Here is a 264,152-nt window from a genome sequence, read left to right as displayed (position 1 = left end):
GGACGCTTCCCTATTCGCCACAAAGGCTAGCCAGCGGCAGCAAGCTAAGGGCAGGAAGGACACAAGCGGGTTGGAAGAACACATGCACCTTCCCTCCAACTACACACTGCTGCACTAGACGCATCACAACACCCTGTGTGTATGTACACACACACACACCACACACACACTTCATTTTATCTGTTCTATTTTTGTATGGTATGTTCTTGTTCTTGGTTCTGATTTAAATGGATTATTTCAATAAAAGTTATTCTACCTACACCTTAGATCTTTATGTTTGTAATTTAGTTAAGCTTTATTGGGTTGCTCACATCCTGACTGTTTGGTGCGGCCTACAGCACCCGGCCTTTCCCTCTCCAAATATGGGCATTTTGTAATCATCTAATTTGTTTGGTTCCAGAGAAGTAGTAGGTCTTAATTCACCTTGTTTGCAATAAAAAACAAAATATAAACCCACACAACCATTTGGTTTTAGTTCAATAGCACCCGAGGCCAACCAGTACCAGTATATCCCATGGGAATCTATGTTTTCCCAGTGAATAAGAGGAAGGTTAAGGAGTGCTCTTGTCCTATCCACAAACATGCAATTTCCGCCTAAGTTAAAGCTATGTTTATATGAGCTTATATCAGTATTTATTTATGTATAAATAAAAAAATTACTCTCTGGTTATGTTGGGCAGATACCTACTTCATACCACAGCAAATCTGAGGAAATTCTGAGTGAGCATTATGACATTATGGGCTTTTTTGTCACCTCGCCCCTTATCCGGACTGCCCTAATTTGGCTCTTTTTCAGATATTAGGGTAGGTCTAAAGCAGTGGTTCTCAACCTTTTTGGGGTCCTGGACCCCCTGCGTATTTTTGATCTACCCTGAGGTCCCCTCCACCTGATCTTGGGGGAGGGGGGTTGTAATTTGATAGAAACAGTAAAAACTGCATTTTAAATTGCATTATAGCATTTATTCACTCTTTGGGGCAAAAATAAGAGCTTTCAGTTGTAACTTAGATATAGTTAACAAAACAGAATTCTTATGCAGTAACTTTCAGATATATGTAACACAACAGAATATGTATTCACTAACTTTCAGATATATGTAACAACAGAATTTTTATGCAGTAACTTTTAACAATGCAAACGGGAGCGAGATCTCTTATTAAAATACAATAAATTACACTTGTGAAACAGATGCAATTAGAGAAAAAAGTCCTGTTACCCTTTATAGTAGTATAGGTAGATAAAGGTCTCAGTCACATTTGAGTAAAATAATCCTATTTCTATAAATGTCATAGGATCTTTTTTTAAAGATATTTTATTTTCACGGACCCCTTGCAATTACACCACGGACCACTAGGGGTCCGCGGACCCCCGGTTGAGAAACACTGGTCTAAAGAATAGCCCAAAAAACTTGTTTCCCACAAACATAAAGTTCCACAACCATCCATTTCATTCATGGGACACATATGGGATATGAAAAAACATGGTTGTGTTTTGTTCTAACTCGGGTAGGGGTATCTCCAAAACTAAAGACCTTTTGGAGGACTTGCTGCTAGTCTATCAATAGTTGCTTATTTGTACAGCCAAGACAAGCCCGTGGTGTAAATTCATTTTCACCCCCCGGCACTAGATGGCGATAATGACCCATAAATGGCAGAGTGACCCTCTAACGGCAGAATGCGAGCGAGTTTTCCTCGGGTGCGAACAACTTCCTGGTCTCGTCGTCCGCCATTATTCCGATACGACTCCCATGGCGTCTAAATTAGTGGTGTAGTCGGGGCCATACGCACGTATACTCCGTATATTGACTTCTAAGGATCAATATTTGCGTATACCCTTGGTATACCCTCTTTCTAAGTGCTTAACAAGCCCGTAACCTACTGTCTTTTTTAGCTCTCCATGCCGCTCCCGGGTCACAAGGGGTTAAACTGAGTAGCGCGTGGAACAGATGTGACTATGAGCCAATCGCAGCCTTTGAGTAGTCTGGTTTCCGCCAAATGAGCCAATCAGTTGGTTGGACCCGCCTCTGACGTTGAGATCTGTCCCCGCCATGGAAGCATTCACACGTCACAGACGGATGATAACGGTAAGGATATCACCCAAGTGAACCTAAATAATCGATATATTTGCTATAGCATGATAAAATTACTTAATCACTGCCATACTGGTAGAACTAAGAGGCTCCATCCGCGCTGTTCGTCGCTGAAGATACGAAAGCTCGGGTTGCCGTTTGCCATTTTTCTAACCTTAAGTTAATATTAGCTAGCTAGCTGCCGTGTTAAATGATGGTGAGCAGGGCTAACTAACATTGCTAGCCAACTCTAAAGTGGACTGTCTGCTTAATTCCCTTGGTTTATGCAGTTTTTTGCCCGGTAATTTTTTTCAGATTACCCGCCATCGGCAGGTGAGCCAAAATGTCTTCATATTTTAGCTGTTTGACTGAGCTGATATAGCATAAATGACTGTGGAAATGTAAACAAAAAATTTAGGTAACACTTTAGTATGGGGAACGTAGTCACCATTAATTATGTGCTTATTAGCATGCAAATTAGCAACATATTGGCTCTTAATTGGTCATTATTACGTACTCATTAATGCCTTATTCTGCATGGCCTTATTATACAACCAGTAAGCCATTAACTATGAGTTTTCCCTCTATAAACTCAGAAGTATTGCTTATTAGTAGTACCATCTCAATATGCTTTGCTTATATGGACTTTATAAGGTGGTAGTACCACAAGAAGAGTTATTCTCCCTTACTAACACTTAATGAATATGGTCTGTTCTTCCATAACAAAACACAAAACTACAAGTGTTCATAGTGTTAAATTACTGTAAATTAAGTTTTTGTTACTTAGAATATGTTCCCCATACTAAAGTGGCATCTTGATCATTACTAATTCACTAGTAATTAAGTTTTTTTATGTTCCCCATGGTAAAGTGTTACCAAAATTTACTGAGCTCATTTAGCATGTGACTGTATAAATTACTTAATTGTATTGTTATTTGTTTGTTTTTTGGAGAAAATAATACACTCAATGTTACTAATAAACAAAACAATTAACAATGAGCTGATGTAGTAAAGTGACTATGTATAAATGTATTATTTAATTGTATTATGTTTTTTAGAGAAAATTCTACACTGTCATGTAATGATTCTCATAACATTACTAGTAAAGAAAACAAAATAAAAATTGACTCGTCTTGTGTCCATTTTTGGGCTACCAAAAATTGTCCTCGGCTACCAAGTTTGACCTGTTTATAAGTGTGATGTATTGTTGTTATAAGTGATTATTGTTGATCTCAAAATATGTTAGATTTATACTATAGTCTTCAAAAATTTCTCGGGGGGGGGGCATGCCCCCGAACCCCCCCCCCCCACTTCTTTTTTTAGGATTACACCACTGGTCTAAATGTGTTTCTTGTGTTGGTTAGCGGTAAGCCGGCATGGTGGATGAAGCATGATAATATGTTATTGTGGTCAGCTTAGTAAACAGTGTTCCAATGCGTGTGTTCCTATGTTAATACAGGTAGTCAGGACGGACACGCTGCTAGGCCTCTTTGACCCCCTCGCCCCTGATGGCAGCACACACGCCAGCATCACAGCTGGGAATCGCAGCTTCATCTGTTCGCCAGGCTGGTATGTGAACTGTTGAAGGCCTTTCTGCTTCTTTTCCTTATTCACTGCTAGAAGACAGTTTGGGTTTATTGTTCTGTTTGAGTTGTGAGCAACTTCCTGTTTGTATCTGCTGCCATTATCCCGATACCAATCACGCCACGTCTAAATGTTTTGTGTTATTTACAGTTACACACTGGAACGTTTAGAAATTAAAATATGTGGCATCAGATGACCTCTTCGGTCATTAATCTGCACCCGTTACATATGCTTTTCGAAGTTCCCCGGAGTAATCATAATGTAACTAAAACGCTTCTGTATTATTAAATGCTCCAGCTGGAGCGCGGGTCTGGATGGGTTGGTGCTGGTTGAAGCAACAGGCAACCAAGAAAACACAAATAAGATTCTGTATTTGCTCTTACACACGCCAAAGTGACCTTAAACAAAAGGTCTGCAGCGTTTTGAAATTAGAGTTAACAACTGGATATTAACTAGTCACAACAAATAAAACAAAGATGCTACACCAATTGTTTCTCTTTTACTTTAAGTTAAGCTTGATATGAGAAATGAAAACGTTGCATACAGTACAGCATGTACAGTATGCAGTACAGGCAGGTTACATGCATATTGTGTTGCACTTTGTTGCATGTTGCTTTCTTGCACTGTTCTGTACTCTTTATTATCAATAGTCTTCCAGGGGAGGCCTTATCATATGGCCATGAAACACATTTTTCTTTGCTGAAAACTGTTGTAAAATGGCAGTTTAAAATTTGAGCATGCCCCCGAGCCCCCCTAAAGGGTTTGTCCCCCCAATATAAAACTCTGCCCTACGCCCTTGAGTCCACCACTGTGATTTTCACACTGTAGAATAGATTCACATTTAGAAATTGTTTGGATTTCCATGCACGATTTGATCCATAAGAATATTCTGATTTCAAAAGTAAACACAATTGTCTCATACAAATAATTTCATTTTAAAACCATTTTATAGCACAAAAGTAGAGAATATCAAGGGATGTACAAATGTATTCACAGCAATTTATATCCTAAAACAAAAAATGACAGTTACTGGCTTACTGAATGATCATCACATTTTTTAGTGATACTTTTTTGTTTTGTTTTGTTTTTTAATTTCCCCCTTTTTCTCCTCAATTGTACCCGGCCAATTACCCCACTCTTCCAAGCCGTCCCGGTCGCTGCTCCACCCCCTCTGCCGATCCAGGGAGGTCTGCAGACTACCACATGCCTCCTCCAATACACGATACATCTCCTGCAGTTTGCCTTTGGCATTCTGGAAAACTGTGGGGCGCGAGGAGGTAAAGGATCAGTGCGGAGATCCTGTTAATGTGGCACGATGTCTTTGCAGTTTTTGCCATTTGCTTGGTTGCGTAGCCCTCAGAGTCTGTCGGAGTTATCGAAATGTTCCTCCGTCCACTGCCAGCTTAAGACAACAAACTCATGAGTAATGCTCAGCACTTCATAATGGTAGAAACACTTTACACACCGATAAGGCAACTTCTTATTCAAAGTCACTTAAGCTAAATAGATTACTAAAATCACAAAAATCACAATAACAAAGGGTCTATTAGCAGTATGGATGTTGACGTGGACTTGTCACAATAACAACAGGACTAAGTCGACATGCAATATTTATCACATTACAACAAAGGCACAATTTAGTTCCAAAACTGTGTGGCTGTTAGAGCAATAGTACTGGAAACACCCTGCTGTTGTACTGTATTAGTCAAAACCATATGTAGGGTATATGGTAAAAATAAGATGCCTGGTTCACTGAGCCAGTCTGCAGATGTTTTATTCAACTTTATTTTTATTCAACATGTCTTGTGCATGATTTTATACACACTTCCCTGTAATTGAACAGGACACATTTGGGATCCTTGAAACTTAAGGATCTCCACGTTAATTTGAAATACACTTCTGTGAGTTTGAATAAAGCTGCAAAAAGACATGCATGTTAGGGTTAATACTGGTGTTTGTGCCCCTGAGCAAGGCAATGCAAAGAAGAAGTGGGAGTTGGTTCCCGGGTGCTGCACGGCAGCTGCTCACTGGTCCTAGCTACATGGCTAGGATGGGTTAAATGCAGAGGATGAATTTCCCCACGGAGATTAGTAAAGTATGTATCTATTATCTTAATTTGTCTTGTTTTCCACAAAAAGTTCAATTACTTTAGAATAACACACGACTCCTTCTCACCAACTGAAAAATCCATGTATGCCATTAGATGTTCAATGGTATAGAACTAATGGTATAATACCATTAGATGTTCATGGGAACATTATCGAGTGTGCGGACTCTATTTTTCCATCCACTTCAAAAGTTTAACTGCTGAACACAAGGTGTCCCCTACTTTACGGTAAAGTCTACGTGACCAAGGCTGGATTATGGACCAGGCATGCTGGGCAAGTGCCCCAGGGCCCTGGACCACGAAGGGCCCCAAAAGGTCAGGGGTATTGTGCTCACATATAGTAGGGATCCCCAATCATACTCTAAAAGGGAAGTTTGTTCCAACCCTGTGTTGTGATGCAGGGCCCAAGCTACCAAGTCTCTATTGATGCGGGAGCCCCAAGCTACAAAGTCTCTATTGATGCTGTGAGCTGCTATTCTCATCTCTGTTTGTTTTGATTCAAAATTGTGTTGTACTTTGTAATCGCCATCCGAATCCCATGCAGACTGACATAGCGTCGACTACCATGTTGGGTATTTGCATTAGTTTTACATTTAACAATGTTTAGTATTGTTTGCGTAGCCTATCTGACGGGGCGGGGGGCCCAATGGACGTGCGTGCCCCGGGGCCCCCTCGTGGGTTAATCCGGCCATGTACATGGCGATTATTTTAATCATCATCTATTCTGTCAATTATTTTCTCGATTAATCGATTAGAAAACTTGGAGGCAGTGCTGAGTTGCTTGGAGAAATTCACCTTCAGGTGCAGCGTGAAAAATTTGTTTTTCAAAAGCTCACTGGAATACCTGGGACATATCCTCGATGCCACAGGCCTCCACAAATCCCCAGAAAAACTCAGGGCTATTGCAGAGGGCACTGGCCCAGTGAATGTGAGCCAGCCCTGCTCTTTTCTGGGATTAATAAACTATTATGGCAGATTTATCCTGAACATGGCAGCACGGTGGCACAGTGGTTAGTGCGGTCGCCTCACAGCACGGATGTCCTGGGTTTGAGCCCCGGGGTAGTCCAACCTTGGGGGTCGTCCTGGGTCATCCTCTGTGTGGCGTTTGCATGTTCTCTCCGTGTCTGCGTGGGTTTCCTCTGGTGCTCTGGTTTCCTCCCACAGTCCAAAGACATGTAGTTCAGGTGAATCGGCTGTATTAAATGTTCCCTAGGTGTGAATTTGTGTGTCGGCCCTGTGATGGCCTGGCGGCCTGTCCAGGGTGTCTCCCTGCCTGCCACCCAATGACTGCTGGGATAGGCTCCATTATCCCCGCGACCCTGAGTATGGATAAGCGGGTTGGATAATGAACGAACGAATGAATGAAATAACCGATTGTTTGGTCTAGAAAACGGTGAAAAATGTTGATCCGTGTTTCTGAAAGCCCAAGATAACATCCTGAAAGGTCTTCTTTGGTCCCAAGCAACAGTCCTCAGCAACCAGAAAATATTCACATTTAAGAAGCTGGTACCAGAGAATTTGGATTCTCTATTTCTTAAAGCATGACTCCAAATGATTAATCAGTTAAAACAGTTGGTGAGTTGCTAAATACAGTACTTCTACAGCAGCATACTGCTAAATCACAGTAATCTGTAGCATAACTACTGTGAGGACACAGTATACAGCTATAATGGATGGATGGATGGATGGATATGTGTCCACTAAACAACATTTACCTCAACGTTGTCCTCTTCAACCTCGTCAATCACAACTTTCCTGCTGGGCGACAGTTTGGCAGAGGTGGTTTTTGACACCCTGAAGAGAGGCTCAAGGGTTCCCTGAAGGAGATGGGATGCTTCCTCTGTCCAGTAGTCAAGTCTGTGTCCATGCCTTTGAATAACACCATTGTATCACTTGGACAATGGCGACAATACAGCCAAGATACTGACACTTTATCTGTCATATCAGTCACACCCTTCTATGCAACACCTCTCCATCAGCTGAATGCACCACCACCGGCAAATTAATGGCATTTGCCACTATAACACACACACACACACACACACACACACACACACACACACATACACATGCAAAATAAAAACTGGCACATGTTCCAGCAGTGTGATGGTGTAGTTACAGAACAGAACAGCTCCCCTCTCTGAATGTTAATGGGGATGTGGTGCAGATGCAGGGGGCATACTGTGAAATACTAGGAAAACTGTAACACACGGTGACATTTGCATACAACAGCTTTGAGGACTCAAACATGCATACCATCAGCATGAAGCCGCCGCAGCAGTTTCCTGTAGTTGAGGAAAATACTGGGAAAGGAAACGTGCATCCTCCATTAAATGAGTTTGAAATACACCTGCTAGCTTGTTTAAACATGTACACATATTTACTTGTATAGGTTTACACAGTTCCATCAGTTAAGTCGTACTTGAAGGTCTCTTCCTGTTTTCTCAGTCCAGGGTCCCGGGTCAATGAAGGCTGCAATGTGTCTGGTGTCAAGACAAAACACAACGTACACAATTATAATGTAATTGAATAATCAGTTGTGTAGCATGAGAACAAAGCTCCCTGTTGAACCTGTAGCCAGAGAACAGGCTTGGCCATAGAACAAGGCTAGTAAATTAATGATCTCCAGTCTGAACCTACATATGGTTCTGTAGGCCTCATCCTTAATCCGAGGATACTCCACCTGGTGATGATGATGATGATGATGATGAGGCCTCATCTCCAAAACCATCAGGGCAAAGAGTTCGCGGAACTGGCCATTTCTCGACCGCCTCCACCATAGTAGGATCAGGGGCCACGCCCTCTGCCCCCACCACATGGCCCAAAAACGTGGTCTCACGTCGAAGGAGGTTGCATTTCTTGGAGTGCAGGTGCAGGCCCGCCCCCCAAATGGCTTGGAAGACCTGACGGAGGTTCTCTAAGGCCAGCTCGAAGTCAGCGGCATGAACCAGAAGGTCATCAAGGTAAACCACGCACCGGTTGCGGGGAATGTTAGCCAACACTCTCTCCATTAGTCTCTTGAAAGTGGCGGGGGCATTGCAGAGACCAAAGGGCATCATACGAAACTGCCAGAGTCCCTGGCTAATGGTGAAGGCCGTCTTAGGTCTGGCTTCTGGTGCCAGCTCCACCTGCCAATATCCGCTCCATAGGTCAAGTGAGCTGAACCACTGTGACCCTGAGATGTGGTCCAGAGCATCGTCAATGCGGGGCAAGGGGTAGGAGTCCTTACGAGTTGCATTGTTCAGCTGACGAAAGTCCACACAGAACCTCCAGGTGTCATCCTTCTTTTTGACCAGGGTGGCAGGGGCTGCCCAAGGGCTGTTGGATGGCTCTATCACCCCGGCTGCAGCCATCTCTAGAATCATCCGCTCTGCAGCTTCACGCTTGGCAAGCGCTAACCGGTAGGGTCGCAGTCTAATAGGTGGGGTTGTGCCAGTGTCGATTGTCTGCTGCACCAGGTTGGTCTGGGTGCACTCCTCCTCACGGGCAGTGAAAATCTCAGTAAACTGTTGGGGCAGGTCTTTCAGCTGTTGGCTCTGCTGAGGGTCATGCCCTTCACTGCTCCGCTGATACAGACCCTGGATGGCGGCAACAGTGTCCGGTGAGGGTGTCTGAGGAATGGTAGCCTCAATGAGGGTCGTCGTCATTTTTGGTGGGCCAGGCAGTGTCACCATCACCTCGGGTGGCATGGTGGTGACAGTGGGGGTGGGGGGCGGCGGCGTGGTGACAGGTGGAGTTGGCTGGATGTGGATACGTCCCACCTTGCTCTCCGGACAGCGCCGGAGGGCCAGGGTCTCTGTGCCGAGGTGAATGGCATTACTGGACACATCGACCAGAGCCCCCCAGCGAGTCAGCAAATCCAGCCCGATGATGCAAGGGTCTTGTATTTCAGCCAACCAAAACTCGTGGGTGGCTGCGGCTTTCCCTGCCAGCACCTGCAGTGCTCTCTTCCCCAGCATGCCGGTTAGTTCCCCGGTCACAGTTCTGATTTTACAGGTGGTGGGCCTCCACTCTGTCTCTGGCAGCACCCCTGGACGCACAATGGAGATGGTGGACCCTGTGTCCACAAGGGCACAGCAGCGGTGTCCACCAATGGAGCAACAAAGATAGAGACCATGTGCGTGGCCCACTCTGCCGATCTGGGAAGAGTTCTCAATGGGGGATATGGTCGGTTGGCTGGGTGACAGTCTCCCCGCGGTGCCACCCCACTCTAGTTTCCCGACTGGGAAGCACTATGGTGTCGTGGTGCAGGGGCAGGGCAGTCACGGGCCCTGTGCCCCGCTTCTCCACAGCAGTAGCATAGATCATGAGGCGTTCAAGGTCTGAAGGGTGGTTGGCATCAGCCTGGTTGCTTTCGGCATGGTGACGGGCGAGCCTGGCAGACGACCCCTCTTTCGACGTCTCCCTCATCTGTGGGACCTGCAGCGCATTCCCTTCGAGCGCCAGGGCAACATTAGCAGCAGTGTCTTGGGTGCTCCACTGGTTGTGCCTTGCTGCCAGTTTTACTTGAGCTAGGTATGGCTCGAGGGTCGTGATGCCAGCATACCGTGGGAGCTTGAAGATCACTGGTGGTGGCAGCATCGCATTAGCAGGGGGTGCTGGGGTTGTCGTGACGTTGGTCAGTGAAGTGGTGACGGTAACCGGTGACGTAATGGCGGCTGTTGGCAGTGGATGGGCGGTGGTCGCCGCCTCCGAGCCGCCCGGCCGTTGCAGGATGGGGAGCGCTGGCTCCGTCGGCCCTCTCTCGGCGGGACATCCTCCTCCGAACGTCGATGCTCTTCCCCCAGGAAAGCTCTGTTTCAAGACGTTCAATGAACTCCTCAATCTCGCGGAGCATCACGTCAAATGTACTTCTTGAAGTTGCCATCTTCGAGTTGTGAGTATTATCTGCGATCCCACTTCTGACACCAGTGTGGCGAACGTAGAAGTAATGACAAAGGTAACTTTTCAGTCTACTATATTGAACTCACAGCGAGACGAGAATTGAAAGAAATACGAAACAATACATGGGGGTCATCTACCTGAACAATAATGTTGATTGTGGTTTCAATACCAAAGTTACACAACAGAACGACAATTACACCACACCAAATAGTAATCACATAAACACATAAAACCACATAGAACACTTGCAACATTTAATAACATCACTAACAATCTGAACGCAGTGCCTGATAGGTAAAACAGGAGGGCACAATTCTAACAGGGTAGCCTCTTCGCTACATTACAGACTACTGTGGGCAAGAAGAAACAATAGAGCATGTTAAGATATATTGTCAGAAACATGAGGCAGAAAGAAAGCGTCTGACTCAAAATCTCATAAAAATGAAAATGCAATTTGATTTAGTAGGTATTTCACAGAAGAATTCAACTGAGAGATATAAAATCTTGATTCAGTTTCTTAGAGTAACTAATTTGATTAAGAAGATTTGAGGGTTTTTTTGTTTGTTTTGGTTTTTGTTTTTTGAGGAGGAATAGCGTAAATAATAAACGGTCTGAGCCACACTCCATACCAGCAGGTGGCGGTAATGCACCAATTCGTTGTTTGCCAACCGCCAATAAACACCAAGCAGAAGCCACGTGCTACTTCCTGCCTTGGGATAGTTTCGCGTCAACGTTGCGATGTCCAAAATAAATGTTTTTAGATCCTTTGTCGTCGAGCGACTAACTACTGCACCCCAAGAGATAGCAGACGCTTTCGAGAGGACGATAATGGCGCAAGAGGAGGAGCTCGCTCGGCAGAGGAGACTTTTGGACTTAGCCTTGAAGCACAGTATCACCTTGCACAGAATAGGTTGGTAAAAATCCAGTTTTCGTGTCTGCCATCTGTTGCGCAATGCTTTAGGTTCGGGAGGAGCTAAGGGCAGAGTGTAATAACCACACGCACACACAAATTAATCTGAACTGCACCTTTAGTTTGCTGGAAAATACAAATACAATTCACAACTACAATGAAAATAATAAACTGGGCCCTTAAAATAAAGAAATAGTCCTGAAGTGTGATTTTCTACACTTCAATGAGTCAATGACTAGTCAGAGTTGTCTGTGAATGTTCTCCTTCATCCAGGTCAGGGTTATCCAAAGTAGTTGAATCAAGTGCAACTGGACTTGGTATATATCCGTGAAGACGTTTCGCCTCTCATCCAAGAGGCTTCCTCCGTTCGTACCTTTCTGACTAGACCAAGCTAGTCTGACTGGCTGGTGACGAGACTCAGATATATATTCTCTTTGGAGTCGTTGTCAGAGCTATTGACGTCCATGGCTCTTTGTGTTCCGATGTTTAGCAACGCCCGTCGTTATCAGAGCTATTGATGTGCATGGCTCTTTGTTATCCGATGTTAAGCAGCGACGGTCGTTGGGGGTGTTAGTTTCGACTTCGTTAGTGCTCCATTCAGTGGACATGAGAGTCGTTGGAGCCGTTAGTGAGCGACTGTTGTTCTAGGAGGCTAGGCTTCTTGAGTCTCCTGGGTAGAGATGAAAGGACGGCATTGTAAGTGGGAGATAGGTGGTGTCGCAGACCTCCTCCTCTGTTGAGGGATGGTTTTCCAGTTTCGCATAGATGGCTTCCTTCACCCCTCTTTAAAACCATCTATCTTCCCTGTCCAAAATGTGTACGTTGCTGTCCTCGAAGGAGTGTGTCTGCTCCTTTAGGTGTAGATAGACTGCTGAGTCTTGTCCTGAGGAGTTTGGCCTTCTGTGTTGGGCCATCCGCTTGTGTAGTGGTTGTTTGGTTTCTCCTATGTATAGGTCAGTGCAATCCTCATTGCATTGTACAGCATACACCAGATTGCTTTTCCGGGTGTGTGGTACACGGTCTTTGGGATGAACCAGTCTTTGCCGGAGTGTGTTGCTGGGTTTGAAGTATACCGGGATGCGGTGTTTGTTAAAAATTCTCCTGAGTTCCTTTTCTCCTCGTCGCTCACCTAGTTGGTCTTTTTGGAACGTGTTGCAGTTTTCACAAAGGTCCAACTGGGGTAGCCGCAAGTTCCCCTTATAGCTCCCCTCAGGTGTTTGTGTTCTTCCCGTTGGGCCTGAGTGCTGCTGGGCACATTGTCAGCTCTGTGTTGCAGAGTTCTGATGACACTCAGTTTGTGTTCCAGAGGGTGGTGTGTGTCGAAAAGTAGATATTGGTCTGTGTGTGTAGGTTTCCTGTAAACCCCAATGTGGAGGCTCCTGTCTTCCCCAATGTGGACGTCACAGCCCAAGAAGGGCAAACTGTTGTTCTTTACGTTTTCAGCCAGTCAGGCTAGCTTGGTCTAGTCAGAAAGGTACGAACTGATGAAGCCTCTTGGATGAGAGGCGAAACGTCTTCACGGATATATACCAAGTCCAGTTGCACTTGATTCGATTCCTTTGGACTAGTCAGAGTTAATTGTCAGAGTGCACTCTGGGGTTTTGTTCAAAGGACACCAGTCTGGGTGACTGGCACAACTTGCCACACTGGATGGTAAGTAGAGTTGTCCTGCAGAGGTTCAGATCCGCTTCTTACTGCTACTCTGGTGGCTCGCCATCTGTCAGCTCTCAAATGACTTCTCAGGATTCCGATCATAACAAAAAAGCTGACCTGTACATATAACACAGGTTCAGTTTCTTAAATTTATCTTATCTATGCTGTACAACATTCAACAATCGACATTCAAATAATACTGAGTGTATTACATTGGTGAAATAATAGAGTCTAAAAACGTTCTAAATTAATCCCAAATACTGGAATTATTTAGTTCTACAGCATGTATTTAATATACATGAACAATTTACAAACATTTCACATCAGGATGTATAACATTCACATGCTAACAACACAATGCTACATTAACAGCCTTATTGCTAGTGTACGGCGATTAGCCGAATAGCCCAATTGCTAGGCTAGCTTAAAAAAGACATGTGGGATGCGACCTGTCCAGGTCCAGGGCAAGAGTCTGATCCCAGACAGAGCCCTGGTTACTCTTTTATCAGTGGTGCACCCCTCACTTGGGTAAAGGAATGTTTGTTAATTTCTTATGGAACAGCTGTGAACCTTCTTTTGTGCGCCCTTTATCTTAGAGACAGGACTCAGAGCGCCGTACCTGACTCCCACTGAAACACAGTATCAAGGCTGCATGCTAATCCTGCAAAAGCTACTTAAACATTCTTTACTTCGTGCTTCTAGAAAGGAAACCAAAAGATGGGTTATACATACAGAAAGGCACTGATTTACATAGGACATGAGATACATTAAGAAGAGTAACTACCAAGAAATGGTTACAACAATGTGGTGTCCCTGGATAGGACATCAGAGCTCTCCTTTCCATTTACTCCATGTACAAGTTGGCCACTACAGGTGAGACTGAGGAACCCATAGCACACCCATGCCTCTGCCTATACTACTGCCCCCTGTATGTGAAGTACGGGGACTGAAGACACAGCTTCAGGAGCAGACACACTCGGTCAGTGTTAAGGGTGGTCCTGGTGGGGTCGTTTTGTAATTTCATGTGGACTGCCTCCACTGTATAATCAACAGGAACGCACATGAAGAGAGACTTAACATCATAAGAGACCATTACTTCATCCTCCTCCATAATGATGTTCTTCACCTTATCCGCAAAATCCATAGTGTTGTGGATGTGATGTTCATTACTGCCTACCAACGGGTTAAGAACAGATGGCAGAAACTTTGAGATGTTATAGGTCACTGAGTTAATCATACTAACAATAGGCCGCAATGGTACATCCTGTTTATGTATCTTAGGTAAACCACACAGACTAGGTGTAGCTTCCCCTGGGTATAATCTGTGGTAAAAATTCTGTCCATAGGAAGAAGCCACACCTAGTCCAGGTTTACTTAAGGTATGTAAACAGGATGTGCCACTATGGCCAAACTTATATAGGTATCCTGAATCAAATTTAACCTACCTCTGTAGATGCAAATGAAAGCATTGATTTTGTTTTTCACTAGATCCAGACTTTGTACAGTTCTCTGATCTGCAGCATCGTGAGCAGGAGAGGAGCCCCAGTCTGGTCAAGGAGGAACAACAGGAATTCTGGATCAGTCCACAGAAAGACCAACTTCCATTGCAGGAGGTAGCTGATACCTCTGAGTCCATATTTACCCCTCTTTGTGATGGAAATGATGACGGTAAAGATCAGCCTCTACCCTCGCAACTCTACCAAGCCCAGACGGAGGGAGACACAGCTGTCACCTCAGTTGAACTGATACAACTGAATGCCAAAGAAGACAACTTTTTAATATCAGAACCAACAAGTGACCACCATACCCTCTCTAAGTGCTGTCATGTAACTAAGAGTGAAGCTGACCGTACTTACAGTCGGCAAAACTGTGAGGAAGCAGGTTCAACTCAGAAAGCAAGGCTGATACTTCACAAAAAGCCCCACAACAAGTGCAAGATGTGTGGTAAAGTGTTTTATAATTTGGAAATTTTCAAAATTCACATGAAGTTTCACACGGGGGAAAAGCCTTCCAAATGCACCACTTCTGGGAGAGATTTTACCAGGAGGTATAACATGGAGAAGCATACAAGGACTCATACAGGGAAGAAGCCATTCAGATGCACCACATGTGGGAAAATGTTTACCAAAAAGTCAAATTTACAAAGTCACGTAAGGACTCATACAGGGGAGAAGCCATTCAGATGCACCACTTGTGGGAAAATGTTTACCCACAAGTCAAATTTACAAAGGCACGTAAGGACTCATACAGGGGAGAAGCCGTTCAGATGCACCACATGTGGGAAAATGTTTACCCAGAAAACACATTTACTAAGGCACGTAAGGACTCATACAGGGGAGAAGCCGTTCAGATGCACCACATGTGGGAAAATGTTTACCCAGAAGTCACATTTACTAAGGCACATAAGGACTCATACAGGGGAGAAGCCGTTCAGATGCAGCACGTGTGGGAAAGTTTTTAACGACCAGTCATATTTAGTAAGGCATGTAAGGACTCATAAAGGGGAGAGCCATTCAGGAGCTGCGATTGTGGAAATGGTTTCTGCTCAAAATGACATCTCAACATGTCATGATCCACACAGTATTAAGGAGGTGGAACCATGGTGAGTAAGCAGAAAGCACAATCACGTTATTCGATCATTTACTTATGTATAGTCTGACATGCCATGTTCTGTTAATCTGAGCTTTTAAATATAGCTTTTCCACATTCTGAAATACGTTCCATACTGGACAGTCAAACTGGACAGTCAGCCTATTTCATTTTTTCGTTTGACCGAAGATGTTTACTGTATTCCTTATAGAATAGTCTTCAGAAAAGTGACCACACAGAGTTCCCTATAGGCCACATGACATAATCCAGTAAGTCAAGGAAATTCTTTATGAGTCAGTACAAGCCTGTTTCATGCCATAAGCAATCATCAGCTGTCAATAAAGCTGCTGTGAAAGAACATACCATTTACTGCCTCGTCATGCACATCACATGCACAACGTCCAATGCGGAAGGGAGAGGTGCGACAGTCAGAATGTCGCACCTCTCCCTTCCTAGGAAGAGGTATCCTAGTCACCATGACTACCGCCCATGTGTTGCAGTATTTACAGGCGTTGGACAGCGGCCATTTTAAATTGTTTGAAAAATAATATTTAAGTTGTTTAAGTGTTAATTGTGGTGTCAGTAGTTTCTCAACAGACACACTAACATATGCAGTGCATTGATATCTCAACTGGGTGTTTATCTTGACAGAATCTCATCATCAGCTTCTTCCCCGGGATCGGCTCGCTAAGTAGGGCACTCCAGATGCCCCTCTCCCCAGCAATGCCCTCCAGCTCCTCCTTGGGGATCCCAAGACGTTCCCAGGCCAGATTGCACATGTAGCCCCTCCAGCAAGTTGTCACCACAACGATCCGGTACAGCGTCCGCAGTGCTGCTGATGCTGCACCAATCCACCAGTCTGCACCAATGTTCTGGACAGTTTAAAAACCCCGTTGTTCTAGTAGTTTGTAAGTTCCAGTCGTTGTTTGGGACGGTTTCAATATTTCTTTTCAGGTTTTTTGCATGTCTCGTTTTATAGGCCTTGTTACCTTTGTTAGATTAGCAATATGTGTTTTCTGTTTTTGTTTTTCAGGTTTGCCTTTTTTCATTGTTTTATTGCCAGTTTTTCATTGTAAATATTCAGGGTCAATTTTGTGGTTTAAATTGTTTGAAAGATAGTATTAAAAGTTGTTCAAATGTTAATTTTTGTGTGGGTGGTTTCTTAGCAGACATACTAACATATGCAGTGCATGATATCTCAAGTGGGTATTTATCTTGACACAATACAGAGTTTAAAACCGGCAGTCATTGTGACCAGCCGTGGTGGTTTTAAGTAGGAGTGAAGGACCGGCCGTTATAGTGTTAAACCACTTCTCTGGTGTCTGTGGTTTGGATCAAACACTTGAGTGACACGTCTGTGGGTCCTGCTACACAGTGATTCCACACTACACACAAGACACCTGGATTTACACACCTTTCAACAGATTCCAAGAAAGTAAGTCTTTATACAGATTTAGCTAGGACACATTCGGCAGTTTCAGTTGGTTCTTCTAGCTGATTCTACACACACACACACACACACACACACACACACACACACACACACACACACACACACACAAACATTCAAACACAAACAAACAAACACACACACACAAACATTCAAACTCTGTATTTGTGTCTGTTAGTGTGTTTGTGTGTGTGTGTCGGGGTATGGGCTGTGTTAATGTTGTGCTTGGTGTGTAACATGAGTGTGATTGTGTAGCAGCTTGTATGATTAAATAGTTTCAGCTCACACAGTCATTCAGTACTGACACAGCTTATAAAGTGAGTCGTCAGTGATACACAACCACGAAGCCCAGAGCAGCTCAGCATGTAGTGGATGTCAGTGTGTTACAATACTCTCGGAGGCGTTTAGTAGTCAACACAACAGCTGAGTAGCACCACAACACAACATCCAAGCTACACTCCTGAACATACTCACACCCACTGCAGTTGTTTTGTGAGTATTTCCATCGGTAACATTGTAAATGTGTACTACATATTTAAACGAAGTATATAGGAAGGTACACAGACTACATACAAGCTACACACAAGTACACAGACACACTTGATATGTTCATCTCCCTGTAATGTCAATGTATCCTCAGTTGGAAGGATCATAAATGACTGGTAACGACAACACAACCAACACGTGACAGAGACAGATACTTTTATTTTGTTAAGTCGTTGTTGGCCATTGGTTAGCGGGTGTGAAGAGACAAGGACTCTTTCAACAAAGGTGTCTGTCAAAGGGGGACCAGCAGCATCAAACCCTCCTCCTCAGCCTCCCAGAGAAGCACCGGACACGGCCCTCCCTGGACTTGACCTGATGTTCTCTCTTGGCCTCCGTCTCCTCTTCCTCAGGAGAGGATGTTTCCCCCTTCAGGTATGCGTCTCTCTGCAGGACAGCATATCTCTGCAGGTCCTCCACCTCCTGCAGGAGCTTGTCTTTGTCTGGAAGGATTGACTCCTTTTCTCGCTCCATGGCCTCCTAGGCAGAATGAGGAGGCTGTGCCTCTTCGGATTTGAGAAGACACTTGGTCTGGAGGGTCTCAGTCTTGACAGAGGGTTTCCTTTTGATGAATAGATCTGTCCTGGAGAGATCTCTGGAGGTGTACAGTCCTGTTCAGGATGCCTCACAATGACAGGTACTTTTATTTTGTTAAGCCGTTCTTGGCCATTGGTTAGCGGGTGTGAAGAGACAAGGACTCTTTCAACAAAGGTGTCTGTCAAAAGGGGAACAGCAGCATCAAAACCTGCTCCTCAGCCTCCCAAAGAGGCGCCGGACATGGCCCTTCTTGGACTTGACCTTATGTTTTTCTTTGGCCTCCGTCTCCTCTTCCACAGGGGCGGAGGTCTCCCCCTTCAGGGCGGCGTCTCTCTGCAAGGCGGCATCTCTCTGCAGGGCCTCCACCTGCAGCAGGAGCATGTCTTTGTCCAGGAGGATCAACTCCTTTTCTCGCTCCATGGCCTCCTTGGCAGAGCAAGCATCTTGTGCCTCTTTGGATTTGAGGAGACATTTGTTCTGGAGGATCTCTTTCTGACAGAGGAGTTTCTTTTGATAAATAAGGAGATGCTCCTCCTCCTCCTGCCACTGCTGGAGTTGTCTATTGAACTCCTCCTCTGCCTGGAGGAGGACAGAAGCCATCTTTTTTTTTGCCCTGCCCCCAAAGCTCAGCATCGTCAGCAGGGCGTTCCACCCGCTCCACCAGAGCCTTTGTTTTCTCCACAGCAGCAGTTTTGAACTTCTCTGCCTTCAGGGCGGCGTCTCTCTGCAGTGTGGCATCTCTCTGCAGGGCCTCCACCTCCTGCAGGAACTTGTATTTGTCCAGGAGGATCGACTCCTTTTCTCGCTCCATGGCCTCCTTGGCAGAACGAGCAGCCTGTGCCTCTTTGGATTTTAGAAGACACTCGGTCTGGAGGGTCTCTGTCTGACAGAGGAGTTCCTTTTGATAAATAAGGAGACGCACCTTCTCCTCCTGCCACTGATGGAGGTGTCTATTTAACTCCTCTTCTGCCTGGAGGACGCCAGAAGCCATATTTTTTTTTACTCTGCTCCCAAAGCTCATCATCGTCAGCGAATCGTTCCACCTGCTCAACCAGAGCCTTTGTTTTCTCCATGGCAGCAGTTTTTAACTTATTTGCCTTCAGGGTGGCATATCTCTGCTGGACAGCATCTCTCTGCAGTGCCTCCACCTCCTGCAGGAGCTTGTCTTTGTCCAGGAGGATCAACTCCTTTTCTCACTCCATGGCCTCCTTGGCAGTATGAGCAGCCTGTGCCTCTTTGGATTTTAGAAGACACTCGGTTTGGAGGGTCTCATTCTGACAGAGCAGTTCCTTTTGATCAATAAGGAGCTGCTCCTTCTCCTGCTGCCACTGCTGGAGGTGTCTATTTAACCTTTCATCTGCCTGGAGGAGGGCAAAAGCCATCCTTTTTTTGCTCTGCTCCCAAAGCTTGGCATCATCAGTTAGGTGTTCCACCTGCTCCACCAGAGCCTTTGTTTCCTCCATGGCAGCAGTTTTTAAATTATCTGCCTTCAAGGCGGCAGCTCTCTTTAGGACAGCATTTCTCTTTAGGGCCTCCACCTTCTGCAGGAGCTTGTCTTTGTTCAGGAGGACCGATTCATTTTCTCGTTCCATGGCCTCCTTGGCAGAATGAGCAGCCTATGCCTCTTTGGATTGCAGAAGACACTTTGTCTGGAGGGTCTCATTCTGACATTTGATTTCTTCTTCAGAAATAGATCTCTCCCGGAGAAATCTCTGGAGGTGTGCAGTCTTGTCCAGGTATGTTCGCAAGAACTCTTCCACCTCCCTCACCCTATTCCTGTCCGCTTGCAATGTAGTGGGGGGGGGGGGGTATCTCCTCACTCTGAGGTCCCTGTGCTCTCCATCTCCGTGATTCCTGTGTTACAGTCGGGGGTCTCTCTATCCTGTTGTTCTCCTCTTCAGTCATCTCACACTGTAATACAGAACAAGATCAGTTAAATTACAGCTTTTGTCAAAACTGATATAGGATATAACATACACATAAACCATTGCCAATCATCTGAAGTGATCAACAAATCCACACATCAAACTCAGTGAACAAATCTCTGTATGCGTCAGATTATTCGTTGCATGTTGGAAAAGGAGTAGGAGGAAGTACACACTTATATTTTCATGAAAAAAATAGCTTAACCCAACAGTTGACTGGCACTTACAAATAAGAAAGGCCACATCTTTCTAAAATACTGTAGCGAATTCAGGGGGGCAGTCCGGGAACCGCCACATGCAGAACGCGAACCCGTATCTCCCGCACCGATGGCGACAACGTTAACCAGTCGACTAAAGGGTCCGACTCCTTAACCAAGGGCTAACGTGTCTACTTATTCGTGCACGCTACACTACCTCCCTCCTTTGGCGAGCGCTTCCGATGGAGCGCTTCCCGAAGGCTGCCCCCTGAATTCGCGACATTGGTGTCAGAAGTGGGATGGTGAGATCGTGAAGGACCGTGAGGCCATCGGAAGCGGTTACCGAAGGGGGGAGGGGGGCAACTCGGGACGCCGCATCCGGGACGCGAACCCGTGGCTCCCACACCGCAAGCGACTACGTTAACCAGTCAACTAAAGGGTCCGATCTGTTAGCCCAGAGCTAACGTGTCTACTCATTCGTGTACGTTACAATACGATTCATGGAACCTCATTCGACCGTGTGCCTTTGACTCAAAACGACAATCAAATTTCTCATTAGGCCTATATACGTTAATTAATAGGGGATAATACCATCCCCTAGCATGTCAATAGCGCTGCCTATGATTACATGTGTTTCGATCATTTCAACACATCAGTGGCAAACGCCAAGCCTGTCAGTATCACGACAAGAACTATCTCACATTGTCGCTCACCTGTCTGGCTGGGCCTGTTTCTACCTGCCGGCTGGCTTCCTGCTGACGGGAGTCTCGCTTCAAACCAACTCTTGTGTTGTAATGTCCCTGGTAGTGAACATCATCCTGCTCCATTTTTCCTTTCTCACTTCTCTGCGATTCTGAGTCTGACCTCTTCTCTCCATAGTCAGCGATCAGATGACTGTCCGCTGCCGCTGCACGCTCTTATATACACCGTAGGTTGCATGACGTCACCATTGTTCCAGAACACAATCGTTCCGTCTTCATATTGTAACCAGGGAAACGGACTGCGGCATGAATTAAAAGTATTTCAATAGAATTAAAGAAATAGAAATATCGAATGTGTTCACTATACAAACCTTAGAATTTACTTCATATTTCAGAACCTGCGGAAACATTCTGGATCGGGCCTGCTGGACACAGTAAGAAGAAGAAGAATAAACGTTCTGCAGTTGAGCCGTCACTTTGTTTTACTTTCAAACTCCACAACCACACACAAAAGCCGACTGCAATCCGGCATCAGCATGTGTCCCTATATTCACACCGGGGATGTGTTAAACTGGGTCAGCATGGAGATCGGCGGCCCGTTCATTTCAATGAGAGCTGCTCATGTGGGCTCTGCTGACCGCGAATCACTTGACGCCGTGGGCCTCGTTGAAAAGAGAGGCTTGTAAAGGACAGCAAAAACACTAAGAACAACTTCTGGGCATCTCAATAGTTGCTTATTTGTACAGCCAAGAAAGACAAGCCCGTGGTGTAAATTCATTTTCACTCCCCGGCACTAGATGGCCACAATGACCCATAAATGGCAGAGTGACCCCCTAACGGCAGAACGCGAGCGAGTTTTCCTCGGGCGTGAACAACTTCCTGTTCTCGTCGGCCGCCATTATTCCGATACGAATCCCATGGCGTCTAAATGTGTTTCTTGTGTTGGTTAGCGGTAAGCCGGCATGGTGGATGAAGCATGATAATATGTTATTGTGGTCAGTTTAATAAACAGTGTTCCAATGTTAGTACAGGTAGTCAGGACGGACACGCTGCTAGGCCTCTTTGACCGCCTCGCCCCTGATGGCAGCACACACGCCAGCATCACAGCTGGGAATCGCTGCTTCATCTGTTCGCCAGGCTGGTATGTGAACTGTTGAAGGCCTTTCTGCTTCTTTTCCTTATTCCCTGCTAGAAGACAGTTTGGGTTTATTGTTCAGTTGGAGTTGTGAGCAACTTCCTGTTTGTGTCTGCTGCCATTATCCCGATACCAATCACGTCACGTCTAAATGTTTTGTGTTATTTGCAGTTACACACTGGAACGTTTAGAAATTAAAATATGTGGCATCAGATGACCTCGTCGGTCATTAATCTGCACCCGTTACATATGCTTTTCAAAGTTCCCCGGAATAATCATAATGTAACTAAAACGCTTCTGTATTATTAAATGCTCCAGCTGGCGCGCGGGTCTGGATGGGTTGGTGCTGGTTGAAGCAGCAGGCAACCAAGAAAACACAAATAAGATTCTGTATTTGCTCTTAAACATGCCAAAGTGACTTTAAACAAAAGGTCTGCAGCGTTTTGAAATAGTTAACAACTGGATATTAACTAGTCACAACAAATAAAACAAAGATGCTACACCAGTTGTTTCTCTTTTACTTTAAGTTAAGCTTGATATGAGAAATGAAAACGTTGCATACAGTACAGCGTGTACAGTACGCTGTACAGGCAGGTTACATGCATATTGTGTTGCACTTTGTTGCATGTTGCTTTCTTGCACTGTTCTGTACTCTTTATTATCAATACAGTCCTCCAGGGGAGGCCTTATCATATGGCCATGAAACACATTTTTCTTATCTGAAAATTGTTGTAAAATGGCAGTTTAAAATTTGAGCATGCCCCCGGACCCCCCTAAAGGTTTGTCCCCCCAATATAGAACTCTGCCCTACGCCCTTGCATCCACCACTGTGATTTCGCACTGTAGAATAGATTCACATTGAGAAATTGTTTGGATTTCCACGCACGATTTGATCCATAAGAATATTCTGATTTAAAAGGGAACTCAATTGTCTCATACAAATAATGTCATTTTAAAACCATTTTATAGCACAAAAGTAGAGAATATCAAGGGATGTACAAATGTATTCACAGCAATTTATATCCTAAAACAAAAAATGACAGTTACTGGCTTACTGTGTGATCATCACATTTTTTAGTGATACTTTTTTGTTTTGTTTTGTTTCTTAATTTCCCCCTTTTTCTCCCCAATTGTACCCGGTCAATTACCCCACTCTTCCAAGCCGCCCCGGTTCGCTACTCCACCCCCTCTGCTGATCCAGGGAGGTCTGCAGACTACCACATGCCTTCTCCGATACATGTGGAGTCACCAGCCGCTTCTTTTCACCTGACAGTGAGGAGTTTCCCCATGGGGACATAGCACGTGGGAGCATCACGCTATTCCCCCCAGTTCCCCCTCACTTTTGAACAGACGCCCCGACCGACCTGAGGAGGTGCTAGTGCAGCGACCAGGACACATACCCACATCCAGCTTCCCGCCCAAAGCCACGGCCAATTGTGTCTGTAGGGACGCCCAACCAAGCCGGAGGTAACACGGGGATTCAAACCACCTTGTCCATGTCGGTAGGCAACGGAATAGACCACTACACCACCCGGACGCCGTTACTGTTTCATTTTTACAGTAAATTATTGTGAAATGTCAGCTGTATACTGTGTCCTCACAGTAGTTATGCTACAGATTACTGTGATTTAGCAGTATGCTGCTGTAGAAGTACTGTATTTAGCAACTCACCAACTGTTTTAACTGATTAATCATTTGGAGTCACGCTTTAAGAAATAGAGAATCCAAATTCTCTGGTACCAGCTTCTTAAATGTGAATATTTTCTGGTTTCTGAGGGCTGTTGCTCGGGACCAAAGAACACCTTTCAGGATGTTATCTTGGGCTTTCAGAAACACGGATCAACATTTTTCACCATTTTCTAGCATTTTATAGACCAAACAAACGGTTATTTCATTCATTCGTTCATTATCCAAACTGCTTATCCTTACTCAGGGTCGCGGGGATAATAGAGCCTATCCCAGCAGTCATTGGGCGGCAGGCGGGGAGACACCCTGGACAGGCCGCCAGACCATCACAGGGCTGACACACACATTCACACCTAGGGACAATGTAATACGGCCAATTCACCTGACCTACATGTCTTTGGACTGTGGGGGGAAACTGGAGCACCCGGAGGAAACCCACGCAGACACAGGCAGAACATGCAAACTCCACACAGAGGACGACCCGGGACGGCGCCCAAGGTTGGACTACCCTGGGGCTCGAACCCAGGACCTTCTTGCTGTGAGGCGACTGCACTAACCAGTGCGCCACCATGCTGCCATGTTTGGGACAAATCTGCCATAATAGTTTATTAATCCCAGAAAAGAGCAGGGCTGGCTCACATTCATTGGGCCAGGGTGCTCTGCAGTAGCCCTGAGTTCTTCTGGGGATTTGTGGAGGCCTGTGGCATCGATGATATGTCCCGGGTATTCCAGTGAGCTTTTGAAAAACACGTTTTTCCCGATGCGCCTGAAGGAAAATTTCTCCAAGCAACTCAGTACTGCCTCCAAGTTTTCTAATCGATTGATTGAGAAAATAATCGACAGACGAAAATGAAAATAATCGTCACGGAGACTTTACAGTAAAGTAGGGGACACATTGTGTTCAGCAGTTAAACTGTTGAAATCAATGGAAAAATAGAGTCCGCGCACTCGATAATGCTCCCATGAACATCTAATGGCATACATGGATTTTTCAGTTGGTGAGAAGGAGTTGTGTGTTGTTCTAAAGTAATTGAACTTTTTGTGGAAAACAAATGAACAAACTAAGATAATAGATATATACTTTATTAATCCCCGTGGGGAAATTCATCCTCTGCGTTTAACCCATCCTAGCCATGTAGCTAGGAGCAGTGAGCAGCCGCCATGCAGCGCCCGGGGACCAACTCCCACTTCTTCTTTGCATTGCCTTGCTCAGGGGCACGGACACCAGTATTAACCCTAACATGCATGTCTTTTTGCAGCTTTATTCAAACTCACAGAAGTGTATTTTAAATTCAAGTGGAGATACTGAGGTTTCAAGGATCCCAAATGTGTCCTGCTGAATTACAGGGAAGTGTGTATAAAATCATGCACAAGACATGTAGATATTTTCTATTTGATGGTGCAGCCATGAAACAATGGTGCACCATCCAAGAGGCGAAACATCTTCACGGATATATACCAAGTCCAGTTGCACTTGATTCAATTCCTTTGGACTAGTCAGAGTTAATTGTCACAGTGCACTCTAGGGTTTTGTTCAAAGGACACCAGTCTGGGTGACTGGCACAACTTGCCACACTTGATGGTAAGTAGAGTTGTCCTGCAGAGGTTCAGATCCGCTTCTTACTGCTACTCTGGTGGCTCGCCATCTATCAGCTCTCAAATGACTTCTCAGGATTCCGATCATAACAAAAAAAGCTGACCTGTACATCTAACACAGGTTCAGTTTCTTAAATTTATCTTATCTATGCTGTACAACATTCAACAATCGACGTTCAAAATAATACTGAGTGTATTACATTGGTGAAATAATAGATTCTAAAAACATTCTAAATTAATCCCAAATACTGGAATTATTTAGTTCTCCAGCATGTATTTAATATACATGAACAATTTACAAACATTTCACATCAGGATGTATAACATTCACATGCTAACAACACAATGCTACATTAACAGCCTTATTGCTAGCGTACGGCGATTAGCCGAATAGCCCGATTGCTAGGCTAGCTTACCAAGACATGTGGGATGCGACCTGTCCAGGTCCAGGGTGTCCCCCCCAGCCCCACCCCCCCTGCCGCCCAATGACTGCTGGGGTAGGCCCCAGCCTCCCGTGACCCGAATTTGGATAAGCGGCTTGGATGATGAATGGAATGGATGGATGTTTATTTGCTACGGGAACTAACACAGGTGTCTTCGACTGTAGTTTATATCTTCAGAAGCCTAACGAGAATAACGCCTCTGAGCTAATGTTTCAGACTGTGCGGAGACTTCGTTCACAAGCTCCATCACATACGCCGTGGTTCGGGATGGTTTCGTGCCGGTTTATTTATTTGAGGTAATATTTATGTTGCACAGTACTGATGTGAAGCTGAAAGCTGCTAATGCCAATAGTGAAGTTCATGTACAGTTAATTTCCTAAATGCTGCATCCTAATATGTTTAGTTTGTTTTATTATTTTATTTATTTGTGACAATATTTATGTTGATTTACATTTAAGTAAGTTTTACTTTTTATTAGTAGGTTGCAGCTGGTTGTAGCAGTATTGACAGACAGAGCCAAACCCTCGTTTGTTCAATAAACCACTGTTTAATTAAAAAAAAGCGAGAGAGAGGCTATTTTATGCCCCCCCACCCCCATCCCACTGTAGCCCTGACAGTATCGGGACTATGTTTGGGCTAACGAACAATAAGAAGAGTGACACTGGAAGGGTTCACTTCAGATCAATACTTTAAAACATTGTAGAACCAGAACAAGTTCCTGCCCTGATAATGTTGGTAGTCGAATGCTCGTCCACTCTGAGGAACAACTAGCCCCTATCAAAGAAGGTTGAATCAGTTCATGTGGACACAATGTTTATTGACAGATACGTTTCACCACTCATCTAAGTGACCTCTTCAGTCTAAACTGACTGCATGTATCTGTTGCAGTAAAAATACTTTAATGAACAGTGAGGACAACAAAAATGGTCCTTTTGTGTTTGATTTATGATATTTTTTTTTTCAGCTAGAAAAGGACAGACCTCATCACTTCCACACACACAGAGTATGCATGAGAGTAGCAAGAGTCTGACCACAGACAGACCCCTGGTTACTCTTTTATCAGTGGTTCACCCCTCCCTTGGGTAAAGGAATGTTTGTTAATTTCTTATGGAACAGCTGTGAACCTTCTTTTGTGCGCCCTTTATCTTAGAGACAGGACTCAGAGCGCCGCACCTGACTCCCACTGAAACACAGTATCAAGGCTGCATGCTAATCCTGCAAAAGCTACTTAAACATTCTTTACCTCGTGCTTCTAGAAAGGAAACCAACAGACGGGTTATACATACAGAAAGGCACTGATTTACATAGGACATGAGATACATTAAGAAGAGTAACTACCAAGAAATGGTTACAACAATGTGGTGTCCCTGGATAGGACATCAGAGCCCTCCTTTCCATTTACTCCATGTACAAGTTGGCCACTACAGGTGAGACTGGGGAACCCATAGCACACCCATGCCTCTGCCTATAGTACTGCCCCCTGTATGTGAAGTACGGGGACTGAAGACACAGCTTCAGGAGCAGACACACTCGGTCAGTGTTAAGGGTGGTCCTGGTGGGGTCGTTTTGTAATTTCATGTGGACTGCCTCCACTGTATAATCAACAGGAACGCACGTGAAGAGAGACTTAACATCATAAGAGACCGTTATTTCATCCTCCTCCATAATGATGTTCTTCACCTTATCCGCAAAATCCATAGTGTTGTGGATGTGATGTTCATTACTGCCTACCAACGGGTTAAGAACAGATGCCAGAAACTTTGAGATGTTATAGGTCACTGAGTTAATCATACTAACAATAGGCCGCAATGGTACATCCTGTTTATGTATCTTAGGTAAACCATACAGACTAGGTGTAGCTTCCCCTGGGTATAATCTGTGGTAAAAATTCTGTCCATAGGAAGAAGCCACACCTAGTCCAGGTTTACTTAAGGTATGTAAACAGGATGTGCCACTATGGCCAAACTTATATAGGTATCCTGAATCAAATTTAACCTACCTCTATAGATGCAAATGACAGCATTGATTTTGTTTTTCACTAGATCCAGACTTTGTACAGTTATCTGATCTGCAGCATCGTGAGCAGGAGAGGAGCCCCAGTCTGGTCAAGGAGGAACAAGAGGAATTCTGGATCAGTCCACAGGAAGACCAACTTCCATCGCAGGAGGTAGCTGATACCTCTGAGTCCATATTTACCCCTCTTTGTGATGGAAATGATGACGGTAAAGATCAGCCTCTGCCCTCGCAACTCTACCAAACCCAGACAGAGGGAGACACAGCTGTCACCTCAGTTGAACTGATACAACTGAATGCCAAAGAAGACAACTTTTTAATATCAGAACCAACAAGTGACCACCATACCCTCTCTAAGTGCTGTCATGTAACTAAGAGTGAAGCTGACCGTACTTACAGTCGGCAAAACTGTGAGGAAGCAGGTTCAACTCAGAAAGCAAGGCTGATACTTCACAAAAAGTCCCACAACAAGTGCAAGATGTGTGGTAAAGTGTTTTATAATTTGGAAATTTTCAAAATTCACATGAAGTTTCACACGGAGGAAAAGCCTTCCAAATGCACCACTTCTGGGAGAGATTTTACCAGGAGGTATAACATGGAGAAGCATACAAGGACTCATACAGGGAAGAAGCCATTCAGATGCACCACATGTGGGAAAATGTTTACCAAAAAGTCAAATTTACAAAGTCACCTAAGGACTCATACAGGGGAGAAGCCATTCAGGTGCACCACATGTGGGAAAATGTTTACCAAAAAGTCAAATTTACAAAGTCACGTAAGGACTCATACACGGGAGAAGCCATTCAGATGCACCACATGTGGGAAAATGTTTACCCAGAAGTCACATTTGCAAAGTCACATAAGGACTCATACAGGGGAGAAGCCATTCAGATGCACCACGTGTGGGAAAATTTTTACCCAGAAGTCACATATACAAAGGCACGTAAGGACTCATACAGGGGAGAAGCCGTTCGGATGCACCACATGTGGGAAGGTTTTTAACGACCAGTCACATTTACTAAGGCACATAAGGACTCATACAGGGGAGAAGCCGTTCAGATGCAGCACGTGTGGGAAAGTTTTTAACGACCAGTCAAATTTAGTAAGGCATGTAAGGACTCATAAAGGGGAGAGCCATTCAGGAGCTGCGATTGTGGAAATGGTTTCTGCTCAAAATGACATCTCAACATGTCATGATCCACACAGTATTAAGGAGGTGGAACCATGGTGAGTAAGTAGAAAGCGCAATCACGTTATTCGATCATTTACTTATGTATAGTCTGACATGCCATGTTCTGTTAATCTGAGCTTTTAAATATAGATTTTCCACATTCTGAAATACGTTCCATACTGGACAGTCAAACTGGACAGTCAGCCTATTTCATTTTTTCGTTTGACCAAAGATGTTTACTGTATTCCTTATAGAATAGTCTTCAGAAAAGTGACTACACAGAGTTCCCTATAGGCCACATGACATAATCCAGTGAGTCAAGGAAATTCTTTATGAGTCAGTATAAGCCTGTTTCATGCCATAAGCAATCATCAGCTGTCAATAAAGCTGCTGTGAAAGAACATACCATTTACTGCCTCGTCATGCACATCACATGCACAATGTCCAATGGGGAAGGGAGCGGTGCGACAGTCAGAATGTCGCACCTCTCCCTTCCTAGGAAGGGGTGTCCTAGTCACCATGACTACCGCCGATGTGTTGCAGTATTTACAGGCGTTGGACAGCGGCCATTTTAAATTGTTTGAAAAATAATATTTAAGTTGTTTAAGTGTTAATTGTGGTGTCAGTAGTTTCTCAACAGACACACTAACATATGCAGTGCATTGATATCTCAACTGGGTGTTTATCTTGACAGAATCTCATCATCAGCTTCTTCCCCGGGATCGGCTCGCTAAGTAGGGCACTCCAGATGCCCCTCTCCCCAGCAATGCCCTCCAGCTCCTCCTCGGGGATCCCAAGACGTTCCCAGGCCAGATTGCACATGTAGCCCCTCCAGCGAGTTGTCACCACGACGATCCGGTACAGCGTCCGCAGTGCTGCTGGTGCTGCACCAATCCACCAGTCTGCAACAATGTTCTGGACAGTTTAAAAACCCCGTTGTTCTAGTAGTTTGTAAGTTCCAGTCGTTGTTTGGGACGGTTTCAATATTTATGTTCAGGTTTTTTGCATGTCTCGTTTTATAGGCCTTGTTACCTTTGTTAGATTAGCAATATGTGTTTTCTGTTTTTGTTTTTCAGGTTTGCCTTTTTTCATTGTTTTGTCAGTTTTTCTTTGTAAATATTCAGGTTCAATTTTGTGGTTTAAATTGTTTGAAAGATAGCGTTAAAAGTTGTTCAAATGTTAATTTTGGTGTGGGTGGTTTCTTAGCAGACATACTAACATATGCAGGGCATGAATATCTCAAGTGGGTATTTATCTTGACACAATACAGAGTTTAAAACCGGCAGTCATTGTGACCAGCCGTGGTGGTGTTAGGTAGGAGTGAAAGACCGGCCGTTCTCGTGTTAAACCACTTCTCTGGTGTCTGTGGTTTGGATCAAACACTTGACTGACACGTCTGTGGGTCCTGCTACACAGTGATTCCACACTACACACAAGACACCTGGATTTACACACATTTCAACAGATTCCAAGAAAGTAAGTCTTTGTACAGATTTAGTCAGGACACAGTCGGCAGTTTCAGTTGGTCCTTCTAGCTGATTCTACACACACACACAAACATACACACAAAAACATTCAAACACAAACATTCAAACTCTGTATTTGTGTCTGTTAGTGTGTTTGTGTGTGTTGGGGTATGAGCTTTGTTAATGTTGGTCTTGGTGTGTAACATGAGTGTGATTGTGTAGCAGCTTGTATGATTAAATAGTTTCAGCTCACACAGTCATTCAGTGCTGACACAGCTTATAAAGTGAGTCATCAGTGATACACAACCAGCAAGCCCAGAGCAGCTCAGCATGTAGTGGATGTCAGTGTGTAACAATACTCTGGGAGGCGTTTAGTAGTCAACACAACAGCTGAGTAGCACCACAACACAACATCCAAGCTACACTCCTGAACATACTCACACCCACTACAGTTGTTTTGTGAGTATTTCAATCGGTAACATTGTAAATGTGTACTACATATTTAATCAAAGTATATATGAAGGTACACAGACTACGTACAAGTTACACACAAGTACACAGACACACTTGATAGTTTCATCTCCCTGTAATGTCAATGTATCCTCAGTTGGAAGGATCATAAATGACTGGTAATGACAACACAACCAACATGTGACAGAGACAGGTATTTTTATTTTGTTAAGTCGTTGTTGGCCATTGGTTAGCGGGTGTGAAGAGACGAGGACTCTTTCAACAAAGGTGTCTGTCAAAGGGGGACCAGCAGCATCAAACCCTCCTCCTCAGCCTCCCAGAGAAGCACCGGACACGGCCCTTCCTGGACTTGACCCGATGTTCTCTCTTGGCCTCCGTCTCCTCTTCCTCAGGAGGGGATGTTTCCCCCTTCAGGTATGCGTCTCTCTGCAGGACAGCATATCTCTGCAGGTCCTCCACCTCCTGCAGGAGCTTGTCTTTGTCTGGAAAGATTGACTCCTTTTCTCGCTCCATGGCCTCCTAGGCAGAATGAGGAGGCTGTGCCTCTTCGGATTTGAGAAGACACTTGGTCTGGAGGGTCTCAGTCTTGACAGAGGGTTTCCTTTTGATGAATAGATCTGTCCTGGAGAGATCTCTGGAGGTGTGCAGTCCTGTTCAGGATGCCTCACAATGACAGAGACAGGTACTTTTATTTTGTTAAGCCGTTCTTGGCCATTGGTTAGCGGGTGTGAAGAGACAAGGACTCTTTCAACAAAGGTGTCTGTCAAAGGGGGAACAGCAGCATCAAAACCTGCTCCTCAGCCTCCCAAAGAGGCGCCGGACATGGCCCTTCTTGGACTTGACCTTATGTTTTTCTTTGGCCTCCGTCTCCTCTTCCACAGGGGCGGAGGTCTCCCCCTTCAGGGCGGCGTCTCTCTGCAAGGCGGCATCTCTCTGCAGGGCCTCCACCTGCAGCAGGAGCATGTCTTTGTCCAGGAGGATCAACTCCTTTTCTCGCTCCATGGCCTCCTTGGCAGAGCAAGCATCTTGTGCCTCTTTGGACTTGAGGAGACATTTGTTCTGGAGGATCTCTTTCTGACAGAGGAGTTTCTTTTGATAAATAAGGAGATGCTCCTTCTCCTCCTGCCACTGCTGGAGTTGTCTATTGAACTCCTCCTCTGCCTGGAGGAGGACAGAAGCCATCTTTTTTTTGCCCTGCCCCCAAAGCTCAGCATCGTCAGTAGGGCGTTCCACCCGCTCCACCAGAGCCTTTGTTTTCTCCACAGCAGCAGTTTTGAACTTCTCTGCCTTCAGGGCGGCGTCTCTCTGCAGTGTGGCATCTCTCTGCAGGGCCTCCACCTCCTGCAGGAGCTTGTATTTGTCCAGGAGGATCGATTCCTTTTCTCGCTCCATGGCCTCCTTGGCAGAACGAGCAGCCTGTGCCTCTTTGGATTTTAGAAGACACTCGGTCTGGAGGGTCTCTGTCTGACAGAGGAGTTCCTTTTGATAAATAAGGAGACGCACCTTCTCCTCCTGCCCCTGATGGAGGTGTCTATTTAACTCCTCTTCTGCCTGGAGGACGCCAGAAGCCATATTTTTTTTTACTCTGCTCCCAAAGCTCATCATCGTCAGCGAATCGTTCCACCTGCTCAACCAGAGCCTTTGTTTTCTCCATGGCAGCAGTTTTTAACTTATTTGCCTTCAGGGTGGCATATCTCTGCTGGACAGCATCTCTCTGCAGTGCCTCCACCTCCTGCAGGAGGTTGTCTTTGTCCAGGAGGATCAACTCCTTTTCTCACTCCATGGCCTCCTTGGCAGTATGAGCAGCCTGTGCCTCTTTGGATTTTAGAAGACACTCGGTTTGGAGGGTCTCATTCTGACAGAGCAGTTCCTTTTGATCAATAAGGAGCTGCTCCTTCTCCTGCTGCCACTGCTGGAGGTGTCTATTTAACCTTTCATCTGCCTGGAGGAGGGCAAAAGCCATCCTTTTTTTGCTCTGCTCCCAAAGCTTGGCATCATCAGTTAGGTGTTCCACCTGCTCCACCAGAGCCTTTGTTTCCTCCATGGCAGCAGTTTTTAAATTATCTGCCTTCAAGGCGGCAGCTCTCTTTAGGACAGCATTTCTCTTTAGGGCCTCCACCTTCTGCAGGAGCTTGTCTTTGTCCAGGAGGACCGATTCATTTTCTCGTTCCATGGCCTCCTTGGCAGAATGAGCAGCCTATGCCTCTTTGGATTGCAGAAGACACTTTGTCTGGAGGGTCTCATTCTGACATTTGATTTCTTCTTCAGAAATAGATCTCTCCCGGAGAAATCTCTGGAGGTGTGCAGTCTTGTCCAGGTATGTTCGCAAGAACTCTTCCACCTCCCTCACCCTATTCCTGTCCGCTTGCAATGTAGTGGGGGGGGGGTATCTCCTCACTCTGAGGTCCCTGTGCTCTCCATCTCCGTGATTCCTGTGTTACAGTCGGGGGTCTCTCTATCCTGTTGTTCTCCTCTTCAGTCATCTCACACTGTAATACAGAACAAGATCAGTTAAATTACAGCTTTTGTCAAAACTGATATAGGATATAACATACACATAAACCATTGCCAATCATCTGAAGTGATCAACAAATCCACACATCAAACTCAGTGAACAAATCTCTGTATGCGTCAGATTATTCGTTGCATGTTGGAAAAGGAGTAGGAGGAAGTACACACTTATATTTTCATGAAAAAATAGCTTAACCCAACAGTTGACTGGCACTTACAAATAAGAAAGGCCACATCTTTCTAAAATACTGTAGCGAATTCAGGGGGGCAGACCGGGAACCGCCACATGCAGAACGCGAACCGGTATCTCCCGCACCGATGGCGACAACGTTAACCAGTCGACTAAAGGGTCCGACTCCTTAACCAAGGGCTAACGTGTCTACTTATTCGTGCACGCTACACTACCTCCCTCCTTTGGCGAGCGCTTCCGATGGAGCGCTTCCCGAAGGCTGCCCCCTGAATTCGCGACATTGGTGTCAGAAGTGGGATGGTGAGATCGTGAAGGACCGTGAGGCCATCGGAAGCGGTTACCGAAGGGGGGAGGGGGGCAACTCGGGACGCCGCATCCGGGACGCGAACCCGTGGCTCCCACACCGCAAGCGACTACGTTAACCAGTCAACTAAAAGGTCCGATCTGTTAGCCCAGAGCTAACGTGTCTACTCATTCGTGTACGTTACAATACGATTCATGGAACCTCATTCGACCGTGAGCCTTTGACTCAAAACGACAATCAAATTTCTCATTAGGCCTATATACGTTAATTAATAGGGGATAATACCATCCCCTAGCATGTCAATAGCGCTGCCTATGATTACATGTGTTTCGATCATTTCAACACATCAGTGGCAAACGCCAAGCCTGTCAGTATCACGACAAGAACTATCTCACATTGTCGCTCACCTGTCTGGCTGGGCCTGTTTCTACCTGCCGGCTGGCTTCCTGCTGACGGGAGTCTCGCTTCAAACCAACTCTTGTGTTGTAATGTCCCTGGTAGTGAACATCATCCTGCTCCATTTTTCCTTTCTCGCTTCTCTGCGATTCTGAGTCTGACCTCTTCTCTCCGTAGTCAGCGATCACATGACTGTCCGCTGCCGCTGCACGCTCTTATATACACCGTAGGTTGCATGACGTCACCATGGTTCCAGAACACAATCGTTCCGTCTTCATATTGTAACCAGGGAAACGGACTGCGGCATGAATTAAAAGTATTTCAATAGAATTAAAGAAATAGAAATATCGAATGTGTTCACAATACAAACCTTAGAATTTACTTCATATTTCAGAACCTGCGGAAACATTCTGGATCGGGCCTGCTGGACACAGTAAGAAGAAGAAGAATAAACGTTCTGCAGTTGAGCCGTCACTTTGTTTTACTTTCAAACTCCACAACCACACACAAAAGCCGACTGCAATCCGGCATCAGCATGTGTCCCTATATTCACACCGGGGATGTGTTAAACTGGGTCAGCATGGAGATCGGCGGCCCGTTCATTTCAATGAGAGCTGCTCATGTGGGCTCTGCTGACCGCGAATCACTTGACGCCGTGGTCCTCGTTGAAAAGAGAGGCTTGTAAAGGACAGCAAAAACACTAAGAACAACTTCTGGGCATCTCAATAGTTGCTTATTTGTACAGCCAAGAAAGACAAGCCCGTGGTGTAAATTCATTTTCACTCCCCGGCACTAGATGGCCACAATGACCCATAAATGGCAGAGTGACCCCCTAACGGCAGAACGCGAGCGAGTTTTCCTCGGGCGTGAACAACTTCCTGTTCTCGTCGGCCGCCATTATTCCGATACGAATCCCATGGCGTCTAAATGTGTTTCTTGTGTTGGTTAGCGGTAAGCCGGCATGGTGGATGAAGCATGATAATATGTTATTGTGGTCAGTTTAATAAACAGTGTTCCAATGTTAGTACAGGTAGTCAGGACGGACACGCTGCTAGGCCTCTTTGACCGCCTCGCCCCTGATGGCAGCACACACGCCAGCATCACAGCTGGGAATCGCTGCTTCATCTGTTCGCCAGGCTGGTATGTGAACTGTTGAAGGCCTTTCTGCTTCTTTTCCTTATTCCCTGCTAGAAGACAGTTTGGGTTTATTGTTCAGTTGGAGTTGTGAGCAACTTCCTGTTTGTGTCTGCTGCCATTATCCCGATACCAATCACGTCACGTCTGAATGTCTTGTGTTATTTACAGTTACACACTGGAACGTTTAGAAATTAAAATATGTGGCATCAGATGACCTCTTCGGTCATTAATCTGCACCCGTTACATATGCTTTTTGAAGTTCCCCGGAGTAATCATAATGTAACTAAAACGCTTCTGTATTATTAAATGCTCCAGCTGGAGCGCGGGTCTGGATGGCTTGGTGCTGGTTGAAGCAGCAGGCAACCAAGAAAACACAAATAAGATTCTGTATTTGCTCTTAAACACGCCAAAGTGACCTTAAACAAAAGGTCTGCAGCGTTCTGAAATTAGAGTTAACAACTGGATATTAACTAGTCACAACAAATAAAACAAAGATGCTACCAGTTGTTTCTCTTTTACTTTAAGTTAAGCTTGATATGAGAAATGAAAACGTTGCATACAGTACAGCATGTACAGTATGCAGTACAGGCAGGTTACATGCATATTGTGTTGCACTTTGTTGCTACACCACACCAGTTGTTTCTCTTTTAATTCAAATTACACATTTCAGATAAAAAACTACATCTGTAGCCTTGGAAAGAATTAAAATCTAAATAGATTAAATGTTGCGTAACTTCACGTACAGCGAGCGAAATATGAAGACCTTACACAGCAGTTGTTTTTCTTCTAAATTATGTTAGTATAATTTGAACATTGAAGAAAATAAAGAAAAGGGCACTATAATGTCTTTCCTTGGCAGTGGTCATTTCTGGCTTCTCTTTCATCGCTGGTGGCAAGTTCTTTACAAAAAGAAGCTTTTCAGCTTTTTCACAGGCTGATCTGTTCTTCTTGTCGTCCATCCAAGGGGCGGAGGGGACAAGGGGAGGCGAAAAAGTCCCCCCAATAAACCAAAACATTCATTACTAGATATATGCATAAATATCTTGTCACCTTCTTAAAATAATGCCCTAAGTCATATTTTCAAGTTTTTAAAAAACAGAATAAACTGAGAAATTTTGTTTCAGTTTATTCTGTTTTTTGGAAAACTTGAAAATATGACTTAGGCCATTATTTTAAGAAGGTGACGATATGTAATATTGGAGATGTACTCCCTGTATGTGTTATGTACATTCATTTCAGAGTACTGTGTTTTATATAGCGTGTACATTCGTTTCAGAGTACTGTGTTGTGGTAGTTAGGTAGCTTCATGATGTGTTACTAAGCTGTTGTGTAACTTTGCTAGCTAGTTAAGCTTGATATGAGAAATGAAAACGTTGCATACAGTACAGCACCCTGACCTGACAAGGCTGTGCAGCATGTACAGTACGCAGTACAGGCAGGTTACATGCATATTGTGTTGCACTTTGTTGCATGTTGCTTTCTTGCACTGTTCTGTACTCTTTATTATCAATACAGTCTTCCAGGGGAGGCCTTATCATATGGCCATGAAACACATTTTTCTTTGCTGAAAACTGTTGTAAAATGGCAGTTTAAAATTCGAGCATGCCCCCGGACCCCCCTAAAGGGTTTGTCCCCCCAGTATAGAACTCTGCCCTACGCCCTTGAGTCCACCACTGTGATTTTCACACTGTAGAATAGATTCACATTCAGAAATTGTTTGGATTTCCACGCACGCTTTGATCCATAAGAATATTCTGATTTCAAAAGTAAACACAATTGTCTCATACAAATAATTTCATTTTAAAACCATTTTATAGCACAAAAGTAGAGAATATCAAGGGATGTACAAAAGTATTCACAGCAATTTATATCCTAAAACAAAAAATGACAGTTACTGGCTTACAGTGTCATCATCACATTTTTTAGTGATACTTTTTTGCTTTGTTTTGTTTTTTAATTTCCCCCTTTTCTCTCCAATTGTACCCGGCCATTTACCCCACTCTTCCAAGCCATCCCGGTTGCTGCTGCAACCCTCTGCCGATCCAGGGAGGGCTGCAGACTACCACATGCCTCCTCCGATACATGTGGCGTCACCAGCCGCTTCTTTTCACCTGACAGTGAGGAGTTTCCCCATGGGGACATAGCACGTGCGAGCGTCATGCTATTCCCCCCAGTTCCCCCTCACTTTTGAACAGGCGCCCCGACCGACCTGAGGAGGTGGTAGTGCAGCGACCAGGACACATACCCACATCCAACTTCCCGCCCAAAGCCACGGCCAATTGTGTCTGTAGGGACGCCCGATCAAGCCGGAGGTAACACGGGGATTCAAACCACCTTCTCCATGTCGGTAGGCAACGGAATAGACCACTACACCACCCGGATGCCGTTACTGTTTCATTTTTACAGTAAATTATTGTGAAATGACAGCTGTATACTGTGTCCTCACAGTAGTTATGCTACAGATTACTGTGATTTAGCAGTATGCTGCTGTAGAAGTACTGTATTTAGCAACTCACCAACTGTTTTAACTGATTAATCATTTGGAGTCATGCTTTAAGAAATAGAGAATCCAAATTCTCTGGTACCAGCTTCTTAAATGTGAATATTTTCTGGTTTCTGAGGGCTGTTGCTCGGGACCAAAGAACACCTTTCAGGATGTTATCTTGGGCTTTCAGAAACATTTTTCACCATTTTCTAGCATTTTATAGACCAAACAAACGGTTATTTCATTCATTCGTTCGTTATCCAAACTGCTTATCCTTACTCAGGGTCGCGGGGATAATGGAGCCTATCCCAGCAGTCATTGGGCGGCAGGCGGGGAGACACCCTGGCCAGGCCGCCAGACCATCACAGGGCTAACACACATTCACACCTAGGGACAATTTAGTATGGCCGAGTCACCTGACCTACATGTCTTTGGACTGTGGGAGGAAACCGGAGCACCCGGAGGAAACCCACACAGACATGGGGAGAACATGCAAACTCCACACAGAGGACGACCCGGGATGGCGCCCAAGGTTGGACTACCCTGGGGCTCGAACCCAGGACCTTCTTGCTGTGAGGCGACCGCACTAACCAGTGTGCCACAATGCTCCCATGTTTGGGAAAAATCTGCCATAATAGTTTATTAATCCCAGAAAAGAGCAGGGCTGGCTCACATTCATTGGGCCAGGGTGCTCTGCAGTAGCCCTGAGTTCTTCTGGGGATATGTGGAGGCCTGTGGCATCGATGATGTGTCCCGGGTATTCGAGTGAGCTTTTGAAAAACAAATTTTTCCCGCTGCGCCTGAAGGAAAATTTCTCCAAGCAACTCAGCACTGCCTCCAAGTTTTGTAATCGATTGATCGAGAAAATAATCGACAGACGATAATGAAAATAATCGTTACGGAGACTTTACAGTAAAGTAGGGGACACATTGTGTTCAGCAGTTAAACTGTTGAAATCAATGGAAAAATAGAGTCTAATGGTATACATGGATTTTTCAGTTGGTGAGAAGGAGTCGTGTGTTGTTCTAAAGTAATTGAACTTTTTGTGGAAAACAAATAAGACAAATTAAGATAAGCGATATATACTTTATTAATCCCCTTGGGGAAATTCATCCTCTGCATTTAACCCATCCTAGCCATGTAGCTAGGAGCAGTGAGCAGCCGCCATGTAGCGCCCAGGGACCAACTCCCATTTCTTCTTTGCATTGCCTTGCTCAGGGGCACAAACACCAGTATTGACCCGAACATGCATGTCTTTTTGCAGCTTTATTCAAACTCACAGAAGTGTATTTTAAATTCAAGTGGAGATCCTGAGGTTTCAAGGATCCCAAATGTGTCCTGCTGAATTACAGGGAAGTGTGTATAAAATCATGCACAAGACATGTAGATGTTTTGTATTTGATGGTGCAGCCATGAAACAATGGTGTCTTGGGTTTGAACAGTTCACTCGACAGAAGTGTGATGTAGCATCAGTGCAGCGCTGCAGCTAGCAGACACACAACATGTACATATGTGGTAGTATTGTGCAATGTGGGAAAAAAAGGGAATTTCAACCTTGAAACTACTTAAATGGAAATGTAAGGGAACATCAGAGTTGAGGGGTTAGTGTGTTTTATAACAGTGTATATTGTTAATGGAAGAGTTTAAGACTGCATTCTGAAAATTCACTGGTTTAGGTTCTTTTGTCTTACTCTTCCCATGATCTGGACTGAACATGGAGACTCACCTGCAAGTTGTTTAAATGTGTTAGCTTCTTTAATAAATGTGTATTGATAGTGGTTTCCCCTCTCCACACCCCATCACATCACTGGCCGATAGACAGTAATTATTAAAATCGTAGCAGTACAATGTATGGTAAGAGCAAGGTGTTCAAAAGATGTGAGTTTCCCGAGGGGGATTTCCTCGCAGCTATAGGAGTCAGAGAAGACAGCAGCTATTTCACCTGCTCTCTTATCAGATCTGGTGGTTTGGATGAATTTGAAGTCAGGAGGTGCAGTCTCAATAAGCGCGACTGCGCCATTTCTATCCAGCCAGGTCTCGGTCAGTAGGGTGAAGTCCAGGTTATAGGTACTTATAAGATCATTAACTAAAAATGACTTATTAGTTAGCGACCTGACGTTTAATAAAGCCATTTGTATTGTCTGAGGTGCCTGGCTTTGTGAGGGACTGATAACTGAAGTCCGAACTGGCAACTCATTGTTGAGCTCCCTGTACATTACAGGGAGATTAAGGGGTCTGTGTCTATGGTTTATTATTACAGGAATTAGTATGGCAGAGTGACAGTCATTGGTATGATGGATTGAACTCACCAAAGGACCTGAATAAGTATGGTTTACAACAGAACCAGAATTGAAACCACTCTGCTCCTGTGGACGTCAGTTAGTGACGGAACTGTCTGCCCCTGTGTGCGGGCGCCAAACGTTATTGTCGACAGCACAAACACGAGAGTTGGAGACAATGGAATAAACCAGGTTTGCAGCAAGCATTCGTGAGCCTGCTGGATTTGGATGGGGTCCATCATGTTTAAAAATAGAAGAGCGCTCCCAGAACAGATTAAAAGTGTTAATAAAACCAAATTGTAAACGAGAGCACTGCGACTGAAGCCAGGTGTGAAGCTGCAGAAGTCTGCTAAAACGACCAGTGCCACGGCCGGAAGTGGGAAGTGGGCCAGAGATAAAAACTTTGTTTTTACTAAGTTTTAGAAGGTTAAAAAGATGCATGAAATCCGATTTTAAAAGCTCTGACTGCTGCCGTGGAATATCATTTGTGTCAACGTGAACGACAACATTCTCAACAGAGGTATATTGGGATAGCAGACTAGGAAGTTCTACCAGAATGTCGTTTACCTTGGCACCTGGAAAGCAGTGTGTTGCAGCCCTGTTCGACCTGACGTCCCTGATGATAGAGTCACCCACAACCACAACAGAAGGTGGCTGTGGAATGGGTGCAGTAGAAGAGCGCACCCGACCATCATACACCGGTGAATGGGGGCTCCCAGCCAGTGTGGGGGAAACAGCACCAGGGGGGATGCCACAGGCGGCCAGTTTAGAGCCGGCAGAATGTTTGGACACTGCCTCCTTCAATAACCTACGTCGAACGGATGAGGTTTCTTTTCGGGATCCGGGGGGGTGAGCAGTAGCCGAGGGTGAGCGTTCCACTCCTGGATGCGGCTCACTGGTCAGCGGAGGGAAATCCTTGTTGTCCAGAATGTCAAATCCATTTGCTGAAAGGTCAGGAGGAGTAGCCAAGGAAGGACAGCCCGCCAGATCAGGATGTACTGGGGGAGAGGGGAGGTCAGATTTTCCAAGACTTGAAATGTATTTCCAGGCTGGAAAGCCTCATTTGAAAGCGGTTGGAGGCGGTATTTAGCCAGGTGGTTATACACTGTTACACGAAGTCGGACTGTTCATTTCCTGGCGGCTTATTGATATATGGTGGGATCCAGCCGGGCAAAGGAAGCAGGTCGGGATTATTTTCAGTCGAGACGTGAATATATTGTCCAGTCGTGTGCCACGTCCATTTAATTGTGTGTGCTTTAATGCAGGTGAATGGGATTGTCCAAAAACAGATGCTCATAGCCAAAACCATAAAAATAGGAATCAATATTTGATATTGGTTCGATATTTGATCTGATAATCGTTCCATCGCGCTGGTACCTGCGGATTCTGAGGGTCCAAAATGAGAGGCTATGTTGGCCAATAATGCAACAAGTGCAGTGATGTTAGCATGTGGATCAGGAGCTAGAACACAGCATGCATCGCTGGTAAGATGTAAAGTAGCACACATGAAGTCCAACACCATTTCATGCTTTATCAAAACTTCTCCGTGGTTTTTCACAGCGTTGTTCAACAGTTGACTGGTTTTGGAGTTGGTCGTCATGTAAGTCTGAAGTTCGGCAGTGATGGTGTCGCTATGAGCAGCAAGAAAGGTCACGCCATACCATGGTAATAATCCCAAGCCACATTTCTCACCTAAGGATATGCAATAGTGGTAATAACCTCTGGATTGGAACTCAGCCATGTCCTTTTTATGTCTGTGATGATCTCCTGGTCATGATTTGGATTCAGTTACGTTCTTAATTGGGATGAGCATGAGAGGTGTAGTCGGTTTGGCCAGATAGCAACATCCTGCAAAGTTTCTAGGTAGAAAAGAATAGTATTGATCTCAACAGACCCAATAATGTCCCTGTATAGTGCCTAGACCTGGTGTGGCTTGCACCACCTTTAGTCTCGTCAATGTGGTTGATGGCATAGTGAGATTTATTGTCATGCACGTAGTCTGACCTTTCTGAACCCCTTTACACGCCTAATTTTTTACACAATCAGAATGTCCTAGAAATTGGCCCTTCACAGTAAAATAGAAATCGGGATTTTTTTTGGTGCCATTAAAACAGGTTTGGTTTATCCCTCTGCATACGCCAAAGGGAGGTTTGGTAGTTACACTTCTGATTGAGCCAGCCTTGCCCTCAACCCTGTATCAGAGGAATTATCTGGGAAATGTAATTCGTGTGAGCACAGAGGTCTACAAACAGAATCATCAAAATAATTCTCATCTGTGTCTTGATGCGCCTCTACTCCTCGGAGACAGGTGGTCATGTTCCATTCCTTATGTGTACCATCACGCACAGCATCAGAGGTTACATACAACACACACCTTAAAGGCAGTTCACATGAGTAGATGTTTGCCTCTCTGTCCTGCACATGACATTACTGAGTGCTGTAGCAGAACCTCAGAACCGCCTGTGAGACATCAACTAAAACCTCATGCCGTCAGCACCGGCACCACTGTCCGCACAAACACATACAGCTTTCAGGGGGGCTCTCCTGCTTGAATTCTTTTAGGGGGGTCTCCTACTTGGATTCTTTCAGGGGGGGTCTCCTGTTTGGATTCTTTTAGGGGGGTCTCCTGCTTGGATTCTTTTGGGGGTCTCCTGCTTGGATTCTTTCGGGGGGGGGACTCCTACTTGGATTCTTTTATGGGGGTCTCCTGCTTGGATTCTTTTGGGGGGGGATCTCCTGCTTGGATTCTTTCAGGGGGGTCTCCTGCTTGGATTCTTTCGGGGGGTCTCCTGCTTGGATTCTTTTAGGGGGGTCTCCTGTTTGGATTCTTTTAGGGGGGGGTCTCCTGCTTGGATTCTTTCGGGGGGTCTCCTGCTTGGATTCTTTCGGGGGGGTCTCCTGCTTGGATTCTTTTAGGGGGGGTCCTCTGGTTGGATTCTTTTAGGGGGGGTCCTCTGGTTGGATTCTTTTAGGGGGGGTCTCCTGGTTGGATTCTTTTAGGGGGGGTCACCTGGTTGGATTCTTTTAGGGGGGTCTCCTGGTTGGATTCTTTTAGGGGGGTCTCCTGGTTGGATTCTTTTGGGGGTCTCCTGCTTGGATTCTTTTAGGGGGGGTCTCCTGCTTGGATTCTTTCAGGGGGGTCTCCTGCTTTTATTCTTTTGGGGGAGTCTCCTGCTTGGATTCTTTTAGGGGGGGTCTCCTGCTTGGATTCCTTCAGGGGGGGGGTCTCCTGTTTGGATTCCTTCAGGGGGCTCTCCTGCTTGGATTCTTTTGGGGGTCTCCTGCTTGGATTCTTTTAGGGGGGGGGTCTCCTGCTTGGATTCTTTCAGGGGGGGGGGTCTCCTGCTTGGATTCTTTCAGGGGGATGTCATGCTTGGATTCTTTCAGGGGTGTCTCCTGCTTGGATTCTTTTAGGGGGAGTCTCCTGCTTGGATTCTTTGAGGGGGGGTCTCCTGCTTGGATTCTTTCAGGGGGTCTCCTGCTTGGATTCTTTCAGGGGGTCTCCTGGTTGTATTCTTTTAGGGGGGGTCTCCTGCTTGGATTCTTTTAGGGCGGTCTCCTGGTTGGATTCTTTTAGGGGGGGCTTTCCTGCTTGGATTCTTTTAGAGGGTCTCCTGTTTGGATTCTTTTAGGGGGGGGTCTCCTGCTTGGATTCTTTTAGGGGGGGTCTCCTGCTTGGATTCTTGATTTACGCCCATCTGGCATTTTATACGCTTTGCCACTGCCACTTTTTTCACGCCATCGGAATAATAGTGTGTGTGTGTGTGTGTGTGTGTGTGTGTGTGTGTGTGTGTGTGTGTGTGTGTGTGTGTGTGTGTGTGTGCACGTGCATAACTGAATACACACTTCCTGTCTGACATGTTGGGCTGAGTGTGTCAAAGCTCTGACAGCAAGTTTTACAACCCAACCCCTGAGCTGGCCTTGTTTTTTGTGAAAGTGACACTGAGAGTGTGTGTGTGTGTGTGTGTGTGTGTGTGTGTGTGCGCGCATGATGTGAGAGTTGAGAAAGATGAGAAGAATGTGTGTTTTTGTTTGTTCTACAGTGTGTGTGTGTTTGTGTGTGTGTGTGTGTGTGGGAGAGAGGAAAGAGGAAGAGAGAGCATGCTTGTGTGAGTATGCCTGTGTGTGTGTGTGTGTGTGTGTGTGTGTGTGTGTGTGTGTGTGTGTGTGTGTGTGTGTGTGTGTGTGTGTGTGTGTGTGTGTGTGTCTGTGTGTGTGTGTCTGTGTGTGTGTCCGTGTGCACCTCTCAGCAAGTGCACATGTTTGCTCAGTAATCTCTGGCTGAACCTGTCTGGTAGGTGTTGGCTGACGTCTAACTCGGTATGTGTGGAGGAGCAGAAGCAGCCTCGAAGCCACACAGCACAGACCTGCCGGAGGAGGACAAGGAGGCGCAGAAGGAAGAGAAGCAGGTGGGGGGGAGAACCCTGGGGCTTCACGACATCGCACTCGCGTACGGAACCCCCCCCCCCGCCCCCCATTAAAGGAGGGAGAAGAAGACAACAGAGAGGAGGACTGGTGGGAGAAAAAGAAAGGTGCCGGTTTGGAGGGAGCGGGGAAGGAGAGAGGAGCCCCTCAGAATGTGGATTAACCCCCTCGGGTGTTCATTTTCATCGATCCGACCGATGGGTGGGGAATCCTAATGTGGAATTTTAGGCTTTTGGATGTACAGGATGCTGCTCTGTTCCTCACCGTCACATTCTATGTTTTCCGCCTAGGTACGTACCCAACACGGCCGTGGAGATCTGCTGTTCCTCTGTGGGGGGGTGTTATATACCTGAATGTTGCGATTGTATGGGCATGTCTGTGTTTACTTTGCAATGAAGCCGCAGGAAGGACGAGTGCCAAGCCCTCTCAGGTGAAACTCAAACAGTGCGGCTGGCAGAAATGCGTACTTTGCAAGGAATGCCGTCCTCAGGTGTCACGGGGCCACCTTGCAGAAGCCACTGAGTGCAGTGTTTCTTTGTGCGTACACCACACCAGCTGTAGGGTTTACCTCGCTGTCGCCCCATAGGGACAGCCACTCTCTCTTTCCCGGCCCTACTTTTTTTCCAGCCATTTTGAACCGAAGTCAAGAGTCTGGGGAAAAAAAGTATGGGCCGAGTGTTCGGCTGTGTACTTCTCTGCCCATGTGGCATTCAGCAAAACGCCAACCAGATCCTGCCATGCCATTGCATGTTAGGTGGCTGGAAGGGGCAGCCCAGGAACATGTCGGGCAGTACCGCGGGCGGTACACCCATGCCAAGACTTCTCAGCTCGCTCTGGTGGCTTCACTCACCGGCAGCTGAGCTCGTAAGGTGACAGACGACTGGGAACCATGAGCGTCTGGATAAACCTGTTCCTCTGTCTGTTTTTAAGGGCATGACATGTGTAAATTAGCCCACATTAGGAGGAAAGTATGATCTGCCTCGACTGTGCCGCCGTCTTGAAACGAGCAAGCTGTGTACATTGACCGGGCGGCTCATAAGGAAACTGCAAAGCCTTCAAGGGAAATCAGAGAAGGTTGAATCAGCTCATCTGATGCTTTCCTGCAAGGGAAGTGTTTTCCTTGTATGCAGCTGCAGCGTTTTGCCGTACGTCGAGTTATTTTACTGCACGTCTTTCACATTTAAGTGTTACGCAATAACCTCTGTAGGCATGGACGTTCTTTACCGTCTATCTATCTATCTATCTATCTATCCATGGTCATTATTGGTGAAAAGTAAGAGGCCAACTCATCATAAGAAGGTGCAGTTCAGGGGTGTCAAACTCCAGGCCTCGAGGGCCACAGTGACTGCAGGTATTTGTTGCAACCGTGCACTACACCACCTGATTTAACTAATTAGCTCACCTCCTGCATCAAGTAGGGAAAGGAACTAGTTTAATCCGGTGGCGTAGTGCACAGTTGCAACAAATACCTGCAGACACTGCGGCCCTCGAGGCCTGGAGTTTGACACCCCTGGTGTAGTTGAAAACCACTCTCCCGCCGCCTTCACCTAAAAGTACTGCTGTTGCCCTGCACCGGCTTGGTGGGCTTGGGTCCACTCGGGCACGTGCACGCCCGCGGAGAGAGACGTATGTGCATGTGCCCAAACACCCCCTGACATCCCTCTAATTGTTTGGTCTTTGTTGCTGTATAGTCGTCTCTTGTTCACCTTTAAAGCACTTGGTCATCTATTCATGTTGTTACATAGCTGGTTGTTTTGACTTAACTTTGTCTTTGTCTTCACTCCTCTTGTCCCACCAACCAACCCCCCTCCCCATCCACCCATCTATTCTTCTGTGGAAGCTGGAGCCATCTCCATTCATTCCCCTCAGAGGAGCCTCACCCGATCCGTACAAGACGATGTGCTTTTCTCTGTGGACGTTACCTGCCGTGGGATCCCCACCATACAATGGACCTTTATGTCCGGGGTGGTGAGCCGGAGCATAGGGACCTGGCAGCCCGGGGTGTATGCCAATATAACAGAGGATTACGTGGACAGGGTGCAGCCCTACACTAATGGATCTATGGGCCTGTCACTTTTGCGACTGCAAGATGCAGGATTTTATGTGGTCACCGTCACAGAGACGACGGGGAACAGCAAAGACGCTGGGTTTGTTCTGAAAGTAAATGGTAAGGTGATTTTTGGGTTCCCCTCTCCTGTTCCTCTGAACTTGTTCTGCCAAAGCATGAGAGACCTGGTCATTTGAGAGCAGTTTTAAATGGTTTTGAAAAAATATTTAAAAAGGGGGGTAAGCGTGAGAAATCAGAAATAACACTAGTGTGCACTTATTGTTGCAGAGGGGGAGTACAACATTTCACACGTTCACATAATCCCCGCCAAGTGCGACAAAACTGTCATGTCCCCCACAGGGATCGCGGGTTTGAATCCCCGTGTTACCTCCGGCTTGGTCAGGCGTCCCTACAGACACAATTGGCTGTGTCTATGGGTGGGAAGCCGGATGTGGGTATGTGTCCTGTTCGCTGCACTAGCGCCTCCTCTGGTCGGTCAGGGTGCCTGTTCGGGGGGGAGGGGGAACTGAAGGGAATAGCGTGATCCTCCCACGTACTACGTCCCCCTGATGAAAGGTTGATGCTAGATCCAACGGGGTGTAGGCACGGAAGTAGCCGTGATTGGCTGTTGCGTCAGCCAATAGACAGCGCGGAACCTCGAAGTGCACTGACTTGAAACAAATGACGCGCACTGAAACATTTAGCTAGCTAGCTTACAACTGACCTTAACATTGCCAGATCGTAGTCTAACCCTACCCCTACCGCTGTTGCTATCGCTAGCTAACTAACGTTAACTTCATTCGCCCCAACTCTTGCTCTGTCTGTCGGTCTGGCAGTCAGTGCGCTTCGAGGTTCCACGCTGTCTATTGGCCGACGCAACAACCAATCACAGCTACTTCCGTGCCTACACCCCGTTGGATCTAGCATCAACCCTGGTGAAACTCCTCACCGTCAGGTGAAAAGAAGCGACTGGTGACTCCACATGTATGGCAGGAGGCATGTGGTAGTCTGCAGCCGTCCCTGGATCGGCGGAGGGGGTGGAGCAGCGACCAGGACGGCTCGGAAGGGTGGGGTAATTGGAAATGGGGAGGGAAAAAATGGGGGGGGGGCAAATAAGTTTTTTAAAAAGTGTCATGTCCCTTTTAAACATCAGTTCACAAATGATGTTTGAAAGATAAAATGTATTTCATATGGCCCTCTAACAACAGCGACACCAATTTTATAGCCCCCGTCTTGTAACCCTCCACCCCCTGAGAGAAGGAAAGAACCCAGCAATGCTTGCGCTTGAACTGAAGACAAAAACAGTTTATTTTATTCTTAATAAAGTAAAAAGAACACGTCTTTATTTGCAATACAACTGCAAGAGTTGCTAATAAATGTTCGTTTTCTCGTGGACCTTCTTCAAACACCTTATGTGTTTGTGACGTCGATCACCAACCACGCTTCTGACCCTTCGCCAGCTGAAAAATCCAAACTGGCAAAACAAATCACACCCCACCGATCCTCCATATCCTCACCCGTCTGACCCGGACTCTTTATCTCCACCCTCACCTTCAGTACACCGTACTCCACCATACCACCATGCATCATATCCAGAAAGGGGTAGCACTCAGAGTCAGTCGGTAGTCCAGCTACAGGAGGCGAGCCCCCCCCCCACATGTGTATTTCTGCAGGGGGGGGTTTACTGTAAACACACGCTCTCTGTTCTCGTTGCGTCTCTCCTCAGTGAGACTGGTAGGCCGGCTCGCATTAAAACACCAGGGATACCCAGAACAACCACGTAGTCCTCCGACAGGTGTTTACAGCGGGGGGTGGTTAGTGGTTCGCTAAAGGGCACTTTGCGAACCACTTTACCCCCCCCCCCCGCCCCTTACTGATTAAAGAGTAGTTGGGTAGTCTTTCTTGCATTTATTTCTTGACGTCTCTAGCTAGCTTACTGTATGTGCATGGATGCTGCAAGACACATGTATGACTAATTAAGGTATACAGAAATGGATTGGGGGGGTAAAGTGGTTCGCTAAAGGGCACTTAAAATCAACACTTCTCCTTTAATCCGAAAGGAGAAGTGTTGATTTTAAGAGGCAAGTCGTCGCCCACGTAGGGGAAGGATTCCGGCATAATCGCAGGAGCTGAGTAAAAACAAGTCATGGACATTTTTATTCAGCTCAATCCCTGATTTCTTTCTTTCACGTGACTGCTGTGGTGCAAAGGTAACACTTTAGTATGGGGAACATAAAACAACTTAATTACTAGTGAATTAGTAATGATCAAGATGTCACTTTATTATGGGGAACATATTCTAAGTAACAAAAACTTAATTTACAGTAAATTAACACTATGAACACTTGTAGTTTTGTGTTTTGTTATGTAAGAACAGACCATATTCATTAAGTGTTAGTAAGGGAGAATAACTCTTCTTGTGGTACTACCACCTTATAAAGTCCATACTAAGTAAAGCATATTGAGATGGAGAATAACTCTTCTTGTGGTACTACCACCTTATAAAGTCCATACTAAGTAAAGCATATTGAGATGGTACTACTAATAAGCAATACTTCTGAGGTTATAGAGGGAAAACTCATAGTCAATGGCTTACTGGTTGTATAATAAGGCCATGCCGAATAAGGCATTAATGAGTACGTAATAATGACCAATTATGAGCCAATATGTTGCTAATTTGCATGCTAATAAGCACCTAATTAATGGTGACTACGTTCCCCATACTAAAGTGTTACCCATATGGGTATAGTTCTTTCTATAGGCCAGTAGAGAATAACTGCAGTCATTTTTAAAGCACTCAAAAATAGTGTACAATAGTGTTGCTGGCAAACCATCAAGAATGATGGAATTTGCCACACTAATCTTATTTTTCTATGAAATGTTCAATTTTTGATTGTTCTTTATAAAGGAACTATTTCATTCTTTATTCCTGGTGTAGAGGTCATGCCTGTAAACAAGTTTTGGTTTCACGCTTACCTGGAATATTGAATAGACCACAGTAATATTGAATATAATGTTATATAATATTGAAAGGAGTGCATGAAATAATACAATAGTAATAATTTGATACTTTATATCCATTATAATAGCTTAGAATCCCCCCCCCCTATATTTTCCCCCAGTTGTATTGTATCCAGCCAATTGCCACACTCTTCTGGGCTGTCCCAGTCGCCGTTGTGTAAATATCCACTATCAAAGTGGATATTTACACAACGGTTCACTTCTAACGCCTGTACACACACGTACACACACCACCATCAGATTTAACCAGGCTGTCTGCAGATTTTAACTGGCAACCTCACGCCAAAAACAACACAAAAAAAAACCCTAGCAGAGGATTTTTATCCTGTTTCACGTCTCAATATGTTTCTGTTCAGAAATACTGCTGGTGAAAACTTCCTTACCTGGCCGGCAGATATTATTGCTGGTTTCAAGGAAGTATACTGGTTTCATGATTATATTGGATAGTTACTGGTGAGTCCGTATCCTGGCAAAAAGTACACCGTGAAGACAAAAGAACATTTGCAGTTAAACCAACTGTTCAGAAGTGGAGAGAACATGGCACAGCCGTAAATCTGCCTAGAGCAAGCCATCCTCAGAAACTGACCGGCCGTGCTAGAAGTGGCCTAGAAAAGGGGGGCCACCGACCCATGACTCTTCACCAGTCACAGCTTTACGGGAGAGGCAAACAGAAAGCCACTGTTGGGGAGGGGGGGGGATCACACGAAATCTCAGAGTTTGCCCAAAGGCATGTGGGAGGCTCTGAAGACAGCTGGAAGGAAGAAGGCTCTATGGTCTGATGAGACCAAAACTGACCTTTTGGCCATCAGATTAGACGCTACGTCTGGTGTAAACCAAACACCACACATCATCACAAACACGCCGTCCCCACTGTGGAGCACGGTGGTGGCAGCATCGTGCTGTTGGGACGCTTGTCTGCAGCGGGCCCTTGGAGGGCTTGTGAAGGTCGAGGGCTAAATGAATGCAGCAGTAAATCCTGGAGGAATACCTGATGCAGTCAGCGAGCGAACTGTAACTTGAGAGAAGACTTGTTTTCCAGCAAGACAATGACCCCAAGCATTGCAGCCAAGGCTGCACATGAGTGGTTTAAAAACAACAATATTCATGTCCTGGATTGGCCGAGTCAGAGTCCACACCTCAATCGACTACTACTTTCAGCTGCTCCACTTAGGGGTCATCACAGCGGACCGTCCGTTTGCATCTCTTCCTGTCCTCTGTATCGTCCTCTCTCACACCGTCCACCTGCATGTCCTCTCATCACAGCATCACAACCCAGCAGTCCACACCTCAGTCTAATTGAGAATTTGTGGCTACACTTGGAAAAGGCTGTTCACTCACGATCGCCATGCAAGCTGACAGAGCTTGAACAGTTTCGCAAAGAAGAATGGGGAGAAAATTGCAGTGTCCAGATGGGCAAAGCTGATAAAGACCCACACAGGCTCTAGGCTGTAAATGCTGCCAAAGATGCATCTACTAACAAGACTAGGTCAAAAAGGGGCGTCCTTTGTGGCGTAGCGGTCTATTCCGTTGCCTACCTACACGGGGATCGCCGGATCGAATCCCCGTGTTACCTCCGGCTTGGTCGGGCGTCCCTACAGATACAATTGGCCGCGTCTGCGGGTGGGAAGGCGGATGTGGGTGTGTGTCCTGGTCGCTGCACTAGCGCCTCCTCTGGTCGGTTGGGGCACCTGTTCGGGGGGGAGGAGGAACTGGTGGGAATAGTGTGGTCCGCCCACGCGCTACGTCCCCCTGGCGAAACTCCTCACTGTCAGGTGAAAAGAAGTAGCTGGTGACTCCACATACATCGGAGGAGGCATGTGGTAGTCTTCAGCCCTCTCGGGATCGGCAGAGGGGGTGGAGCAGAGACCGGGATGGCTCAGAAGAGTGGGGTAATGGCCGAATACAATTGCGGAGAAATCCCCCCCCCCAAAAAAATGTAAATTAAATTAAAAAAGAAGGCTAGATCAAAAGCTAGTATATGGCTGGACCGTGTATGGTCAGTGTTCGAAATTGTCAGTCTATCATGTGAATTCCTGGATATTACATGTTTATCTGCAATTTTCTGTAGTCTTCCCAGTAATGTTTGTTGTTAAAGTGTACTGAAGTAGCATATCACATGACATTTAACCATGTCATGTGATATGCTACTTCAGATATGCTACGTCAAGGTATAGAAAAGGTTATAAATGCAGTTGCTACAACAATACTTTCCGCTCATATCTTGGGATGTTTGATTTGAAAGAGAACTTAATTTAATCGTAACTATACCTATTTTTATTATCGGTTACCTCCCCCTCCTCGTTAATCTCGCTCTATGTGCGGATGTCTCGTTTTTCTAACAGTCACTCTGTATTAACTGGCGAATCCACAAAAAGATTGTGCAGCTTTTGATGCTGCTAAACCTGCACAAATGACTGACATCTCGGAGTGGATGGCGACACACCACCTGAAGCTCAGTCTGGACAAGACAGAGCTGATGTTCCTCCCGGGGAAAGGTTGCCCGCATCGAGACCTGGCCATCACCATTGACAACACCATGGTGACAGCAACTCAGACTGTGAGGAATCTGGGTGTGATCCTGGATGACCAACTGTCGTTTGCTGACAACGTTGCATCGGTTGCTCGCTCCTGCAGATTTCTCCTCTATTACATCAGGAGGATTCGCCCATTCCTCACTGACGAGACGGCACAGGTGCTCATCCAGCCTCTGGTCATCTCCCGGCTGGACTACGGCAACTCCCTCCTTGCTGGCGCCCCGGCGTCGGCCATCAGACCTCTGGAGCTTGTTCAGAAAGCTGCAGCTCGTCTGGTGTTTAGCCGTCCTAAGTTCTCCCACACACCTCCCCTACTCCTGTCCCTACACTGGCTCCCAGTAGCTGCTCGCATCCAGTTTAAGACTCTGGTGCTAGCCTACAGGGCAGTGAAAGGAACAGCTCCTTCCTATCTCCAGGCCATGATCAAGCCCTACACCCCCGCCTGACTACTTGGCTCTGCTGCCTCGGGACGCCTGGTTGCCCCGTCGCTCAGAGGCCCCTGCTGTCGATCGACCCGGTCCCGGCTCTGTTCTCTCCTGGCCACACAGTGGTGGAATGAACTCTCCACTGATGTCAGGACAGCGGAGTCGCTGCCCATCTTTCGGTACAGGATGAAAACTCACCTCTTCAAGAACTGCTATCCTGTTACTTGTTCTTAGCACTTATTTTATTCACTCATTTAAAAAAAATCTCTTTCTTGCGCTTTTACTTTAGCACTGGTTTTGCTCTTAGATGCTTGTTTAGATGCACTTATGACCTCTGATGACTAGTAGTTCTCCTGATCTCCTACGTTAAATGATGCTCTTATTGTAAGTCGCTTTGGATAAAAGCGTCGGCTAAATGACTGTAATGTCATGTAAAACAAACCGTGTAATTCTCCAAAACACCCGCAAAAGGTGAAATGCACCCCTAACTGTGCTGCCAAGCAAATAGCGCCTCAGTGCACCGTAATATGCATGCATTTGGTACAAAATTGGCCCCTTGCTATGCAAATGAGCTTCACTGCAAAAAGAAAAATAAAGTTCAATTCACAAACATAGGCTCCAGCATCCCTGCGCCCCGGGAGCAGGGTACGCGGTTTGGATAATGGATGGATGGCAATTCACAAACACCAGCGTGAACAGCCACACACAGTTAAAGTGAAAATTATTAGCCTCTTCAGAGAGTTGGTGGAAACTGGCGCCAAGACTTCCAGATCATGGCAGCAGTGATTGTAGCCAGGAGACGGCATCATCATGCCAGGCGTGCCCCTGAGCAGACATTTAGCAGGAGAATGTCGCTTTCTGATTTAACTGAGACTGAAATCATTCGCAGATAGGTTTCTTGGCGCAGCCACATTTATACTTTGTCATATGGATAGTTGCACTCCACTGCAAAACCTTATAGGTCTGTTTTGCACAACATCTGTTGTGAATCAGACCTTGAGATGGGGCAGACAGCAGTTACAAATGATGTGCAGTAGGCAGGCTCGATGTCATCCTTGATGTCATCATGTATAGCAAGAACTGTTAGACCTGACAACCTGTATCTGCGAATGATTTCGGTCTCAGTTAAATCAGAAAGTGATATTCTCCTGCAAAACCCAGCCACTGAGGATGCACAAGCCAGTGCATTCTTAGTGCCGGTCCCAAGGCTGGATAAATGTGGAGGGTTGCGTCAGGAAGGGCATCTGGTGTAAAATCTTTGCCAAATCAAATATGCGGATCATAAATAAGATTTCCATACCGGATCGGTCGAGGCCCGGGTTACCAATGACCGCCACTGGTACTGTTAACCAGCAGGGTGCCGGTGGAAACTATGCTACTGTTGGGCGAAGGAGGGGGGTGCATTCCAGAGGCAGCGAGCGAGGAGGAAGAGTAGGAGTGTGGAGGTGAGAGTCAGAACTTTGAATGTTAGCACTATGACTGGTAAAGGGGGAATGCTGGCTGTTATGATGGAGAGAAGAAAGGTAGGTATACTGGGTGTGGAAGAGACCAGGTGGAAGGGGAGTAAGGCCAGGAGTATCGGAGGTGGGTTCAAACTCTTCTACCATGGTCCGAATGGGAGGAGAAATGGGGTAGGGGTAATTCTGAAGAGTGTGCAGGAGGTGAAGAGAGTGTCAGACAGAGTGATGAGTATGAAGCTGGAAATCGAAGGTGTATTGCTGAATGTTATCAGCGCATATGCCCCGCAAGTTGGGTGTGAGATGGAAGAGAAAGAAGAATTCTGGAGTGAGTTGGACGACATGGTGGAGAGGGTACCCAAGGAGGAGAGAGTGGTGATTGGAGCGGACTGCAGTGGGCATGTTGGTGAAGGGAACAGAGGTGATGAGGAGGTGATGGGTCAGTATGGTGTCAAGGAGAGAAATGTGGAAGGACAGATGTTGGTGGATTTTGAGAAAAGGATGGAAATGGCTGTGGTGAATACATATTTCAAGAAGAGGGAGGAACACAGGGTGACGTACAAGAGTGGAGGAAAGTGCACACAGGTGGACTATATCTTATGTAGAAGGCGCCATCTAAAAGGGATTGGAGACTGCAAGGTGGTGACAGGGGAGAACGTAGCTAGGCAGCATCGGATGGTGGTCTGTAGGATGACTTTGGAGACCAAGAAGAGGAAGAGAGTGAAGACACAGCCGAAGATCAAATGGTGGAAGTTGAAGAACGGAGACTGTTGTGTGGAGTTCAGGCAGGAGTTAAGACAGGCACTGGGTGGTAGTGAAGAGTTGCCAGATGGCTGGACAACCACTGCAGAAATAGTGAGGGAGACAGCTAGGAAGGTACTTGGTGTGTCATCAGGACAGAGGAAGGAAGACAAGGAGACTTGGTGGTGGAATGAGGAAGTACAGCAAAGTATACAGAGGAAGAGGTTGGCAAAGAAGAAGTGGGATAGTCAGAGAGATGAAGAAAGTAGACAAGAGTACAAGGAGATGCAGCGTAAAGCAAAGAGAGAGGTGGCAAAGGCAAAGGAAAAGGTGTATGGTGAGTTGTATGATAGGTTAGACACTAAGGAAGGAGAAAAGGACTTGTACTGATTGGCTAGACAGAGGGACTGAGATGGGAAGGATGTGCAGCAGGTTAGGGTGATCAAGGATAGAGATGGAAATGTGCTGACAAGCGAGGAGAGTGTGCTGAGAAGGTGCAAAGAATACTTTGAGGGGCTGATGAATGAAGAACATGAGAGCGAGAGAGAAGGTTGGATGATGTGGGGACAGTGAATCAGGAAGTGTGGTGGATTAACAAGGAGGAAGTGAGGGCAGCTATGAAGAGGATGAAGAGTGGAAAGGCAGTTGGTCCTGATGGCATACCTGTGGAGGCATGGAGGTGTTTAGGAGAGATGGCAGTGGGGTTTTTAACTAGACTGTTTAACACAATCTTGGAAAGTGAGAGGATGCCTGAGGAGTGGAGAAGAAGCATACTGGTACCGATTTTCAAGAACAAGGGTGATGTGCAGAACTGTAGCAACTACAGAGGTATAAAGTTGATGAGCCACAGCATGAAAATTTGGGAGAGAGTAATAGAAGCTAGGTTAAGAGGAGAGGTGACGATCAGCGAGCAGCAGTATGGTTTCATGCCACGAAAGAGCACCACAGATGTGATGTTTGCTTTGAGAATGTTGATGGAGAAGTATAGAGGAGGCCAGAAGGAGTTGCATTGTGTCTTTGTGGATTTAGAGAAAGCATACGGCAGGGTGCCGAGAGAGGAGGTGTGGTATTGTATGAGGAAGTCGGGAGTTGCAGAGAAGTATGTAGGAGTGGTGCAGAATATGTATGAGGGAAGTGTGACAGCGGTGAGGTGTGTGGTTGGAATGACAGATGGGTTCAAGGTGGAGGTGGGATTACATCAAGGATCGGCTCTGAGCCCTTTCTTGTTTGCAGTGGTGATAGACAGGTTGACGGACGAGATCAGGCAGGGGTCTCCATGGACGATGATGTTCGCAGATGACATTGTGATCTGTAGCGAGAGTAGGGTGCAGGTGGAGGAGAGCCTGGAGAGGTGGAGGTATGCACTGGAGAGAAGAGGAATGAAAGTCAGTAGGAGCAAGATGGGATACCTATGCGTGAATGAGAGGGAGGACAGCGGAATGGTGAGGATGCAAGGAGTGGAGGTGACGAAGGCATATGAGTTTAAATACTTGGGGTCAGCTGTCCAAAGTAACAGGGAGTGCAGAAGAGAGGTGAAGAAGAGAGTGCAGGCAGGGTGGAGTGGGTGGAGAAGTGTGTCAGGAGTGATTTGTGACAGAAGGGTACCAGCAAGAGTTAAAGGGAAGGTTTACAAGATGGTAGTGAGACCAGCTATGTTGTATGGTTTGGAGACAGTGGCACTGATGAAAAGACAGGAGGAGGAGCTGGAGGTGGCGGAGTTGAAGATGATAAGATTTTCATTGGGAGTGATGAAGAGGGACAGGATTAGGAACAAGTATATTAGAGGGACAGCTCAGGTTGGACGGTTTGGAGACAAAGCAAGAGAGGCAAGATTGAGATGGTTTGGACATGTGTGGAGGAGAGATGCTGGGTATATTGGGAGAAGGATGCTGAATATGGAGTTGCCAGGGAAGAGGAGAAGAGGAAGGCCAAAGAGGAGGTTTATGGATGTGGTGAGGGAGGACATGCAGGTGGCTGGTGTGACAGAGGAAGATGCAGAGGACCGGAAGAAATGGAAACGGATGATCCACTGGGGCGCCCCCTAACGGGAGCAGCCGAAAGTAGCAGTAGCAGATATTCTCCTGCAAAATATCCTTTCACGAGCACGCCTGGCACGACGATGCCTTCGTCTGACTACAGACACTGCTGCCATGATCACTGGGACGTCTGGGCATCAGGTTCCACCAACTTGCTGAAGACGCTAATAATTTTCACTCTTAACTGCGTGTGGCTATTGTGGCGCTGGTGTTTGTGAGTTGGACTTTTTTTTTTTTTGCAATGAGGTTAATTTGCATAGAAAGGCGCCAATTTTGCATGCAGACTTCAAGCCCGATAATGTAATGATGGTGCGCTATTATAAACAGCCTCTAAAGATCAAGATTATGACTTTGGGCTTGCCTGCCATGTGTCAGAGACAAGGCTGAGCTTCGGATCCTGTGGTAATTATTAGCATGAGGAACTGACGCCGTTTCTGGTTGTATTTGTTATGGCAGATGCAACGTCAACTTTTTTTCTTTTTCTTTTCACAAAGCACCTCTCAAAGCACAACTCAGGCTAACCACAGGCTGGGACAGTGCACTTCCTCATGTTTGGGCTACTGCCCCAAAGGCCCAGTCTTTCTTAAGCCTTAACCATCTGAACAAAACTGGGAGCTAGTGGAAAGCAGTGGGAACAATGGTAATGTGACCCCTCTACCTAGTAAAAGTGACTAATTAAAGTATACAGAAATGGAATGGGGCCAATTTGCGCCAATTGTATGCGTATTACCTCATTTAAATACATGTAAATAGCACCGGAGCGCACAGGCGCTATTTGCTTGGCAACGCACTTAGTGGTGCATTTCACCCTTTGCGGGACTTTGGAGAATTACAAGGTTGGTTTTTGTCTTGTTTGTGCAGGTTTGGGGGCCGCAAAAGCTGCGCAACCCCCCCCCCTCCCCAATTGTACTTGGCCAATTACCCCACTCTTCCGAGCCATCTCGTCGCTGCTCCACCTCCCTCTGTCGATCCGGGGAGGGCTGCAGACTACCACACGCCTCCTCCGAGACGTGGAGTCGCCAGCCGCTTCTTTTCACCTGACAGTGAGGAGTTTCAGTATCAGCTCCTTCACGCCTCAGGGCGCATGCGCTTCCGATGGCTTTACGGTCGCTCCATCCCACTTCTGACACCAATGTAGCGAATTCGGGGGGGACAACGCAACCACAGGAACTGCCGCGGCCGGGACGCGAACCCGTATCGCCTTAATTACTAGTGAATTAGTAATGATCAATATGTAATTTTAGTATGGAGAACATATTCTAAGTAACAAAAACTTAATTTAGAGTAATGTAACACTATGAACACTTGTAGTTTTGTGTGTTGTTATGTAAGAACAGAGCATATTCATTAAGTGTTAGTAAGGGAGAATAACTCTTCTTGTGGTACTACCACCTTATAAAGGCCATACTAAGCAAAGCATATTGAGATGGTACTACTAATAAGCAATAATTCTGAGGTTATAGAGGGAAAACTCATAGTTAATGGCTTACTGGTTGTATAATAAGGCCATGCAGAATAAGGCATTAATGAGTACGTAATAATGACCAATTACGAGCCAATATGTTGCTAATTTGCATGCTAATAAGCACATAATTAATGGTGACTACGTTCCCCATACTAAAGTGTCACCAAACTTTTTACTGGCATAACAATAAAAAAGAAACCAAGTATAGTGAATGTTGTGCAAGCTCCACATGTGTTCACGTAAAGGGGACTGGATTTAGGACGGACAGTGAAATGGTTACAACTTGCAGGGGCGGATCTACAGGGTGGCAACAGGGGTGGCAGCTGCCACCTCTGGGACACAGTCTTGCCACCCCTGTTGCCACCCCATTTATAAATCAGATAATATGTTTTTAAAGTATATTTTATGTACATGCATGGTGAAGGTCAATGAGACCCCGCACCAAACTCATCTCAAACAGAAGTCGCCGATTTAGAATCCCCCTCTCCCTCACAGGCGCGGATCTACAGGGCGGCAAGGGATGGCAGCTGCCACCTCTGGGACACAGTCTTGCCACCCCAGGAAAAGATCTCTAGATCCACTACTGGGTACAACGAGGAAAAGAACGGCTCCCGCCGAGTACGACTCGGTTCCCTTCGTTAGCACCGAAGAGCCGCTCAAAAGAACGGGATCGTTTGCGAACGTCACATCACTGGTGTGGATGATGTTTTCACAACAGTAGCTGCAATAATAGTTTGCCAGTGGCTAAACCATTTTGGTGGGGAATGTGACGATGAAGCAGTGAGCTGTTGTCCTGATTTTGCGTTAAATATGGCTCTGGGATGGCTGTGCGCTGCTGAACACGTGGCAACATTAGCGTTGCTATTGCTTGCTTGCCACTACAGTGTTACTGTATTGCAAACTGGTAGTTCAGGCTAATTGAACAAGAAAAGTTTGTATCTAATCCCACATGCACTAGCTGGCTTATGTTTGAATTATAGCGCTACCCCGTGGGCAGGCAGCAGAAAGAGTGGGGTTTCGAAACTGAATACAATGTATCACTTAAGCGATCAAGCTCCAAACAGAACGCTACATTGAGACTACCTAACGGCAACAAAGTAAAAAGATGGGGCGGACACGTGTCAATAACGTGTTTTATTGTATTCAAACCGCAAATACAGGCATACGGAGCTGCGCTCTTATAGCACTATACAGTACACCCCTGCACACACACATATATCTATATATATCATTGTTGCCTCCCCCCCACTTCTGAAATGATTCCGGTGCACCTGGGGTGAATCCTTATGCAATCAAATATTTTGTGTTTGATCATTGTAATACATTTAGGCTAATTTGCAGTTATCTGTTTTTCACTTTGACACGGAAGAGTCTTTTTCTGCCAGTCGGCAACCAAAAAAAGCCAAATTAAATCCATTGGGATTCAATGTTTAAAACATAAAAACTTATAGGCACTGCAACAAGGCAAAATACTGTGATAAGCGTGCCTTGATTTGTAGTGCTTCTGTAAGACAGTCCGTTTAAGTTTAATTTTGACCTGATTTTCCAGCAAGTAAAATGAAAAATGTTCTCGTCCCAACCGCACGACCTTCTACGGGCTTTGAACATAAATTATGTTTAACCTTATCTATCGATCTATTTATTTATTTATATGTTAAATGTGCTTAGTAGTACACATGGATATCAGCATTACCTATTTTCCATGTAGACCTTGCCATGCTTTAATTATCACTCAGTAAATTAATCCTCCTTGTGTCTTAACATCATTAGTTACACGAACTCTTCTTGCAGGCTGCTAGTGTACCTGGTGCCACCCTTCCTTCCTGATGCACACGCGCATACCTTCTTTGTGATGTGTTTATGTGATGGCCTGCTATCACTTATTAACAGCGTCTTTCCTGACGCTCAATGAAAGAGCTGTTCTGTTTCACTAGTGATTTTGGCCTAACTGGACTCTGTTCTGTGTCTGTCCTCCAGAGGTGATCTATGAGGACCTCCAGTATCTGTCAGTATCCGCCCTGGTGCTGGCCTGCCTGGTCGGCCTCGGCATGCTCGCCATGTGGCTCCTGGACAAAGCCTACAGGAGGATCCTGGCATGGAAACAACAGAGAGCAAACAGATGCAGGACACGGGAGCAAGGTAACGCAGGATGCCTAATGCCCCTTTCCCACTGGACAAAAAAACAATTAACAGTCGTTAACATCTGGTTTTTGTCTTTAGTGGGAATGGTTACAAATTACAATCACTATTTCGGTCCCTGTGTAACCTACTAAATGCTCGCTGGCCGATCGGTCGAGGAGTCGGCCCCTTTAGTCGAGCGGTTAGCGATGTCGCCTCGTGGTGTAGTACAACTCGGATCAAATCTGGCAATGGGCAGAAAATATGCTCGGTTACATCGGTGGCTGCGGTGGGGTCCGGAAGTGTCCGGAAGCGTGCAGATCCTCAGAAGTCTCTTCCGAGCTTGGGAATAATGAAGCGTGAGGGTGCGCCTCCGGGAGAGGGTTGACTACTGTAACCTACAAAAAGACTCACTGGTCGATCGCAACGGGGGCCGGCCCCCCTTGCGATCAGCCAGTGAGTCTTTTTGGAGCCTGACAGTACGCCTTGTCCATAGCAGAGTGGCTGGAGTTGGCCTTCAGCCAGGCTCAACTCGACAGAGGTTTGCGAGAGATAGAAACTGCATCATGACGAGGGTAGTTGCCACCATGCCTACGCAGTGGGTACGTTGGAATGGCTGAATAACCCCACTGAGAGCCATCCAAAGTTGGTGCCACATTGGAGGGGCCCCTATCGGGTCGTTCAGGTGCTGGCTCCTGGTGGCGAAGCCGCCCTGACGTACCACATCGTCAACCCCCTGGACTGATTGGAACGGGCCCAGGTGGTTCATCACGATAGGTTGAAGCCCTACACTCTGCCTTTGCCGGCACAGACTGTTCCTGCCATTCCTACTTCCTTCGCGCCTCCTCCTGGTCTGGAGGCTTCAATGTTCCCTTGGTTTCCTCAGGTTGGGGAGCAGCCTCAGGCTGGAGGACTGGACAATAGACTGGGTGGGGATTCGTTGGGGCTTGAACCCATGCAGCCTCGCAGGGGACAAATGGTGCGCCCCCTCTCGTACCTCCAGGATTCTGTCATGTTTTGAGTTTTCTGTGTAATAACAAACTTTTATGTGCTTTTTTTTATTTTCAAATTTAACAAACACATAAACACCCCCACAAATGGCAACAGAAAGACACACACAAAAAAAAGCTCACCCCAAAAATCAACTACAGACACTGCAATATGTAAAAGTTATATTGAAAGGGGAAAAAAGTTAAATGAAAATAAATAAATAAATAAATAAATAAATAAATAAATAGCCACGATAACAAGTATGTATAAAGCCACAGCATGACGATATGGGAAAGAGTTGTTGTTATTCGTCCGTCGCAGCGACGAGGACCATCTAGTCATCCTGTGATGGATGACTGATGACTTGCGCGGTGATTAAAGTGAGGAAGAGTTGCGCATCATCAACCCCACTCTTTCGTCCGAGACCACCCACTACCGGTGGCAAGACTAGCGAGGCAACTGGCAATGGAGACGGATGCAGATTGTTCCTCAGGGTTTCTTCCCGAAGTCTTTCCCGTAGACGAGTATATCCGCAAGGCAGCGGAGGTTTTAAATCAGAGCTTTCCTTCTCCTAGATGAACTGCCCGACAGGCTAACGAGCTTCATCTACCCGGGTTTGAAATCAGAGCTGTCCTTCTCCTAGACTGACTGCCAATCAAGGCTAACAAGTCCTATCAACCCACCCGGTTATACCGTCGGGGACCCGGTCGCCCCTGCAGCAGACTTGGTGAAAACAGGAGGTACCACGAGAAGGTGCTGCTGCGGACACATTTTGCGTAGGCGCGGCCATATGCTAATGTCCTGATAGACCTGTGCGATCACTACACCAGGAAGCGAGAGGCAACCGCACCGCTCCGCATTCCTTTTGGCAAGTAGGACATCTGGCCCAATACTCACCACCTCCCAAAAAAAGGGAAAGAGTAATAGAAGCTAGGTTAAGAGGAGAGGTGATGATTAGCGAGCAGCAGTATGGTTTCATGCCAGGAAAGAGCACCACAGATGTGGTGTTTGCTTTGAGAGTGTTGATGGAGAAGTATAGAGAAGGCCAGAAGGAGTTACATTGTCTCTTTGTGGATTTAGAGAGAGCATATGGCAGGGTGCCAAGAGAGGAGGTGTGGTATTGTATGAGGAAGTCGGGAGTTGCAGAGAAGTATGTAGGTGTGGTGAAGGAAATATATGAGGGAAGTGTGACAGTGGTGAGGTGTGTGGCTGGAATGACAGATGGGTTCAAGGTGGATGTGGGATTACATCAAGGATCAGCTCTGAGCCCTTTCTTGTTTGCAATGGTGACGGACAGGTTGACGGACAAGATCAGGCAGGAGTCTCCGTGGACTATGATGTTTGCGGCTGACATTGTGATCTGTAGTGAGAGTAGGGTGCAGGTGGGGGAGAGCCTGGAGAGGTGGAGGTATGCACTGGAGAGAAGAGGAATGAAAGTCAGCAGGAGCAAGACGGAATATATATGCATAAATGACAGGGAGGACAGTGGAATGGTGAGGATGCAAGGAGTAAAGGTGACGAAGGTGTTTGAGTTTGAATATTTGGAGTCAACTGTTCAAAATGTGGAATGTGGAAGAGAGGTGAAGAAGAGAGTGCAGGCAGGGTGTAGCGGGTGGAGAAGAGTGTCAGGAGTGATGTGTGACACGAGGGTGCCAGCAAGAGTTAAAGGGAAGGTTTACAAGATGGTAGTGAGACCAGCTATGTTATATGGTTTGGAGACAGTGGCACTGACGAAAAGACAGGAGGTGGAGCTGGAGGTGGCAGAGATGAAGATGATAAGATTTTCATTGGGAGTGATGAAGGACAGGGTTAGGAACGACTATATTAGAGGGACAGCTCAGGTTGGACGGTTTGGAGACAAAGCAAGAGAGGCAAGATTGAGATGGTTTGGACATGTGTGGAGGAGAGATGCTGGGTATATTGGGAGAAGGATGCTGAATATGGAGCTGCCAGGGAAGAGGAGAAGAGGAAGGCCAAAGAGGAGGTTTATGGATGTGGTGAGGGAGGACATGCAGGTGGCTGGTGCGACAGAGGAAGATGCAGAGGACAGCAAGAGATGGAAACGGATGATCCTCTGTGGCGCCCCCCAACGGGAGCAGCCGAAAGTAGTAGTTGAATAAGTATGTATGAATTCACAAGAACACGACAGGAAGCAAGCAAAGATTACAAACAGGTAGAGTAATCAGCCAACGCCCCGCAGGGACAGACAAGTGGGTCAAAGTCCCCGCAGGAATGAGTGCAAAGGCCTCCAGAATGTGTCTGATCCATTTTTTAAATCAGGAGTCAGTTTCTCCAGTTATCTGCTTTTTTGTTTTTATAGTTGTGCAATGTGTTTTCAGTTTGTTTTGTGTGTGTAGCGCAGGTATATTTTTACTATTGTTATATTACTGCGGGTGTTATTTTGTTGTTGCAGACAGTAATAGGTAGGGGTTACCTCCCTGTGTGTGTGTGTGTGTTTATGTTTCTGACCGCTTAGTGGTGATCCCTCTGGGTGCGGTAGCCCAGACAGGAGTTTTTGAGGCAGGCTATGTTTAGGGCACCTTTTCCAGCCCCTTCCCCTACTTGAGTGAGCAGAGTGGATCCATCCGGATACTGAGACTACTGCATGACAATATGTCAGCCACAGCACTCAGTGGCAGTGGAGATGAAACGGAACCCATCAGGGTTCACACTGGAGTCAAGCAGGGCTGTGTCATTGCTCCTACCCTGTTCTCCATTTTCATTTCTGCTATCCTCCATCTTATGGGTAAACACCTGCCACAAGGAGTCAGAATCATGTACAGAACCGACGGACAACTCCTGAACATCAACAGATTCAGGGCTAAAAGCAGAACCACCACCATATCCATCATGGAGTTGCAGTATGCCGATGACAATGCCCTTGTGGCCCATTCAGAAGACGACCTACAGTGCATTCTGGATGCTTTTGCCAAGGCATACAAGCAGCTTGGTCTGGCCCTTAACATAAAAAAGACCCAGATCCTCTACCAGCCACCACCCCTATGTTGACAAAACCAGACTGGCAAATGTGGACCACTTTACATACCTTGGAATCCTCCTATTCTCCAAAGCTAATATTGATGTGGAAATACACCACCGCCTCAGTTGTGCCAGTGGGGTTTTCTCAAGACTGAGGAAAAGGGTCTTTGAAAACCGCGACCTCCAGGCCAGGACGAAAATTCTGGTCTACAGAGCAGTGGTGTTGCCCACCCTATTGTATGGATCAGAGTCCTGGACCATAATCAGCAGGCACCTGAAGGCATTAGAGGCACATCATCAGAGGGGCCTCCGAAAAATCCCACCCGAAGACCCACAAGCACCAAGAAGGAAGACAGTCATACTCAACCCCGAGTGACCGCCGATGATGATGATGATGATGATGATGATGATGATGTGTGTGTTTTGCTGGGTTTTTTTTGTGGGAGCATATTTGTTCAGTTTATGGTAAAATGGGGATGTTTCTACCTCCTCCCTCTTGGAAACATCTTCCGGCAGTATGGAATCCATTTCCACTGCTATGCTGATGATACACAGATTTATGTGTCCACTAAGCCCATTTCCACCCTCCCCTCCAGTACCCTCACTGCTTGTCTCCATGATATACAGATATGGACGACTAACAATTATCTGAAATTCAACAGTAGTAAAACTGAGCTACTCCTCATTGGCACTAAATCCACAATCTCAACAACTAATATTTGCTCACTCCCCATTACTGGAGCCACCATACCCGTCTCCGCTCAGGCTAAGAGCCTTGGTGGAGGCTCTTGGTGTTATCCTAGATAGCACACTTTCCTTTTCCAGTCATATAAACAATGTCTCCTGGATTGCCTTTTCGATCTGTGAAACATCTCCGGACTACGCCCTGCTTTAACACAACACTCCACGGAAGTCTTAGTCAATGCTCTGGTCACATCATGCATTGACTACTGCAGTGTGTCCCTGGCAGGCATCCCCAACAACCTTGTTCACCGACTTCAACCCATCCAGAATTCTGCAGCACAGATTATAACACGTTCAGAGTCCACTGACCAAGTCTCGCCCCTCCTGTTTCAATTACCCTGGCTTCCTGTGTCACAGCGGATTGATGAAAAGTAATTAATCAAATTCATCTTCTTTCTTTTTTTACTCCTGCTGGCGTATGCTCTATTGGTTATTGTGTTGTACTGTTGATTGCACTAAGGTTTTTTTTACAGCTTTGTTTTATTGTATTTGTTATAAGGTGACCTTAAGTGTTACGAAAGGCATCTTTAAATACATTTTTATTAGTATTGTTGTTGTTGTTATTATTATTATTCATTATTATTGTGACTATTCATTATAATTATTATTATCATTATTACTATTCATTATTATTATTATTCATTATTACAGAGATGTAGCCCAGCATAAGGTGACCACATTGTTAGGAGCAAAGCCGATGGTAGCATACTGCCCCCCCCCCCAAAAAAAAAACAACTGGCGACCCTCGACACGTAACTGACATCCATCTTCCGTTACACTCCTCTGCTGTCATCTTCGGCTGCAGCTCGGACGAGGGAATTCTGCCAGCAGTTTGTCATTAAAATGTTTTGTTGTTTTTGATAAAGCCGTCGCTAATTTTAGCTGCAATAATATTATGAGATGAAAAGTTGAGATTTACTTCTAGGGCAGTGTTTCTCAACCCTGCCCTCAAGGACCCCCTATCCTGCATATTTTCTTTGCAACCCTGAATAGGTACCTGTTTGTAGTTATTCAACCAGTCAGCAATGAATTTTGTCAGATGTTGCACACCTTGCACAATTAAGTGCTGCGAGATGATTGGTCGAGTAAGTACAAGCAGGGTTACAATGAAAATCTGCAGGATAGGGGTTCCTTGAGGACTGGGTTGAGAAACACTGTTCTAGTGGCTTTCATGTGATTAAAACCTTCCGAATAAGAACGAAGAGACTGGACCGCTCGTTTCCATTCATAAGTTCCGGTGGACATCTGGTCACCTCAGATGCAGCATATTGGTTTCCTGTGTCTGCTGTGAGTAGTGGTGAGCTGTGGGTTTAAATGGGCTGAACACCCCATACACACACACACACACATGCACGCATGCACACCTGCACGCACACACATGCAAGCAAACACACACACACACGCACACATGCATGCTTTAGTCATGATTGTCAGCTGATAGTTTCTGAGCTTCGAGTGGACAACGTCTTCCTGTCCCACCAAGCTTACAGGATTATTTTTGCATAAATTCTTGCAGATGCTCACCATCCCCTATCGTCGTTGGATTATGAGGGCCGCTTTATAAGATTAGGCTATATCTGTGTGACTACACTTTAAAGCCACCTTAAAATGGGCTGCTGTTATCCATGTCTGATAATGCGTGGCCGTACTTGGGGGAAGTCGAGGTCAAAGTTTAAACGTTTATGAGAGATGGCTGCTGGGATCGGCTCATGTGGGTTTTTCGTTTTTCTAAAGACGCTTTCAAACTCGGAGAAAATAGCATGAGCTGAATACATGAGATGATAAATACAGGAGAGGAGTACAGAGGAGGAATACATGAGATGATAAATACAGGAGAGGAGTACAGGGGAGGAATACATGAGAGGAATGCATGAGATAATAAATACAGGAGAGGAATACAAGAGAGAGTACAGGAGAGAGGAATACAAGGACAGGGAAGAGTACAGGAGATGATAAATACAGGGGAGAGGAGTACAGGGGAGGAATACAGGAGATGATAAATACAGGGGAGAGGAGTACAGGGGATAGTACAGGAGATGATAAATACAGGGGAGAGGAGTACAGGGGAGAGTACAGGAGATGATAAATACAGGGGAGAGGAATACAGGGGAGAGTACAGGAGATGATAAATATAGGGGAGAGGAATACAGGGGAGAGTACAGGAGATGATAAATACAGGGGAGAGGAGTACAGGGGAGAGTACAGGAGATAAGTACAGGAGATGATAAATACAGGGGAGAGGAGTACAGGGGAGAGTACAGGAGATGATAAGTACAGGAGAGAGGAGTACAGGGGAGAGTACAGGAGATGATAAGCTAAATGGAAATCAGGTTTATCTTCCTCTGTATCTGTAGACCTGGTGTAAAGCTATATGGAGGATTGGGGGCCAGATTAAAGTAAAAATCTTGCCTAGTTTTGTGTTGATCCACTGAGGAGTAAGGGAGTCGGTCATAACAGGTCAGTTTATATAAGAATGTCTAAATGAGAATTTACACGGGAGTCACTTATCATCCCCCAAGGAGTTAAATTGCTCAATTTGGTTGCTGTTCTGAATGTTTCTCCCAATAAACTGCTGATAAAGCTTGAGTGATTTTTATTTAAATCAGTTTATTGAGCGTCCGGGTAGCGTAGCGGTCTATTCCGTTGCCTACCGATACATGGATCGCCGGTTCGAATCCCCGTATTACCTTAGGCTTGGTTGGGCGTCCCTGCAGACACAATTGGCTGTGTCTGTGGGTGGGAAGCCTGATGTGGGTAGGTGACCTGGTCGCCGCACAAGCGCCTCCTCTGGTCGGCCGGGGAGGGGGAACTGGGGGGGAATGGCGTGATCCTCCCATGCGCCGCATCCCCCTGGTGAAACTCCTCACTGTCAGGTGAAAAGAAGCGGCTGGCGACTCAAAGGGTATGGGAGGAGGCATGTGATAGTCTGCAGCCCTCCCTGGATGGGCAGAGGGGGTGGAGGAGAAACCAGGACGGCTCGGAAGAGTGGAGTAATTAGCCAAATACAATTGGGGACACAAAAAAAAAATAATCAGTTTAGCAGTCCTCTGTTGTACAGCAGCAGAAACAACACGCAATGGAGGCCATCGTGTACCAAGCCGGGAGGAAAAATAGGAATAGTGATCTTCTTATACAGTGTTGGGAGGGTTACTTTTAAAATGTACTCCACTACAGATTACATGTCATGAAATGTCATTTGTAACGTGTTCCGTTAGATTACTCAGTGTGAGTAACGTATTACAAATACTTGGGATCTACTCATATATTTTCGTAATGTGTGTGTGTGTGGTGTTAGTGTAGATAGCGGGACAGAAAACTAAAGCACTTATGATCCTAATGCTTTTTGGAGGTGGTAGGTATTGTCTCAGAGAGTAAGGGGAAAAATCCCAGAAAATTAAAATTATGCATAATTATGCATAAATATGCAAAATGTGCCTTTTTCTAAAAATGTCTAAAAACCACTTTTCTCGGCATTTCAGGTGATTCTGAGCATCTTTGATTTTTTTCACCTATATATATAAAAAATTTCTGGGACTTAGAAATGTTTTGGCATTATGAAAAATAAATGCATTTTTGCAAAAATGCACTTATGAGCCTCCTTTTTTTTGGAGGTGGTAGGTATTGTTCCAGAGTCAGTGGCAGTGGAGTTTCTAACTAGATTGTTTAACACAATCCTGGAAAGTGAGAGGATGCCTGAGGAGTGGAGAAGAAGCATACTGGTACCGATTTTCAAGAACAAGGGCGATGTGCGGAACTGTAACAACTACAGAGGTATAAAGTTGATCAGCCACAGCATGAAGATTTGGGAAAGAGTAATAGAAGCTAGGTTAAGAGGAGAGGTGACGATCAGCGAGCAGCAGTATGGTTTCATGCCACGAAAGAGCACCACAGATGCGATGTTTGCTTTGAGAATGTTGATTGAGAAGTATAGAGAAGGCCAGAAAGAGTTGCGCTGTGTCTTTGTAGATTTAGAGAAAGCTTATGACAGAGTACCGAGAGAGGAGGTGTGGTATTGTATGAGGAAGTCAGGAGTTGCAGAGAAGTATGTAGGAGTGGTGCAGGATACGTATGAGGGAAGTGTGACAATGGTGAGGTGTGCGGTTGGAATGACGGATGGGTTCAAGGTGGAGGTGGGATTACATCAAGGATCGGCTCTTAGCCCTTTCTTGTTTGCAATGGTGATGGACAGGTTGACGGACAAGATCAGGCAGGAGTCTCCATGGACGATGATGTTCGCGGATGACATTGTGATCTGTAGTGAGAGTAAGGTGCAGGTTGAGGAGAGCCTGGAGAGGTGGAGGTATGCACTGGAGAGAAGAGGAATGAAAGTCAGTAGGAGCAAGACGGAATACCTATGCGTGAATGAGAGAGAGGACAGTGGAATGGTCAGGATGCAAGGAGTGGAGGTGACAAAGACATCTGAGTTTAAATACTTGGGGTCAACTGTCCAAAGTAACGGGGAGTGCAGTAGAGAGGTGAAAAAGAGAGTGCAGGCAGGTTGGAGTGGGTGGAGAAGAGTGTCAGGAGTGATTTGCGACAGAAGGGTACCAGCAAGAGTTAAAGGGAAAGTTTACAAGATGGTTGTGAGACCAGCTATGTTATATGGTTTGGAGACATTGGCACTGACGAAAAGACAGGAGGCGGAGCTGGAGGTGGCAGAGTTGAAGATGCTAAGATTTTCACTGGGAGTAACGAAGAAGGACAGGATTAGGAACGATTATATTAGAGGGACCGCTCAGGTTGGACGGTTTGGAGACAAAGCAAGAGAGGCAAGATTGAGATGGCTTGGACATGTGTGGAGGAGAGATGCTGAGTATATTGGGAGAAGGATGCTGAATATGGAGCTGCCAGGGAAGAGGAGAAGAGGAAGGCCAAAGAGGAGGTTTATGGATGTGGTGAGGGAAGACATGCAGGTGGCTGGTGTGACAGAGGAAGACGCAGAAGACAGGAAGAAATGGAAACGGATGATCCGCTGTGGCGACCCCTAACGGGAGCAGCCGAAAGTAGTAGTAGGTATTGTTCCAGAGAGGACCAGAAAAATAGCAGAAAATTAAAATAATTATGCGTAATTATGCAAAATATGCATTTTCTAAAAATGGCTAAAAACCACTTTTTTCAGCATTTCAGATGATTCTGAGCATTTGGGGGAGGGAGTTGGAGTGGGGGGGGTTTAGGGGATTAGCTGGCAGAATGAAGAGGAGGAAGATTTAGACGGGTGGATAACCAAACCACTACATTGTAGCGGGGTTCTTCTATTACTTTAATATTTCTTACATTTTGTGTAAGAGTATATGTAGCAGTCACACAATACTCCTTACTTGAGTAGAGTATTCTGTTTCTTCTATTGTATCAACTGGCTGGGTGCACTTGAGTCACCTTAGATATTAACAAAGGCTAGAAGAGTATGCAAACGCAAAAGGTATATGATTTGTTTACCTGGTAAAGAAAGAAGAGAACTTTGCCATGTCCTTTTCTTTATTTCCATAGCTGTTAGAATGAAAACCCTTTAGACAAAGGTGAAAATATCGCATACCGTTTACTGAAGTTACTGTTGAACTAACATTTAGGTGTCACTTTCGCTGCTTTTTGTGTCGCAATCCTCTTAAAACGAGAACGGCACCAAAGGGAAAAAAGCTGAAGTAATCCATTACTTTCAAGGATGTAACTGTATTGTGAACACCATACATTTGTATTTGAATAGTTACTCATACTTTGTATTCTAAAGCCGTAACGCCGTTACTTGTATTCCGTTACTCCCCAACACTGCTCTTATATTATTTTGAGACGTCGACCAGTACTCACCACGAAGGGACTCCCAGACCACTGGCAGGTCGTTATGGCAGGTCGAAGGTCAGTCCTTCTGCAGTCTGGACTTCCTGTGTTGGCGTTTGAAAAAGGGACGTTGTGTTTGTGCGAGTGTTTTCTCCCAACTTCTGAGCGTTTTGCTTTGCTGGGCGGTATGAAACGGGCTGGTGCATTGGTAAAAAAGAAATCGAGAAGGTCAACACAGATTACTTGTATCCCTAATAGCCAGTAATTGCTCAGATTACTTGCGACGGTTGGCTCAGTCCCTATCTGCAGCGCTTTGAATTTACCGTCGATGGAGAAGCCAGAGAAAGAGCACATTCACTCGTTTAAGAAACCGCTTGCTAAAATGGTGCACAGACAAACCGCTGAAGGCATGGAAACGCCACAGTGCACGTTTCACTTCAACGTACTCTTTACATTACCGACGAGAAACCACACGTCTTACAGAACGATAGTTAAAAGGTAAGACAGTCGTGAGAGATAAACACAAAAAAAATGATACCGAGTATATTCTGACGACAGCGAATAAATATTCTCCCGTGTTGGGCCAAATGAAATTCACAGAAAAGGCCTCTTATCAACAAAACATTGTTTATTTTTTAACTTTACTCTCCTTTTCAGTTGCCTTGGAATTCAAATTATGCCAACTTTTCATTTCATGGCTGTCACTGCATGAAATGTGCGTGTACAAGTAGTCTAGCGTGGGTGTGTTCGAGTACAAAGGCCTATAAATTCCATAGCTTGATTGCAGTAGCATGTGACTGATGCTCCTTATTGTGACATGCACGACTCGCCAGCCAACGCCTCGTGTAGACTTTTAATCCACGTTGCAGCAGAAAACGTCCTCTGTGGTATTCCTTTCACAGCATTGTGGGACAGGTTAGGACTTCTTTGTGAGCTATGCACCATGACAAAGGCAGATTCTGACTCGTTCTTGTTTTTCTCCCCCCACGCAGAAAATGAGGCAACTGAGCTGCAGCCTCTTTGACGGACATGGGACGTTGCGTGATGGACATGGGACACCTCCACTTGACGTAAACTGCAGTCGACTGCAAGTCAGACCCGTTGAAGCCGCAGCAGACAGACTGTTTCTGTCAGCTCTGCTTGCTGGTTTACATATTTTGTGACTCTAGTAATTGAGAGGTGCCTTCTCGGTGCCTGACCGGGCTGGGCTTAGCCAGAGACACGAAGGACTGTCGATCACAGGCAACTCCAAGTACCAAGACGAAGTTTACATTTTAATTTGATTACACTTTACTTCCAACACCACCACTGTCATTGGATTGAACATGCAAAAAAAACAAAACAAAAGAAAATGGAAAACAATAACCCTGAGGACACTGGGGGAAAAAAAATGACATATTTATTATCAAAGCAAACGAGTTCTGTGTCTTTTCCTGAAACTGTGAAAACAGAAACTTTAAGTCCAAGAGGAAATAAAGTGAGATACTCACAACATAAATGAATGACAACGTTGTCAGACAAGTTTACTACCAAAAGGAAACTAAACACACTCTATATATATATATATATATATGTGATTTCTTTAACAGGTTTGTACTGTCTCAAAGAATTTACTTGACCTCACTGGATTTTATATATATATATATATATATAGTGTTTTTTTCCCCGAAACCGTCAATGGTGTTATAAGTGCTCAACTAATGAGGAGCATAACAACACAGATACAGGAAAAAATGCATTAAAACTGTTTTAATGCATTTTTTAAGGCATTAAAAAAGAGTTCTAACATTCTGCAATGCATTAAAACTTTTTTTCCTGTATCTGTGTTGATATATATATATAAATATATATAAGACAAAAAAATGGTCATGCACAGATGTGATTAGGACTGAGGTATCCAAAGTAGTGGGGCTTTATGGGGCATTGCTGTATCTAGACAGAAGTCTGTGTCTGTAGCATGTGAGAAGCAGAAGGGGTGGTAGGTGAGAGTCAGTGGCAGTGCTCCAGAAGTCCATAAGCTGGATCAATGAAAAGTGTCCCGTAGTAGCATTAAGGACAAACTAAAAGGTAGGCAAGAATGCTGTGGGTGGTTTCTTCAGCAGTTTGTTGGCGTTTCTGCTGAATACCTGTGGAAACTCTGAATAGAGTGGGTTTGAGGTTTTCTATGGTGTGCAGACCTCTTAATGTACAACTGCTGAAATGTGCTTACTTAAAAACATGTTTTTGTTTTGTTTTGTTGGTCTGGTGTCAGAGCCAGTGTTTGTAAAAGTCCTCAGATTCAGTTCAGCGCCTGTAGTACCATTTAAGGGCAGGGCGTGAGGGCTGCCATGAGGAGCTCCATCTTGTAAACAAAGTTCCTGCCCTCCATTTTGCTCCAGTGCACCTCCTTGTAAGGCCCCCTGAGGTGGCTCCACTTGGCATCCTGGATGACATCGCTCTTGGGCAGCTCTTTGCTCTGGCTGTGGGGGAACTGGACCAGAACTTTGCACCCACTTTCCGGGCCATTACGCACTGGAGGGGAAACCAGGCAGGCGTGCAGAGAGACAGACACACACAGACACGTTGTTAGTTAACCATGGCTGTATGGTCATTATGTAAGCAAACAAGAAAGTGTTCTTTTTTTTAGGATACCCCCCCCCCTTCGAAGCTGTCTCGGTTGCTCCACCCCCTCTGCTGATCCGGGGAGGGCTGCACACTACCACATGCCTCCTCCGATACATGTGGAGTCGCCAGCCGCTTCTTTTCACCTGACAGTGAGGAGTTTCACCAGGGGGGACGTAGCGCGTGGGCGGATCACGCTATTCCCCCCAGTTCCCCCTCCCCACGAACAGGCGCCCCAACCGACCAGAGGAGGTGCAAGTTCAGCGACCAGGAAACACACCCACATCTGGCTCCCCACCCTCAGACACGGCCAACTGTGTGTGTAGGGACGCCCGACCAAGCCGGATTCACGGCGACCAACATGGGGGTTCAAACCGAAGATGTCAGTAGGCAACAGAACAGACCGCCACACCACCCGCATGCCCGAAAGTGTCATTATGAAGTAAGGTTAGGGTGCTGAGAGAGTGAGCTAGATGTGTAGAATAAATATCCCATGATGAAATGTGAAGATAAACCCATTCAGTTGGAAGTGAAGGTAATCATGCTCCTGAATGGAAAGGGTCCGGGGGGGCTAACCCCGACTTTTACTAACACTCTGATTCGTGTTGGTCTCTTACCAGCCCTGTACCATTTGAGGTGTGTAATGAACCCAATATAGCTAGGTATGTTTTCTCGTACGTTAAGCGTTAACGTTCTACTTGCACCACCAATGCTAGAGACTAGAGGCCTGATATGGAACTGTAGGTGTACGTTTTTACTTGGCTCACTTTGCACAGGGATAAATCACAGCAATAAATTCGTTACGGAGTGATAAAAAAACAAAACGGCCATGTCTCTGCATTTGTGCCTGTCCTTATATACATGAATTTCAGTTGAAAAACAGACAAAAGAGTAACTCAAAACCAAAAAGGAATGTTTTCTTGTCTTGCTCGTCTTACCTGAAATGGCATACTCCCCGTTGGAGGAGGTGACGGTGATGGCGGAGGCATTTCCGATGCTCTCCACCGCGCCCAGGCCCACATGGTTGCTGAAGCTCAGGACATGCCAGCCCATTACCTTAGCCAGCTGCTGCACAGCGTGCACCTGATGCTGCGACATCTGCATTGACAACAAACAGACAAATGTTGGCGCTGTTGCAGGTAACTGAAGAGCCGTCCATCCATCCATCCATCCATCCATCCATCCATCCATTATCCAAACCACTTATCCTGCTCTCAGGGTCGCAGGGATGCCGCAGCCCATCCCAGCAGTCATTGGGCGGCAGGCGGGGAAACACCCTGGACAGGCCGACAGGCCATCACAGGGCCCACACCCACACACACACACCTAGGGATAATTCAGTACGGCCCATTCACCTGACCTACATGTCTTTGGACTGTGGGAGGAAACTGGAGCCCCCGGAGGAAACCTACATAGACATGGGGAGAACATGCAAACTCCACACAGAGGACGACCTTTAAGGTTGGACTACCCCGGGGCTCCAACCCAGGACCTTTTTGCTGTGAGGCGACCGCGTTAACCACTGTGCCGCCAAAAAAGAATCTGTTCATCTGAGACCAAAACAAAAACAACTATAGATGCAGTACAGAATGTTTTACTTTCCTGAAGCATCTTATGAGGAGTAAGCAGTAAATACCAGCAGCGGGTGCTGGATATTAGTGACTGAAATAAAGTGAATGCTGATATTTCAATAATTTTAGGTACTTGAAAAATCTGTTTTTAATGATGCTGGCTCTTTCGAGTCTGTCCTTCTTTAAAATGTTATGTCTATATCCTTATGCCTTCATACTGAGGACCCCACCAAGTTGCTAACTTGTAAACTTACTTTGGCAACCAATAAAATGGAACCTTTTTTTCCACCATCGTAATGAGGTCACTTCATGCTGCACCATGCAAGCAATGAGTCGTGTGTATGGGTCAGTGTTGTAGTACTCGAGTCCAGGACTTGTACTCGAGTCCTGGTTTTCAGGACTCGTGACTCAAGTTGGACTTGAGCACTGATGACTCAGACTTGGACTTGGGACTCGAGCATTGACTGCATTTGGACCCGGAAGTTGGAGATGAGGACTCAGACTTGTTAATTGATAAAGACAGTTTTTTTTGGTTTTGTTAGTTTTTTGTAATAATTTGGCATAAGATATTGACAGCTATACTAATACCGTGACATTATTCAATTTGGTGCAAGGGCAGACTCGTGTGCTCCACCTACATGCAGATTCACGTGCATATCCTCATCCAAATCCTGTTGGAACTGGACCCTTGACTCAGACTCAGGTAATGGGGACTTGACTTGGACTTGGACACTGGGGAATCGGGATTTAGTGACTCGACTACAACACTGGGTTATCATTTGTGTTTTCATTAGCGCTGGCACTGAAATCAAGTCTAAAAAGGCTCGCAGAAAAGCTACAATGTAGGGCGTCCGGGTAGCGTAGCGTACTGGCCATGTCTGCAGGTGGGAAGCAGGCGGGTATGTGTCCTGGTCGCTGCACTAGCGCCTCCTCTGGTTGGTCGGGTCGCCTATTCGGGGGGGGGGGGGATAGCGTGATCCTCCCACGTGCTACGTCCCCCTGGTGAAACTCCTCACTGTCAGGTGAAAAGAAGTGGCTGGTGACTCCACATGTATGGGAGGAGGCATGTGGTAGTCTGCAGCCCTCCCCAGATCAGCAGAGGGGGTGGAGCAGCGACCGGGATGGCTCGGAAGAGTGGGGTAATTGGCCAAGTACAATTAGGGAGAAAAAAAAGAAAGAAAAAAAGGGGGGGGGCAAAAGAAAAGAAAAGCTACAATGTCTACACATTTGCATAACGTCCTCCAGTGATGGAGGACATGTGATGGAAAAAGAAAAAATGGCCTGCTCGTTGTGATTTCAGTACGTGCTGTAGGGTCAGTGCAGGATGTAGTAACAGTACCGTAGGTCATCAACAGTGTTTTAGATGTGGCGTCAGTGGAGGTGACGTGAATGTACAAACCCCAATTCCAGTGAAGTTGGGACGTTGTGTAAAAGGTAAATAAAAACAGAATACAATGATGTGCAAATCCTTTTCCACCTATATTCGGTTGAATCCACTACAAAGACAAGATATTTAATGTTCAAACTGATAAACTTTATTGTTTTTTTGCAAATATTCACTCATTGTGAATGTGATGCCTGCAACACGTTCCAAAGAAGCTGGGACAGGGGCATGTTCACCACTATGTTACACCACCTTTCCTTTTAACAACACTCAACAAGCGTTTGGGAACTGAGGACACTAATTGTTGAAGCTTTGTAGGTGGAATTCTTCCCCATTCTTGCTGATGTACGACTTCAGTTGTTCAGCAGTCCGGGGTCTCCGTTGTTGTATTGTGCGCTTCATAATGCACCACACGTTCAATGGGGGACAGGTCTGGACTGCAGGCAGGCCAGTCCAGTACCCACACTCTTTTACTACGAAGCCCCGCTGGTGTAACACGTGCAGAATGTGGCTTGGCATTGTCTTGCTGAAATAAGCAGGGACGTCCCTGAAAAAGACGTCGCTTGGATGGCAGCATATGTTGCTCCAAGTACCTTTCAGCATTAATGGTGCCTTCACAGATGTGCAAGCTACCCATGATGCCATGGGCACTAACACACCCCCAAACCATCACAGATGCTGGCTTTTGGACTCTGGGCTGATAACAATCTGGACGGTCCTCTTCCTCTTTAGCCCGGAGGACACGACATCCATGATTTCCAAAAACAATGTGAGATGTGGACTCATCAGACCACAGCACACTTGTCCACTTTGCGTCAGTCCATCTCAGATGAGCTCGGGCCCAGAGAAGCCGGCGGTGTTTCTGGGTGGTGTTGATATCTGGCTTTGGCTTTGCATGGTCGAGTTTTAACTTGCACTTGTAGATGTAGCGACCAACTGTGTTAACTGACAATGGTTTCCAAAGTGTTCCTGAGCCCACGTGGTCATATCCTTTACAGAAGGATGTCGGTTTTTAATGCAGTGCCGCCTGAGGGGTCGAAGGTCATGGGCATTCAGTGTTGGTTTTCAGCCTTGCTGCTTACGTGCAGAGATTTCTCCGGATTCTCTGAATCTTGTGATGATATTATGGACTGGAGATGATGAAATCCCTAAATTCCTTGCAATTGTACGTTGAGAAACGTTGTTCTTAAACTGTTGGACTATTTGCTCACACAGTTGTTCACAAAGTGGTGACCCTCACCCCATCCTTGCTTGTGAACGGCTGAGCCTTTCGGGGATGCTCCTTTTATACCCAGTCATGACACTCACCTGTTTCCAGTTAACCTGTTCACCTGCGGAATGTTCCAAACAGGTGTTTTCTGAGCATTCCTCAACTTTCCCAGTCTTTTGTTGCCCCTGTCCCAGCTTCTTTGGAGCGTGTCGCAGGCATCACATTCAAAATGAGTGAATATTTGCCAAAAACAAAGTTTATCAGTTTGAACATTAAATATCTTGTCTTTGTTGTGTACTCAACTGAATATAGGTTGAAAAGGATTTGCAAATCATTGTCTTCTGTTTTTATTCACATTTTACACATCCCAGCTTAATTGGAATTGGGGTTTGTAAGACCAATCATGTAATACCAACATAATTAAGCCCTCCCACCAGTACGATCTGGCTGCATTGAGCACAGTTCTCAAACGTAGCCAAAAGCGTAACAACGAGAACCATTTGGAACCATTCCACGCCAAACCGTTTCGATCTTTTGATTTTTTATATACTTTATTGATCCCCGTAGGGAAATTATGCTCTGTATTTAACCCATCCTAGGTGTGTAGCTAGGAGCAGTGGGCAGCTGCAGCACCCGGGGACCAACTCCAGTTCGTCTCGCCATGCCTCGGTCAGGGGCACAGACAGGAGTATTAACCCTAATACGCATGTCTCTTTGACGGCGGGGGAAACCGGAGCACCTGGAGAAAACCCACCGCAGAGACGGGGAGAACATGCAAACTCTACACAGAGGACAACGTGGGATGACCCTCAAGGTTGGACAACCCCGGGATTCAAACCCAGGACCTTCTTGCTGTGAGGCGACAGCGCTAACCACTGCGCCACGTGTCACCAACACAGGAATGCCACTGCACCACCGCGCCACCAGACAGGAATGCCACTGATAGGAATGCCACTGGAATGTTTCCTTTCTGTGCTCAGAGCTGTTCAGCCTTGCTGTGGAAAAGCACCATTACATGGGAGTGTTGCAGCACCTGAGAGAGGAGGAAGTCTTGCAGCTCCTGTTCCTGGTGTGACAGGGTGATGACGCGCCCGTCTCTGTGCACAACTCTGATTTGCTCCACACTGATGTTCAGCTGCAGCTGGATGGACCTTAGTGCACAAACAGTTTGAGACAAGTTATGCATTTGCACACATTAACAAAAAGGCACAACAGAAACAAAAGGGGGGGGGGGAATAAAGATTGTTCCCCCCTTCTGTTTTATATCTTTTCAATCATTTTGACTTTTCAAGATGCTCTAGATGTTAGATGTTGCTTCGCTGCACTTTACTCACTTGCAGATCTGCTCATATCCCTGAGAGGTGATCAGGACCTTGACGCTGGATTCATACACATCGTTGATGTTTGACCAGTGGGCTTGAATCTGGGGGTCCTCAATGCGACTGGCCAGGCTGTCAATGGTGCGTGCAGTCCTAGAATTAACCAAACACACACACACACACACACACACACACACACACACACACACACACACACACACACACACACACACACACACACAAGCATTCTCAGTACTTTTAACCTTTGACCCCACAGAATCCAGGGTGAGAATGGGAGGCTCACATCAATGGGTGTACTTAGTGTTAAATTGGCTTTTCTGTAGTGTTCCTTCTCCAGTTCTATTCACTTTAATATGTTTCACTAACTGGCTATATTGTGCTTTACATTCTTTTACTATCCTATTACAGTTTTACTGGTCATCACTGGTATTAATTGGTACCAGTATGATATCCTTGCTGTGAAAGTTGTCAGTCAATCCCTAAAACAAAAACAAAAAAACAACAACAATGAAACCATGCACACAAACAAAAACTAGTTGAACTGAACCTGCTGCGTAGGAAGATGTGTTTGGCCTGTTTGATGATCTTCTCCAGGAGGCCTTCGCTCTGCTGCAGGCTGACGATGTCGGCCTTGTCGTAGGCCATAGGCCCCGCGAGACGAAGACGCTTGTGGCCGAAGGGAGCGGTGGCGGGGTGAGGCATAACCACAGAGCTCAGCTGCTGCTTATGGAACTAATGAAATGAAAGGAAACATTTTTTTAATTTTTTTTTTCAAATTTGGTGACCAAATCTATACTTGCGGCTTCATGGGTAACTGTCCTTCCTTTTTTTCCTCTTTGGGAAGACGGAAACTTCCAAACCAAGACCCCCAGCTCAGAGCGCATAGTTCTAAAAAGTCCTATTTTGTCCCCCTTGCAACTGTACACCATTTGCGGACAGCTACACAATGCCTTGGTGGATTTGAATGATTGCCAGCCTGACTGAGAAGTGAAGAACTGCACCTATGGCTCAGAAGGCAGGAGTTGCCTCAGAGGTGATCTGATGTCATAATTATAAGATGCGCGTATGTCTAGTCAATCAGACCGACCTGCTAAACAGGGCTCACTCTGTGTGTACATACTAAAAAAAAGGTTTGAAATTCAGCCAGCCATCCATTATCCAAACCGCTTATCCTGCTCTCAGGGTTGCGGGGATGCTGGAGCCTATCCCAGCAGTCATTGGGTGGCAGGCAGGGAGACATCCTGGACAGGCTGCCAAGCCATCACAGGACCGACACAGAAACACACCTAGGGACAATTTAGTATGGCCGAGTCACCTGACCTACATGTCTTTGGACTGTGGCAGGAAACCCACACAGACACAGGGAGAACATGCAAACTCCACACAGAGGACGACCCGGGACGACCCCCAAGGTTGGACTACCCCGGGGCTTGAACTCAGGACCTTCTTGCTGTGAGGCGACCGCGCTATCCACTGCGCCACCATGCCGCCCAGGTTTAAAATCAAGTTAAAAAAAAAATGAAAACACCATTGTTGAGTGCAGAATAACTCTTCTGGTGTCTGACCTCTCTCATTAGCTGGTGCAGGTTGTGCTCGAGAACGTAGAGATGGTCGTCTGGTTTGGATTTTTCCGGCGATGCCCTTTGGTTCTTCTTCTCTGCCGTTGAATGGCATAGGGAGATTGATAGCTGCAAGCCTAAAGGAACAGCAGAGGGATCAATTTTGCATCACTGGTTTTGTATTTACATGACTGCTGACAGGTCACAACAGACTCAACTTGCAATGAATGTAGGGACAAACAACTTTGTTTTTTTATGGTTTTACAGAATGCAGATACATAATACAGCTTCATCTAAAGTACGGCATTATCGTAGTCACATTATGTCATATAGCCATGGGGTGTGGTTTGTGTGTCAGCAGAGATGGAGACCCTGGAGTGGTTCTGTCGCATCAGCAACACACCAGCAGGAGGGTTGGGAATAGTCAAGAGCTGGTGGTGGTACATAAGTCATTAACAGGTGTGCATTTTCCCATAAAGTCAGACTGGGATGAGAGAAGCGTGGACGCAGCAGAGATGTGAGCGACGAGAGAGCTGAGGGGAAAGTCAACGGCAAAGACTGTCTGAATTGTAATTATAAAGTGATCAGGAATGAGGACTGTGATCCATGAAGGTGTTCGTCTCTGTGAGCAATAAAACCGGTTTGTTTAACTCATTCCCTAGTTTAATCAATCCAACAGCTGTCTGTTTAAATACCCATCTATTAAAATACCAGCCCGTGACCAGGGGAGGGTCAAACAGGGAAAACATACAAACAGGCTGACGACTAATGCATCACCAGCAGCTGTGACTGACTGCTATCCCGGCCACATGAGCAAAACAAATCAGGACAGCTAACATCTGTAACAAAATCTAGGGTGAGCTTTTTTAGTTGGACAACTAAACAACAAGCTCTGTATGTTAGGTATATAATCATGTGAGACACAACGAGCTACACAGAAAGGTCCAACCCCTAACCCCGATTATGATGCCTATTATAAACTATATCAGGACCACAGGCTAACATGTTCCATCTCTGAGTGCTTTAAGTATGTGCTTGTAGTGTGTCTGGGTATCGTAACGGTCTATTCTGTTGCCTACAAACACGGGATCGCCAGATCGAATCCCTGCGTTACCTCTGGCTTGCTCGGGCGTCCCTACAGACACAATTGGCCGTGTCTGTGGGTGGGAAGTCGGATGTGGGTATTTGTCCTGGTCGCTGCACTAGCGCCTCCTCTGGTCGGTCCAGGTGCCCCCCGGATCGGCAGAGAGGGGGTGGAGCAGTGACTGGGACGGCTCAAAAAGAGCAGGGTAATTGGCCAGATACACATTGGGGAAATCGGGGGGGGGGGGGGGTATGTGCTTGTGACAAATATGGTCTTAGGTCCATGACCACATTCCACAAGACCGATTCCCATGAGGAACATTGTTTTCCCATGCCTATGTGAAACCAGCCCCTCTGACCTGGAAAGGGCTGGGAGATGATCTGGTTCTTGACGACAATGTGAGGGATCTGAGACTTGATCTGGACCGCCTCCCTGGACAGCTGGGCAAAGATCTCCTTACACAGCAGAACGTTCTGGGCTGCCTCCAGTTTCACGTGCCACGGCTGGGTACCTGGGGGGAGATTAGTGACCACACATTTATTGGATATTCTCTACAGCAGCTGTTAAGCCTTACCGCCTCTTTCAGAATCAGAAACAACTTTATTGGCCAAGTGTGCCCACGCATATGAGGAATTTGACTACGGTACACAGCAGCTTCTAGTACTTCAAATACAAAAATATCTGCCTAGTTTACAAGATCATGCATGATTTAGCTCCTCCTCCTCATGGTTTAGTTATTCCTTTAGCTGTCCAGTCCTTAAAACTAGTATCTTGTTTCTTCGGTGTAAAATCTGAGTCATATGCACGCCATTTAAGAATTACAATATCTCCCTCTAGTTTTATATTCTTTTATAATAGTTTTCCATATTTTTAAGAGTCCATTTTACCCACGGGTTATCATAGTATTTATGTAACTTTGCAAATAGTTATCAGCCAAGATTGCCTGTGTGGCAATGGAAGGTATCCTCTCTTCAATGTTTTTCCATTGAGCATCACATGATGGGTTGCACCAGCATATCATAGCGCTCGTCTGTGCTGCAAAACATCTCGGGACGATCATCAAACTTTGTGAGTCCTGAGTTAACAAGCTCATGGCATGGTAAGTACCTAGCAACATCACTTATGTCGGTGTCTTTGTTGAGCAGTGGCTGTGGTATAGTCTTAATATATGAGGTTGTGAATGGTGGTGCTGGAGAGTTGTGATGAATCACTGGCGTTGGCCTCTGAGGCTGCTGTGTTGTATCATCATTATCAAGCGTTTTGCACGGAGCTCTAGTATTTCGAGCTGTAGAGTGATGCTGCCTCAACGGTGTTTCAGGTCTGAATACATGGATGATGGGCTCTAGAGGTGGTTGATATGGTTCAACCCCCTAAAGGAGTTGTTAAACCTAGCTGGGACTGACACAGGATGTAGTCCCGAGTACATTCAAAGACCTCTCTTACGTCTGAGTTCTTTCCTCCATGCTCACCTTCTACTGCTGCCTTCAGCACTTTTGTTTCAGCAATGGTTGCAGCTACCTCACTTTCATGCTTCAGAGCTGCTGGAGTCGATTCCATACAAGCCTCTGTCACTTTTAATTGAGCCTTTTCAATCATAACTTCAGATTCCTTCTAGAGGAATTCAGCCCTGGCTCGAGCGGCCTCCAGCTTGGCATGAGCTTTGGCAGCAGCTATGCTAGCTGATGAGCTTTTTGATCCATTTGTTGCAATGGAGGCGAAGGATCTTGTCTCCAATACTTGGCTTTGCTCCACTGCATCTTTAATCTCGAGTGTTTCCTCTGCCATCACGTAATGCTGAGGCTGTCCAGGTGTATGAAGCGTGATAATGAGTGAGGAATGCTTGAAGTGGAGCTTTCTTTCCTTGAATTGTTGTACCCGCTGTGAGGTTGCTTTTTTACTATTATGTCCCTAATGCGTGTTTCATCTACGCAAAAACTGACATAGCTAACAAACAGGATTCAGAGAAAAGTCGAACACGGGAGTGAAGTTAAGGTGTTTTACTGAGTCTTTGTTTCTCTTCTTTTCCCTTTTCCTTTTTTGTAAACCTGAAATAAATGCAGTGCCGCAGTGGTTAGCACGGTCGCCTCACAACAAGAAGGTCCTGGGTTCAAGCCCCTGGGTAGTCCAACCTTGGTGGGTTGTTCTGGGTCATCCTGTGTGTGGAGTTTGCATGTTCTGACATGTAAGTCAGGTGAATCGGCCATACTAAATTGTCCCTAGGTATGAATGTGTGTGTGTGTGTGTATAGACCCTGTGATGGCCCGGCGGCCTGTCCAGGGTGTCTCCCCACCTGCTGCCCAATGACTGCTGGGACAGGCTCCAGCATCCCCGCGACACAGAGCAGGATAAGCAGTTCGGAAAATGGATGGATAGATGGGCTATAGTTATATGACAGTAATTGGGTTTTATCTATTTTGATCTTGTATCCTGATAATTGACCATATTCTTCTAAAGCAGTTACACATCTGATTCTACAGATCAATCAATAGTCTTGTTCCAACCAAGCAGTTACACACCTGATTCTATTAGTCAACCAATAGTCTTTGCTAAGGACCTTGATTTGTAGACTCAGGTGTGTAACTCCTTGGTTGGAACAAAAACCTGCACCCACACCGGACCTTTCTGGACCATGTTGCCTATCCCTGCCATATACCATACCACAACTCCACAACCCATCATATCCATATACAGCGCTATTGTTGTGGTTCAGCCCCCTGCTCGGCCCTCTGGCACCACCATGAGGTCACGAAGCACATCTCCATTACCTGTCTGAAACGCCAGGCACGTCTGCACACACTCAGAGTGTCACGTAGACACAATCAACAACAACGCACCTGTCTACAACCTACAACCACCACACCTGCGAGTAATCAGCTCATCACCAAGCTACAAGACTCCAGCCAACCCATTGTGTCATGGCCAGAATGTGCCTAAGCGACAGTCGGTAACGTTGTCTAGCCTACCTAGTTCACTCGTGCCTTCTAGTCAAATTGTCAACCCATGTTTTCCTTCGTGTTTCCCTCGTGTCTTCTGGAGCCCTGGCCCTGTTTAATCCTGTTTCCCTGCCTCCTCAAGAACCTCTCGAGCTCTGCCCTCTCCCCCAGACCCCAAGCTCTCACTTGGAACTCCTGGATGTTGGATTTGGACCTCTAAAAGACCCACTCTCTCTCATGGATTATGGACCCAGGAAAACCACACTTGGACTTCTACGGACCCCTCTGCCTGTACGTACATTTTGTACATTGGACACGCCATTTACATACCGCACCACACGTAGAGTAAATACTTACACATAGCCTAGACACATAACCCGCTGGTCATCACACATAGTTTAGACACACATTCCACAAACAAGATGAACAATGCACAATACACTTTATTCTTGTGTTTTTCCTTGTTTAATTTTGTTAGTATAGCCGCCCTCCCGGTGGCTAAAGATTCCGCTGCCTCTGAACTGCTTCTTTTGGTTCTGCTCTGGCCATTGCCATAACAGCTATATACTCCCACTATATTAAACTCTTATGTACCAGAAATATACACTATATATATATATATTCACCTACCATCCACCACACCACTACATACTATATTATATACCTATGTTACAACCACAACAATAACAGCACTATCAGAGTTGCATCCCAATATCACAGTTACAGTCTATAATGTCATGAGCGCCGACACATACCGGCTTTGGTTTTGGGCTGCCTCCTGAAGAGGTTGACTGTTCCGAGGTCACCAATGTCGGGTGCTTGTTTCTGGATGGACACCTGTGTGACACCACATTTGTTAGGAGAATGTAATTACAAGTTCAAATAATAAAAGCTAAATTATACAAGTGTGTTATGTGTAAAGCTGTGTATCACTCTTTAAAAGTGATTTTCAGGGTCCACGGTGGTGTAGCGGTCTAAGCATCGGCTTTGTGTCGATGCAGTTGCCCACTGGGGACCAGGGTTTGCGCCCCGGTCTCGTCAGATCCGACTATGGCCGGACTCGATGAAGCAGCGATAATTGGCAACGCTGTCTTTGGGAGGGGGGCAGAGTTGGCTTGTGTTCATCACATGAATGTGTGTGTGTGTGGGGGAAAAAGCAGTGGTTCGGCCTCGACTCGCCTTGTCACAAAAGTGGGGAGACGTCTCCTTTGAGACTGCTGGCCGGAGAGATGCAGTTGGTGAACGCATGCAGTACGAGGGTGGATGTTTGAACTAAAATAGGGATCGATTGGCCACTAAATTGGGAGAAACTCAGGAAGAAACATTAAATGTAAAGATCGGTCTCAAGACTTTTTACTTTGTGGTGAGTCCAACACTTTACAAGATTAAATGCCCTTCACTTGCTTTCATGTAAAAGCTATTAAAATGTATAAGCTAGTCATTATTTCCTCTTTACATTCCCCACTTCACATTTAATGACAAAGCCTCCAGATATGTGTTAATTTACGGGTTTTACACCCATATAACACACTCTTTTATGTTGTGCCAAGAAACACAGTAAAGGAAGCATTCACACACACTTGTAATTTGTGATATTGGGCTATACAAATAAAATTGACTTAACACAAGGAAGTTTAGCTGGTGATAATCAGGAAGCCAAAACCCCCCACAAATATTAACAAACAGTAAAGAACAACCAAAAATAATATTCTACCATTTTATTTCCTTGACTCGACCATATTTCGTGTGAAATCCATTTCACACATCACGGGGGAAGATATTTATCTGCATGTCTAACGCTCTCTTACCTTAATATAAGCAGACCCCTCCAGATCACTGGGGATCAAGACGTCCAAGGGGCAGTAGTCCTCTGGGATCTTTTTGTCCAGATCGATGTCTGTGTTCTTGATCACCTCAAAGGTGCCTTGGTGAGGAAACAGAGATCCTGCATCGAGAAAGAACCAAATTGTTAACAACGGTGATAGTCATGACTAGGGGTTGACCGATATCGATTATTGGTAAGTTATGGCGGCCGAGAACCGATATTTGGGGCTGATATTCAGTTGCAGTAAATGTAAAATGTTGTGCCAAAATTTACACCAACACAGGGCTGCCTTTAAATGAACATGTGTTTGACTGAATTTTGTGCAAAACAGAAAATATTTGAAAAAAAGTGCATGATGTTCAAGATACTAGATAACAACCTGAGTGGAATTCTTTTTTTAATTAAAAATAAATAACTCCCAAAACATGAAAATGGAATGAATTAAGCAGCGTGGACAGCAGGAAGTAAACTTTGATCAAACTGAATAATTATAATATTAAAATAACTCCACATAGTTGGTTAAGTGCTCCTAGCAGGCTTTGGCTGAACTGAGTGGAAAAATGTACATTAGCGTCATCGTGTCCCCTTTGTCTTGTCTTTAAAGGGATAGTTGGGTTTTTTTTAAGTGGGGTTACATGAGGTACTTATCAATACTCAGTGTATTATCTGCAGTAGACGGGAGTGTGTGCGCTCCCAGTTTGGAGATTCAGCAGGAGTAGCCGGCACAGAAGTAGAGGAATGGGACACAGACAAAACCCTCCCATGTGTTTTTTTGTTTTTTTCATGATTCAGTTATTTACGAAATTGGAGCGCTCAGTGACAGCCCGACCAGTTTACCAAAGAGTTGGCCTTTGCTCTCTCCCTTTAGGAAAGTTTATGACAGTTTTTAAACACAACTGTCAATAATGTATTTTGAAGGAACGATGTTGCCAATGCTGAGAAGGTTTAAAGACTTTTGCAAAATTTAGAAATCCCTTGAAAACTGTTCAGGTGAGTTCCAGGTTTATAAAGGTCGTAGCTTTATTTTGAAGTTTACTTTCATAACCTTGCTCCTGTGCAGTGAAATTTGATTGGAGTGTCTAATACATTTTACTCCTGATAATGCTGTAGTTATGCTTTTGAACACACAACGTGACCATTCTACAAGTTTCTCCTCTTCATGTGATTGTTTCAAAACCTTTTTTCTGTATGTATGGAGATAATAAACATTTTCAATATGTGATTTAAAAAAAAAAATCAGCTTGGCCAATAAAAATATACCAATAATGATAATATGAAAAATGACATCTAAGCCGATAATCGACCAGACCGATAATCGGTCAATCCCGTCATGACTATAATAATTTCGTAACACTGTCTTGTATAAATTCACCATTTTAGTCTATCTGTTTTTGTAAATATGTAATGACCACTTTTAAACATATACTCTATGCTTTGGTTAACGCGTCATAGTAGTTCCTACGTAAATAGGTAAAGAACTTCTGTTGCTTTTTTTTATATATATATATATATATATATATATTTATATATATATATATAAAATCCAGTGAATCAAGTAAATTCTTTGAGACAGTACAAGCCTGTTTCATACCATAAGCAATCATCAGCTGTCAATAAAGCATGAAACAGGTTTGTAGTGTCTCAAAGAATTTACCTGACTCACTGGATTATTTTGCTTATTTGTTGAGCACTTTCCCTACCATTGAGTGTTTCTTTTAACAAAGTTATTTATATATATATATATATACACACACACACACTTTGACATGATCTGATATTTGCAATAATTTCAAACACAGAATTTCTGATTTCAAATACATAGAATTTCCAATTAAAGAACCCTGAAAACAAAACAGGCTGGGTATGACCAAGGCCTTGACCTCTGAACTCTGTACTATTGTCATATTGGCTTGTTATATTTGGCACGCACAAAATTAATCACAGAAAGTTGATTCAGTTTATCTGGATACGTTTACTGAGAGAAACGTTTCGTCATCATCTAAGTGACCTCTTCAGTCTCAGCTGATTGCAGGTGTCCTCCACCCTTATAAACAACACAGTGGCGTAACGACCAAAAATGATCGGTTTCATATGCAAATTGCCGTGACCATTAACTAGAGTTTCAGTGGCCATGTGTACTATTCACAGAGGATTTGGGAATGTTTGCAATCACAGCATTGTAAAATGGTGACACGTACTCTTAGCAAGGATGGTTGTTCCCTCTTCACATAGATGGACTCTTTGACCCCCCCCCCCTTCAAACCAGCGTTCCTCCCTATCAAGGATGTGCGCATCCTCATCCTTGAAAGAGTGGCCACTGGCCTGTAGATGGTGTAGACTGTGGAGTCCTGACCTGACGTGTTAGCTCTCCTGTGTTGTGCCATCCTCTTGGCCAGCATCTGTTTAGTTTCCCCAATGTACAAGTGATGAAACGTTTCTCCCAATAAACGTTGTGTCTAGATGAACTGATTTAATGTTCTGTGATTTTCTTAGCCAGATTATTGAGCATGCATAGAGACATTGCAAAATTAATGTTTCTTTTACCGATTCACTTACTATTAGTCTGTTTCTCCAAATTCTCAAACAGACCCAAATACACATTGAGAGAGACACAGTCATACACACACAGACAAATAGGCACTCATAAAACATAAGACACACAATTGTTTACACATCATCATGTTCATGTCCTATACTATTATATAAAGATCCCTGTGGTGACTTAATGAGGGAAGTTAATTAAAAGCACACACACACTGCACATAAACCCAAAGCTGCTCTCACCTGCACTCCTGTAACTGAGGTCTCCCAGGATCTTGTCCCCGACTTTGCGTAGTTTCCACTGCGAGCGGAGTCTGAGCAGCTCTGAGTTGAAGTCCCTCTGCCGCCGGTTCTCTTGGTTCTCCGCTACCGACTTGCTGAGTTTCTCTGCGCCCTTCAGCAGCAGCTGGGCTGCTGTGGCCAAAGATTTCTTCTTACTGATCAGCTGGAACACCTGGGGGGTCTAGAGAGAGGACACACAAATATGGCTGAACTTTAAGCAACCATGCGTAACTGTGTGTGTTTGTGTACAAAACAATGTTTTGCGATTTTTGTTGGACAAAACAAAAGCCCTTAGTATACCGGAATATAAACTAATATATAAGAAAACTTTTTTGACAACACACTATTTTTTTAGAGGTTGACAACGAACGCATTGAAATACTTTTGGGGGAAAATGTGAAGCAAATTCTTCAAATTAGCTTATTAATTAGCAAAGTAAATATTCATTATGTGCAACGTAATGTTAAGGTTAGCACTCTGCATAGTAGACTGTTATTTGGGAGTTAAAAAAAAGAAAAGAAAATATCCTGTAAGGACATCAGATACACAGGTTTTTGCTATAGCATACACCGATCAGCCAAAACATTAAAACCACCTGCCTAATACTGAGTAGGCCCCCCTCTTGCCACCAAAACAGCTCTGACCCATCAAGGGATGGACTTCACATGACCTCTGAAGGTGTCCTCTGGTATCTGGCACCAAGACGTTGGCAGCAGATCCTGTAAGTCCTGTAAATTCTGAGGTGGGGATGGGATGGAAATGTGTTGCAGAGTGGATCGGACTTGTTTTTCCAGTACATCCCACAGATGCTCCACCAGATTGAGATCTGTAGAATTTGGAGGCCTAGGCAACACCTCAAACTCTTTGTCATGTTCCACAAACCATTCCTGAATAATCTTTGCAGTGTGGCTGGGTGCATTATCCTGCTGAAAGAGGCCACTGCCATCAGGGAATACCATTGGCATGAAGGGGTGTACGTGGTTTGCAACGATGTTTAGGTAGGTGGCACATGTTAAAGTAACATCCACATGAATGCCAGGACCCAAGTTTTTCCAGCACAACACTGCCCAGAGCATCACACTGCCTCCGCCGGCTTGCCTTCCTCCCACGGTGCATCCTGGTGCCCTCTCTTCCTCAGGTAAACGATGCCCACGCACCCAGCTGTCCACATGATGTAAAAGAAAATGTGATTAATAAGGACAGGCCACCTTCTCCTATTGCTCCATGGTCCGGTTCTGACGCTCAGGTGCTCATTGTAGACACTTTCAGCGGTGGACAGGGGTCATCATGGGCACTCTGACCAGTATGCAGCTACACAGCTCCATACGCAGCAAGCTGCGACACACTGTGTTCTGACACCTGTCTATCATAGCCAGCATTAACTTTGTCAGCAATTTGAGCTACAGCAGATCTTCTGTGGGATTGAACAAGACAAGCTAGCCTTCCCTCCCCACACTATAACCCTTGGACGCCCATGACCCTGTTGCCGGTTCACCAGTTGTTCTTCCTTGGATCACTTTCAGTAGGTACTGACTACTGCATACCAGATACCAGGAACACCCCACAAGACTTGCTGTTTTGCAGATGCTCTGACCCAGTTGCCCAATTTGGCCTTAGTCAAAGTCGCCTTCCCATTTTTTCCTGCTTCCAACACAACTTCAAGAATTGACTGTTCTTTTGCTGCCTAATATATCCCACTCCTTGACAAGTGACATTGTAAAGTGATAATCAATGCAATTCACTTACCTGTCAGTGGTTTTAATGCTATGGCTGATCGGTGTATGTCAGCAAATCTTAAAACAGTTTCCACCACTCTCAAGAAATGGCAACTAGAATTTGCGCTCTTGTGATTTAGAAGGTGATACAATTTACTTTTTCCAAGTGCAGCATTTGTGCAGCCCTAGGCCCTTTATACCTTTCCAGCTGTGGGGTCCTGAGACACTGGGTCTAATGCCATGTACTTCTTTTCCTTCACCACACTGAGAACGTCGTAGAGCACACACATCTCTGTCAGGGCACTGCGGAGGTTGTTACGCACTGAGTCCCACGGCCAAAGAGATGGCTGGAACTTCACTGTGCCTATTGACAGGAATAGCTAATTAAATTAATCAACACAGAGAAGCTGATCTTCATCTAATAACCTAGGAGTTATCAAATATCAATCATCTTTTTTTAAGATACGTTTATGGCTTCTTTGCTTTTATTGAACAGGACAGTGAAGAGAGACAGGAAACAGTAACGGAGGACATGCAGCAGGTCCATGGCCAGAATCAATCAGTTCAGACCTCAGCCCACATGGTATGTATGTACTTTAACTTGGCTGAGCCATGAAGACACCCCAAATCCTTATAAATAACCATGCATTCTTGGTCTGGTTCACAGAACCGTTAAAAGGAGGCTGAATTTTGTGTCTACTTCCACCACACTGATTATTGCCATTAGTGTTTGAACAGAATCGATGGCCTTTAGAAGAATAAATCTGCATGGGGGCAAATGATGTTATGCCACGATTATCAACCGTTGTCAAGTTACCTCTCAGTAAGCTAAATTTAATTGGGCAGCCTGTGCTACAAAGAAGTGCAGCAGACGGAGCCATCTTCTGATTCAAAATCAGCAGTACCGGCTGTCGAAATGTTGGCTTTAAACATATATTTCACCCCGGCTAAACATTTTACCCCACCAGCAGGACTTAAGAGACCTGGGGGATCATCATGAGCACACCTTTAAAGATGCATGGTTGATTGAAACCAGGTTTTAAAAAAAAAACAGCCTTATAATTTATTCCTAGTAGCCGCCTGTGGTAAACTTATACGACCGAATCTCGGTAACAGAAGGTCACGCAGAACTGAGGTCACACATATGGTGCCAAGTGTATGGAGAGTTTAATTAGAACATGCAGGTGGATTCAATGATATGTTCACGTAAACCTGGTGATGGGGCTCTACTTATCCCTCTGAATGAATCAATACCAGCTCTACTTCCAGACTATATCCCACCTTCCTCCTCCTCTGGCTCCTGCTTGCCCCACTCGCGGTCCCTGGGCTCGCCTTCGGCCCCATCCTCCTCCGAGTCAGAACCCTGACCGAAGTCGATCCTCTGGGCCAGCTTGGAGAGATTCTGGGACATGGACAGAGGGGGGACATACGTCTCCGTCCCATCCAAGGCGACCTCCTGGACCTGCTTCTCGCAGGACGACTCGATGCTGACCCGCACCGCTGGTCCACCCGACATGATGCTGCTGCTGAAAATAGAAACGCAGGGGCAATCAGAGCCCTTATCTGAACTGCCACATAATCAGCAAACATTCACAGACGCGTTTAGACAAGGTGCCGATGAGCATCCTAGTGTCTGGCATATACTACCAAGCAGGCTTGCTAGCTAACCTGGCATATACTACCAAGCAGGCTTGCTAGCTAACCTGGCATATACTACCAAGCAGGCTTGCTAGCTAACCTTAGCACCTTCTCCAGGTCACAATAAAGCAACACGTTAATTGCACGGTGACAAGTAATTCGTCATCTGCAGGGTTCTTACTTTGCTGTTTGAACGTGTTCACTTGACAAAACTATAACCAGCAAACTTATTGTCAGGACAACCAAATCTGCGGAACGTTTATAGTTTCTCGACGCGGACGGCGTCTTCTTCTTTGTGTATTTCTGTGCGCACGCCAACAAAGTGCGCCATGCTGCGCCTAGTGGACAAGTTTGCCCTTTGCACCGTTTCAGCGGTCGGAGGAAGTCAGAGACTGCTTTTATAGCTACGTTGGGTTAACGCGGCTCTACTTCACTTCTAAAATCAAATAATATAAGATTAATGAAGAACATGATACCGTATTTTCTCCCCCCTGTTCTTTTAATACTGTATATAGTTCAAAGGGAATAACTTTTTTTTTCTTTCAGATCCGGTCAGGCGGGTGGTTTAAACCACCGGATGTGACGTCAAAACAAGACGCCGGGGGGAAAACTCACTCGTTGGTATGGATCTCGGGTGATAAACAAGAACTTATAAGAGATTGTTTTATTTTCATGTGACGCTTTCCAAGGTATTGTATTTTTATCCACTATATAAATTACACGTTGTAATCGTCTGTGTTTTTGAGACAACGAGTACACTCGCATGGCACTTGAAGACTGCTTGACGGCGGTGAAGCTAACAGGCTACTGTTAGCTAGCGCTAGCAGCGGCGGCTGAGTGAGGCGCCGCCAGCTTTTGTTTGCCGAGCCGAAATGTTTCACGTGTTTCTTCAAAATGAAGAGGAAAGTGTCTCGACTGAGACTAAGCCCTAACGAAGAGGCTCAACTCATACGAGAAGAATATGAGAGGAGAAGGAAGCTGCGAATACAACAGGTAGTTTGGCTGTGATTATGAACTGGACTTGTTTCAGTACTGTTTACTGAAGACAAAAAACATTATTATCCCAAACGACTTACAAGAGTCAGCGGTGTGTAGATCAATTCAAATGTTAACTGGCATCACAGAGCGCCAAGAAGTAATCATGTTAGTAACTACTCTTAGTAGTATTTGTCACATAATAGTCACATAGTAGTCGGATTATATCGAGGATCGGCTCTGAGCCCTTTCTTGTTTGCAATGGTGATGGACAGGTTGACGGACGAGATCAGGCAGGAGTCTCCATGGACGATGATGTTCGCGGAGGACATTGTGATCTGTAGCGAGAGTAGGGTGCAGGTGGAGGAGAGCCTGGAGAGGTGGAGGTATGCACTGGAGAGAAGACGAATGAAAGTCAGTAGGAGCAAGACGGAATACCTATGCGTGAATGAGAGGGAGTCGCGGTAACAAAGGCATTTGAGTTTAAATACACTGCTCAAAAAAATAAAGGGAACACAAGCAATGCAATGTAGCTCCAAGCCAATCACACTTTTGAGATATCAACCTGTCCAGTTAGGAAGCAACACTGATTTGTGAATCAGTTTCACCTGTTGGTAAATTGTCTAATTTCCACCAGGTGGAAATTAGACAATTTGCAAGACAACCCCTATAAAAGGAATGGATTTGCAGGTGGTGGCCACAGACCATTTGCCTGTCCTCATCTTTTCTGGCCGATCTTTGGTTAGTTTTTCATTTTGCTAGTGCCCTCACCACTAGAGGTGGCATGAGGCGGTATCTGCAACCTACAGAAGTTGCTCAGGTAGTGCAGCTCATCCAGGATGGCACATCAATGCGTGCTGTGGCAAGAAGATTTGATGTGTCTCCCAGCACAGTGTCCAGAGCATGGAGGAGGTACCAGGGGACAGGCCAGTACACCAGGAGACGTGGAGGGGGCCGCAGGAGGACAACAACCCCGCAGCAGGACCGCTATCTGGTCCTTTGTGCAAGGAGGAACAGGAGGAGCACTGCCGGAGCCCTACAAAACGACCTTCAACAGGCCAATAATGTGCAGGTTTCTGCTCAAACAGTGAGAAACAGAATGCATGAGGATGGTATGAGGGCCCGACGTCCACAATTGGGGCCTGTGCTCACAGCCCAACACCGTGCAGCCCGATTGACCTTTGCCAGAGAACATCTTGGTTGGCAGATTCACCATTGGCGCCCTGTGCTCTTCACAGATGAGAGCAGGTTCACACTGAACACGTGACAGATGTGAGAGAGTCTGGAGACGCTGTGGAGAACGTTCTGCTGCCTGCAACATCCTCCAGCATGACCGGTTTGGCGGTGGGTCAGTGATGGTCTGGGGAGGCATATCCTTGGAGGGCCGCACAGACCTCTACGTGCTAGCCAGAGGTACCATGACTGCCATTAGGTACCGGGATGAGATCCTCAGACCCATTGTCAGACCATATGCTGGTGCAGTGGGCCCTGGGCTCCTGCTCATGCATGACAATGCTCGTCCTCATGTGGCCAGAGTGTGTCAGCAGTTCCTGTATGTCGAGGGCATTGATGCTATGGACTGGCCTGCACGTTCCCCAGACCTGAATCCAATCGAGCACCTCTGGGACATCATGTCTCGTACCATCCGCCAACTCGATGTCGCACCACAGACTGTCCAGGAGTTGACCGATGCCCTGATCCAGGTCTGGGAGGAGATCCGTCAGGAGACCATCCGTCATCTCATCAGGAGCATGCCCAGACGTTGTAGGGAGTGCATACAGGCACGTGGAGGCCACACACACTACTGAGCCTCATTTTGAATCGTCTTGAAGAATTTCCACAGAAGTTGGATCAGCCTATGTTCTCATTTTCCACTTTGATTTTGAGTATGATTCTGAATCCAGACCTTAATGGGCTAATGATTTTGATTTCCATTGATCATTCTTAGGTTATTTTGCTCTAAACACATTCCTCTGTCTAATAAATAAAGATTTTCAGCTGAAATATTTCATTCATCGAGGTCTATATTGTGTTTTTAGGTGTTCCCTTTATTTTTTTGAGCAGTGTACTTGGGGTCAACTGTCCAAAGCAACGGGGAGTGCAGTAGATAGGTTAAGAAGAGAGTGCAGGCAGGGTGGAGTGGGTGGAAAAGAGTGTCAGGAGTGATTTGCGACAGAAGGGTACCAGCAAGAGTTAAAGGGAAAGTTTACAAGATGGTTGTGAGACCAGCTATGTTATATGGTTTGGAGACAGTGGCACTGACGAAAAGACAGGAGGTGGGGTCTGGGGGTGGCAGAGGTGAAGATGATAAGTTTTTCACTGGGAGTAACGAAGAAGGACAGGATTAGGAACGATTATATTAGAGGGACCGCTCAGGTTGACATGGAGACAAAGCAAGAGAGGCAAGCTTGAGATGGCTTGGACATGTGTGGAGGAGAAATGCTGGGTATATTGGGAGAAGGATGCTGAATATGGAGCTGCCAGGGAAGAAGAGAAGAGGAAGGCGAAAGAGGAGGTTTATGGATGTGGTGAGGGAAGACATGCAGGTGGCTGGTGTGACAGAGGAAGACGCAGAAGACAGGAAGAAATGGAAACGGATGATCCGCTGTGGCGACCCCTAACGGGAGCAGCCGGAAGTAGTAGTAGTAGTCACATAGTAGTACTATAGTAGTTGTAGGTACATTTGCTATATAGCATACCCATTTACAGAACTCGTGTCATCAGGTGCATTTAGTGTAAGTGTGCCTTAAGTCAGCAAGAGGCAACGAATTGGAGGACCAAATTACAAAGCAGACTTAAACTGCCAAATACCAGTGTAACAGGCATATCATCATCATCTTCATCATAAAAGCATAAAATGTCAAGTGCAGGTAGAAGGAGAGCGCAATAGAAATAAGAAATAGCTGACACCAATAGTATCATTAGGTGATTCATATTTGCTGCAAAATTACACTAGGTAACCACATTTACAGCTGATGCTATTTTATAATTTTGTGCATTTTATGTGGCTGCTCAGTCAATATTTCCAGTGTCTTTTTTTGTTGTTGCATGCTTTAGTGTACATCTAACATTTGATGTTGTGGCGATTTTCACTGTTGTGCAGGTGCGGGAACAGCAGCGGAACATCGCCCTGCAGATTCGCCATGAGGTACAGCAGAGACGGGAACGCGAGTTGCAGAACCTTGCGGAGGAGCTGAGGCAGGATTGGGAGCGTCAACAGAAAGAGAAGATCGAGACCCTGCAGACTTTATACCAAGATAGTCTCCAACTTCTCGGTCAGGGACACAGAGATGCAAAAGAAAACGTAAGCCTGACCCCCATTAAATTGGCAGCTTGTTCTGATTCAAGATCATTGCCAGGAATTCTGTCCATGGTTGCTTGAGTACCTTTTCTCAAATTATTGGATTTGTGTTATGTAAAGGGGTCTGCCACTGCGATACACTCGTTTGTCCATATGTAGACACTACAGTGTAGGTATTCTCATGTAGTCAGTAGATAAGTAATGCATAATTTGCACTCCAGTGCCAGGAGATGAATGTATTTAGGAATCAGGAACAATTTGTTGTCATTTCAATCATGTACTTGTGTATACAAAGGAAACGAAATTTGATTTCTCCCAGCCCCCACCAGTGCGACACAAAAGATAAAAACACATATCCAAAATTTACCGAAACAACACCACCAACAACATACAAAAACAGAGAGAACAAAGGAAAAAAAAACAACTAACAACAGTCCATTCAGTGCAGCACAGTCCAAAAATTCCACTGTCCAGAGAACGAACACCAGCCAGGATGACTGTCGGAGCTGCCAGTCTGTGTGGACTAGTAGTTAGGTTAGCCTGCCCTGCTTCAGCCCTTGGTGTTTCCTCTTCGGGCTCAGCTCAGGGCAGGGCAAGTCATTCCACAAGTTACCTGTTAACTTGCACAATCAGCACCACTACACAACAGAATATGGACAATGCATTACAAACTGCTCCTCTAGATTTGATGGGAAAGCGATTCTTTTTTTGTGTCCTGTGTACCTGCTGTTCAAGACATGGGTGGACATGTTCAAGATGTGCTATTTACTATCTGTAAGCTAGATGTGTCTGTTGTACCTATTTGATACCATTCCAAAGGAAACAAGTAGTCTTGGACACCATGGGGAGCTATGTGTTTTTATCAATAAGATGGGAGCAAACTAGAAGAAGTTTACAGTCCTATTTGACTGGGAAAGCACTTGTCATATTTTTAGCGACTGTCTTTCACAGATTATACTTGTAAACAGGCATACTGGTTACAGCTGCAGTCATAAAGGGACACATACTTGCCAACAAGCTAAGATTTGTTGAGATTCCAGTCATAAAAATCCAACATGTTTGATGTAATTGTGATGGCTCCAAGTGGCTGAAGGTTTGAGCTATAGGTGAGCAATTTGAATCTTAAATCCCAGCACGCTATAAAAAAATCCCAGAAAGTTGAATCACTTCATCTGGACACAAAGTTTAGTGGGAGAAACATTTCATCACTCATTTAAGTGACTGTCAATCTCAGTTGACTGCAGGTATCCCCCAACCAGCACAGTTGTATAATGTCTGAAACCAACCATCAGTTTCATATGCTAATTCCCATGATCATTAACTAGAGTTACAATGGCCCTGTGTACTATTAACAGAGGATTGGGGAATATTTGCAATCACAGCATTGTAAAATGGCGACATATGTACTCTTAGCCCCCCCCCCCCCCCCCCCGGTTCAGGGATGGTCACTCTCTTTTCACATAAATGGCTTCTTTGACTACGGGTTCAAACTAGCATTCCTCCCTATCAAGGATGATCACATGGTCATCATTGAAAGAGTGGCCACTTGTGTAGACTGTGGAGTCTGGCCCGATGAGGTAGCTCTTCTTTGTTGTGCCATCCTCTTCACCAGCATCTGTTTGGTTTCCCTGCTATACAAGTCACGGCAATTTGGATAAGAAACTGATCATTGGTTTCGGTCATTTTGCAACTGTGCTGTTTATGGGGGAAGGGCCAAGAGTACATCTGTTGCCATTTTACAATGCTGTGATTGCAACTTTTCCCCAATCCTATTTCTTACCTGGATTATTGAGCACGCATCAAGACACTACAAAATAACATGTGCTGACTGTTCGTGGTGACCTGCCCTACTTTGTGCAGACTGGTGCAGACTCTCCACGATCTTGAAAGTCAGTCCTCATGGCCAACTCAATTTTATAACCGGCCTATAAATCATCTAGCATGTTTCTGGCTTTAGTTGTGTTCATCCCAGCACTCTGAAGTTGAGTGTTGACCAGATGAAAGAAATTACTACCGTGTTGCATTGTTTTTGGGACAAAGTAAGCAGGTTTATTCACCACTTGGCCTGAGATGGTAAGGGCTTGTTAGCACACAGGTTAAACTGTTCATTGAGTGACATGGTTGAAGAACAAGATTTTGTACTTTAAACTCTCCCTCAACACAATGCTCTACTACACAAAGTTAATGAATTGACCTTTCCTTTGTACCAGGAGCCTGACTGGGAGGGTATTGCTCAGAGGGAGGAAGAGAATCACGCCAAAGCCAAGGAGCGTTACCGAGAAGCCTTGAGAGAGCTCAAATCCCAAAGACAAAAAGACCATGAAGAGTTAAATCGGTGAGACACACACACACACACATTTTGCAACTAAAATCATATCTTTGATATTTTTTTTTCTCTCTCCTAGTCCCATCAATGCCAGGAAAAGGGCGCTACAGGCAGAGAAGGAAAGATCGGCTAAAGTGGCCAGCCTCCCACCCCCTCCACCAAATCCCATTGAGGTGATTTGCATTGTTAAAAATGAATTTCGATTGACCTGACAGGAGATATGATGTTGTAAGGTAGAAAACTAGCTGGAAGTTTCTGTTGTTTTTCCTGCTAGTTAACCTGACAAGATACCTTGTTTATAAAGATTGCATTTGAAATTCCGATAAGTCACAAAATCATGATCTAGCTCCCCTAGATCATATGTTAGTAATAACAACTTTATTAATGTAGGTTTTTTTTTCACAATCAGGACATACAAAACACAGAAATAAGGTTATATAAGAAAAGGGCTGTGGCAAAAACAGAAAAAGTTGGGAATACAAACCTTGGATAGGACAAGGGACAAACCCTGTTTGATTGTAAAAAATAAATAAATAAGCCATTAGAACCATATTTACAAGAGTAAATACCTACCATTCTCATCCTGGGTCATAATTTTTCCCCCTTTTTTTCTCCTGAGGGTCATAATTTTTTAATGTTGTTTATTTTTTTATTTATTTTTTTATGTTCTCCTAAGATGATAAGACTGACTGGCGCTTGCCCTGCGCTGACTCTGAAATGTAAGATCTTGAATTCACATCACTCATGAGGTCTGAAACTGCTTATTTCCTTTCATTTAGACCCTCGATTCCAAGAGACTGCACATAGTGAGGAAAGCGGATGTGAAGGCGTTTTCCTCAACACACTACCACAGGCCTGAGACCACAGTGGACAGGGAGGTGAATGAGAGCCAGGTTAGCACTCTAGCAATCATTTTCAACTTGAGCTTTATTATCCACTAAGTTAAGTTTGCATGTATACCGAAGTTTACTTTTTTTTATTGCGATTAATTTGAAATACTTGCGCTGCTTGTCAGCACATGGAGAGCTGTCTTTTTCCCTACCCCCCTACTCAGCTCCTCACTGGACACTTAGAGTGCATAAACTTTGTCTCTGCTTTCTCACAGTGGTAGGCTTTATTTGTTCCCAGCCCTCATCCCCATAAGAAATATGTCTTACGCTGACAGTCAGTTGTGACAGCCTTGATGGCTTTATTGGAAAGCTGTAGTTCATGAGAGAATCTGTGTTCAGAGTTAAAAAGATGCTATTAAACAGTAGTATTTGAATTTAAACATACTTTGTTTGTGTCGATTTTACATTAATTCCATGATTTTACATTTAAGTATCAATTATTACAAACTTCAGTGTTACGAAGAAAAAAGCGATTAATCGCAATTAGTCACAGCAAGTTGTGTGACTAATTAATTAATTTTTCTAATCAATCGACAGTCTTAATATCCATGTATCTTAAACCCAAAATTGGGCAATGGAGTGAAGTGATTTGGGAAATGCTAAGCATGTTTCTTACAGGGTATAAATTCCAGAAAGTAACAAGAAAAAATATGTATGATAGTAACTCTTCTCTGCACAATATTCGCTTATTGATTTATTGCATTGTTACTAATTAAATTACACAGGTGAGAGAAGATATTAACATGGTGAATGAGTCTTTAGCAACTTGACTCCCTGTCTAAGTACAATGTCTTCACATGTCTCCAGCCAAGCGCCCACGAGTTGGCGGAGATGGAGACGCAAAGGCTCCAGGAGTTGGGGAAGGAGGCGGAGAGGGAGAGAGGAGAGCGGCTGGAGAAGGCTCGCCTCAGAGGGAAGCATGCCCTGTGGAGAGAACAGCTCATGCAGGTACAGCTCTGGCAGAATGGTGTCAATCACCATGGTAATGTTCCCAGATCAATAGATGAAAACTACTACTACACGCGGCTGCTCCCGTTAGGGGTCGCCACAGCGGATCATGCGTTTCCATTTCTTCCTGTCCTCTGCATCTTCTTCTGTCACACCAGTCACCTGCTGATCTTTTATTTTTATAAAATTACTATTTACTTATTCTTTTTATAAAATTACTTCCCCCGGTATTGAAATGTATTGTGCTGCAGTAGCAGTGTCAGTGAGTATGATACCAGTGTAGCTACACTCGTGATGTTTATTCAAGCAAGTAAATAAGTGAACCACTTCTTATGGTCATAAGGTTCAGAAATAAACACTTATGTGAAAGGTAGCAGTACAGCATTCTTATCAAATCAGAGTCATGTAGTGGTTGAAGATAAGTCTTTGCTGTAACCTATGGATTAAACCATCACACTATGGAAACAGAGATGAAAACATGGCTGCTTTCGAGGCCTGGTGTAGGCTTGGGTTTCTTTCTGCTGTTCAAATGTTTTTGCTAATGTTTTTAAAGCCCTATAACACTTATTTTTTTCAAACAAGATGTAAATTTGTATTGATATTACCATCGTTCCAGTTATTGCTGTCGTCTGCTGCAGGACCGTGAGCGTTTACTCGTCCAGTTGGAGCACATGCAGCAGACAGACCTATTGAGGAGAAGGCAGCAGGCGTGCCAGATACCGGCTCAGATCTTCCGGCCTCTCCCTGGGAGACAGGAGGAGGAGGAGGAGCACCAGAGGGAGATGGAGTTTGCCTTCGAGGACATTTACACCGGAGAAAGAAGTAAGGGTTTTGGCCGTAGCGGAGGGGCAGATTGTACCATGGAGGGCCATATGTGTGCTGGTTCTCACATCAACCAAACAGTATAAACCATCTGATTTTGCCAACTAGTCCTACTCTGTCTGATTGCAGGTGTGCTAATCCTTGAAAACAGCTGGTCTGACTGTGAGATGGTTTGGAATGAAAAGTTGCAAAGTTATCGCTCCATGATGGTGCATTATTTATGATTACTGCAGTAGAACGATGGTTCCTCAGAACTAATTTTGTTCTGGTTAGTTGAGATGGGGGTTATTTATGGGTTTCCCAAGTGTGGAGGGGTAGCATGGTGGCCCAGTGGTTAGCACTGTTGCCTCACTGCAAGAAGGTCCTGGGTTCGAACCCCAGGCTGTCCCAGGTTCTTTCCGTGTGGAGTTTGCATGTTCTCCCCGTGTCTGCGTGGGTTTCCTCCGGGTGCTCCGGTTTCCTCTCACCATCAAAGACATGTCTGTTAGGGTTAATACTCCTGCCTGTGCCCCTGACCAAGGCAATCTTCCCATCCGCTTCCAGTGTGGGAAGATGCCGACGCGAATTCACGTTCGCAGCGGCCTCACCCAGTACCAGTGTGGGAAGATGGCGGCACGAATTCACATTCACAGCGGCCTCACCCAGTACCGGTGTGGGAAGATGGCGGCGCGAATTCACATTCACAGCGGCCTCACCCAGTACCAGTGTGGGAAGATGGCGGCACGAATTCACATTCACAGCGGCCTCACCCAGTACCAGTGTGGGAAGATGGCGGCACGAATTCACATTCACAGCGGCCTCACCCAGTACCGGTGTGGGAAGATGGCAGCGCAAATTCACATTTGCAGTGGCCTCACGCAGTATCGTCAATGTAGTGTCTTTGTCCACGTCTGCGTCTTAAGTTTTTGTCTTCGTTTGTTGGCTGGGAGAGCTGGCGCTGGATCGGCTGCGAGTCTGCTGTGCTGTGAGCCCAGGGACCACGGCCTTGCGCAGAGCTGCACCCGAGGAGGTAACACCAAGGACGGTCTGACAGGACGCAGAAGCGGGGAAGGCTAAGTTAACCGCTAGCCCATGCAGACCGGCAGTTCCGATAACACCAAGGGTGGTCTGGCGGCGGCCTCTCCTGGCGTTGACTGTGGTGTTTTTGGTGTTGTCATGTGGAGTGTGGGGAGGTGTGTCGAGGGTGTGTGGCTGGGAGAGCTGGCACTGGGTCGGCTGGGAGGGCTTGGTCTGCTTCGTTCGGTTGCCACAGGGACCATGGTCCCTGCCTGGAGCTGCACTCGAGGAGGAAGCACGAAGAGCGGTCTGACAGGATGCGTAATTGGGGCAGGTTAAGCTAACTGCTAGCCCATGCAGACTGGCAGTTCTGACAGTCACCCTGGCTGGTGTTTGTTCCCTTGGACAGTTTTTTTTTTTTAGTTTGGATGTATGTGTTAGTTTGGATATGTGTGTTCTTGTAGTTCTTGAATGTGTTGTGTGTGTATGTTGCACTGCTGTGGGCTGGGGGAAACGGCTTTTTGTTTCATTTCATGTACGCAAGCACATGAGGTGAAATGACAAAGTGTTGCTGATTCCAATAGGAAAAAAAAAAATAACTGGAGTTGGTGCCCACTGCTCCTAGCTACACGGCTAGGATGGGTTAAATGCAGAGGATGAATTTCCTCACAGGGATTAATAAAATCTATCTATCTATCTATTGATCCAATCCTCTCCTCTCCCATTGGATGCCAGGCTTGGATCTGAGGGGCTGAGTCTTGGTCTGCTGTTAGACAAATGGTCCCATTGCTTAATATAACATCTGTCCACTATTCAGAACATTGAATTTAATACCATTTGGAAGGTTGTCTATCATTTTCTATTAAAATGTAAAATTTTGTGATGAACTGAGCTTAATGTGTTGACTGTCTCTGAGTATTGCCCACTATAAATTATTTTAGAAGTAGGTGTAAACTTGCAGACCTTCCTCTCTGGCTCATTCAAGGGGTCAAAGGTGATCTGGTGCTCCAGCTGACGCCAGAGCCTCTGCCAGCCCTGTCCACGGACAGCCAGGACCAGGAGTTAGACCTGACCCTGGACAGCGCTGCCACGCCACTGGAGGACACAGCAGGAACAGAGGACTCACACCCTGATGCCAGGCAGCAGAGACAGCAAGCTGAGCTGGAAACAGCTGAACAAGGTGAAGAGATGGCCCTGCAGCTTAACAAATAGAAAACAAAAATTTAACATCTGCAGGGCTGTTGGATGACTATTGTAAGCATGTTGAGTTTTAACCTGGAATTTATAAGTGCGTCTCTGAATTGAGCATGTATCCATGTTCTTTGAGCTGAACACTTTCAGAAGGTCATTTTGCATCAGTGCATTCGTTTCACAAGAAGAAGAAGGATACAGGATATAGATATTTATGCCTTAATTAGATCAGGCATTTCAGTATTGATGGAACTCTGAGGTTATGTAAGTATTTATAATAATATATACATATATATTAATATATGTATAAATATTAATATATACATATATTAATATATATGTAGTTTTTATATTTTGATTTCTATTATTCATATTACTTAAAGAGTTAATAAGCACTGGTTTTTAGCCTGTCTGTGTCACTCACAATTATAAAAAGGATATAAAAGGGGTCATAAAAGTTATAGGGGTTATAAAAGGAGCCCAAAGACTGCTGGGATAGGCTCCGGCATCCCTGCGACCTTGAGCAGGATAAACAGTTTGGATAATGGATAAAAGGGGTGTAGATATGGAGGACAGTGATGGTGGTGTGGGTTAGACTGAAGGTAACGGTGTTGTAGTAGAACATCTCATCCCAGCTTCTAAAGTCTACCAAGAGATTCAAGATTGAATGGTTTATTTGTCACATATTTCATGTACACATACAATAAATAGTGAAAGGATTTTTGGCAAACTGCAATAAAAGAGAAATGGAACAATGACAATAAAAGGAAAATGAAAGCAAATACAAAAAAAAAATGAAATGTAAAAAGGTTAAACAAATATCCAGGGAATATACAGAAGGTATATCCTGATGAATATCTATATTCAGTGTGCAGTTACTACACTTGATCTTAGCCAAGGGGCCAGAAGCGATGCAGTGTGCAGTTACTATACAATCCAAGTACAAGTGTGCAAGTAGACTGAATGTGTAAAGTGTCTGAGAAGCTGTTAATACCAGGCATTAACATGCGTCTTGGGTGATCCGATCACAAATGGAAAGCTCTAAGTACAGGTGTGAATGCACCCAATGCATCTTGAGATCCGATCGCTCGAGCCACATTCGGAGGTGGCCTGGGAGCGCTTCTCAAGAAAGCTGCAAGTAGTGAAGTTTTCAGCAATGTTGGTCATAAAACTTTGAATCACTCACTGCTGGTGGAGTCAATGAGCGGCAACACAAACACCGCCACTTTGCCATTCTAACCCACATTGTGGTTGAGGGGGGGGGGGTTACACTCGTAGTGCTTTGAGTGTCGAGTATGAAGATGTTTGGATGAGCAGTTCTTGAAAAAGCGGTAAACAGCAATACTGGAGGCCAAGCAATCAGCCTGTGGTACTAGTTCAGAATAAATCAGGAAATCAGTATAGGACTGTCCGTTAGCGAGCTCGGCAGCTTCTTCAAGTCACTCGTGTGAGGATATTCATGATTATCCCCATTTACGATGAACCTGATAATGGAAATTCGCCACGATCAACTTTTCACAAGTATTTTTTTATCACGATCCACGATAAAGTCCTATATCATCCCATCGCTAGCGGAGACGCATTCTAATGCCGTGTGTGAACTGATGTACTTTGAGCTGTCTATGTGTGATCAGATCACCCAATGTCCTTATGGCCTGGGGAAGAAACTCCTTCTGAGTCTCTCTCTGTTGGCCTTGTGGCTGCGGAGGCATCTGCCTGACTGCAGCGGCTGAAACAGTCAGTTAGTGGGATGTTTGGGATCCAAACTAGTCCTTCTAGCCCTGGTCCTGCACCGCCTGGTGTATAAGTCCTTTGGGGGGGTGAGTGTGGACCCGTTGGTACGCTCGGCCGACGGTACCACTCTCTGCAGGGCTTTTTGGTCTCGGGAGGTACAGTTCCCATATCAAGCTGTGAGAGTTTAGTTGGCCAAGGCTGCCGTCTTATCTTTCTACTTGCCATGTGTGTCGCCTGCGTCACATGGGTCCCGGTATCTTTGATGCCCCTCCTATGATATAGGCAGTTTTGAGGAAGCTGATCATGAGGTTAGTTTTCCCCCGGATGTAAGAAAGAAAATAAAATTTTGCGTCAAAACTGCAGTGTGATGCAGTGTTTTTTTTGGTGAATTTTATCATGAGGGTAATAGGAACATACCAACATGTTTACAGATCAAAAAATGGAGAGAAGTTTAATACATCTTTGAATTTTCTTGGATGGTTTTAAGTCAAAATGACCAAAGTCAAGTTCTTAGTTGTGTGAACACTTGACAGTAAGAAAATATTCTGATTCGGCTTGATCATTCATGCAGTTGCTGGTACTCAGTTGTTAACACTCTTCTTGTCAACTTCTTAGCTATCTGCACATTTCCTGATCAAAGAATCAACTGGACTCTACTCTTTGAAGTAATTAGTGCAATTATCCGAAAAAGCTCTTTTCTTTGATTTTGTTCACAGCAAAGCCCTCGAGACCTGGTCCGAGACAAGCCTTGAAGAAGCTGCTGAGCCGCATCCGGATCCAGCAGGACCAGTGGAGTAGCCACAGCAGCCAGGGCTACCACCAGGCCCATGTAGATGATCACCTGACCGCCGACACCGATCAGATCCCAGAGCGTGACACAACCATCGACACAGGCTCCCTTACCAGTGAGGAGAGAGGACAAGAGAGAGTGGCCCCTGGAGCTCCGAGGTTCCCCGTGCACTCAGAACTCCCCCAAGGTGAGTTGCTTAACTTTAGGTGCTACAGCGAAACAAAACCACCACTGATCCAACAGAGTTCATGAGAGTAATGGGAGTTTACCTTTTTCTTTTCGCCCCACAGTGCATTCATTTTAGAACGCTTGCATAGCAATGGCACTGAAACCTTTCATTTTGTATAGCGCAAATACTACAGCGGAAAAGTGTCACCACAGAGCAAATACTATAGCGGAAAAGTGTCACCACAGAGCAAATACTGTAGCGGAAAAGTGTCACCACAGAGCAAATACTATAGCGGAAAAGTGTCACCACAGAGCAAATACTGTAGCGGAAAAGTGTCACCACAGAGCAAATACTGTAGCAGAAAAGTGTCACCACAGAGCAAATACTATAGCGGAAAAGTGTCACCATGTGTGAGTAGTCAAAAAGGCAGGAAAATAATTTTGTTCCTCAAACAATCATGACCAATATGTGATGGATGATTGTGATCATAATCTGAGAAATTCTCCGGATTGTCATTTTAAACATATGAAACACTGTTATTACTAGGGGTGGGACGATACTGGGTCAAATTCTGAATCATTCGATACGGTCTTTACGGTTGGAGATGCTCCCCATTTTGCAAGATCGTGTGCCATTCACACTAGAACGACCAGGATTTCACTCCTGCCTGAAACGACCATGGGCGGTCAAAATGACCAGGGGTTTTTAAACTCTATATTCTGTCAAGATAGATACCCAGTTGAGATATTAATGCATTACATATGTTAGTATGTCTGTTAGGAAACAACTGACACCAAAATTAAAATTTTAACAACTTATTACTGTAGCCAATTCAGGGGGCAACCAGCACCACATGCGACTACGTTAACCAGTCGAATAAAGGGTCCGACCCGTCAGCCAATGGGCTAGCAAGTCTACAAATGCGTGATTGTTACAATACTATTTTCAAACAATTTAAAATGGCTGCTGCCCAGCACCTGTAAATACTGCAACGCCTCGGTGGTAGTCATGGTGGTAGTCATGGTGGTCTGAAACGGGGGCTGTACCCAGACATGTTGGAAATAATACCAGAAAAACAAAACGGAAAACACATATTGCTAATCTAACAAGCGTAGCAAGGCCTATAAAATGTGAAATGTAAAAACAGAACTGAACTTCGTGAAGGAAATAACATGAACAACACGTCATAGATAGTGACATGACGCGCACAATGATGTGCAAATTACGCGTGGTCATTTTGACCGCTCATGATCGTTTTAGGAAGATCTTACAATTTTTTTTTTTGTTCAATTGATCTGAAACGCATTTTAATGCAAATACGTATATGCAATTTTAGGAGCATTCAGAGCGGCAGGTCTGTATCCCCCCCCCCCCCACAAAGTTATTAAACTTTGAAAATCCCAAACGGTCAAGTAAAACACTTGTGTTACACAACAAGAAAATATGGCACAAAACCTTGTTGGAACTTTCGCACTTGCAGTACGTTTTGAATACGTGCCTTGATGATGCCAAAGCGTTGGGCCTAATTCTTAAAATAAATGAAATATAGAGAAATGTAGTGATGTTTTGTCTCTCGCTTACCAAGGCATCCACTGTATCGTGTTGAATTGAAATCGTGAGAGGTATCGAACCACGAGATTTGTGAATCATCCCGCCGCTAGCTATTAATCACACGCTAAAGCAATTAACTTTATTTGCTTGGCCATATGCTAAAGTTGAGTTGTAAATGATGTTTAAAAAGTCACATGCTTGATTATTTTTTTTTTCTTCCAGATTCAGGATTTCAAATCCCCCCCCCCCCCAAAAAAAATCTTCAGGCCCCCCCCCCTATAGTATAATTGTGGAGGGTGTAAGAAAGGAGATGAGACCGCTTCTGCTTTTGACCACACAGCCGTGGATGGGGTCATTTATTTCCTCCAACTCGTTTTATGTGAACAGTTTACAATAATAAAACCTCAGCCTTGTGTCTACCCACAATCCCCCTTGCTAACCGTCTTCAAGGGACCGTCTCTGGTCCGCATGGTGAATATGTAACCTGCAAGTAGGTCGCTACATAATAATGATTGCGGTTCTATTCTTCTTTTCATCCCGATCTGCATTGGAAGCCACCGAAGACGAGTCCATCTTGGCGGGGACTTCGCTTCCTGCTGACGAGCAAGCTGACCCGATGCAAGACTCTGAAGAGGAGAGAACGAGGAGGGTATGTGCTGATCAATGAGACACGATCTCGTGGTGACCACTGCATGTGCGGTCAGATGGTGTGCACACAAACGGAAAGTAGAACAGAGACCGTTGTTTGTAGTTCACCTGCTGTATCTTTGTAATGGAGACGAGGACAGAGAGAGGGAGAGGTGTGTGTGCATGCACATCCATTTGATTCTTCAGTTAGTGAATTGATGCAGGTGACATAAGTCCAGCCTCCGTTTAAAGTAGGGACCTTTAACTGAACAAGTAGCTGCAGCTTAGTGAAGGATTCATGACTTTATTTCAGTTTGCTTTGTTCCACATTTAACAGATGAAAACGAATATATGATAACCTATCAAAACAAATGTAGTGCATAAGTTCGGTCTGTTATTGTGACATAAACGGGGCTCCGTTGCCAATTAAAAACTAAATTGTGTCCAGTGGTGAGTCTCAAGAATGTCCTTAAAAAGAGTGAGGTTGGCTTTCATTGCATACAGTTGTGATTATTCTGTCTCCGTCTGAGGTTCACCACGGTGTGGACCAGTGATGAAAACTAGCCAAATCTGAAGGCAGCGATCACTATGTGCTTCACCTGGCCATGATTATGCTTGAGAAGCCTTTTATATACACATACACACACACACACACACACATATGTATATGTATGTATTTGTGTATTTGTCTTGGTGTGTATGGCTGTAGTGTGAGTGTGTGGGTGTGTAGGGGTAGGTTTTTGTGCATTGTGTAGCTAGCTGCTTGTGAGTGAGTGGTTGTGTTTTGTGTCTGTTCACTGAGCGATGATGTAACTAAATCTTTACCGGAAGTGTATCTAAAATACATTTCATGATGGTTTCTACACTTGAACTGAGCTCAGTGTTTGTGTACGTAAATAAACTTCTATGTTTCATATGAACGGGTTCCAGACAGATGAAGTAATTTTTTTAAAAAGTAACGGGGGTCCGGGTAGCGTAGCGGTCTAGTCTGTTCCCTACCAACACGGAGATCGTAGTTTTGAATCCCCGTTGTACGTCCGGCTTGGTCGGGCATCCCTACAGACACAATTTGCCGTGTCTGCGGTTGGGAAGCCGGATGTGGGTATGTGTCCTGATCGCCGCACTAACGCCGCCTCTGGTTGATTGGGGCGCCTGTTTGGGGGAGAGGGGGAACTGGGGGGAATAGCGTGAGCCTCCCACGCGCTACATCCCCCTGGCGAAACTCCTCACTGTCGGGTGAAAAGACACGGCTGGCGACTCCACATGTATCGGAGGAGACATGTGGTAGTCTGCAGCCCTCTCCAGATCCAGAGGGGGTGGAGCAGCGGCCGGGACGGCTCAGAAGAGTGGGGCGATTGGCCAGATACAGCTGGGGGGAAAAGAGAGGGAAACGATCCCAAAAATTTTCTTTGACATGCTCATCCAGCAGTGTTTTCTGTAGATGGTCTGGTTTGTTTTTAGGTAGGAATTTCATTCACGATCAGTCACCTTACAGCTGCAACTTAAGGGTGGATTAGAGCAACAGTTATGTCAAATCTTTCATTGCATCTAGTACATGTTTTATGGCTGTCATTTTTGAGTAGTTAAATGTAAAGGATTACTGAGTCGTGTTGTGCTCCAGGAAGGGGAACTCGAGGGAGAGAAGCAGCAGCAGATAGCTCTACTCCAGGAGCTGGAGGAGCAGAGGGCCGGTCTGGAGCGTATGCTGCAGGAGGCCCAGCAAGAGAGGGAGAACCTTAAGGCTGCTGTGACCCAGGATGCACCCACCCACCAGCAAGAAGTACCGGTCCATGACCAGGAAGTCACCTCTCTTACTCCTGGTCCAGCTGCTGAGGTGTCAAAGCTCTTTATCTCTGTCCTTCTCCAAAATACAGCAGATTAAAAGATGCCTTAATAGAAATGTGTTTTAATCAGCATTGGTTGGTTAAATTTAGAATGAGTGTGGCACATAATAGTAAGATAAGTGAGCCAATAAGTGGAGGTTCAACATTTTGAAGCCCAGGACTAGCTGCAAGGGCCTGGAATGACAACCAGAGGGTTGCTTGTATCAGGATCCCAGATGAGACTAGTGTGCCACTGAGAAAGGCCCTTCACCTCTACTACTCTGTAGTGTACACTGTGCCGCTGCCAGTCTGAGCCATGAAACTGGCTAAATAACAAGCTAACATTGCATCAAACAGATTAATTACTTGGGCCGGATAGATTGAGGGTTTTAGTGGTTCACAGCCAATAGTTGATGTGCTAACTTTTATATATTCTCTAATTCTGTGGTGATTTTATTTATTTATTCAATTTTTTTTTAAGAATATGTGCAGATTGTGTTAGCTGATAATTTTGCTTTGGCTTTTAAGGTATTCCATTTCATGTGATCAGTGTTTTCCAACCACCTGAAACAAATGAAAGGTTCACATCAAACCATTCTCTCCCTCCAGACGGTGTCTACAGCGAGGGAAGGAGGCCACACGAGGAGGATTAGAGAGTACCAGCAGAGGCTCCTGGAACAAAACAGGTTTGCTAGAAGAAAGGAGGGAAACTTGTTTTTTTCAAATCCAGTGGCTAATCAAATTAAATCCAGTGGTTAATCAAATGAATGATTGACTAATTCATTAATTTGGCAGAATAGGAGGCAATCTCTGCCTGATCATCTGTCACAGAAGATGGGGTTATAGATAAAAATGTTGTGCCAAGAATGGCATACTACCTGCACTTGACGTAAATTATTTTTTCTAATGTATAAATCTGGCGAGTTTTTTGATTTCGTCTTTAACAGTGTGGTTTTTTTTATTATATTAAGACTTCACAAAAGGTCTGTGGAAGGGGCCCGCCAGCGCCTGGAGGAATATCAACGAGCTCTCCGGATTCGTCACATGAGCAGCGCATTAGTTCGGCCCCCTGCTGTGCCTGCAGGCCCTATTCGCCCACTTCCGCACTCTGGTGGGAGTTCAATACCCTTAGTGCCCGCTCTACAGCGCCCCACTAGCTCTGCATTACCTGTTCATATCCCCTGCACTGATGATAGGACCCAAGTCCAAGTGGAAACCCCTACCAGAGTGTCGGCCAGTTTTGCTCCATCTGTCACCCTCTCCAGTCTTGTTTTGCATCCAAGAGCAAGTTTGGGTGTCGAACCAGTGTTCCAGCCAGTGCAGCCAGAGCTCTCTGCGGGGATCCTGAGAGACCAGACAGCAGGTATCACTGCTCGGCTGACTGACAGCATTATTGAGAGAGTCACAAAGCACCTTTCCAAGAATCTGAGGCCCTCCTCCATCAGTACAGACTTCCCACTCCACGGGCCGTTTACAGCATCTGATGTCCCACTGCCACCGGTGTCTCACCCCCTCCGGGTCACAAGCCCTAGTCAGGCTGACGTTTCACCTCTGCTATCGGGGCGGGCCCCGGTGAAGCAAGGGACTCTCCAGCTGGGATCTCAGGCCTCTACGCAGGAGGATATAGAGATGCGGAGGCGAGAGCTACTGGAGGCTCAAAGGCAGGTGCTGGCGCAGAGGGAGGCCATGGCACAGCAGCTGAGGGAGCAAGAGGTGCAGAGACATGTGGAAGAAGAGGCGAGGCGGCGGTATGAAGAGGAAAAGAGACAGAGGCATGAAGAAGACAGACGGAGACAGGAAGAAGAGCGGAGACGGAAATGTGAGGAGGAACAGAGATGGAGACATGAGGAAGAGAAAAGATGGAGGTATGAGGAGGAGGAGAGACAAAGGCGTCAGGAAGACAAGTGGAGACAGGAAGAGGAACGGAGATGGGAGGAGGAGAGACGGAGATGTGAGGAGGAAGAGAGACGGAGGCGTGAGGATGAGGAGAGACGGAGACAGGAAGAGGAGAGGCCGAGATGGGAGGAGCAGATGGTACAGATGAGGAGGCAGAAGGAGGTGCTGCAGGCCCTGATCAACATTGATGAACAAGTGGGTGTGGGAACTGTTTTAATTACACAACTGTTTAGTGGTTGGAGTTTGTGGCTTGATAATTTCCATAGCTGTCCCCATCAGAATTAATTTAATTGGCAAGTGGAGTCAGTGTACAGGAATTTGAAGTTGGCTAGATTTAAAGGCATTATATCCCATGTTATAGTGCTGTTAATATTTGAATGATGATAAGGGTAGTTTTTGGCCCTGTGATGGCCTGGCGGCTTGTCCAGGGTGTCTCACTGCCTGCCGCCCAATGACTGCTGGGATAGGCTCCAGCATCCCCGCAACTCTGACAGCAGGATAAGCGGTTTGGATAATGGATGGATGGAAGGGTGTTTATTGATGCTTCCAAAGAAAAATCCAACTCAGTTTTTCAGCAGCTCTGTTTTCTTCCCCACAGCCTGCTCCACAGGCTACCACTGAAGTGCTTGATTCAGAGGACATCGGTGAGAGCCGCCTCAGACTGCTGTCATCCCTGCTCAGAGCCATAGAGGAGGCCAACGGAGGAAGTCTGTCGCACCTGCAGAGCAACTCTGAGAACCAACAGCCTTCAACCAGAGGTACCACACTGCCTTCACAACTTGTGATGTCCCACTGCCACCAGTCTCTCATCCCATCCGGGTCACAAGCCCCAGTGAGGCTAGCGTTTCACCTCCGTTATCAAGGCAGGCCAATACCATGGTAGTCTTTAGGACTGTGATCTATTCAGTGATTTATTTATTTTTTAGAGACACAGCGTCTGCCTAATTCTAAAGTAAATTTGTTTTTCCTTGATTACGTCCATAAGTTTCATTTATTTCCTTAACTGCTCTTGTTTGTGTTATCTTCAGCAGTTACATAGAGTGAACATGACACCAGAGCAATAAAATGCTTATTTACAGTAGCTCTTAATAGCTCCATTTTTTTAAAGGTAAGATGAGCAAAATATAAAGAGTGACAAATATAGAAAGTAACAATCCTTAATGTACATAACGTACATGCACGATATCCATGTAAATGTCTAATTATGGTCTGGTAACGGCATGATAGTTGTGCAATGACAGTACAATAACAATATAGATTGGACCATAATGTCTATTTTAAGTGAGTGTACAAAATCTCAGAGATACTAATTGTTGGCTTTAAAGTCATAGTTGGTGAGATGTAGTGGAGATGAGGATCTCGAGTGTTTTAATAGTTGCCAGTGTGTTATTGATACCTGTATTGGAAATTTACATGAAAAGGAATCAACATTTTTGTATCATAATGAGTGACTGGTGCTCTTGTTCTGAAGATCTCACCGCTCAAAGCCTTGCCCCCCCTGGACCAGCCCTACCACCACACCTCCACCCAGCTGTTCACCTCCCTCCACGGCCACCGAAGCCCCCAGTCACCCGCGTTAGGCTGGGCCCCATGGAGATGATGGCTGAACAGCATGAGCTCAGTGCTATCCAAGAAGTGGAGACGCCAGCCAATGCCAGCCTGGTCACAGGTAAGGCTGTAAACTGTCTTAATGTTCCATTATCCTTAGTTGTCATTATGTTCATGAGTGACAGAACCATCTGAGAAATGGATAAGTTCAGTTTTTTGATCACGTGTATGGTTGTTTAGTTGTAATTCATTTTGACCAGTGAGACCCTTTGCCAAAACAAGTGATTGTATGATATCGATATAGTGGTAAAGTCTTGATGCATGCTCAATAATCCAGGTAAGGAAATCACAGAAAGTTGAATCAGTTCATCTGGACACAAAGTTGTGTCCAGATAAACTGAAATATAGTGGTTATTTTATATACGTCGAGCCCTCAGGCAGAATTGTTTGTATATAGCAGTTGACTTTAAATTTGAGTCCATTTGACAAGCAAAATTGCATTAAATTTGTACATGAATTTTTTTCAAAGCGTACACTGAACACACCATACTTACTTTAGGGCAGTTTTTGATTACAGTAGACATTTTCACTATACAAAGACATGTCTACTGTTGAAAGCGCCATCTTTGTCTCAACTAAATTATATCTGTCTCCAGGCACAGAGGATATCATGAAGGGGCCACTGTATACTCTAGCTGGAATCACACACAGAGATCCAGAGCCCTCTGTGGCCTCCAACAGGCCTCTCCATACCTCTTCCATTTCTAGTGGAAGACAGCATTCTGTTGGTAGAGGAACCAACTTTGGGACCGGGTCAGAAGGGTCCAGCAAGTTCTCTTGGAGAGAGACATCAGTGATGGAGGCAGGGACCTCCCTGCAGCCCTCACAGCCTGGTATGTAGAGTAATGGGTGAGAAGGCGTATAATCAGAAAAACAAAAGCCAGAAAAAGGTGTGTGTGTGTGTGGGGGGGGTGTCAGCAACAATTAGGGCTGAGAGTGTGGCTTGTCTAAACCTCACCATGGCCCCCCTTCCCTGGAAACACATGCACACAGGAAAAACATTCAAGGGTTTTTTGTGTTTCATTCTCATGAGATGCCAATACTCCTGACACCCCTCAAGAAAAAGTAAACTCTTCATTGAGCTAAAGCATGAAATAGACTTTTGCTTAAGCAAAATACGGACTAACTCAGAAACAGCTGGTCCACAACCCACTGCCACAGTAGCTTGTATAGGGATGTTTCAAATCATTCCTACACTGTTGTTTCAGAGCCAGCTGTGCAGTTCCTCTCCCCACCATCCTCTGACTCCGGAGTGGGCGCTGCAGAAAGTGCCAGCCTCGCCGCCGTCAGCTTCAGGTCCCTCACAGAAGTAAGTAGACCAAACGATGACTGAATGGCGCTTAAAAAAACTGAGGCTATTAAAGTATGCAATGAAAGAGTTGTCTCCCAGGTCATTTTGTTATGTTTCCGATGTTCCTCCAGGTGACTTGTGTTGCCTTGTACGGCACGATATAAAAAAAGTTAAATCTGTTATTGTGACATAAATGGGGCTCTGTTGCCAAATTGAAAACTCAATTGCATCCAGTGATGAGTCTCAAGAATGTCTGTAAAAAGAGTGAGGCTGGCTTTCATTGCATACAGCTGTGATTATTCTGTCTCCCTCTGAGGTTCACCACAGTGTGGACCAGTGATGAAAACTAGCCAAATCTGAAGGCGGCGATCACTATGTGCCTCAGCTGCCCATGATTACGCTTGAGAAGCCTTTTTTTTCTTTTCTTTTTTTTTTTCTTTTCTTTTTTAATATATATGTATTTGTCTTGGTGTGTATGGTTGTAGTGTGAATGTGTGGGTGTGTAGGGGTAGGTTGTTGTGCGTTGTGTAGCTAGCTGGTTGTGAGTGAGTGGTTGTGTTCTGTGTCTGTTCACTGAGCGATGATGTAACTAAATCTTTACCTGAAGTGTATCTAAAATACATTTCGTGATGGTTTCTACACTTGAACTGAGCTCAGTGTTTGTGTACGTAAATAAACTTCTGTGTTTCATATGAACGGGTTCGAGACAGATTAAGTAAGTACTTAAAAAAAAAAAAGTAACAGGCGTCCGGGTAGCGTAGCGGTGTAGTCCGTTGCCTACCAACACGGAGATCGTAGGTTCAAATCCCTGTGTTACCTCAGGCTTGGTGGGGCGTCCCTACAGAGACAATTTGCCGTGTCTGTGGGTGGGAAGCCGAATGTGGATATGTGTCCTGGTTGCTGCACTAGCCCCTCCTCTGGTCAGTCGGGGCGCCTGTTCGGGGGGGAGGGGGAGCTGGGGGGAATAGCGTGATCCTCCCATGTGCTACGTCCCCCTGGTGAAACTCCTCACTGTCAGGTGAAAAGAAGCGGCTGGTGACTCCACATGTATCGGAGGAGGCATGTGGTAGTCTGCAGCCCTCCCCGGATCGGCAGAGGGGGTGGAGCAGCGACCGGGATGGGGGGGGGGTAACAAGCCAGTATTTCAAAAGCCACCCCAGATAGAAGTCAAGAATAAAAAGAGGGACTAAGGAAACAAAATGTGTGAGTTTGTAAGGAATATTAAGGGATATTTTAAGGTTTTGTGGAGTGATGGCAAGTCCATACTAACTTTTGGCCTTTTAGCTAATGCAGCAGAGCTAACAGAAGGTCCTTGCCTTCAGGAATCAGATTTACTACAAAAGTTTTAATTTTGAGTTGTACTTTAACTAGAAATGTAAACAGCTGAGCCCCTAAAAAGAATCGATGATCGTAAAATTGTGTGTGTGTGTGTGTGTGTGTGTGTGGTGTCAGTCTGCTCACAGGCCACCTGACCCCGACTGTCTTTCCTCCACCATCTCCACTGGCAGTTACATCACCACCGACCCCGAGCAAAACTCCACCCACTCAGGTGAGCGACGGCAGGAGGGTGTGTTAAATAGATATGTGAACACATATGTCTGTTCGGATCCTTTGGCAATAAGCAACTAGGAACTTTCTTTGAAAGAAACATCGAGGTCCCTGTTCGGGGTTACAGGCCAGGCTTATTTCTCCTCAGCTGACCTAGACATGACTGGTTGGAAGAGTACTTGTTATATCATCACATTTTCACATTCATTCGTGATTTGACATTGACACAGAGCTAAAGGCATTTTATGCGGATTTCCCACTGCCACAGATCTTAGTTGGCTCACAATTTGCAGCACATATAACAGATCATAAATTAGCAATTCTGTTTTTTTCTCTTTTTGTGTCCATCCTTTATTTTGCCTAGCCACAGGTTTAACAGATTAGTCAGTCTCGCAACAACAGTGTTGGCACATGTACAGGATGCTGTGTTGCTGTAAAGCCTGTTGAGGCAAATGTATCATTTGTGATATTGGGCTATAAAAATAAAATTGACTGGACTTGACTACTCGGGACCAAATGTTGTTCATGCTCGTAGCTCCAGCTGTTGGATCTGTTCTTCCTCCATTTTTTTCTCTCTTCTTTCTTGCCGTCCTGCCTCCCTAGCAGACAATGCTGCCCTCCTCCTCCTCCCAAGGCCTGGTTTAGGAAGAGGGAGAGCTGGTCTTCTCGATGTCTCCCCTCCGTCCAGTCATGACTCCTATAAAAAGGACCAGTCAGTCGTGGGCAGTGCTGGTCCTACCGTAGACTTCCTGTTCCACGACAGCAGCATCCAGCGCATCATAGATAAATATACCAGGGAGCTCAACGTTTCCCTCAACACAGCTGGCAGCACGACAGGTACATGTATACTGACAGGGTACACAGACTCTGTGGTAAATAAACACAGATTCCTTCCATAGAGTCTGGCAAAAGAGATCTCGACTGTCAGTTTGACACTTGCGTGAAATAACTGCTATGTCTCGCTATGGGGCGTTCATTATACTTGGATACACTGTTGAGTGGACTATGCACTGGTATAGGGGGCCAAGTGAAAAGAGAATTATCCTTCAGAATACATTGAATGAATGAAATTTGCAGTGTGACATCCTGTTGATCCCCAGAGATGAAATTGCTTCAAATCGTTCGCTGACATAGTAAGTTTATCAAAGGGTCTGTTTGCCAAAAAGCCGATGTACTCGTTTTTAAATCAGCATTACATGATTTCCATAAAAACATCAGTGTTTTGTACCAGGATGCCCATCATGTTTTGACAATCTCAACTTATTTCCTCCATCTTGACTCAGTGTGCTCTGAAGATAGAGGAGACTCACATGTGGAGGAGGCCAGTTCCTCGGAGACCCAGCAATCCTGGGCAGGAGTCCTGGATGAGGCGTGTAGGGAGGAGAGGCCTGCAGACTCCCAGTCTCTCCCCTCGGACACAGAATCTGTGGCACAGAAACAAGGCTTGGTGGGTTCATTTATGCACTGTTCTTTTAAATGTGAATTCCTAGATCTGTTAAGGTGTGAAATTCTTCATGTCCTCGTTGACCCCAGCATGACTGGATGATTTGAAGGGAAAAAAAAGGGGGGGGCTTGAGTAAGCATGTATCCTCCTCCGCCCCCCCGTCATCTATCAGGGCTGCAGAATTGCATTATCGATGCCATTTTTGTCAGACTTTTGATTCATGCCCTGGTTCCCTGCAGAAGAAGAATAAAAAAAGGTTTCTCTATTTTATTTTTCCAGGAGTGGGACAATACTGTCAACCAAATCCTAGAGCGCTTCTCAGGCCAGGTCTCTGTGCTGGCTCAGGAGCAAGACTCATCGTTCCGACCTTTGATTGGTCAACTGGCAGATCAGTCGTCCTATCTGGCTGCAGAACAGAGGGAGTCGGCAATGGAGCGTCTGATTGGTCAACCGTCGGCTCACTCGTCCATGATTGCTCAGCTCCTGGGTCAGTCGGCCTCAGCGGCCACCGATCAAGCTGGATTGGATTCCCCTCCGAGCCGCGTGATTGGCCGACTCTCACATCAGCTGAGCTCTGACTGGCCCAACAGCGGACAGGATTTCTCAGCCAGCCAGTTGATTGGTCAGCAAGGGTTGGAGCAGTCATCTACATGGTTGGATTCTGAAGGACAGGAGCACAGCCGGATGAGACCACTGGTTGGGGAGTTGGATGAGTCTGCTCCCCACAGGAATGGAAGCTCAGGTACAGGAAGTGTTGTGCATGTGCGGCTGTCTCAAGACTTTAGTAAAATCCTGACGATCTTTGTCACTTTTCCTACAATAGGAAATGAATACAAATAGTGTTTTAGTTCTTTTCCATTGTCTGTGGCTAGAGGATTTGCTACCAGCTACTTTGGCAGGTAATCAAATACCATTTGGAGGCCAACTTCATTTCTGATCTCTCACACTTGTAGGTTTTTTTTTTTTTCAGATTTGTCCGGGAAGTAGTTTAATTTGCGGCCCAGGTTTCAAAGGTTGTTTTTTTTTTTGTCTGGTGCTTGATTGGTGTCTGAAACACCCTGTTTGACCTCAGCTGTGTTGTTTACTTTGGGACGTGTACCCAGCCAATTACCCCACTCTTCCGAGCTGTCCTGGTTACTGCTCCACCCCCTCTGCCGAGCCAGGGAGGGCTGCAGACTACCACATGCCTCCTCTGATACATGTGGAGTCGCCAAACTCCATTATTATTATTTACTTTTTGCATTCTAGCATACATTGTCACTGTGACCTGAATATACACTAATTCAGTGTATAACTGGGGTGATTATAGTATTTGACTTGATGTGCATTAATATCAAGTCCATGTAGGCAAGGTTGCACAGATATACTACAATTTTATTATGGAAGCTCAACTGTTCAAAGAGGCTCAATTTCATTGTGTTGTCGTTTACAATAAGGAGAGGATGTTGTGTTGCTGTAAAGCCCCTTGAGACGAATTTGTAATTTGTGATATTGGGCTATACAAATACAACTGACTTGACTTGACTTGTGTTAACAGGCGTAGAATGAACTGTGTCTTCTGGCATTTATGTTCCTTCCAAGCCATCACAAGGTGGATTTGTTCTGCTAGTGACTCATAATGACGATGACATCAGCAGGTTGGGCAGTGGCGCAGTGGTTAGCGTGGTCGACTCACAGCATGAAGGTCCTTGGGTTTAAACCTCGGGGTTGTCCAACCTTGGGGGTCGTCTCGGGGCGTCCTCTGTGTGGGGTTTGCATGTTCTCCTCTTGTCTGTGTGGGTTTCCTCCGGGTGCTCCGGTTTCCTCCCACAGTCCAAAGACATGTAGGTCAGGTGACTCGGCCATACTAAATTGTCCCTAGGTGTGAATGTGTCAGTCCTGTGATGGCCTGGCGGCCTGTCCAGGGTGTCTCCCCGCCTGCCGCCCAATGACTGCTGGGATAGGCTCCAGCATCCCTGCAACCCCGATTGGGATAAGCGGCTTGGCTCAAAAACTCCATGACAGTCACCATGTGGCTTGGTTTATTCAGTATGACACCATCAGTTGTCTGAAGTGCTAAAATGCTCCTGTTATTGTTAAATGCCAAAAGTCCCCTTTGGTGAAATTGTTCTAATAACTTGAGAAAGAAATTGATTGATTTTCTATATCTAACTGTTCTGTGTTGTATATAGGTGAAAGAGCCTCCATAAACCTTGATGGTTCAGCCCAGGTCTGCATGCCGTCAGGCCCAGTTTCATCTCCTGAAGCCCGGCCACACAACTCCTCTGTCCCTGGGCTGAGTCCACTGGAGCAGAGCCAGCAAAGCAGGACCAGTCCACAACAACCGGACCCAGAGATGAGTGAAAGTAAGGTGGTAGGAGTTAAGACTGAACTGAAAACTCAGAAATGATGAAAATAGTTATGAGTGAATGAATAAATAAATGAAAGGCAATCAAGCAGTCAAAGGCATTGTCAATTGTACATTTTATCTCTTCTTTTACAACATTTATTGTTTCAAAGCATCGTGCTAGAATTAATGAAATGCAGGTTTATGGAAGTGCTTATAAAATGAGGGAAGTATTCTCCATTATTTGAGATGGTTTTTTGTTCATTTAAAGTTTAACAAGTTGATTTCCATTGGAAGTATGAGGGTTTTTTTTTTTCATTTGTTTTTACTATTCTTACCTTGTTTGATACTGTTGAGGGAGGTCTATTAATTGTTCCCATCAACGCCTTCCAGTGTTTCTGGCCTGCGACTCCTTCTACCCTCTCCTGGCTGAGGTCACCCAAAATGAGACGGCAGATGCTTCCATGACCTTTCACCTGCCCCAACAGGAAGAACTTAGCTCCCCTGAGGGAGACAGCAGGTCTTCCGGAAAAGAGGGGAGCCTCTCCGCACACTGTGAAGGATCGCCAGAGGAAAAGGTGGAGACGCGTGACAACGTTTCAACCGAGTCTTACCCCTCCCCTGAGCGCTTCAGAGCAGAAGAACCATCCCCCTCACCCACAACCTTACAGGAATCCTTTTGCCAGCTCACCACCTCCCAGTGCCGCCCAAATGACTCTGCCCTTGTAGTGTCACCCGCAGACCAGGATGCAGAGCTTATGACTCTCAGCTTATCAAACTTGATGCTGAATGATGCATCACCTACCTTGGACCCACTGCTGGCAGAGGGAAGGGCTGCAAAGCAAGACGGTGTTCAAGATCATCTTGGGCATTCAGTTCAGACCTGTGACTCAGGCAGTGCAGCGCCAAATGATCAGAAGTGCCCAAATTTGAGCAGCATTGCTCCGGTCTGGGAGGAAATAATGGTACACATTTGTGTTGCTAATTTTTTTTAATCGCTGCATAGCTTCTCATTTTTGTGCTTTGCATTTTTATCAGGGTATATGCTTTTGTTAATTTGCTCATAATTATTACCATTATTCATGGATGGTTTGGCGTAACAGTAATTGGTTTTGATGTTTTGCAACCTGTGATGCCATTAGCTTGGTTGTTTAAGTGGTATCTTTGACAAACAAAAGAGGATATCCATGCATTGAGAAATAAAGCTCTCAAATGCTTCACGCAATACTTACTCAATTCAACATTTTGGTGCCATAGGCCTTCTTCAGGCATTGTTGATAGTTGATACCAGAAGGTCTTTGTGACCAAAACATTGCATTGAATAAGTATTTACATTAAGTATTTGGGAGCTTCATTGTTCAGTGTGCGGACATCTTCTTTTGTTCCTCATCTTGGAATTTCTATGCTGCACCTGAGCTTTCATTGAGCGGGATTTACACACATTTTTTTCTTTGTTTTGTAACTGGCATGTCCCCCTACGCATCAGGAGACTGCCAGTGAGAAGGGAATCCTGGAGCAGTCCGAGATAACGTTGGTGAGCCTGACTGAAAGCACTCTGCTGGACCAGAAGAGAACCATCACTGATGAGGAGGATGAAGAGGAGAAAGAAGGATGTGAAGAGGAGAAAGATGAAAGCCAGAAAGTTGAAAAAGAGGTGATTGTCATGGTAACCTTGGCTGTGATTTTTAAATTTTCTAAAATTTATATTTAACACTTAAAAAAAGCAGCTCATGAATGGATCTCTAACCCCTGAACATGAGCATATAGTGGATTTTGGTTGGGATATTTAGCAAAATTTTTACATTAAAAGCTTATTTTGCATTTTGCAAACAAATCCATAGACACTCAAATTGTAGGCGTACAGCTGCCGATAGCTTTTTACTTATCATGTAAGTGTAAATTAAGTATTGATACAAGTTTCAGAATATAGACACTTAGCCATCAGCTGATCATGTATTCCCCTTTGACTTTACACTTCAATGCATGGCTAAAAACGGAATCAGTTCAGACAAACTGAACCATCGCATTTTGATGGTTTATGTAGCTGATGTGTTGTTTACAAAAAGCAACAAGTGTAGTCTGAGGCTAAAGCCTTAAGTGTTCCTCCTGGGATCAGAGCACAAGGGTAGAATGAAGCTTCCTGATTTGTCATTAATGTTGGGGCTGTTTTTGTTTTTCAGGAGTTGGAATCAACTTTGTTCCCTAAAGACAATCCCGGTGCCGTAGAAGAAAAAGAAAACTCCCAGCAGCGCACAGGTGAGGTGCACTAAACTCTGTATCAGTGTTTTTCCATGTTTGGTGGAGCCAGATATTATACACTTACAAATTCTATCTGGGGTATCTGATGGATGATGTTGGTGGTATTTGGGAAACGTGTTTTGGGTTAATTCATTGAAGGCTGGGAAGTGGGGTTCCTCGTGCACATCGTTGCTCCTGTAGGATTCACTCTGGGCCTTTGGAGTATTCCAGCTGGGTTGTGGGCACATTCTACCAGGGGTCTTGTGACCTCTTGGGCCCTGTTTAGAGGGATCTCTATCCAGGATATCTGAGCTGCAGCTAGCTGGTCATTGCCCCTCACATTTGCAAGGTTTTATAGGTTGGATGTCACATCTACGTGCCTTGCTCATGCTGTCCTGAGCATGGGCTCCTTGGTGGACCTGCCTCATCCGCACACTTCTGCATGAGGGCGGTTGGTGGTGAGTCATCGATAAGCTTGTCAGGCAATAGGGGAGTCTCCATATCCCATAGTGAGACATTGAAAGGAATGCGATGAAAGTAAAAGTTTAGGTTACTTCCGTAACCCCGGTTGTCTGAGAAGCATGCAGCGTTGTCATGATACTGGAAATTCTAACTGCAATACAATAACTTGAGAAATGTCGATATTAACATTGAGAGCATAACATTTTAGATGTTTTAAGATAAATCTAACAAGAGAATAACATGGCAATGTACAACTTTTATTTTTTTGGCTAGGAGCAGAGAACAGCAGAATCACTGTAATAAACATTCCCAGAAAATTGAATCAGTTCATCTGGACACGTTTATTGGGAGAAAGTAAACATTAACAAAAAAGTATAATTATTGTTAATTTATTAAACATTAACAATAATTAATTAATTTTTTACATTAATGAAACAATATTCTTCTTGAGGTAATGCACATGTTCAAAAGCCTCTAAAGTGGAGGTAAAAGAAGTGCAAGCTTATGCATTTTCTTTTTTTTCCCCCAACTGTATCTGGCCAATTACCCCGTGCTGGTCTCTGCTCCACTCCCTCTGCTGATCTGGGGAGGGCTGCAGACTACCACACTCCTCCTCCGATACATGTGGAGTCACCAGGTGCTTCTTTTCACCTGACGGTGAGGAGTTTCACCAGGGGGACGTAGAGTGTGGGAGAATCATACTGTTCCCCGAACAGGCGTCCCGACCGACCAGGACACATACTCACGTCCGGCCTCCCACCTGCAGACACGGCCAATTGTCCAATTGTGTCTGTAGGGATGCCTGACCAAGCCGCAGACAACATGGGTTCGAACTGGGATCCCCGTGTTGGTAGGCAACAGAATAGACCACTATGCTACTCGGACGCCCCCAATTTTATGCATTTTCACGAAACAAATGAGTAAAAAAAAAAAATCCAATGTGGGTTGAAAGTAAGTTTTTCCACACCTGGGGAAGTCGATATTGAGTCAGGTAGACATGAACAAATAAGAAACATGAGTCACGGTCAGATGTGGGGTTATGAGGTTAAAGCCCGTTTCAAAATATGGTGTGATGGTCACATCACACATATAAATTATGTAAATTATTTAGGGACAAAGTTTGGAAGGGGGTTCTGTTCACATGGTAGATCCATGTCGCATAAAAGTCAAGAAGCTTCATCAACAATATATATATATATATATTTTCTCCGAAAACTGGGAAGCATTTTGTTGAGTTGGGATTTTCTGTCCAACAGAAGAGCAGTCCGCTTGATCGCAAGGCGTTTGTTTGCAGCGTTTGCTTCGCCAAACAAAGTCCAGTCTTAACGCCGACTGAACCGCATAAAAATGCAACAGAGCATCAACTTCACCCCTGAAGCCCACCGAGTCTACTGAACGACAGGTGGGAAAGCACCCTGAAGCTGCTGTCTGAGAGTCCTCGGGCCGGATTTCGCTCTCGGGGGGGGATTAGTTTAGCTTTGAGAATTACACATGGCCGTTGGGCCAACAACAGGACAACACACTTATCAGCTACACTTTCCTGGGCCGTCTTGTTGAAACGCTTCAGTGATGTTGAAATGGGAGTCGTCGCTAGCCATAACAAACCTCGCAGTATCCCACGGCCTGTCTTCAGCTGTAGTCGAGGGACGGGAAGAAGACAGCACTGTGAGTGAGTGAGAGGAGGCGGGGCGACACTAGTAGCATGAGTGAGATGTCTCACCAGAGCGCCCTTCTTGCTGCTCGGGTGAAGCGAGAAGAGGTGTGCTTGTTCTGACTGTAGAGTGATGCTGTGCCAGTCGTATATGAGGCGCAGGGCCCTGACGTAGTCGTCATGACCGACAGCCACTCAGGGCTGGCGTGACGGTACGAGCGCTTCTGTGAATATGCGAAGGGGCGTGTCCCATAGTGAGACACCTAACTCCTGCTGCTCAGACAACCGGGGGGGGGGGCTGAGTGGGCTTTAATGTGTCCCCCCCCCTTTTTTTCTCCCCAATTGTACTTGGCCAGTTACCCCACTCTTCTGAGCCGTCCCGGTCTCTGCTCCACCCCCTCTGCTAATCCGGGGAGGGTTGCAGACTACCACATGCCTCCTCCCATACATGTGGAGTCACCACCTGACAGTGGGGAGTTTCACCAGGGGGGTGTAGCGCATGACAGGCTCACGCTATTCCCCCGTTACCCCTCCTCCCCCGAACAGACGTCCCAACCGACCAGAGGAGGCGCTAGTGCAGCGACCAGGACACACCCACATCCGGGTTCCCATCCGCAGACACGGTCAATTGTGTCTGTAGGGATGCCCGACCAAACTGGAGGTAACACGGGGATTTGATCGATGAGCCCCGTGTTGGTAGGCAACGGAATAGACCGCCACGCCACCCGGACGCCAGCTTAATGTTTTTTACCTCACTTTTCAAGTCTTTTACCCAAGTAAAACGGAGCTAAGAAATGATGTGGATTTGATCTTTCTTAATCCTGATTTAGATAAAGTTTTGTTGAAAGTCACTTATGTGTCTCTCGCCAAACCAGTAATGCTGCTGGAGTTCCAGTGTAGTCCCGGTAAAGGCCAGCTGGAGGCATTCCAGCAGAAACGCAGGGTCCTGGTCCAGAGGTCTAACCACCGCGTGGAGGAAATCAAAGCAAGACGGGTACAAGCCGACACCCAAAAGACCTCTACAGCCAAGTGCAGACAGCCCAACAGCTGTAAAGCCAGAACTAATTCAGAACCTCCACCCGGCACCAAGTCAGGCCAGGCTGCGTCCAAAACCGCCGACGCTTCCTGCCTTGTCACTGCAGGAAAGTCAGAGGAGAAGCTCCAGCCTACCCCTCTAGGTAACAACATGTTTTTACAAAAATGCTTCACACCATCAGGAGCCTTTTTAAGAACTGGTGTTTTCAACCGCCAGAAACGATCAAACCTTTCACCCCAAGTCCCGTGTAGGGACTTGGGGAGCTCTTAATCTGTCTCGAGCTGAACGCTGGGGACAGGAGTCATGTGCTCATGGAGATGAAACTAATGATGTCACACTGACTTGAGACTTCTTGGACAGAAAAATCTAATGTAATGTGGTAGACTTGAGGCCCAAACGTGTTTTCTGTACAATTCACAGTTAGCTGCTGTTCAGAGGCTCCTTTTACTGTGTGAACCATTTGTGTTTTAAAACGCGTGTAAGTGGAATGTACCAGCCACTGGTCCAACTTAATACTGCGGTCTCCTCCACAGTGACTCACGCCAGGCTGAAGAAGGTGGATGAGGTGAGGATCTGCACACCGGAGCAGAGGAAACGAGACTTTTCCGACATGCGCCAGAGAACACAAAGGTACTGGTCACACATTGACCTCATCTTGCCTATACCCTAAAGGTCCGATGTCCTTTCTGTAGTTGTAAGTCATTTCCAGGCATCTACTTAACGGTTGTCTCCCAAAAAATTAATTAATGAGAATTGAATTTGTGTGCTTTTTTTGGGAGCCACTCTTCCCTTTAACGAAACACACCGATTACAGTGGGTGGAGCACTTTTGTTCGCTCTCGGCAAACCATTCACTGCTTACTGGCTGCATGATCGGGCTTGTAACAACTCAGCATTTATCTGGTGTTTCACTTGAGCCCATGAGTGACGTCAATGGGGTCAATTTGGACATCAGGTGAAATAGTACTAATATGTTTCCCCAGCAAATAGCTGACATGTACTGGTTCTTGCACAGCTTCGCAGAGACGCTTTGTATTCATTCGCTTCCCAGGAAAAAGGTGTAATAGACTTGGAGGGTGTGTAAGAGGGGGGGCTTCCAGATTGGAAACCCTGAAAAACTTTGAGGATTTTGGTGTGAAAGAGGCTTGTTTCGTCTTTCTGTAGATTGTATGAGCAGCTGGAGGAGGTGAAGCATCAGAAGGAGGTGAAGAGCAGGCAGGCATTTTACGCCACAAACAGACTGAAGGTCAAGGAGTTCCATAAGGTGAGACACCAGTGTCGGAGTTGTGTTGTGTTGGCGATTTGTGCACCAGTACTCATGTAGGATGTCATTCAAACCGATGTATGACCAGTTGAACGAGGCGCTAATTAACAAATCTCCCATGAAGTTTTTTCCTTTGTGTTATTAAATAAGTCGGTCTGAAGAAGTCCGTATGTGTTTTGTCCTTCCAGAAAACTCTGCAGAAGCTCCGAGTGAAGCAGACGCCACAGTGATTATGGACTTTCGTCTTTTTCCTTTTGCAGCCCTAACAAGTAAACTTTTGTAAATTCTTAAAGTAATTTAATAAAGCACTTTCAAGTCTTTTAAACGATGTCTTTGCATTGAAGTTTATACAGGTGATGACTTTTTAGAGGCCACGACACCCCAGAGATGCAAGACTTGATAACATCATTTCGAAAAAACGTGAGTGCAGCGTCACTTAGCGAGTTAATCTTTTATTTGAAAAAGACATTCATGACAGTCGCTTTAGAAATGTAGAAAATCGTGACATTGTCGAAAGACAGGAGCCGAGAGTTCCACAGAAGTGATATTTGGTAATTCACAAAGTCATCTTTGTCCAGTTGTTGTTCTGTTGTATAGTGAATTGGCGTTTAGAGCTTGGAGAAGGGAACCGTCTTGAGGCTCTTCTTTTCGATGGAGGCCTGAGCTGATTTCATCACATCTTGAGTTTGAAGCATGGTCATGTTCCAAGTGGCCTGAGGAGGGAGCAATAGGGAAGTGATTACTACTATAACTACTATATTATTATTACTACTTTATTACTATAGTACTATATTATTACTACTACTATATTATTACTACTATAGTACTATATTATTACTACTATAGTTACTACTATATTATTATTACTACTACTATATTATTATTACTACTACTATAGTACTATATTATTATTACTACTACTATATTATTATTACTACATTATTACTACTATATTACTACTATAGTACTATAGTACTATATTATTACTACTATAACTACTATATTATTACTACATTACTACTACTATATTATTACTACTATAGTACTATATTATTATTACTACATTATTACTACTATAACTACTATATTACTACTATAGTACTATATTATTACTACTATAACTACTATATTATTACTACTATAACTACTATATTATTACTACATTACTACTACTATAACTACTACTATAGTATTATTACTACTATAGTACTATATTATTACTACTATAACTACTATATTATTACTACTACAGTACTATATTATTATTACTACTACTATATTATTATTATTACTACTACTATATTACTACTATATTATTACTACTACTATAGTACTATATTATTACTACTATAACTACTATAGTACTATATTATTATTACTACTACTATATTATTACTACTATAACTACTATATTATTATTATTACTACTACTATATTATTACTACTACTATATTACTACTATATTATTACTACTACTATAGTACTATATTATTATTACTACTACTATATTATTACTATAACTACTATATTATTACTACTACTATAGTACTATATTATTACTACTACTATAGTACTATATTATTACTACTACTATATTATTACTACTACTATAGTACTATATTATTATTACTACTACTATATTGTTACTACTACTATAGTACTATATTATTACTATAACTACTATATTATTACTACTATATTATTATTACTACTACTATATTATTATTACTACTATAGTACTATATTATTACTACTATATTACTACTACTATAGTACTATATTATTACTACTATAGTACTATATTATTACTACTACTATGTTACTACTATAGTACTATATTATTACTACTATAATATTATTATTATTACTACTACTATATTATTACTACTATATTACTACTACTACTACATTATTACTACACTAGTACTATATTATTACTACTACTACTAGTACTATATTATTACTATTACTACTAGTACTATATTATTACTAGTACTACTATAGTACTATATTACTACTACTACTATAGTACTATAGTACTATATTATTACTACTATAACTACTATATTATTACTACATTACTACTACTATAACTACTACTATAGTATTATTACTACTATAGTACTATATTATTACTACTATAACTACTATATTATTACTACTACAGTACTATATTATTATTACTACTACTATATTATTACTACTACTATAGTACTATATTATTATTACTACTACTATATTATTATTACTACTATAGTACTATATTATTACTACTATATTACTACTACTATAATATTATTATTATTACTACTACTATATTATTACTACTATATTACTACTACTACTACATTATTACTACACTAGTACTATATTATTACTACTACTACTAGTACTATATTATTACTAGTACTACTATAGTACTATATTACTACTACTACTAGTACTATATTATTACTACTATATTATTACTACTAATAGTACTATATTATTACTACTACTATAGTACTATAGTACTATATTATTACTACTATAACTACTATATTATTACTACATTACTACTACTATAACTACTACTATAGTATTATTACTACTATAGTACTATATTATTACTACTACAGTACTATATTATTATTACTACTACTATATTATTACTACTATAACTACTATATTATTACTACTACTATATTACTACTATATTATTACTATAACTACTATATTATTACTACTACTATAGCACTATATTATTACTACTACTATATTATTACTACTATATTACTACTACTATAGTACTATATTATTATTACTACTACTATATTATTATTACTACTACTATAGTACTATATTATTACTACATTACTACTACTATATTATTACTACTATAGTACTATATTATTATTACTACTACTATATTATTACTATTTTATTACTACTACTACTACATTATTACTACACTAGTACTATATTATTACTACTACTACTAGTACTATATTATTACTATTACTACTAGTACTATATTATTACTAGTACTACTATAGTACTATATTACTACTACTACTAGTACTATATTATTACTACTACTATAGTACTATAGTACTATATTATTACTACTATAACTACTATATTATTACTACATTACTACTACTATAACTACTACTATAGTATTATTACTACTATAGTACTATATTATTATTACTACTACTATATTATTACTACTACTATAGTACTATATTATTATTACTACTACTATATTATTACTACTATATTACTATATTATTACTACTATAGTACTATATTATTACTACATTACTACTACTATATTATTACTACTATAGTACTATATTATTATTACTACTACTATATTATTACTACTACTATAGTACTATATTATTATTACTACTACTATATTATTACTACTATAACTACTATATTATTACTACTACTATATTACTACTATATTATTACTATATTATTACTATAACTACTATATTATTACTACTATATTATTACTACTACTATAGTACTATATTATTATTACTACTACTATATTATTACTACTATATTACTATATTATTACTACTATAGTACTATATTATTACTACATTACTACTACTATATTATTACTACTATAGTACTATATTATTATTACTACTACTATATTATTACTACTACTATAGTACTATATTATTATTACTACTACTATATTATTACTACTATAACTACTATATTATTAGTATAACTACTATATTATTACTACTATATTATTACTACTACTATAGTACTATATTATTATTACTACTACTATATTATTACTACTATATTACTATATTATTACTACTATAGTACTATATTATTACTACATTACTACTACTATATTATTACTACTATAGTACTATATTATTATTACTACTACTATATTATTACTACTACTATAGTACTATATTATTATTACTACTACTATATTATTACTACTATAACTACTATATTATTAGTATAACTACTATATTATTACTACTATATTATTACTACTACTATAGTACTATATTATTATTACTACTACTATATTATTATTACTACTATAGTACTATATTATTACTACTACTATATTATTACTACTATAGTACTATATTATTACTACATTACTACTACTATATTATTACTACTATAGTACTATATTATTATTACTACTACTATATTATTACTACTACTATAGTACTATATTATTATTACTACTACTATATTATTACTACTATAACTACTATATTATTAGTATAACTACTATATTATTACTACTATATTATTACTACTACTATAGTACTATATTATTATTACTACTACTATATTATTATTACTACTATAGTACTATATTATTACTACTACTATATTATTACTACTATATTACTATATTATTACTACTATAGTACTATATTATTACTACATTACTACTACTATATTATTACTACTATAGTACTATATTATTATTACTACTACTATATTATTACTATTTTATTACTACTACTACTACATTATTACTACACTAGTACTATATTATTACTACTACTACTAGTACTATATTATTACTATTACTACTAGTACTATATTATTACTAGTACTACTATAGTACTATATTACTACTACTACTAGTACTATATTATTACTACTACTATAGTACTATAGTACTATATTATTACTACTATAACTACTATATTATTACTACATTACTACTACTATAACTACTACTATAGTATTATTACTACTATAGTACTATATTATTATTACTACTACTATATTATTACTACTACTATAGTACTATATTATTATTACTACTACTATATTATTACTACTATATTACTATATTATTACTACTATAGTACTATATTATTACTACATTACTACTACTATATTATTACTACTATAGTACTATATTATTATTACTACTACTATATTATTACTACTACTATAGTACTATATTATTATTACTACTACTATATTATTACTACTATAACTACTATATTATTACTACTACTATATTACTACTATATTATTACTATATTATTACTATAACTACTATATTATTACTACTATATTATTACTACTACTATAGTACTATATTATTATTACTACTACTATATTATTACTACTATATTACTATATTATTACTACTATAGTACTATATTATTACTACATTACTACTATATTATTAGTATAACTACTATATTATTACTACTACTATAGTACTATATTATTATTACTACTACTATATTATTATTACTACTATAGTACTATATTATTACTACTACTATATTATTACTACTATATTACTATATTATTACTACTATAGTACTATATTATTACTACATTACTACTACTATATTATTACTACTATAGTACTATATTATTATTACTACTACTATATTATTACTACTACTATAGTACTATATTATTATTACTACTACTATATTATTACTACTATAACTACTATATTATTACTACTACTATATTACTACTATATTATTACTATATTATTACTATAACTACTATATTATTACTACTATATTATTACTACTACTATAGTACTATATTATTATTACTACTACTATATTATTACTACTATATTACTATATTATTACTACTATAGTACTATATTATTACTACATTACTACTACTATATTATTACTACTACAGTACTATATTATTATTACTAGTACTATATTATTACTACTATATTACTATATTACTACTAATACTACATTATTACTACACTATTACTATATTATTACTACTACTACTACTATATTATTACTATTACTATTACTACTACTACTATATTATTACTAGTACTATATTATTACTACTATATTACTATATTACTACTAATACTACATTATTACTACACTAGTACTATATTATTACTATTACTACTACTACTACTATATTATTATATTATTACTACTACTATATTATTACTACTAGTACTATATTATTACTACTATATTATTACTAGTACTACTATAGTACTATATTATTATTACTACTACTACTATATTATTACTAGTACTATATTATTACTACTACTACTATATTATTACTATTACTACTACTACTATATTATTACTACTACTATATTATTACTACTATATTATTACTAGTACTATATTACTACTACTACTATATTATTACTAGTACTATATTATTACTACTATATTACTATATTACTACTAATACTACATTATTACTACACTAGTACTATATTATTACTACTATATTATTACTAGTACTATATTACTACTACTACTATATTATTACTAGTACTATATTATTACTACTATATTACTATATTACTACTAATACTACATTATTACTACACTAGTACTATATTATTACTACTACTACTACTATATTATTACTAGTACTATATTATTACTACTACTACTACTACTATATTATTACTAGTACTACTACTACTATATTATTACTAGTACTATATTATTACTACTAATAGTACTATATTATTACTACTATATTACTATATTATTACTACTATAGTACTATATTATTACTACATTACTACTACTATATTATTACTACTATAGTACTATATTATTATTACTACTACTATATTATTACTACTACTATAGTACTATATTATTATTACTACTACTATATTATTACTACTATAACTACTATATTATTACTACTACTATATTACTACTATATTATTACTATATTATTACTATAACTACTATATTATTACTACTATATTATTACTACTACTATAGTACTATATTATTATTACTACTACTATATTATTACTACTATATTACTATATTATTACTACTATAGTACTATATTATTACTACATTACTACTACTATATTATTACTACTACAGTACTATATTATTATTACTAGTACTATATTATTACTACTATATTACTATATTACTACTAATACTACATTATTACTACACTATTACTATATTATTACTACTACTACTACTATATTATTACTATTACTATTACTACTACTACTATATTATTACTAGTACTATATTATTACTACTATATTACTATATTACTACTAATACTACATTATTACTACACTAGTACTATATTATTACTATTACTACTACTACTACTATATTATTATATTATTACTACTACTATATTATTACTACTAGTACTATATTATTACTACTATATTATTACTAGTACTACTATAGTACTATATTATTATTACTACTACTACTATATTATTACTAGTACTATATTATTACTACTACTACTATATTATTACTATTACTACTACTACTATATTATTACTACTACTATATTATTACTACTATATTATTACTAGTACTATATTACTACTACTACTATATTATTACTAGTACTATATTATTACTACTATATTACTATATTACTACTAATACTACATTATTACTACACTAGTACTATATTATTACTACTATATTATTACTAGTACTATATTACTACTACTACTATATTATTACTAGTACTATATTATTACTACTATATTACTATATTACTACTAATACTACATTATTACTACACTAGTACTATATTATTACTACTACTACTACTATATTATTACTAGTACTATATTATTACTACTACTACTACTACTATATTATTACTAGTACTACTACTACTATATTATTACTAGTACTATATTATTACTACTAATAGTACTATATTATTACTACTATATTACTATATTATTACTACTATAGTACTATATTATTACTACTACTACATTATTACTACTAGTACTATATTATTACTACTATATTACTATATTATTACTACTATAGTACTATATTATTACTACTAGTACTATATTATTACTACTATATTATTACTAGTACTACTATAGTACTATATTATTATTACTACTACTACTATATTATTACTAGTACTATATTATTACTACTACTACTATATTATTACTATTACTACTATAGTACTATATTATTACTATTACTACTACTACTATATTATTACTAGTACTATATCATTACTACTATATTATTACTATTACTACTACTACTATATTATTACTACTATATATGTGCATATGAAACCTATTGTTGGTTTTGCCATCCAGCATTGTCGCATTTCACCACAAGAGGGCACTGTTACATAACCTCACACAGATCCATGGGGTAAGAGTCAGTTTAAACCCATCTGCTCCTTTTAAAAAAACTGGGTAATTGGTACAAACTGAAAAGGCTGAGCCTTGTGTATTGTTCATAAATGTACTATGCGTATTGCGGTCTCTTACCATGTAGTCTAGACCGTCAGCAACACTGTGGTCTCGGGAGTAGATGAGGTTGACTTTGGTGCCCTGCACAGCTACAGGACTGCGTGCGGAGATCTCCCCTGCCATCTCCAGAGCTCCGGCCATCATCGCCTCCTTGTCTTCAAACACACGACTGCAGACGACAGAGCCGGATACGAAGAATTGATTTTCAAAATATCATTTCTACTGTTTAGGCAAAATGCTACATTAAAGACAAAACTAGATAGTGGCTTTCTACTTTTTTTAAAAAGGACTCTGGCTCACAGTCCTCAAGCAGCATCCAACAATATTTACTGAAAAATGACGGATGTTGTCGAACCTTTTCCGGATCTGCTTCCCTTTCTATCTGAATTTGTCTTTCTTATTCACCTCTTGAGTTTTAGCAATCACAAGTTACAGAAGTACAACTTTCAAATGCTTTCTGACCCTTCATTACATGGAACACACATCCAGTACACATACACACACCTTACCTGACCAAACCACTGTTCTTGGCCTCATCTGCATACATCTTCCTGGCGGTCAGTGCGAGCTCGTTCACCAGACTGAAAGACACGAGTTGTCCACATTACAACACCGCCGTGTACGTGCTTGCTTTGACCACACAAAGTCCATTTTGTGTAACATTACACTGGTGTTCATCCATCCACCCATCCAATATCCAAGCTGCTTATCCTAATTAGGGTTGTGGGGATGCTGGAGCCTGTCACTGGGCAGCAGGTGGGTAGACACCCTGGACAGGCCGTCAGTCCATCACACAGGACCCACACACACATATTCGCACCCGGAGAAGGACGACCCGGGGCGACCCCCAAGGATGGGCGACCACGCTAACCACTGCGCCACCGGTGTTCAATAACTCCAAATCCCACAGTTCCAACGGAGATGAAGCAGTTGCCATGGCAACCGCAGTGCATCACAAGCGCCGTACCACCAAACAAACAATAAAGTTGAACTTGGGTTTGAACTATTCGTGTTTTATCATTACGGTCACCCTGATACCAACACAGGACTCGAACCCGGATCGTTCCCAAATTGATTGACAGGTCTCTTAATACAAGGACTTAACACTTAACAACTAAATCTGAGTTTCAAATGTTTTCTGATTCGGTAAGAGGCTGGTTTCCATCGATAATGGTTGTAAAGATTGAAGTAAAACAGGATCATACTTTTTCAAGTTATGATCAACGGAAAGACACAAAAGTACCAACTAAAACTCTTCAGTTATGTATTTAAATACAGCTTAATGGTAAACTAAATCACAGGTTGGGCCTTCGGTAGACAGCACCGACTCCGCCAGCCAAATCTCTCTGGTATGTCGCTCCAAAACTAATGCTTGGTTGGTCTCAGTCTAGTCTAATCTAATCTAGGTCTCAGAACAGGATCCAAACTCTGTTTACCTGCGGCTCCCAATGACTTTGGGGAGTCTTTGGAGAGTTCCCACGTCTGCCGCCAGCCCAACATCCACCTCCTGAGAGGAGATTATGAAACACACAGACAGCAAGACTGTTGGCAAGAGCAAAACACCCCAACAACATGCCACACCCCTGAGCTCTAACGATAACCTCCCTTAGAGTTTGGTAGTATATTCACTGAAGCCCAAATGCTTTAAAATGGACGAGATGGGCTCAAACTAGAGATCAGGAATTTTCTCCCAGCCCAGAGAAACTTTGAGCTGACTACAGAGACAAGCCGAACTAGAAGCAGATGAGCAGTTCACCGTGCAACCATGTCTACATATCTACTGTGAGGGTTGTACGCTACTTCCAGATGAGAAGTGACATAGTTTTACCTTAACTTGAAACCACGCATCCTGGGTGCAGAGGCGAATGTCACAGGCCGTAATCAGGTCGACACCTGTCGTAAAATACAACAATCAACAGGGAACATTGCAGTTTGGCTCAGTTAAATCTATTCATTTACATTAGCTGACCAATTCCCACTATACACAATACCTCCGACATGTCACCTGAGTCTTGTTAGTAGCAGATGAGCCATCTTAGGGTTTTGCTTTTTGTCTTAGCCAGAGGCTGGAAACATCACTGAGCTATACCGGCTGATGGAAACTGAGTTTTTGGTTTCATTTTTATATTATTACATGAAATAGTGAAGGTCCAGGGCCTTCGCTTCATGTCAGCTAACCTGTCACACAGAGGAGGAAGTCTACCCTGTTCCCAGCCAGAATTTTAAAGCAAGATTATTGGGCTTAGGCCTGAATCTGCATGAGATATTTCAATCTGCTTAAACTACCAGGATAAACCTGATGACTGATTTAAAATAGCAGATTGTTGCACCAAATGGGCCGATATTTGACCGATACAAGAGTCATCAAGACAGAATGACGAATTGCTCACAGAGTTTCTTTGGCTTACAGACAGAATGCCAGGTTTTCATTTCACAGAATCACGGTAACTTACCTCCTCCAACACAGGCTCCGTGGACCGCCACCACTACAGGCTTTGGGCACTGCGGGAAAAAACAAACCAAAGAAAGAGTTGGTAGGAAGAGAGATCCATCCTTTCTTGTATCTTTGTCATGAAACTCATTTGCATGTGAGGAATAATGGGTGCTTAAAGCGACATTGGGTAATTTTTCCACTAATTTAGTGAACGAGATGTGACCATTTCTTCGGCAGAGGAAATACTGCTCGCTACGAGACGTGATTACAAAACAAACCAGGGGATTTTGGATGTTTTATCCTGCAACTCCAGCACCGACAAGCCATTGCAGAAGAAGAAGAAAAACCATCTAAAATCCCACATTCATGTTCATTATACCTCGTAGCGAGCGCCATTTCCTATGCCTGAAGAAATGATCACGTCTCCTTCACTGGTATCACCACAATACTGCCTGTGCTTGTCCCCACAGGCCATTTGAGGTGATTGCACTGGAATTAAGAGGTGTATTGAAGCACCAGAGGTCTCCATTTGCTCTATACATATACACTCCATATCTTAGCAAATTCATTTAAGAAATGACACAATGTCACTTTAAAATGGTGTCTTTACAGTTGTGCACAAGTGTAAACGCGGAAATAAGAAATGCCCGTGAGCCTGACCCTCTCGATAACAGAGAACGTCTCTTGGTACTTGGAGATGGTTTTTCTCAAGTTCCACGACGTTCTGGCGGTGTCGTCTCCCTCTGGCTGCAGTACGTCACTAGCCATGTCCATCAGGTCAATACCTTGACAAATGGTTTAAAACATGAAAAAATATATTACCCAAGGGGCAACTCCCCCCCCTCCCTTTTTGGGAAATCAAACATGGAATATTGTCAAGACTCAGCGGTTTCGGTTTTTACTGATTTTCACCGAAAATGCCCAGATTTTTTTCACCCAGATTTTAGGTTTCCACAGATCCAAAAGTTGGTCCTGTTCGTGTGAGGTTATGTAACAGCGCCCTCTTGTGGCGAAATTCGGCATGCTGCATGACTTTGAAAAATATAAACCGAAAACGCCGAGCCTTGAATATTGTTAAAGGTTGGTATCCAAAAATGATATCTAGGACCTTCAAGGATCGCAACCTGGCTAGACAACCTGTTCAGTTAGCTGCTGGAAAGCTACAGGGTGGGTCCAAACAATGCAACCCCTATGGTGAAATAGCGGCAATTACGCTGGCCTGATCAGATTCCATCGTTCTCTTTCTGACTGAATATCTCTGCGATAGTTCATACTAGAAACAAACGGAGCAGAATATAAGCTTTCAAAAGATGCCTGCCAACGCATGGTGAAGCATCTACCACTAACGCCACTAGATGGCACTGTGCCTTTTTTGGTCTCCCTAAAGTGAGCTCTATTTCAAGCAATGTACTTGTGGGCTTCTGGATTGTTTGCTATGTTCAAAATGGGTAAATATACTTAAAATGTTATTTAACTATAGAATATCGAAAGATTTACATTAACATGACTGTACAGAAGGACAACATGTATGTTTGCCGCTGATGCCAAAATTAGTTGATTCGACGTTCACAAATAACATCCAGCAAGTGAGAGGACTGTAAGCTAGCTAGCACTGTAAGCTAACATTCTGGAAGACATTGTAAGTCCCTTGTATATAGATGTATTTTGCTGTCTTTGTTCATTTTACCAAGATATATTTTTGTTATCATTTGATTGAGAGTATTTAATCCGCGTACATTTTTCGTTTGTGCAGTGTTGTATGGGGTCAATGGCATGCTGCCACATGTGCACCTTAATTAGCACAAGGAAAGAATAGAGTGCGTACATTGAGACAGACTGCACTACATATGCTTAAAATATTATAATTTCTATAGAACTTTCTATTGTAATTGGTCATTTTTATCCACTACTTCATCATTGCAGACAGTGATCTTGACCAATCAGACTAGTAATCTGTTTGTATGTTCCTGCCTGCAGCAAGATGACAAGCCAGCCAAAGAAATGTGTGGCAGACATTGCCATGTCGCTGAAGCATGAGCCTGTTGAGAAGAGCTGTGAGGACGAAAGCACCGACTACACAGAGTGCATCTGCATCTGCATCATACATCAAGGACAGTCTCCTAAAGACCTGTACTTTATTAATCCCACAACATAATAATAACAAATTAAACTAATATAGCACTTTTCTAACACTCAAAGTCGCTTTACAATAAACGCAGTGAAACAAAACAGATAAACATAACAGGGGTGGATGGGGAGGGGGGCTACAAGAGGGAGAAGCGGCAGCCACACACGATCCAAGTTTAGAGAAGCCATGAATGCATGAATACATGCCCTACGGCAAATTGCAAAGAATCTTTGAGCAGATTGTGTGAATTGCAAGACGCAAACTCGAGAGAACCATTTCACTGAGATATCCTTCACATCTGCTCATGACATGCTTCCTGACTCACGCTTCAACTTCACAGCCACGCTGCTTAATGACGAGATACCAGAACTCGGTGAAGATGGAACAGTCACTGTTGATCAGCCAAAGGCAGAGAACGCTATCATTATGTCACAGCACGTCCTACAGCATGTCTCTGGGGTACCAACACCTTTGGGTATAGCCACTGCCTACCACATATTTAATCAGACACGTAGTAAATCACTAATTATGCTGAACAACAGGCTGGGGCTTGGGATCAGTTATGAACGTCTGCAGCGTCAGCTGACAGCGCAGAGTGAGAAAGTCATGCAGCAGGTTGAAACTGATGGTGTTTACGTCCCAGAGATCATGACGAAAAACTGCAAGGTTCCCCATGCGTTTGCCATGGACAATCTGGACTGGAAGAAGAAGACACTAGAGGGTGGGAGTTTCAATGCCACCACTGCAATCACAATTGAAAACCAAGAGATCGAGGGTGCAGGAGGGTGCCAGACTCCCCACTTCCACTTCTGACAGAAGAAAGACTCTCTGATGTTGCTTGACCCATCTGCTCCCATGTGTCACATCTCTGCTCAAGACAAGCAGAGGTCCAGGTCACTTGAGCACATTGAGAAGCTAAAGAGTCTGGTGACTTCCACAGATAGTACAGTTGAAGACCTGTTATTTGTGTGGTGCCTAGCGAGAATGGTTATAACTTCACAGTGGTTGGATGCTCCTCCAGATGCAGAAGCAGGACTGTCTGGCTTTTCTGCCTTCTGTGCAGACCTCCACTCACATAGACAGACCAGCATCACTGGCTATTTTCCTCTCATCCCAGCATCTCAAACTGATCCTGCTGTCCTGAAAGAAGATATGAAACGGCTGGTCAAGACATCGCGGGCACTGGGAGACAAAGATACCATTTTCACTGGAGATCAGGCTATATATGAACTCGCAGTTGCCATCACAGACAAGCACAGAGATGAGTTCTGCAGCGTAGTCTTGCTGCTGGGGGCCTTTCACCAACCTCACAACTGCATGAAGGCTGTTTGCAAGACCATCAGGGATGTAGGTGCAGAGGATCTTCTTGTCACAGCTGGTCTGTGTCAGGAAGGGACTACCGAGAAGATGTTTGGTGAGAAGGCTGACTACTACCAAACCATACATGCCATCAGGATCCTCAGTGAGGCCATGTGGCGCCTGTACAGGGAAGCATTTGAGGGATGGGCAGCAGACAGAAACAGAACACCAGCGGTTCTGTTTCAAGACCTTTTCTGGTAAAAAAGGTCTCGAAGATGTTGTTTGTGAGACAAACAGCACTGCCACTCAAAAGTTAGAGATCATCCAGATGATACGTCCACAGTTATCAGTCCTATGAGAGCAGATGTTGCTTTTCCAGGAATCACTGAATGAGCAACCGACAGCAGTTTTCTGGTCAATCTTCCTAGAGACGTCAGACATTCTCCACAGATTTATCTACTACCAGCGGGAAGGTGACTCAGTAGGACATCTCTGTGAATCAGCACGAATGCTACCCTACCTCATTGCAACAGGCCACTACAAATATGGGCAGCAGTCTTTGGCTCTGTATTTGGCTGAGATGAAGAAACTGCCAGAAACAGCCCCCTGAAGCACTGATGGCTGCATTTGTTGGGAGGAGAGCAGATGGCAATCACAATGGTGTTTCTCCTGACATGCTTCTGGAGCAGACTTATAATGCAGATTCCAAATGCAACCAAATGCAGCAGGACCCACACTGCAACAACTGAGAGCAGTGACAGCAGCAGTGACACAGAAGACTAGAAAGCAAAATGACTAGAAAGCAAAAATTTACTCAAAATAGCTGCTATGACACTACCATGGATACCAGGATTTGTTGTAAATTGGACATTTATACTGTTTTCTAGTTCTGTCCAAGTGAAGGACTATTTTGTGTTCAACTTCTGTTAATTCTGTGTCATATCTGCTGATGGGCAATGTCGGTCTGTAGTTAATAAGCAAGAAGAGAGTATTAAAGTGACATAAATGTTTTGCCGCCAGGAATTTTGTTTCTTTCATTCTCAAAATAGGATATTTTTCATGAAAATAGACACAATGATTAGCACAAATAATAACAGGGTATTAATTTGGCAGTAACAGCTTAACATTTCAATTCCCAGATAAGTTTAACTCAGTTTTGTTTGACCTACAACACAGAATACCTTCAATTAAAGGGTGGCACGGAAACCGTGGCGGTGATTTGCAACCCCCCCCTTTTTTTTCCCCCTCCAATTGTACTTGGCCAATTACTCCACTCTTCACATCCAGCTTCCCACCCGCAGACACGGCCAATTGTGTCTGTAGAGACGCCCAACCAAGCCGGAGGTAACACACGGATTCGAACCACCGACCCCCGTGTTGGTAGGCAACGGAATAGACCGCTACGCTACCCGGGCGCCCAAAAAATGGCGATTTGCTATTTTTGCTGCCTGTAGCTTTGCAGTAGTTAGTTGACCTGGTTGTCCACCCAGGTTATGATCCTAGGAGGTCCTAGATATCATTTCTGGTGCACAACCTTTTACAACATTCCATCTCGGTAAAACCCGAACCCTGGGTATACATTTTTTTTTTTTAAGGCGAAGCATATTAAACTAAAAAAGGGTAACATTTTCTCCAGAAGATGTCATTGTTGGGTTCAAATGCAGTGAAATCGTATGAAGCTTGACAGAGGGTTTCACCGTGCCTGAATATATCCCCACTAATTCTTACAGGGAAATTGTTAAACTTTAACCTTACATGTCTCAAAAGTTATGAAGAGTATCGCTTGGAAAACATATATGGAACTTGAATGGTGGAAAGGTAAACTTTTTTTTTGGGGGGGGGGGGTTCCTCCCCAATTGTACCTGGCCAATCACCCCGCTCTCTTATCTACATAAGACCTATCATTCAGCCATGTTTCACTGCAGCCAATTACATCAAAACTACAGCCTACACTGGACAGAAAAAAGACTAATTCGTCATGATGTGTATTTAGGCTTCTAATATTTAGGTGTAGTAATGAATAGTTATTATTTGGGCACTTTAGTTGAATCAGTTCAATAACTTACAATTTAGCCTCTCATTTAAATTTAAGCACTGTTGTTCATAGCTTTCATTACTGCTTATGTCATCAAAACCCATACGAAGTCAGGTGGTGATGTAGTATCAAAATGACCCATGTAGGAATTGGAAGGTAGAAAAGCAACAATATTAACTCTGTGTTCCTGTGTTCCTCCCTCTTCTTGAAATATGTATTCACCACAGCCATTTCCATCTTTTTCGCAAAATCCACCACCATCTGTCCTTCAACATTTCTCTCCTTGACATCATACCTGCCCATCAACTCCTCATCACCTCTGTTCCCTTCACCAACATGTCCACTGAAGTCCGCTCCAATCACCACTCTCTCCTCCTTGGGTACCCTCTCCACCACTTCATCCAACTCACTCCAGCAATCTTCTTTCTCTTCCATCTCACACCCATTTTGCAGGGCATATATATGCGCTTATAACATTCAGCAATACACCTTCAATTTCCAGTTTCATACTCATCACTCTGTCTGACACTCTCTTCACCTCCAGCACACTCTTGACATACTCTTCCTACAGGATTACACCTACCCCATTTCTCCCCCCATTCGCACGATGGTAGAAGAGTTTGAACCCACCTCTGATGCTCTTGGCCTTACTCCCCTTCCACCTGGTCTCTTGCACACACAATATACACTCACCAGCCACTTTATTAGGCACACCTGTCCAACTGCTCGTTAACGCAAATTTCTAATCAGCCAATCACATGGCAGCAACTCAATGCATTTAGGCATGTAGACATGGTCAAGACGATCTGCTGCAGTTCAAACCGAGCATCAGAATGGGGAAGAAAGGTGATTTAAGTGACTTTGAACGTGGCATGGTTGTTGGTGCCAGACGGGCTGGTCTGAGTATTTCAGAAACTGCTGATCTACTGGGATTTTCACGCGCAACCATCTATAGGGTTTACAGAGAATGGTCCAAAAAAGAGAAAATATCCAGTGAGCGGCAGTTCTGTGGGCGAAAATGCCTTGTTGATGCCAGAGGTCAGAGGAGAATGGCCAGACTGGTTCGAGCTGATAGAGAGGCAACAGTAACTCAGATAACCACTCATTACAACCGAGGTATGCAGAAGAGCATCTCTGAACGCACAACACGTCGAACCTTGAGGCAGATGGGCTACAGCGGCAGAAGACCACACCGGGTGCCACTCCTGTCAGCTAAGAACAGGAAACTGAGGCTACAATTCGCACAGGCTCACCAAAATTGGACAATAGAAGATTGGAAAAACGTTGCCAGGTCTAATGAGTCTCGATTTCTGCTGCGACATTCGGATGGTAGGGTCGGAATTTGGTGAGTGTACCTACCTTTCTTCTTTCCATCATATCAGCCAGCTCTCGCCCTTTACCAGTCCTAGTGCCAACATTCAAAGTTCTGACTCTCACCTCCACACTCCTATCCTTCCTCCTCTCCCGCTGCCTCTGGACATGCCTTCCCCCTCTCCTTCTCCTTCACCCAACAGTATCATAGTTTCCACCGGCACCCTGCTGGCCAACAGTACCGGTGGTGGTCATTGTTAACCCGGGCCTCGACCGATCTGGTATGGAAAGGTTATTTATGATCCACATATTTGATTTGGCAAAGATTTGACACAGGATGCCCTTCCTGACGCAACCCTCCCCAATTATCCAGGCTTGGGACCGGCACTAAGAATGCACTGGAGCCTGTGCATCCTAAGTGAATTCATGAATTTAATGATTCAGTGAATTTAATGATTAAGGCAAAAAAAATTTAGATGGCACTTTAAAAGCTAGCACACTAAAAATAACCTGTAGAAACTGTGAAAGTAAAAAAATACCTGCGGTGAAGATCTTTCCTGCTCCAGAAACCACCACAACTCTGCATTCAGGGTCTCCTGCTATTTGGTTAAAGCAATCCACCATCTCACTGGGACAGAGAAAACAGTAGGGAGGGTTGGACACTTGGCTGTTTTTAAGACACCATCACTGGGACAATAAAATTGGACTCCGAAATAATTCTGTATAAATATTTCCAAGTCACAATATCTTTCTTCTGAATGTTTTTCAAAGGAGGCAACTCCTTAGCTAGCTTGACTGTTAAGACTTGTATACAAAGCCACCCTTCTGATAACTGCAATTGGACAACACCGACGACGTTATCTAAGGAGAATCCACAATAGGAATTTTAAAGAGAAAAATTAAGTGATCATTATTTGTGTATAATGCTGGGTGTTCAAGATGGGATCTGTACATTTAACCCCACCACGGTAGAATTAGCAACATTACTTGGTGCTTGATGATACTTACTATGTTTATATAGGATGGCTGGTATAGAGTCCATAAGTCTATATTGCTGCCTTAGAAATGTCTCCAGTATCATTTGGATCAATATGCAATATGAAACTTTCTAAGATGTCAATGTCTTAGCACCTGAAGTCAGCAGGGTTTGTAGCGCCGCATTATGTAATAACGCCGCATTATGTAATAATGTAATAAATTTTCACGTCATTATGTAATAACGCCACATTTCGTAATAACTTGCCGCATTTTGTAATAATATTCTTGAACGCAATATGTAATTAAGTTTGCCGCATTTTGTAATAAGTTGTTACATATTGCACCGGTTATTACAAAATGCGGATGTTACACTTTTTTATGAAGAAAATGTATTAATTTGGTGCATTATGTAATAAACCACCAACATTTATGTCTTGATTTGAAAAAAACATAACGTCAGAACAACATTGATTTTAAGCATTCTAGCATGACTCAACTAAGAATTAATTTTACAAACTAGTAAGATGTTTCATTAGTCAAAACTTATTAAAATATAACTGTTTACTATAATCATAGAGAATGTGTTTGAATGTTCAGAGACAAAAACTGCACTAAACGCGTGTTACAGACACAAACATTATCAGTGCACTGAAATGTCAGGAGACATACACACATCTGCATTATGTTATGCATATATACGTGATAGAAAGCAGACAAAAGACAGAAACAAATATGGAATAGAAAAACTTTATTCCAGTGCCATTTGTGTTAATGCAACATAGATGTCCTTTTCTATAGTGGTTAACAATAGTATAAACTGACTAAAAACAGCCTAAACAATCTTTCAAATCAAAATGAGATATTTCTAATCATGTTATTAAAATAAAAAAGAAGGCTAGCCACACTTGCCGATTAACAAAAAGATTTGCAATATTTCCAATATACAAGAAATTTACTTACGACTTGAAAAAAACCATCTTCTCTAGTAGCAACAGTAGAAATACCTTTTCCTTCAACATAAACTTCTCTTAAAACAACCATCACTTAGTAAGATTAAAGATAAACAGTCAGAAAATTATTGAACTAGGTACAACAGACACATACTGTTCAAGGTTAAATGTGATCTGTCACATTTGGAAGTTCCTCCTATCATTCTTTCCTTTATTCATTCACTATTTACATCATATCTCTCCTTCCTTCCCATACTATGGTTTCCAAAAAATGTCCTTGATTTTGAAATGTCCACAGCTTGTGTGCCTCAACAACACCCAGGCCCTCATCCACTTGCTATTTTTTCCAAATAGCTCCTTTAATCTCGCTGAGAGACCACTCCCATGTCCAGCTGATTTATATAGCTTCATAATACTAATGACACTGTCACTGTCATGTTCCAACTGAAGGCTTTCAGCTAAAGATTCCCTGATGTAGATTTGAGGAAGAAATCGTGATGCAAGGTCTTGCAAAAGTTTAGAAACCCTGTTGAATACACCCGAGCATTGACATGTCAGCATGTAGTGTCAACTGAATAACATATGCCAGCAATTCTGTCGGCAGGTTGGGCATGTCACAATTTCCATCATCATATAGAAGGGCATCATCATGGGGTATATCCAGGGGATCATGATGGTGTTCATCCAGAGCACAGTCATCTGGTTCATCCGTGAAATGGTGATGGTTTTCAACAAACGTAGCATCATGGCATTCATTCAGGGCATCATCATGGAGAACATCTGGTTCATCATCTTCTTGGTTTGATCCAATCTCATATCTTTGACATGTCCTTTCCCTCTCAGCTTCCACAATATTCTCAATGAATGAAGACACTGACCCCTCCACACTGAGATAATGTGCTCCATGCTCCTCTGCAATATGTCCAAGGACCAGCAATGGCAAGCTTTCTGAGTATGTGTTAGACTGAGATATAATAGAAAACGCATCAGTTCCCAGGGTGGAGATAATGAGAAATTGGACAATGAAAAATCTCAGCTGCCCTTTGTAGTGTGATGTGATCTCCGTAGGTCCCAAATTGTGACATGCTATCCAAGTATACATCCAAGTCATTTCCATCAACATAGTGAGACAAAGGTGTTCCATTTACGGTAAATGGATTAGACCTGAGATCTTCAACTATTTCATCCCTTAGGGTTGCTGCTGATCTGAATAATGCTAGTCCAGTTAGAGAATTTTAATTTTTCCTAATTGTTATACATATTATGAATGCAGATGAAGGACAATAATTTTGATGGTTTATTAAATTAATTAAACTGCATTATTTTTGCTGTTTCATATTTGTTTTTATCTTTTGTCTGCTGTCTAATCACATAATATTTGTTTAACATAATGCAGATGTGTGTATGTCTCCTGACATTTCAGTGCACTGACAATGTTTGTGTCTGTAACATGCAATTAGTGCAGTTTTTGTCTCTGAACATTCAAACACCTTCTCTATGATTATAATAAACAGTTATATTTGAATAAGTTTTGACTAATGAAACATCTTACTAGAAAAATTAATTCTTAGTTGAGTCATGCTAGAATGCTTAAAATTAATGTTGTTCTGACGTTATGTTTTTTTCAAATCAAGACATAAATTTTGGTGGTTTATTACATAATGCACCAAATTATTACATTTTGTTCATACAAAAGTGTAACATCCGCATTTTGTAATAACCGGTGCAATATGTAACAACTTATTACAAAATGCGGCAAACTTTATTACATACTGCGTTCAAGAATGTTATTACAAAATGCGGCAAGTTATTACGAAATGTGGCGTTATTACATAATGATGTGAAAATTTATTACATTATTACATAATGCGGCGTTATTACATAATGCGGCGCTACAGAGTTTATTCCTGCTTACACATTTATTCAGTGATGAAATTGATTCTGATTAAACCAGATGTACCCTGGGTAAGCAAGCATCATGCTCGGCTTAAAAATCCTTAAAGATGTGTAATAATTCATCTCTCCAAATTCACAAAATGATTGCATTATGAGCAGGGGAGCAGGAGAGCTGAATGCTGCCGACTGAAACAAAGGAAACAACTCATGTCGCCTCTCCCGTTCCACAGATTTCTACACACAGGAGCCGGCCGGCTGAGTTTTTGTTGTTGTTGGACGTCTGAGCCTCGAAAAGACTAGGCTAACATTCACAGTCCTCACAGAACTATGCAGCGAGATTGCAGTAAACTAACATCTAGTGAAGGTGTTCAAAAATGCAATGTCAGAAAACATGCTGGGTCTCCACTAGTTGATGCACTTGTTTTAGCTGCTTTGGTTTTTTTGTTGTTGTTAGTCACATAATTGAACGACAGGGTCAGGATTTAAAGATCTAGTCCAATGATTTTTGCAACGGTAGGAGGTGGCGGTGTGGACTGTGAGTTTGGATATGTAGATGGAGGATGTAGAATTAAGTTTTGAGTATGTTCCTGGGCGTTGTTGTCTTGATTTATGAGGATAATAGGGCAACAATACAATTTTAATTCATTTAGACAAACTTTATTGTTGAATATTAATTTTAGGATTCATTTTTTCAACTTCAGATGTGTCATTTGATTTATTATAACTGTTTTAGCGCCCCTTCTCTGAACACGGACAGTACTCAGCGGGTTGATTTCACAACTCTTTATCGATAGCTAGCTAGCAACTATTCAGAAACAGAACAACCGACAGACTGATGATGACAATTTGACTGTCCAATCAAGTCAGAGCATCACATGATGTAATTTATTACCATAAGCTGATTGGATTTCTGAAACGATTGAATTATGTTGACAATCAGGAGAGTTTCTCAAGGGGCTTTAGTCATAGTTTCACAACAACAGCAGTTTTAATATTTTGGGTAACTTCGCATTAACAAACCATCTGTTAAAAAAATACAGCCAAGATCGGATAACATGATTTTCATTAGACTAGCTTCTTAAATCAAACCACATGTGGCAAAAATCAAACCACATGTGGCAACTACTGTCTCCAGTCTCTGAACCGGGGTGCATGTACGTAACCTGCTCACATCTATTTCAGCATCTCTGACAGTGTCTCTTTTCCCACAGTCCAAAGACATGTAGGTCAGGTGAATCGACCATACTAAATTGTCCCTAGTTGTGAATGTGTGTGTGTGTGAGCCCTATGATGGCCTGGCGGCTTGTCTAGGGTGTCTCCCCGCTTCCTGCCCAGTGATTGCTGGGATAGGCTCCAGCATCCCGCGACCCCCATCGGGAAAAGCGGCTTGAATAACGGATGGATGGATGATATATTCTCTGCACCATTGCACTTTATCGCCTCTTATTTCACCTGTGTAAGTCAATCTTTGTGTATATAGTCACTGAGTTTTGTGCAGATGAAGATTTCATACTTATCTGTTGTGTTAACTTTTTGTCTACCCTGCTGTTTTGATTTTATGCTGTCTGATACAGCGCTGCTTGTTTTTTACTGTGTGCTGTAAGGTGTCCTTGAGTGCTCTGAAAGGTGCCCACAAATAAAATGTATTATTATTATTCTTATTGTTATTATCTTAAGATTGTAGTGTTGTTATTCTACACAGTACACAAACAGAGCCATGAAACCGGAGTCAAATTCCATGTATAAGTGCAAACCTACATGGCCAATAAACATGATTCTGATTCTGAACAAGGCGCCAAATCCCTACGAGTGCCCAGGGGTCCTGTTCTCAAGCCAACTCTATGCTGTGCTTAACCTGGAGGAAGCAGAAAGATTTCCCTTCCTGGATCTACAAATACTCATATGTGGTCGTACCTCCAGAAGGCCCTGTTCATGGCGTTTCGTTTCTCGGGGCGGTGCAGCTGGACATGTGTGATGGACTGGGCTGGGTGAGTGATGGACAGAGTGGTAAAGGGAGGGGTAGCACCTCCCACTGAAGACATGGCTCTGACTGAACTCAGGCCAAACCACAGACCTGAGCCTGAGAGAGAGGGAGAGAGAGAGAGATTAGAAGACTAAAATAGTGGATGGTAGATTAATCACACCGCCAACATCCTTCAACTCGAGGAGAAATGGTCACGAGAAAGTTACCTTGAAATAAATTAGAGCAACGCAACAGCGGCAAGCACCAATATTCCTGGATCCCTCACTTTTTAAACCACCGATAACATGGGATGAAATTAAGAGGAGAGAGGGGGACAGGGAGAAATAGAGACAGAAACGAGGGGCATGCGATTAAGGAATGAACTGGAGTCTCCTTGTGTTCAGAAAACTGAGGAACTTCCACAGCACTTGCATTATCTTGCTAGGAGTTTACTAGGAGTAACTTCTCATACTAGGAGTTACTATCTTACTAGGAGTTACTATCTTACTAGGAGTAACTTCTCATACTAGGAGTTACTTCTTACTAGGAGTTATTATCTTACTAGGAGTAACTTCTCATACTAGGAGTTACTATCTTACTAGGAGTTACTATCTTACTAGGAGTAACTTCTCATACTAGGAGTTACTTCTTACTAGGAGTTACTAGAAGTAGCTTCTCACATTCGCTCCAACATATGCTGTTAGTTGATGCTTTTATCCAAAGTGCCTCAAACGACTGTGGAGTCCTGGCCTGTAGATGGTGTAGACTGAGTCCTGACCTGACATGTTAGCTCTTCCGTGTTGTGCCATCCTCTTGGCCAGCGTCTGTTTGGTTTCTTGATGTACAAGTCATGGCAGTCCTCCTAGCACTTAACAGTGTACACCAGTGGTGGCTAACCATGGGCCATGGAAAGCCATGTGTATACAGGTTTTCATTCCAAGCCGACTCCACACCAGGTGATTTCACTGATACAATCTTCCTTTTTGGTTGAAGGGTTGCTAATCAGTGAAATCACTTGGTGTGGAGTACGGCTGGAATGAAAACCTGCATACACATGGCTCTCCATGGCACATGGTTAGCCACCCCTGGCATACACTATATTGCTCTGTTTGTGCTGGGGGACCTGATCCTTGGGGTGGACCAACTTCTGGCACAGCATGTTTTGGGGTTTGAAACCAACTGAGACAGTGTTTGGGAAATAGGCGTCTCAGCTGTTCTGACACTCCTGCCACATACAGAATCACCACTGGTTTACACTTAGACAGCTGGTGTCCTTCTCCTCTCTTCAATCGGCTGGTGCACTGTTGGGCATTTTCCTGGCTTACACAAACGCCCAGTTAGGATAACCACACTTAACCAGGGCCTGTTTAATGTGGGGTTTCTCCCCTTCCCCGGCCGCTGCGTTGGGGGGACGTTGTCAGCTCGGTGGTCCAGCATCCTGATGACTCCTAGTTTGTGCTCCAGTGGATAATGAGTCAACCCTTAAGTACTGATCAGTATGTGTTGGTTTATTGTAAACATCAACAATCAAATGTCCCCCATCACCAACTGCAGTTTCACAGTGTAAGAAGGCTAACCTGTCATTTTTCACATCCTCCCTGGTGAACTTGATGTGGTGTCCACAGAGTTAATGTGGTGGTGAAATGTGGCGTGTCCTTAGATATCACTTTAACCCAGGCGTCGTCCACAAATCTGAACCAGTGGCTAAGTGGTGTCCCTGAATAGGACATCAGAGCTTCTTTTCCACTTCCTCTATATCCAAGGGCGGCACAGTGGCGCTGTCACCTCACAGCAAGAAGGTCCCGGGTTCGAACCCCGGGGTTGTCCAACTTTGGGGGTCATCTCAGGTCGTCCTCTGTGTGGAGTTTGTATGTTCTCCCTGTGTCTGTGATGGGTTTTCTCCGGGTGCTCCGGTTTCCCCCACCGTCATAAAGACATGCACGTTAGGGTTAAAACCCCTGCCTGTGCCCCTGACCGAGGTATGGCAAGACGAACCGGAGCTGGTCCCCGAGTGCTGCCCAGTGGCCGACCACTGCTCCTAGCTACACAGCTAGGATGGGTTACATGCAGAGCATAATTTCCCTGCGGGGATCAATAGAGTATAACAAAATAAAATAAAATAAAGGGTGGGGATACCTGCAGTCAGTTGAGACTGAAACGTTTCTCTCAATAAACGTGTCCAGATGAACTGAGGCAACTTTCTGTGAGACACATTTATACGAACATCCGGACAGACGATCGAGCCTCACAAGAACTACATTGGAGCTGGGCACCATATTGACATCTATACTGGAACCATATGAGACCAAATGTGATGTAGGAGGTCGTTCTGGTAATACTATAACTTAAAACGTCATCCCGTGGTCTTAAAGGCTGCATTACAGAAAGGTGAGACAATTTTCCGAACTTGTTCTACTGAGTGAAATGAACAATGTCTGTCTACCTGTCTGTCTGTCTGTCTGTCTACCTGTCTGTCTGTCTAGCTGGCTGTCTGTCTGTGTCTGTCTAGCTGTCTGTCTGTTTACCCGTCTGTCTACCTGTCTGTCTGTCTGTCTGTCTACCTGTCTGTCTGTGTCTACCTGTCTGACTGTCTACCTGTCTGTCTGTCTAGCTGTATGTCTGTCTGTCTGTCTAGCTGTATGTCTGTCTGTCTACCTGTCTGTCTGTCTGTCTGTCTGTCTACGTGTCTACCTGTCTGACTGTCTACCTGTCTGTCTGTGTACGTGTCTACCTGTCTGTCTGTCTATCTGTCTAACTGTCTACCTGTCTGTCTGTCTACGTGTCTACCTGTCTGTCTACCTACCTGTCTGTCTGTTTGTCTACCTGTCTGTCTGACTGTCTACCTGTCTGTCTGTCTACCTGTCCGTCTGTCTATGCTTGGTCATCACACCCACATTACTAATGACCATTTATCAACACGGTATGCTAATAGCAACAGTCATCCCCCAAGTGTCGTCACAAAATCGACCTGGAGGACTTCAGTCAAAAAGTGTGGCGATACGTGAGTTTGTCAGTAACGACCAGCTTTAAGTGAATCACATAATTAAACACACTGTTGCGCATCCAGCTGATTAACAAGACACATGCAGACGCAAGACGCGCTGGAGTCCCGCAGGTGACCCTTCACCCATATAGCCCAGCCACAGCGTGGCCCCTAACCTAGTTAACCCGCTCGACAGGACGACACCAAAATAAAAACAGGTACGCGAGTCGGAAAGATAAAGAAAAGACATTTTAGTGCACGAAGCCGACACTTACTTCTGGCGAGAGCCGACCTGACGGCGAAGGACAGCATCGCCCCCGGGACCAGGAGCTGCTCCGCCCGTCCAGGTTCAAAGCGTAGCTGCGGTCGAACGGTGACGTCACCGCGTCCCGGGCTCCGCCGCTACGGCGTCCGAACGGTGACGTCACCGCGTCCCGGGCTCCGCCGCTACGGCGAGCGTTAGAGGACAAAAGAGAACACGACGACGACAAAGGCGCGGCTCTGTAATCCGGCGCAGCAAAAGGTGCTCAGCCACTACCGGGGGGGGGGGGGGGGGCAGTCTAATCCACAAAGGGCCGGTGTGGGTGCGGGTCTTTGTTCCAACCAAGCAGTTACACACCTGATCCCTGATCCCGCTAATCCACCAGTAGAGTCTTTGCTGAGGAACCCGATTAGCACACACGGGTGTGCGACTGCTTGGTTGGAACCTGCACCCACACCCTTTCTGGATAAGATTGCCCGTTTTCTAAACTTCGTCTAATAAAGTTTTAACAGAACACTACAAGTGTGTGTGTGGTTTCTACTACTACTACTACTACTACTACTACTACCATTACTACTTTCGGCTGCTCCCGCTAGGGGGCGCCACAGCGGATCATCCGTTTCCATCGCTTCCTGTCCTCTGCATCGTCGTCCGTCACGCAGCATGTCCTCCCTCACCACGTCCTTAAACCTCTTCACTTTGTGGCAGCTTTTGGAAATGTTTGACATTCAAGTCAATTCAATTTATTGTCATCAAAAACGACGTGCAGGCACATGTGTAATTTTGACAAATGGATGACTCACTCCTTTGGAAACTGGAAGGGACTGATCATGTCATTATTTGTATCCCTAGCCGTTTTTATGGGAATTTGGGTTACCTGTGGCTGTTGTTTCATACCATGCTTTAGATCTCTCATGAACCGACTAATAGTTACAACCACATCGAGAGGGGGATTTTCCACCTCCCATGATGCCCCTTCTGGTACCGACACCTGTGGAAAGGGACCTAGATGAAGATATTAAACGTACTTGGTGATCTCCGGTAGGAGATCAAAAGGGGGAAATGTAATACTTAGAATATTATTGGAACCATAAACCATCTATATCAAACGATGGTGGGGTAACTAAATGTCATTATGTGAATTATATTACTTGCTACATGTAGATAGGAATGCTTGTGTAGCCAAGGCCAGCGAGAGGAGGTAAGAAGTCTGGACCAGAGAGACCCTCGAGGCAGGCACGACACGTCAAAACAAGATGAACCCTCCCTACCCAAACGGGGGATAGCTAACAGAGAGGGGAGGTTAGGCAGACAGAAGGGATAGTGTAGAGAAGTAAAACAAATCGGTAAGAAAGCTCAAGGCCATGTGTGACGTAATAGGGAAAACAAGAGGTCCATATAATGCACCACACACACAAAGGAAGGCAGACATACTTTCGGGATTGGCTGTCTCTCCAGATCTGTGACTAATAAAAGCATATAATCTCCTAAAACGAGGTGACTGTTTTTTCTTCACATCAACGGACGCGGGGACGAGGACCACGAAGGTGTACCTCAACACTAACACGAAATGAGGGCTGCAGCTTCGCCACAAGGCCAAGTCAGACACAGACAAACATAGCAAACATAGTGTAAGATATGTACAGACAGATGAAGACTAATAGCTAAAGTTAAAAAAGAGCACGAGTATAAACATATAAACAGTCATTCAGTGGGTGGCCAGGTTCAGGTGGGCAACAGCTTGGAGGAAAGAAGCTGTTTTTGAGCCTGGTAGTGCGGGCTCTGAGGCTCCTGTAGCGCCTCCCAGAGCGCAGGGGGGAGAACAGTCCATGGTTGGGGTGGGTGGGATCTCTGCTGATGCTCAGACCCCTTCGAAGGCAGCGTTTGTGATGAATGTCTTTTATGGCTGGGAGCTGGGTACCGGTGATATGCCGGGTCGCCGTGACGACCAGCTGCAGAGCATTCTGGTCTACTGAGACGCAGATGGTCAGGATGCTCTATGCTGCAGTGGTAGAAGTTGGCGAGAATTTTTGGGGATAGATGGGCGCTCCTCAGCCTCCTCAGGAAATGCAGGCATTGTTGGGCCTTTTTCATAAGGGCCAGGGTGTTTAATGTCCACGAAAGGTCCTCGCTGATGTGGACACCAAGGAATTTAAAGGTGGAGACACGCTCCACTTCCACCCCATTGATGTGTATGGGGGAGTGGCTGCAGCTTCTAGACCTCCTGACGTCCACAATCAGCTCCTTCGTCTTCTGCACATTGAGGACAAGATTGTTGGTAGTACACCATGATATGACGTGTTGAATCTCGTCCCTGTAGGCCGTCTCATCATTGTTGGTGATACGGCCAATGACTGTGGTGTCATCTGCAAACTTAACTATAACATTTGAAGGGGTGAGTTGGCAGGCAGCCGTGGGTAAAGCGGGAGAAAAGGAGGGGGCTCAGAACACAGCCTTGAGGGGCACCTGTGCTGAGGGTCAGGGTGGAGGAGGTGTGGTCACCCAAACTAACAGACTGAGGTCTGTTGGTCAGGAAGTCCAGGATCCAGTTACAGAGAGAGGGGTTGAGGCCAAGGGAGAGGAGTTTGGTGGTTAGTTTGGCGGGGATGATGGTGCTGAAGGCAGAGCTGTAATCTATAAACAGCATCCGGATGTATGTATTAAGTTCAAGGTGGGTCAGAGCAAAGTGCAGGACAGTGACAATGGCATCCTCAGTAGACCTTTTGGGACGGTAGGCGAACTGACGTGGGTCGAATGTGGGGGGAGATGGTGTTTTTGATGTGAGCCAGAACCAGTCTCTCAAAGCACTTCATGGCAATGGGGGTGAGTGCTATGACTGGAACATGTATGGTGATCTGAAAGTACTGGCACTGCTGCTGGGGATGCAGCTCGGCTATACAAAGTACTGGTGTTGGATTATGAATGGGGATAGCCACGCTAAAGAGTCACATTACATTAAAAAGAACTGGCCACCCCGTAAGCATTTCGTTCCAGGGCAGAAAAGTGTGGCACTTGTCGAGCCAACAAAGATATTTCTGCCCCCTCTTCACATAAAACTCAGATTGATGAAACATTTTGTGAAAGCAATGAACAAAGGTGGTGGATTTCACTATCTAATAATGTAGGTTGAGAGGAGAGGAGAGCCTGGAGAGGTGGAGGTATGCACTGGAGAGAAGAGGAATGAAAGTCAGTAGGAGCAAGACGGAATACCTGTGCGTGAATGAGAGGGAGGACAGTGGAATGGTGAGGATGCAAGGAGTAGAGGGGATGAAGGTGGATGAGTTTAAATACTTGGGGTCAACTGCCCAAAGTAACGGGGAGTGCAGAATAGAGTGCAGGCAGGGTGGAGTGGGTGGAGAAGAGTGTCAGGAGTGATTTATGACAGAAGGGTACCAGCAAGAGTTAAAGGGAAGGTTTACAAGATGGTTGTGAGACCAGCTATGTTGTATGGTTTGGAGACAGTGGCACTGATGAAAAGACAGGAGGTGGAGCTGGAGGTGGCAGAGGTGAAGATGATAAGATTTTCATCGGGAGTGATGAAGAAGGCCAGGACTAGGAACGAGTATAGGGTTTAAATATACTAATTCAAAGAGACTAAGATTGTCCCCAGGTGTGTGCCGCCCTGTGACAGCCTGTCCGGGGTGTCTCCCCGCCTGCCGCCCAGTGACTGCTGGGATAGGCTCCAGCATCCCCGCCACCGTGAGAGCAGGATAAGCGGTTCGGATAGTGGAGTGGAATTCAAAGAGACAGTGTACATTAAGTATCTATTCATTAAATCTTTTGACTTCTAATTAACTCAATAACTAAGCTCATGTTGACACCTAATTCAGGCTGCTGAATACCTCTAGCCAAGTACACACAGTGCATCCGGAAAGTATTCACACCCCTTCCCTTTCCCCACATTTTGTTGTTACAGCCTTATTCCAAAATTGATTAAATTCCTTTCTTTTCTCATCAATCTACACACAATACCCCATAATGACAAAGTGAAGAAGGTTTTGTAGAAATTTTTGCAAATTTATTAAAAATAAAAAACTGAAATATTGCATAAGTATTCACACCCTTTGCTATGACACTCAAAATTGAGCTCAGTTTCATCCTGTTTCCACTGATCATCCTTGACATGTTTCTACATCTTGATTGGAGTCCACCTGTAGCAAATTCAATGGATCGGACATGATTTGGAAAGGCACACACCTGTCTATATAAGGTCCCACTGTTGACAGTGCATGTCAGAGCAGAAACCAAGCCATGAAGTCAAAGGAATTGTCTGTGGACCTCCGAGACAGCATTGTATCGAGGCACAGATCTGGGGAAGGGTACAAAACAATGTCTACAGCTTTGAAGGTCCCGAAGAGCACAGTGGTCTCCATCATTCATGAATGGAAGACGTTTGGATCCACCAGGACTCTTCCTAGAGCTGGCCCCCAGCCAAACTGAGCAATCGGGGGAGAAGGGCCTTGGTCAGGGATGTGACCAAGAACCCGATGGTCACTCTGACAGAGCTCCAGCGTTCCTCTGTGGAGATGGGAGAACCTTCCAGAAGGACAACCATCTCTGCAGCACTCCACCAATCAGGCCTTTATGGTAGAGTGGCCAGACGGAAGCCTCTGCTCAGTAAAAGGCACATGACAGCCCGCTTGGAGTTTGCCAGAAAGCACCTAAAGGACTCTGAGACCATGAGAAACCAGATTCTCTGGTCTGATGAAACCAAGATTGACCTCTTTGGCCCGAATGCCAAATGTCACGTCTGGAGGAAACCAGGCACCTCACATCACCTTGCTAATACCATCCCTACAGTGAAGCATGGTGGTGGCAGCATCATGCTGTGGGGATGTTCTTCAGCGGCAGGAACTGGGAGACTAGTCGGGATCGAGGGAAAGATGAATGGAGCAAAGTACAGAGAGATCCTTGATGTAAACCTGCTCCAGAGCGTTCAGGACCCCAGACTGGGACGAAGGTTTACCTTTCAACACGACAACGACCCTAAGCACACAGCCAAGACAACGAAGGAGTGGCTTCGGGACAAGTCTGTGAATGTCCTTGAGTGGCCCAGCCAGAGCCCAGACTTGAACCCCATTGAACATCTCTGGAAAGACCTGAAAATAGCTGTGCAGCGACGCTCCCCATCTAACCTTACAGAGCTCGAGAGGATCTGCAGAGAAGAATGGGAGAAATACCCCAAATATAGGTGTGCCAAGCTTGTAGCTTCATACCCAAGAAGACTTGAGGCTGTAATCTCTGCTGCCAAGGGTGCCTCCACCAAGTACTGAGTAAAGGGTGTGAATACTTATGTACATGCAATATTTCAGTTTTTTATTTTTAATAAATTTGCAAAAATTTCTACAAAACCTTTTTCACTTTGTCATTATGGGGTATTGTGTGTAGATTGATGAGGGAAAAAAAGGAATTTAATCCATTTTGGGATAAGGCTGTAACATGACAAAATGTGGGGAAAGTGAAGGGCTGTGAATACTTTCCGGATGCACTGTACACTGACAAACAAAACTGATCTTATTGTACAGGACTGTCAGCGTCACTTACTGCCCGTTTCCTTAATTCTAATTCATTCAAAACGCTGTGGTCAACCCAGCTTTTGTCCTTTAAACCCACTTCAAAAAAAGTTGGAATTCTCAACCCACCAAATAATTCAAACGAGGCTGGTGAAAATCAGTGAAACTTCAAAATGATTTTTGTTTTATTACAACTCTCCCTCTGCATACCAGACCTGTGGAGGTGCAGTGCTAAATAGGCAGCAATTAAAAAAAAAAAAATCCCAACAAGTTAGCTATATGAAAAGGTCAAGGAACAAAAAAATCTTATACAAAAAGCATTTCATTTCCACATAACCACCTGAGCATAAAAAAAAGTCATTTGAAATATACTTTCTCACTTGTCAGGCTATCGTATAAGCTAAATAACAAAATATAAAGGACAGCGGAATATTGAACACACGCCAAAAACAAAGTACAGACACTCGACAACACAACCAGGGTACTGAAAACCAAGTCTGTTCAAACACTTGGCCCCGAGTTTGATAATAAATCCTCATACCGTGCCCAGTTTACCAAATTTAGCCACATGGAAATCCAATTGCAATACAGGAAAGTATCCGACTGCTGTAAAAATACTGCTTGGCCTGGGTGTGTCGAGGGCTGGTTATGGTTTAAGTACACATGAACAAGGGGGGTGGATGAGGGATCACGGACTGTTCTTCAGTCTCCACGCAGACGAGGGGCGCATCAGTTAGCGTGCTGGACGGTGGAGAAGCACAGCTTGAGGGTGTAAGGATAGGGACCAGCTGTGAAGAGGGGGAGAGAGAGAGAGGACAACAGACTTAAGTTTGGAGCCCGTAACCCCGGGAGAAAGCAAGGATCTCCGAGGCACCGCTAAATGGCTGTCTAGTTGATCACCGAGGCCCAGCGTTTTCGGTTTTTATTTTTCAAAGACATCCAGCATTGCCGAATTTCGCCACAAGAGGACACTGTTATGTAACCTCACACGAACAGGAACAACTTTTGGATCCGTGGAAACATAAAATCCTTTTTTGGTGAAAAATCAGTAAAACCGAAAACGCTCAGCCTTGTTGGTCATCCAACAATAAGGTCAACCCAAACTGACAAGATCTGAAAGTGAAATAGAAATAAACCACAGAGCCTTCGTTATGTGAATTTTTAGGCATTTAAGGGTCATAGCAATCCAACCTGCTAATATAGTCTCCATCACAAAGATAGAGCTGATCCAACAAAACCCCCTCCCCTCCTCAGCTGTATTTATGGTTCATAACAGTGGTTAGACTCATAAAACAAAATGATAAACATCTGCACCTCACCGGTTTTGGTCCAGAGAGGTTAACAAATCTGAGCTACCTGACAAGCTAACATGACCGATTTGGGCACCAGACATGTGGGTTCAACATACTTGCGTTCTTCATCTGGTAGTGGTTCATCATCCCCAGGGCCTCCATGGCGTCGTTAATGGATTCCCACTCTAGCAGGCCTGATGCACTGCGCTCACTGGGGGCTTGGCCACCTAGTGGTTAATAAGAGACAGCGTAGGTTTAAAATGTGTGCTCACACATCCATCCACCCACAGTAAGTAGTTCAGTGTTCAAAGGTTTAAAAATTCTTTGACTCATTATTTCATGACATTTCAACGAGATCAAAATGCCAAATATGTCCATCTTCGGTCTTCTAATTAAGTGTTGAGATCAGATTTTGACTGGAATTGTTGAAAAACTTTGCCGGAGAGAATTTCATGTCACTCCAAACACATCTCATTTTCTGAAATCTTGTCAGTACCAATACATTTGCTCTGGGAACAGAAAAGAGGTCACGTCTGCCTGTAAGATCAGATAATGTCGCTTAAAACTTAATACCAGATTCAATGTTTTGTTAATTTGTCCTCTAGGACTTATTTGAAAGTCAATATTCTCATGATCTGACCCCAACAGCAAAGCTTGTCTGACATTCCAAAATGGCTTCATCGTGTGTTTGATAGTCTATAAACCTTTACAAGTTTTGCAGGACATGCATACAGGACACCCAGGAGTCCTGTGTGTTGGACAAGCAAGAGCAAAGCAACATACTCTTTCCTGTGAACATTTTGATGTTGACGGGGCTCTTGACTCCAATTTCGTCACAAATCTGCAAAAGAGACATCTTTCAGTGAGGCAGAACGACAGCAGTTTAGATGCTTCACAGCACTAAAGCTCCAACAAAAATCAACCAACACTTGAAGATCAGGATGCATATTTTTGGATACAGATACACTTTTTATCAGAAATCCTAAAAAGAGTTAATTGTGACCCTCAATGATTTAAACATCTGTGTATTCCATTAATTTCCTACTTTTACTTGTATTCATGTGAAGAGCATTGTATCTTGGTATGAACTGCATCACATATGTAAGAGACCGTTATAATCTGGAGGCTTCTCACAACTGGACATTTGGTTAGCGATGTTAAATATGTCAAGTAATAAACTGAATACTTTGTGAAAGACATGTGATAGGGTTACGTTTTGATAACTATCGCCGGAAGCAGGCATAGATTTCTCCTTTTCATTTTAAATAGAGGGGTCACAAGGATGCTGGAGCCTATCCTAGCAGTCACTGGGCGGCAGGCCGGGAGACACCCTGGACAGGCTGCCAGGCCAGCCCTAGTCAAAAATGAATATATACATAAAAATATATATGTCAACACAGATAAAGGAAAAAATATGTTTTTTTTAGGAGACAGCACAAATAGACTTGTACTATCTCATAAAGAATCTACTTGAATCACTGAATTATATAATTCGGTGACAAGTAGATTCAAGTCAATTCTTTAGGAGTAGCCTGTTTCAGGCCGTAAGCAATCAACAGCTGTCAGCAAGGTTACACAGGAGGGAGAGAACTCCCGTGTTCTTTGTTGTGTAATGATTAATTAATATGTGGAACTAATTTCATGCTTCAGTATCTCCTCATATTAGATTGATTAGCTAGCAGATCTATAGAGCAGAAATGACTGACCAATTAGTTATTTTCTAACACCGGATAATTCTTCGGCTGGCTTTCGTCCATGTTGGCTGGCTCACCTTTATCATCGGGACTAAACCCAAAATACTCCGCAACGGGCAGAGGCTTTTTTTCTTTTTTCTAAAACTATTCCTGTGACGTTATCCCCACCGCTCACTGTCAGCATCTTTCTCAGCTCGGCTGCCTGTTCCACCAGTAGACTGACCTCTGGTGGCGTGTGCTTTGCACTACAATACATCTCCTCAAGACAGCATCTCCCTATCTGTTTAATAGAAAGAGGACTGCTTGTATTTTTGATGGTATTGAAAATCATACCTTCAGGATTTCTAAACACCCTGGTGTACTGTAATACCTTGATACCGCCCAAGCCTAATCCCGATATACGCCGTTTCATATCGCGATAATGACACACATCACAATATAGCACATTTTCAGGGTCTGTACTCCCCCAATCTGTATTTGTGTGTGCGTGTGAAGGGGCAGCCCTATTCTTGCTGAACTGCAGAGAGCAGAGGAGAGCAGCATGACCACAAATGACAGAAAAACACAGTAGAAACTCTCAAACTGAGCTGAAACGAAACGACCCCACATAAATTAGGTGAGTAAGTCTCTACTGCATTTCGCTGTCATTTATGGTCACGTTAGTACCCCGTCTCCTCTCCTGTTTCACCGCGGGCGGGGCTCAGCCCCACCACACGGGGCAGAGGGCAACACATCAATGGAGAGTTGATGGCACCTACACTATTTACATTATGTAAGTTAGTAGAAGCTTCACCAGTAAAAAGCCAAATAATCTATTAATGTGATCTGTGCAGAAGATGGACAGACTCCAAATGACAAAAAATACTGCCATTAAGAGGGATTTGCCACTCAATGAAATGAACACCATAATATGAAATGATAGATGTTTTCTGCGTTCACACATATATACCGTCATATCACACAGCCCTCCCTCTACATGTGCTAAAACTGGTAAAGATGAACATTTGTTAACTAGTTATGCAAAAATATCTTTTTTGACTCCAGTTGCACCTTGGATTTAGATTTTCCGTTTAAATGTGCCAGCAACTCAGTAATGCCAACCTTATATAAGGAAATCTCTACTGGCAAGACAAAACAAGTCCACAAATGAACTCAACGCTCTTCATGTCAGACCACATTTTCATGCCAGTTAATCGTAGTAAATCACGTCGGTGGCCTTACGCATATGAAATAGGTAGCGACTGTACAGAAAACGGCTTGTGTTCTGTTATAACAGGTGTCTGAAGTTCAGATCGGACCAGAAATGTAAAGCGCTCTGAGTGGCTGTTGCAGCTAGAAAAGCGCTGTATAGAATGCAACCTGACTGACTGATAAACCACATACACACCTGAGAGAAGACCTCGGCTGAGGCATCCGGCTGGGCATTGAAGAAGTGCAGCACATTGCTTGGGTGCTGGATGCGATTTTTGGCCGCCTGCTCGGGGGAGGTGAAGCGGTTGTTCCTCGAGCCGTGGAAGTCTTTGAAGCTGCTGGTGCCGTCTTCCAGCTCATAGCACTGGCCAGGCATGATGGCCTGCTGCTTGGACACACTACAGGGAGAGAAAGGGAGCTGGAATCACTTTCCTTTACAGGGTTAAACTGGCACAGGTTTTGGCACCTTTATAACAAAAGCACCCCTCAGTATGGGCCTTCATAAACCTTGTACTCTGGTCTTCACTGTTAGTGATGTAGAACACAGAATAAGTTTTAATGTAATTTGTGATGTTTCACAACCAAGTTCTCAAAAGAGACTCGCTCTGCAATGATGACAGCTGAGACTGGAATACAATCAAGTGAAGGCAGGCAGGCATTCACCCACTGATCAATAATGTCTTGAGCTTTAAACATTGTGTTAAGAAATTTAAGGCGTTTAAAAAAAACTTACATTTCAGAAAATGGTGTCTTTTTCCTCTATAGTCCACCCTACAAGTACTTTCATTTTTGTCCCCGTCTTATTTTCCACTGTCATAGTATTGAAATTAAGCTACGCATCGTCAGGCAACGGGTCAGTGTAAAGCAGACTCTGTCAACCGTTTATGCTTTGGAGATGGGTTCTGTTGTCTCCGTGGCAAAAAGACACAACCCCTAGGACACAATATTAGTTTGGCCATTCTTAAGCACGTTTCACAAGACTACCAGAATCAGGTTTATTGGCCATGTTGGTTTGCAGACACATGGAACTGACTCCGGTTTCACGGCTCTCACAGTGTACTTAACATTAATGACACAACAGCACAATCTTCAGATATTCCCGGCAGAGGGGGTGGAGCGGCAACCGGGATGGCTCTCGGAAGAGTGAGGTCATTGGTCGGATACAATTGAGGAGAAAAAGGGGGAATAATAATAATAAAAAAAGGAATATCAGGGTAAGCCAACCAGAGGCAGAATAGGGCGGATCAGGAATTTTCCATCAAAGAAAAAAAAAAAGATATAGCCAAGCGGGAGATTGTACCCGCTCAATCCAAGTTACATAGTGCAATAACAAACGTTCGGTGCACAGACTGGGAATGAAAGAGGAACCGTTCTCCCTATTACAAGTCACTGCACCATCAAAATGATTTTGAGGCCTTTTTTTTTGGGGGGGGGGGGGGGGGTTCCCCTCTTTTTCTCCCCAGTTGTATTTGGCCAATTGGCCAGGTCGCTGTTCCACCCTATCACATCTCCTCCGATACATGTGGAGTCTCCAGGTGCTTCTTTTCACCTGACAGTGAGGAGTTTCACCAGGGGGACGTAGCACGTGGGAGGATCACGCTATTCCCCCAGTTCCCCCAAACAGGCCCCCTGACCGACCAGAGGAGGCGCTAGTGTAGCGACCAGGACACACACCCACATCCAGCTTCCCGCTCACAGACACGGCCAATTGTGTCTGTAGGGACGCCTGACAAAGCTGGATGTAACATGGGGATTCAAACCGGTGATCCCCGTGTTGGTAGGCCACGGAATAGACCGCCACGCCACCCGGACGTCAAAGAGGCTGTTAGTTTAAATACTGTAAATCTGATGCTTTTGTGGCCAATTCTTATTTTGCATTGACTTATTTACCAAGAAATAAATAGATAGATAGATATAAAAATAAATAAATAAAAAACCTTGCTCACCAGACATTGAGTTTCTGTCCAAACAGGAAGTTGTTATTCAAGTGAGTGATGGCGCGGTCAACAGCATAGCAGTCTCCCATCTCCACCATGGCGGCCCCAGGCTTACTCTTCATGAACTTCACCTACGAGGAGGAAAAACGGACATGGTTTGAGAGCTTAAATGTTTTTTAATCTGTGCTGTCAGCAGGCTTGTTATCAGAATTATTTAAGTGGCGTTCAGGTTCTCCACCTGCAAAGGCAGTCTTTATTAATGAGCAAGAACTGCTTATAACGCCATCCTTTGGAAGATTTGTGGGATGACAAGAGCACAGGTTTTTGATCATATGTTCGACAAAAAAATTAAACTCGACGTTATCGACATCATTTTAGGAGAGCAGTTATAGCAATAAAGGAGAGAGAAAAATAGGGGAGAGGAAGGATGTAATCTTGAGTGTTCGAGGTAGTGTGAGGCAGATGCTCGCAGTGCGTATGTGCATGTGACGTGTCCAACTATGTGTACATGAAGCGTCCACCTGTGAGTGAACGGGGTTAATCCAAATAAATTCTGGTGTCGGAGATAGTGCCTCCCAGCAGATAGGCCCTGCAGACACCCCACGACCAAGAGAACAGCCGGAGCCCAAAGAGCCGCAACCCCAGAGCGCCAAGCCAACGAGGGGGGGGGGGGGCAGGAGCCCACAGAGCAGCAACATCCCCGCTCGCACCCGAGGAGTATAAACCAGTAACCAAAAGCACAAGCTTAACCGTTTCTGTCACAAATCAACACAGCCCTGCCCGGAGGGTTGTCGTTTTCTCACCGCCAGCATGCAGAGAGGTGAGCTCTGAAGAGTTCAGTATGCCATCATCTATAGCCCCTCTCCAGCAACTCACAATTTGAAAACCACAAAAGGACTGGAAATACGGAAGAACGTGAGGGCGGCGGTGGGGGGTGGGGGCTGTAGTAGAATCTCACCCCAGCTTCTAAAAAGTTACTTGAAGACTTCAGCTGGCCAATGTTGGTGTGTCGCCTTTCCAGTCGACTCATTGCATTGGTCTTAACACGCTAAACCCTGCATGCGTCGGTTACACAATATAGCGTATCTGCTGCCATCTTTGATTTCCTTTTAATACAGGTAAACGTAGAGATGATGGTAACGGGTGTTTAAGTCCAGATGAAAGACAAACCATAGATTTCCCGTGATGCGGTTTTGTTTTGTTGTTGAATTTACCACCTGGGTAATAAGTCTGACCATGTGAAGTACATACCAACAAGTTTTCAATTTAATTAATTAAAAGGTTTGAATTCCATTACACTCATCTTTGGAAACAATTTCCAATCCATGTTAATGGAGTAATAAATCTGAGACAGGGACATAGTGACAGTAACTACCAGGGACAGACTCTTCACAATACCACTTTACTACTGTTCCACAAGTAGAAAGAATAGGTACATTTCTAAATGGTTAATAATACTGTTCATGTAATTAAGATGTTAAAAACACCTTTGAAAATTCACCTTTGGCTGGTAAAGACATTTTTAGTGAGACGTTTACCAAATATGTAATGTATTTGTATGTCTCCACTGGTCATATTGACAATCCTAATGTTTAACTGACCTTACAGAGTTAAACCAGAGTTGTAACAGTCACTGCCGCTGGCATTTACACACATTTTTACAGAAACGCCATTTCACTGGTGCTTACCCGCTCTACGTTGCCATAGAGACAAAAGATGTTGAACACCCGGTCTGCGTTCATCTTGACTGGGTCAAGACCATACACCATGACGACGGGAGAGTCAGCGTGGGCTCCGTACTCCCCCGGAGGAGGGGGAGGAGGCCCGTAGCCCGGACCATAGCGACTCCCTCCACGGCCTCTCATTGGTGGACCCATGCGGCGACCCTCATAAGGTGGGGATCCATAACTCTCCTCGTAACCATGGTAACCACCGGCTGGGGAAATGAAAAAGGGAAAACTGCAGGTGAGATGTGTAGAAAGCAGAGACAATTAAATCGACACCACTATCCTGCAAGCAAGGAAGACTCAACCCCTATAAAATAAGCATGCTTGAAAGTCTCATTTGACAACACAGCACCACTTAACTGCCACTGTGAGGGGTACCTCCACATTCGTCAAATATAAGCTTCAGGAGAGAAGCAATGTAATTTGATTTTCTCAGCCTGCTCAAATGAAACAACATCTGAAAAGCTAAACTGTTGACCCTGCAATATGTGAAGGGATATGGCAGAACTGGTTTATGCATTTTGCCATAGATAAGAAACGTGAGGCCTGAATATCGGTGTAGTGTTTATTTCCATTCCCTAGGAATGTGACGGTCTTACCGTACTCTGGAGGGTGGTCGCCCAGCAGAGCAGGTTGTCTCTGGCGCTTGTTGGGGTTGGCACTCACATCTTCTAAGAGAACAGGAAATTAAAAAGACAGTATAGAGAGACAGAGAAAGAGACGGTGACAGATAAATGAGGAGAACAGACAGGAACCAGAAGGTTCTGGCTACAACTGATTCAAGACTGATGGCAAGACAGTGTCAAGAACTGAAAAGACAGACAAACTCGTAACTAGAAACCTAAGACATACAGTCCTGCAACAACTCTATTTGGAAGCAAAAAAAAAAAAAAAAAGTTCTTAAAATGTTTATAAAATTTCTGTTTGAACGAGCTTCTTACCGATAGCAAAAACTGTCCAAAATAGCACACAAGAAGACTAGCCATCTGAACTGTAATTTCAATCTACTTTAAATGGGACCTGGGTCAAATTAGTATTTGAGAGGGACTCGTGCATTTCAGGAGTTGACTGATCTCGCCTGGCAGAGCCAAACCAATCAGATATCCCCCCACCTCGCACTCCAGGCATGCCAAAGCAGTCAAACACTGCTGACTGCAAACTTCAGCAACTGTCCCTAATCAAGATTATTCTTTACGGGAAACGGGAGGCAGAGAAAAAAATAAACGGAAGTAATAGATTCTATAGACGTGACTGGAGAATTACAACAATAACCACTGCATACGCTCATGGATAATTAACGACATCCTCACTAGCAAAGTCTTAGTATATCATGGAACAAGTGGGATGGAGAAGAGGGATCATAGCTTTTTAGGAGAGGGAGAATGGTAAAAAAATAAAAACAATAAAAAAGATATCAAACAGTCATTCTGGGTAAGAACGTAGAAAAAGTAACAAGTTCTCGCACACACACCTGCATTGCTCCCATTGCCATCTGCATCACCATCTGTACAGGTACACAATAATCATACATCATCAGAACTGAACTGGTTAATCAATTATAAAGAGGCACATTTTTTCCTATTTTAAAAAAAAAAAACACACCAGAAAACTATAACCAAACTAGGTGCTTAGGAAAATGATGTAATTAGTTATTAAACCACCTAAACACCAGCGAGAAGGCTGTCCTGTCTCTCCCCTGGCAGCATTTAAAGGACATATGCCGTAAGTTTGAAGAGAGCTGTCTGCTGGTTTAAAACATTGATGGAATGTCTTTTCTGCCTGCCAGTTATACAACTATTCCTACTCTGCAGCCTAAAAAGCCAGTTAACGCTAACAAATAAAATCAGCTGATGTGCTCGGTAGATGAGATTCCTGACAAGACTACGTATGGCTTTCCAGGCAGATGGGAGCTTGATATGAAAAATGGGGTCTAGTAATGACTGCTAGGCGATCCTCCATGGACTTACAGTATGAAGCTCTTCAGTAAACCCTGACTCATTTAGAGCACGTTTCAAGCTCCTTTTTCCTTCTCACATAAACGAGACATGATTTTTATCCCCGGTGAAACCACAGCAGGTGAGTCCCACACACCAGCTCGCATGCTACTCCTGTATACTATCAACTGTCAAAGGGAACAGCAAAGAAAAAAAAAGTATGCAAACATTTAAAGTATGCAAACATTTAAGCCTATATGACCTTTACAACACAAGTATTGACAGGAGTACCCCTCCCAAACAATCACCCCCTTCCAGAGAGAAAAACAGCCTGTATGGAACCAAAAAAAAAAAAAAAAAAAAAAAGGAGTCACATCAAGTCTTGTATGATCTGTTGGGTGCTGGAGGTAGGAGTAGTGCTGTGTTGCTGTGCGCTATGCTGTCATGTTGCCCCGGCAGGCTCTCAGTTTACTTACTCCATTCTTACAAACTGATGAGGAGGAGGGAGGAGGACGACGACATTTGCCGCAGTGGCTCCAACACTCTCCACCCAATTCATTTCATCCAACACTCCTAATCCATTTCCTCTAGAGAATGCGCCACCTCAGGACTGACTCCTGGTGCTATCATGATCCAACGCCCAATTGTCGGTGGTTGGGATGGCCATTTGGTCGGTCCATTTGTTCCATTATTGAATATTCTCCTTAGCATCACTGGGGGGCCTTGAGGTTGCCATAGAGCACATTTCTGATGGGAAGCTGGTTCCTCTTTAGGCGTTTATTGTGAAACCTGCATCACATGGAAGGTGTTATACAGGCTCTAAAAACTTTTCAAGTACTTACAGAAAAAAAGCTGCACTCAAAACAGATAAGACAGGTATGTATGAAGGAAGGAAGGCACGGGGAGTAAGAGATGAGGAGGAAGAGAAGGAGGGGAAGACAGAACAACTGGATTCCATGAGGTACATTTATCAGCGAAACCAAAAGCTGGCCTGACTGCTTTCTGAGTGTGCTTTGTGCTTGATGGGTGTTGTTAGCAGTGTCTTGTCTTCATCAGTTGTCTTGTGTTGCCCCCAGTGTGATTGGCTACAACTTTCAGTGGTGGTGGTGGTGGTGCGAGTCATCTATTGGATCAGTTGGTAGGACACCCAGTGGCCATGATGAGCAAGTGTTTTGCAGTTTTTTGTGTCGGTCATGATCAGCGAAGCGGAGGAGTGGTGTGGAACAAGGCACACACAGTCAAGCCTACCAAAACGTTACTGGTAGGGTTGGCAGGTTCAGTGTGATTTTGAGAGACAGGTTCTACTGAATCAGTATGCATCATCTGTTGCAGTGAACGATGTGTCTGTAGCGCTGTCTGTTTGCCTGGGTGGATGCAGTCTGTTGTGTCTCCTTTTGGACAGGTGATCAGCCTGAATCTCCCCCGTTTGGTGGCACTGGCGGCATTGCAGGCGATTAAAGCTGTGGCCCGTTTGAATGTATTGAGCGCACAAGTCAGGAAATGGGCACGGGGGAAGGGAGGTACAGAGAGAGGGTGTGGGGAGGGTGGAGGGACCAAGCATAGCTCAGAGCCCAAAAGTACCAACAACCAAACTCCCCTGCCTTCTCTGAAACAAGTGTGTGGTACTTTAAAAGAAAAAGAAAAAAATGATGGTGTCTTCATGGCTCTCATGTTGCAAATGCAGAGATAAGGAATGACGCGGGAGGAGAAGTCGTATCAGTCCTACAACAGCGTGTTGAGCGTGCCGTGCGGTGTATCCACTGTGTCTTGGCAGGATATAGACCTTGTGTGCTGTTCAAGAGAGGGTTGTGTCCCTCCCAGATGAAGGGGGATACTTGAGATGGTGTTGGCTGAGTGCTGGTGGTGGAGAAGGTGTTGTCAGCAAGAAATGTGTCTGCCTCACCCTCCAAACACAGAGTCCTGCACATTTTTTTTTCTCGGTACTTTGTGATTAAAGTTATTGCGACAGCAAGTAAGGAGGATGCCTGAGGCCTCCATCCAGAACACTGACATTGGTCTGCTCCATGAATTACTCACTTCACAAATGAGTCAGCTAAAAAGTGAATAAAATTAAAAAGCCTGGTCATTGAGTTACAAATGCATTTACAATGTGACAGAAAAGTTGGCCAAACTTTTCTACATTGCTTTGGATGTCTTAAATGGGACCAGAGGTTCTGGCAAGTCCAATTTAAATCAAAAGTTCCAAACTTAAAGAGTAACCAAACCTTATAGCACCTTTCATTAGTTTGCCACCACCTAAAAAAGGTGAAACCCCATCTACAAGTGCTGGGTTGATTGTGGGACCCATTGATGTAAGCATAGCAGGATAAACACAGCTGCAGCTAATAAAGTTAATGGTCTGTTTAAAGCTAGCGTGCAGGACTTCTACATATAAATGAACATCCGTTACATTCAAGCCCCTTCCAAACCAGTTTACACAATGCTGATTTAGCCTATCAGTGCCAGGTAAATCTCTTTTTGTATTTCGCGTTTTCTATTTTTAGGACCCCCCCCCCCTTTCTCCCCAGCTGTATCCGGCCAATTACCCCACTCTTCCGAGCCGTCCCGGTCGCTGCCCCACACCCTCTGCCGATCCGGGGAGGGCTGCAGACTACCACATGTCTCCTCTGATACATGCGGAGTTGCCAGTCGCTTCTTTTCACCGGACAGTGAGGAGTTTCGCCGGGGGGGACGTAGCACGTGGGAGGATCACGCTATTCCTCCCAGTTCCCCCTCTCCCCTGAACAGGAGCCCCAACCGACCAGAGGAGGCGCTAGTTCAGTGACCATCCGGCTTCCCACCCGCAGACACGGCCAATTGCGTCTGTAGGGACGCCCAACCAAGCTGGAGGTAAAACGGGGATTCGAACCGGCGATCCCTGTGTGGGTGGCGGAATCACCATACAGGCAACGGAATAGGACACCCTGGAGTTTTTAAATCTGGTGTCTGGGGAAACCTTCCCGAGCTGGAGTACCAGTAGTGATGCGTTTTATGTCAACAGCTAACTCTGCCTCTGGTTTGTTAAGGTTAGCCAATCGGAGGCATTCGAATGCTTTCGTCACACAGAAGTTGGATCTAAAGCTGTCTGGAAAAACAACAGACGCGATTGCTTTACCTGAGCACAAGAAGCGACAGAGTAGTTTCTGATGCTCCAGAGAAAAAAAAAGACTCGGCATTCAGTGGAAGGATTAAAAAAAAAAACGTGATTGATGACGAGGACAAACACGGATAACCATTTGTGTAGCTTTTCCTTGTTCAAGAGAGCTGGAAGAGAAGGGACTGAGGTTGCGTTACTGCTCTTGGACAGGTTGGTATTTGTAAAATATTTGGAGTAGGCTATGTAGTTATTACATTTACTCTACTACTGTTTTGGAACTAGAAATGTGTTCTCTGCATGTAACCCAGCCCACTGTATAGGAGCAGTGGACAGCTGCAGCGCCCAGGGACCAACTCCAGTTCTTCTTTCCATTGCCTTGACCAGGGGCACAGGCAGGAGTATTAACCCTAACATGCATGTCTTTTTGATGGCGGGAGGAAACGGGAGCACCCAGAGGAAACCCACGCAGAAACGAGGAGAACATGCAAACTCCCACACAGAAAGGACCTGGGATGGCCTGGGGTTCGAACCCAGGACCTTCTTGCTGTGAGGCAACAGTGCTAACCGGTGGGCCACCGTGCCGCCAGTGTGATAAGCCAGCATTGAAAAGTCGGTAGTTTTTATCAATACTGGCTCATTTGCACACTTTAAGCAATCAATTTAGAGATGGAAAACTAACAAAAGTGTTGTGGGCTTTAGTTGTTTTTAAACAGTTGCCATAACCTGGAACTGCTTTATTCTCGGACTGGTAGGAGGAAAACGGCTGAAGAGACCGAGGTCAGTGTTCATGAATGAGAAAGGTCTATTAGCAACATCCCAGAAAGTAACTGGGGTGTTGCAAATAAATCATCAGGGAGAACCTGTATACATTTACCATTTATGATACTAAACCACCTTAATCCAAAGCTGGCTTTGGCTTCCACCATTATTTTTAGACTTCAGTCTTTTAAGAACTTCCTCAACTTAACGATTCTTCAATAAAACTAAAAAGCTCTGCTACATTTGTTGGTGTGGTAAGGCAGGCAGGAACAGAGACTTTTGATGGCTGAATTAAGCCTTTACATTTTTGATGTACAAAAATCAACTAGACATTAGTCCTCAACAAGCATTGAGAAGAGATTCTTAGAAACCAATTAAACCCAACAAAATAAGCATCTTTGCCTTATATTACCGAAGACGGCATTGGAGACTGACATCTCAACAGGGTTAAGAGCTGAACGGGAGGCTGGGAAATATAACAACTCTGACTGAAAAAACAAAAAAGGTAAAATAAAAAACTACCGAGAGTGATCGTTGAAGTGAAATTGACTACCGTTTACGTAAGCAATGGGGGGAAGTAAATTTGAGAGATGACTAACCAATTCAATTTTTATTACTGAAAAGGTGTCAGACAACAGCTTACGCTGTTAAATGGATTTGGATTTTGCTCCAATTCAAATCATTCTGAATAAAAATAACATAAATGAAGGTATGTGTCACTGCACTGTAATGATTCCCATTGGAATGTGACGCTCAGTGATAAAGTTGAGCAAAGTGACAAGTTCCTCAACAGTAAATTGATCGGTGACATTTGCCTGCGCAATTCTAAATAATCACGGTCGACTTTTTCAACAAGGTCTGGGTTCGAACAGTGAACCTTACCTATTAGGTTACAGACGCCCGACTCTCATATATGACTGCTGTTGTGCAATAAGACGCAGCCAATTTCCACCCTTCTGACTTTTTCAGTTCACCTGTTACAGTGCAAGGTGGCTATCCATCAGCCATTTTAATTAAAGTTGCATGCCTCAAGTAAAAGATCAATAGCTTCTGGCAACAAGTGAGATGCGAGTACTTCATCACACACCTCCTTTCCAGCATTCAGCCTAATGTAAAGCCTCAAGTAGGGCTGTTACTTGGCATCCTGCGCATCATGTTATTCATAAATTTTATGTCCATTATAATTCCGTTATCCTCTTTCGATGTTGTATTATGTAAATTGCGTGAACACAACATTAATTGCACGCTGTCCGTCTTGGGAGAGAGATCCCTCCTCTGCTGCTCTCCCTGAGGTCTCTTCCTATTGTTTTTCTCCCTGTTAAAGGGTTTTTTTTAGGGAGTTTTTCCTTATCCGATGAGAGGGTCTAAGGACAGGATGTTGTGTTGCTGTTAAGCCCACTGAGGCAAATTTGTAATTTGTGATATTGGGCTATACAAATAAAATTGATTTGATTTTTGGTTACAGTTGCTTGTACACAAGATTTTCTGTCTGCCAATTTGTCTTGTTGTTCCTGCCTTGCCTACCATCCAGCACAGTTCCTATACATTTACCACTTTGGGCTACCTTGTGTTTGCATAAATTCAACAGTTGTTTAGACTCTTTATTTTACATTTCAGTCGATAGTTTGATATCGCCTTAATTTTTGGTACGCACGAGCATTCAAGGGCAAGCAATTTGCAGTAGTGCAGGTAAGTATCAATGTTCTCTCCTTAAACTCATGACACATTTTCAAAAAGAATGTGGAAATTGTCTATTATTCTCAATGAGTGATATAAATACCCTGTGATATGTACATTGCCTGCCTTTCAGAAAGGATTATCAGCATCAGATCACACTTCAGTCATGACGCCACAGTTAAGAAACATGGGAAACTCCCTTTATATGCAGGGGACTACAAAAAGAAATGTCTTAGTCATCTCAAGATAAAGATTTTATAATTCTACAGTCAAACTGATAAAGAACATAAAGCAGAGTTTCCCCTGCTAGGTGGTGTCATCAGTGAAGGGTCCTGCCTACATCTTTCCAGAAAGCCATTTGCTCAAACTCCCCACAGTGGCAGTAAGGGTACTAGCTAGTCACTGACTTGCTCTGCTACAAAATGTGGGTGACTGTTAAAATAATGCTGTACGTCACTGTTAGCACATAGGTGGAAATGTGTTTGTGTGTGAGGGTATACCTGGTCCTCCCAGATTGGGGTTGGTGTAGTCCCATGTGTCTTGGTCATTCTTGAACACATTCAGACGAGCAGGCTGAGGGAATACAATTTGATTATATGTAATACATTAGTTTATCATCAATAAAAAAAAAAAATAACAGCTGAGCATCAACATTTTGCTACAGTTCAGGTTCAAGTTTCATAGCCCAAATGTAAACTACAAGAAGTGAACAGCAGCACCATTGTGAATGGAACCTTTTCTGTGTTTTAGGGAAACAAGCTTGGTAACAGAGAAACTTCAGACATTTAAACCAACACTTGGGTTCACCAACATCCAAAAGAAGTAACAAGTCTGGGTGGGGCTATGAAAACCTGTTCATGGTATAGCTATATTTTGGTGAGGCTATGTAATGAAATACCTTGGCATACTCTATCTTCAGTGTGCAACATCCAGAGTAGATGTCGGCTCCATTAAGAGAGGCCTTGGCCCGTTGTGCACTTTGCACAGAGTCAAATGTAACAGTGGGGTTAAAGATTTAACTGAAAGTACCAAAACATGTGAGCACTGTGTGGCAGCCGCCAGCAGAACACCAGCACAGACAGTTTAGTCTCCTACACTGGACGGGTTAGATGTTGCAGAACTAACATTAGCATTTTCCCATTTTTCTAATGTGTTAACATACAGCCCTCTGAAAACTTCAACAATGTTTTAGGACTTCACAAATAAATAATTCACTGTGTATGTAAATTTTGTGGAGTTTATACAAATATGAATCCCAGAAAGTTGAATCAGATCATCTGGACACAATGTTTCTTGAGAAATGTTTCATCCCTCATCTAAGTGACTTTGTCAGTCTCATCTGACTGCAGGCATCCCAACCTTATAAACAGCAAAGTTGCATTACGACTGAAACAAATGATCGGTTTCATATGAAAATTGCCGTGCCCATTAACTAGAGTTACAATGGCCATGTGTACTATTCACAGAGGATTTGAGGAATAGTTGCAATCACAGCATTGTACGATGGCGACAGATGTACTCTTAGGCCCCTGCCTCGGTTCAGGGATGGTCGTTCCCTCTTCACATAGATGGCCTCTTTGACTCCCCATTCAAACCAGCGTTCCTCCCAATCGAGGATGTGCACATTCTCATCCTTGAAAGAGTAGATGGTGTAGACGGTGGAGTTCTGGCCTGACTCATTAGCTCTCCTGTGTTGTGCCATCCTCTTGGCCAGCGTGTTTGGTTTCCCCAATGTGCAAGTCACGGCAATCCTCCCGGCACTTAATAGGGTACACTATGTTGCTCCGTTTGTGCCGGGGGACCCGATTCTTAGGGTGGACCAATTTCTGGCGCAGCGTGTTTTGGGGTTTCGAAGCAACTGAGACGCGATGTTTGAACATGTCTGAACATGTCTGTGAATGTTCTCATTCATCCAGGTCACGGTTATCCAAAGGAGTTGAATCAAATGCAACTGGACTTGGTATATATCCGTGAAGACGTTTCGCCTCTCATCCAAGAGGCTTCATCAGTTCGTACCTTTCTGAGTCTCATCACCAGCCAGTCAGACTAGCTTGGTCTAGTCAGAAAGGCACGAACTGAGGAAGCCTCTTGGATGAGAGGCGAAACGTCTTCACGGCTCTATACCAAGTCCAGTTGCACTTGATTCAACTCCTTTGGATATACATGTCTGAACTTTTCCGAAACTCCCACCATATACAGTATCACCCACTGGTTTGCACTTAGAAAAGTGTTTTCCTTCTCTCTTCGGTCAGCTGGTGCACTGTTTGGGTGTCTTCCTGGCTTTGACAAACACCTTTCTGGGATTTCCTTACCTGGACTATTGAGCATGCATCAAGACATACAAATACACTTTCAAATAGTCAAATTCTATTAATAGTCAAACTAAAGCCAACATTTTAACCATGTTCTGATTTGACTAAATATCGATGAAGGGGAGCATTAATGTGGATTCTACGAAATCTGTTAGATCAATAGTCAACCCCTAGATACAAAAAGCCCCAAAACAGGCAGCAACCACACAAAAGGATATTCAACCATGGCCTGAACGCCATTCTTCCTGAAGATGACAATTCTCTGGACAGGGCCACAGTTGTTGCATATAGTGTAAAGAACATCCTGTGAAAGAAAAGAAATAACCCTTAAAAAAGGATAACACACAATGCCACCAAACCAAGGAAATAGAATCCATGAGAATAAAGACATCCACTTTTATGCAACCGAAGCATAGCCTTAAAGTGCAGACATGAGCAGAGGCCAAATCAATGGCAGTTACCGTGGTGATGGGGTAAATGGGGTTCATGATGGTGAGCAACAGAACGTTGTTAACGCTCCTGGAGTCATCAGGGTCCCCCGGCCTGGAGATCTTCTGGCTGGTTGAATAGTTGATAAAAGCTGGATGGCCAGCGATGTAGACTTGGTTGTCTGCGGCGTAGGTGACTGCCGTGGATGAGCCGTTCATGTCTTCGTACTCCACCAGCGCCTGCCGCTTCTTAGGCATCACCACCACGTAGCTATAAAAAAAAATCAATAGTATCTGACCAAATTCTGAGCCATCAGCCTTCATTGATTACTAACGTTAGTCTAAAAATATTTACCCAAAAGCCGCCGAACCTCTTTTAAAATCAAACTTTCCATATCAATCTAATTAACAATTCACCATGATCAGTTGCCTTTGATATTTGGCCTCATCGCTTTTATAATAAAGTTTCAACCTGAACGCTTAATTTGTATTGTGCATCAAAGAATTGTGTACAAAAATGAAAACCGTTTGGTCACATGACATTTATTTGCATATGGCACGTGCCTAGGCCAGCACTACATCAGTAGGGATAGTCTGTGGTTGAATTAGATGGGCATACGCTTGTCAGCATGTGCTCTTCTAATTCAGGGCCCACTCACCATGCAGTTAGCGGTGTGGACGAGAATCATAACCCTCTCCCTCAATATTCTCATTTTCACTGCTAGGAAAAGCTATACAAACACATGACCTTTGCATTTACAGAGATAAAATTAGAAGATTAAGATGTGCCTCATTAATCCCAGAGAGGAATTTCATCCTCTAACCACCACACTGTAGCTAGGAGGTAGAGATATTTAATGAAATAGGACAAGCTCTCAAATTTTCTCCCCGACTTCCCATAAACATTAAGCCCTTCTCCCTCTGGTTTACCTGATGGCTCCAAACTCCTGCAGGGCCTCCACCAGGTCCGCCTCAGTAACGCCATCCACCAGACCCCTGATGTGCACCACCACAGAAGGAAGCGTCTTGTGTGGGTCTTCATAGCCCTGCATCACACGACAAAAAAAAAGAGATAGAATTGAAATAAAGCAAAGCTCCTACTTGGGTACTAGGACGACCAATGGAAATTATGACGACCTTGGGTGGCAACATCCTGGGCTGGATAGGTTTTACCTGTAGCGAGCTGTACAAATTACCCCCCCCCCAAAAAAAACCCTTTAAGTGAAATGAGGAAAGATTTCTAGACAAGCTAAACGGCCATTTCGATGGACTTAATTAAGCATGGTCGCGCGCGCCCGCGCGCGCAGCGTTAACAGCAATCACGGCTAGCGCTTAGCATGTAGCATGCTGGTAAAGTAAGCAGAACAAAGCCTGGTCCCTAGCGGCGTGGCGCAAGCCCGGCTCAAGGCGGGGACCTCCCATTGATCCGACCCGCAACGCCGCGGGGCGGCCGAATCCCACCGTAGACGCTTCCCGAACCAAGGCAGGCAGGAATAAGTCAGACGGCGGCCATTCGATGGACGTGTTCGTTTTTGAACGAACGATTCCCCCCCCCCCCCCCCCACAAGAACGTCACACCTCGGACGGGTTTTTTTTTTGGTTGCGAATTCGCTTTTTTCGGTAATATTGCTTTTCCTCCCCACGCTACATTTACCGTGGCCATCCCGTCGGTTTTCTGTCTTTTCGACGCCCTGCCGTCTTCGCTGTAATATCGGCTCGCCGCGGTAGCCATGTTGTCCCGTTTAAAAAGAATGGCGGCGGTGACGAGGTGAAAATGGACGGAAAAGGCGAGGAAAAAACGACGCCGCGCTTTCCACCGCCTCCCCGGCGCGCCGCGGGCTCCGATTGGCCCAAGGCCCCCGTCAATCCGCGCGCGACGTTGCGCGGCGACCACTTGGAGGGCGGCAGATGGAAACGCCCACCCGCGGGTTAGACAAAGGATATCGTCGCCGCGGGATCCCCTTCCCCGTCCGTCGCGTCACGAAGCCGCTGCCGGCGGATTTCCGTTCGCGGAGAACTGACCGGAAGTGGACGTCGGGACGTAAGAACAAGAAGAGCCTCCCTTGTCTAAGATGGAAAAAAAATACACTCAGGGGGTGCGATGAGGCCAGTACACAGAGCAAAATAATGGACGAACACAAAACTGATTTCACAAGCAATCCCCCCCACTTTAAATGAAGCCATCCATCCAAAAATATAGTTGTTTTTTTCTTGCAAAAGGGAGCTAGAATCCGTTGAAAAACCCCATGCAAGAAAAATTGTGTTGACCAGTGCACTGGTCTCCAAAAATATAGCTGTTTTTTTCTTGCATGGACTTTGGAAACTGTTTTTGGCTAATTTTGGGCTGCAGAATCCAAATCTGAGCTCAGATTTGCTCCATCACGTCAAGCTTTTGTGCTATCCGCATGCTCCTTATTCAGGATTTTACAAAAGTTGACCATCTAGTCCGGCAATCTTGGTGGGGATAAAAATGACCCCTATTCGTTTCCTGAGTAATTTCCTGCTAGGCTGAGTGTTTATTTATTCGTTGTGATCATTTTTGCATCTATCGATCTTCTAATGCAATAGTGTTTTTGTACTTTGAGTGTAAAATTGCTGTTTTCTCAAAAATAGTGATTTTTCATAGTTCAAAAACCTGATGTGATAGGCAAAAACTAATGCCAGATTTGGATTCAGCACCCAAAAGTGAGCTAGAATCCGTTGAAAAACCCCTGCAAGAAAAATTGTGTTGGCCAGTGCACTGGTCTACAAAAGTATAGCTGTTTTTTCCCTGCATGGACTTTGGAAACTGTTTTTGGCTAATTTTGGGCTGCTGAATCCAAATCTGAGCTCAGATTTGCTCCATCACGTCAAGTTTTTGTGCTATCTGCATGCTCCTTATTCAGGATTTTACAAAAGTTGACCATCTGGTCCGGCAATCTTGGTGGGGATAAAAATGACCCCTATTCGTTTGCTGAGTAATTTCCTGCTAGGCTGAGTGTTTATTTATTCGTTGTGATCATTTTTGCATCTATCGATCTTCTAATGCAATAGTGTTTTTTTACTTGTAAAATTGCTGTTTTCTCAAAAATAGTGATTTTTCATAGTTCAAAAACCTGGTGTGATAGGCAAAAACTAATGCCAGATTTGGATTCAGCACCCAAAAGTGAGCTAGAATCCGTTGAAAAACCCCATGCAAGAAAAATTGTGTTGACCAGTGCACTAGTCTACAAAAGTATAGCTGTTTTTTTCTTGCATGGACTTTGGAAACTGTTTCTGGCTAAATTTGGGCTGCTGAATCCAAATCTGAGGTCAGATTTGCTCCGTCACGTCAAGTCTTTGTGCTATCTGGATGCGCCTTATTCAGGATTTTACAAAAGTTGACCATCTAGTCCGGCAATCTTGGTGGGGATAAAAATGAGCCCTATTCGTTTCCTGAGTAATTTCCTGCTAGGCTGAGTGTTTATTTGTTCGTTGTGATCATTTTTGCATCTATCGATCTTCTAATGCAATAGTGTTTTTTTACTTGTAAAATTGCTGTTTTCTCAAAAATAGTGATTTTTCATAGTTCAAAAACCTGGTGTGATAGGCAAAAACTAATGCCAGATTTGGATTCAGCACCCAAAAGTGAGCTAGAATCCGTTGAAAAACCCCATGCAAGAAAAATTGTGTTGACCAGTGTTATCCAAACTGCTTATCCTGCTCTCTCTCAGGGTGGCAGGGATGCTGGAGCCTATCCCAGCAGTCATTGGGCGGCAGGCGGGGAAACACCCTGGACAGGCCACCAGGCCATCACAGGGACGACAGACACACACACACATACCTAGGGACAATCTAGTATGGCCGGTTCACCTGACCTACATGTCTTTGGACCGTGGGGGGAAACCGGAGCACGCGGAGGAAACCCACACAGACACGGGGAGAACATGCAAACTCCACACAGAGGACGACCCCCAAGGTTGGACCACCCCGGGGGCTCGAACCCAGGACCTCCTTGCTGTGAGGCGACCGCACTGCGCCACCGACTTTAAATGAAACGTACGAGACACAAATCACCTAGTAACTTTCACGCTGAACACCGGCTTTCAAAGCACACACAGAAACAGGAGTCCTGGTTTTAAATCTAAGATTTATTCCAAAATAAAACAGCCACTGTATCTCATCATAAGCCAGGGAAAGAACAAAGTGAAGCAGCAGCCCTTACAGAAATGAAACTTACCACATTGAAGATTTAAAAACAAAAACATCACAAACTGAAAATGAAGAGTTCTGTACATATTGAAAATCCAATTAGTGGACATTGAGCTCACAACCTTTGTAAAAAGGGCAGTGCAGTTTTAGAGCATCAGACGGATCAGCATCTCTGAACTGGGAATGTGACATCAGTTTTTATAAGGCATGCAGGCTGGCCGCCCTTATACGCAAGTGTGATAAACAAGATTGGACTAAGTTGCACACCCAAGCTCCAAAATCATCCAGTATAATAATAATAAAAATATCCAGTTTTCAAATGAGGAAAACGTAAAACCAATTCTAATCAGTTGTGTATGTGTGTAGTTTAATAGACCGCCAGAACAAAAAGGAAAATACATCTTTGACAGGCGACATAAGAGTTTTAGACTTAAGGTAAGAACGTTCATCAAGATGCAGGGCCGTCAAAAATAAGGTGGGATTAAAATAAAAACGGGTCAATTAAACTTCCCTAGAGGAACACTAGACCGATAGAAGCGGTGGTCGTCTCGTCCTGAAAAATGGTAACAACTGCTATTTGCCATCTGAAGTTCCCAAATCACTGTTGAAAGTAATCTGCATTGTATTAAATTAGCCAAGATATGTTTATCCAACTCTTTATTAAAAAACTCCCTGCCTCACTGGCCAACAAATACAACCATGGAGCTCTTAAGTAGGAAAAAGACTCTTGCCACTATAGTGACTTGCCCACTATAGTGACTGCAGTATAGTGACTTGCCCACTATAGTGACTGCAGTATAGTGAATTGCCCACTATAGTGACTTGCCCACTATAGTGACTGCATTATAGTGACTTGCCCACTATAGTGACTCGCCCACAGTGACTGCATTAGCATCCTGAGACAGCACATGCAAGTGTAATTCAAAATCTGATGGCCGAAACTATACAGACAAGTACCGGGGGGGGGGGGGGGGGCTGGGAGGGACAACAAATCAGGCTACAGAGGCAGGCAGGGATGGCTACGGCATCAGGGAGGTGTGTGTGTATGTGTGTGTGTGTGTTTGTGAGTGGTGGGATGGGGGTGGGCTGGGGCAAGTAATCTTCTTCACTCAGTCATCTCCAGGTGTGGGACTCCTCTTGGGACTTCCTGATCTGGAACGACTAAAACAGAATGAAAAGAGCGTTGGCATGCTGAAATAAGACCACACAACATCAACATCCCAGTGTCAGTCCCTCCCCACAACAGTTTCAGCCCCATGTGCCTTCACGAAAAACCCATTCCTGTGCCACAGAAAGTTTAATCAGTTCATTTGGACACGTCTATTGAGAGAAATGTTTCTTCACTCATCTAAGTGACCTCTTCAGTCTGATCTGACTGCAGGTGTCCCCACCCTTATAAACAACACAGTGGCGTAACGACCCAGAACAATCATCAGTTTCATATGCAAATTGTCGACCATTAACTAGTTTCAATGGCAATGAGTACTATTCACAGTTCTGGGAATGGTTGCAATCCCAGCATTGTAAGATGATGACAGATGTACTCTTAGGACCCCCGTCAGTTCAGGGATGGTCGTTCCCTCTTCACACAGACGGCCTCTTTGACTACCCATTCAAACCAGTGTTCCTCCCCATCAAGGATGTGCCTCATCCTTGAAAGAGTGGCCACTGGCCTGTAGATGGTGTAGACTGCGGAGCCCTGGTCTGTAAATGGTGTAGACTGCGGAGCCGTGGCCTGACGTGTTAGCTCTCCTGTGTTGTGTCATCCTCGTGGCCAGTGTGTTTAATTTCCCCAATGGACAAGTCACGGCAATCCTCCTGGCACTTAACAGCTACACTATATTGCTCGGTTTGTGCCGGGGGACCCGATCCTTGGGTAGGACCAATTTCTGGCGCAGTGTGTTTTGGGGCCTGAAAGCAACTGGGACGCGGCGTTTGGAAAATAGGAGTCTCAACTGTTACGACACATATGGAATCACCACTGGACAACAGATTAAGCAGCTGGTGTCCTTCTCTCTTCGACTGGCTGTGTCGTGATTGGGGATGGGGGCTAACACTACATCTGTCGCCATCTTACAATGCTGCGATTGCAACTATTCCCCAATCCACTGTGAATAGTACACATGACCATTGAAACTAGTTAATGGTCACACCCATATTTGCATATGAAACCCATCTTTGTTTTGGGTCGTTGTACGACTGCGTTGTTTATAAGGGTGGGGGTACCTGCAGTCATTGTATTGTTCATAAGGGTGGGGGTACCTGCAGTCACTGTATTGTTTGTAAGGGTGGGGACACTTGCAGTCAGTTGAGACTGAAGAGGTCACTTATGTCCCTTTTTCCACTGCATGGTACTGGTTCGACTCTACTCGTTTTGTTTTGGTTTTTGGTTTTCCATTGGGTAAAAGTTAGGGATAGTACCTGGTACATTTTTTGGTACCACCTCCGTCGAGGTTCCAAGTGAGCTGAGCCGATACCAAAAGGTGACATGAAAATACCACTATAAATAAATAAATAAAATACATGTATATTTATCTAAATGTAAATAAAACCTAAAATAAAAATTAAAAAAAAAACCCTAGTCAAAAGACCCCCAAAGGACCAGCGCGAGGGGATACTATCTGCAGTGGAAAATGAAATCCCAAAAAGTAAAGCCAATAGTCAAAGAGTTGAGCTGAGCTGAGCCAGTACCATGCAGTGGAACAGGGGCAACAGCTGTGCGATGAGACGTTTCTCCCAATAAACCGTGTCCAGATGAACTGATTCACCTTTCTGGGATTTCCTTACCTGGATTTTATTGAGCATGCATCAAGACTCTTTTTTACTTTTGAGTTATGTAGAAAATTCTCAGCCAAAGAAATAGCAAAGGCTGCTCTGCGAGTTCAAGGGCACTCGTCTTAGCATTTCAGAGATGCAGTTCCCAGGAGAGAAACTGACTACACAACACTGGAACCCCGCCTAAAACTTTCTGGTCCAAAATACAATGACAAATGCCTCCCACAGGAACATTCTTCATTTCTAAACACCTGGGGCTGTCATGTCATCACAATACAAATTTGTCACCTGCACTAAAACCCAAAAGGACCAGTTAAAAGCTTTTAGTGCATGGTATTCTCTACTTGGTCCAGAGAGAGAAAGCCTAACATCTCAAAACCACCATTAGCATCTCTGGTTGCTGTACTTCTGTCATAGCATAAAATTAATGGTAGTTTTAATCTTTTTTTTTTAAATTACATATTAAAGTGGTTTAAAACATATATTTGGGGTAGAATACCAACAACCCATGAGACGTAATGGCATGTCAAACTCTCTCTCACCCAGTCGCCCACTTGTTATGTCTGAGCATGCTCAGTAGAGTTCAGCATTAGCTTTATCATGAGTATAATTTCAGACTAGTGTGTGATGTTTTCACCAAAATGATAAATCTATTCATTTAATTGTGACCTAGTTGGAGGGGGGGTTTGGTTTTTGGTTACCTTTGCAGACAGTGGCAGAAACAACAAGTACAGAGAAGCGAAGGATGAAAGGACTGAAGGACGGATGACTACAACTCGGAGAGACACTGCGCTGGGAGGCTCTTGTAGACTCATCCCTCGTCAGCTCTCTCCCCCCTCTTTCTCATTCTCTCACTTTCAGTAGCTAAGACAGAGGCCGGAGAGCTCTGGTAGGTAGGTAGGTAGGTAGGTAGGTGGGTAGGTAGGTAGGTAGGTAGGGGGGGTCTGGTAGATAAGGGGTTTTAAAAGAGGTTGTGGTCGAACTCTGAACTGTGTGGGTCAGCCCTCTGGTAGGTCTGAAGGCTGGCTGGGTGACTCTAGTAGAACAACTGTGTGTGCGCGCGGGCTGTTCCAGTCTGAGCGTGTGCGTCGGTCGAACAGACGGCGACTCATTCACTGCGGGGAGGGCTCGGCCGGTAGGTCGACCCCTCTCTCTTTCACTCTAACACCAGCTGCAGGCGAAGGCTGATCTCAGGTCAGCGCTTAAGTCACCCTCCCGCAGGACGTACACACCACCAGCTAGCAGACCCTGGGCCTGGGAACAGCTGCGGTGCAGTGCTCAGCTCCCACCACACTCTTTAAAGGAAATATGAAAAATAAACAAAACTGTTCACACCACTGGTGCAGCGTTGCCTGATCTCAAATGAGGCCTGGGAAGAGCTTGACTTTTTTTTTTTCCTTGCCTGGAGAACAAGCCAAATTGAAGAAGAAAAAAAAAAAAGATCAAAAGAGCTTGATAAGAGAAAAAAAAAATCCTAACTCTTTGGAGAACTCGATAAATCAAGTAACTTCCCTTCCTTCTGTCATACTCAACTCATTCCCTTAACTAAAACTACAACTAACAGAGAAGGGGGAAAAAAGTACAGAGAATATGGGCTTATGCGTCTATCTCTGGCTAGCTGTGCTAATGGGGCTCGTGGAGGACTTACTCCCTGAAACGTTGACAGTCCCTTCCATGTGCCCTCTTTCCAAGACGTGGAATGGCTGGGTGATCAACCACGTTTCATTTCTGAAATTGGCACATGCTGGTCAAAGAGAGCACATGGGAGGAACCAACCTTTCTAGTACCCCTACTTTCATATCCCACTCAAAACAGTCCAAGGTGTCCACCCTCTGCTGCACTTCTCTGTTCACCATTCTACCATTCTAAAGCAGCGGACTTGGCAGATGATGCGGATCTCTCCCCGTCTCAGGTTGGCCGGGTGCTCCGTCACATCTCTCTCCGGGTAAGACGGGGGTCGGTCGAAGGATGAGCAGCTGCAGGTTGAGGTGGAGGGTCAATCTAAGCCACCACTTACCTAAGATGGAGTGCTTGGCTCTGGCTGGTATGGTGAGCTAATCTGCTTTTAACCTAAAGGCGTAACCTAGAACTGTCACAATCTGAAAAAACAGAAAAGGGGAACAGCTCTCTAGCACAACACTTCCTTCTGCACGTGATCATGGTGTGAACCAACTTACAACATCCCTGGTTAAAATCAACGATGCCTGGCAAAGCTGGCAGCTAAACTCTAGAAGGGCAAGAAGAGTCAGACATATCATTAAAAGACACCCTAAAGCATTGTGTGAGAGGGATGTAAGGGGATTTACCTGTTCCTCTTGTGGCTGACTGAGCGGGACAGAGAGCGAGACCTAGAGTCGGAGCGCCCTCTGGGCCCAGAGCCTGACCGAGACCGAGACCTGGAACGACTGGGGGAGGGGAGGGGGGAGGGGATGTAAACATGTGAAGAACAGTGTGATGAAGAATACACTTAACAGTGATTTCAGATCCATCATGCTCTTACTGTATACACCTTGTTTGTACTGTATGTGCTCTTGTGGTACGTGTCCGCATTGCAATCAGATGTCAATTTTCACATTCACTATACAAATACAAGTGAGTGGGGGGATGGTGTGGCTATTGTCATCAAGAACAATAGTAAAAAAACAAAACACAAAATCTTTGATTTAATCAAATCTTTCCACTATGTTACAGACAGTCGTTCCTCCAGTAGCTTGTCTGCAACAGCTGTTACTAATCAGGTGTAAATGGGGTGTCCATTGAGATGTAAACTAGAAAAAGCAGTTAGACACCCTTTTGCTAGAAGAACACAGCTGAAAAACAATTTCTTTAGGAGAACAACTTTACATAGTACCCTTCACAATATCCGGTTTTTTGTTCCTAAAGCACAGTATAAAATATTGAACTTTCTATAAAATAAGCTACGAGATTATTAAGGGGGGGGGGGATACAAACAGCAGCGCTGCCTCATCAGCGACTCTACCATGTAATATTTTGAGAGCTGTATGATTTTAATTTTTTTTTTGCTTTGTGTGTGAAAAACCAATTTGGTCACAGGTTAAGAGCAAACAGGAATGTGCGAATGTAAACAGACTTCTTTCTCCGACTATGAAGGTACTGAACAATAACGCCTACAAAAATGAAAGTTTTTTCTTTTTCAGCTGGAAAATTCTAGTGAGGCTTACTGAAGTTTACAATGCTGAGTTCCAAGTCCTAAGATCTTGGCAGCGTGCAGGACTTACCTTCTCACTGGAGTCCTTGACTTGGAACGGGCTTGGGAGCCAGACCTGACATCACGGAACAAACGGCAGGTTAAATTGCTGCTGACAACAACGAGGCTTCTCACACATTCTGCCTGTAGCCAACTGACCCTGAAGGTGGGTTTCACATCACTGTCTACATACTCTGGCAGGAGGGTAACTTTGCATTGGCAGTTGTCGAGGGGGACCAATACTACCCTGATAACCTACACATTTTAAATGCTCACAGTGGGGGAAAACAGCATGTGGGAAATCTAAACTTAAAAAAAATAAAATAAAATGTTTGGGCACAACGCTGAATCCTCTCAAACTCAAGACAGGACACCATATAGTGCCTATATGAGATGCATTGTTTATATGAAGAAAAGTTTTCCGAATGCTTCCGATGGAATAAAAACACCATCCTGACAAAGATCTGAAAAACACAATAGCTGACATGCCCAATATAACGTTAAATAATCTCAAACAGTGATTAAACACTTTTCACATTTCATTCAGTCACTCCTTAATATACAAAGAGGACCCTTTTTATTTGTTTTTTTGGTTTCATCACTCATCCTAAATGACCCCCAATCTCAACTGACTACAGGTATCCCCACCCTTATAAACAATACAGTGGCATAATGACCAAAAACAACGCCGGTTTCATATGCAAACTGTCGTGACTTTTCAATGGCGACAAGATGTACTCTTAGCTCCCCCCCGGTTCAGGGATGTTCGTTCCCTCTTCACATAGATGGCCTCTGACTCCCTGTTCAAACCAGCCTTCCTCCCTATCAAAGATGTGCACCTCCTCACTCCTCATCCTTGAAAGAGTGGCCACCGGCCTGTGGACTGTGTATTCCTGGCCTATAGATGGTGTAGACTCTGGAGTCCTGGTGTATAGATATTGTAGACTGTGGATTCCTGGTCTGTAGATGGTGTAGACTGTGGAGTCCTGGTCTGTAGATGGTGTAGACTGTGGAGTCCTGGTCTGTAGATGATGTAGACTGTGGAGTTCTGGCCTGTAGATGGTGTAGACTGTGGAGTCCTGGTCTGTAGATGGTGTAGACTGTGGAGTCCTGGTCTGTAGATGGTGTAGACTGTGGAGTTCTGGCCTGTAGATGGTGTAGACTGTGGAGTCCTGGTGTATAGATAGCGTAGACTCTGGAGTCCTGGTGTATAGATAGCGTAGACTCTGGAGTCCTGGTCTGTAGATGGTGTAGACTGGAGTCCTGGCCGGAAGCATTAGCTCCCTTGTGTTCTGCCATCCTCTGGTTTCCCCCATGTGACTTAACAGCGTACACTATATTTTTGGGTCAGGAGACTGACTGGCTCTTAAGTATTTATGTCCCTAAGTAACGTCATAACTTTCCCATGATAGTCTGCTTGGTTTAATACAACGGTGCATCTGCCTTTGTCTGCCAGAAGGATGATATTTTTGTCCTTACTGAGTGGTGAGTTCTTCCTCTCATCTCTGCTGATGTTGGATGTTTGCACCTTTGCATTGCTGAGGCAGGCTTAAATTTTCGTTCGCAGTTGCTCGCTTGCGGGTCCCGTTATGTTGTTTTTATGATCGCTGATTCTGTGGCTGTAATCAGTTCCACTAACTGGATTTGCTTCAGTGTGACAGCAAAATTCAGCCCCTCAGCAAGTATGTCTTTCTCTACCTGGGTGAGTTGTCCTGTCGGACAGATTCTTCACCTATTTGTCTACTACAGCAAGTAGGTTGAACTTCTTTTGCTGTCTGATTTTCGACCTTCTGTATTGTGCTAGACGAGCCTTCTCCGTGAATTGAACCACATGTTGGAAAATGGTCTCATCTAGATGCGACATAAGTCTGTTGGATCTGCTCCTCTTTGGCTTTCAAAGCGTCGATGATAAAAATTAGTTTGCCTCACCCGTTCGTTCAAAAGCTGGCTATGTGCCTTCTGGGGGATCCCGTTAGCTCGGTGGGCCATAACTGGAGATTTCATTTGCAGGCTCTTAGGTGTAATCTCGCTCTGTCTGCAGCTGAGACTGAATGTCAAGTGGTTCCTTGTAGTCAAGGCTCAGCGTTTTCGGTTTTTACAGATTTTCACCAAAAAATACCCAGATTTTCAAACTGATTTTCACCCAGATTTTATGTTTCCACGGATCCAAATGTTGTTCCTGTTCGTGTGAGGTTATGTAACAGTGTCGTCTTGTGGCGAAATTCAGCATGCTGGATAGCTTTGAAAAATCAAAAAACGAAAACGCCGAGCCTTGCTTGTAGTCTGCCATCTTACGCGCTTTTCGCTCGCACTCACGTACCAGTTTAAGGTAATCCTCGCCGAAATGACTCAAAAAAGCCTTCATTCACGCTCAACAATTTAAGTAAGCAAATCACAGAAAGTTGAAACAGTTTATCTAAACACAACATTGAGAGAAACGTTTCATCACTCCTCTAAGTGACCTCCTTCAGTCTCAGCTGGCTGCAGGTATCCCCATCCTCGTGAACAATACAGTGGCATAACGACCGAAAACATTTCTCTCAATAAACGTTGTGTTCAAATGAACCGATTCAAATTTCTGTGACAGCATGCATAAAGAATATCCAATAGTATAATATTTTCAAACATGGTATTGTTAGTTTACTATTATTTTTTATTTACAAACATTTTAATGTATTTCAACTAAAAAATATTATATTGGACGTTTTACGGTGGTAGTATTCAAACGATAGAGTGGACTGCTTGTATCAACACAAATTTCTCAACAGAGATGTTGGTAGACTTTCATTGGAAAAGTGGTGATCCGAATAGTTAAATCCCACATCTCACCAAACTCCTATCTATATACATAGATTTTTAAATACAGTTCATACTCATCAAGTCACATCTTATGGTTTACTGTCCAGTGAGCTACCACAATATGAGACCAAAAGCCCAGAATTGCTGGATTAACACTAGAACGACCAATACCATTTTGGATTTTCAAAGTTTAATAACTTTGTGAAAAAAAAAAGAAAAGAAGATAGACCTGACACTCACTGAATGCTCAAAAATTGCATATATTTGCATTAAAATGAGTCTTAGATCAATTGGACCAAAAAAAGAAAAAAAAAATTTATGATAACATTGACCCAAAACAACAATGACCGGTCAAAAAGACTGCATGTAATTTGTATGTGATCGTGTGCGTCACGTCACTATTTATGACGTGTTTTGGTCGCATCATTTCTTTCGCGAAGTTCATTCCTCGGTCCCAGAAAAAAAACTAGTGTTCTCCAGTGCACAGAAATAGTCTAAACTAGACTTTTCATTATTGCCAATATATCTGGTTACAGACGCACCATGACTACAACCGAGGCGTTGCAGTATTTATAATATCTCAATTGTGTATTTATCTTGACAGAATATAGGGTTTAAAGACCGTGGTGTCTACGGTCGTTCTAGTAGTTTTCAGGGTCCGGTCGTTGTTTGGGACTGTTTCAATATTTATTTTCAGTTCTTTTTTTGCACTTCACGTTTTATGTGCCTTGTTATGTTTGTTAGATTAGCAATATGTTTTTTCCGTTTTGTTTTTCAGGTAATATTTTCAATTTTTCAGCTTTGCTATTCAAGTTTGACCAGGTCTCTCTGAAGTTTATTTTGTTTAAAAATACTATTATATTTGTTAAAATGTTCATTTTGGTGTCAGTCGTTTCCTAACAGAGATACTAACATATGCAATATGACGGAATATAGAGTTTAACAACTGGCCGTCAATTTGACCGCACATGGTCGTTTTAGGTAGGAGTGAAATCCCGGTCGTTCTAATGTTAACCAGTCATTCCAAATATCCTGCTTACGACACTGCCTTTAGGGTTTACTGGGGGCACAGATGAATCCCTGTAACTCTGCTGTGGTGTGAAATAAAATAATTCCAAAGTAGAAAGAACTCAAATTTGTGTTTATAAAGCAAAAAGCAAGGGTTTGTTAGTGGTTGTGCAGCATTGGTCTTACCTGCTCCTGCGTTTAGAGTAAGATGGAGACCGGTGGCGCCTGTTGACAGAGAGACAGACAGGGATCACATAAAGGCAAAACTAAGCCCCTATTCTTTATCGTGAGCCATATTAGCTTGTCTGTGTCCTTTAGTGTTCAATCTTTAACTCGACATCAAAAAAGATGAAACACACATTAGACATGACCCTTAATCATACTGTGTTCAATTCCCAATGGAGGCGAATATTCCCGCTGGTTTGATATTACGCTAAACACGGGACCGGACCGATTTTTACCACTAGGTATCGCACTTGACTCAGTAACCACTCTTAAGCAGAACATAATGAAACTGAAAGACAGTGTGATTGTATTGGCACAGAATTCGTTTTCTTTGACACCAACTCCGCCATGTCTCGTCTCTCTCCCCATCCCCAAACACAGTAAACAAACTGTGCTTCTCTTCCACTAACACACCTCTACTGAAAATGCATCTCCTTGTTGCCGGCCTTGGCGCGGCACTAAATTGCACAAGGCCTGTCACACACTACTTAGACCATTTATAAACAAACATAACATGGTAATCATGGGGTCATATTGGTTATTACTAATGCAATACAAGTTGGATTTAGCATCATGACGCTGTCGGCAGGGGTTACTGATGTAGGGTACTTTAAATTTACCAGAACGTCTCATAATGACAGATGCCGGTTCAGTCAGTCTACATAAAATCAAACCAGTTCAAGCTCGTACGCTGGACCAGCAAAACCTATTTTTGAAGGGGGAGGGAAATCCATCCATTATCCAAACCGTTTATCCTTATTCAGGGTCGCGGGGATGTTGGAGCCTATCCCAGCAGTCTTTTGGTGGCAGGCGGGGAGACACCCTGGACAGACCACCAGACCATCACAGGGCTGACACACACACACACCTAGGGACAATCTAGTACAGCCGATTCACCTGACCTACATGTCTTTGGACTGTGGGAGGAAACCGGAGCACCCAGAGGAAACCCACGCAGACATGGGGAGAACATGCAAACTCCACACAGAGGACGACCCCCAGGATTGGACTACCCCTGGGCTCAAACCCAGGACCTTCTTGCTGTGAGGCGATCACGCTAACCACTGCGCCACCCCCTCCTCATCATATTCTTTATAGCCACTGTAATTCTGTTATCCTCTTTCAACGTTGTATTCTGTAAATTGTGTAAAGACAACATTACACGCCTGTCCATCGTGGGAGAGAGATCCCTCCTCTTTGCTCTCCCTGAGGTTTCTTCCTATTTTTTTCTCTCTGTTAAAGCGGGTTTAAAAAAAAAATTTTTTTTTAATATAATTGTTCATTATCCGATGCGAGGGCCTAAGGACAGGATGTTGTAATCCCCTGGGGCAAATTTTTAATTTGTGATATTGGGCTCCACAAATGAAATGTATCTCTAAAATGTGCTTGTATTTAGGGGAAAATGACCCACAGCTCTTTTAGTAACTCATTAAGTTCTTAATTTTCATGACCGTTATCTCCAACTCTAACTGAGGCATCAGATGATGTTAAAACATTTTTATACCCATCTTGATTATTTAAGGGGTAGAGCTTCGGGGGCAATGAGCATCCGCAGGGATCAATCACAATGGCAGGAGTAGCTCGACTGCACCAGCATTTGACATTTACCAACCGTCTTTAGTAGTTTTCTTTAAAAATTATATTCTCACTAAGACACACCCTACTTTTACTCACCTGCCATTGCTACGGCTGCGGGAACGGGAACGATAGCGGCGTCCACGGGACCTGGACCTGGAGCGAGACCGGGAGCGGGAGCGAGACCTGGGATAAGAAAAGCACCAGTCAAACAAAATTGAGATCGTCTACAAACACTAGGAATAACTGGTAAAGCTGACGCAATACTGAGACAATTCTCTTGAGGGTCAAAGGCAAAATCTGAATATACAATATGAAGCAGCATTGGTATTACTAAAACAGAAGTAAAATAAACTTGTAAGGCATCAAGATCAATGTCCGTAATCAACAGCTGCAGTAATCACAACACTAATAATGATAATTATGAGTAACTGACTTTAAACAGCTGTATTACTGTACCTGCTTCGTCGTCCTCTCTTGCTGAAGCGGTAGCAGTCATAGGCATAGTGGCCCCTGTCACCACACTGATAACACCGGTCGTTGGGATCAAAATGGCGTCTGCTTGGGCGCCCACGGCCCTTCCTAGATAGTCCCGTTGACATTTCCACACGGATCCTGGAGCCACACAGGACCCTGATGCGGGATAGGAAGGAGAGATCAGAAATAGCTTGGCCCCAGTTGCTTTTTCAATTCTAGATTTGTATTTTTTGTTGCCTAATTAGTTACCAATAACAACCTGTACTCTTTCTACACACAAGCCATTAAACTCTTAATTATTATTTCTAAACACAAGCCATTAAACTCTTAACTATGGAGGTGCACCATCTTTGGTAGTTTTCTTTAAAAATTATGTTCTCGCCAAGACACACCCTTCTTTTACTCACCGGCCGTTGCTACGGAATGGGCCGTTTTGGAAAATTTCAAGTTCAAGACGTTCAGCAATAGCATAAAATTAAGTAATTTTTTCTGAACATTTTTATAAAAATGTCATAACTGAATTGAAGATTTCGAACGCTTTTTTTTAAAAATAAATGCATATTCTTTTTAAACTCAAGATATTTCAAACCCCTTTGAGACACATGGTTGATGGACACAGAGAAAACAGAATTCCTACTCACTTTCCATCCATGCCTTTAACTGCATCTTCAGCATCTCTGGGATCCTCGTACTCCACGAAAGCAAACCCCGGTGGATTCCTGGCCACCCAGACGCTTCTCAGCGGGCCATAGTAGCTGAACGCGCGCTCTAGCTCGCCCTTGGCAGCACCGTTGCCCAAGTCACCAACGTAGACTTTACAGTCTGTGGCCCGGGACGAACTCCGGGAGGATGAGTAGTACGACATCTCGCCTATACTGTTGGGAAGAGGGTAAATGACAGATGGCAGAAGAGGAAGTGTGAACTAGGTTATAGGCATGTAACGGTCACCAGTTTAATGATTAACCACGGTAAAATTCCCGACGGTTAGTATTACCGTTTCAAATTTTAATTATCATTAAAACCGTGTTTGATTAACGCGCTTTGAAAAACTCACGGTAAATACTGTCCAGCATAGTCTGTCAGACGCAGGCGCGCAGGCGCAGCAAGCAACGTGGGTTTGTCTTGCCTCAATGAAACATGGAAGGCACAGGCTGTGACGGCGCTCGGGAGATTATTTCGCCTACTAAGAGGACTAAGTCTGAAGTGTGGTGGTATTTTGGTTTTTATAAAAGTGCTGAGGGAAAATTGATGGAAGATGGCTTCCCTGTCTGCAGAACATGCAGAAAGAAAATCGCTGCGAAAGGGGGGCAACACCTCTAATCTTATGAGTCATCTCCGTGACCACCATCCACAACTTTACAGCGAATGCAAGGCAAGTTAACTTTTAGCTGAATGCCTGATGTGGGGACGTCGGAATGGGGGGAAATGTCATGGTTTGCAGGTCTAATAGCTTGTTAATAATGTAAACTTGAGCTTTCCTGTTACCAAACGTTACTCTTTGTGAGGGCCGACGGTCCGCCCCACTGGCTAAAGTTAGCTACTCGTGCCACTGGCTAAAGTTAGCTACTCGTGCGTAGTACGTTCTTAAGGAAAAGCAAGGAAAAAACCTCCACAGGACTCCGGTGTAAAAAGATAACAAAACGAACATTTATTCCGGTTCCACAGCGAAATCTTCATACAGGAGTAATCAAATAATAATTTCCTAAACTATAACGAAGGCTGGCTATTACTGCCACGTTATTACTACGGCTACGGTAAGAAAACTGTATAGCTTCAGTCTCCAAAATCACCGCCGACTCAACACTCACAAATCTAGACGCTTCCAGGTTCACGTACACAGAAATTTGCGATCTTCTTAAAGTGACAGTAGCCCTAATGTTCAACGTGAGCACTGAGCTAAATAAAACTGTTTCATATGCTTATCTATACCAAAACAGCATTCCTAATGCAGATTATATCCAAAGCTTGTTAAAATGTGAAGAAATGTCTTTTTGGTTGCTGTTTTCTTATTTGCAATGTGCAAAAGTGCAGTTACCTCTCATGGCCACATGGTGACATCTTTAATGCACATTTGTATGGTTTTTTTCATATGTTTACATAAGGCAGTGTTTCTCAACCCAGTCCTCAAGGACCCCCTATCCTGCATATTTTCTTTGCAACCCTGAATAGGTACCTGTTTGTAGTTATTCAACCAATCAGCAATGAATTATGTCAGACGTTGCACACCTTGCATAATTAAGTGCTGCGAGATGATTGGTCGAGTAAGTACAAGCAGGGCTACCTATGCAGGGTTACAATGAAAATCTGCAGGATAGGGGGTCCTTGAGGCAAGGGTTGAGAAACACTGAATAAGGAATGTTATTATTTTATTTATTTTTATTATTTTAATGTTTATGCAAACAAAAAGTGCATAGTGCGGCTAATTTTCTTAAATTTATTTCTGATTTCTCCCAATTTAGTGACCAATCGATCCCCATTTTAATTCAAATACCCACCCTCGTACTGCATGCGTTCGCCAACTGCATCTCTCCGGCCGGCAGTCTCGAAGGAGACGCCTCCCCACTTTCGTGACAAGGCGACTCCAGGCCGAACCACTGTTTTTTCCGACACACCAGAGACCCATTCATGTGACGAACACAAGCCCCCTCCGCCCCCCTCCCGAAGACAGCGCTGCCAATGATCGCTGCTTCATCGAGTCCGGCCATAGTCGGATCTGACGAGACCGAGGCGCGAACCCCCGGTCCCCAATGGGCAACTGCATCGACACAAAGCCGATGCTTAGACCGCTACACCACCGCGGATTATAGTGCTGCTAATTTTATTTGTGGTTTTCAAAATAAAACTTGGTGAAATGATTTCCGTGTGTGTATCAGTACTTTTTTTACATTTTCAGTACATTTTAACAATACCGCGATAATACTGATAACTGTGATAATTTTGGTCACTATAATCATGATATGAAATTTTCATACCGTTACATGTCTACTAGGTTACCGTCCATTATGCAACCCGCTTATCCTGCTCAGGGTGCAGGTCTCTACACTAACTTGTTGCATTGGTTGCACTGGTGCGCCTAAATTTATTTTTAGGTGCACCAGCACAAAATTTAGGTGCACCCACATTTTTCATTGCGTCGCCTTTAACACCAAAACGTCTCCTTTTTATCGCTCTTCTGTCATATAATGTGAATGATTTTTTAAAACAATAAGGTGTAGAAAAAGCTTGTCTTTATTTTAAACACAATATATAAATATATAAAGAAAAATAAAGTGTTTTAAGTGCTACACTGAGCTTAAATTGAACATTTAAAACATTTAAACATTTCCAAATAAATTTTTAAAACAATAAGGTGTAGAAAAAGCTTGTCTTTATTTTAAACACTATATGTATATATATATGAACAATATATAAAGAAAAATAGTGTTTAAAGTGCTACACTGAGCTTAAATTGAACATTTAAAACATTTAAACATTTCCAAATATTTTTTTTAAAACAATAAGGTGTAGAAAAAGCTTCTTTATTTTAAACACAATATATATATGTATATATATATACTGCATAAAAATTCTGTTGTTACATATATCTGAAAGTTACTGCATAAAAATTCTGTTTTGTTACATATATCTGAAAGTTACTGCATGAGAATTCTGTTTTGTTAACTATATCTAAGTTACAACTGAAAGCTCTTATTTTTGCCCCAAAGGGTGAATAAATGCTATAATGCAATTTAAAATGCAGTTTCTACTGTTTCTATCAAATTGCAACCCCCCTCCCCCAAGATCAGGTGGAGGGGTCCTCAGGGTAGATCAAAAATACGCAGGGGGGTCCAGGACCCCAAAAAGGTTGAGAACCACTGGTGTAGACCACGACACCGTCAGGGGAACGCAGAGAGATGCTGCGCTTGCGAAAGAGAGTTCAGCGTACACCCGGGCAGCATCGGCTGCACTAGCGCCACCTATCGAGCCCTGGGGTCTACAAGGATGCTGGAGCCTAGGTTTATCATCCTTATTCGATAGCTGTCTGCAAAAGGTTAGTTTTAGCACAGGGCACCGTTACTCTCCTCCGATCCAGAGGTGGTGTTGGAGTCTCCCTTGCAGCTGCACAGTAGCTGGCGTCCATGAAGAAGACTTGGATTTTCCAACAATCTCTGTGATACGGGAATTATGCAGCACACCAATATATGACACACTAAACAATACAGCATTGTGTTGTACTGTCACTGCGCCACCCCCAGTCAAATAGCGGAGGGCTGGCGAAACCAATATCCGTCTCCATGGTAACCACGCGAGGCGGCCATTTTGTTCTGGTATAACGCCAGTCGATTTTTTTCCCTCTCTTCCGGAAATTACATAACATAATGTGACATTTATTAGCACGCCGTATTTTTTCATACTGAAATATTACACGGCACGTTTTACGGCGGTGGCATCCGAACCTCCGTATTGGTGACGTCAGGTCGGTAGCGACCCACATCTGGTAAGCGAGTTCGCGCCATGCGGCCACTCCGCGGGCCCCCTTTGTTTACAGCAACGGGGCCGGAGGTTAAATGTCTGCGGCCAGAACCGCCCCCCCTCCCCCCCGGGACGAGGCCGGCCTAACCCCCTGCTCTACCCCCCCCCTTCACCGTCACTCGCAGAATACGAACAAAGCCGTCCCCTCGGCTGTTATACGGGAAGACTAACGAGAGCGGCGGCATTGCAGTGAATACCTCCATATATATGTAGGTTGTTACAATAAGAAATAATAAGAGAGAAATAAGCGCCGCGCCGTCCATTACACCAGCCGGGTCCGTCTATGTGCTGGGGGTGGCGAAAACGTAGCGGCGTTGTCTTGCGCGTTGCTAACGTACGCTAGCTTCGGTTCGGAACGACCTCCGTCGCCTTTTGTTGTAGCGGAGCAACGGGCCACCAACCTCACCAGTCCGGGGTCCGCGTTACCGACAACGCCGCGGCGTCCGTTTATAGGGCCGTTCGCTAAAAGATCCGGGAATTAGCCGGAGCCCCGTTCGCCATAACAATGGCGAGCACGCGCTGGTTACCGTACCTTGTTCCGCAGTTCCGTCGAGTCACAACTCCGCTCCGAGCAGGGGTTCTTCCGCCGCGGCGCAGCCAGCAGCGACGACCTACCAACGGCACTAACCTACCAGCGGTACTGAGGGGGACTACGGGCGGCGGATCTTCTGCGGGCTTTCCAAGCTAATCGATAATTTTTACGCGCGTTAGTGAGCCCATCCACATGTCCGATCGCCGGGCTAACTAGCTTACCGACCAAATTAGCATACCACTTCCGCACCTGCGCGGTTCTGCCGAACCCAGTCGAGCCCGCCCGCCCGCTGGCGCCACTTCTTGTTAGACACGCCCCAAACCGCGTGACTTTCGCATATGCGCGCATTAACGGAACTCGCAGGAAGTGACGCAATAATCCGAGGTAGACCGCGCGCGTTATTACGGAGCCCACTGCTTTTCTGGGCGAGACTAGGAAGACCCGCCCCCTACTCTATCTCCGATTGGCTAACCCTATCCCTAACCCTAACCTTAACCTTAACGGAGGCGACGAGTACTAGCCAATCAGAGGCAGAGTTCGCGGAAAACGGGTACGAGTACTGGCCAATCAGAGACAGAGTGCCCAGAAAAGCAGTGGGTTTCATAGTAACGCGGACTGCGCTGAGCGCAGCCCGGGCGGCGCATTTACGAATCCCTACTATGGCTGCGCCACTAAGGTAAATGTAGTATATAATTAAAGTCCTAGATCACTTTGCTTTGCTTTGCACCAGCTGTTTTGTTGTTGTTTTTTTAACATTGAGCAACTTTTTTTTTCACATTTCAGGTGGTTTGTCCAATTTGCACCAAAGAATTCCCACATGATGAGATCACAGTCCATGCTAGCCTATGTAGAGAGAGGTAATCTGGTTTGTCCTGCTGTTTGCATAATACACATTTTTCATAGATTAATGTCTGTATATGGTCTATACCACCTGAACAATGTCTGTGTGTATATATACAGTGTTTAGTGTTTGAGACTATTGTTTCATGTACAGCTTTGAATGTACAGTGACTTCTGCACCAAATGACAATAGTCCAAACTCCAGCATCCAAACCAAAAAGGTAGGTTTTATTAGGATGACCTTTGCATGTGTTTTTCATGGCGCATACATGTTTTGCACCATCATTTACACAGCCAACACGCTCTCAGTTACACAAGACCTAGCCATCACATACTTGCAAACTATTTTAATGTATACAAATTGTGTTTGGTAACTATCTTATATTTCTTCTGTTGTCTTCCTAAGTGTGGAGGATGTGCTGCTCTTCGTTAAACACCAAATTGACACCACAACAGAGTTTAAACTGTGTGTGGACAGAGAAGGCCTTCTTGACAGGGGCATTCTCCAATGGAAAAGGAAAAAAACTATAGAGCTATATAGGAGAGGCAAGCATTGATACAGCAGCACTTAGAAAAGAGTTTCTGACTGGTAAGTTGGCCATGTGTCTGTTTTGTTGCTATATGAAACAAAACCGATAGATCATCTAAATCTGTGTGTTGCTTTTTTTTCTGAGAAATGATTGCGGGTATTGAAAACAGATTCTTCGAAGGAGCTGGGAACCAGGGTAAAAATCCCAAGTACTCTTTGACAGACCTTGATAATGAGAATTTCAGGTTGGTAACATGCACGTTTTTTACACACTGACGTACGTGTACGTGATTTATTTTTTATTTTTTAAATGAGACTTTTTCTACCTTGCACACAGAACTATTGGTGAAATAATGGCAGTCAGCCTTGCACAAGGTGGCCCACCTCCTGCTGTTTTGAAAGAGTAGTGCTACAACTTCCTCTGCACAGGAGAGATTGACTTTCATTCGCTGTCTAAGGAGGATGTGGCTGATCTAGAATCATGTCTACTCATCAGCAGGGTAAGTGCTGTTTGGCATTGTTAAATATTAATTATTTCTATAATGTGTTAATACCTATTGTGTTATTTGCTTCATCTCCACATTGCACGTTTTCAGGTCGAAAATTCTGCAGATATCCAATCTCTGACGATGTACGCTGATGAAATTGTCAGCTGTGGATACACCAGCCAGATCAACCTGGACAGCAAGGAAAGCATCCTTCGGTAAGTGTTAAAACAATACTAACATTTCATTTGAATTTTCATTAATTTTGACAACAAACACCTTAACATATTTCTCACAGTGATACATAATACATAAGATTGACAATCAATTACAAAGAAACCAAACAAAATAGCAACAATATTAACAATTTAAATATTTTTCATTTAAAAAAATTTTTTTCTGTGCTTTTCTTCAAAGAGCAATTGTCCTGCATTCTACAACAAGACTGATTCCAATGCTGCAGCAACTTAGAAAGGGCATGGAACTGTATGGCCTGGTGGGCCAGATGGCTTCAAACCCTGCAGCTTGCCACTCCCTGGTTGTTCCTGGGAAGATCACCAAAGTAAGAATTTTAACCGCCACTTATTTTGTTCTTACATACATTATTTTTGTTCTGTATTGCATTTTCCAGTTTGTATGTCATTAATAGCCCGAGTTTGTACATTTAAATATATTTAGCCAAATCTGCATTCACTCTCTTTATAGCCTGATGCTGATTTCATAATGATGAACTGCCAGCCCCATTTCAGTGAAAAGGGGACATCTAAGGAGAGAGCTGAGAGGAAGATGATCAACTTCCTCCCAAGATTTCTTAGAAGAGCTTGAAATGCCAGGTATGATGTACTGTATAGTATACACATAGCATCATTTAATGTACCAAACGCATAAATGTTCTTGGATTTTTTTTTTAAGACTGAGTTTAAACTGTGTTTCTTAAATTAATGTTATTTGTAAAATATATTCATCACAGATGGGGAGACATACAGTGCAGCTGGCGACACAGAACCTCTTGCAGTGCCACATGTGCTCCAGTGGATGACAGGCCAATCCCACATCCCCATCCTCCCTGATGAAAAGAGACATTTCAAAATAACATGCAACTTTGACCATGAATGCAGGGAAAGGCTTGGAGACCACTCGGTTTGTTATCCAATAGTGAGTGCATGCACTCAGACTGTGACTTTTTCAATACAGCATCTTGGCACTTACACCGACTTTAGAAGAGTCATGAGTGAAGCAGTGCGATATGGTGGTGGATTCCAGAGTTTAACAGCTCTAGCTTTACTCAAAACAAGAAGTGGTTAATATGCCAATGGCTGTTCTATCTGAAAAACAGACAAGAGTTATTGAGTTTTGTTATTCATCATTTATTTGTTGTTCATAATTTTCAATACCTCATACAGGATCTTTTACTTGAATTAGTTGGGGAAAAGCTTCAGAATGTCTGTAAAACAAGGTTCCTGTAACCAGCTAATGTGTCTGTTCATGTTCTAATGTCAGACACCTTGTGCAAGAATTGTATGTACAAGTCACGACCGTGTGACTGAGGATGTTCCAGAGGATCAATACTTCTCTGAAGTTCCTCCAGGGCTCCGTCATCCAGTGGGCATGCAATTTCAGGAACCACAACCGCTCCATTAGAGTCCTCTTGCAGTACGGCACTCTCCCAGTCAATGCCTGGGTCTTGAAGTTCCTACAGATCCAAAAAGAAAAAAAAAACCAACGAGTCAAGACTGTTCTTAAAATATTGCGCTGCTGTGTGTATTTCTTTTATAAAAATAAACAAAACTGTTCCATAAAAGTGTATTTGTTTATACTTAATATAGAAATTAAAACTACTGGTTATTGAACTGTTGCCAAGGATTTTATACCTACAGTATGTCATATGCCTCTCATCACTCAATGCAACCAACAAAGGCATCATGGTTTGTTAGTGAAAATTAACTGCATCATTTACACAAATCATGACAAGCTCATCATTAGACATTATAATAACCATGTTGTCAGGAAAGATATTGGCCAGTGTGTTCCACAGTCCAATTGCTTCTGATAATTGTCTGTCAGAAAACAACATCGGTATCAGCTTGCCACACACTTTCACAACTCATGTTTTTTGTGTGTGTTTTATGTCTTATGTGAACTGTCTTTTTATAATGATGCACCTCAAGTCTTTGCCCTTCGTCTAGATCTTGTAGATGTCCCATACACCACAGCTGTTCGGGAGTGAGACCTCCCTCTGTCCGTAGAGGATGATTATTCCATCCTCCGATGAAGGTGTCGAGGTCGGCCCGGAGTCGAGGGACAAAGATGTAGTGCACACCAAAGAGGTGTACCACATCAGAGATATCAAGCAGACCATCTTCCTCCAGAGAGTGAAGGACATCATGGTGCTTGCTAGTGACTGCAACCCAGATGTCACGCCAAAGTCGCTCTGTTCTAGAATGACATTTGAATTGGTCAACTTCCATTTATACAGCAATTTGTGCTTTCATTGAACAAAACTGCAACAACTACAATAATTGTGCATTCAAAAATTACAAGACTTACAAACAACTAACCTCCGATTGTGTACACTCCTTCCAGAGATAAAGCTTGCTCTTCCTGTTCCCCGCGTGGCAAACATGTAGTGTGCGATGTCCACGTTTTTGACACCCTGATCCCCTCTTACCTCTTGCTCGCTCTGGATACTGGCACAAATATAACGCCATAATATGGGACATCTCTCAAGACACTTGTACAAATTACACCGATGTAAGTTCGTCACGTTGTGACATCAGTAGTAGGCTAGCTTGTAGGCTTACTGGCTTGATATTAGCTGCTAATGTAGCTAGTAGCACTATAGCATTAGTGAAGACAACCAGCCTATACTTTATATTTTCAGCCTAACCCTCATTTCTTGCCCCAGATACAGATTAGATTAAACGTCATTCCCTTAGTATATGTCTGTGATTGGTGGGTGAACAAGTGGCATTCTACTTGTCTTTAGGTCACTGTTACTACTGTCACATTGTCAGTCTGAGGTAAATTCGTGAAAGTGGATACACTCAGCAGTGAACGACCCTACATAGCCCAAGGTAAGTGCCCTTTATTAAAGCAAAATGGAAATGATCTGCAGATGTAGTAGTGAAATAGTTTGTCGCTGTAATTGACAATGATAGTTGTTGAGTTTACACACGATTGAAAGGATCGATTAAGTAATAAATTACCTTGATTAGTAGGCCTACATCTTTGTTGATGGAGACGTCCTCCTCATTTGGAGATGGAGACGTGCTCCTCATTTCGTTGTTCTTAACAAACAGTTGATATACAATTATCTGTATTGTCTGGTTTGGTGTAGGCTACGGTGTTAAAGTAGGCCTATATGTGTATTTTTAAACAAATTAGTAGTTGATGGTGGTGTCATGCTGCGCTAAAACCTATAAAACTGCCTAGTAGCGGTAGTGCGCTCGGACATGAGGCGAAAGTAGAGTTACGCTTAAGCGGTCAGTGAGATAATAAGAGAGAAAACATCCTGCTATTGCGTGTGTTGAAGTAGAAAGTTGAAATGTCTTATGGGGGGGGGGGGGGCAGGTGAATGTGCATTCACTCTCCTATGTTGAGGGTGGCTCTAGAAATCATGGACAATAGCCTAGTCGGTTATAGGCTAGGTTGCCGTCAGTCTGAGGTAGGCTACATTGTCATGAGGTAGTGCTATGAGCAACTGACCTTTCGCAAAGTACCGCCCCAGAACGGTGCTTGTCCAATCCTACCTTAGCAACGGTTTCTATGTGAGGGAGGTCCGTCAAGCTTTCAAACACACAGCAAAATGCTGAAACGGTGTGCCTATGGGATCTTGCAAATCGGATACTAGATATGTGAAAAGTTTGGAGGGGGTGTAATTTTCTTTCCCTTCCCAAAACCCAGAACGAAAGAAGCGCAATGTGGGCAATAGATTTGGCAGTATAGCAGACCCCATGGCCAGCTTAATCCATCCAAAATCAACAAAAATACCTGTCTGCTCCAAGCTGAGCTTGCTACTAGCTATTATTGATAGCTAATACAGCTAGCGTATTATTACTTGTTTCGTGTTATCATGAATGACGCAGGGTTAGTACTGTATAACTGTATAACTGAGTGTTCCTCAGTACGGTGTCTGCAGTGGCTCAATAAACAGCAGCAATAACACAGTCACTGATCTACATCCCCCTTTCTTAGCTCATGCTCATACCATAACAAAACCATGTTGTCAATTATCAATACTTGCTGAATAACATATATTGAACAAACCTTCAAATAACATACATTAAATAACTGTTCAATAATCACAGTGAGAATAATCAAATGCAAAGAAAACAATTTGCCCTTAATGAATAATATGAAAATAGTTATCTTAGCAAAGCATATAGTTATACTTTAACACAAAATGAGGTCTTTTATATGCGAAGATACCTGAAACTAAACCCAAAGACCTCAATGTCAGCTCTTAGCAAATCAGAGAATTAACTTAAATGACATAACCTTCAAAATTTTGAGCTGACAAATTGACTCAATCTTTATACTTAGGATTTGGCTTGCTGACACGACCGTAGCGTGTTGTGTACAGACTTCCAGTTGTCTTAGCAGGTAGCACAGCTGTAGGTGTTTTCATATGTGACTGTTCAGTGTCCAGCGTGTTGTGTGACACTTTTGTCGGAGTGTGCTGGTTGTTAAGTTCATGTCCACTGTCCTGACATTCACTGTCGTCTGGGTAGTGCTGTGCTGGAGCAGGCTCGACAACCGGCAGAATGTGGCGCCTATTTCCCCTGTACAGCTTTCCTTCTGAGTGAATGAGATAGGATCTGGGCTCCTTGCAGATCTCCTTTACCATGCCTGTTCGATTGTAGCCTTGAGGGGTCTGCATTCTGATAACTTGTCCTTCCATCAATGGTTGAAGAGGTCGGCTCGTTCTGTCATAGTACAACTTCTGTGTCAGTCTTTTGTTAAGAAGCTGAGCCTTTACCTCCAGTGGCTTGTACACCTCTAGTTCAAGCAGCTTTCTTGAGACTGGCAAAGTGGTGCGTGTTTGCCTTGACATCAGTCGTTGTGCAGGGGATCCAAGTTTTGTGTCACGTGGTACATTTCTGAGATTTAACAGATTGAGAAAGACATCACTTCCATCTCTATGAGACTTTTCCATGAGCTGTTTTGCACTGCGAACAGCCCTCTCAGCTAAACCGTTAGATTGAGGATACTCTAGGCTGCTCGTGACATGAGTGAAGTCCCAATGTGTAGCAAAGTCCTTAAAGCGCTGACTTGTGAACTGTCTACCATTGTCAGTTATGAGTGTGTGTGGTGCCCCATGAACTGAGAAATGTCGTTTGAGTTTGGTGATGACTGTTGCCGATGTAGCATCACGGAACAGATCAATCTCATACCAGCCTGAATATGAGTCTACTAAAACTAGGTACAGCTGATTACGCCACTCAAAGATGTCTGTTGCTACAGTGGACCAGGGAAGCTCTGGCACCGGGTGTAGCTGGAGTGGTTCTTTCTGCTGATGTGGTTTTGTGCTGTTACACACTGAGCATGACCGTATTTCTTTGTCGATGTCATCTGTCATTGTAAGCCAGAAAACAATCCCCCTTGCTCTCCGTTTAGTTGTTTCTGCACCAGGATGTCCTCTGTGTACAATGCTAGTGTAGTCTTTTTGTAAAGACTTTGGAATGACAGCAAAAATCTGTTCCATGGAGCGCTGGAAGACCTCACTGGCTGAGTTGAGTCCGAAGGGCATTCACAGAAATCTGTAACGACCAAAACTGGTGCTGAAAGTGGTTAACGTTGAGGATTTGTGATCAAGAGGAATCTGCCAAAATGAATTTTTTGCATCTAGAACTGAAAATACAGTTACATTTGACATGTGTGCAGCCACTTCCTCTACAGTGCGCATGGGGTGATGTGGTCTTTTTAGAGCAGAGTTAAGGTCTCCTGGATTTATGCATATTCTGATTTCTTGTTTGTCCTTTTTGTGTGTAGCAACCATTGATGACACCCAATCAATTGGCTCAGATACTGGGGTGATGACACCTAAATCCTGCATTCTGTTCAATTCAGCTTTGACTCTGTCTTTCATAGCATAGGAATGTGATGTGCAGGACGAACAGCAGGTCTCACCTCTGGATCAAGTGCCATGGAGTAAGTCACAGGTAGTTTCCCAAGCTCATCTGAAAAGAGGTCGCTGTATTCAGTGTAAATTTGCTGCGACAGATCATCATCGGTAGGACCTAACTGATGAACATCTTTGCTGAATGAGACAAGTCCCATCTCTCTACATGCAAGCAGACCAAGCAGTGGCAAAACATCCTCATGAACAATGAAGAACGGCAATGTGTGCGTTTGTCCCTCTAGGTGACACTGCAGCCGAACAAGACCAACAGTTTTAATTTTGCTGCCCCCATATGCAACAAGTTTTGTGGGTTTCATATTTACTTCAAATTGATCATTTCTCTCTATCTGGTCAAATGTCCGAATTGACAGGACATTGCACTTAGCACCGGTATCAACTTTCAGCTCAACTGGACTTCCATTTACATGTACAGTAACAAAAGCTTCATCTTTTTCAATTACGTGTACATCAGGTGACTCAACAGTTTTTTGCAGTGTTAGGCCATCAACATAGAATGTATCTTCAGCAATATTATCAACTTGGTCAGGTTCAATCTGGTGAACAGCTCTCCTGAATTTTAGCTTGTTGTGGCCCTGTTGTACAGATCTACAACATCTTTTAAAGTGATTCCATTTTTTGCAGGCGCTGCACTCTTGACCAAAAGCTGGGCATTTGTCTCTCCTGGCCGCATGACTGCCTCTATAGTTGTTGCAGTTAGCAATGCTCTGATTGATTGTCCACTTTGTCTCTATCATGCTTTTTTATTCTCATGAATGTAGGTTGGACTGCATCAACATTTGTAGCATAATGCTGTTGTGAGGTAGTGTCTTGTTGTGCTCTTCCGTCATCTCGTGTATTTGACAGACATAGACTGCTTTGGCTAGCGTCAAGTCACTATCACGCAATAGCACTTTGCTCAGATTGTCATTATTTAAAAAAAAATATTTCTGATTTCTCCCAATTTAGTGGCCAATCGATCCCTATTTTAATTCAAACACCCACCCTCGTACTGCATGCGTTCGCCAACTGCATCTCTCCGGCCTGTAGTCTGGAAGGAGACCGCCTCCCCACTTCCGGAACAAGGCGACTCCGGGCCGATCCACTGCTTTTCCCCCCCACACACCCAGAGACGCAGTCACGTGACGAACACAAGCCGACTCCGCCCCCCTTGCCAAGACAGCGTTGCCAATCATCGCTGCTTCATCGAGTCCGGCCATAGTCGGATCTGACGAGACCGGGGCGCGAACCCCCGGTCCCCAGTGGGCAACTGCATCGACACAAAGCCGACGCTTAGTCCGCTACGCCAGTGTTTCTAAACCGGGAGTCCGCGGACCACTAGTGGTCCGTGGTGTAATTGCAAGGGGTCCGTGAAAATAAAATATCTTTTAAAAAAAGATCCTATGACATTTATAGAAATAGGATTATTTTACTCAAATGTGACTGAGACCTTTATCTACCTAAACTATAAAGGGTAACAGGACTTTTTTCTCTAATTACATCTGTTTCACAAGTGTAATTTATTGTATTTTAATAAGAGATATCGCTCCCGTTTGCATTGTTAAAAGTTACTGCATCAAAATTCTGTTGTTACATATATCTGAAAGTTACTGAATACATATTCTGTTTTGTTACATAGATCTGAAAGTTACTGCATAAGAATTCTGTTTTGTTAACTATATCCAAGTTACAACTGAAAGCTCTTATTTTTGCCCCAAAGAGTGAATAAATGCTCTAATGCAATTTAAAATGCAGTTTCTACTGTTTCTATCAAATTGCAACCCCCCTCCCCCAAGATCAGGTGGAGGGGTCCTCAGGGTAGATCAAAAATACGCAGGGGGTCCAGGACGCCAAAAAGGTTGAGAACCACTTATCTACGCCACCGCGGACCCCAGATTGTCATTATTTAAAATCTGTCCCGAACGAGCTCTTCACATAGATCTCCAAAGCTGCAGCTCTACTTTACTTCTCAAGTCACTGACATATGATTCGATGGACTCGCCAGCCCTCTGACTGCGTGTGTTGAACTTGTGTCTTTCCCAGGGGCGATTCTAGGATCAGAGCTTTAGGGGTGCTGAGCACCCAGAGTGCTGGCCGGCCAGGCAAGATAAATTTGGGGGGGTGGATCAAACCATTTTCGAAGCATGGGGGGTGCTGTATTTTTGTTGTTAAAATATTACGTTTAAACCATATACTGGATATGGTTTTGACATTTCTTCAGCTTATTAAACATGGACATAGAGCAAAAATAAAAAATCTCTTCAATTTTAAGGGTGCTGGGGTTCAATTTAGGGGTGCTGCAGCACCCCCCTAAATGGGCTAGAAACGCCTATGGTCTTCCCATTGTAATGTCGGACCGCGGGCTGCATAATATCTCACCAAACTGTCTTTCAGGCGTCCGGGATCCTGCTTGGACTTGTCCTCCCTCGCCGGGTGCTCTCACTTTTGCCGCATACGCAAAAGACCGCTCGCGTCCAACGGCCTCCGGTCCTGCGCCAGTTTTCACCGATGTTGTGGCGTATTGGATCGAGCACTCGGTGCTCGATTGTATTGGACTGTCACCACTACTGAGTTCTGTAATACACTGGTCGAGCCTAGTAGTGTGTGATGTCTCCGTCAGTAAAGATCAGACTTGTGCCGCATCCTCGTCTCCGTGTACTTATATATATTAGTGATTAAGTTAGTAACCCACGAATAGTAAGCCATCAAAGACGAGAGAGTCGGGCCGCCGACATCCGTCCGCCATGTTGGCTGATTAGCTCCGCAGGCTAGGTGGCTCCGTCGTCCCCGCTAGAAAACATAAAAAGTATCGGCCGAAAAAATGTGCGGGAAAGCTCCAAAATCTTCCGCTTCTGACACCACGTTTCGTGTTCTCAATGAATGACGGCAGGGTTAGTACTCATAACCCGGTTTATTAACCAACACGACGAGGACGCGATAAGACCACATACGGGTACCAGCGGGCACCCAGCACTATCCCCACCCGGTAACCTGTATAACGGAGTGTTCCTCGGTACGGCGTCTGCAGTGGCTCAATAAACATCAGCGATGACGCACTGACTGGTCTACACTGCTGATACTGTTACCCACGCAAAGCGCTGATCTCTTCCTTCATGTTTTGGCGTTTTCCGGCTACTTCCTGGATAGTTCTGAAATGCTTGACGGGCATAGCAACAGTAACTAAGGGGGGCGGGACTTTGCGATGGAAGAGAGGGCTGTGCCACTCAACAGTCAGTATGTCAGCATAGATATGCAGTGGTGCTAGTTGATGGTTTTCATGAATCCTAACGATCGATTAATTTATGGTTATGATTAAATACGTGACCTCGATTAGTGCCGTAACCTAGCGATATATATATATATATTGTAACGTACATTGGTAAGAAGACACGCTGGCCGCTAGTCTGACCCTTTAGTCGAGCGGTTAGCGATGCCTCCTGCGGTGCGGGCGATGCGGGTTCGCGTCCCGGCCGCTGCAGTTTCTGTGGTTGCGTTGTCCCCCCCCAATTCGCTACAATATTTTTTGTGGTAAACAGCTGCTCATGATGGACCAGTTGTCTGGCTGGATATAGGAAACAGTGTCGAAGTAGATTTTGTTTCCTCCTAACTTAAGTAGTAAATATAGCTGCAAGCGGCGATTATTGGGGTCCAAGCAGTATTGCAGCCTCCAATGTGTCCGATCTGTTTCATATTTGGTGCATGGCTTCTGTGTGCCACAAAGAACAAGCCTATCAAGTTTCATGAAGATTGGCCATTCGCACTAGCAGATATTAGCTGCTGAATTTTGATTGGCTGTTTGGCAGCCATTTTGGTAATCCAGCTAATCAGCACTTTAGGTGATGCAGCGAAATGGGCCCAAGTATAAGTATACCATGCGGGCCCGCATGTGCCCAGGGAGTGATGCAGCAGTGCGCGGAGGGTAGACTACTCACCAATCTTACCGTTTAGTTTTGCCACATCTGCACAACCATCTACCTAGGGTTGAAGTGCACGTTGGAGGTGAGGTAGCATAAGAGGCAAACTCTGAGAAGCAGGAGAAGCCACACACACACACAAAGATGCTTTTACACGTATCTCGGGTGTAATAAGTGGTTTTTTGAAAATACATAGTCGCAAATATGACAGTATGACCAACCCAAAACCTGCCCCCCAGTATGTTTTATTAGAAAGACCAACATCTGTCGTCAGTATGACGGGTAAATGGTGCCATATTTGCCAGTTGGCAGAGCTCGAGGTGAGGAATAAGTGAATGGTTGAGAGTAATTAATTACAATATATTTTTTAACATTGAAGAACAACACTGAGTGACTTTGTCCTTGTCCTTACACTGACATTATGAATAACAGAAAGTTTTACCATCGAGCTACACGCACCTTATTTGTATGACGGAGTCGAGCGGGGATGCAAACGGGGTACCGAGCAGAGGTCAAAGTGAGGATGGAGACCAGAGAGGAGGTGGATCTCCAGACTTCCTCCACCCTAACGTGGAGGAGAGCAAGAAGCTATCCTGAGTCAGGGAGGTATAACGCTTACAGAGTAAGTGCAGCGTGGAAGGGTAGCATACAGGGACAGTGGGAGGTTCTACGTTACATGTTTGACTGCAGTACAGGGGGAACACACACGAGTCATGAACAACAGAACCACAAGCAGACCCACTGATTACTGCATGTATGCATTACACAAGCTGACTTGCGATGCCAGCGCAAGACTTACGGAGCTGGGGAAAAACTCCAGGAATACCAACTGTCCTGCCACCCTGTTCCTTGTGCTAAAAAGGAGCATCGATGACAGGGGGTCAAGGCAAATTTAAAAATGAAGCTAACAATTTTAGATATTGTTAGATTGGACTGTATTAATTCTGTCTACCATAGATCTACAGATGTGCCTATGCAGGAGGGATACCTCCTTTACGTCAAGCTGCGGCATGAGCACAATCATCCTGTGCCGATGCCTATGCCCAGCTGCCCGGTAGTGCTTTAACCGGCAAATACCCGAACTTTGCAAAACACCTGGCAGAGGCGTTTGGGAGACGTAACGAGTGGGCACTGTGCTTGCGGTCACACCCGCTAACACGTGGCCACAATACCACCAACTATGTTGAGAGCGCCACGAGGATCGTCAAGGACAAAGTGTTGCACAGGCTGAAGGCATATATAACCTGACCCAGCTGGTGGACTTCACGGTGACACGGTTGGAGGCCTACTACATCAGGCGCCTCACCGATTTCGCCAACAGCCGCGTGGGAAGTCTACAGTCAAGGCCAGTGAGCAATGCACTTTAACTCATGCGGAGAGAACGCACAGATTAAGCACAGGACTGTAGTCAAGGCCCATGCACACCTGTTTACTATTGGTTTTGATTTTAGGGATTTTAACCATCAATATTTATAGTATTTATACCAGTATGTGTGCTGTACTCTACTATATGGTACTATTAATTGTCCCTTGTCTTTCCTAAAAAATAGGAGGACGACAGCAACTTCCTGGTGCCCAGTGCATCAAGCAACGACTGGTACCATGTAAACACCTTAGCAAGTTGCGGCACTTGTCCAGTTGGTGTGACCGGTGCTCCATGCAAGCACCAAAGTGCAGTTGTGCAGACATTTAACCTCACAGAGGCAGTCCCTGTAACCAGCACACCTCCTGCGAGGCGGCTTTTCCATGGACTCGCCTCTGGTAAGTGACAAGCTGTGCTATATGCCTCATTCTCACACTAATTCCCACAGAAAATGTCCCGCGTTAGCTTGACACTAGCAGTAGCCGGGTCAACTTTATTGGGACCAGTGCATTCTCACACATGGCTATCCCAGTAAAGTCGCTGGGTAGGATAACGACGTAGTCACTGTGCATTGTTTGTTATTAGATGTAGTACATACGGACACATGCAACAACAAATGTGCGCTTTCCACTCGGCATTTCATTTGTGTGCTATTCAATTTGTCTAGGCACACCAGGGGAAGTCGAGGGGACGGCGTTCCTGGAGAAGCAGCTCGAAGACATCGTTGGGGTCCTGCGGCGCAAGCTGCGTGAGGACGCGACCTTCACCGCTCCAGTGAAATCGTTTGTGGGAACATTTGGGAAGCTCCACACTGACGGCGCTTTACAGTCAGCATTGTTTTCCTTCGGGGAAAACAGTCAAGCGCAGTCTACTGAGGGGCCTCCTTCCAACGAGTGCCACCATAGGTGTCCGGCCGACAGCGGCGTCCCGGAGAAAGGCAGCTTTGGGTGGTAGGAGAACCCTTGGAGCTGGCGGACCCCCAAAGAGCTCCAGAAAGGAACATGTGTACAACTGGGGGAAAAAGGGGGGAAATTGAAAACAAGAAACGCCGCTTACTATCCTTAAACATGGTGGTTATCCTTGTGACGTCAAAACACAATGAGAATATGGATGAAGTTCGGTTTCACTGGGGGGGGGGGGGGGTGTAATTGTTAGTTTTATACAGTTGGGGGAGACGTTTTGCAGTTCCGGGGGGGAGGTGGTACACTGTTGCCGGGTCAAAGGTTGGTGAGCCGGGTCTATGGACAGAAAGCGAGAGAGAGACGACCTGAGTCAGCTTTAATGAGGTGTAGTGGTTCCACATGTTTGTGTTGTCCATGCGTCGACAAACCGCAGAACTAACGACTAACACGCGGTGAGCCTTGAAAATAAATAAACTTTATTCAAATAAGGTCAATTTCAGTTGAGTAGCGAGCTTCATTTTCTCTCAGGAACACATTACACCTCATGCCATGTTCTCAAAAACAAGCGTCATCTTTTTTTTTGTCTGAAGCATTTTTTTTTCCTTCACATTTCCTAAAAAAAAAACAACATATCTTGTTAATAATTTAGTACAGTATTGGATAAATGTATATATCTCTATCACATTATCTCATCTCAACTCGGTCGTCGTTATTTCTCTACAAAGGTTCAGACAGAGAAATAGTCACAGGTAAAATTTCACAAAGAGACACATCGGGGAACAAGACTAGGGAAGAAGGGGGGGGGTTGACCTCTGACCCCCAGCTGGAGTGGAAGAGCGGAGAGGAGAGGGGCACACTAACAGACAGTAATATACATCAACAAACCAACACAAAAAAAAAAAACCAAACTGGGATGTTGTTCATAACAGAGCACTCTTCACAGCTTCTCAAGGTAATGAGGCGGACGAAACACGGGGTCCATGAGCGGTACACGAGTGCGCCTCCATGTGTGCATCCGGATTTGTGTGTGCTGTGTCACTTGCTTCTGTTTTGTTTTCTCCTTTAGGGGGGGGGGGAGGAATCAACCCAATAAAATATTCGCACAGGCGACCGTTAAAGTAGACCATGCTGCCAACACACACACACGCAAGGGGGACTCGTCATGCATCTGCAAGAGAACACGAAGGCAACACCACGGAAAACATGGGGGGGGGGTGACGTCACATCTAGATACAGAACAGCGAAGGCCAAGGACAGGAAGTTATTATAGAAGTTCATCTAAACATGGAACATTGTCTGGATAGATGGTTCTGGTATGGGTACGGAGCCAGACTTGGGTCACACCTACTGGGACACAAACCTGGGGGGGGGCACGCTAGTAGGCGTTTTACCAGCGGCACCCCACCTTGTAGCTGTTGTGGCTGAGGAGTATTACTCCGTCCTAGATACCACAGCAGTTCCCCACAGCACTGTATGAGGTGTGGGGTCCCACCTAGCAGCACACCGAGCTGGACTACAAGAGGAGGTCCCCGTTTAAACCACGCTCGCAGCCATCTGCGGCCTTATGACCGCCTGACTTGCGGCCTTATGACCGCCTGACTTAAGACGTCTTCGGCTGCTCGTGACAACCCCCAAGACTGGCACGTGTACCGGCCATGCTCAGCATCATCTCTTCATGTAAACATGCATCTTACACCCTGGCACCTCTCCCATCAAGACAACCAAACAGCCGAGGGCCAGTCGGCAGAGGGCGCAACAAACACTGCAGCCACAAAGGACATTGTTTTTACACCCTACCTTGGAGAGGTGGGGGGGGGGGTTACAGCAGGACACCTCTCATCGAACATATCAGCAGAAGAAGAGTTGTGTTCTTTTCCTGTATTGCACAATAACGCCACACTCCCGGAACAAAACACGTTTGCCTTTAGGATCTGCGGCAGAGCTTATTGACAGACAAACAACCTGTTGATAAACAAACAAACAAACATCAATAGATTCAACGTCACGCCGTTGGTCACACAGACACGGCTACTCAACGTACCCTGTAGCGGACACAAACGTGCCGCACTATGATGACGTCAACAGGCCAGCGGTCCAGCGGGGCAGCTTCCTCGTCGTGAAGAGAGAAGCGTCGCGACCTCGCCCGCCAAACCCACCGGACACGTGGCCTACTCCGCCCTGCGTCGTCGTCTACTCTAAACGGCGTCGTGGGAGTACAAAAGGAAGCCGCCTCGGCGGCAACTGCGAGGGGGGGGAAAGATACAAAAATCCGTCTTTAGAAAGTGTACAAAGCGGGGTGGGAGCGCCAACGAAGCCCACCTTCCCGCCGCCGCCTCCGCCCGCGCCATTTGACGAGGGCGCCTCGGCGCGTCGCTCGTCATCCGAGGGCGCGTCCGGACCGTGACGAGCAGCACTGCAGGTTCGGCGTCCTCATAGAGAATCTGAGGGCAGTAAACGTTCAGCCAGCGCCGCCGGGGTTTGGCTGATGACGTCACTGCGCGCCGCCTCGCCTCCAGCTGCTTGAAGGGGTCGCAGCGGCCGTCAAGCTCGTCGTTGCGTCCGCCACGTGGCTAGACCCACAGCAACGCAACAGACAGCGATCCAACGGATGACAATCTACTACAACTGCTTTGACTCTTCATGTAACCAATGGAAACAACATGGCGTACACGCTGGTGTGGAAAAGGCCCGGAAGTCTGCACCCTGCCTTCGTGTCGACCCTTGGCTTTTGTGGATTTCATCTTTTATTTAGCTGCAACTCCGGCTCTGTCTGTCCAGCAGCCAATAGGGCAGAGCTCTGAGAGGACTCGCCGCTTCTGCAAGTGGTCCAGTTTCCGTACAATACGCACACCTCTTGGGGCACGTTTTCTTTTTTTGACAACAGCAACCCCCCCTCTGTCACGTCCCCACACGTGACCTCTGACGTCAGGTACAGACGTGTCCTCTCTGTGCAGGTCAGATGACTCACAATATACCAGCTTCAGAGGTTACCCCTAGTAACCAAGCGCTGACCTATGGGCAACTGAAGATGCAGATAAGTGGGGTTTTGGACGGTAGGCCATAAGTGAGTTCCATACTCAGTCGCAGGTTTTTGTCATGTTCTGCGTATTCTGCGCACTATTGCACTTCCTCGGCAGACCGGTAGGGCACAGGGACGAGTACGACCCGCCTTTCCTGCGGAATAAACAGGAGTGACGCCAAGTTAAGGGGGCACTTGGACCTTCAGCATCAGTAAGTCAGGTCATTTTCCCCCCTCTGGCCACTTTCATTCTCTGTATTGCACACAACCAGTTTCTCTCCTTGTGTCCACACAAAAAGACAAAGAAAGACAGAAAGGAAGAAAGAAGGAAGGAAAGAAAAACCCCATTGTATACATCAGTGATAGAAAACAAAGTGCAGCCAGGAGAGCTTGTACATGTGAGAGCTTCACACTAGGATCTCTGACTACATATAATTGTTAAGGCATTGTGGATGGGCAGAATCCTGTATTGTGCGGATGCAAAACTGGTCCTCTCTTCCGACTGCTATCGGCTGAGCTGAACTACACATATGACCTAAAGTCACCGGATGGCGCTGTTGAGGCTTGGCCGCCTAAAGAGCAAGTCAACACTGTTCAGCCCCGTGTCGACCAGTCATGCACACCTGCCAGAGTTACCCCTGCCGTCACCAGGCTGCTCGGAAACAGATAAGCCGCTCAGGATGCTGCTACAGATGAGTGCCACAATATATGACCGCCACAGCGCCCCCTGGCCGTCTCTCTGCATCCATGTTCTGCCCCTACGGCCTCCCGGGTACCGGTTCCACACACCACAGATGACAACGCGTGCTTTTCTCTCAGCTTGCACCGACACACATTTCCCAACAGAGACGCTGGTGGACATTCATTAGAAACGTGGTGACCCAGATAGTTAAATCCCACATCTCGCCACACTCCCGTCTACGCACACGGAGGGATTTGAAGACCTTTCATATTCCTAGAGTCACATCTGGTGGTTTACTGTCCACTGAGCCACCACAAAACGAGACCAAACACAGGAAGTCAACTAACCTCAGTGTGCTCCTATCTATTACTGGATATGTTCCTGAATACGCCAAACATCTGGAAATTCAGGAGCGGGTGGGGGTTTCAAAGTCGACTCTACCCCCCGACCGTCCTTGCTGAAGATGGAGTCTGGCAAAGAGAGAGATCTGAGGAGGATGAAGGGGGTTGATATGTTACAGTGACGAGCGAGGAAGGCAGGTGGCCATTTTCCCTTTTTATCAATTAGCCACTATACCTGATGGATTCCAGAATCGCTGCGACCCGTTTACGCTGTTTTACAAGCCCCGTGTGCCGTTTAGGAAAGACTATGGCCTCCACGGGGATCTGGGATTCTGTTAACATCTGTAACAGACGGTTTCCAACTCATTTCTATTCCTCAAGCCATCTGATGAGCATGCATTTATATTACTTGCTCCCCTGAAATAAAACACAAAAGAACTTGAGTAGATTTTGCGGTTTTGTTTTTCCGCAGAGGATAAAATGTGAGGGTAGCCGTTTTATATCGAGAGGCAACCAGATTACAGATTACCTGGGATCATATTCTCATCAGTGATGCAGTTCATCACAGTACTCGTGTACGGTAATCCGAGTACGTTCTGGCCTGGCTTTTGGGTTTGGCTCGGCATCAGTGGACAGTAGCTGACTAACAGACCGCAGACTGACCATTCATCTGGTCAGCCAATGGGAAGTCATTTCCAAACCTCAATTTGAAGCCATATATCACAATTACCCAAGTTTCTCCACTCGGACAGGGATCCAAACGTGAACAAAACAAAGATTCAGTGTTTTCTGATGTTGTGAAGAAGGGCAGCAGGGATGTCAACAGCTCGAGTCCCGTTCTCATCCCAATTCACCGAAAGTTCAAAGTGTTCAGAGGAGGACCGCAGAAGAAGCATTAGCCTCCACCGAGACGCCAGGCCGCTCTGCTCCTTTCACAAAGTCGTTTTCCTAAAGATGGACATTTTGGGCCACACCCGGCCATGTCGCTTCCCATCCCACCGCTTTAATCCCAGTCTCAAACCTAACGAGGAATTATGGTGGTCTGTATGCTGGCTGTGCACTTGAGGAGATCACATTTTCCACCTTCTCGTGTTTTCCACGTCGTCAGCGGTAGCGCAGCATCACCGGTTATCTCGCAGAAAACCCTCCAACACAGTAACATCACATGTCACATGGTATACTGGTATTTACAACAGCGCCGTGTGAAGGCCGTTCCCCACCCTCATATCGGATGACCGCCACCACCGAATCAGACATCTGATGCACCGATGGGCTGTGGAGCTTGCAGCTGATTCCTGCTGTCGTAAACACAAGAGCCCCCCACCAGCACCACCAGCACCAGCCCCGTCCCCACATGAAGCTCCGCTCCTCGCTCAAGTAAAGTTAAATTGATCTAATGCAGGAAAGGGTAGAATGGGAGAAGGGATTGAGTGTGTTTTATTTGTGATCAGTGATATTCTTCTGAATCCCAGTGAGCGCACACACACGCACACGCCCACGCACACTCGGTTTTGTCTATACATGACAGGCATCAATGGTCACATCCCCCTCTCTATTCCATTCCAAAAACCAGTTCTTTCCATAACCCTTTAATTTACAGGCTGTTAATTACGTAGTCACTGTGAAGGAACGACCCTCCTGTCTTACCCTGCATGCCGGCTACACCACTCACTCTAACAATTAATTCCCTTACAATTGTGACCAAGCTACTTTATTCTACTTTAACCTCACTCTACAATTACCCAATAATACCCAGTAATTCTACCACGGCAATTATATTCATTATATTGATCATTATATTGATCTTACTTTGCTGTAATTTCTAAGCAATTTCTTCACAGTTGCTACGTAATTAACGGCCTGTAAATTATAAATATGCTCAGCATGAATATTGAGAGAAACGTTTCAGTCTCACCTGACTGCAGGTACCCCCACCCTTATAAACAACACAGTGACTGCAGGTACCCCCACCCTTATAAACAATACAGTGACTGCAGGTACCCCCACCCTTATAAACAATACAGTGACATAATGACCGAAAACAACGATCGGTTTCATATGCAAATTGCCGTGACCATTAACTAGAGTTACAATGGTCATGTGTACTATTCACAGAGGATTGGGGAATGTTTGCAATCACAGCATTGTAAAATGGTGACAGATGTACTCTTAGCCCCCCCCCCGCCCCCCGGTTCAGGGATGGTCAATATCTCTTCACATAGATAGCCTCTTTGACTCCCTGTTCAAACCAGCATTCCTCCCTATCAAGGATGTGCACATCCTCATCCTTGAAAGAGTGGCCACTGGTCTGTAGATGGCGTAGACTGTAGAGTCCTGGCCTGTAGATGGTGTAGACTGTGGAGTCCTGGCCTGTAGATGGTGTAGACTGTGGAGTCCTGGCCTGACGTGTTAGCTCTTCTGTGTATAAGTCACGGCAATCCTCCCGGCACTTATTACACTATATTGCTCCGTTTGTGCCGGGGGACCTGATCCTTGGGGTGGACCAGTTTCTGGTGCAGCATGTTTTGGGGTTTGCTTTCAAACCCCAAAACTTGAACATCGGGGAAACCAAACAGATGCTGGCCAAGAGGATGGCACAACACAGCTAACACGTCAGGCCAGGACTCCACAGTCTACACCATCTACAGGCCAGTGGCCACTCTTTCAAGGAAGAGGATGTGCACATCCTTACTATGCTCCCCTGGAGAATGTGAATGTTATTGGTCATCGTCTTCAGGAACTGTCACACTGACTTACTCAATGTGAAATGGGCATACTGACTGCTTCCACACTGGACTTTCAAGACTGCTGCAGAGTTGAAGTGGCGATCAGGAAGAATTCTCCAACACATTGTTTTAAATAAAAGATGGGGAGGAACGCTGGTTTGAAGGGGAAGTCAAAGAGGCCATCTATGTGAAGAGGGAACGACCATCTCTGAACCGGGGGGGGGGGGGCTAAGAGTACATCTGTCGCTATCTTACAATGCTGTGATTCCAACCATACCCCAATCCCATGTGAATAGTAAACATGACCACTGAAACTCTAGTTAATGGTCATGGTAATTTGCATATGAAACCCATCACTGGTTTCGGTCGTTATGCCACAGTGTTGCTTATAAGGGTGGGGTACCTGCAGTCACTGTATTGTTCATAAGGGTGGGGTACCTGCAGTCACTGTGTTGTTTATAAGGGTGGGGTACCTGCAGTCACTGTGTTGTTCATAAGGGTGGGGGTACCTGCAGTCAGGTGAGACTGAAGAGGTCACTAAGATGATGATGAAACGTTTCTCTCAGTAAATGTTGTGTCCAGATGAACTGATTCAACCTTCTGTGATTTTCTTAACTGGGTTACTGAGCATGCACAAACACCCGTAAATCACAGGGTTACCCTTATTTCTATCTAACCTCACTTTCTTGTGACTATTCAAAAACTTTCCTTGGAAAACAGCCTTGACCTAAATCCTTCCCAGTGCCACCGAGTTGAGTTGGCAAGGCTCTGAAAATGTCACGTTTTCCGTTTGACCCCCACGACCTCCCCTCAACTTTCTCCATCTTGTCCAACGTTCCGGTTTTCCCTTCGCTCCCGGAAACCTCTCCGTTTACCTCGCCGTTGTAATCCATCGCATAGACGGTACTCTTTACCTCCCTAACCTAAACTTTCTATTGTCTACCGACTCCTCTGGGTCCTCCGTTAGGTTTGTAAAATTGTGCGTGTGTGTGTGTGTGTGCATGCTTGTGTGTGTGGTCACCAGGATGAAAATCCCTCTCTTACATTTCCGCATCAGATGTGTCTGTGTTAAGTGGGAAAATGGGATGAATAATCTATCTGAATCGTTTTAAGTATCCCTGTACACCTAGTTCATCCATCCATTAGCCGAACCGCTTATCCTGCTCTCAGGGTCGCGGGGACGCTGGAGCCTATCCCAGCAGTCATTGGGCGGCAGGCGGGGAGACACCCTGGACAGGCCGCCAGTCCATCACAGGGCCCCTGTACACCTAGTATCTATCAAAATGTTAAAAATACAAACAAAGGACACGTCCAGGCTGCACTTTATCCTATTAAATGGATGCATTTCGTCATAAGCATCACGTCGAACTGTATTTGGACTGTGGCGGTCAAAAAGGGTGTGTGTGTGTTTGTGTGTGTGTGTGTGTGTGTGTGCGTGTAGCCGTGCAATAATCGTTCCCGTCGTCGTTCTAGAAGCCCTCGATGTGGCAGTAGGCCTCCAGGCTGGAGAACAGGATGTAGAGGAACCACAAGCCCAGGAACAGCAGGCTGGTTAGGATGCGTGACATCTTCGGCCCGCCTAGCTCCCCGCCGATGGAGGGCCGGCGCCGGAACAGCAGCACGCCCATGCTGATGAAAGCGAAGATGGTGAAGAGGGTGACGGAGAAGGCCAGTGAACCTGGGTCCACGTGGAACGGCTTCCCCTTGAACTTCCAGTAGACGGCAGCGACCGACCACGCCACGCCGATGCCCAGGAACACGTTGACGGCGTTGCTGCCGGTGACGTTCCCCACGGACGCGTCGGCATGCTGGTCTTGTGTGGCTGCCACTTTGCTGGCAAAGGTGTCTGGGAAATGAGATGAACGGGGGGGGGGGAGGGGGAGGTTAAAAAAACCCATGTACACACCCACATATATACCCCGCCAAGTCAGAAATACTTTGTAGATTTACAGAGTTACACTGGAATTAAGAGTCACATAACATTTAAGATCACATCAATAGCTAAAACGAGAAGGACCGGCATTCCACTCCTACCTAAAACCACCATGGAGAGTCAAAGTGACCCCCGGTTTTGAAACCCTACATTCTGCCAAGATAAATACCCAGCTGAGATATTAATGCGCTACATATCGTTAGCCTCATAGGATAAATGCCTAAGTCATTTTTTGGCCATATTGAGATTTCTGCCTACATGTGTTCTCCTCAAGCTGCTGGATTAGTGCCCATGTCCTAAGCCAACCAGAACACTTTTTACATTCAAAAATGACAGTCTGCCTAAGTCACGACATTATGTTCTTGAAAATTGCCTAAGTCACTTTTCTTTGTTAGGTAATCATTGTCGTGCTTATCTTTTTGTAAAATCTTGTCGATACTCCTTCAGGAGCCTATTTTTAAAATATGCATTAAAAACTCTGACAAACTTGCTGGAAAATGCGCTTTTTCTTATTATCCGAAAATCCTAAAAAATGACTTAGGCATTTATCCTATGAGGCTAACGATATGTTAGTATGTCTGTTAAGAAACGACTGACTCCAAAATTAACATTTTAACAACTCTGATAGTAAATTACAAACAATTTAAAAGACAAACAGTACTTGAACGGGAATATTTAAAGTGAAAAAGTAACAATAAAACCTGAAACCCCAAAAAAACCTGAAAATCAAAATGGAAAAAACATATTGCTAATCAACAAAAAACAAGGCCTATAAAAAGTTCAATGGGAAAAAAGAACGGGAACGGGGAAAAAAACCACACAAAACCTTGAAATAGTCCCAAACAACATCAATCCGAATAGGGAAGCTCCCCCACTACCACAACTAGGGGTAACAGTCAATGCAAACCACGCCTCTCTTGTGCTCACATTTGCTACACACAGGTCTGTGGCATTTACAGCAGATTTTTAAAGTTTGTTCTGTTTGCAGCCTTCCCGCACCTGGCACTGCCGCCGTCTCGGTGTCGGCTGCCGTGCTATGATCATCAGCTGCTGACTGGGACCTTGTGCCGTTTTTATTTTTAATTGCTGCCGAACTTATTAACCTATACACTGTACATGTAAGTATTAAAGGTATAAAAATAGGAGAAAATAACTTAATAATTAGTCAACTGGCTGATGACACCTGTCTCTTTTTAAAGAACGAAGATCAATTTCCAGTCATATTGGAGATTTAAAGAACTTCTCTAAGGCCTCCGGCCTTACTAGTAATCAGAGTAAGTGCAAAATTTTAACAGTACATAATTCTGATAAGACGTCAATAAGTGGTATAGATGTAAAAAAAATCAGTACGATATCTTGGTATTTTGATAAAGAAGTCAGCGTCTGATACAGTATCTGCCAATTTCTCACCTAAGATATATAAGAAAAAAGGTCTTTAACTGTTGGTTGCAAAGAGACCTTACCTCACAGGGCCGTGTACTGCTGTCAAAGGCAGAGGGTATCTCAAGAAAAATATACCCTGCCATCTCACTTTATGTTGATCCAAAGGCATGTGCAGCCATTGACTCTCTCCTATTTAACTTTATATGGAAAAACAAAACTGAGTATGTTAAAAGAAAAAAATGTATTAGAAGCTACTGTGAAGGGGGCTTTAATGCATTAGACTTTCAAACAATCAGATTTTCAAGGTCAATTGGCTTAAGCAATGTTTATCTAAAATTAATTGTCAGTGGTTTTATATTCCCAATTTATTATCTGATAAGTGTGGTGGCCTAAGATTTCTATTATCTTGTAATTGCAAGTGTAATAAATTGCCTCTCAAGCTCGCCAGTTTTCACAAACAAGCTCTTGAAGCTTGGATGATTGCTTTCAAGCATAATGTTTCTCCACATTCATGTATAATATGGAACAATCAGCATGTATTGTCTAGAAACAAGTCCAGATATATGAAAGAATGGATGAATAAGAGTGTAGTCTTTGTTTTAGATGTTCTCACTGAGAGCGGCAACCTCTATGGGTATGAAGATTTTGTTCAGATGAAGGATATGAATATTTCTCAAAAAGAATACAACAATGTTATAAAATGTATATCACCAAAGTTCCTATTTCTCATCAAAGTGCATGAATACGTATATGACCCTTTGAGTGGCGAAATTCCCAAGCTCTTAATTGGTGGGAAAGACCTATCAGATCCTACATGTAATAATTGCCATATCAAAAAAATGCTGATGTCAGATCAGAGTTATTTTCCCAAATCGACTCTTTTATGGAAACAAAGTTTTCCAGAAATCTTCGCGGAGAAAGTTTGGTCAGACCCTAATAAATTCCTCATTCCAAATCAAATAAAAAGTTCACATGAAGGTATTACATAGAAACTACCCTTGCAATAAATTATTGCATAGAGTTTTTCTCTATGCAATAATCTAAGAAGAAGATATTTCTCCTGTAGCCCTTAGATGGCCTGGTGGCCTGTCCAGGGTGTCTCCCCACCTGCCGCCCAATGACTGCTGGAATAGGCTCCAGCATCCCCGCGACCCTGACAGCAGGATAAGCGGTTACGATAATGGATGGATGGATGGATATTTCTCCAGTATGCTCTTTCTGCAAAACAGAAATTGAATCTATTTCCAATTTATTCTATGAATGTACTTACTGTCAAGAGTTCTGGGTTGAAGTTGCTCTGTTGATTTTTCTAAGCTTTAACAGGTTGACACCAATTTTAGAAGACATGGTCTTGTTTCTGAACTGTGCTACAGACTCATAATCCACCAACAATGCTCTCAAGTTTATCTGTCTTGTCGGCAGATATCACATAAGGCTAAAGTGCTTCAGATCACACCTAATATCCGGCTGTTTTGTGTTGAACTACAACACCTCCTTGACTCTGTTTCTAAGATAACAACGAACAAAAAAAGCTATTAAGACTTCTCAAATAATAGGGAAAATTCTTGGTAATATATATAAATTGCATAATATATATATATATATATATATATATATATATATATTTAAGCTTACGTCACCCTCGTACATTCTGAGATTGACAGTATTGTTTTTTGTTTTACTTTTTGTTTTTTCTTTCTTTTAATATATTTGATGTTGATGTCTTATGTATATAAACACAAGATCTTAAAAGTTGACCAGTTCTCTACGTGGTAAGCTGACTGGTGTATTTTGTGTTGAAATGTGCATTTCTCTGTATAATGTCTTGAAATATATCTTTGTATAATGTGTTGAAATGTGCATTTCTCTGTATAATGTGTTGTAATGTGTTCAATAAATGTGTCCACAAAGTTATTAAACTGGACATCCAAAAAGGTCATAATGACCGTCTTGGTTGTTTTAGTGTTAAGATGGTATAACGGCATTTACGGATAGAGACAGCATTGCCTCTGCGGTGATGACTTGTGACTGAGATGTGCAAAGACTAAACCGAGTTTTACGGAGTTTAAATTAAGTTTTAACAATTTCTGGAAAATACTTGATAGTCCATGAGGTATTTGTGCTTTCCGATTTGAAGTTATTCTGATATGGCGCCCAGTGAGGTAAATCAAATAATAAGGTTGGTAAACTATGACCACTTACCAATATGGGCAACATTAAAGAAAGTTGAATTGGCTCATCTGGACACAACGTTTATTGAGAGAAACGTTTCATCACTCATCCAAGTGACCTCTTCAGTCTCAACTGACTGCAGGTATCCCCACCCTCATAAACAATACCGTGGTATAACGACCAGTTTCATATGCAAATTACCCGGATCATCAACTAGAGTTTCAACAGCCATGTATACTATTCACAGAGGATTGGGGAATGTTTGCAATCACAGCATTGTAAAATGGCAACAGATGTACTCTTAGCCCCCCCCCCCCCCCCAGTTCAGGGATGGTCGTTCCCTCTTCCCTCGTCGTTATACCACTGTATTGTTTATAAGGGTGGGGTACCTGCAGTCACTGTATTGTTTATAAGGGTGGGGTACCTGCAGTCAGTTGAGACTGAAGAGGTCACTTACATGTATGGAGTCAAGAGATGCTATGTCAGCCAATCAAAAAGGTGGATTGAGGTGCGTTTACCCTGTACCTGTCTCTGACGGTAACCCAACCGTGCATTACTTAAAACAGGTTTAAATGTCGCGTTTAACTACACAGACGGGCTCGGACGGCAGTATAACCTTTCAACATGTAGGTTTTAAATGAACGCTCACAGTTCACATTCGGCATGGGAACTCACGACTTCCTCGCCGCTCCCTTGGAAACCCAACATAGTTTCCCCATTACTTAGCTTAGAGTGCCTCCTTATGGCCAGTAATAACAATAATGGACTACATATGTATAGGGCTTTTCGAGACACCCAAAGTGCTTCACATTGAAGGCGGTAACTCACTTCAACCACCACCACCACCACGGCAGCCATTTTGCGCCAGAACGCTCACCACACATCAGCTTGAGGTGGAGAGGGAGGAATCCATCCATTATCCACTGAGCCAATTACATGGGGGCATGATTAGGTGGCCAGATGGAGAGAGCCAGGTTGGGAATTCTGCCAGGACACCAGGGAACCCCCTACTCTTTGTGATAAGTGCCATGGGATCTTTAATGACCACAGTGAGTCAGGACCTCGGGGTAACGTCTCATCCGAAGGCCGGCATCTCCTACAGCACAGTGTCCCCATCACTGCACTGGGGCATTGAGATTTGATAGTTATTTTCATTTATATATATATATTTTATTAGGAACAGAGGGAAGACTGCCCCCTACTGGCCCACCAACACCACTTCTGGCAGCAACTCAGTTTTCCCAGTTGGCCTCCCATCCATTACCGTGAACAGTTAATGATACACCTCATAAACCAAAGACAAGAACTCAAAAGCAGGAATTTGTTGCTTTTTGTGTTAAAGAGTCTCTGGCAAACAACAAAAAGGCACCCGCCCCCAAACTTAAAAAAAATTTCCTTTGTCAAATTAAGGCTTTGCACAGACAATGTATTTGACTAGTTGTAATGCTGCCTTGCAAAAAAAACAAGGGAAATGACGCAACATTATAAAATGAGAGATCAGGAGCACCAAAGAACTTCTCATCCTGATTTTCACCTTATCTAAAACAGCCTTTGACTCAGCTGGTTAGCTCACCTGGTATGGAGGTTCCCAGGGCCACAAACACCACGGCCGTCACAGTATCCCGGAGCCCCACGGTGCAGCCGAAATGAGACGCCAGGTCCCCTATGATGGCGGTGAGGAGGCCGATGGCGGTGATGGAGACACAGAAGCAGGCCCAGCCATTCCAGTACTCAGTGGGCGGCACGCAGGCGAACAGAACTTTCCAGAAGACGGTCAGGAAGTGCATGACGTAGTCGTAGCAAGACGGAAGATGCTCCTCACGGCCCTCCTCGTCATCATCTCCGTCACCTAAGGAGACAGAGGGAAAACAGAGAGAGAAAGTATGAGGGAAGGAAAGAAAAAAAGGATAACGGGGAGGGACGTAGAAAGAGAGAGTGACAGTTTTTGAAAATGAGGATTAGAATGAGTGGACATATGTCAATCTCTTTCAGTGACACTGACGCAAAGCTATTTAAAATCTTGGTATCATCTTTGACCAGAATATGTCTTTTGATCACCATACTCTTCTGGGTAAATACTGCTACACGCAGTCGCCATCTTTTTTCCTCTTCTTTTTGTGATCTTCCTGTGTGCTCTTGAACCGAGGACTGAATTTCATTATATACATAGCCTCAGAAAGTTAAGAGTATTGACAGCGTTATGCATAATCAGAATCTCGTCTGTGAGCTTACGAGACGAGGGTCTGTCGAGTTCGAAGTATTTGGAACTCTGATTGGTTTTTTGAAGTACCAGGTAGCGTTTGGAAGATTGTGATGGCGAGCCCAGCCCAGTGAGACTGTGGACGATCACGGAGCGGTAGCCTACCGTAGGAGCTGTCCCAGGAAACGTTTTTCCATCCAGCCCACGGTCATCTCCTCTGGTTATCCAAAGCTTTTACTGTTGCTTTTCGCAACATTGCAAAAATAAGATCCTCTCTCACACGCCCTGCTGCTGAGATACTGATCCATGCCTTCATCTCCTCCCGCCTTGATTACTGCAACTCACTCCTCCATGGTATCAGTGCTAGCTCTATCAAGAGACTCTAATTGGTCCAGAATGTTTCCGCCTGACTTTTAACTTTCACCAAATCCTGGCACCACATCACCCCAGTCCTAAAAGACCTCCACTGGCTACCCATCTCCCACCGGATCAACTACAAACTCCTGGTTCTTACTTATAAAGCCCTTCACAAACTGGCTCCCCATACCTCACCAATCTCCTCTCCCCCTACCAACCCTCTCGGTCCCTCAGATCCATCCCAGCCTCCCTTCTCTCTACCCCCAGGTCCAACCTCCGCGGCTTTGGTGACCGAGCCTTCTCCAGAGCAGCTCCCAGGCTCTGGAACTCACTACCCCAAATCATTAGAGACTCAGAATCCCTCCCACTCTTCCAATCCCATCTCAAGACACACCTTTTCTCCATTGCCTTCTCGTGCCCCCCTGTCCGTTCATACACCCCTGGTCTGGGGCAGGCTGGGGACTGAGCGCTTGACCTGCATCTGTGATTTATGATGTTTGTTTTTCTTTCCCTTTATATCTGTCTAAGTCGGAGAGTACTGCTGGCGTCATCTGTGGCTGCCGCTTCTCCCTCTCGTAGCCCCCCTTCCCATCCACCCCTGTATGTCTGTATTATGTTCATCTGTCGTCTTGTTTCACTCCATTTATTGTAAAGCGACTTTGAGTACTAGAAAAGCGCTATATAAGATTGATTTATTATTATATTACTAAACTTGTCCAATCCTGTTTTCTTCAGCTAAGAAATATTGCAAAAATCAGAAATGTTTTGTCTTTTACTTAGCTCGCTGCCACCGCGACCCTACCCTGGAGAAGTGGCTGAAGATAAATTTTGTCTTTTAAGGATATTGAAATATTAATTCACACTTTCATTTTCTCCCGTCTAGATTACTGTAACTCCCTCTACTCTGGCCTCAACCAAACTACAGTAAATCACCTTCAGTTGGTGCAGAATGCAGCTGCTGGACTAATTAGAACTAGCCGGGGGTCCCATATTACCCCTATTCTTGCATCCCTCCATTGGCTTCCCCTAAAAGTCAGAATAATCTATCTCTCTAAGACCTTACTGATTAGATTTAAAGCACTACACGATCTTGCCCACAGTTACATTACTGATCTTCTCATTGATCATTCCACTTCCCAACCACTCCGATCCTCAAACCTCGCTCTTCTAATTTTTACTTTTAATTTTTACCCAATTTGCTCTCGGGGATGAATTAAGTATTTTGATTCTGATTATCCATCCCTCATGCCAACTGCAAAACAAAAGGTGATCACACATTTGTAATTTTAGCCCTGAGCCTCTGGAATAATCTCCCACAGTCCATTAGTGTTGCTGAATCTTTGGACTGTTTTAAGGGGCTCCTTTTCAGGCAAGCCTTTTTATAGACCCCCACCCCTGAATTCTGTTTTGTTTTGTCTGTTACTCCCTATGCCATGTCTTATATTCATTCAATTTATGTATTTATTTGTATTTTGTGTATTGAGTGTAAAGCACGTTGTAACTTTGTGTTTTTAAAAGTGCTATACAAATACAATTTTGCTTGCTTGCTATTCAACAACCTACAAAGTTCTGAAACTGAAAAAAACATTATGCTAAGACAGCAGGTTTTTATATACATATGGAATATAAATATCGGTCTATAATCACTCTGAAAGAAAAAGACAGTATTACTGTTTCATTCCATATATGAATGTAACGTACACTGTTGGGCACTGGAGTGAAGTAATTGTAATACATCTTCACCACCGCTAGGAGGAGAGCTTACATTACAAATCTTGAACTACCTAGTGGAGCGCCCATTATCATCACGTCTGCCTTCCATTAATAAGGAAATAGTTGACGATCACACACATCTGGTTAATTCAGACAACTTGCGTGTGTGCGCCATCATGTTTCAGTGAGTGTGAGTGAGTGGGTTCCTTCCGCCCTGACAGCAAACAAAACTTATTCAATAATTCATTGCTCGTCTTTTGCCGAGCACAAATGAGTTCCCACATTTCAAATGCTTGTTAAACTCCCACAAGCAAAGCCTGCCGCAGCAATCTGTAAAGCTCCTTCCAACACAGCCTGGATGTAAACACCCTGGACGTAAACAGCCTGGACGTAAACTCCCTGGACGTAAACTCCCTGGACGTAAACTCCCTGGACGTAAACACCCTGGACGTAAACAGCCTGGACGTAAACTCCCTGGACGTAAACAGCCTGGACGTAAACAGCCTGGATGTAAACTCCCTGGACGTAAACAGCCTGGACGTAAACAGCCTGGACGTAAACTCCCTGGACGTAAACAGCCTGGACGTAAACTCCCTGGACGTAAACAGCCTGGACGTAAACAGCCTGGATGTAAACACCCTGGACGTAAACAGCCTGGACGTAAACAGCCTGGACGTAAACTCCCTGGACGTAAACAGCCTGGACGTAAACACCCTGGACGTAAACAGCCTGGACGTAAACTCCCTGGACGTAAACTCCCTGGACGTAAACTCCCTGGACATAAACTCCCTGGACGTAAACAGCCTGGACGTAAACAGCCTAGACGTAAACTCCCTGGACGTAAACGCCCTGGACGTAAACAGCCTGGACGTAAACAGCCTGGACGTAAACTCCCTGGACGTAAACTCCCTGGACGTAAACGCCCTGGACGTAAACAGCCTGGATGTAAACTCCCTGGACGTAAACGCCCGGGACGTAAACACCCTGGACGTAAACGCCCTGGACGTAAACTCCCTGGACGTAAACAGCCTGGACGTAAACTCCCTGGACGTAAACAGCCTGGACGTAAACTCCCTGGACGTAAACAGCCTGGAAGTAAACAGCCTGGACATAAACACCCTTGCAGCGACTCGGAAAGTTGCTGCTATTGTCTCAAAAGCCGCACAAACTTGAAGCTCAGGAAGCTCTGGTGGTTTGTTACTTATCACTTTTTTTTGGAGGGGGGGATTTTTCTCCCCAACTGTACCTGGCCAATCACCCTGCTTTCCCAATTACCCCACTCTTCCGAGCCGTCCCGGTCTCTGCTCCACCCCCCTCTGCCGATCCGGGGAGGGCTGCAGACTACCACATGCCTCCTCCCATACATGTGGAGTTGCCAGCCGCTTCCTTTCACCTGACAGTGAGGAGTTTCACCAGGGGGACGTAGCACGTGGGAGGATCATCTTTCAGATGCCCCCCCCCCCACTCCCATTCATACCTATGGGCTAGCTAAATCTTGGGTTTCTCGTGGCATTTAAAGTCACCCTTTCACTCGCCGACTCTTGGGTGTAGTATTTGGTGTAATATCAGTCTAGATAACTTGGGCAGCACCATCATTAGAGGTGCAGCAGCAGGTGGAGACTTTACTTACATAATTAGCTCCTCACCGGCTCAAAATCACTTCTGGTTTTGTAGAAAGGATTCATTTTAAGGGGTGCTTTTTTAAAGGGGGGGGGTTCTTTTTTAAAGTATGTCAGGTAAGTAAGGTCATCAGCTGATAAAATGACACCAGACTGACTTCCTGATATTAGTAATAAATAAATAACGTAATAGATAAATAAATAAATATTAGGTTCTGGAACAATCCGGCCAGTCAGGCCAAGACCTTCCTTTGAAGGACGGTGATAATAAAACACTGTCTTCACAAAACTGGATACATTCTCCTGGTGAGACTCCTCACTGTCAGGTGAAAAGAAGCGGCTGGCGACTCCACATGTATCGGAGGAGGCGTGCGGTGGTCTGGATCGGCAGAGGGGGGTGGAGCAGCGACCGGGACGGCTCAGAAGAGTGGGGTTATTGGCCAAGTACAAGTACAAGTACAGAAGTAAAACAAATCAGGTGACCGAGGTTTTCTATCCTGCGGCGTTATTGAGAACAGTCGTTAAGAACAACGGCGTGTGTGTCATCAGTGTTTGTTGGTGATGATATGATGTTATAACACACCGGCATGTCATTTACTCAACACACACACACACACACTGCTCACCTGCGCTGACGGTGACAGCCTCCACAAACTGTTCCCTCCAGGAGTGGGTCCCGATAACCAGCGCCAGATTGGTCTTCTTAATGAGCTTGTCAACTGTGCTCTGCCGGCCACATGCAACACAAACAGCAGTTTGTCAGTTAGCTAGTTAGCTAGTTAGCCTGCGGCAGACACTGGGTCATAAGCGTCGCCACAACCTTTCTGGACGTAGTTCAGAGGTTCTACACACAGCATCAACGCAGCATACAGATAAAACCAGAATAAGGATCCCGTATAGGGGTGTACAACACTTCTTCTTTTCCCCCTCCCCGACTGTATCCAACTACCCCGCTCTCCCGAGCCGTCCCGGTCGTTGCTGCACCCCCTCTGCCACAGGCCTCCTCCCATACATGTGGAGTCGCCAGCCGCTTCTTTTCACCTGACAGTGAGGAGTTTCACCGGGGTGACGTAGCATGTGGGAGGATCACGCTAGTCCCCCCCAGTCCCCCCTGAACAGGCGCCCCGGCCGACCAGAGGAGGCGCTACTGCAGCGACCAGGTCACATACCCACATCCGGCTTCCCACCCGCAGACACGGCCAGTTGTGTCTGCAGGGACGCCCGACCAAGCCGGAGGTAACACGGGGATTCGAACCGGCGAGCCCCGTGTTGGTATAAATGTCGATAGCTACAATGCAAAACATGCTGATGTGTCCAAATGTACCAAAATATTCCTCTGTGTAACATCTGGATGTATTAACCCATATGAAGGGAGGAAGGGTAGAACTCTCTTCTTCTTTGGTTGGGGTGTAGCTTGAGGCAAGTGGGGGGAAAAAGCATTTACACCGAAATCGTGTATTGCTCGATCGCCGGCGAGCCAAATCTCAGCACGTCGTCTCTTTCTGCTTCGATATTATCCGTGAACACATTTACACTGGTTACTAGGAGCCGCCCTAGCTTGTAGCGCCGCTAGCGGGTGATTCACCCTGTGTGCCTGCAGCGCCTCGCGTCTCTAGCATTTATTAGCTCCATCACGTCGGCTCAGTTCTGCAAAGAAAAACGTGTTATCCCAAACTCGGAAGGCTGACAATCGCTTCAAAATATGATTTTCATACACTCGGTTTTAATCTTGCATTGCATAGACCCATGTGGACAAGCAGACCACACAAATCACATGCATGTGCACACACACCGACACACACAAATACACAATCAAATCAATTGTATTTGTATAGCCCAGTATCACAAATTACAAATTTGCCTCAGTGGGCTAAACAGCAACACAATCAGCCTGCAGTCCTGCAATCAGCAACACAACCAGCCTAACAGCAACACAACCAGACTAACAGCAACACAACCAGCCTAACAGCAACACAATCAGCCTGCAGTCCTGCAATCAGCAACACAACCAGCCTAACAGCAACACAACCAGCCTAACAGCAACACAATCAGCCTGCAGTCCTGCAATCAGCAACACAACCAGCCTAACAGCAACACAACCAGCCTGCAGTCCTGCAATCAGCAACACAACCAGCCTAACAGCAACACAATCAGCCTAACAGCAACACAACCAGCCTAACAGCAACACAATCAGCCTGCAGTCCTGCAATCAGCAACAGCAACACAACCAGCCTAACAGCAACACAACCAGCCTGCAGTCCTGCAATCAGCAACACAACCAGCCTAACAGCAACACAACCAGCCTAACAGCAACACAGCCAGCCTAACAGCAACACAATCAGCCTGCAGTCCTGCAATCAGCAACACAACCAGCCTAACAGCAACACAACCAGCCTAACAGCAACACAATCAGCCTAACAGCAACACAACCAGCCTAACAGCAACACAATCAGCCTGCAGTCCTGCAATAAGCAACAGCAACACAACCAGCCTAACAGCAACACAACCAGCCTAACAGCAACACAACCAGCCTGCATCCTGCAACCAGCCTAACAGCAACACAACCAGCCTGCAGTCCTGCAATCAGCCTACAGTCTACATGTCTGGAGGGGGGGGGGGGTGTCTACATCCAAATCAATCCATTGATGTAACGCTCATCATTTGGTGCTTTGTTTAATGATGGATAAACACCCCAACTGCCGCTACAGAAGCTCGAGTAAGTGTTGGCATGGGCCGAGGCCGGTCAACTGAGAGAGTCGGGTCACATGGCACATTTAAATGCCCTGCTCATCAAACCATCCAGACTCCTCATAAACTGCGGATGAGGACATTGCCATTAATAGAGACAATTCCCATTAACACAGAGAGGCCCGGCCGTACAATAAGGGCGAGGAGTCCGGGCGGCTTTGTAATTACCATCCAACACCTCTCACTGCTCTGCGAGGTAGACACCAGGAAAATATGCCACTCAACATAACAGACACCAGAACCTTGTCTTTATCTGTTCAGCATCAGAACCCTGTCTTTATCTATTCAGCATCAGAACCCTGTCTTTATTTGCTCAGCATCAGAACCCTGTCTTTATCTAGTCAGCATCAGAACCCTGTCTTTATTTACTCAGCATCAGAACCCTGTCTTTATCTATTCAGCATCAGAACCCTGTCTTTATCTATTCAGCATCAGAACCCTGTCTTTATTTACTCAGCATCAGAACCCTGTCTTTATCTATTCAGCATCAGAACCCTGTCTTTACCCAGCATCAGAACCCTGTCTTTACTCAGCATCAGAACCCTGTCTTTATTTACTCAGCATCCCTTATTTGCACCTCAATATTTTGCTTTACCTTGAGTTACTGTTAAGCATGTGGATGATGGCTCGATGTAAAGACATACCATCATATCACCACTGTGTGCCCATAAGGCCTCAATGATACAAGAGAGAAGAAGAAAAATAAAACATCAACAAGTGTGCTCCAGGAGGTAAAAATGACAGTTTGCCATTTACATTTACAGTATAATTCCTGAGGGAATCCCAACACCGGGACAAAAGGGACACCTCGGGTTTTCAAAGAGCCCGTCTGACTGAGGGTGAACTAGGAATCCCTACAGTGCGTCGGCTCGGGCGTTGCTCACTGGTTAGCAAAGCCAGTGCAACACACTGAACCGGTTCCTTGCCTCCCACAGCTCCTTCTAAATTGTTTGCGCGATAGTAAAATGTTGGGGACTGGAAATTACTGCAATTTTTCCACCCAATCACAACCCTCCATACAGGTATGGTCACGGCGAGGCGCTCACATCTGATAAAGCTTTGCTGCGTCCTGCCATTTGTGTTTCCATACGCTGTACAAATGGGGCCCTTCGGTCAAATGACATTTGACCTGTCATGTATTAAAACAAAGCGACGATCATTCTAAATTGCGTTACTTCCCTCGAGCTGGTCCACCGTCGATGCAAATCAAAAGAGACGAGGCTAATGACGCCTAAACGATGGGTCAGTAGACTTGTAATCAAATAGAGGACAAGGCTATTGAGTTCAACTGGAAAGAATGTAAGGTTGCAGGATAGGAACGCTGGATGAGTGCCTCTCATCGTTCTGTTCGTCTGGTAGGGAGTTGTTTGTCCAATTAGCACTCATGTCATGTCTCTCTCTCTCATGTCATGTCTCTCTCTCTCTCTGTAGGATTGATCTCATCTCATCTTCAGCCGCTTCTCCGGGGTCGGATCACGGTGGCAGCAAGCTAAGTAGGGCACTCCAGGCGTCCCTCTCCCCAGCACCGCCCTCCAGCTCCTCCTGGGGGATCCCAAGGCGTTCCCAGGCCAGATTGGACATGTAGTCCCTCCAGCGAGTTCTGGGTCTACACCGGGGTCTCCTCCCAGTTGGCCGTGCCCGGTAAACCTCCAAAGGAAGGCGCCCAGGAGGCATCCTGATCAGATGCCCGAACCACCTCAACTGGCTCCTTTTGATGCGAAGGAGCAGCGGCTCTACTCCGAGCTCCCTCCTGGATGTCCGAAGAAATGAGTAATTTTATAAACAACAAAATGTATGTGACAGGTGACGTTTTTTCTTTCTTAAAATGGTGAGGCATTTGTTTTCCAGCCTGTTCCAACGTTGTAAACAGGGCCTTAAAGGCACAATCTGTAATTCCACTGTAAACTAAAGGGTTGCCCCACCACCACATTCAGAACAGCTATCACTTCAAATTGATTGACAGGTCTCTCAACACTAAGACTAGTGTTTCCTGTGGAACAAGCGGGTTGCCGTGGGGGCAATGTGAACCGGTGGGGGAAGTGTGTCCTGTGGAATGAATCCCCCCCCCCAACCCCACAGCAAATCTCTTGGTAACATGCTGTAATAGAGCTGTTTTAGGCCATCTAGCATGACTGTTAAGCATAATGTTCATTTCAGTCGCTTTAAGTGAATGAATTCAACAATATCATCTGACTATTTTCAACACTTTCTTGTTCTGGATTACTCATCCAAAGTGTTAATGTCCTAGGTCAGTCACTGCAGGTGTTCATAAGTTTATTTTCCCAAACTGTATTTTGCAGTGACATATAAGTGCCACAAGATGGCAGTGATATCTATATTTGAAGTCATCATCATTGGCGGTCACTCGGGGTCGAGTATGACGGTCCTCCCTCTGGGTCCTCAGGTGGTTGTAGAGGTCCATCCTAGGGGCGTATAATGGGAGGATGCCTGCGTGTGACAGCTTTTTTGCATTTTCTCCCCCTTTTCTCCCTAATTGTACCTGGCCAATTACCCCACTCTTCCGAGCCGTCCCGGTCTCTGCTCCGGGGAGGGCTGCAGACTACCACAGGCCTCCTCCCATACATGTGGAGTCGCCAGCCCCTTCTTTTCACCTGACAGTGAGGAGTTTCACCAGGGGGACGTAGCGCGTGGGAGGATCACAGTTCCTCCTCCCCTCTGAATAGGTGCTCCAACCGACCAGAGGAGGCGCTAGTGCAGCGACCAGGACACAGCCACACATCCGGCTTCCCACCCGCAGACACGGCCAATTATGTCTGTAGGGACACCCGACCAAGCCGAAGGTAACATTGGGATTCGAACCGCCTTCCCCGTGTTGGTAGGCAACGGAATAGACCACGATGCTACCCGGACGCCCCGTGTGACAGCTCTTTACATGGAGAGGCTGAAGCGCCTGTAGCCACTACATGGTCCTTGGCAGGGGGGTAGCCAGAGTCCAATGGCATGGAGAACCAAGACGACTGGGGACCACCCTCTGTCGCAGCCTTCATCCACCTTCACTGCCGTTGTGACCTGGAGACACCTTCCGTCAGTTTCACCGTTGAGGTCTTTGTTAGATTGCGCGTCGTCTGGAACCTCCCCCTTGACCTGTCCGCCCTGGGTAACCCTACCAGGAGCCAAGATCCGGATGGCATAGCTGTTGGAATCAATCAAGCTTCTCCACCACGGCAAGGTGGCGGTCCAGGAGTACAAGTACAAGTACATTTGAAATACCGTCGGGTCACGCAAGGCGGATAGGTCAAGTAGTAGCTTGAGTAGCTAGTAGTAACAAGTAGTAGTCTGAAATACTGTATGGGAACCAGGGCGGCATGGTGGCGCAGTGGTTAGCGCAGTCGCCTCACAGCAAGAAGGTCCTGGGTTTGAGCCTCAGAGTAGTCCAACCTTGGTGGGGTCGTCCCAGGTCGTCCTCTGTGTGGAGTTTGCATGTTTTCCCCGTGTCTGTGTGGGTTTCCTCCGGGTGCTCTGGTTTCCTCCCACAGTCCAAAGACATGTAGGTCAGGTGAATCAGCCAGACTAAATTGTGCCTAGGTGTGAATATGTGTGTGTGTGTGCGTGTGTGTGGGGGGGCCCTGTGATGGCCTGGCGGCCTGTCCAGGGTGTCTCCCCGCCTGCCGCCCAATGACTGCTGGGATAGGCTCCAGCATCCCCGCAACCCTGACAGAGCAGGATAAGCGCTTTGGATAATGGACGTATGGGAACCATGCAACTCACTGAATTTTCCACAACGCATTCCTGCAGATGTTTCACAACAAAAGCCTCGTCAGGAAATAAAGAGATTCTGTCCAATGAAACTTCAAAGGGCTTTCAATTTGAAAGGGAATACAGGATGTATTGAGTTTGTATTGAGAGCATAAAGCTGTAACTTATTGGTTTTTCATTTATTTTATGACTTTATTGATCCCCGTGGAGGAATTTTCCCTCTGCATTCAAGCCATCCTAGCTGTGGAGCTAGGAGCAGCGGGCAGCTGCCGTGCAGCACCCGGGGACCAACTCCAGTTCGTCTCGCCACGCCTCGGTCAGGGGCACAGACAGGAGTATAAACCCTAACATGCACGTCTTTTTGATGGTGGGGGAAACCGGAGCACCCGGAGAAAACCCACCACAGACATGGGGAGAACATGTGAACTCCACACAGAAAGGACCTGGGATGACCCCCCCCAAGGTTGGACAACCCCGGAGTTCGAACCTAGGGACCTTCTTGCTGTGAGGCGACAGCGCTAACCACTGCGCCACCGTGCCATTATGATGGGTAATATTACTGTAAATTCTCTAATTCTCCAATTATTTGTCATTGACAGCAATACCAACATTTTATTTAACAAGCTAGTTAGCACACTGACCTAACTGCAGTCACGTTAATTTAGGCTAAACAATTTTATCTGTCTTGATATTTTGCACATAGTTAGCTAACTTAGTTAGCTAAATGCCTGCACTGTTTACCTTGGCTGCTCTTCTTTTCCTCGGAAAGTATCTGAGGAAACTCATTTTCTTACAAATTGTGCAGTTAACTTGTAAAATGAACCTACTGGATTTTGTAATATGTGCGTGGGGGATGTAACAAATGTGTTGCACAGCAACAACAGCCATATATGTAGGAAGTGGATCAGCTGGCTGATCGCGGAATACTACTTTGTTTGTGTTTTTATTTTATTTTTTAAACTGTGGCGGCAGTAAAACTGGACTTACAATGGACAGACACTACATCTGACTTTCCCATGTGTTCAAATGCTGTAAAAGGTTTGTTTACATTGGTAATGGATTGGAGTAAAACAGGCTGATATTTTCAGTTGGGAATAACTAAAAATTCAAGGGAATTTTGGGCAAGAAGTTACAGGGTGATCCTTTAAATACCATAATTCAAATATTTAAAGTGTTGGTGGAGCTGGACGATCACGACTGTTAATATTTGTCTTAAAAGTGTTGTTTTCCACTAAGATTAATGAAGAAACATTATAAAAATATCAGCATATTTATTTATTGTAAACTATAATATTTTGTGTTGGCTTTATCCAATAAACCGATCCAACCCAGTATGTAATATTAAACAGAACAGTTTTTGTCATGTTTCATGAATTTCAGGCTTTTATGAGAACATTAAGTTTCGTCACCATCTGGTGTTTGTCACCTACTTAAAATCTCTTTCATCACCTTAAAAATAATAAGAGGTTGATGTGAAAACGGGCTTTTCTCATCTTTCCTGAAAAATTCAAGTTTTACACAACAGTCATGCTGGGTTGTTTTTGGTAAGACGACCGGGACTAGTTAACAATTATACTTCGGAGTCCTTTTATTCCACACAAGTCGACGGGTGTTGGGAAACTGAGTTAATAAAGTGAACCCGGCGTGTCCCTCCCTCAGTGACCCAGATGAAGGTACATATAGTTCAGTTCACCAACAGTCTGCCACGCATGAGGGGCAGGTGGTATGTGTACTTGAATAGGAATACATCTTGTTCTTGTTTTCCTGTGAAGTTGTCGAGTGTTTAAAGTTGTTGAAGTGTGTTGAGGGTGTAAAGATAGGGTGTGTTGTACATTACATTGAATGCAATATGACTGTAGAACCCTCTGGGGCTGAACGGTGATTCAGGGCAATAAAATAAAATCTGACTTGACTTCAGCTGCCCAGCTATTTAAGCAACTATTGAGAATAGAAATGAGATCAAACTATAGTCAACTGTCATCCCCGTGGTGTGATTATGCATTTGTTTTCTGTGACGGTCAAAATGACATCAAGTGCAATTAAGATATTCAAAGCGCTTGATTTTCATGTGGTTTAACTTTTAAGGACTGGCTCGATGCATCCCTTGCTGTAGAAACCCAGGAATAGGACACAGGAAATATGCATGTGTGAGTTTAAATCCTGCACGTCCCGAGCCGGCAGTGATATAGCAAGTGACCCTCACGGATTTTCAATAATTCAAAACCCATTTTACAACTTCTAAGAGGGATGGTACCTCCGTTTGGTAGTGTAGGAAAGGGTATGATGGTGGGTTGCATAACAGAGCCGGTAAAAACACAGTGCAGAAGAGCTCTGCTGGGCTTAGCTGGGCTAAAAAAGGATGTGAAAACAGTCACTCCTGTGTAAATGGGTGTATACGCCGCATGTGGAAGGCATGCTCTTGTTGATCAATACTTGCTGAAGTGGGAGGACATCTTAAGGGTTACAGTAATAATAATATTAAAACTAAAAATAGTGACAATAATGATGACATTATTTTCATTGTTAAGTTCAAGATCATTATTGAGTTCTTAAAGGCCAGGATGTGCACAAGGCCAGGCTAAAGTTGCCCGAGGGACAGCCTATTTGCCCTCTTTGGCTGATCTGCCTCCTGGAGGGAAAAAAAACAATTGTTTTATTTTGGTTGTGGCTACACAAATAGGAGTAGCCATAATTGCTAAAGTTAGATCAAATCATATCACCATATCATCCAAAATTGTAATACTTTTTGATAGGCACGCCTCTGTGGGACACAGAGATGGGGGGCGGCTCAGAGCTGTAAAAAAAAAAGAGGACACAAAGCCATGTCCTATGCCCCCTGTCACATGACACTGTAGCATCCAAACTGGGAATTGTTGATGCTGTGTGAGGGCTTGGGATGAATCTTTTGAAATTGTGGAAATAGTTAAGGATGAATGATACCACCAGTGGGATTCCCTGTGAATAAAAATCTCTACATATACTGTCGAACAATGTGCAGCTTTTCACGTTTGCATCATGTTGCACAATAATGCATTTTTTTGCCATCACATGAACCAATCTTAGCTAGCTAGCTAGCTAGCTAACATAGGCAGCAGGCTACATGCAAGATAACTCCTCAGTTACGACCGTTACATTAAGTGTGCGTTTTGTAGCGACACGAGGATCTGATGCTTTGACTGTTGAATCATGCTGGATTAGATATTGTTTACAGTCAATATGAAGCTACGTGTCGTGTGCGAACCAGATACCTTAAACTCATTTTCTCCAAATTTTATGTATGTCTGTTAAGTGTCTTTGTGGCAAACGTTTTGTTAAAGCGCTATAGAAATAAAATGGAATTGGATGGAAAAGAATGACAGCATTATGCTTGGCACTGTCTTTATATTATCGTCGCTGGAAATTTCAGACAGAAATGTTTATTACTGTAATCCAGACAATCTGTGGTATTCATGTATGGAGGTATGAGATACGAGTACAATAAAATACTTGGTTTTGGATGATACAGTGGAGTATATTAAATTTCCAATGACTTGAATTTGCAAAATCTACTTTTAAATCTTTGCTTTACATGAAATATAAATTAATTTTCAAAAATTTTTATTAGCCTTTATTTAACCAGGTTTGTCCAATTGAGATCAAAAAGCTCTTTTACAAGGGAGACCTGGCCAAGAATAGCTGCAACACAGAGTTTCAACAAAACATTAACAAAAAAGCACATGGATTTGAGTAACATTAACATGATCAGATAAAACATTTTCACACAGACAACCTGGACTCACCAGAGTTCACCACAGTTTTAAAATCGTTCAAGGTTACTATGTTTTGAAGTTTAAGTCTGTGGATTGTTCCAGTCAGCAGGTGCAGAAAACCTAGATGCTTCTTTCTTAGTTCAGTTTGGACTTGGGGAACAACAAAACGCAAAATGTCCCAAGGACAGAGATTGTAATTTCCAAATTTGAATTTTAAATTTAAAAGAGAAAATAAATGAGTAGGAATTTTGCCAAGAATGGCTTTGTAAATAAAAACATACAAATGACTGATATCAACTCATAATCATCTGAGTTCAAAGAGTATGCTTGAAATTTGAATATTGTGGTTTTCATTTTTTGGTTATAAAAAGGTTTCCTCAAAGTTTGAATGCTTTACATAGCTTCTGCTGTCTATAACAATTAATTAAATGAAGGACCATTGTGTAATGTTGAACTGGTGTGGTCACCATACAGGTACACATCTTTTACAGTCAAACTGATAGATGGCAGTGTTAACCTCGACATCAAAATCTAGTTTACAAGAAACGATATCTGCAAGAATGTGTTAACTTAGACCAACAGTGTGCAGTTTTTTTTTAAAAAATTTAACTAATCTTAAAAATTTTAAACAATTTACAAGTTTAAAATTGATTTGTTGTAAATTAAACGACCATATTTTACACCATTCGGGTACACGTTGGTGTGTAACACCTAAAATCTGTTTGTGGGGGGGGGGTGTTGCCCTTTCTTTTAGCTTAGAGCAACAGCCCCTCAAAATGTCTGTGCACGTCCCTGCTTAAAGGTACAATCAGCAATTGAGTGACTTGCTCAGTTGTCTTCATTTCTCAAGCAAATTCAGTGTTGACCTGATGGTGAGATGTTTCACGTTTCTTGCCAGGGCAGCTGGGATTTCTCTGATCCCCTCCCTCTGGCAATGAAAACTACAAACAAGGTGTAGCAGCCGTTGTGGCTGGTGCGCCAGCGCATCTATAAACAATTCCCAGCCTTGTAAAAATGGACCCTGGTACTCAAACTATAGCACAGTCTGATGTATTACAAACTACCCATGTAGAATTGGTAGATTATCTGCCCAACAGAAGCATCACCACATCGTTGTCACATTCCAACCCTGTTTCCTAGTTGAGTAGGACTGTGTTTACCGCTGCATCGGTGTCTGTCCTACCAGGTCTTAAATTTCAACAGTGGTGTAAGGAGAGTGTCTCCAACCATGGTAAAGATGCCATTTAGTGTTATATAACCTCACCACATGGTGGAGATGGTGAGATAGTCACAAGAAGATAATAATTTAACTTCGATCTGATATTTGATGATGAAAGCACGTGTATTTGTCTCAACTCCAGTACTGTTACTGAAACTGATAAAGATGCAAAGTAGCCTATGAGCAGCATTATTCATATTCAACTATAATATTTCTATTAAACTCCAAGTTTCTAATCAATTTAAATGATTTGGTTGTGTATGTTCCCCCCCCCCCCCCCCAAATTGTATCCGGCCAATTACCCCACTCTTCTGAGCTGTCCCGGTTGATGCCCCACCCCCTCTGCCGATCCGGGGAGGGCTGCAGACTCCCACAGGTCTCCTCCGAGACACGAGGAGTCGCCAGCTGCTTCCTTTCACCTGACAGTGAGGAGTTTCGCCAGGGGGATGTAGAGCGTAGGGCAGTGTTTCTCAACCCAGTCCTCAAGGAACCCCTATCCTGCATGTTTTCTTTGCAACCCCTGAATAGGCACCTGTTTGTAGTTATTCAACCAATCAGCAACAAATTTTGTCAGATGTTGCACACCTTGCATAATTAAGTGCTGCGAGATGATTGGTCGAGTAAGTACAAGCAGGGCCACCTATGCAGGGTTACAATGAAAATCTGCAGGATAGGGGGTCCTTGAGGACTGGGTTGAGAAACACTGGCGTAGGGGGAATCACGCTACCCCCCCCCCAGTTCCCCCTCCCCTCCGAACAGGCACCCTGATCGACCAGAGGAGGCGCTAGTGCAGCGACCAGGATACTCACATCCGGCTTCCCACCCGCAGACGCAGCCAAGTGTGTCTGTGGGGACGCCCGACCAACCGGGGGTAACATGGGGATTCGATCTGGCGATCCCCGTGTTGGTAGGCAACGGACTAGACCGCTACGCTACCCGGACGCCCCCAGTTGCCTATGTTTTTTCTGCGATGTCAGCGTTTGCGTTCAAAAGCCTCTCGCCCGGTTTGAGCCTGTGTTGAAAAGGAGAATCTGTTCATCTGAGACCAAACACGACCAAACACAACAACGACCCACACAAACTCTCAGCCCACCTTGAACTCATAGGACTCCTCGATGACCACCTCCAGCCGGCTGTGCTCCCCAAGTATGGGCTTCCCCATCTCAGCTATTCTCCTGGCCTCCTCTTCCTCGGCACTCATCTGCCCCTCTGTAGCGTCTGGGGGGAGGGTGGAGGGTTGGGGGCACAGGATTAAAGCGACACAGAAGAGAAAGAGAGAAAAATTGAGAGAAAACAGCACAGAGAACGGGAGATGGTGGAAAGGTGTGTGGGATGAGCAAGTGTAGGAAGAGAAGAGGCCATGAACATTCGATAACCAAAGCTGAGACTTGGAGCAAATACATCATTAGTGGTTTTGCTTTATAAGAATATACTTTTTTTTTTTGCCTGTTCAAATATTCACCTAAACAGTTTCTATACTCGCTCGAGCCTGGAGCCTTTCCCAGCATGCACTGGGAGATGAAGACGGAAGACGTGTTGGACAGGGCATCGATCCAGTTAAGCTAGCTATGGGCATGGTCAACATCCCACGCGCTACGTCCCCCCTGGGGAAACTCCTCGCTGTCAGGTGAGGAGAAGCGGCTGGCGACTCCACATGTATGGGAGGAGGCATGTGGTAGCCTGCAGCCCTCCCCCGGATCGGCAGAGGGGGGTGGAGCAGCGACCGGGACGTGGCCGGGTACAACTGGGGAGACCTCCCCCCCCCCCCCCAAAAAAAGACTTCTGAGTCGAAGAAACGACAACTTAATTACCCAGACCGTGGAACAACAAGAAAAATGATTGAACCGTACAGTAAGCACATGCATATTTTAATATGCAAACAAAACAATGTCATATCTTGTAGTGTCTCGACTACATGAAACAAGCACACACACACACACACACACACACACACACACACACACACAGAGGATTTGTAAGTAAACAAATCCTCTGGTCTAACTGATGCAACCGACCCCAGCGGGGCCTCCTTTGGCATGGACGCATGGCATGCAGCGCTGCTTCTGCTCGGCTGTCGGGCTCACACAGCAGCGGTAACCACGCTGTGTCAAAAAGGCCCGGTATAAACACAAGTCACACCAGCCCATACCGCCCCTAGATATGAGAACCGCTGCTTTATTGATTAATGTAGCCAAGCAGTTGGAAATATCCCTGAAATTCTTCTATACAACACATTTTATAATATTGATTGTTATGGGAACAATGTTTAAGGTAATACATGGTTGTGTCATGTAGGCATAGAGCAGTGGTTCTCAACCTTTTTGGGGTCCTGGACCCCCTACGTATTTTTGGTCTACCCTGAGGTAGACCGCACATTTTGATGCGCATGATGCTGCACATCAAAATGTGCGGTTGTTGTGTGTTTGGCTGCACGAATCGCTGCTCTACCAACAGCGGACTGAAGCTTTACCCAATCCCGACGGGATCACGGCCATCTCAGAGCCACCGGAGGCGCCTCCCTGTGGCTGCAAGCCATCAAACGTATTGATGAGAACTGGACTGAGGACCCGATCCAGATGCTGGCGTGTGCAGCGTCCTTGTTCTCTCAGGTAAGTTATCGATCTACTCTGTGGTCTCACCGGCATGCCTGGTTCAGATGGAGACTAATATCTCCGTAACCGATAAGCAGCCTTAGAGCTGGTATTATCTGGCTAATGTGGTGTGTCTGGCCAGTTACAGGTGAGGCGTCACTGGACTCACAGAATCCTGGTTTTGGGCCCTCTGTACACAAAACAAAGTCAGAACCTCGAGGCAAAGGAGGAAAGGTCAGAATAATTAGGCCCAACACTTCCTAATGGTTTTAGAATGACTTTCCCCCTCTTTCATGTCATGCTATTCAGTGCACTTTGGAGCTTGCAGCTGCTGGCTTTGAGAAAATGGGGCTGTATTACAAATATTGACCGTCTTAAGGTTCAAGTGAAGATAGGGATGTCTAAGATAGGGTTTTTCTCCAGTTGGTGTTAAGCAAATCATAACCTAATATCTAATCGTAACCAAACAGTTAAGATAGGATCTGCAGGTTAGGAATGTCCTGTAATATGGTCTCTGATCAGTATTTCTGTTGATTAATTTAGCTTTTTATGTTAAGGTACCATAGATAAAGGAGACGAGATGAAAGGGTTTACACTCCACCCAATCAGCCTGCTGCTCCTTCTGAAACTCCAGGACAAGTCAGCAGCATGGATCACTGTCCTGGTAAGGAGATATTGTTGTTGCGCAATCAACCAATTTGTTGTGAGCTTGTGCCGGCATATCCTAACTGTTGGCTTTTCTGTTAAAGCTGAAGAGGACGTCCCAGTCCCATGGACAGAATATGAAGATCTGAACCTGAAGTACACTCAGCTTCAGAAGGACTATGTCAACCTGCAGCAGGAGTGTGAAAAACTATGGGCTGAAAATGAGAAGCTTAAAGAGGAGCTGCAAAACTCTGGGTCCACAGCCTGCAGTTCCCGGATGTCATCATTGGTCAACTCTGATGACAGGGCAACAAGAAGACAATTATTATGCTGAATTTTTTTTTCAACACGGTCGAACACCTTTTCTGCATCGAGAAGGGCAAGGATCTCCTGAGACCCTGGAGTGAATGAATAATATCTAATACCCATCTAATATTGAAGAAAGACGTTCTATTTTTGATAAAACCCCACTGATTGATGTGGATTAGCTTTGGTAGGATGGACTCGTCTCCAAGCCAGGACTTGAGCATCGGCCGGACACAGGCTTATGGGCCTGAAGCTGCCATAGTCAAGTGGATTTTTGTCCTTCTTCAGAATCAAAGAGATAGAGGCTTGACAGGGGTCTGTGGCAATATACAGGTTTTAAGGGATTCATTAAACATGTTAAGCATGGGTTTTGCCAGGATATTTAAAAAAAGTTTTAAAAATTCAATGGGGAACCCATCGGGTCCTGGGGACTTACCACTCTGCATAGACTTGATGGCCTGCTTTACCTCATCTAAGGAGAGAGGCTGATCATGTTGGGACTCAATTTCTTGGCTAATTGAGGGGATAGGCAGGTTGTTGAGGAATCCATCCAACAGAGACTGGTCTGCAGGTTATTCAGACCAGTGGTGCCGGCAGCTATAATTCTGTACGCACGGTGTGTACATTTTTTTATGATTTTGTTCGTTTTGGTTTTAACATTCTATACATTTGAAGGCCAATGATTGCTGTTAACATCGCTGGCTAATAGGGCACGGTGCGTACAGGATTACAGCTGCCGGCACCACTGATTCAGACTGATAAAGTTTAGTGTAAAAGTTTTTGAAACAGTTAACAGAGGTATTGGTGAGGACATCTTGCAAAGGGGATCTGATCTGGGGAATTAAATTGTGGGCATATCGTTGTCTTAGTAATAGAGCTAGAAGTTTGCTAGATTTATCTCCAAATTCCAAATGTGTTTGCTGAGTTTTGTGTAGCAATTGCCTGGTTAGTGAAGAGAAGTTTAAACTCAGTCTGCAAGAAAAGCCTTTTCTTATACAATTCTGGCTTAGGAGAAGTCGCTTATTGTTTGTCAAATTTGAGGATATCAGTAGATAATGTATATCTAGGCGGCTGGAGTTGCTTACTGACATGCAAATACAAGAAATGATCTGACCATGGGTAAATGCCTTCAATGACTCCCACATAGAACATGGTGACATACTGGAGTAGAATTGATTTCCAAAAACACGCTGGTCTGGTCAGAAAGAGAGTGAGTGTATTCCCCATTGGCAGCATGAGGGTATTCAATTTCCAGAGCTTTGATTCCTTGGCTTCTCTGAAAAACAAAGGCTTAATAATAATGGAGCCTGGTAGGATATAGTGATACTTTCATATGAACAGGCTTTTAGTTTAGACTAAAGTTTGTGGTCAATGAAGAAATAATCAATTCTCGAATACGAGTGATGGACTGCGGAAAAAAAGAAAAGAAAAGAGTATTGACGTGTAGTGGGCTAAGAAAAGTGCCATGTGTCTGAGATACCGAAATCAATGAGAAGTCTTGAATAGCTCTGGCAAGTGAGACAGCTGGGGACAGGTTTAGGGGTAGTACACTGTGTAAGACAGTTAAAGTACATTTTGAGAATGAGTTTATAGGAATTACGGTCAGGAAGAAGAGAAATAATTTTAGAAATTAACTGGTGGTCATCCCAGTTCAATGCATAAATATTAGCAAGAGTGACTTTGGTCGAGTATAATGGACCAGAAACGATCACATATCTCCCGAATGGGTCTTCTCGTACAGAGGATGGACTAAATTGGATATTATTATGGATATGGATTGCTACACCCCTGGCTTTACTCTGAAATTTGGAGTGAAATATCTGACTTGTCCAATTTCTATGAATTTGTTGGTAGTCAGACACTTTGTGATGTGTTTCTTGAAGAAAGACTATATCAACTTTAAGCTGATGATTATAGCTAAATACCTTATTGCGAATTAAGACCTTTGGTATTCCAGCTCAAGTTCACCACTCCTCCTCCAGTAGCACCCTCTATATTCACTGGATTTGCTGAGATATGGAAGGTGTTAAAAGTTGTGACTCATACCAGAGATAACAGACTAGTCCACAGTCAAAGAGATAAGATAGCTTAGGCTGTTTGGCATTTAAACGGGTAAAACACTGGCGATGAAACAAACGAATATAATCAAAAATGACAATAACAAAAGAAAGAGGTCAAAATGGGCCCCTCTCCTGGCAGGAAAAACTGTGTGCTGTCATCATTCTCAAGGGAACACCTATTCTCGAGAGAGTGCTGCGAACATAGCTAGAATAGTTTTAAGTATTGAAACATGAACTGATTCATAGTAAAAATTAACAAGCAATACATTTAAGATTACTTCAGTCATCAAATTGGCTTAGAGTCCTGTAACCACAATGGGTTGTCAAGCAATGTATGTAAGATTGAGCTGACAGTATGCAAGTTATTCACTCCCTACCTCCAGCACATTTCATCCAGTTATTGACAACCTGAGCTTGCATAACAGAAATGACCAAGATGGATGTGGAGAGTATTGGGTGCAGTGGCAGTCAAATAGGGATCATTCATAAGCTTACATTGTCCTTCAGTGGTTAGATAATGAGCATGATTTAGGTAAGCTTGGGGCAATAGGGGATAGTAGGTGTCAATGTTAGGAGGGAATACATTTGATGCATTCAACTCTTTTGGATAACCATGACCTGGATGAATGAGAACATTCACAGACATGTGATGCACACTGGGAGCAAAAAAAAAAAGAAAAAAAAGGAAGAAAGCTGAACTATAGTTGTTGGCAATTACCCCAATAGTAGTTATAATAGTGGTAAGACACAGGGGAAAAACACTCATTATCCAATATATAACAAGTACATGATACCCTTATATCTGTGGTAGACTGAATTAAGCGCATCAAATAAAAATTTCTTTGTAAATATGTCAGATCCCTGGCATCCTACAAATGCAATGTGAGGTAAGTGCCAGAGAGAGAAATAATAATGATAACAAACAGTTATACATGTCCTTCGAGTTTCAATAATAGAACAAATGGTGTAGAAGAAGGTAAATGAAAGAAATTATGACAGTAATAATAAAATAAGGATGGCAATATCTGGCACGTTCGCAGAATCATAGTCCATAAAACAATGGGTGTAAAGGTAATGATAGAAGAGTTCTAACTAAAAATGATACACCAGGCTGTAATGCCACAGATTCAGAAGACGGCGATAGGGTAACGTTATGGTGGTCACATATTCAAATCAGTTTAAGAGTTATTACCTCTTCTCGGTGACTTCAACATCCACACTGGCAAGCTAGATCCTCTTCTCTCTTTCCTCGCCTCCTTTGACCTTCACCTCTCACCCTCTTCCCCCTACCCACAAGGCCGGCAACTAGCTGGACCTTATCTTTACTAAACACTGTCCTATTTCCAATCTCTCTGTTACTCCCCTCCAGCTCTCTAACCACCTTTTCATGTCCTACATTCTCTCCCTCTTCTCCCCCCTCAGCCCCTCCCCCTACCCACATGATTTCCACCCGTAGGCACCTCCGCTCTCTCTCCGCCACTGATCTTTCTTCCTCTGTTACTGCTATCCTCCCTACACCTGAATCTTTCCCTCTCCTACCCCCTGACACTGCTACTGATCTTCTTCTCTCTACCCCCTCCTCTTCTCTGGACAGTCTCTGTCCCTCATCTACAGGCCTGCACGCCCAACTCCACCTGCCCCTTGGCTGTCCGACTCAGTACGTACTGACAGACGGAGCCTAAGGGTGGCAGAGCGCAAATGGAGAAAAGGCAAACTCCCAGGGGACCTTCTCAACTTCTAATCTCTTCTTTCCACTTTCTCCTCCTCCCTTTCTGCTGCTAAATCTGCCTTCTATCGCTCTAAAATCCTATCTTCTGCCTCTAATCCTAAGAAACTCTGAAACCTTCACTACACTTCCTCAACCCCCACCTCCCCCTCCTACTTCCTACCTTTTCCCTGATGACTTCACTAACTTCTTTGACAAGAAGATCCACCTTTTCTCACCACCCGGTTAGCGCTCCTTGCACTAGCCCACCCTCTGCACCCTCCCTCACCTCGCCACGTCCCACCCTATCCTACCTCGCTCCCCTCTCCCCTGACAAGGTCCTCAACCTCATCACATCCAGTCGCCCCACCACATGCTCCCTTGACCCGGTGCCCTCCCCTCTTCTTCAGTATATAGCACCTGAACTCCTTCCCTTTCTAACCTACCTCATCAACACCCCCCTCCAGGCAGAATGCTTTCCATCTGCCTTCAAGAGTGCTAGAGTCACCCCCCTTCTCAAGAAACCATCACTTAACCCCTCTGATGTCAAAAATTACAGACCGGTTTCCCTTCTACCCTTTCTATCCAAAACTCTCGAACGTGCCATCTTTAACCGACTTTCTTTGTACCTCCACCAGAACAACCTCCTGGACCCCAACCAGTCTGGGTTCAGGGTGGGTCACTCAACAGAGACGGCCCTCCTTGCAGTGACAGAATTGCTGCATGCTGCGAGAGCAAACTCTCTCTCCTCTGTCCTGATACTCCTGGACCTGTCAGCTGCTTTCGACAGTGAACCACCAGATCCTCCTCTTTACCCTAGAGGGGCTGGGTGTCACAGGCTCTGCACTCTCAATGTTTGTATCCTAACTGACGGGTCGCTCCTACCAGGTGACATGGAAGGTATCTGTGTCGGAGCCTCGCAGACTGACTACAGGCGTTCCACAAGGTTCGGTTCTGGGTCCTCTCCTTTTCTCCCTGTACACGACATCCCTGGGTTCTGTTATTTGCTCGCATGACTTCTCTTACCATTGTTATGCTGATGACCCCAAGCTGATCTTGTCCTTTCCTCCCTCTGACACACAAGTAGAGACATGCATTGCTGCGTGCTTGACTGACATCTCGGAGTGGATGGTGACACACCACCTGAAGCTCAATCTGGACAAGACAGAGCTGATGTTCTTCCTGGGGAAAGGTTGCCCGCACCGAGACCTGGCCATCACCATTGACAACACCGTGGTGACACCAAATCGGACTGAGAGGAGTATGGGTGCGATCCTGGACGACCAACTGTCATTTGCTGCAAACGTTGCATCGGTTGCTCGCTCCTGCAGATTTCTTCTCTATAACTTCAGGAGGATTCGCCCATTCCTCACCGACGAGATGGCACAGGCTCATCCAGGCTCTGGTCATCTCCTGGCTGGACTACGGCAACCCCTTCCTTGCTGGCACCCCAGCGTCGGCCATCAGACCTCTGGAGCTTGTTTAGAAAGCTGCAGCTCGTCTGGTGTTCAACCGCCCTAAGTTCTCCCACACAACTCCCCTTCTCATGTCCCTACACTGGCTCCCAGTAGCTGCTCCCATCCAGTTTAAGACTCTGGTGCTAGCTTACAGGGCAGTGAAAGGACCAGCTCCTTCCTATCTCCAGGCCATGGTCAAGCCCTAAACCCCCGCCAAACCACTTCGCTCTGCTGCTTCGGGACGCCTGGTTGCCCCGTCGCTCAGAGGCCCCTGCTGCCGATCGACCCGGTCACAGCTCTTTTCTGTCCTGGCCCCACAGTGGTGGAGTGAACTCCCCACTGATGTCAGGACAGCGGAGTCGCTGCCCATCTTTCAGCACAGGTTGAAAACTCACCTCTTCAAGAACTACCACCCTGTTACTTTCCCTTAGCATTTATTGTATTCACTCATTAAAAAAAATAACTCTTTCTTGCACTTTTACTTTAGCACTGGATTTGCTCTTAGATGCTTGTTTAGAGAGAAGATGCACTTATGACATTTGATGACTAGTACTCTTGATTTCCTATGTTAAATGCACTTATTGTAAATTGCTGTGGATAAAAGCATCGGCTACATGACTGTAATGTCATGTTATGTAATGTAATGTAACATTGGTCAGAGTATAGTCTGGTAGTAATTATGGCACTTCCAGGTTAATAGTCTAACTACAATTCAGCTGAGTATATTACACATTACTGCTCGTCTTGCCTGGATTCAGGGACGGCATAATCTTGTATTTAAAGAAGGCTCGGGTGAAGGAGCGTTCTTTAAAAGGCGTGTTCAATTTCTTGGAACGATACCACTAGCTTGGAACGATATATGTAGCAGAATCTGATGCTTGAACCATATAACTGAGCCTTTATCTCCTTGAATTGTGCTCAGCATGTGGTGAGCTCAGCGGAAAGGTCTGGGAAAATTTAGATAGTAGAGCCATTCAAAGGTAGCTGGCCTTATTGGTTGCGGGTGAGAAGGATGATAGATGATATCTTCCTTCATCTGGAAATGGTGAAACCGGACTATCATGGCTCATGGTGGTTGATTGGGAGCAGGCTTGGGGTTTACGGTGCGGTAGGAATGCTCGATCACCGGAGGTCAAGGTAACTTTCCTTCTCCAAACAGTGTAGTAAAATATGATGACATGAAGTCTGTGGGTCGCCCCTGCTCTGTGCCCTCGGGTATGCCAATGACGCTCAAGTTCATCATACGAGAACGGTTTTTAAGGTCATCAGTTTTCTGCTATAGACATTGGTTTTTGGTGGACAAAGCAGCACTCTGTTTCTCAGTCTTTTGACATCTCAGAGACCGCTGATTCCAGAGTTGAAATCCTGGCTTCATGGTCGTCTAAGGTTGTATTGAAAACGGTCTGGGACTTGCAAAGTTCTGCGAGTAGTTCAGAACTCAACTCTGTAATTTTCTTTCGGATGGTTGTGGTCAGCAGCTTTTCCAGCAAAGCACGGGTGAGTCCAGTGGTTTTCCAAAAAACCCGAATGGTCCTGTGTTATGTGTTAGCGTGCTCCACGTTGGTATCAGCAGGTGGGTCAATGCTCGACTTCTGGATCTCATTAGGCATTTTTGCAAGCTTAATGTGACTGAAAGTATCTTCAAAATAATCTGTGAGATGGTAATAGAACAAAAGACTGCATAAATTGTGAAATTTGAAGAAGGTTCACAGAGAGGCTCCCACATGCAGCTTATCTCTTGCGCATACTGGAAGTCCCATAGGATTGAGAATTCTCAGCTTCCCTGCGGATGTCCATTTTGCCCACAGCAATTGTCTTAATTAAAATTACTATTAAAAACGGAATTTTAAATGAAATGAAATGTTTGCAGTAGTCATACAATGCAGGAAGATTAAATGAAGTTTAGGCAGTAGTGTTCTAAGGCAGAACAGAAGGGACTAGAAACGACCCTGCAGCTAATACGCATGTTTTTGAGGTTTGAAGAGGAGTAACCACAGTAATTGAAGGACACTCAAGCCAACATGAGGATAACATGCAAACTCCACACAAAGGTTTACAAGATATAACCCAGACACTAATCACTAAACTGTGATCTCATTCAAACCTTGATAATATGATTGAATTTAAGACAATTTAAATAATCTAAAATCACCATCCCCCAGGTACCCGAATACACGGAGGATGTCTGCAGCTGAATTCACCAAAATAATTTTTTAAATATACATTTTAAGAAGTGATAGAGGAAGAAATTTTATCCGTTATGAGCTCCTTTAATTGTTTTACTTGAAAACTTCTCAGAATAGAGCAAAGCAATATGTAAATTAGGTTGAATACAATTGGGCTTACAGGGGATGGAATTTTAAACGTTCATTGCTTAAAATAAGCTTGTTTGTCATCATACATGTCACCTCTTTTGGTAGTATAAAGTTAATCTTAGACGATGTGACATTTGTGTGACCAATTAATAAATAACAAATAAGGAGGGTAAGCTAAGGGTCTGTCTAAAACAGACCATGAAGAACAACTACACAACTGAAATACCAAAGTAACGGTCTAAAATTTGTTGAAAGGAAGGAAATTTCAGCTTTACCCTTTCACCATTACAAGTCAGGTTACCTTCAGAAAAAAAAATAAAGAACAAATCCGAGAAATTTCATTTCAAGGATTTCCTCTAGTTTTAAGTTTCTTCTTAAGAAACAGAAGAAAGAATTTAGGAAAATACACAAGAACTTTTTTGACAGTATTGTCTTATAATTTTTGTTCTTGAGGCTAAAGTTATATATATATATATATCAAAAAAAGGGTAACACTTTAGTATGGGGAACATAAAAAAACTTAATTACTAGTGAATTAGTAATGATCAAGATGTCACTTTAGTATAGGGAACATATTCTAAGTAACAAAAACTTAATTTACAGTAATTTCACACTATGAACACTTGTAGTTTTGTGTGTTGTTATGTAAGAACAGAGCATATTCATTAAGTGTTGGTAAGGGAGAATAACTCTTCTTGTGGTACTACCACCTTATAAAGTCCATACTAAGCAAAGCGTATTGAGATGGTACTACTAATAAGCAATACTTCTGAGGTTATAGAGGGAAAACTCATAGTTAATGGCTTACTGGTTGTATAATAAGGCCATACAGAATAAGGCATTAATGAGTACGTCATAATGACCAATTAAGAGCCAATATGTTGCTAATTTGCATGCTAATAAGCACCTAATTAATGGTGACTACGTTCCCCATACTTAAGTGTTACCAAAAAAAGGCAATTTGGAGGACTTTTTAAAAAAAAAAATTTTTACTTAAGGTTTTATGAATCAGGTCCCTTGTTCCCCTTAAAACGATGTATGCTCTTTCGTTTGGCACTTGTTCAATGGGTTTAAATTAACCTTTGTCACTTATAGATGATTTAAGTGAGATATCCATCCGTTTGTCTGTTGTTGCAGTAACAACACAGAGACAGACAGACAGACAGACAGACACAAACAGGTTCCTGAAGGATTTGGTCCTGCTCGTGTCACTGATCCACAGACCACCAGCTAGCTTCATACTAGTTGGAGTTCATCTGACTGACATTCAGTTCACATTAAAACCCTCCTGAACCAAAGAGCCGGTTTCATTCTCTCCTGAACTACATCCAGGCTTCCAGCCAGCCTTCATGTGTAAAGTGTCTTTCCATGTCTTCTTCAGGTTTTTCTTACACATCCTTTCTGTTAAGGACTGACAATGCTGTGTGTGTGTGTGTGTGTGTGTGTGCATTTTAGCGGCAGGCTTTTACTGCTGTCATCTGATGGAGCTCTGCAGGGTTCTCCCTCCATGCCGTGACAATGACAAACAGTCTGCAGAAACAGCTTTCAGCACTCTCGTGTGTCCCCGGGTGTCATCACTCGTTTTCAGTTAGAGATCTCTCCAAGAGCTTTGCGACTATAGTTTTTTCGAGGGATTTTTTTTCCCTTTTGCACCTTGAAACTTTCACGGTTTCCGTCTGACACCTCGAAGTTTACACTGGCTGACGCTACACAGCAGTTTCCCATAATCAATAAACCCATTAAAGCCAAATCCGGGGCTGATGAGAACTTTGTTCCTACACTTCCCTGCTCTGCACTCCATCCAGAGGCAATTTCCATAGAAATGGGTGATAAATTAGGCTTACCTCGCCATCTCCTACACCCACCGACACCGAAAGAGCCGTATAAACTAAACGAATATTCTGATATAATGCAGTGAAGCTGATGATAAAGCACTATATCTGCAGCAGGCCACCCCCTCATGAGCCGCTCCACGCCGTATTCTTAGAAAGCTGAATGCATCATGTGGAAAATAAAGACATATTCAACTGCTGTCTACTGGTTAGAAGCTGCTGACCAGCACCACAGAGGCTAGGGAAGAGAGCGAGCCACCGTTACAGCGAGGGCCACTGCAAACCACTGCCTTTATCACAGGGGCCGCCGAATGGACCAGTACGAATATGTAGGATGAGGCATTAAGCCAGGATGAGACAGCAAGAATGTCCTATAGGGTGAGACATTAAGCCAGGATGACACAGCAAGAATGTCCTATAGGGTGAGACATTAAGCCAGGATGAGACAGCAAGAATGTCCTATAGGGTGAGACATTAAGCCAGGATGAGACAGCAAGAATGTCCTATAGGGTGAGACATTAAGTCAGGATGAGACAGCAAGAATGTCCTATAGGATGAGACATTAAGCCAGGATGAGACAGCAAGAATGTCCTATAGGGTGAGGCATTAAGTCAGGATGAGACAGCAAGAATGTCCTATAGGATGAGACATTAAGCCAGGATGAGACAGCAAGAATGTCCTATAGGATGAGGCATTAAGTCAGGATGAGACAGCAAGAATGTCCTATAGGGTGAGACATTAAGCCAGGATGAGACAGCAAGAATGTCCTATAGGATGAGACATTAAGCCAGGATGAGACAGCAAGAATGTCCTATAGGGTGAGACATTAAGCCAGGATGAGACAGCAAGAATGTCCTATAGGATGAGACATTAAGCCAGGATGAGACAGCAAGAATGTCCTATAGGGTGAGACATTAAGCCAGGATGAGACAGCAAGAATGTCCTATAGGATGAGGCATTAAGCCAGGATGAGACAGCAAGAATGTCCTATAGGATGAGGCATTAAGCCAGGATGAGACAGCAAGAATGTCCTATAGGGTGAGACATTAAGCCAGGATGCGACAGCAAGAATGTCCTATAGGATGAGACATTAAGCCAGGATGAGACAGCAAGAATGTCCTATAGGATGAGACATTAAGCCAGGATGAGACAGCAAGAATGTCCTATAGGATGAGGCATTAAGCCAGGATGAGACAGCAAGAATGTCCTATAGGATGAGACATTAAGCCAGGATGAGACAGCAAGAATGTCCTATAGGGTGAGACATTAAGCCAGGATGAGACAGCAAGAATGTCCTATAGGGTGAGACATTAAGCCAGGATGAGACAGCAAGAATGTCCTATAGGGTGAGACATTAAGCCGATGACTCCAAGTTGAGCCCCTTGTCATTGAAACATTGAGCTCTCTATCAAATAATTCAGCGGGCGGGTCAGAGTTTTTACGCTAGTTACGTTTGTGACATGCATGCATTAGTCTATCCATGTAGGCCATGTACATGTGTGTGTGTGTGTGAGTTGGTCTTTGTATGGGTTCGACTGCACGTGCATCTGCTTCTGCACATGGCTGTGTGTGTGGTAGTGGAAGGACATTGGGAAGTGAAAGACGGACTTTGTGGCGAGAGTTGAGCGCAAGTCTTTTCAGGAGATCAGACCCTCTCTAGAGAAGCCGGTGCCTTTCTGGAAATGCTGCCGGGCAGTGCGTTCTTACCAACAAGACCAGACCTCTTTAACAACGGGGCGTTGTCCACGTCTCACGTGCTGAGGCACATATCATTTGCATTTCATCTTCAGGAACGCTAGTCAGCTGTACATAACACGGAGAGCTAAAGTACACATGAGCTCTTCACTCCCTTGAGATGTTTTGTGTAGGGTTAGGGTTAGGCTAACCCTAACCCTAACCCTAACCCAGAATTGACAATACTGCGGCTACATGACTCTGGACGTGCGATTGGTGGATTCTCTTGATGATACGTAGACAAAGGCACTTCAGCTGGCGTGACTTCACATGGTCTTATGTTATGAGCGCCGCCATCGTAGCGTTTCATACTGTCCGGCTGTAAACTTGTAAACTAATAGAGTGCACCGTCTCTACCATAATTTAGACTCTCTCTGACTAGACTCCACAAGAACACAAGCACCCAACGCGTTGTGCACTGTGGGGTAAAACAATGCTACTACCAGCTGGTCTGGAATAAGCTTGTATTAATATATATAATAATAATCACAATAATTATATAGCGCTTTATCTTGACACACAAAGCATATATGGGTGTCAAGATAAAGCAATAAACTACTCGAGTAGTTTCTTTGACAGCTGATGATTGCTTATAGCGTGAAACAGGCTTGTACTATCTCCAAGAATTAATTTGACTCACTGGACTATTTTGCTCCTTGTTTGTTCAGCACGTCCCCTACCGTTGAGTGTTTCTGTTAACAAAGTTATATATATGAAATAAATAAGGAGCAAAATAATCAAGTGAGTCAAGTAAATTCTTTATGAGACAGTACAAGCCTGTTTCATGCTATAAGCAATCCTCAGCTATATAAAGAAATATATATAATTTATTCATATATAGGTAAATAAATCATTGTCATGATTTATTTATAATTACAAAAATCCATGTCTGCAACTGCTGGCCAGCTCATTCCTGTTATTCAATGTGGACATTTCTGGTTTGCAGATGATTAAAATATCGTTCAGTTAGACATAGATTACTCGTTACTACCGGTTGAATTTGCTTTGTTCTTTGAGAGGATTTTCAAGGTGGCTGAATAATTAATGTTTCTGTTCCGCCAGTGACCAAATATAAGGGCTTAAAGATGTGACATTCTTTAAACGGTAGTTTCTGAAGCTACACGCGTGTCCTTTAAACCTCTTTTGAATGTCCCCTCTGTTAGACCCACAAAACCGAGACAGAAATGATACCGGTTAACGTTGAACTGAACTCAAACTTTCCAGCTGGAATCAAATGGCACTTGGTCCACAGTTTACGAGCTATAATAATAACCATAATCAGTAATAATTACTGAGTAAATACATAATTTGGGACCTTTTCCCACAGTAATGATATTCAGATGGTCTTACCTTGGCTGAGTAGCAGAGCTGGGGAGAGGAGCAGAGAGGAAGGGCAAGGAGGGGTCGAGAGAGAGAGAGAGAGAGAGAGAGATGTCAATCACCAGCCGTCATTTAGACGAGTAATGACAATACAGTAAAATGGTGGTTCAATAATGTGTCACATCACCGACCACACACACGCACAAACTCTACCAATTAGGAGAAATGCACGGCTGTGAAGATAAGAGTCTCCTGATTAAAATGGGTTTCAATCCATGAAAACCCACTTTACATGTAGTCTGTCCTTACAGGCTCTCCGTTCTCTCGCTCTCTCAGAGACAGTCATGTTCAGTCCAGCTATTTTTCCTCATCCTCATGCATCATTTGCCATTAACACACTGATTGGCTTCGTGACTGAAAGTGAAAGTGTGGCTCTGTTCTCAAAACAGCTTTGTCTAACGTCTTGCATTCATGCTAGATAACCCAGGTAAGGAAATCCCAGAAAGGTGAATCAGTCCATCTGCACACAGTGTTTAGTGGGAGAAACGTTTCATCACTCACCTAAGTGACTTCGTCAGTCTCGGCTGACCGCAAGAATCCCCACCCTTATAAACAGCACAGCGGCATAACGACTGAAACCAACGATCCGTTTCATGTGCAAACTGCCGTGACCATTAACTGGGGTTAGCATGGCCATGTGTACCACTCAGAGGATTGGGGGAATAGTTGCAATGGCGACCTCTTACAACTCTAGTTAATGGTCACGACAATTTGCATATGAAACCGATCTTTGGTTTCAGTCATAATACAACTGTACTGTTTATAAGGGTGGGGATATCTGCACTCAGCTAAGACTGATGGAGTCACTTAGGTGAGTGATGAAACGTTTCTCCCACTAAACGTTGTCTCCAGATCAACTGATTCAACTTCCTGGGATTTCCTTACCTGGATTATTTAGTATGCATCAAGACATTTTGACTCATTTCATTGAGGATTGCCTAAAAATTGTACCCAAGTACGAGCGAATGGTGCATAAGACGACAGGCTACAGGAACCACCTGAGATTCAGCCTCAGGTGCAGACAGCGGGGTTACACCTAAGAGCTCGCAAATGAAATCTTCTTTCAAGGGCCACTGAGCTAGCAAGATCTTCCAGAAGGCACAGAGCCAGCGGTTGAATGAATGGGTGAGACAAACCAATTTTACCATCGACGCTTTGAAATCCAAAGAAGAGCAGATCCAACAGAGGTTTACGTGGTGTCTAGATGAGACCACTTTCCAACAGGCGATTGAGTTCAGGGACATCGCTCGTGTAGCACAGCATGGAAAGTCGAAAACCAGGCAGCAAAAGAAGTTCGACCTACTTGCTGCAAGCCAGAGACATTGGCAGACAACAGACGGCGCCCTCAATGGCAGATAGCGAGAGACGGACGCCAGACACACGCCAGCAATGTGGACAAGTGGGTGAAGAATCTGTCTGACAGGCAACTCACCCAGGGGGAGAAAGACATCCTTGCTAAGGGGCTGAATTTTGCTGTCATGCTGAGGCAAGACCCGCTAGTGGAACTGATCACAGCCACGGAATCGGTGGTCCGTAACAACAACATCATGGACCTGGAAGCGGAGCAACTTTGTCCTTCTGGCGGACAAAGGCAGATGCACTGTTTTATCAAACCAGACAGCCTACCATGAGAAAGTTATGATGTCACTTAGCGACATAAATGCTTACGAGCCCCTGAAACCAGATCCAGGCAGTGGCTACAAGAAAAAAGGTGATAGATTGTCTGAAGCTGTCAGAACGGGACAATGCTATTGAGAGAATTTGCATCATTATTTGTACTCATTATTCCAAAACACCCATACAAATGAACGGAGACCCCATCACCACCACCGACGCTTTTAAAATCCTGAGTATTACAGTATGACAGTATGGTACGGTGGCACAGACAGTCAAACATGGAAAAGACTGCAGCGGATTGTCAACAAGGCATCCAAAGTCATAGGCAACCCACTCCCCTCAGTCGAATCTCTACATACTAACCGGACTGTAAATCAGGCAAAGAAGATCACCTCCGACCCCTCACGTCCTGCTCGTCACCTCTTCCAGCTCCTTCCCTCAGGGAGGCGCTACGGGTCACTGAACACTTCACAAACAGTTTTTTTCCCCCCTAGCCATAAGGACTCTGAATTCCTCCCTATAGTCCTTCCTCACACACCACTGGCATGCATACTACCCTTCCCTAATTGTTGTGCACAATATCTTTGTTTCTGCTACTGTGTAACTATTGTTCGTGATAATATGTGGAGTTTCTGCTGTGCTGCAGAATTTGACGTATACCGAAAAAAAGGTCACCAGCCTTGGTCGTGTGGCTAATAAAACAATCTAACCTAATCCAGGAGTGATTTGCCACAGAAGGGTACCAGCAAGAGTTAAAGGGAAGGTTTACAGGATGGTAGTGAGACCAGCTATGTTGTATGGTTTGGAGACAGTGGCACCGATGAAAAGACAGGAGGTGGAGCTGGAGGTGGCAGAGATGAAGATGATAAGATTTTCATTGGAAGTTATGAAGAAGGACAGGATTAGGAACGAGTATATTAGAGGGACCGCTCAGGATGGACGGTTTGGAGACAAAGCAAGAGAGACAAGACTGAGATGGTTTGGACATGTGTGGAGGAGAGATGCTGGGTATACTGGGAGAAGGATGCTGAATATGGAGCTGCCAGGGAAGAGGAAAAGAGGAAGGCCAAAGAGGAGGTTTATGGATGTGGTGAGGGAGGACATGCAGGTGGCTGGTGTGACAGAGGAAGATGCAGAGGACAGGAAGAGATGGAAACAGTTGATCCACTGTGGCGCCCCCTACCGGGAGCAGCCGAAAGTAGTAGTAGTAGTAAATTCCAGTTAAGATTTCTCTGACCAACACAGTTTCCCAGGGTGAATGCTCTTTAATAGACCCACGTTTTCCATATGTCTCGATGCATGCTCAATAATCCAGGTAGGAAAATCAAAGAAGGTTGAATCAGTTCATCTGGATACAACGTTTATTGACAGATACTATGTTTCATCATCGTCTAAGTGACCTCTCCAGTCTAAACTGACTGAAACGACTGAAACCAACGACCAGTTTCATATGCAAATATGGGCGTGACCATTAACTGGAGTTTCAGTGGCCATGTGTACTATTCACAGAGGATCTGGGCATGTTTGCAAATCACAGCACTGTAAGAATGCGACAGACGCACTCTCCAAATGCTTCTTTCTGTTCTGAAACTTGATAAGTAAATGCTTTGTATATAAAATACACTTTTATTGGATGTCCATCTATGATGTGCACTCTCTACGGAAGAATCCCATTATTCCCTTGACTCTTAACTTGCCCTTTCCCATTTACCTAAAATCACTTTTCATAAGTTTATAGTGCAAGATGAGTATACGTTTAACTGTCAATCACAGACTACTTCCCTGTCAAACATTTTTAAATACATAAATACTAACATTTCTGCCCACATTCCATTTTTATGTGAAATTACGGGGGTAATAAAAGTTTGTATGGTTGCGATGAACGTTATGCAGGTTGTTGGCTGGTTAGGGTTGAGGTCCTCCTTTAAAAAGGCTTTGAAATAGATGTACACACACCTGAGATTCCTCTCTTGAGCCAGCGGGGTTCCTCCAGGACAATGTAGAAGTTCTCATGTTTTTCGTACTCTTCATCATCAATTATCCTCACCTGCAGGGTCTGACTGCACACACACACACACGAACATACACATGCACACACAGAGACACAAAGACACACACATGCAAAATCACACACACATACACACCCAGATAAACAGAAAAAACAGCATTGTGAGAAACATTTGCAGTCTTTTGTACTTCTGTTGTTTATTACACAGCACACAAAGGAACAGGAAAAGGGATCAATAATTGAAATGAAGAATGGGAGGGGCAAAGGGGGGAGAGGACAGACAGACGGATGGATGGATGGATGGATGGGGAGAAAGAGGAGAAATAGAAAGCTTAAGTGTGAAGGAAAAAGAGGGCCGGGGGAACAGAGAGAGAGTGATAGACACTGACAGAGTCGGGGGATTATAGGGAGAAGTCAAATTATAATGTATTCATCCCACCGAACTCAGGGCAGCATGAGCTGAATATTTCTTAGGCATGGGCACGGGAAGGAGGGCGCTGCAAAATCTCCAGCTGACATCTTAATATTATTTCTGACACTACTGACATTAGCTGGAGCTTAACGCAACCGATAAAAATACAACAATTCTGGCCCCTCGTTTAACATATATGATGATGATAGGTCAGGATTTGTTCATACATTCTTATATGATTTACATTTCTGCACGTGAACATGGAAAAGGGCACGTAATCAAATGAAATGTGCAAGGTAAACAAATTAATTAACTTAAATATCAAGATAAAGTATCTAAACATGATAAACAAACAATGACCGTGTGCGTTCCCTTTTTGTGTTCGTCATAAGGGCCGGTGTGTGCGAGTACATACTGAAGTCAACCAGGGGAGGGACCTGGAGAACCTCGCTTTATGCATGTGAACTTCACCAAATGCATGTATAAGATTCGTCACGGAGCTTAAAGATTTATTTCCACATCCAAATGTAGTAATAACGTCTTTCGGCATGATTATTATAGACTGTCCAGTCTTGTTAAGTATAAAATTCTCTACGTCTCTCCACAACACAGATGAGGAGGGGGCCGTGACCAAACAAATGCAGAACCGCTTCTGGATCAGCGCCGCAAAAGCTGCAATTAAGATCCGTGTCAGTAAATTTGGAAATTAACGCGTTACATGGATAGAAGTTGTGTAAAATTTTAAAATGGACTTCTCTCATTTTATTTGAGATGGAGAATTGAAATGGGCACAACCAAGCCTTACGCCATTTTATGTCATCCAGTTGTGAATTGCAGAAAGGTTTCCCTCTAGGTGAAATCTCATTAATAGTCACGAAGCACTTTCCTTATACGTTCGTTGGCACATTTTATGTCCGTTCATTTTATTCCGTTAACTTTTAAAAAAAGGTAGAGGAACATTAACATTTTGGTATCCTAAGTGACATTTCATTAACACAGTTATATGTGTGGGAATAGCCCTTATCACAGAAGTAAATTCTTTGGATTTGACCGGTAAAGATTTGGCTTTTAGGAAATTTTCCTAACTATAAAGATTGCCTTTATCATCAAACAAATCTCTAACAAATATTATACCCCTTTCAATCCAGTTCTCTCTATATATACACATTTCTTGTTAACAGTAATATTACTGTTGTTCCAAATTACATCCTTATGTTTTTAATTCTT

General features: G+C 44.2%; 8 protein-coding genes and 1 long non-coding RNA gene across 12 annotated transcripts in view; 4 read left to right on the top strand and 5 right to left on the bottom strand.

The window, feature by feature from the left end:
• The first annotated feature begins 11,469 nt into the window (after window positions 1–11,469).
• Window positions 11,470–29,250, top strand: LOC130115311 (gastrula zinc finger protein XlCGF57.1-like). The gene is made up of 3 exons (XM_056282917.1): window positions 11,470–11,551; window positions 14,693–15,671; window positions 28,608–29,250. Exons 1-3 carry the CDS (start codon window positions 11,470–11,472, stop codon window positions 29,248–29,250), a joined length of 1,704 nt encoding a protein of 567 aa, XP_056138892.1.
• Window positions 29,251–44,881: 15,631 nt separating this feature from the next.
• LOC130115817 (V-set and transmembrane domain-containing protein 5) lies at window positions 44,882–72,750 on the top strand. The gene is made up of 4 exons (XM_056283666.1): window positions 44,882–45,144; window positions 46,695–47,021; window positions 60,558–60,719; window positions 72,176–72,750. Exons 1-4 carry the CDS (start codon window positions 45,069–45,071, stop codon window positions 72,205–72,207), a joined length of 597 nt encoding a protein of 198 aa, XP_056139641.1. The 5' UTR covers window positions 44,882–45,068; the 3' UTR covers window positions 72,208–72,750.
• On the bottom strand, window positions 72,744–93,166 carry med17 (mediator complex subunit 17). The gene is made up of 13 exons (XM_056283665.1): window positions 93,048–93,166; window positions 92,510–92,754; window positions 91,429–91,592; window positions 89,475–89,694; window positions 86,674–86,810; window positions 85,621–85,702; window positions 82,291–82,443; window positions 80,855–80,985; window positions 79,837–80,021; window positions 79,284–79,421; window positions 78,983–79,100; window positions 74,723–74,882; window positions 72,744–73,694 (listed from the first exon to the last, which is right to left on the bottom strand). The coding sequence occupies exons 2-13, from the start codon at window positions 92,742–92,744 to the stop codon at window positions 73,486–73,488; spliced, it is 1,932 nt and encodes a 643-aa protein (XP_056139640.1). The 5' UTR covers window positions 92,745–92,754; window positions 93,048–93,166; the 3' UTR covers window positions 72,744–73,485.
• Window positions 93,167–93,476: 310 nt separating this feature from the next.
• cep295 (centrosomal protein 295) lies at window positions 93,477–128,111 on the top strand. The gene is made up of 29 exons (XM_056282916.1): window positions 93,477–93,859; window positions 96,945–97,145; window positions 99,353–99,477; window positions 99,548–99,641; window positions 100,248–100,361; window positions 101,166–101,306; window positions 101,945–102,128; window positions 104,110–104,304; window positions 106,766–107,026; window positions 109,114–109,208; window positions 110,808–111,020; window positions 111,619–111,695; window positions 111,981–113,100; window positions 113,504–113,663; window positions 114,377–114,574; window positions 115,110–115,346; window positions 115,722–115,822; window positions 117,257–117,353; window positions 117,956–118,189; window positions 118,636–118,799; window positions 119,076–119,538; window positions 120,968–121,141; window positions 121,516–122,087; window positions 122,609–122,776; window positions 123,303–123,378; window positions 126,349–126,651; window positions 127,043–127,139; window positions 127,673–127,772; window positions 127,961–128,111. Exons 1-29 carry the CDS (start codon window positions 93,761–93,763, stop codon window positions 128,000–128,002), a joined length of 6,105 nt encoding a protein of 2,034 aa, XP_056138891.1. The 5' UTR covers window positions 93,477–93,760; the 3' UTR covers window positions 128,003–128,111.
• A 97-nt stretch (window positions 128,112–128,208) lies between these two features.
• Window positions 128,209–154,422, bottom strand: ech1 (enoyl CoA hydratase 1, peroxisomal). The gene is made up of 10 exons (XM_056283295.1): window positions 154,306–154,422; window positions 150,999–151,164; window positions 145,800–145,888; window positions 139,148–139,272; window positions 138,507–138,555; window positions 137,882–137,946; window positions 137,490–137,560; window positions 136,563–136,634; window positions 136,072–136,222; window positions 128,209–128,485 (listed from the first exon to the last, which is right to left on the bottom strand). The coding sequence occupies exons 1-10, from the start codon at window positions 154,340–154,342 to the stop codon at window positions 128,381–128,383; spliced, it is 930 nt and encodes a 309-aa protein (XP_056139270.1). The 5' UTR covers window positions 154,343–154,422; the 3' UTR covers window positions 128,209–128,380.
• Window positions 154,423–159,966: 5,544 nt separating this feature from the next.
• LOC130115360 (heterogeneous nuclear ribonucleoprotein L-like) lies at window positions 159,967–179,774 on the bottom strand. Of its 3 annotated transcripts, none has more exons than XM_056282985.1 (14): window positions 179,508–179,774; window positions 178,784–178,899; window positions 177,887–178,124; window positions 177,644–177,729; window positions 176,012–176,108; window positions 175,614–175,686; window positions 169,118–169,150; window positions 168,246–168,317; window positions 167,608–167,855; window positions 165,929–166,050; window positions 164,179–164,380; window positions 161,881–161,938; window positions 161,214–161,324; window positions 159,967–160,593 (listed from the first exon to the last, which is right to left on the bottom strand). In XM_056282985.1, exons 1-14 carry the CDS (start codon window positions 179,583–179,585, stop codon window positions 160,535–160,537), a joined length of 1,593 nt encoding a protein of 530 aa, XP_056138960.1. In that variant the 5' UTR covers window positions 179,586–179,774; the 3' UTR covers window positions 159,967–160,534. The 3 variants fall into 3 exon arrangements, with proteins under 3 accessions (XP_056138960.1, XP_056138958.1, XP_056138959.1); XM_056282983.1 differs by having other exon boundaries at window positions 168,246–168,314; window positions 179,508–179,652; XM_056282984.1 differs by lacking the exon at window positions 169,118–169,150 and having other exon boundaries at window positions 179,508–179,652.
• A 2,173-nt stretch (window positions 179,775–181,947) lies between these two features.
• srsf7a (serine and arginine rich splicing factor 7a) lies at window positions 181,948–199,365 on the bottom strand. 2 transcript variants are annotated; one of them, XR_008810512.1, is made up of 9 exons: window positions 199,135–199,365; window positions 194,732–194,965; window positions 194,073–194,246; window positions 193,713–193,799; window positions 192,000–192,038; window positions 188,038–188,082; window positions 187,105–187,203; window positions 185,500–186,093; window positions 181,948–183,184 (listed from the first exon to the last, which is right to left on the bottom strand). XR_008810512.1 is itself a non-coding variant. In XM_056283346.1 (8 exons), the coding sequence occupies exons 2-8, from the start codon at window positions 194,953–194,955 to the stop codon at window positions 183,133–183,135; spliced, it is 720 nt and encodes a 239-aa protein (XP_056139321.1). In that variant the 5' UTR covers window positions 194,956–194,965; window positions 199,135–199,365; the 3' UTR covers window positions 181,948–183,132. The 2 variants fall into 2 exon arrangements, 1 of the variants encoding a protein (XP_056139321.1); XM_056283346.1 differs by lacking the exon at window positions 185,500–186,093.
• A 200-nt stretch (window positions 199,366–199,565) lies between these two features.
• Window positions 199,566–202,779, top strand: LOC130115616 (uncharacterized). The gene is made up of 10 exons (XR_008810513.1): window positions 199,566–199,810; window positions 199,918–199,991; window positions 200,129–200,195; window positions 200,381–200,563; window positions 200,649–200,748; window positions 200,841–201,003; window positions 201,100–201,206; window positions 201,406–201,550; window positions 201,694–201,821; window positions 201,959–202,779. It is a non-coding gene; the product is annotated as an uncharacterized LOC130115616 (long non-coding RNA).
• An 18,743-nt stretch (window positions 202,780–221,522) lies between these two features.
• slc8a2b (solute carrier family 8 member 2b) overlaps window positions 221,523–264,152 on the bottom strand; it is a 91,063-nt gene continuing 48,433 nt past the window's right edge. Inside the window, exons 9-14 of the mRNA XM_056282915.1 lie at window positions 262,462–262,565; window positions 258,859–258,876; window positions 243,957–244,081; window positions 232,057–232,156; window positions 227,115–227,390; window positions 221,523–221,899 (exon numbers count right to left, since the gene is read on the bottom strand). Coding sequence (XP_056138890.1) covers window positions 221,523–221,899; window positions 227,115–227,390; window positions 232,057–232,156; window positions 243,957–244,081; window positions 258,859–258,876; window positions 262,462–262,565 — 1,000 coding nt within the window. The remainder of the gene's footprint in view (window positions 221,900–227,114; window positions 227,391–232,056; window positions 232,157–243,956; window positions 244,082–258,858; window positions 258,877–262,461; window positions 262,566–264,152) is intronic.

This window comes from Lampris incognitus, chromosome 7 (genome assembly GCF_029633865.1).
Source record: "Lampris incognitus isolate fLamInc1 chromosome 7, fLamInc1.hap2, whole genome shotgun sequence".
NCBI lineage: Eukaryota > Metazoa > Chordata > Actinopteri > Lampriformes > Lampridae > Lampris > Lampris incognitus.
The sequence above is the reverse complement of the archived record's forward strand: the minus strand, read 5'-3'. Positions and strand labels throughout refer to the sequence as shown.

Excerpts from the sequence above, each read along its gene's own strand:
- LOC130115311 (XM_056282917.1), top strand. The coding sequence starts at position 11,470 with ATGGCGCAAGAGGAGGAGCTCGCTCGGCAGAGGAGACTTTTGGACTTA. Across the intron at positions 11,552-14,692 it reads TATCACCTTGCACAGAATAG|ATCCAGACTTTGTACAGTTC; the intron begins GTTGGTAAAAAT and ends GTTTTTCACTAG. Across the intron at positions 15,672-28,607 it reads GGGAAAGTTTTTAACGACCA|GTATAACATGGAGAAGCATA; the intron begins GTCATATTTAGT and ends TTTTACCAGGAG.
- LOC130115817 (XM_056283666.1), top strand. The coding sequence starts at position 45,069 with ATGTGGAATTTTAGGCTTTTGGATGTACAGGATGCTGCTCTGTTCCTC. Across the intron at positions 47,022-60,557 it reads GTTTGTTCTGAAAGTAAATG|AGGTGATCTATGAGGACCTC; the intron begins GTAAGGTGATTT and ends TCTGTCCTCCAG. Across the intron at positions 60,720-72,175 it reads ATGCAGGACACGGGAGCAAG|AAAATGAGGCAACTGAGCTG; the intron begins GTAACGCAGGAT and ends CCCCCCACGCAG.
- med17 (XM_056283665.1), bottom strand. The coding sequence starts at position 92,744 with ATGTCGGGTGGACCAGCGGTGCGGGTCAGCATCGAGTCGTCCTGCGAG. Across the intron at positions 85,703-86,673 it reads AGGGGTCTGCTTATATTAAG|GTGTCCATCCAGAAACAAGC; the intron begins GTAAGAGAGCGT and ends GGTGTCACACAG. Across the intron at positions 80,022-80,854 it reads TGCACCAGCTAATGAGAGAG|TTCCATAAGCAGCAGCTGAG; the intron begins GTCAGACACCAG and ends TCATTTCATTAG.
- cep295 (XM_056282916.1), top strand. The coding sequence starts at position 93,761 with ATGAAGAGGAAAGTGTCTCGACTGAGACTAAGCCCTAACGAAGAGGCT. Across the intron at positions 99,642-100,247 it reads CTCCACCAAATCCCATTGAG|ACCCTCGATTCCAAGAGACT; the intron begins GTGATTTGCATT and ends CCTTTCATTTAG. Across the intron at positions 119,539-120,967 it reads CCACAGGAATGGAAGCTCAG|GTGAAAGAGCCTCCATAAAC; the intron begins GTACAGGAAGTG and ends TGTTGTATATAG.
- ech1 (XM_056283295.1), bottom strand. The coding sequence starts at position 154,342 with ATGCTGTCCTTCGCCGTCAGGTCGGCTCTCGCCAGAA. Across the intron at positions 137,947-138,506 it reads CGGAGCCTGTGTTGGAGGAG|GTGTCGACCTGATTACGGCC; the intron begins GTAAGTTACCGT and ends ATTTTACGACAG. Across the intron at positions 137,561-137,881 it reads ATGCGTGGTTTCAAGTTAAG|GAGGTGGATGTTGGGCTGGC; the intron begins GTAAAACTATGT and ends ATCTCCTCTCAG.
- LOC130115360 (XM_056282985.1), bottom strand. The coding sequence starts at position 179,585 with ATGGCTACCGCGGCGAGCCGATATTACAGCGAAGACGGCAGGGCGTCG. Across the intron at positions 178,125-178,783 it reads CAGGAGTTTGGAGCCATCAG|CTACGTGGTGGTGATGCCTA; the intron begins GTAAACCAGAGG and ends TTTTTTTTATAG. Across the intron at positions 166,051-167,607 it reads TCTATGGCAACGTAGAGCGG|GTGAAGTTCATGAAGAGTAA; the intron begins GTAAGCACCAGT and ends TCCTCCTCGTAG.
- srsf7a (XM_056283346.1), bottom strand. The coding sequence starts at position 194,955 with ATGTCGTACTACTCATCCTCCCGGAGTTCGTCCCGGGCCACAGACTGT. Across the intron at positions 192,039-193,712 it reads CGCAGCCGTAGCAATGGCAG|GCGCCACCGGTCTCCATCTT; the intron begins GTGAGTAAAAGT and ends CTCTGTCAACAG. Across the intron at positions 187,204-188,037 it reads TCAAGGACTCCAGTGAGAAG|TCGTTCCAGGTCTCGGTCTC; the intron begins GTAAGTCCTGCA and ends CCCCTCCCCCAG.